Source organism: Trachypithecus francoisi, unplaced genomic scaffold (assembly GCF_009764315.1).
Source record: "Trachypithecus francoisi isolate TF-2019V2 unplaced genomic scaffold, Tfra_2.0 Lachesis_group16, whole genome shotgun sequence".
Taxonomy (NCBI): Eukaryota; Metazoa; Chordata; class Mammalia; order Primates; family Cercopithecidae; genus Trachypithecus; species Trachypithecus francoisi.
The window spans coordinates 7,374,632-7,662,989 of NW_022681461.1; the positions used below are offsets into that span (position 1 = coordinate 7,374,632).

Below are 288,358 nucleotides of genomic sequence, written 5' to 3' on the forward strand. Positions count from 1 at the left end.
GCCTTTAACAAATCATGAAAAATGTTGGCTGCCATCTTACCTGCTTATATGGCTTGCGTGGCAGTCCTGTCTACCTCTGCCTCAAGTCAATGCTCACATATCATCAATCCTTGGAAGTGCTTCTCTTTCCTTAGATCTTAGGCTACTTGATTGCTTTGCCACCTCAGCCCTCTGATTGATTCTAAAAACATTGATTTTGTCAATATCTAGATTTTCCTTGTTAGAGTAGAAGTGTAACATGGTTTCCATTTATTTTACATCCTAAAATAAGCCTGTATTTTCTCACTATATTTTAATAGGAAGTAAAATTTCATTTGTCAGATTTCTTACTTAAAAGTTGTGTATAAGACTTTGAAATATATTTAGTTCAGCTATGTAATGGCATGCAAAATATTATCAGCCTCAGAAGGAAACACTGTAATCATGTCTAATAATATTTGCCCAAAAAAAAGAAAGAAAAGAAAAATTAAATAAATTTAAAACTTAAATAGAACAACCATACCAACTTGCAACAATTTGTGAGAAGCCATGTTCACACTTCAGGCTAGAGTATAAATTTAGAATATTCCTAATGTCTCTTTGCCTGTTCATCAAGTTCAACAAATTAGATCTGTATAACTGACACATTTGTTGAGCATCGTAAAAAATGTGCCTTGCAATATTCCTTCATGTGACAGGAGGGAATGCAAAAGAAGTTCAGCAGAGTCAAGATATGTTTACTCAACTGTACTTTCTGCAGCCTACCAAAACTCATAAAGCAAAAATTAAAATGGGAAAAGGAATACTAATTTCCAATATTATTTGCCAAGAATCATATCCCCAAGCTTAAGACTCTAAAAAATATCTGCCAAATATAGAGGCTCCTCAACACGTAGAATTTCCACTAACAAACTCTCACAAATGTGCACTGTACCAACTCTGCAGTTTACTGATAGCTGGAACAACCTTCTCAGCATTGCTCCGAGTGTTCAGAAATTTTGCTCTGTGTGTGCCTTTTGATCTCACAAATCAAAAAGCAATGGGAATGTTAAAAGGAGAAGAGGGACATGATTACATTAACGTAAAAATAGATCTACATAGAAATTTAAAGGAGAAGAGGGACATGATTACATTACGTAAAAATAGATCTACATAGAAATTTAAAAGAGAAAGGAAATAAGAATATTTGATGTACTTATGGAATTAATGATTTGAAAGTAGAAACAATTCAGAGGTCAGAGTGATTCAGATACCACATGAAAACGATTGTTAATGTGCACTCGGAAGAATTACAAAATACAAGACAAACTGACTAACAAAATGAATGTCAAAAATTTAAATATATTTTTCAGATCTTCACTTAGTCTAGCAACCAGGGATTGTTGGATGTCTTTTGGCCTAATATTAATTGCAGAGTTTGTACTTTTAAAGATGGGCTTTCAGTGAGCCTTTCAGAACTTCCTTTTTTTTTTTTTTTCTTTTTGGTAGGAAGATGCTCTTCCACACAGTTAAATTTTGAGCCATAGTCAGTGGGGTTGCTGAGAGACAAAAGCACAGCCTTCTAAACTGTGAGCAGGATACAGCATATATACACATATATTACATTACCAGGTAAGCCTCAAACAGCAGTCCTTCCTGAATACGGTGAGACAGAGCAATATGAGTAGGGGGCCTGAGAACATCCTCCTAAATATTGAGCTAAATACCACAAAATGGCAGAGGAAATGGGGTCACAATTATAAATTCTGCAGATAAACAACATTTTAACTTCCTGTGACCTGACTTCCTTACCTGTAGAAGTGGATTAAACAGTGGTGAAAAGAAGAGGGGAAGAAATCAAATGGATGCAAGTACGTGCTGCTATTTAGAGTCAGACAAGCAGAAAAAGCAAGTACTCAATCACCCAACAGAGACCTGGGCTGGAGGGGTAGGACTATGAATTGTGTCAGTCTCATCTCACTGCCAAGCATGGATGGGAATTATGAGGCGGAGTGAGTGCCCTGGGCTGTGCTCACATCACATGGGGAGAAAAATGAATCTAGCATGACGGAAGTCGCCACTGATTCTATTCATTTTGTCTCTCTCCCCATCCCTACCACACATGGTTACCTTAGGGACAACAGCCAATGTCAGAGAAGCAAAGGCAGGCACACAGTGACCTTGTGCAAACCAGTGTAAACATGTACCACTGTAAACATGCACACATACTAATACACACAAGAAGAAAGAAAGATAAAGTGTAAAAACAATAGTAGAAACCTGACACGGCGGGTCATGCCTGTAATCCCAACACTTCGGGAGGCTGAGACAGGAAGATCATGAAATCAGGAGTTTGAGACCAGCCTGACCAACATGGTGAAACCCCATCTCTACTAAAAACACAAAAATTAGCCAGCCATGGTGGTGGGCACCTGCAATCCCAGCTACTCAGGAGGCTGAGGCAGGAGAATCGCTTGAACCCGGGAGGCGGAGGTTGCAGTGAGCTGAGATCGTGCCACCGTACTCCAGCCTGGGTGACAGCGAGACTCTGTCTCAAAAAAACAAAACAAAACAAAACAAAACAAAACAAAAGTAGAATATGATTCTGAAGAATCACAATAGGAAACAGAGATTTTGAAATAAATATCCATTCCCTTTAGGCAATTAAAGTAAACATGAACTGTGTGAAAAAAATGTGACAAAGATATAAAATCAAAAAAGAAAAATGTGGGCAATTGAAGATAATATGTAAGCTAAGAGAAAGAAATGTAAAATAAAACTAAAAGCATTACAGAAATGAGTTGCACTGAAGACTCAGTCAGGGTCGGGGAGACGAGACTTAGGTGAATTGCAGAGGAAGAACTAGAAAATGGGAAAGAACAGAGAGAAAATATTGCAGAGAAGTTGATTGATACATGAGTCTGACATAAAAAAAAAAGAAAAAAGCCAGTTCCATAATTGTGTTTCCAGAATGAAGAAACAGAAAATATATTTCTTGTTTTAAAAATAAACTATGATTTCCTTAGTTAAAAAAAATCACTTCAGTCTGGGTTATTTAAAAGTAACAATAGATCCAGATGATCCACATTAAGTCATATCCCCATGAAGTCACTGAATTGGAAAGATTAAATAAATAAAATAAAAAATTATTTGGTCCTTTTAGTTAAAATCTCAGTCATCTCTAAGAAGAAAATATAACTGACCTCATACTTTTCCACAGAACTTCTTAATAACTGAGTGAGGACGGTAATATCTCCACAGTGGGTAGGGAAAGAACATACAAGGAAAGAACATTCTTTGAATTCTTCAGTTCACTGGCCAGATACGTTCTTTTTATTTTCCAGTCTGACTCTTCTGTTTGTGGGAGAAATCAGAAGATGTAGGAGGTGTCAGAACTACTTTTCTGGGCAGGACACAGCATGAATCAGTGAAACAAAAGAAAGCAGAATTGTTTCAAAGCAACCCATGGTAACAACAGTAAAAAGTGTTTTTGGGGTTGGAACAGAGATCATTTGCATAGAAACAACACACCCTGTGGACTTTCCACTTATCTGACTTATGCTTTGCCTCAGAGATGGACTCAGCCAAGTGCCCATTTAAGTGACCGTCGTGTCTCCTCTTGAGCTGCTTTGTCCTAGAAAAATAGAACTTGGCCAGTCCTTCCCCAGATGGATCTGCTCATGAATGATGATGGGGAGAAAGTGAAAAGGATGCAGCAGAATTTGTCCATGGATTAAAATTTTAAATTGCAATTTTATTTTATGGAAATTGAAAATAATGAATAGGCTGGGAAAAATAAGGGTCTGTTGAAAAATTCCTGTTTTTCTTTAAAAAATGTATTATGGAGCTTAGAAGTTGGATTGATTGGAGTTGGAGGGAGGACAGAGAAGAGTAAAAGAGACAGAGATAAAGGCTAAGAACAAAGAGGCAGAAAGGTCAGTACATTGGACAGCAACAAAGGAGTGGTAAGGGCAGATGTTTGAAGGAGAATGGAGCCAGAGTTGGTAACCAACCCACAAAGGGAAGCCCATCAGAATAACAGCAGACCTCTCGGCAGAAACTCTACAAGCCAGAAGAGAGTGGGGGCCAATATTCAACGTTCTTAAAGAAAAGAATTTTCAACCCAGAATTTCATATCCAGCCAAACTAAGCTTCATCAGTGAAGGAGAAATAAAATCCTTTACAGATAAGCAAATGCTTAGAGATTTTGTCACCACCAGGCCTGCCTTACAAGAGACCCTGAAGGAAGCCCTAAACATGGAAAGGAACAACCAGTACCAGCCATTGCAAAAACACGCCAAAATGTAAAGACCATCGAGGCTAGGAAGAAACTGCATCAACTAACGAGCAAAATAACCATTAATATCATAATGACAGGATCAAGTTCACACATAACAATATTAACCTTAAATGTCAATGGACTAAATGCTCCAATTAAAAGACACAGACTGGCAAACTGGGTAAAGAGTCAAGACCCATCAGTCTGCTGTATTCAGGAGACCCATCTCACATGCAGAGACATACATAGGCTCAAAATAAAGGGATGGAGGAAGATCTACCAAGCAAATGGAGAACAAAAAAAAGCAGGGGTTGCAATCCTAGTCTCTGATAAAACAGACTTTAAACCATCAAAGATCAAAAGAGACAAAGAAGGCCATTACATCATGGTAAAGGGATCAATTCAACAGGAAGAGCTAACTCTCCTAATATATATGCACCCAATACAGGAGCACCCAGATTCATAAAGCAAGTCCTTAGAGACCTACAAAGAGACTTAGACTCCCATACAATAATAATGGGAAACTTCAACACTCCACTGTCAACATTAGACAGATCAACGAGACAGAAAGTTAACAAGGATATCCAGGAATTGAACTCATCTCTGCACCAAGCGGACCTAACAGACATCTATAGAACTCTCCACCCCAAATCAACAGAATATACAGTCTTCTCAGCACCACATCGCACTTATTCCAAAATTGACCACATAATTGGAAGTAAAGCACTCCCCAGAGTTGGTAACCAGTTTAATGATCAGTGAAGACAAAAGCTAGTGTCTGCAGAGAAGCATAGTAATGACCCTTAAGATAATTAGGCCTGTAGATCCTTTGAAATTGTCAGGGGTTTGGTTTAGGCTCACAGAAGGCTGATTGAGAATTGGACTGAAAGCAAATACTAATGACTTGATTGAAAGTCAATGAATTGAAATGGCATCTCTACACCACCATTGCCATCCTGGGAAGGAGGCTGCAGCTGGCCTGGTTTCTGATGTTTAGAAAATGAGTCAGGGGCCGGGGCAGTGGCTCACGCCTGTAATGCCAACACTTTGGAAGGCTGAGGCAGGTGAATCACCTGAGGCCAGGAATTCAAGACCAGCCTGGTCAACATGGTAAAACCTCATCTCTACTAAAAATACAAAAATTAGCTGGGCATGGTGGCAGGCACCTGAAATCCCAGCTACTATGGAGGCTGAGGCAGGAGGATCATTTGAACCTGGGAGGTAGAGATCGCAGTGAGCCGAGATTGTGCCACTACACTCCACCCTGGGTGACAGAGTGAGAGTCTGTTTCAAAAAGGAAAAAAAAGAAAGAAAGGAAGGAAGAAAACAAGCCAGGGAAGGGGAACATGAGGTCCAATTACTTCCTAGGTAGACCTGTATTGAATATCCTATTTTCAGCCCTGTGCCTCACTTCTGCTCTCTACCACAACTAGTGTCCTCATGTCCCCATACTTCTGTTTCCAATATCTTCACAGATCAACCTCCATATTCTGCCCAACTCAGAGAACACTACTAATGGGGCTTTAGACCCAAACAGAATATGGAGGAGTGTTCTCTGCTTTAATCCAATGGCTTGTCAGAATAGGCTTTCATATCCCAATATTTGAGCATTCCGCAAAGAAAGAGTTGACTCCTCTTCCAATACTTCTAGAATGAATCTTAAAAGTTAATTAATGTTTCAACATATTGACAAACTTTCTGTTTAGTTCTTTAATGTCTTACTCTTAAATATGTAAAAACAGATGAAGATAGCCTCATGTATTGGGTTTGGTTTCCCAAGAAACAGATGGAGATCCACATGTAGAGAGTTGATTGAAGAGTTCCCTTGCAATCCACAACTGTAGGAGGAATAGGAGGGAAAAAGTTGGGCAGAGAGATCAGTCAGACTCCCATACATGGTATAGGGTACTCTCAGATTGTTGTGGGAAGTCAGGGACCCTGCATGGAGGGACCGGCTGGAGCTGAGGCAGAAGAACATAAATTGTGAAGATTTCATGGATATTTATCAGTTCCCAAAAGTAATAATTTTATAATTTCTTACACCCTTCTTTACTGCAATCTCTGAACATAAATTATGAAGATTTCATGGACATTTATCACTTCCCTAGTAATATTCTTATAATTTCTTATGCCCATCTTTACTTTAATCTCTTAATCCTGTTGTCTTCGTAAGCTGAGAAAGTACACCACCTCAGGAATACTATTGTACAAATTGATTGTAGAACATGTGTGTTTGAACAATATGAAATCAGTGCACCCTGAAAAAGAACAGAATAACAGTGATTTTCAGGGAACAGGGGAAGATAACCATAAGGTCTGAGTGCCTGCAGGGTTGGGCAGAATACAGCCATATTTTTCATCGTGCAGAAAGCCTATAATCGGATGTGCGAGTAGGAGAGATATCACTGAATTCTTTTCCCATCAAGGAATAACTCTGGGGAAGGAATGCATTCCTGGGGGGAGGTTTATAGACAGCCGCTCTGAAAGTGTCTGTCTTATGTGGTTAAGATAAGGACTGAAATACACCCTGGTCTCCTGCAGTACCCTCAGGCTTACTAGGGTTGGGAAATCCCAGCCTGGTAAATTCTAGTCAGACCAGTTCTCTGCTGTCAAACCCTGTTTCAAGATGTTTATCAAGACAATGCATGCACAGCGGGACGTAGACCCATCAGTAATTCTAATTTTGCCTTCGCCTTGTGATCTTCATTGCCCTTTGGTCCTTGTGACCTACTCCCTGTTCGTACACCCCCTCCCCTTTTGAAATCCCTAATAAAAACTTGCTGGTTTTGCGGCTCCGGGTCGTCATCATGGTCCTACCAATATGTAATGTCACCCCTGGAGACCCAGCTGTAAAACTTCTCTCTTTGTACTCTTTATTTCTCAGACCAGCCGACACTTAGGGAAAATAGAAAGGACTCATGCTGAAATATTGGGGGCTGGTTCCCCTGATATCAGATGATCCCACAAAGAGCTCTGGGCTGGGGAATCTTTATAGAGTCATCCCAAGTGGAGAAAAGAGGGGCAGACTTTTGACTCCCATATCTATTGCAGGATCTGGTCAGCAACCCGCAATGCAATGGGGCTCTCTGTTTGTTCCCAGGCAGATTGGCAGGTCGAGAAATAATAGACACATACAAAATAGTGAAAGCTGGGTCCAGGGGAGTCATCGCCTTCTGGTCCCATGGTGCTGCCAATGCACTGGATATACCAGCATTTATTATTAAGTTCAGTGAGGGCGGGGGTAGGTTAGTGAGGGATTTAGGGTCATTTGATTATGAGGTGAGATGGTCACATGGGGATGAAGTAATTCTTTAACACAACATCTGTATGCAAAAGTACAGTATACAGAGGTAAGAATTTACAATATAGTGTGTGCATCAGTAATTTCTAACAGAGCCTTAAAACAGGAATGCAGTCTTTCCATAACCTATGATTAGCAAGATATTAATCAGCAGTGACAGTTGCAGCAAAAGCTGATTACAAACAATCCATAGAAACAGGACGTGAAGCTAGACAACTGGTTAGACCAGAAATTCTCAGAAGGGAGTGTGCCTTAACACTGAAGAGGCCTAGAAGAGCCGTGGCAAGATGAGGGCATTTATAGCCCTATCTTATCCACATGGACAGGTGCCCCCCTTCCCCAATGTGTCCGTTTATAGGCTCTCCATAAGGGTCACATTCCATTCCTAGAGCTATGAACGTCTGCTTTTCTGGGACAGGAATCTTGGTGATGTGAAACCTCCCTGACTGCACGTCCATTCACAGGCTCTCTGCAGGGGGAAGCACATCACGTGCTGTTGGTTCATGCTGGCAGTCCAACCTGGCACTGTCTTTACACAATCCTGCATGCAATTTTGTATTTACAATAATCAGGAGCATTTTATCTTTTATTCCATAGCAGTCGTTTCAGGGGGTCTCCCTACACATATCCAGTGATTGCAGGTCAATTGCCCTGGAGTGGAATTAAAACTTTATATGATGTGGGTCCCTCCAGCCATGTCCACAGAAGTCAGAATTCATCTCCTCCCAAAAAGATCCAAGGTCATGTTGGACAAGTTGAATCAATCATCAATACCATACAAGGATGCTCTTCAATTGGTGTAGTTCTTAAGTTATCCATGCCTTCTCACTGGGCTCGTTGGTCCCAGGAATGCCACTACATCACATTCCCATCTCACTGAGTCTTCTAACCCCAGATTTGCCATGATTTTGGTGTGTACTTGCATTATGCATCTTGATTGGTACCTCAGTTTGTCAATTTTGATGGAGACCACAGAGAATTTCTAAGCATCCAATGTCCTGAATATTGTTGGGTATTTTCTGAGTGCAAGGGCAGTCATTCAGTGCCATTACCAGAAAATCTTCCTGTGCTGCAGGATAAACTCCATTTACTTTTCTCCTTTTCTTGCTCCCATCCAAAAGTTAATGAAGCAGACCATGGTGTACTTTACAAAGTTGGAATTATTTGGTACTCCTTGCAAGGGAAACCCACTAAGGGGATTGCTTGTATTGATTTAAGTCTTTAAGAATTACCTTCTAATTTGGAATTTTGAGTCATCCCCAATAGATGATATACTTTGATTCCTTGGCTCCTCAGTAAATAGGTGCTTTATCTCTTTTAGTTATACAAGTTCTCTTTAGAGTATACAGGAGGAAGAACAGATGGCAGAGACTCCAGACATTTGGGGTTGAAGAGCAACATTTTGGGACTCTCTCAGACGAGTTGCAGCAACTAGTAGCAAGAATCCTTGCAGGAAAGCAAGTTAAGAAAGTAAATGTCACATCTGTTTTCACATTTTTTCCCTTAATAGAAGTGCTTTCCTATAATATTTCTCTCAAATATTCATATGAAAAAGTATAGAAATTAGGTAACAGGAAACTTGAGAATAGTCTAAATATGCACGACAGCCAATAAAAATGATACTCTGGGTATGTATTTATTGGAGTAGAACAATGTTCATATAAGGTTCAGTGAATAAAGGAAGTTTAAAGAAGAGGAATTAATGAATGCTGAATAAAAATTTGCATTGTCTTCTTGAATTCAAAGAAGAGTATTTCTGAGATAGAAAAAAAGATAAGCTTTCACCTGTCAGAATCCAGCAGGTATTTCAGAGGGAATGAAACCTCCAAGATTAAAACTCAACATTTTAGAATGACATTTAACCTTCCAAAATGGTATTGTGAGTACAAGCTTAAATTCTTATAGCTCTTGCAAAGTAAGGCATTTACAACCCTGTTGGAGATCCTAATGAAATTTCAACTACATCTTCATTTCAAGATACAGAGTAGACTCTGGGGCCAGACTGCCTGGCTTCAACACTGGGCCCCTCCACTAGCTGCTCATGTGCCACTGGGCATTTTCTTAATTTACAAAAGAACAAAAATAACAGTAGCTATTGGCAGCCTGCTTGTATTGCATCAGCCTCTCTGAATGCCCCCTGTCCTGACCCCTATTCCTGTATTACTCTGCCTGAAAGTATTCTCTGGACATGGGCCATGCTTGCCCTCTCTCTAGGCAGGCAGAAGTGCAGGAATCAGTGCCTTGAGAACACCGTCAATCAACAAGAGCTGGGGTTTCAGCAGGGAGACCCCCTGTGTTAATGGAAGAGCTGTGAGTTGTGTTTCAAACAGTCTTACAGAGGGTCCTCGAAGGATTTGAGCCCCAGTCGCTCACAGCAGTATTATGCTCATTATTGCTCTTTTCTCTTCTTTTTCCTGTTTCACTCACAATTCTTCTTCTCATCACTTTTCGAGTCACCTTTTTCCATCCAGAGCTCTTCTCCAAAGGGAATCCAATCTAAGGCAATAGCATTTATCTTATGGAGTTGTGGTGAAAACCACATGAAATGATGCACGTTAAGAAATAAGCATCGTGCCTATCAAAAGCGAGTGACCAATAAATATTGACTATAATTTATCACCATAAATAGTATACAATCAGTATTACACTGGAATATCTAACATAAACAACTATATGAAAGAAGTTGTAAAAATATGCATCCAGGCTGGGCGTGGTGGCTCACACCTGTAATCCCAGCACTTTGGGAGGCCAAGTGGGTGGATCACCTGAGGTCGGGAGTTTGAGGCCAGCCTGGCCAACATGGCAAAACCCCATCTCTACTAAAAATACAAAAAAAAAAAAAAATAGCTGAGTATGGTGGCAGGTACCTGTAATCCCAGCTACTTGGGAGGCTGAGGCAGAAGAATTGCTTGAACCCGGGAGGTGGAGGTTGCCGTGAACTGAGATCATGCCACTGCACTCCAGCCTGGGCAACAAAGAGAGACTCCATCTCAAAAAAAAATGCATGCATTATAACACAATTTTAAATGTATTTACTAACAATTTTAAAATGCAAAATTATTTAAATTCCTATGTGACTATAGATGAGATGAAATATAAACACATTTATCCTTTAAATTATCTTAAGTTTTTAGATACCAATTTTTACAACCACAAAACCAATCCCTATATTTCAAGCTTCATCTGCTTCAGTATACTGATTTTACAGATAAAAATCCTGAAGGAAAAAAAAGATGAGCTATAGTTTGGATATTTGACTCCTCCAAATGTCACGTTAAAATGTGATCCCCAATGTTGGATGTGGGGCCTGATGGGAAGTGTTGGATCATGGCAGTGGATCCCTCGTGAATGTCTTGTTGCTGTCCTCACAGTGGTGAGTTCTCACTCTGTTTGTTCCAATGAGAGCTGATTGTTTAAAAAAGCCTGGCACTTCCAGCCCCCTGGCCCCATCATACGATCTTTGCATGTGCTAGCTCCCCTTCCCCTTCCACCATGAATGGAAAGAGCCTGAATTCATCACCAGATGCAGATGCTGGTGCCATGCTGCTTGTACAGCTTGCAGAACCATGAGCCAAATAAACCTCTTTTCTTTACAAATCAGCCAGCCTCAGGTGGTCCTTTGTAGCAACACAAATGAGCTAAGATAGGGTGTTACATAGTTACTTGTCCTAGACCACACTCCTCACTGGGTTTTCCAACTTTCAACTCCTGGTCAGGTGTCCTTGCCATCATGCCACATCCCATACACTTTATTAAAAAGATAACCAAGAAAGATAAAGACATCAAATAACCAGGTCATGCTGATCCTGGTGTGGATGAAGGGATAGGGGGCTAAGCTATTGATTGACATTGATTCGTGGACAGTACCTGTTTTAGTCCATTTGGGCTGCTATAATAGAATACCTGAGGCTGCATAGTCAAAAAGAACAGAAATTTATTTCTCACCGTTCTGGAGGCTGAGATGTACAGCGTCAAGGTGCTGTGTCCTCAGGAGAAGAGAAATATCATGTCTTCACATGGAAGAAGAGCAGAAGAGAGACAGGCCCAGTCTTGCATGCCCTTTTTATAGGGGAACTAGCCCATTCATGAGGGCTCCACCCTAAACACCTCCCATTAGGCCCCACTTTCCCAAGACTTGCGTTGGGGATTAAATTTCTTTCATGTGAACTTTGGGGGACACATTCAGACCATAGCAGTAGTTAATCATTTGATGAGTTGTTTTGGGACTTAGAAATAGCATAATCAGAGTATTTGCAGTAAAGAGACCTGGGGAAGAAGTGAGTGGACAGATTCTTGGAAGGGACACCCAGTGTGACGATACCCATTTCAGAGGAGGCACCAGATAAGTGGAGGAGGCATCAGATGATGAACATGATTCTGCTATGAACAGTTGTCATAGCACCCCAGCACCCTTTCCTTATCCACCCCAGCACCTGCTCAATGGGTTCTTTGGCAGAAGGATAGAGGTTGCACATGGAAATAACTCCCTTCCCAAGGCTGATACAACTGCCATTACCATGGAAATCAGTGCTGAGCTCCGTTGATGGTGCTGGTTCCTTGCGGGTACCACAAGTGAGCAGCAAATTGGTTATATGGGATTCCACCTGTCCTATGTGGATAATACATGTGTAGTGATATGTCATTGTTGTTTAAACTTGCAGTTCCATAATGACAAATCATATTGACCATATTTTCATATGCTTATTTGCCTTCTGTGTATTTCTTTTCTTTGGTGAGGTGTGCCTGTGCAGATTTTTTGCCTATTTTTTACTTGGGATTTTTTTTTAATTCTTAAGAACTTTTGCATATTTTAGATATATGTCCTTTATCAGATATGTGTTTTGCAAATATTTTTCCCAGTCTGGGTCTCTTTGCCTTTTGACTCCCTTAAAAGTGACTTTCACAGAAAATAGCTTTTCTATTTTAAGAAAAATTATCAAATCTAACTTTCATGGATTGGTGGAGTATCTAAAAACTCATCACCAAACCCAAATTCACCTAGATTTTCTCTGCTGTTTTCAAAGTTTAGTAATTTTGCATATGAGATTTAAGTTCATTATATCTTTTGAATTCATTTTTGTGAAAAGGGTAAAGTCTATGTCTTGGGTTTTATTGTTTGTTCATATAAATATCCAACTGTTTTAGCCTCATTTGTTGAAAAGAGAATCCTTTCTTTGTTGAATGGCTTCAGAGCCTTTGTCGTGGATAAGGTGACTCATCTGTTCCTTTGATCTGTCTGTTCCTTTGCTTATATCATGTTGTCTTGATTCTTGGAGCTTTACAACAATCTTGAAATTGGGTTGTATGCATCTTTAACTTATATTTCTTCTTCAATATTGTGTTAGCTATTGTAGGTTTTTTGCCTTTATGTATATTTTAGAATTAGTTTGTTGATATGTATAAAATGGTTTATTGAAATTTTCATTGGAATTTATTAAAATGGAGAATAATTGACATCTTAATTTGCGCTTCAGATTAAGAAATGTGAACTATCGTTCCATTTATTTAGACCTTTCTTGATTTCTTTCATCAATTTTATTTTTGTATATAGACCCTATACATATTTTATTAGACTTATACCTTGAGTATGCATGAATTTTGGTGCTATTGTAAGTGGTATTTTAAAAAAATAATTCTAATTCCAATTATTTACTGCTGATATATGGAAATGCAGTTGCCTTTAATAAATTAACATTACAGTCCACAACCTTGCTACAGTCACTTACCAATTCCAGAAGTATTTTTGTTGAATCCTTAAGATTGTCACATATAATTGTTATCTGTGAGCAAAAGTAGTTTTATGTTTTCCTTCCCAATCTGTATGCCTTTTACTTTCTCTTCTTGTTTCGCTCCCTTCACTAGGTCTTCCAGTGGCAGGCAGAATAGGAAAAATGGAAGTGGACATCCTGCCAGTTCCCAATATTTGGGGGAAAACAACCAGTTTCTCACCATCAAATCTAATGCTAGAAGTAGAATACTTATAAGTATTCTTTACCAGGATGAGAAAGTTCCCTCTGTTTCTAGTGTGCTGAGTTATTTTTTTTATCCTGAATAGGTATTAGATTTTGTCCAATGCTTTTTTTGCATCTACAGATATAATAATACATTTTTTCCTTTAAGCCTGTTGATATAAAAGATTAAATATACTGATTTTCAAATGATAAAATAGCCCTGCATACCTAGAATAAATTCCTCTTGGTCATGATGAATAGGTTTTTTTATACATTGCTAGATTTGATTTGCTCATGTTTTGTTGAGATATTTGTGCCTGTGTTCACTGAAGATATTGATTTGTAGTTTTCTTTTTTGGATGTGCCTTAGTCTGACTTTAGAATCAGGGTAATCCTAGGCTTATAAAACGAACTAGGAAGCAATACCTGTGCTTCTATTTTCTGGAAGAGGTTGTAAAAAATTAAAGTCATTTTCTCCTTAATGTTTGGTGAGATTAACCATTGAAACCATCTGGGCATGGTACTTTTCTTTTTTGGAAGATTACTAATTATTTACCCAATTTCTTTAATAGATACAGGGCTATTCAAATGTTCTGTTTCTCCTTGTGTGGTTTTGGTATTTTTAAAATTTTTTTTGGTATTGTTTATATATAAAAACTATCCATTTATGGACATAAAGTTGTTCATAGTGTTATTTTATTCTCCTTTTAATATCCATGGTAGTAGTAGTAACGACCTCTCCTGCATTTCTTGTGCTCTGTCTCTGTCTATCTCTCTCTCTCTTTTTCTGTGCTAGGCTAGATTTTATCAAGTGCATCTATGTTTTTAAAGAACCATCTTTTGGTTAGTTTGATTTTCTTTATTTTCTTCTTTTTTCACCTTTTTGATTTCTACTTTAATTTTTGTTATTTTATTTGCTTCCTTCAGATATATATTGTACTTCTTTCTCTTATTACTAAGGTAGTAATAAGGTAGTTTAGATGATTGCTTTTAGTTCTCTGTGGATTTGTAACATATGCACTCTAAGCACTGCTTTCTCTAAGTCTCCCAAAGTTTAAGAAGTTGTATTTTCAATTAGACCAAAATACTTTCTGGTTTATCTTCAGACTACTTATTTGGCATGACTCATTTATAAGGATATATTTACATTTTTTAATATTTGTGGCTTTTCTAGCTATCTTTCTGGTATGTATTTTTAGTTTAATTTCATTTTGGTCTGAGAACATACTTTGTATGATTCTAATTATTTTAAACTTCTTATGATGGGTTTTAGGACCCAGAGTATTATTTACCTTGATGAATATTCGACATAAGCTTAAGATGAAAGTGTGCGCTGCTGTCGTTGAATGGAATATTCTACAAACGTCCATTTGACTAAGTTAATTGATAGTGTTGTGCAGGCCAACTGTATCCTCGGTGATTTTCTGCCTGCTTGACCTATCAACCAATTGCAAAAACAGGCATGTTGAAATCTCCAGCTGTGACAGTGCATTTGTCTACTTTTGTTTTCAGTCCTATTAGTTTTTGCCTTATGTATTTTGATGCTCTGTTGTTAAGTCATACATGCTTAGATTGTTACATGTTTTTGGAAAATTGACCTTTGTGTCAGTATGTAATACCTCTCTCTATCTCTAATAATTTGTCTTGCTCTGAAGTCTTCTTTGTTTAATATTAACGTATATACTCCAGTTTTCTTTTGGTTATATTTACCATAGTAAAATTTCCTTTGCCTTTTTACTTGCAACCCATCTGAGTTGTTATATTTAAAGTAGGTTTATTTTAAACAACGTAATTTTATTTTTTATTCATGATGACAATTTTTATTGGTTTATTATGAGTATGACTGAATCAGTTTCTGTCATTTTTATAGCTAGTCTCTATTCATTACCTTTGTTCTTTTTTTCTCCTCTTCTTATGCTTTATCTGGCTTTAATTGAACATTTTTATGATTCCATTTTATCTTCTCTCTTGCCATATCAATTATACTTTTTTAAAAAACATTAGTTGTTACACTAGAAGTGCAATATATATTTTTAACTAATATAAGTCCACCTAAATTATCACTGTGCTGCTTCAAATGTAGGTCAAATGTAACAGTTTTCTCAATTACTTCTTATCTAGTACAGCATTGCTGTCCTTTCACTTAGCCCTTGGCAGTAATAACCCAATACGTTGTTGCTACTATTACCTTAAACAAAAATGTATGTATTAATACATTAATTGTATTAATACACTTGTATTAATTAATACAATTATACATTATACATTTAATACATTCATTGTAATAAATGTATTAACTAATATATTATTAATACATACATTAATATGAATAAAACAAAAGATTTACTTTATTCTCATTTGTTATTTAAGTGATGATCTTCCTTCCTTTATATAGATCAGAATTGCTGAACGATATAATTTTTCTTTTCCCTGAAGAACTTCTGTCCACACTTCTTGAAGGGTTGCTCTACTAGTGAGGAATTCCCTGAGTTTCTGTTTGTCTAAGACTGTCCTTATTTCTCCTTCACTTTTGAAGCATAATTTTTCTGGACATAGACATTCCAAGTTGGTGATTTTTTTCATCCAGTATTTAAAATATCCACTCCACTCTCCCTTGCTTGCATGGTTTCTGGTGAGGAGTAAACTGTAATACTTACTTTGTTCCTCTACTTGTAAGGGGTTTTATTTCTGTAGTATTGTTTCAAGATTTTCTCAGGTTTCGATTTTTTTTTTTTTTATGCTCAGTGTTTTCTGAATTCTGTACAGCTGTGTTTTGCTGTCTGCCACTAATTTCTGGAAATTCTCAGCCATTATTTCTTCAAATATTTTTTCTGCTTTGTTCTCCCTTTCTGCTGCCATTCCAGGGTGCATGGTTTATGTATTTTCAAGTTGTTTAACAATTCTTGGATCTTTTGGATCTTTCTTTTTTCGTATTTTTTCTCTTTACATTTCAGTTTGGGAATTTTTTACAGACTATCTTTAAATTCCTTTTTTGGCTGTTTTCAGTATGCTGATGAGTGCATCAAAAGCATTCTTTATTTCTTTTGATTCATAGCATTTCCTTCTTCTTTTATGTATCTTCTGTCTCTCTGCTTACATTATCCATCTCTTCCTATATGGCATCTAATTTTTTTATTAGCATGTTTAACATATTAATCATAGTTTTTAAATTCCCTGTCGGATAATCTAATATCTGTATCATATCTAAGTCTGGTTCTGATGCTTGCTTTGTCTCTCCGACTGTCTTTCTGTTGTCTCTTAGCATGCTTTGTACATTTTTAGGAAAATCTGAACACGATATACTAGGGAATAGAACCTGAGATAAATAGGCCTTTCCTGTGAAGTTTTATGATAATCTGGACAAAGAGTTGGGCTGTGTTTAATGTTTGCCGTAGCTGTGGGTGCCAGACCCTTCATATCCCTTTAGGGTTCTTGTCATTGTCTGCACTATTAACTTTGAGCTTCCTTGCATACTTCTCAAAGAGAACTTTCATCTTGCAGCTCTTTTTGCTGTAACCCACTGTTACTGGACTGGAGCCCTGTTGGTGAGACAGTAAAAGTCATAGGGAAGAGGAACTACTGTATAATCTTATGATTAAATCCCACTCTTTTAGTGACCTTCTTGGTATGTGGCCTCCTTGGTATGCGACTTTCATAAATATTTTCTAGTTTTGTTTTGTTTTTGTGTTTTTCTTCCTCAGATGACACAGGAAAGCTAAAGGGGTCTGGAGTCAGAAAAATATCCTTACCTCAGGTGGATAATACTCGGTTATCCTTCACAGTGGAGAGCAGGCCTTTGCTAGGGAGAAAGTTCTAGGAGTATTTCACAGTGGTGACTCTTCTCCCCCTGCCAGAATCTCGAGGGGGATTTTCTTTGCCTTTCTCTGTTGAGAATTTCTTGTTACAGTTTATGCAGCATTTCTAGGTGTTTTTTAAGAGAGATTTTAAGATTATCTAATCTATAATTGTGCTAGAAATGGAAGCTTCTCAGTTCTTTCTCTAACACATATGGATTGAGCATAAGCTCTGTGCCAGTCAGTGTGTTAAGTTGTGAGAAAAAATTAAAAAATAACTTAGATATATATTTTGCTTTTCCAAAATCTATAGTCTTATAAAAAAAAAAGTCTTGCACAAAAACTATAACAGGTAGAAAATAAATGTTTGTTGGATAAGCATCCCTTTGTGGCCATCTCCTAATGTAATCACAGTAGGTCCATTTTTCAATACATACAGCAAGTCAGGATGCTGAGACACCGAGTTGCCACCGAGAAAGAGGTTTAATCACAAGGTTACCAAATGAGAAGATAAGGGGAAATCTCGAAACTATCTCTCCTTAGGAGTTGAGGCTAGGGATTTTAAGGATTTGGGAGTGGGCTGAAGTGTGGAAATTATTGTTCGGCCAGAGTGCAGGGTGGAGTCATGGGACAGGGAAATGAAGAAACTGCATTCTCATGCTGATTCTATTTTTCTGTAGATGTTTTCAAACTGGTTTGCATCAGCTGTTTCACTGGAATTCAGAATCAGAAAAACATCGTAAGCAATCTTTAAACAACAGCCTCAGGATTCTAATATCAAGTATTTTATCTATAGGAGCAATAGGCGTGCAAATCAATTCTTAAACGGAAGTCTTATGATCTTAACATCAGAAAGCCTACCCAGAGGATTAGTGGGGAGAGAGGTGGTCTGCATCGAGTGCTACCTGACTTTCAGCAGCAAGGAAGTGAGCCAAAGCGCAGCCTGATTAATGCTTAATTAGAGCTATATTTCTATCCAGAACCCAGCACGCAATTCTTGACAACGCTGTGGGGATGGTTTTACTAACAGGCTCTATATTCTTTAATGGAATTTGCTACTTACTCAGAGTACTCAATTTACTTACATATCCCAGGTCATTTTCACTCAGCTATGTTAGCTCATGTCGACAAAAAGAGTAAAATTCTGTAAAGTATATTAAGAGATTTATTTTGAGCCAAATGTCAGTGAGCAGGGCCCATGACACAGCCCTCAGGAGGTCCTGAGAACATGTGCCCAAGGTGGTTGGGGTACAGCTTGGTTTTACACATTTTAGGGAGGCAGGAGGCATCAATAAAATACATTTAAGAAATACATTGGTTTGGTCCAGAAAGGCAGGACAACTCAAAGCAGGGGCTTCCAGGCTATAGGTAAATTTAAACATTTTCTGATCGACAATTGGTTGAGTTTATCTGAAGACCTGGGATCAATGGAAAGAATGTTCAGGTTAAGATAAAGGATTGTGGAGACCAAATTTTATTGTGCAGAAGAAGCTCTCAGCTGACTTCAGAGAGAGAGCAGGTTGTAAAATGTTTCTTATCGGACCTAAAAGGGTGCCTGGCTCTTAGCTGCTATTTATCTCCTGGATCTGGAAAGAAAGGAGGGGGTGGAAAACAAGGAGGAAAGGGGGTTATCTATAGGCTGTGGATTTTTCCCACAAGAGACTTCGCCAGGCAGTTTCATGGTATGGCAAGGAAATATATTTTAGGGTTAAATATTTTTTTTTCCTTGTCTCGTAATGTTATTCCAGAGTCAGATTGAAAAGTAAGTCATGATACATAGGGTCAAATAAAACCCATCTGATAAGGATTTATGGTTTGTAGGGCATGACTTCCTAGACCCCTTAGGAATTCGGGCAAAATAAAAAATCAGAGCTTAGTCCTCACTCAGAAATTTCAGAGATTCTTTTGAGTTCTCAATCTCCTGACAGGTATCCTCCATCTTCCTGCCACTTCCTAGGCTTCATCGGCTTAGCCCCTTTTATGCATAGATTTAAGGCTTTTGATTAACTAAAAATAAACTTTATAAATCATAATTCATTTGGCTATCTGAGTTTTCTATTTTGATATACATTTATGATACATATGATAAATTAAAATTTTTTTAACACACATATTTGTTTATATTAAGAAATGAGTTTAAAAATAAAATGAAACTTTTGTATATATTTTATTATCTCCAGTTAAAAGAAATGTAGTCTAGTATATGACAAATATATTCCAGAATACTTTTTTTGCAACTACTCATTACATCTCCTCACAATCTGAGCTGATTTTTACACATCGAAGGGTTTTTTGTTTTTACAATACCAAGTTCAGATATACAGAGAAAATTAAGAACTGAGAGTTTTGTCTCTTTTATTCGGAAAATTACTCTACTTTTCAGCCTTCCTCTAATTAGTAGAAAATTATACTCTTTCCATTTTATGCATTTTACTAAATTAAGTGAGCAAAGTGATAAAAAGAAGCCAACTAAAAGCTTTGGTTCCAGTTCATCAAATTTAATTTTAATTATGAGCAGTTAATCAAGATAAGGCCCTGGAGGGAAGACTCAAGCAACTGGGATTGCTTAGACAGAAAATAGAAGCCTCGGGAAGGTGTGGGGACAGAGCATGATGCTGAGGCCATCACAGCGTCTGCGGGAAGAATGGACTGGCGCCAGAGCAGCAGAGATTTTAGGTTAGAGTTAGAAATGGTTTATCTGATGTTCTTACTGAATTATAAAATGAATGTATTGGTCAGAAAGTTGCTTTAAGTTTCTTACAAGAACTCTGTAAGGTGAGTGTTTTTACCTTATAAAAGTACGAAAAGCTGAGAAAGTTTCCAAAACTCACAGTTACTCTAGAACTGGGCCAGGATTTTTACCTAGATTTTCTCATTCCAAGACCTAAGGTCAGTGAGTCTTACTAAACTTCCCACCCTCATTCTGCCCAAGGGCCGTTGAATAAACTCGTGGACTTACCCAGTGCACTAGACTACGTTCATTGATCAGAGTCCACCAAAACCATCCCCAGGAACCTTTGCGCAGTTCACATGGTTCTGGAAAGTTGATGGGATTGGGGGCCCATTTTCACCCCCACATTTATAGCGCTTTGGGAAAAGACTGGTGGATGTTCTCATGGGTCATGGAAACCCTCAAGAAAAAAAGTGAAAATCTGCATACTTCATAAAGTTTCTGACCTCTTTCTAATGCAGAGTGATCCATTTCTAGAGTAATAGTCAATGGATGAAAACACCATTTAACACCCAGTATCAGATTTTCAGGGTAAAATAATTGCCAGCTGATGAACAGAAATAAATTAAAAGAAATGGCCTGTAATCCCAGCACTTTGGGAGGCTGAGGTGAGCAGATCACCTGAGGTCGGGAGTTTGAGACCAGCCTGACCAACATGAAGAAACCTCGTCTCTACTAATAATACAAAACATTAGCTGGGCATGGTGGTGCATGCCTGTAATCCCAGATACTCAAGAGGCTGAGGCAGGAGAATTGCTTGAACCTGGGAGGTGGAGGTTGCAGTGAGCTGAGGTCGTGCCACTGCACTGGAGCCTGAGTGACAAAATGAGACCGTCAAAACAACAACAACAACACAGAAACAAACCTCAAACAAGTCATTTTTTATGTTTATGAGATTTTTCAAAACTGATATCGATCTCATAATTAAATATTTATTGAGTATTGACAGTAAATGCTAAAGAGTAAATTTTAGAGTGATCTGTTTCCCTCAGCAGGTGACCTACCTTCCTAAATTTCACAGTGAAAACAGGATCTGTGTAGCAAATGAGGGTTTGGTTAGTTTATCATGGGATGTTTAGGCCATAGGAGTAATGAAGTGGAGGTTCTTCTCTCTGTCAGTTTTGTAGGGCAGTCATTAATTCCAGGGCAGAATATGTGAGTGGTCTGAAGATGGAGAGAAAGCAGCACTATTCTTTACTGCAGGTCATGAGGAAATGCCAAGTTGGGGACCCAGGCACACGGCAGCTGCCAGGAAAACTGCTGTAATGTTAGTAGCATGGCATCATTCACTCAGCAAATATCAGCTATAATCCGACAAATTTCTTCTGAAGCCCTGCCATCTTCTAGATATTAGGATATAACACCAAAGAAAGCCAGGAAAGTCACTGCCCTCATAGAGCACACATCCTGGTGTGGGAAAGGGAAGAAAAACAGATTTAGAAAAGCAATGCAGACAGCGATGGTACCATAAAGAAAACAGAACAAAGTAATGGCCTCTGTGCATCGGATTTGGGAAAACCTCTCTAGGGGTGACAGATGAGTGAGTCCTGAGCAGTTCGAAGAAGCCATGGGAGCGATCTTGGGAAAAGAGCCTCCCAGACAGAAGGCATAGCAGTGGCACAGGCCTGCGGTCAGATCTACGCTCAGGACAAACCACAAGTAGCAGAAGGTCAAATAGCTCCATAGTGATGAAGTGGAGACTGAGTGCCGGGAGACTGAGTTGGAGAAGCAGACAGCAGCCATTCCAAATGCAGCTTTGCAAACCAGAGCCAGGAGACTTCATGCAGGAAGTCAGTCTGGCTGCTCTGTTCAGAATAAATTGCAGGTGAGCAAAATTGGAAGCAGAGCAACTTCTAATGACTCAGGCCCCGTAAGTAACACAGAAAAAGGCACCACTCACCACCTTTTGGGAATCTTTTGTCTTCCTGTGGATTCTGAAGTGTTATGGGCAGGTTCTTCTCAAGTCTAAAACTCTGCTGTCTTTGGTATTGCATTACCTGATCTCTTTGGCTTTTGGCGGTACCAGAGATTGCAGTTAAAACTGGTGAAATCTGCATAAAGTCAGTAGGCTGTTCCCATGTCAATTTCCTAGTCTGATGTTGTACTGGAGTTACATAAGATGTTACCATTGGCGAAACCTGGGCAAAAAGTACAGAACATCACATTGTACTATTTTTGAAACATCTGTTATTTATGATTACATCAACATTATAATGTTTTAAATGTCACAGAGGCACTGAAATAAGCACTGTATAATGTGTATATTCATTGGCCCGCCTTTAATAAATCTACCAGTTGATAATGCCTACACGAGGTAACCAAGTTATGTGTTTGCTGCTAGCATACTGGATAGTGTATTCTTGGCCTTGGGGTAGTTTTCGGAATGGGGGTGATGGATAGCAATATTGGTGGTACTAGTATGAGAATCCATGAATCCATGATAATGGAACTGACAGTGGTGGCCAAGGCCCCTGGGCAACCCCAGGGACAAGCTGAACAATTGGGAGACACTGGGGATGATGGTGTTGATAAGAAAGGTGATTGTGTCTTCAACAGTGGCATCTTTAGAGGTGAGCTAAATCCATGGGGCACAAGAGGCTGTGAAACAGCCTCACAGATTGCAGTGGTCCAGGTGCTGGCTAGAGCAGACCGAGAGATGCTATTCACAGCCTCACAGATTGCAGTGGTCCAGGTGCTGGCTAGAGCAGACAGAGAGATGCTATTGAAGGAGACAGTTGTTGTAGAATGAAGGGAAAAATACAAACTACAGTCTCATTAAAAATTCCTTTCAGGTAAAATTTAAAAAAAATTTAAATGTCTTACCCAGAGGTTGGCTAGTTTGTGAAAGCCAAAAATTAACCAAAACCATATGTTAGAAAGAAGACAAACACTTAAGGTTCAAACTATGATTCTTGGAAAATAAAACATCTTTTAAAAAGTGCAGATGAAAAGACAATCCGGAGAATGGAAAAAAATATGTTAAATAATATTCCTGATAAGGGTCTAGTAAAAATAACACAGAAAGAACTCTTACTCTTATAATTAAAAAGACAAATAATCCAATTAAATATATAGCCAAAGAATTTGAATGAGTATTGCTTCAAAAAAGACATACAAGTGGTCAATAAGTGCATTAAAAGGTGCTCAACATCATCAGTTGTCAGGCAGATGCAGATCAAACCCACATGAGACAGCACTTCACATCCCCAGGACAGGTATGATTATCACGTTAAAAAGAGATAATGAGTGATAGTGAGGATGCTTTAAAAATGGAATTTAAAAAAATAGATTGGTGGTGGGAATGTGAAATGGCGCAGCCACTTTGGCAGTTCCTCAAAGAGTTAAACATAGAATTTTATATTCTAAACATAGAAATAAAAGTTTAAAATAGAATTACCATATAATCCAGCAATTCTGCTCCTAGATATATGTCCAAGAGCACTGAAATATATGCTGTTACCAAAATTTGTACATGATTGTTTATAGCAATGAGTTATAATCACCCAAAGTGGAAACATTCCAAATGACCATCAGCTGATGAATAAACAAAAAATGTGATAAATCTATATGGAGTATTATTCATCCATAAAATGAATAAAGTACAGTTACATATCAATCCTTGGTTACAACAATGGTGAGCCTTAAAAACAATATTCTAAGTGAATGAATAAAGACAAAACAGCCACATATTGTATGATTCCACTTATATGAAATGTACAGAAAAGGGAAATCGATAGAAAGTAGATTAGAGCTTATTAGAGGATGAGAAGTGAGGTGTCTTTTTAGGTGCTGAACATATTCTGGAATTAGAAAGTGGGATAATTGTATAATGAATATACTACAACTCTTAAGATGAATACTTTAAGGGGATAGAATTTATGATATATGAATAATATCTCAATAAATTACAATGGTTCACTTGTTTTTACTAAGTGGATGCTAAAGTTAAGAAATATGAAGGCACATTAGTAAATAGCTAAGTCAGATATGGGAGAAAAGTAAGACAATTTAACATCGTCTTTTGCTTACTTGGTTTCTTAAGCCAAGTTGTCCTTTTCTAAACAATATAATACATTGGCCGGACACGGTGGCTCACGCCTGTAATCCCAGCACTGTAGGAGGCCAAGGCAGGCGGATCACAAGGTCAGGAGGTCGAGACCAGCCTGACTAACATGGTGAAACCCCGTCTCTACTAAAAGTACAAAAATTAGGTGGGTGTGGTGGCACACACATGTAGTCCCAACTGCTCGGGAGGCTGAGGCAGGAGAATCGCTTGAACCTGGGTGGTGGAGCTTACAGTAAGCCGAGATTGCGCCGCTGCACTCCAGCCTGGGTGACAGAGTGAGACACCGTCTCAAGAAAAAGAAAAAAAGAATATAATACATTCTTAAATATTTCATGGTTTATCCACTTTGGGGATTTTTTTGAAGTCTTTATTTTTCTTCTCACTATGTCTCAGTTGTATAGTAAAAGAATCATGCCAGAGGACAGACAGCAGACCATGAACATCAAATCAATTAATCTGGCTTTTAAGTGTTGTCATAAAAAATTCAACAGTAGAAACTCAAGTTGACATATTTTAGAGAAATTTGTGCTTCTCTATTTGTGCAAGCTTTAGTCATTGTGATAGATTATATATAATTACACTGGACATTTATGAAGGCCCTCCGATACTGTTAGTTCCATTAGGAAGCCATGAAATGAAAACACTGAACTACTGACTGATCCCACACTAAATGTGCTGAGTCACAGTGTTTCGTTTGTTTTTTTCTCCAAGTGTAAGGACTTATGGGCTAAGATGTTGGCTTGTCAACTCTATTAGAGAAGTCCATCCTAAATTACTAATAAAAGATCTATGGAAGTACATTTTTAAAAAACCTTCACAATTGCATTCAAACAAGGAAAACTAAACATCATATGCTACAATCTGGGGATAATTTCTATAGACTCTAGCAAAAGAAAAAAAAGTCTTGAGGAATGTCACTGTGGACTATGCATGTTCCTCCTGGGACCCAAATGATCCTTCCAGTTGGTGTTGTGAGAATACAGACACACCGGGCTAGACTTACCCCGGGAAAGGCATCACATTCCTGAATTGCAATATTTTCTGAAGGAATATTTGGATGGGAATACTTGTGTGTGTCTTTCACTAATGCTTCCACATTAGTAGATTTTGTTCAGAGGCCATAGAATGTTAAGAAACTGAAATTAGAGACTGAAACACAATTTATACTGGGAATATACTATAAATCAAAACAAAACATTAGCTGAAAAGCAGTAAGATTTCGGATCGAACAGATAAAATTATCTTCTTTTTTAATCAGAATCTCATAGGAAAGGCAGAAAGTGTCTAAGATAGGGAATAGATTTCTTTTTTTTTTTTATTATACTTTAAGTTCTAGGGTACATGTGCATAACGTGCAGGTTTGTTACATATGTATATTTGTGCCATGTTGGTGTGCTGCACCCATCAACTCGTCAGCACCCATCAATTCATCATTTATATCATGTATAACTCCCCAATGCAATCCCTCCCCCCTTCCCCCTCCCCATGATAGGCCCCAGTGTGTGATGTTCCCCTTCCCGAGTCCAAGTGATCTCATTGTTCAGTTCCCACCTATGAGTGAGAACATGTGGTGTTTGGTTTTCTGTTCTTGTGATAGTTTGCTAAGAATGATGGTTTCCAGCTGCGTCCATGTCCCTACAAAGGATGCAAACTCATCCTTTTTTATGGCTGCATAGTATTCCATGGTGTATATGTGCCACATTTTCTTAATCCAGTCTGTCACAGATGGACATTTGGGTTGATTCCAAGTCTTTGCTATTGTGAATAGTGCTGCAATAAACATACGTGTGCATGTGTCTTTGTAGTAGAATAATTTATAATCCTTTGGGTATATGCCCAGTATTGGGATGGCTGGGTGATAGGGTACATCTAGTTCTAGATCCTTGAGGAATCGCCATACTGTTTTCCATAATGGTTGAACTAGTTTACAATCCCACCAACAGTGTAAAAGTGTTCCTATTTCTCCACATCCTCTCCAACAACTGTTGTTTCCTGATTTTTTAATGATTGCCATTCTAACTGGTGTGAGATGGTATCTCATTGTAGTTTTGATTTGCATTTCTCTGATGGCCAGTGATGATGAGCATTTTTTCATGTGTCTGTTGGCTGTATGAATGTCTTCTTTTGAGAAATGTCTGTTGATATCCTTTGCCCACTTTTTGATGGGGTTGTTTGTTTTTTTCTTGTATATTTGTTTGAGTTCTTTGTAGATTCTGGATATTAGCACTTTGTCAGATGAGTAGATTGCAAAAATTTTCTCCCTTTCTGTAGGTTGCCTGTTCACTCTGATGGTAGTTTCTTTTGCTGTGCAGAAGCTCTTTAGTTTAATTAGATCCCATTGTCAATTTTGGCTTTTGTTGCCGTTGCTTTTGGTGTTTTAGACATGAAGTCCTTGCCCATGCCTATGTCCTGAATGGTACTACCTAGATTTTCTTCTAGGGTTTTTATGGTATTAGGTCTAACATTTAAGTCTCTAATCCATCTTGATTAATCTTCGTATAAGGAGTAAGGAAAGGATCCAGTTTCAGCTTTCTACTTATGGCTAGCCAATTTTCCCAGCACCATTTATTAAATAGGGAATCCTTTCCCCATTTCTTGTTTCTCTCAGGTTTGTCAAAGATCAGATGGCTGTAGATGTGTGGTATTATTTCTGAGGACTCTGTTCTGTTCCATTGGTCTATAGCTCTGTTTTGGTACCAGTACCATGCTGTTTTGGTTACTGTAGCCTTGTAGTATAGTTTGAAGTCAGGTAGCATGACGCCTCCAGCTTTGTCCTTTTGACTTAGGATTGTCTTGGCAATGCGGGCTCTTTTTTGGTTCCATATGAACTTTAAAGCAGTTTTTTCCAATTCTGTGAAGAAAGTCATTGGTAGCTTGATGGGGATGGCATTGAATCTATAAATAACCTTGGGCAGTATGGCCATTTTCACGATATTGATTCTTCCTATCCATGAGCATGGTATGTTCTTCCATTTGTTTGTGTCCTCTTTGATTTCACTGAGCAGTGGTTTGTAGTTCTCCTTGAAGAGGTCCTTTACATCCCTTGTAAGTTGGATTCCTAGGTATTTTATTCTCTTTGAAGCAATTGTGAATGGAAGTTCATTCATGATTTGGCTCTCTGCTTGTCTGTTACTGGTGTATAAGAATGCTTGTGATTTTTGCACAGTAATTTTGTATCCTGAGACTTTGCTGAAGTTGCTAATCAGCTTAAGGAGCTTTTGGGCTGAGATGATGGGGTTTTCTAAATATACAATCATGTCATCTGCAAACAGGGACAATTTGACTTCTTCTTTTCCTAACTGAATACCCTTGATTTCTTTCTCTTGCCTGATTGCCCTAGCCAGAAATTCCAACACTATGTTGAATAGGAGTGGTGAGAGAGGGCATCCCTGTCTTGTACCAGTTTTCAAGGGAATTTTTCCAGTTTTTGCCCATTCAGTATGATATTAGCTGTGGGTTTGTCATAAATAGCTCTTATTATTTTGAGGTACGTTCCATCAATACCGAATTTATTGAGCGTTTTTAGCATGAAGGGCTGTTGAATTTTGTCAAAAGCCTTTTCTGCATCTATTGAGATAATCATGTGGTTCTTGACTTTGGTTCTGTTTATATGCTGGATTATGTTTATTGATTTGTGAATGTTGAACCAGCCTTGCATCCCAGGGATGAAGCCCACTTGATCATGGTGGATAAGCTTTTTGATGTGCTGCTGAATTCGGTTTGCCAGTATTTTATTGAGGATTTTTGCATTGATGTTCATCAGGGATATTGGTCTAAAATTCTCTTTTTTTGTTGTGTCTCTGCCAGGCTTTGGTATCAGGATGATGTTGGCCTCATAAAATGAGTTAGGGAGGATTCCCTCTTTTTCTATTGATTGGAATAGTTTCAGAAGGAATGGTACCAGCTCCTCCTTGTACTTCTGGTAGAATTCAGCTGTGAATCCATCTGGTCCTGGACTTTTTTTGGTGGGTAGGCTATTAATTGTTGCCTCAATTTCAGAGCCTGCTATTGGTCTATTCAGGGATTCAACTTCTTCCTGGTTTAGTCTTGGGAGAGTGTAAGTGTCCAGGAAATTATCCATTTCTTCTAGATTTTCTAGTTGATTTGCGTAGAGGTGTTTATAGTATTTTCTGATGGTTGTTTGTATTTCTGTGGGGTCGGTGGTGATATCCCCTTTATCATTTTTTATTGCATCTATTTGATTCCTCTCTCTTTTCTTCTTTATTAGTCTTGCTAGTGGTCTGTCAATTTTGTTGATCTTTTCAAAAAACCAACTCCTGGATTCATTGATTTTTTGGAGGGTTTTTTGTGTCTCTATCTCCTTCAGTTCTGCTCTGATCTTACTTATTTCTTGCCTTCTGCTAGCTTTTGAATGTGTTTGCTCTTGCCTCTCTAGTTCTTTTAATTGTGATGTTAGAGTGTCAATTTTAGATCTTTCCTGCTTTCTCTTGTGGGCATTTAGTGCTATAAATTTCCCTCTACACACTGCTTTAAATGTGTCCAGAGATTCTGGTATGTTGTATCTTTGTTCTCATTGGTTTCAAAGAACATCTTTAGTTCTGCCTTCATTTTGTTATGTACCCAGTAGTCATTCAGGAGCAGGTTATTCAGTTTCCATGTAGTTGAGCGGTTTTGATTGAGTTTCTTAGTCCTGAGTTCTAGTTTGATTGCACTGTGGTCTGAGAGACAGTTTGTTATAATTTCTGTTCTTGTACATTTGCTGAGGAGTGCTTTACTTCCAATTATGTGGTCAATTTTGGAATAAGTGCGATGTGGTGCTGAGAAGAATGTATATTCTGTTGATTTGGGGTGGAGAGTTCTATAGATGTCTATTAGGTCCGCTTGGTGCAGAGATGAGTTCCATTCCTGGATATCCTTGTTAACTTTGTCTCGTTGATCTGTCTAATGTTGACAGTGGAGTGTTGAAGTCTCCCATTATTATTGTATGGGAGTCTAAGTCTCTTGTAAGTCTCTAAGGACTTGCTTTATGAATCTGGGTGCTCCTGTATTGGGTGCATATATATTTAGGAGAGTTAGCTCTTCCTGTTGAACTGATCCCTTTACCATTATGTAATGGCCTTCTTTGTCTCTTTTGATCTTTGATGGTTTAAAGTCTGTTTTATCAGAGACTAGGATTGCAACCCCTGCTTTTTTTTGTTCTCCATTTGCTTGGTAGATCTTCCTCCATCCCTTTATTTTGAGCCTATGTATGTCTCTGCATGTGAGATGGGTCTCCTGAATACAGCAGACTGATGGGTCTTGACTGTTTATCCAGTTTGCCAGTCTGTGTCTTTTAATTGGAGCATTTAGTCCATTGACATTTAAGGTTAATATTGTTATGTGTGAACTTGATCCTGTCATTATGATATTAATGGGTTATTTTGCTCGTTAGTTGATGCAGTTTCTTCCTAGCCTCGATGGTCTTTACATTTTGGCGTGTTTTTGCAATGGCTGGTACCGGTTGTTCCTTTCCATGTTTAGGGCTTCCTTCAGGGTCTCTTGTAAGGCAGGCCTGGTGGTGACAAAATCTCTAAGCATTTGCTTATCTGTAAAGGATTTTATTTCTCCTTCACTGATGAAGCTTAGTTTGGCTGGATATGAAATTCTGGGTTGAAAATTCTTTTCTTTAAGAACGTTGAATATTGGCCCCCACTCTCTTCTGGCTTGTAGAGTTTCTGCCGAGAGGTCTGCTGTTATTCTGATGGGCTTCCCTTTGTGGGTAACCCGACCTTTCTCTCTGGCTGCCCTTAAGATTTTTTCCTTCATTTCAACTTTGGTGAATCTGGCAATTATGTGTCTTGGAGTTGCTCTTCTGGAGGAGTATCTTTGTGGCGTTCTCTGTATTTCCTGAATTGAATGTTGGCCTGCCCTACTAGGTTGGGGAAGTTCTCCTGGATGATATCCTGAAGAGTGTTTTCCAACTTGGTTCCATTTTCCCCCTCACTTTCAGGCACCCCAATCAGACGTAGATTTGGTCTTTTTACATAATCCCATACTTCTTGCAGGCTTTGTTCACTTCTTTTTCTTCTTTTTTCTTTTGGTTTCTCTTCTCGCTTCATTTCATTCATTTGATCCTCAATCACTGATACTCTTTCTTCCAGTTGATCGAGTCGGTTACTGAAGCTTGTGCATTTGTCACGTATTTCTCGTGTCATGGTTTTCATCTCTGTCATTTCATTATGACCTTCTCTGCATTAATTAGTCTAGCTGTCAATTCTTCCACTCTTTTTTCAAGATTTTTAGTTTCTTTGCGCTGGGTACGTAATTCCTCCTTTAGCTCTGAGAAGTATGATGGACTGAAGCCTTCTTCTCTCATCTCGTCAAAGTCATTCTCTGACCAGCTTTGATCCGTTGCTGTCGATGGGCTGCGCTCCTTTGCAGGGGGAGATGCGCTCTTATTTTTTGAATTTCCAGCTTTTCCCCCATCTTTGTGGTTTTATCTGTCTCTGGTCTTTGATGATGGTGACTTACTGATGGGGTTTTGGTATAGGTGTCCTTCCTGTTTGATAGTTTTCCTTCTGACAGTCAGGACCCTCAGCTGTAGGTCTGTTGGAGATTGCTTGAGGTCCACTCCAGACCCTGTTTGCCTGGGTATCAGCAGCAGAGGTTGCAGAAGATAGAATATTGCTGAACAGCGAGTGTACCTGTCTGATTCTTCCTTTGGAAGCTTCCTCTCAGGGGTGTACTCCACCCTGTGAGGTGTAGGGTATCAGACTGCCCCTAGTGGGGGATGTCTCCCAGTTAGGCTACTCAGGGGTCAGGGACCCACTTGAGCAGGCAGTCTGTCCCTTCTCAGATCTCAACCTCCGTGTTGGGAGATCCACTGCTCTCTTCAAAGCTGTCAGACAGAGTCGTTTGCGTCTGCAGAGGTTCTGCTGTCTTTTTGTTGTTGTTTTTTTTTCAGCTGTGCCCTGTCCCCAGAGGTGGAGTCTACAGAGACAGGCAGGTTTCCTTGAGCTGCTGTGAGCTCCACCCAGTTGGAGCTTCCCAGCGGCTTTGTTTACCTACTTAAGCCTCAGCAATGGCAGGCGCCCCTCCCCCAGCCTCACTGCTGCCTTGCGGCTAGATCGCCGCAGACTGCTGTGTTAGCAATGAGGGAGGCTCCGTGAGCGTGGGACCCTCCCGGCCAGGTGAGGGATATATTCTTCTGGTGTGCCCGTTTGCTTAAAGCGCGGTATTGGGGTGGGAGTTACACGGTTTTCCAGGTGTTGTGTGTCTCAGTTCCCCTGGCTAGGAAAAGGGATTCCCTTCCCCCTTGCTCTTTCCAGGTGAGGCGATGCCTCGCCCTGCTTCAGCTCTCGCTGGTCATGCTGCAGCAGCTGACCAGCACCGATTGTCCGGCACTCCCTAGTGAGATGACCCCAGTACCTCAGTTGAAAATGCAGAAATCACTGGTCTTCTGTGTCGCTCGCGCTGGGAGTTGGAGACTGGAGCTGTTCCTATTCGGCCATCTTGCTCTCAGGGAATAGATTTCTAACAACTTGAAAAATATTTTTAAAAATCATCAGTAGCAGCCAGGCATGGTGGTTTATGCCTGTAATCCCAGCACTTTGGGAGGCCAAGATGGGTGGATCACGAGGTCAGGAGTTTGAGACCAACCTGGCCAACACAGTGAAACCCCATCTCTACCAAAAATATTAGCCAGGCATGGTGGCATGTGCCTGTAGTCCCAGCTACTCAGGAGGCTGAAGCAGGAGAATCACTTGAACCTGGGAGGTGGAGGTTGCAGTAAGCCGAGGTTACGCCACTGCACTCCAGCCTGGGTGACAGATTGAGACTCTGTCTCAAAAGAAAAAAAAAAAAAGAAAGAAAAAATATCATCAGTAGCATTTTTAAGATTTTTAAAAAATATGCAGTGAAATAGAAACTGAGAAAATAAAACATTACTGAAAACATATATTGAGCCTATCAGTTTTATCAGTGAAGCCCAGGAAAAAGTCCAAAATAAAAATTGCCAATATCATGGGAAAATTTTTCAACAAATGATGTTTGGAGAACTAGATATACACATGCAAATAAGAAAAGATAAAAATAGGCTGGGCACAGTGGTTCAGGCTTGTAGCCCCAGCACTGTGGGAGGCTGAGGTGGGGTGATAACCTGAGGTCAGGAGTTCGAGTTAACATAGTGAAACCCTGTCTCTACTAAAAATACAAAAATTAGCCAAGTATGGTGGCACGTGCCTGTAATCCCAGCTACTCGTGAGGCTGAGGAAGGAGAAATGGCTTGAATCCTTGAATCCGGGAGGTGGAGGTTGCAGTGAGCCGAGATCGCACCACTGCACTCCAGCCTGGGCGACAGAGTGAGGCTCCGTCTTAGGAAAAAAAAAAAGAAATAGATAAAAACATACTTTTATTTTATACCATGCACAAAAATCAAATCAAAATAAACTGAAGCCCTAAATATAAGAGGTAAAGCTATAAAACTTTTAGAGGAAACATAGGAGATATCTTTGTCTTTAGATTAGGCAAACATTTCTTAGATGACACCAAAAATAATATATAAAAATATGATAAACTCGACTTGATCAAAATTAAAAATATTTTCTCCTGGACAACTGTTAAAATAATTAAAAGATAAGCCACAGACCAGGAGCAAGTTTTTACAAATCACATGTCTGACAAAGGACTCATATCTACAATATATAAATAACTCTGAAAAATCCAAAATAAGAAAGCAAACAACCCAATTTTCAAAATTGGGCAAAAGATCTGAACATATACTTCACCACGAAAGATAAATGGATGGCAAATAAATACATAAAACACTCAATGGCCAGGCGCGGTGGCCGATGCCTGTAATCCCAGCACTTTGGGAGGCCGAGGTGGGTAGATCACAAGGTCAGGAGTTCAAGAGCAGCCTGGCCAAGATGGTGAAACCCCATCTCTACTAAAAATACAAAAAATTAGCTGGGCATGGTGGTGGGCACCTGTAATCCCAGCTGCTCGGGAGGCTGAGGCAGACAACTGCTTGAACTCACCAGGCAGAGGTTTCAGTGAGCCGAGATCTTGCCACTGCACTCCAACCTGGGCGAAAGAGACTCAGTCTGAAAAAAAAAAAAAAAAACCACGCTCAACGTCATTTGTCACTAGGGAAATGCAAATTAGTAAATACCTTGGTGACACATCACTACACACTTGTCGGAATAGCTCAAATCCAAAAGAATAACTGATGACACCAAATGCCAGGCAGAATGTGGAGCAATAGGATTGCTCATGGGGTTGCAAGATGATAGTCTCTTTGGAAGACAATGTGACAGTTTCTTATAAAGTTAAATATGTAGTTACCATAGAATTTGCCCACTGAAATCCAAGGTATTTACTACAGCAAATCAAAAACTTAAACTGGCAGAAAACTCTGTATTTGAATATGTATAGCAACTTTATTTGTAATTGTTAAAAACTGGGGGGAAAGTCAACAAGATGCTGTTCAACAGAGGAACTGGTAAAGTGTGATAACATGCATAAAATGGAATATTCAATGATATAAAAGAGAATAATGATTGATTCATTCAACGTGAATGAAACAAACATATTTTGCTAAATGAAAGAAACCAGCCACAAAAGGCTATATATAGTAAGATTTTATTCATATGACATTTGGGAAAACAGAAAAACTATAGGATGAAAAATATATTGCTTTGGAACTTTGGAAAATAGTGTTGTGACTTGAAACTACATATCTAAAGACAAAAAGAACTGTACATAAACAATATGCTCTAACTGGTGAATAGTGTTTCATATAAGTGCAAAGATCTAGCCAAACAATCCTGAAAAAGAAGCTGGAGGACTCATATTTCCCGATTTCAAAAGTTATGACAAAGCTGCAGTAATCAAGAGTGTGGTACTGACATAGAACAGTCGTGTAAAACAAAGGAGTCAAATAAAGAATTCAGAAATAAACCCATACCTTTATGCTCAATTGATTTTTGATAAGAGTATTATTTAATGGGGAAGGAATAGTCTTTCTAAGAAATAATGCAGGGACAACTAAATATCTGCATACCAAAGAATGAAATTAGACCCCTGTCTCACACTGTATACAAAAACTAACTCAAAAGGGATCAAGACTTAAGTGTAAGAATGAAAACTATAAAACTATGAGAAAGAAACATAAATCTTTGTGACCTTAGTTTAGGAAATATTTCTTGTTTACAACACCAAAACACAACGCACTAAAGAAAAAAAAAAATTGATTTCCTCACAATTTTTAAAAAATTGCTTCGAAAGACACTCTTAAGAAAATAAAAAGACAAGTGTCACGGAATGGGAAAAAATATCTTATTTTCTGATACTATATCTGGTGAAAGACATGTCCAGAATATATACAGAATTCTTACAACTCAATAACAAAAATCAAAAGGGCTAATGAAAAGGGGCAGAAGGGCCGGGCCCGGTGGCTCAAGCCTGTAATCCCAGCACTTTGGGAGGCCGAGACGGGTGGATCACGAGGTCAGGAGATCGAGACCATCCTGGTTAACATCGTGAAACCCCGTCTCTACTAAAAAAATACAAAAAAATTAGCCGGGCGAGGTGGCGGGCACCTGTAGTCCCAGCTACTCGGGAGGCTGAGGCAGGAGAATGGCGTGAACCCGGGAGGTGGAGCTTGCAGTGAGCTGAGATCCGGCCACAGCACTCCAGCCTGGTCGGCAGAGCGAGACTCCGTCTCAAAAAAAAAAAAAAAAAAAAAGGGGGCAGAAGATTTGAATAGACATGACAGCTAAGAATATGTACAAGTTGCCAAAAGGCACATGAGAAGATGTTCAACATCATGAGTCATTCAAGGAAGGCAGATTAAACTGCTGTGAAGTACAGCCTGCAACCTCTAGATATAATCAAAAAGACAGATGGGAGCAAGGGTAGCAAGGGCATAGGGAAAATGGAACTGTCATACATGCTATTAGGAATGTGAAATGGAAAACAGTTTGGTAGTTTCTTAAAAGGTTAAGCACAAATTAACTCCACAAACCAGTAAATCCAGTCCTAAAAATCTACATAAGAAAAATGAAAGTATATGTTCACATACAGATTTACATATGACTGTTCCTAGCAGAATTATCTATATTAGTCCTAACTTGGAAAAAAAAACAACAACAACAAATGTCTATCAAATGCTGAATGGAGAAAATATATCCATTTGGTATATCTATATGATGAAATATTATTCAATTTTAAAATGCACAAAATACTGGCATATGCTCAAACACGGAAGAAGCTCAAAATCATTATACTAAGTTAAGGAAGATGGACATAAAAACTTACATATTATATGATTTCATTTATATGTACAGAAAAGGCAAATCTATAGAAACAGAAAATGGATGAGTGATTGTCTGGGCCTGGGACAGGATGGGAGGATTGGGGAGCAACTGCTAATGGGTAGAGACAGGGTTTCACCATGTTGGCCAGGCTGGCCTTGAACTCCTGACCTCAGGAGATCCGCCCACCTTGGCCTCCCAAATGCTGGGATTACAGGCATGAGCCACCACACACGTCTGCCTTTTTAACATTGAGTTGTGAGAGTTCTTCATACACTCCAGGTATGAGCCTCTGTCAGATGTGTGGTATGCAAATATTTTCTCCCACTCTATAGTTTGTCTTTTGATCCTCTTCCCAGGGTCTTTCTCAGAGAGGAACATTTTAATTATGATGAGGTCTAGTGTGTTGAGTTTTTAATAGATCATGCTCTTTTGGTGTCATGTCTACACTTTATCAAGCCCTAGGTCTGGAAGATCTGTGTTATCTTTTAAAAATTTATAGCTAATTCTTTAAATCTATGATCAACTTTGAGTTCATTTTTTTTTAAGTCATGAGGTTTATGTCAGGGCTGCTTTTTTTATTGCCTGTCTATATCCAGTTGCTCCAGCATGATTCATTGAAAGTACTATCCTTCCTCTTTGCAAGTCTATCGGAAACCAATTAGTCAGCTGGGCACGGTGGCTCATACCTATAATCCCAGCACTGTGGGAGGCCAAGGCAGGGGGATCACCTGAGGCTAGGAGTTTGAGACCAGCCTGGACAACCTGGTGAAACCCCATCTCTACTAAAAATACAAAAATTAGCCAGGGGTGGTGGCAGGCACCTGTAATCCCAGCTACTTGGGAGGCTGAGGCAGGAGAATTGCTTGAACCCGGAAGGCAAAGGTTGCAGTGAGCCGAGATCGTGCCACTGCACTACAACCTGGGTGACAAGAGCAAAACTCCATCTCAGAAGATCAACTAGCCATATTTGAGTTACTCAATTGCTAGGTTCTTTATAATGTCCTGTTGATCTCTGAGTAGCTCTCTCTACCAATACCATACACTCCTGGTTACAGCAGCGACAAAACGTCTTGAAATTGGTAGACTGATTCCTCACATTTTATTCTTTATTCTTTTTTTTCAGCATCTAATTTCTTTTCATTTTCATATAACTTTTATTTCCTTTTAATATTTTGTATTTGCCTTTTGATATTCCTGAAATGTCACTATGTAGCTTTTAAAATAATCTTGTCTATATCTACAAAATATATTTTTGAGATTTTGATAGAAATTGTGTTAAATTTGTATACTCATTTGGAGAGAATTGACATCTCTACCATATTGATTCTTCCAGTCCATGAAGGCAAAATGTCTTTCCATTTATTTAAATATTTGATTTGTTTGTCAGCATTTTGAGTTTTTGGTGTTCAGATCCTGCACATCTTTTATTAGATTTGCAACTGTTTTTTTAATGTTGTGTGCCATCACAATTATATATGCCATTGGCATTTTTAATTTCAGTTTCCACATGTTCATTGCTAGTGCATTCATCTCACATACAGACCATGTATCGTATAAAATTGCAGAACTCATTTGTTGTAGGAGACTTTTTTTTGTAGATTCCTTGTAATTTTCTATGTACATCATTATGCTATTTGCAAATAGGCTGTTTTATTTATTATCTGTAAGTAGAAAATGTTATAGGTCATTCACTTATTACCTAATCATTTCCTAAAGGCCCCACCTATTAATATTATTGCAGTGGGGTCTGAGCATCAACATGTAAATTTTTCAGAAACACATTCAGACCATAACAGCTAAAAAAAGAGAGACATCAATTTAAAAACTCTTGATAATAGAAGATTGAAGAGATATTATTTAACTTTGAAAAGGAAGTAATTCCGTGTCTGCTAATATTTTAATGAGGTTCACCAATTGTCTCATCCCTGGTTCCAGGTCAGAGGTAGGAGCTATTGGTCCAGTTTTAATTGTGTGAAATTGGCCAAGCACTTTCACTTTCTGGGCCTTAGATTTTTTATCTGTAAGTTTCTCTAAGATTGTAAGAATGTATTTTTGAGATTATAATTGGAATGTGTAAATTACAAAGAAAACATAAAGCAAGTTTATGTTACACCAGCAGCTTCTCTTTGGTAAAAAAGAACATTTTGATCAAGCTGTAAATACTATTATTTCACTATTCCTAAATGTCTTTCATAAGTTTGCATTTTACTGGTAAATTTCTTGTATAGGTTTGCACTGGCAAAGTGCACGTTAGTGACAAATCTACTGTACTTTCCAGGATAATGAAAGCTGTCATTTGTTGATGGAAGCCAAAATAAAAAAGGTTAAGCAGGGATTTTTGAGGTCATTCTATTCTTTCCTTGTTGAGATTGATTCTAATTTTAATGCATTCTCTGCCCAGCTTTAAATATGGCAAGGGATTAAACAAAGTAATATTGATTGTTGCATCTGTGTCCAGGACTTTTGCACTGAATGTCCTGGAACCGTGAAAACCACCTTGGGTTAGGACAGCTCACCAGGGACCTCCTCTCTTCTGTGTATGATTATTTTATCTTTTGAGATGACTCTTAATTTTTTTTTATGACAGAGTAATAACAATAGCAGGGACCTGTGACAAAGCTGCATGGGCAGGCAACCAGGGCCTCCCTGACAGTGACATTTTGTTAGACCCAGATGGTGTGCAGCCACTGTGATATGGCCCTTCTTTGTTTTATGAGCGTGGAGCTCAGTGCCTCACCCTCCCTGATGCTGCCCACCTGCTTCCTGATCGCAGATATGCTCCCTCACCTCTCCCTACATAGAGCATCTTAATGCTGAGTTTGCTTTGATTAAGTCATGCTTATGATTGAGCAGACACAGCCTCTGTTCTAATAGGGTGGCCCTTCAACTTTAAAGACTTCTGAGTTGCTACTATTCCTCGGCTCAGATCAAAATGAGTAAACTCAGCCTGTCAGCAAGGAGTTTAGAGTCTGATGGGGAAGAAGCAAGTGTTCAGGGCATGAAAGAGTCAGAAACAAAGGCCAGGACTCTGCCAGAAGGCCCACAGCACACTTGCCCAGTCTCTCTGCCACTGCTGGCTTCCAGGCAAGTGAACTCTGACTAGAGTTTCTTGGATGCTACTTGAATGTGGATTTAGCATCTTTAATTCAGAGCAGCCTCTGCTTACATGCTTCGCTCCACACTCCACCATCCACTTTCCAAATTCTTTTTTTTTTTTTGAGGCGGAGTCTTGCTCTGTCACCCAGTCTGGAGTGCAATGGTGCAATCTCGGCTCACTGCAGCCTCTGCCTCCTGGGTTCCAGTGATTTTCTGGCCTCAGCCTCCCAGGTAGCTGGGATTACAGGCACATGCCACCACGCCTGGGTAATTTTTGTATTTTTAGTAGAAATGGGGTTTCACTATGTTGGCCAGACTGGTCTCGAACTCCTGACCTCAGGTGATCTGCCCTAATGGACCTCATTTATTAGTTTCTGATCACTGGGCACCTCTTGCCGGAGGCAGTCAGGACCATCCTTCACACCCTGGCAGCTGGGAAACAGCCTCCATCCTCCAGCAGCCAGTAAGGACCTTAGTCATGGGAACCCAACAGGTATGTTAAATTCTGCATTCCGTCTTGATCCCAATTATCCAATTGTGTCTACTCCAGATGAAGAGATAATGTTTTTACCCAAAAGACAAGGGCACTGGCACTTTACTATGTTACTAGAAAAATAATTGACACTCAAGTCAGTTACACAATTTCTTAGAACTCACATTAAATTTACAACTGATGAAGCTCAGTGCATTTCCTTGAATGTTTTCATTCATTTTAAATTCTCATATTAAGCTATGATAGATGATTTTATTAAGAACTGAGTGAGCTTACATATTTGGAGGATCAAGATCTTTCCTCATCTAAGATCCGGTAGCAAAATAAATAAATAAATGAATAAAGTAAACATGCACAGCATCCATTTGTTAATGCAGGCTGTATGGTCCTTGTAGCAGGAGAGGATGTTATGGGAGGTCTTTTGTTTGACAGATGAGTCCTATGGATGTGGCAGAGCTATGGTCTAGCTAGAAGCAAAATTGTTCCTACAGCATTACATTCTTCCTACATAGTTTTAATCTATGTTGATTCTACAAAGCACATTTCCAAAAAAAATTCTACCATATTTTGAATAGTTATTTCTTTGTTTCTCCTACTGCATTGGACTATGTTATGAGGCTCATTTTCTCTGGGAATATGTGAACCCACCTTATTTCAGCATGTGAAATGCACAAATATAAAGGTTGTTCATTTCTGACAGCCAGTTGGTCAGCTAGCACTGGGTGCTGGAAGTTCTGTGTACCACTGCTGCATCCCCACGAGGATTTTGACACTGAAGCAGGCAAATGGGTACCAGCCAACATGTGAGGAGTCTTGCCATGAACATCAGCCACAAGGAATTTAAGTCTGAAATCACTAGGCTAATGTGTCTTAAATAACTTAGAGAAGCCTTTCTTAGAGCATTTCTCTGGGATCTATGCATGCAGGGGCATTCGTGATGCAAATGATACGTTCCCAAATACATGAGAATTTGTGTGCAAGTTAAGAAACCTCAGTCACAATCACTTCCTTGCAGATGGTTTAAGTCGAGTATAGAAAAAGAATGAAGAGGAAATGAAGGTAGAGAGGCCCGCATTTTGTCTGGGAATGGGGAGTGGCATCTGTGGAGGAGGTTTTGTGGTGGGAGAACACCCTGGAGTCCAAAGGTGAGCGAAAGAGACCCATCTGACTGGCAGTGAAAGAAATCAGGCACATTCCTCAGTCCTGGGCCCAGTACAAACACCATATATCTCTCAATTTCCTGGGCCCAGTACAAACACCATATATCTCTCAATTTCCTGGGCCCAGTACAAAAACCATATATCTCTCATATCTCTCAACTTCCTGAGCCCAGTACAAACAACGTCCCACCATATATCTCAACTTTAGAAAAAGACCACCTGGAAAAATCCCTGATAACGACACAGCTGTTTGTAGTGTTACTGAAAGCACGGGAACCAATAGATCACCGCTAAATGTATAACTTCATATGTTAACCAATTGTAATGCTGTAACCTAAAGAATTCCCTTGTTCCTCTGTAACCTTACAAGTCCCATCTACATCGGGCTATAAAAAGCGAGCGCACGCATTGTTCGGGGCCCTCTTGTATGTTGTGGAACGGAGGGACCAAGTTCGAACTTGCAGTAAAGATCCTTGCCGCTTGGCTTTGACTCTGGACTCTAGTGGTCTTCTTCGGGGAATAAACGGTCTGGGCATAACATCTGGGGGCCCGTCCGGGATTCCCCAAGCCCACCAGACCCCTGGTCAATGGATCTCCCAGGATCGATCTGCTGATAGGTGAGCCGGCTCGTCCCTGTTTGTCTGTCTGCGTCTGTTCTAAACCTGTATCTGAGACTCGCGAGGTCTGTAACTGAAGCTGAAAGCTGACATAGTCCTGGCGGACGCGCTATAGGACGGCCAGCGGAGACCAGTGGGAGACGTCCCCTGGCTCTCATCTGATTCTTGTCTGAATTTATTCTGACCCAGATTTCTGGAGCGCGCCTGCGACTGACATAACTTGTTGATATTCGGTAACTCACTTTCCCTTGCAGGACCTGTTCCGGCAGCTCACTTTCCCTTGCAGGACCTGTTCCGGCAACTCACTTTCCCTTGCAGGACCTGTTCCAGGCGCCACTCCAAGCGCTACCGTTCCCTAGAAAGGGAAAAAAAAAAACTCCCCTAAGATGGGTAATACCCAGAGCACTCCCCTATCTCTCCTTACAAGTAATTTCAAGGATGTTAGAGCAAGGGGCCATGATCTTAGTATGGAAATCAGGAAGGAAAAGCTAATTACTCTATGCTGCTCCGAATGGCCAGCCTTTGATGTAGGGTGGCCACCCGAGGGGACATTCCGCCTTCCTGTCATCAATAGAGTCAAGTCCAAGGTTTTCCTACGAGGGCGTGCTGGCCACCCGGATCATATCCCATATATCCTCATATGGCAGGACCTAGCTGAGAACCCGCCTCCTTGGCTGTCCCCTTTCCAATTAACCTCTGAACCCTGTAAGGCACTGGTTGCTTGGCCGCTAAAATCCAAGCAACCGACTGCCCCCCCATCCTGTTCTACCTGATAGCGGGGACCCACTGTCCACAGAACCCCCTCCGTACCCCTCTGGGCCTCAGGCCCCAGCCCCCCAGGCTAGGCCGCGGGAGGGAGCAGGCAGATGGGAGGTGGACGGGAGGCGGCCAGGAGGCGGACGGGAGGTGGACGGGAGGCGGCCGGCGCACCCGGACCCGCTGAAAGTGAAAGTAACTCTGAAGGGCCGGCGGGGCGGATGCGAGGGCGCACTTTGCGGGCTAGCCCCCCCCAGCCGCCTGACTCCACAGTGGCTCTACCCCTTCGGGAAATAGGACCCCCAGATGACAATGGAATCCCCAGGCTCCAGTACTGGCCATTCTCCACCAGTGATCTGTATAACTGGAAGACTCAGAGCGCCTGGTTTTCAGACAACCCCAAAGATTTAATGGCCTTACTGGATAGTGTCATGTTCACCCACCAGCCCACTCGGGATGATTGTCAGCAGCTCCTCCGAATCTTGTTCACAACGGAGGAGCGAGAGAGAATACAGGTAGAAGCTAGAAAGCTGGTCCCGGGGGACGACGGCCAACCGACTGCCAACCCTGACCTCATAAATGCGACTTTTCCTCTGACCAGGCCAGCGTGGGATTACAACACGGCAGAAGGTAGGGGATGGCTACACCTTTATCGCCAGACTCTAATGGCGGGTCTCCGGGCAGCCGCTCGCAAGCCCACTAATTTGGCTAAGGTATACTCTGTTTTGCAGGGAAAGACAGAAAGCCCAACTAACTACTTAGAAAGATTAATGGAAGCCTTTAGACAGTAAACCCGTAGTAGTCACCCAAGACGAAGACTAGGGAAGATGGGGTTCGGACCCCCTCCCTGAACCTAGGGTAACTTTGCAAGTGGAGGGGACCCCAGTTCAGTTCTTGGTCGATACGGGAGCACAGCACTCAGTCCTAGTTGAAACTAATGGAAAATTATCCTCCAAGTCCTCGTGGGTGCAAGGGGCCACAGGAATTAAGAAATACCCCTGGACAACACAAAGAACAGTAAACCTTGGAGCCAGAAATGTAACCCATTCTTTCCTGGTCATTCCTGAGAGCCCCTGTCCCCTATTAGGGAGAGACCTGCTGACTAAGATGGGAGCACAGATCCATTTCCTCCCTGAGGGGCCCATCGTGACCAATTCCCAAAATCAGCCCGTGCCCGTCCTGACTATAACCCTAGAGGATGAGTACCGGCTCCACCAGGAGCAAGCGGCTCACCAGGAGCAAGCGGCTCCTGACCAGGACATAGCAACCTGGCTCCAGCAATATCCAGGAGCTTGGGCAGAAACGGGGGGGCTTAGGACTAGCAAAACACCGTCCTGCCTCGTTTGCCGAACTCGAGCCTGGGACAGACCCCGTTCGGGTACGGCAGTACCCAATGCCCCTAGAGGCCAAAGAAGGAATTACGCCCCACATCCGTCGGCTCCTTGACCAAGGGGTCCCCTTCGGCCCTGTCACTCACCCTGGAATACTCCCTTGTTGCCGGTACGGAAACCTAATAGCAGGGAGTACAGACCTGTACAAGACTTAAGAGAAGTCAATAAGAGGGTTATGGACATACATCCAACTGTGCCCAACCCGTATACCCTCCTGAGTACTCTAAACCCTAAACACCAATGGTACACTGTTTTAGATTTGAAAGATGCCGTCTTCAGTTTGCCTTTAGCCCCTCAGAGCCAAATCTTTTCGCCTTCGAGTGGACTGACCCTGAAAGGGGCATAAGCGGCCAATTGACATGGACCAGGCTGCCGCAGGGATTCAAAAACTCTCCCACCCTGTTCGATGAGGCCCTCCATGAAGACTTGGATGAGTACCGACGCAAACACCGTGAAATAACCTTACTACAGTATGTTGATGACCTCCTGATTGCAGTCGAGACCCAAGAAGCTTGCCTCCAAGGGACCAAGGGTCTCTTGCAAGCTCTAGGGAATCTAGGCTACCGGGCATCGGCAAAGAAAGCTCGAATCTGTAAACCAGAAGTAACATATCTGGGGTACCTGCTAAAAGGAGGGCAGCGCTGGTTAACAGATGCCCGGAAGCAGACTGTTCTGCAGATCTCCAGGCCACAATCCCCCCGACAAGTAAGGGAATTCCTGGGGTTGGCGGGATTTTGTAGACTATGGATACCTGGGTTCGCAGAGCTGGCTAAGCCCTTGTATCAGGCAACACGGGGCCAGCAGCCATTTAATTGGACAGAAGAAGCCGAGTCGGCTTTCCAACAGATCAAAACCGCGCTACTCTCTGCGCCTGCACTGGGACTGCCTGACGTCACTAAGCCCTTCCACTTATACGTGGACAAGAGTAAGGGTGTCGCCAAGGCGGTGCTAACTCAGAACTTAGGCCCCTGGCGGAGGCCAGTTGCATACCTGTCAAAAAAATTGGACCCAGTGGCTGCCGGGTAGCCCCTTGTCTCCGAATGATTGCAGCCACGGCCCTGATGGTACAAGATGCTGATAAAATGTCATGGGTGAAGAATTACGGTCGTTACCCCACATGCCATCGAAGGTGTACTCAAACAGCCACCTAATCGATGGATAAGTAATGCCCGGCTCACCCACTACCAAGGACTACTACTAAACCCCCTCAGGATAACTTTCCTGCCCCCAACAACCTTAAACCCTGCCTCGCTGCGGCCCAACCCGGACCTGGACGCCCCGCTCCATGTTTGCACTGAGATACTAGCTCAGGTGCACGGAGTTCGAGAAGACCTGCAGGACCGCCCACTTCCTGACGCTGACCTCGTTTGGTTCACCGATGGAAGCAGCTTCATACACCAAGGCCAGAGGTATGCTGGAGCGGCAGTGACTTCAGAGACTGAGGTAATCTGGGCGGAGCCCCTGCCCCCGGGGACATCGGCCCAGAAGGCCGAACTGATAGCGCTCACCCAAGCTCTTACCTTGGGGGCAGGGAGGAAACTGACAGTATACACTGACAGCCGATATGCTTTTGCTACGGCGCATATACATGGGGCCATTTACAGGGAGCGAGGGTTATTAACGGCTGAAGGAAAAGAGATAGAAAACAAGAGATCCTAGCCCTGTTAACAGCCCTATGGAAACCAGAAAAATTGGCTATTGTAAATTGCCCAGGGCATCAGAAACCAACCACTCCAATTGCTCAAGGCAACTTTCTGGCAGACCAAACTGCAAGGAGTGTGGCAAAGGCTCCTAGTCAACTCCTTGCACTCCAGCTCCCTGATCCAGGCCCCCGGGACCTGTCATATCTCCCTGATTATTCAGAACAAGATATCCACTCCAGTGCAGTGGATCAACAAACTTCCCCTGAAACAGATCCAGAATGGGTGGTGGACTGATACTAATGACCAAACCATCCTACCAGAAAAATGAGGACAAGTGTTAGAACACATCCACCGAACCACCCACGTGGGTGCCCGGCGGATGATAGACCTGATCAGACGCTCCAAGCTCAAAATCAGACATATAGCCGAAACGGCCAGCAGTATCGTGACCAACTGCAGAGTCTGCCAGCTTAACAACGCCTACCCCCAATCCCAGGCTGCAATGGGAACAAGGCTCAGGGGGACCAGGCCCGGCATCTACTGGGAAGTGGATTTTACTGAGATAAAGCCAGGGAAGTACGGGTATCGGTACTTGCTTGTCTTTGTAGATGCTTTTTCAGGGTGGAATGAGGCATTCCCAACCAAGAGGGAGACTGCTCAGGTTGTAGCAAAGAAAATTCTGGAAGATATCCTTCCCAGGTATGGCTTCCCCATCCAGATAGGGTCACATAATGGACCTGCCTTAGTCGCTAAGGTAAGTCAGGATTTGGCTTCCATCCTTGGGGCAAATTGGAAACTACATTGTGCTTACAGGCCCCAGAGTTCAGGACAGGTAGAGAGGATGAATCGGACCTTAAAGGAGACCTTAACTAAATTGACTATGGAGACTGGCGCTAATTGGGTGGTCCTTCTCCCCTACGCTTGTTCTGGGCCCGTAATACCCCTTACAGACTGGGCCTTACCCCTTATGAAATCATGTATGGCAGACCCCCACCCCTGGTTCCCAGCCTAAAAGATGATCTGCTCAAACCTGAAACAGAAAATGTCTCTGAACTCTTATTTTCCCTACAAGCCTTGCAGAAAATTCATCAGGAAGTCTGGCCCAAGCTGAAGGAACTATATGAGACCGGCCCCCCCCCAGACGCCCCATCCATACCAGCCGAGAGACTGGGTCCTGGTTAAGCGACACCGACAAGAGACCTTAGAACCCAGGTGGAAGGGACCACTCCAGGTACTCCTAACCACACCCACCGCCCTGAAGGTAGACGGCATCGCGTCGTGGATCCACTACACCCACGTCAAGCCGGTGGACCCGACCTCTGACCTTCTCGGACCAATCACGACAGCGACTGAAGCTCCGACCACGTGGACTGTGGATAGAGTTAAGAACAACCCCTTAAAACTCACCCTGCGCCGGCAGCATAGCTCACTGCAAACATGCAGCTAGGTAGTCTAACCCTAACGTTAGTTGCCCTAGTGGCCGCTAGGGCAAATACGAAACCAGCTCCTAATCCCTTTGTCTGGAGATTCTGGCTTTATGAAAACCAAACCCACCCTGGGCAACCTCATAAGCCCGGGAAATTATTGGCCAGCGCCGATTGCCCCTCCTCAGGGTGCAATGCCCCAATCTTGCTAAATCTTACCACCGAGTTTTCTAATTTTGCAGTTTGTCAGAGAGAGGTTTGACACCGTACAGCTCATGGTCTTCAGAGCCCAATACCAACCTGTACACGCTGAAACAGAATCAGACTTATAAGACCCAAGATTGGCTCTAGAGATACCTGAGAAAAGGGGGAATGAAAGAAATCAGGCACATTCCTCAGTCCTGGGCCCAGTACAAACACCATATATCTCTCAATTTCCTGGGCCCAGTACAAACACCATATATCTCTCATATCTCTCAACTTCCTGAGCCCAGTACAAACACGTCCCACCATATATCTCAACTTTAACCATATATCTCAACTTTAGAAAAACACCACCTGGAAAAATCCCTGATAACAACACAGCTGTTTGTAGTTTTACTGAAAGCGCGGGAACCAATAGATCACCGCTAAATGTATAACTTAATATGTTAACCAATTGTAATGCTGTAACCTAAAGAATTCCCTTGTTCCTCTGTAACCGTACTAGTCCCATCTACATCGGGCTATAAAAAGCGAGCGCACGCATTGTTCGGGGCCCTCTTGTATGTTGTGGAACGGAGGGACCAAGTTCGAACTTGCAGTAAAGATCCTTGCCGCTTGGCTTTGACTCTGGACTCTGGTGGTCTTCTTCGGGGAATAAACGGTCTGGGCATAACAGCAGATGGAGCAGAAGTTATGGAAAAGGTTGAGTCTCGCCTCAGGTGCTGAAGAGGAACCAAGATAGTTGATCCCCTGATGAACTAGAAATAAAAGAGAGACATGGGAAAAATGAGACTGTGTTAGAAGTGAACAAAAGCCTCCAGGCTCCCTATTTGAGCTGTGACAGAATTCATTGCAGGGGATTTATAGCAGCTGATTTGCAGAGATACTGCCTGTGTTGGATACAGAAAAGGACTGATTCTTTTTTATTTTTATTTTTTTTAGAGACTGAGTCACTTTCTGTCGCCAGGCTGGAGTGCAGTGGCAAGATCTCGGCTCACTGCAACCTCTGTCTCCCTAGTTCAAGCAATTCTTCTGCCTCAGCCTCCTAAGTAGCTGGGACTACAGGCGCATGCCACTACGCCCAGCTAATTTTTTGTATTTTAGTAGAGACGGGGTTTCACCATGTTGCCTAGGCTGGTCTCGAACTCCTGAGCTCAGGCAATCTGCCCTCCTCGGCCTCCCAAAGTGTTAGAATTACAGGCGTGAGCCACTGCGCCTGGCCTGATTCCTTTTTAAATGGTGAGAAAAGAATTATGATTGAATGATGTGATTGCCAGTCTGCTGATAAAATTGGCTTGCAAGTCTACCAGGGTGGCTGTGAAGACAGTAATGCCTCAAATCTTATTTTCAGTCATTTAAATATAAAATGGGCATAGCAGAAGAGTCACGAAGCTTTATTATTTAGGGTAATAAAAAATTTTTACTATTCTAATTGTGACATGAATCTCTTTTGGATTTGTCCTTTTGGATTAAAACACAAAGCTTCCAAATTTCACAAGAGTAGCAACGCAATCACCTTAGAGACAGAAGAATGAATTGATAAGACCTCTGATTAAACATGGCAGACTGGGCTTCTGAACCTGAGTCTGCTTTGATCGAGTAAGGAGGGGAATGTGTAATGCCCACAAAGACAAAGAACAGGAGAGGAGACTACCCCAGGAAGGTGTTCGGACATTAGAAATCAGAGGGCAAAATGTTTACTATCCTACCTGACAGACAGGACTTGCAGAGAGAAGCCCCAAAGAAAGCTGACTCCAGGGACGGGTGCAGCAGCTCACGCCTGTAAGCCCAGCACTTTGGGAGGTCGAGGCGGGCGGATCACGAGGTGAACAGATCGAGACTGTCCTGCCCAACATGGTGAAACCCCATCTCTACTAAAAATACAAAAATTAGCTGGGCATGGTGACACAAGCCTGCAGTCCCAGCTACTCAGGAGGCTGAGGCAGGAGAATTGCTTGAACCCGGGAGGCAGACGTTGCTGTGAGCCCAGATCCTGCCACTGCACTCCAGCCTGGGCGACAGAGCAAGACTTCATCTCAAAAAAAAAAAAAAAAAAGTTGACTCCAGCCATGGGGCTGGAAATGCTCAGCAAGGAAAGCGACACTTCCCATGCCTTGCACTTACTTAACCAGGGAGATAACCAGAGATCAGCAGGCATTTGAGCAAGAAAGACCAGTCGAAAGGACCAGAGTGGAGAAACCCAGAGGAAACAAACTGCATGAAACAGAATAAAATGACTATTTAAAACTGTAACTAATATTCTCAAAGTAATAAGAACAGATTGAATGTATGAACGAAGAACATGTAGCTATAAAAACATTCAAAAATACGTATTTTTAAAAAAACCCATAAGTTAAAATAAAATCTAATTGAATGATTGCAAGCTAAAGTTAAGGAAATCTACCAGAAGTCAGGGCTAAAAGAAACAGACATGGAAAATATGAGAAAAGTAATAATATTAGATAATATTTCTAAGGGGTTCAACTAAACAATATTTCATAATGTTAAAAACAATGAAAAAGGAAAAATAGGAAAGCAAACATTAAAGAAAATTCTCCACAATAAAAGCATAGAAGTTTCCAGATTTAAAAGGATCCCTGAGGCTGGGCATGGTGGCTCCTATTTGTAATCCCAGCACTTTGGGAGGCCAAGGTGGGAGGATTGTTTGAGCTTAGGAGTTTGAGACCAGCCTGGGCAACATGGCAAAACCTCGTCTGTACAAAAAATACAAACATTAGCCAGGTGTGGTGGCACGTACCTGGAGTCCCAGCTACTTGGGGGGCTGAGGTGGGAGGATCGCTTGAGCCTAGGAGGTCAAAGCTGCAGTGAGCTGAAATCACACCACTGCCCTGCTGCCTGGGCGAGAGTAAGGCTGTGTCTCAAAAAATAAATAAAAAGAATAAATAATGAATAAAAGAACTGCTGAAAAACAGAACAAAAAGTCTACAATTGTTCCTTACAAAGTACCCCATGTATAATTTCAGACTATTAGTGATAATGACTAGATCATAAAATCTTCCAAAGAAAAGGAAAAGAAAGGCTCACATAACTTTGTAAGAATCTGAATAACACAGGACTTCTCAATAACAACTAAAAAAAACAATAGTTCAACATAACTATATGTAGGTCATTAATTACTCAGCTCAGTTGCAAATAATATTTAGAAAGCTTCTGTACTATAAACCTGGAATATTTACCTAGCAACAACCAAAGTATATATAATGTTGTATTAGTCCATTTTCATATTGCTATAAATAACTGCCAGAGACTGGGTAATTTGTAAAGGAAAGAGGTTTAGTTGACTTGCAGTTCCACAAGGCTGGGGAGGCCTCAGGAAACTTACGATCATGTGGGAAGGGGAAGCAGGCATTCTTACATGGCGGCAGGTGAGAGAGAGCATGTGAAGGAGGAACCATCAAACTCTTACAAAACCATCAGATCTCAGGAGAACTCACTCACTATCTTTTGAGAACAGCATGGGAGAAACCCCCTCCCCATGAACCAATCACCTCCCACTGGGTCCCTCCCTCTACATGTGGGGGATTATGGGAATTACAATTCAAGATGAGATTTGGGTGGAGACACAGAGCCAAACCATACCAAATGTGTTGCTAACTTAGGACCTTAGAACTAAGGCATACAAGAAATAAGTTTTTGGAGATGTATTTAGAGGCCTGGAGTATCTTCACCTCTCACAGGGAGGAAGCAGATGTCTTATCTACGTGGCTCAGCTTAGAGAGACCTGAAGTCTGATCAGAGAAATCTGAGTGGCTTCCTTGAGTCTAAATGGAGGCAACTGGCCAGTGTTGAACTTATACTTGAAAAAATTTCAGAGTGAGAAGTTATGGACATTCAGAGAAAATAAGCACTTTATATGGGATGTGTACACTGATAGATGCAGGTGATAGAATATAATTTTTAAAGGGTCCAAAGCATGACTTCCATAGAAACACATAGATGAATGCACATCAGAGATTTGACTCAAATCTGTGAAGGAACCAGTGAGATGATGAGGCTGGCACAAAGAACATTTAAGGAGTGGGGTGTACCTAGAAGGCATGATAAATGAGCATGTGGATAAGATGACTGGGTGGACTGAGGCTCTTTTGACATTGAGAGAACATGCTACCCACTTAAAAACAATAATTTCTATATTCTTAGTAGAGATGGAGTTCACCATGGTGGCCAGGCTGGTCTCGAACTCCTGACTTCAGGTGATCCACCCGCCTCGGCCTCCCAAAGTGCTGAGATTACAGGCTTGAACCACTGCACCAGGCCTACTAAAAATACAAAAAAATTAGCCAGAGATGGTGGCACATGCCTGTAGGCACAGCTACTCAGGAGAGTGAGGCTAGAGAAGCACTTGAACCCAGGAGGCAGAGGTTGCAGTGAGCTGAGATGGCACCATTGCACTCCAGCCTTGGCAACAAGAGTGAAGCTCCATCTCAAAATAAACAAACAAAAAACTTATTTCTAACTGTAAAACTGGTTTTCAAAGAGACAGAGACTCCCTCTGTTTCCCAGGCTACAGTGCAGTAGAGAAATCATAGTTCACTGTAGCCTCCAACTCCCGGGCACAAGTGATCCTCCCACCCAGCCTCCTGAGTAGCTGGGATTACAGGCGTGCACCACCATACCTGGCTAATTTTTAATTTTTTATAGAGATGGAGTCTCCTTTTGTTGTCCAGGCTGGTCTCAAGCTCCTGGGATCAAGTGATCCTCCTGTCTTGGCCTCTCAAAATGCTGGGATTACAGGCATGTACTATCACACCTGGCCTATTTTCCTAACATAAATGTACATTTCCAATGGATAAGATATGAGCTACGTAAGAAGAAGGAAGTCTAACGATGGTTTCAAGTGGGACTCGCCCAAGAAGAAAGTTATTTTAGCAGAATAAGCTGAGGGCATTAAATGTGGGTGAAAGGAGCTCTGAGCACAAAGCACCACCCAGGCCAAGGGGCTGAGTCAGTTATTTTTTTTTTTTTTCTATTTTACTTTATTTATTTATTTTTATTATACTTTAAGTTCTAGGGTACATGTGCACAACATGCAGGTTTGTTACATATGTATACATGTGCCATGTTGGTGTGCTGCACCCATTAACTCTTCATTTACATTAGGTGTATCTCCTAATGCTATCCCTCCATCCCCCCCACAATAGGACCCAGGGTGTGATGTTCTCCTTCCTGTGTCCAAGTGATCTCATTGTTCAATTCCCACCTATGAGTGAGTCAGTTATTTTCAATGGGAAAAGCCATGAAGAAGTCACCAGAGGGACTGACAGAGACGGGGACAGAGACAGAGACGCCTGCCAAGCTTGGAAATCAGCTGCCCTGCTCTAGCCATGGCAATACAGCAAGACTCTTATCCATCAATTAACCTTCTCCAAATGATTAATAATGTTTTACCCCACTGGGGAGCTGTGTTTTTTTCTGGTTGGAGGGAGGGGGGACAGAAAAAGGAGAGAAAGGACAAAGAAGAGAGGAAATGAGTCAGACCCTGTTTTCCTTTCCCACTGCAGTCTGGCTGTCCTGGAAGAGGAGGCATGGCCTTAACTATGTTGAAGTTCTGACTACTATACTGAACTAAACATTTTCATCATGAATTTTATTGGGTGACATAGAGTAACCAGAATTCTTTTTGTTATCTAAAAATGATGTGAAATATTTTGCAGTTACTCTAGATTCCAAGGAGGAGTAAATAGGAGCAAATTGCAGCGTGGGTTGAAGGAGCAGTGAGGAGTATAAAGTCATTTCCTCCTACCTTCCCCGGATGGAGGCCCACTCATTCCATACAATTCCCCTTCTTATGCCATAGAAATGAGAAGGTTGTGGGCAAAGGAAGAGTGAGGGTTTAGGGATGCACTGGGGTGAACAGTATCAGACAGCAAAATCTTCATCTCTAATGTAAGGAAGTCAGCTGATAATACCTACAACAAAAAGATAGGAAATGGTGAAATAAGAGAAGCAAATAGCAGATGAAACACTCAAGATTATTTCTGGAAAGTGAGGGTGACAGTGGGGGTGAGAGGAACCTCTTTCTCCTTGTAGGCTCATTTGACCCACCTGACCAAATAGTCCTGGCACTGCGTGTGTTTCAGCTGAAGAACGTCACATTTAGCACACAGAACGCCTGCAGGAGGAGGGGTGCTGGGGGTGGGTGAAACAATTTCTAATAGAAATGATTTTTTTTTTTTTTGAGGTGGAGTCTCGCTTTGTCGCCCAGGCTGGAGTGCAGTGGCATGATCTCAGCTCACCTCTGCCTCCTGGGTTCAAGCGATTCTCCTGCTTCAGCCTCCCAAGTAGCTGGGACTATAGGTGCCCGCCACCATGCCCGGCTACTTATTTGTATTTTTAGTAGAGATGGGTTTTCACCGTGTTAGCCAGGATGGTCTCGATCTCCTGACCTCGTGATCCGCCTGCCTCAGCCTCCCCAGGTGCTGGGATTACAGGCATAAGCCATCGCACCTGGCCTAGAAATGATATTCTTCTATCAGTCAGTTTTAAGATGTTAACTAAATGTCAAATCTTTGTTTAGCTCCATCATCTAAATCACCTAAGTTTAAGGAAGAAGGGAGAAGAAAGTGTCATAATATGGGAGGGGCAGGCTCTTGGATTTTGTTTAAACAGTCAGCTTTTTAATTTGTGAATAAAACGAGTTAGATGCAAACATAAATTTACTAATGTAATGTGACATTGGAAAATCGCTGAACACCTGTTAACTAAGTGCCATAGACATTAGCTAAACTATTTACCATTTCATTTCATGCTTTGACTTCTAAACTGTAAATCAAATTTTATGAAACATTTTGAGTAAATCTCCTCAACTCATCTGCAAAGTTTTGGTATACCAGGCAGCTTTTCAACGTAAATGATTTTAACATTTCCAGGAAAGATTTTATTTTAACTTTTTAAACTACCAGTCTTTCTTCTCTTCAGTCTTATAATGAGGTAGAACAATCTATTCAAAAGTACAGATATGGCTTTGTATAATGCTGATAATTCAGAAAGAAATTACCCAATTCATTCTTTCCAGTGCTGGACAAAGTTTAACAGGAAATAAACAGGGTATCATACATTGTAACAGTGGATTCTAGAACTATATGGCAGAAAATAATACATTACTGCCCCAAATGCCCTGTGTTCTCCATTTGGGTGAAAATAGAAAATAGCTATTTTATAGGGGGAATTTGAATGCTAAATCTGTTACTTATGACACAAGTTCTCACTCATTCTCTTCTGCTCAAGCACAGCTTAGGCCTTGCAGATGAGGTTACATTACACTCAGAGGCTGCCCACTGTAGATGGTGAAGCCACCATCACCAAGCCGTGTGTGCACAGCTGACTGACCTGCTGAAATCAGCCACTTCTCCCATTACAGTGGATACAAGAGCTTTGCCATGATCTGTTCTGCTGCTATGAACTGTTGCGGGCTCCCCGTTACGGGCTGTTTATGACTTAATTCTATGAGTACTTTGGCTCTGAGGTTCTGTTAATGCTTTTGGTTCTATTCCTTTTTCGTAAGCAACTGTGACCCAGCCCTTTGGAGACATGTAATGGAGCTGAAAAGATGCTGAAGATAGTATTTTCACCACTTTCCCCAATCCACGGAAATCAAAATAAAGCATTAAACATTTACTAGCTGAAGGATAGATTCTACCCCCACCAAGGTATTGAGGGAATCAACAGCTGCAGCACCAACAACATGGCTACTGTTCAAAGAGCTTTCTCTGCTTTTTATATAGATTACTTCCTTTAGTGCTCATAACCACCTGTTAGGTCAGCCTCGTCAGCTCCAACAAACAGAAATTAAGAGTTGCCAAAGTCACACAATTGAGGGCAGACCTGGATTTTTATTTAAATCTGTATGAAATCATGAGAATGTATGGCTTATACATAGTGCTATGGATCCCCTGGAAATCGCACGTCAAGACAGTCCATTTCAAAGAGCTAACCATTACTTCACCTTCCCATAGGAGGTCTACATTTGCACCAGGACTTCTAGGTATAAAGATTACAAGAGTAAAAGGGGGCCAGGCTTGGTGGTTCATGCCTGTAATACCAGCACTCTGGGAGGCCGAGGCAGGCGGATCACCTGAGGTTGGGAGTTTGAGACCAGCCTGACCAACATGGAGAAGCCCTGTCTCTACTAAAAATACAATATTAGCCAGGCATGGTGGCACATGCCTGTAATCCCAGCTACTTGGGAGGCTCAGGCAGGAGGATCACTTGAACCCGGGAGCAGAAGTTGCAGTGAGCTGAGATTGCGCCATTGCACTCCAGCCTGGACAACGAGAGCAAAACTCTTTCTCAAAAAAAAAAAAAAAAAGAGTGAAAGGGAAAAGAGAGCTGCACCTGTAGCTCAAAAAAATATATACCTCATACACAGTGGATGTTTCTTGCTATGCCTAGCAGTCAGGGTTCCTCCAGAGAAGAGGAACCTGCAGGGTATATGTATTTATGTACATGAGTATGGTAAAACATTAAGGAACTTACTACATCAACAGACTGATGACCAGAAATGAAACGATGCAGCTGTGGTCCCAGGACAGGCAGAGAGGGAATGCCGTCAGCAATCTGCACCCTGACAGGCACGTGCTACGTGTGTTGTTCACAGGCAGTAGTCAGCAAGGAGAATATGGAAGGATGAAGAGTAATTTCTTTTTTTTTTTTTTTTTTTTTTTTTTGAGACGGAGTCTCGCTCTGTCGCCCAGGCTAGAGTGCTGTGGCCGGATCTCAGCTCACTGCAAGCTCTGCCTCCCGGGTTCACGCCATTCTCCTGCCTCAGCCTCCCGAGTAGCTGGGACTACAGGCGCCCGCCACCTCGCCCGGCTAATTTTTTATATTTTTTAGTAGAGACGGGGTTTCACCGTGTTAGCCAGGATGGTCTCGATCTCCTGACCTCGTGATCCGCCCGTCTCGGCCTCCCAAAGTGCTGGGATTACAGGCTTGAGCCACCGCGCCCGGCCAAGAGTAATTTCAAATGCAGCTGCTTTTCGGAGTTGCTAGATCAAGGAGCTTAAACTCTCTTTTAAAGACTCCAAGTGATTCTGTCAGGCCACTCGGACGATCTCACTTTGGATTAACCTTCGGTCAAGCCATGAGAGATTGTAATGGCACTTGCGGAGTCCCTTCACAGCAGCACCTGGGTTCATGTTTGATTGAATGCCTGGGAGAAGATGCCTGCAGGCTACACGATGGGCTGCTTCCTCCAGTTCTCACAAGGGAATATTCCTTGGAGGCTGCCTTAACCAGAAACATAATAGGAAAGCAGTTCTGGGACTGTATTTTAGCTAAGCCAAGATGATACACCAAAAAGCCTGCGCATGATGTGCTTAGAGCTGTGTTTTGCACAGCTCACGTGTGACCTAATATTAACCTCAGAACATTCCATGAAGTAGGAGATATGTGCTCATTCAGTTTACGGGGGAGGAAACTGAGGGCTGGAATGATTACACAACTTGTCCAAACTTCCACCAACTGGAAATGATTAAGCCAGGAATAGAACAGAGCTGTGAACTCTTTTGGACAGGGATTGGCTTCTCAAGACCTGTCTAAGATTCACCATTGGTCTGTCTTCAATATCAGATTCATTTCAAGGCTACACACAATACTTATCTGGTTTCTATTTTCAGACCACCACTTATGAAAAAAGATGTACAGCCTTCATATAAAGAAAATAAAGATTTCTAGGATTTACAAAGGGGAAATAATCTAGATATACATGTTGGAGTTTAAATTACTTTTATCTAACTCTTAGAGGGTACAGGATCAAAGAAAAAATGTTTTCCACCTATTTCCATCCATTACTAGTCATTTTCTGTTTGTTTCAAAAAAACATTTCTTTTACCTGAGCATGCTTTTGTTTCTAGTAAACACTGTGTGGGAGTAAGGGCTCTGCAGAGAGACGTGCTTTACAGACTGAATTCCAAGGCCTGTTCTTTGCCTGCACTTCATTTTATAGCTCTGTATCTGTACTAATAGTTTTGTTCTGAGTGTAACTCGTAAGTGGAGAGTCAGGCAGCCCACTCATAGTACACACTGTCAGCCTCCTGTCAGAACACTACTACGTTTTATTTTTTATTAGCCACCAGCTTGACTTTTTCAAGTCCTGATGTATATTTTTAAAAATTCTGTAGATGGTCAAAGCCTGCAGCAACCATTTGGGAGTCCAAGTGTGAGGTTTTTGCTTTTTTTAATGAGGGGTTTAGGCTACAGCATCCTTCACTGAGGCTGTTAGTAACAGGGGTGATGAGAGATCGTTTTCACCATGGAGGTTTTACCTGGCAGTTTCCTCAGCTGCTCCTGTAGCCTGGGGTTGAACAAATGTCCTCAAGGCAAAAATGTCAGTGGTCTTGTCAGCATCTCCCAGCTATGTGTCCTGGTGACACGCAGCCTCCAGGCTGTTTGTTGATCCCGGGTGCTGAAGCAGCCCTGATTCTGGGAAGCAAAGCTCTTTTCTAGGATGTATTCTAACTCCAGTGTTCTGCAATGTGCTGCCTGCAGCTCCATTTATTGATGACTGTACAGACCCTGCTGTGTGCGATTCAGAACAGTCCCTTGTAACCACAGGAGAAGAGGCTAAATGGAAAAACGTCTGTATACCCCACCCCAAGCTGTTACTTCAACATTTTCCTAAGTGGCTCCTAATGGCTTCTCCCTCCAGCAAATCAGCCGCATGGAGCTGAGCCAGGGCTACTGCTTTGTCTGCAGCTGTTTGGGGTAATGCAGAGGTCACCACAGAGAGGGGATGTGAGAGGCAGCCAAACACCAACATGCATAGGTCAGAGCTGGGAAGCAGAAAGCTACCCCAATTCTCCAGTCCCCTTGGCACAGAGCAAGAGTGATGCCCCCTAGGCATCACCATTGGACCTGAGGACCTGCAGGCAGAGCTACAGCAGGAGGCAAAGAATAGAGCATTGCGATGGCTATGTTGACTGGCAGATTTCATCATTTCCCAATGCATGTATACATCAAAGCATTATGTTGTATGCCAAAATGTATACATTTTAAAAATTTGTCAACTATACCTTAATAAAGCTAAAAATAAGGAAATGGAATCCACAGTGCTTGCAAATGGCGTGGCTGTGAAGGGTGTAGTCAGGAGAAATCAGCGTTGACCTCTGGGCTCCTGCAATCTGATCTGTCTTTCCTGAGCCTCCCTCATCTCTTGCAGGGACTGCTCTTCAAAAATTCCAAGCTGGCCAGGCGCGGTGGCTCACACCTGTAATTCCAGCACTTTGGGAGGCCGAGGTGGGTGGATCATGAGGTCAAAAGTTCAAGACCAGCCTGGCCAAGATGGTGAAACCCATCTCTACTAAAAATACAAAATTAGCCAGGCGTGGTGGCGGGTGCCTGTAGTCCCAGCTACTCCTACTGGGGAGGCTGAGGCAGAGAGTTGCTTGAACACAGAAGGCGGAGGTTGCAGTGAGCTGAGATCACGCCACTGCTCTCCAACCTGGGCGACAGAGCCAGACTCTGTCTCAAAAAAAAAAAACAATAAAAACTCCAAGGTGGTCCTAGGTCCTATCTTCTGTCATTTCTCTCTCTATAATTCAGTTCCCACAGAGAAGCCAGGGTTACTGCTTACAATGTACACCCGATCCTGTCATGGACTTGCTGGAAATTCTGCAATGGCATATCCCCTGCAGCCCCACCCCCCTCTTCCCCTCACATTTCACACGTGCTACCTCCACCCAGCCACACGGCTTCCTTGGCTTCACAGGCTGCCCACAGGGCAGTACCAGGCTTGGCTGTGGGAGCCTCCAGCCAAGAGGAGATCCCTGTTGTTGGCAGCCAGGGGACCAAGAAGCGAAGGGTTCTGTGCTTGCTGCCCACCCATTCATGCCAGGTGACAGGGTGCCCAGGGAGTGTCCAGGAGAAAAGCAGGGAGGAAGTGAAGACAAGGGTGGCCCGAACCTGAAGCAGCATTATTTGAGGGTGGGGAAGAAATTGGAAAAAAATTACACTCAACCTCATGTCCACTCCTGGAAGTAGGTGGGAAGAGAGGTCAGGCCAGCTTCTGCCTGAGAAGGCTGCAGGGAGGTGGGTCCTCAGAGGAGAGTTGGAACCCGTGAAGGCCAGGAGGTGAAGCCTGGGAGGGGTTGGGAGCATGGGGGCGTTTGTTAATGACAGGAGTTCAGAGGTCATGGTGCAACAGTCTGGGAGGCACTGGAGAGCATGTGAAGAGGGAGGGCCTGTCATCTTCAGTTCTACCTCAGGCAGGAAAGGAAGTTACAGAGATCCCATGAGAACCATTTCTCCCCAGAATGAGGACAGCGCCAAGGGTGTCTGCTCCATTCTGAGGGTCGGAGTCCACACGATGTCATGGTGTCTGTGAGCTATACCTGAGGGTTGTGACAATGTGGCTTCAGCAGCGTCCGTGCAGACTACTGGGAGACGTGTCACTCTGAGCACCAGGATTCTTATCTCCGCTGTTCCAGGGAGCTGTGTTAGGTGATCTTTTTGGTTTGGTGAGCCTTGCAGTTCCTCTGTTTCAATGAGTTAAAATAATAAAAAATGAGTTGCCAACTCTGAAAAGAAAGTAAATATTGGTGTAGCAGGAAGTTTGCTTTCTGAAATGTGTCAGCTGTGTTTTCATGTCCTGTGAATATGATTTTCCTGAGGTGGGTTCCCAGCAATTGAACCATGGGCTTCATTTGGGAAACGCAGATACCAATGAGAATAACAGAGCCATTCCCCAAGCTTCAGAGATGGAGAATTTTGAGTGTCTAGCAGGACAGTGACTTAAAAATCAAGCAAGATTGGAAGTAAAAAAGAATTCTGTATGTCCACACTCTGCCTTCGCATACCTGAAACAAAGCTTTCACATTGGAGCAATATGTGCTGGATGTGCATTACGTAGGGGAATTCAGGATTTGATGTGAATGAGGAAGAGGAAAGTGGATGATATTTGACATAGAGCACACAGCAGATCCATGTGTCCCTGACACCACTCTCTGGGGCAGAACCCTGGATCCACGAAGTAACGGAAACATCAAGGAAGGCTTGAAGAAATCGGGAGCTTCAGGATCAAGGCCATGTTTCTGCCCGCATGGCCTGGGGAGGCTTGGTGTTTCTCAGTGGGTGCCTTCACCCAATGCCTCCACTTTCTGCCTATCCAGGAGCTGTAGAGTAACGATGCAGGAGCAATGTCCCTAGAGAGCCTGACAACTGGACTGGCTCCCTGCACATGGTGTCCCAGGCACCCAGAGGTTTCCATGTGCCACCTGAGGGTTGTGCTAATTATCAATGTTGTGTAACTGCCTCCAAACTTAATGAGCTAAAAAGACAATTGAATTTCTTTTTCTCATAAATCTGCAATCCGGAAAGAGCTTGGTGGGGACCGCTCATCTCTGCTGTGGTGGCTGGGCTGATCTGGAAACTCCCTTGCTCATTCGTGAGGAGCAGTGGGGTTGGGTCAGTGGGTACCTTGGGTGCCCCTCCTGTCTCCATGTGGTCTCTCCTGCCTGGTGGCTCCAGGGTGGCTGGACTTCTCACATGCCAGCTCAGGGCATCCAAGGCACATTTCCCGAGAGAAAGAGAACCATGTGGAAGCTGTCTCACCTTGGTCAGTCTAGCCTCTGAGGTCACATCGCGTCATCTCCTGCACATTCTGTTGGATGAGGCACGTATAAGGTGCACCAGTCCAAGGGAAGGAACACAGACTTCATCTCTCAGTGGAGGAGTGTCACAGGCTCTTCGTCAACAAAGAGCTATGGGCTGGGATATATACGGACATGACCTTTTTGGGAAAATACAACCTGGCACAGAGTGGTGGGGTGGGATGTTGTGGTGCTGGCACAGGCAATGGACAAGAGAGGTCTGGGGTTAAACTGACAAGTTATAGGCAGGGCAGAGCTGTGACAACTGGAGGCAAATGACCAGACCATGAATTTCAGCAGAAGATGCGAACCACAAAAGCCAGTCAGTCCCTTAGGGAACATTGACCCAGTGACAGACCAGCAGAGCCTTCCTGGCTCTCCATAGGAACCAGGCCTAAAGTGAACTCCCTCATCTTCCCAGAGACGATAAAGGGAATGCATGAAAATGCTTTGAAAAATGGAATTGTTACCTTAAGATGAGGCGCCTTTACTTGAAATATCTGGGCACGGGAGGGAGCTTGATGTGGCCGGTGCAGTTTCCTGCTTCCTATGGTTACGAAGGAGCGCATACGTACAAAGGCTAATAGTAACTGCATGTAACAAAGTACAGACAGAAATACAAAATAAAGGGCTCCACTCTCCTGAGCACTTGGATGTGGGTGAGCATCACAATTTTTATGTATGGCAGGAAGAACTGACATCTCTCTCCCATCCACAACTGGAAGACACAAAAAGTCAAGAGAGATTAGTGAAGACTGTCCCCATATGACTCTGGCCACAAAAACAGAGTCCTTAGAGGCCACATGGTTTCCAGGTGGCTGTGACATCCCAGGTGGTCCATCGGCAGTGGATGAGGACCCACGGTCTCAGCACAAATGGAAGCTCCACTGTTCCTCGAGGTCAGGACAGAGATGGAAAATAAAACACTATTCCTTCTTCAACACATAAATAGTTTTGATTACGCCTGTTAACGACAAAACTCATAAACCAATAAAAGTAATCAGATATAAGAGTGCCATGGTTAGGGAGAGAACCAGCTGGAGAGACAAGAGCTAATTTCAAGAACATATGAGGCACAGGATAGGATAGGAAGGTCTTAAATAAGAATGTGAAGTTACTTAAGAGACTGGTTTAACTTCTGCAGGACACCGACCCCGTAGCAACCTTACAGACCCCTTCTCCACTAGCCTATGAAAGACTGATGACTCACCAGCCTCTGCATCCACCTCTGCCCTGATGGGCCAGTAAAGCAACTGTGCTTTCTGGTTGTTAATAGTCAAATACACTTGTAGTTCAATTGTCTGTTCTCAAAGTCCCACCAACTAAGTCAAAAGCTGTATGAAAAAATAGGTCCACTCATTTTAATGGGAAAAATTGTGAGATATCCTAAACAATTTCGCATAGAGGAAACATACATTGATTGACAATGGAAAGAAGCTCAGAGACATAACAGACTCCAGTTACAAGTAGTAAACGGCAACGCAGAGTCTGTTCAGTGCTGTAACTGAATGATGGTTGATTGTATTCTACACAGTGAAGAAGGCATGACAGTGAGTGGGGCATGATGGAGAAGGGCATGGGGAATTTTACCCTTTGGAAGGTAAATTCTTCTTTTTGCACCATTTCTTCAATAATTTCCCATCCCCATGCAGTTTATGGTTGTCTTATACCCAGACAGCATTAAAAATAAAGTTAGAGCAGAGAAAAATGTCTTCAGTGCCTGGAAACATGCAAAGAATACACTTTGTACACATATTAGAAATCGTAGGGGATCCTCCCCCTCCATCACTCTCTGGGCTCATGTAGGCAGAGCAGAACACCTTGTGTTCATCACATTCATCACACATGGCACAAACGCAACCATGTGATGCTCTCTGGCCAGAAAATGCTGGGCGGGGTAAATTCATAAGTGTGTCCTTGCCTGAAACTGTTGTGTTGAAATAGTACTTTATAAAGTATTCGTTTAGTGTGCTTTTGTATGAAAATACCATTGTATTCCCCAAAAAGCAGTCTTCCAGAAAGTGGTATAATTTTTCAAAAGCTGCTATGCTAAAATGTGGTTATGTAATCTGGTCTTTATTTAAAGGCTTTTGTGTGCCCTGACAGCAGAGATATTCCCTAGGTGTGTTCAGTGAGAGTCAAACAGGCCTAATGAAAAACCATGGAATACTATGCAGCCACAAAAAAGAATGAGATCATGTCCTTTGCAGGGACATGGATGAAGCTGGAATCCATTATCCTCAGCAAACTAACACAGGAACAGAAAACCAAACACCTCATCTTCTCACTCAAAAATGGGAGTTGAACAGTGAGAACACATGGACACAGAGAGGGGACCATCACACACTGATACCTGTCAGGGGTGGGGGGCAAAGGGAGGGACAGCATTAGGACAAATTCCTAATGCTCTAGGGGCTTAAATCCTATCTGATGGGTTGATGGGTGCAGCAAACCACCAAGGCACATGTATAACTATGTAACAAACCTGCACAATCTGCACATGTATCCTGGAACAATAAAATAGAATCCTGGTACAATAAAATAGAATCCTGGTACAATAAAATAGAATAAAATAAAATACAAAATAATTTTAAAAAGAAAGAAAGAAAAATGCCCCCATGGCAGGGGTCCCAGTTTTGCTCAGGAGGAAGATGGTCGTCTGACTGAGGAACATCCAGAAGGGGTCCTGACCAAGGCTCAGGATTTTGAAGGGTCTTGCAGTGGTGGAGGCTAAATAAATAAATAAATAAATAAATAAATGTGCCTTTGCTAGAACTTCAAACTTTCTTCTTCATGCCCATAGGAGGTGGTGTCTCTGGAGCCACGTAGCAGCAGCCTCATTGCTCAGAAGATGAAGATGCTGACAAAGATCCAGACAGGAAAAAAGGAAGAAAAAGCATCCTGACTGTTCCATTAGCAAAGCCACAGTCCCGGAGAGCAAAGGGAGGGGCACAGCAGGCAGCTGCACCCATGGGATGCATCTGCAGCTTGTGAGCAACGCATGAGAGAGGAATCACACAACAGCATTGCCTTCAGCTTCCTTGTGCTACGGCTCACTCAGCACCAGCTCTGCAGGCTGCCTAAGCCGAAGTCAGTCTCTGCCTTTAGACTTGCTCACTTCGTTTGGGAATGGAGATACCCTCTGATCCCTTGTCCTACAACCTCGATTAATGTCTTTGCAACAGCCATCTGTCAAACTCAAGAAGACCCTGCAACAACCTAATTGGGAAAGTTTCTCTCTTATCCCTTGGAAAACTATAGAAAAGCAATGTCACACAAATGTTTAATTTCTGATTTCTACAATTTCAGATACTAGAGTTGATCCGTTACCATGACAACTAAGAGCTTTATAAATGTTTTCTAGCCTCTGCTATTTTCTGGAACTTACCTACATGTCAGTATTTGCTGGATAATTTTGAGCTGACACTAGTAGCATGACTGTGTCTGGATTGTGTATGTCTTGTGTGCATTGGCAGGGGGTGGGTACAACGTCAGTGTTTTTCAATGTGAGCAATTTTTAGTAAACTTTTATATTTAATGGGAACATTAAATGTCCCATTCCCTCTGTCTGGATTCCAGTTAATTCATTGCCTACCCCTTTATTACTATTCCCTCCAAGCTGAGAAATCATCACTAATGTGATTGTTCACTCCAGGCATTATCAGGCCATGGACACTTGTGGGGAGAGGCATTGTCAAAACGACTACCAAACTGAATTTAGCAACACTCGCTGGGTTAATGACAACTTGTGGGAGACAGTACAAGCAGTGCTTTAGGTGACATTTACAGCCTTAAGTATTTATAGTAAGGAGTAGTAAAGCTAAAAATTGATGGGCAAAATGACTAAACTATTAGTAATGAAAAGCAAAGTAAACTCAAAGCAAAAAGAAGGAGGTAAAATTGTGAAAATAAAAAGCTATAATAGAAAATCAACAATCAACTTTCAAAAAAGTAATTGTGTGTTCTGACTTGCCCAGCATAGTCCCAGTTTCCCTGCCGTCTGGTGTCACATTCCAATTAACTTACCTTGTTGATTATTTGTTATTGAAATACTATTAAGAGTTGAATTCTGCATTAAGGATGAATTTGGTAAACCTCTCTTTTGTATTTCCGGCTTGTTTCACGGTCTCATCTCACAGTGTGTGCAATTAAACAGAAATCTCATTGTAACGTGTGTTTAAGTCTGAGAGACGACCTGTGATAAACTGCCTTTTTACAGTCTTTTCCAGAGGGGAAATGGCTAACACCTCCTCTAGAGGAACAGCATGCATGCAGGGTTAGCTGATCAACCGTGTGTGCCGAGACACAAACAGGGACAGATAACTTCTCCTGATGGTGGGGACATGCTTGGCCCTGCCACTTTTGCCACACATTTGGTGTACCAGCTAGTTGGTACACCAGGCTGCTTCCTAGTGAGGACAGTCATTAAACATGGGAAATTAAGGGTCAGGTGTCTGTGAAATATGCATGGGAAATGGAAGCAAACCAATTCTTTTCTAGAGTGTAAATAGCCTGAACATGCTTTTTTATGGCATTCTTCTCATCTTAGGTAGGGTAAATCTATAATTATTTATTTTATTGTTTGGCAACACTATCTCCTTTTGCAATTAAGTACTTTGTTTTGCAGCAATGAGCTAACAACTCCAAACTTTTATGTTCAATTAAAAAATACGTATAGAAATTCTATTCCTCAAGAAGATTGATGATGGATAGTTAATTACCTTGCACAGAACATTCAGTGGCACAGACCTCCTGCCATGGGGTTCATGGTGAACACATGGACATGAGAAGTGACAACATGGGAATCAGAAGACATAAATAATTTAAAGGTTAAGAGTTATTATAAGAAGACCATACCTGAAAGTGAAAATGGAATACATCTTCAGAAATGTGTTGATATAGCATGCTATGAGGGAAGACTTTTCATTTAGATCAAATAGCTGTTTTCACTTTCATGTTCAAATTTTCATAGCCTCTATAAAAAGTGAAGCTATAGCTGTAAATGTTTTTTTTTTTTTTTTTTTTTTTTTTTTTTTTTCCTGAGATGGAGTTTCGCTCTTGTTGCTCAAGCTGGAGTACAATAGCACGATCTCAGCTCACTGCAATCTCTGCCTCCCAAGTTAAAGCGATCCTCCTGCCTCAGCCTCCCAAGTAGTGGGGATAACAGGTGTGTGCCATGACGCCCGGCTGATTTTTTGCATTTTTAGAAGAAACGGGGTTTCACCATGTTAGCCAGGCTGGTCTTGAACTCCTGACCTCAGGTGATCCACCCACCTCGGCCTCCCAAAGTCCTGGGATAACAGGTGTGAGCCATCACGTCCAGCTATGTTTTGTCTTCTGTTAGCAGAAGAACATGGTCAACAATTGAATAATGCCAGATTTCTATCAGTGAATTGGATTCCTCAAATAGATCACATATTTCATTCCAATACTGGTTTTATCATTTAATCTATGGAATCAAAGTAGGCCTTTGGAAGTTTATTTTGTTAAAGGTGAAACATCTGATATTATGTGAATGTTATCAGGATTTTAGTTAAAAAGTTCAACCATGAATATGCAAGTATTTGTATCTGTGATAATAATAAAATTTTGTTGATGCCAACGTTCATGGAAAAAACAATTTGTTGAGTTAAATCTTTCAGCAGAAATATACTAGACAGTGACTGTAGACATAAAATTCATAATTTGTTCCAAATAAATTGCAGTGTTCTGCCAATTGGAATAAAAATGTAGTTCACAAAATTTACAAATATTTTACATATCCACAGCTCAGAAGCTGAACAACAAAATGTGTGAAAAAGCTGACAATTAAGTTAAAAATAGCATAATGGAATGTGATTTATTTGTCTTCTTCACTCAACACAAATCTTATTTTAAATCATTGAACCTTTGAAATAACAATTTTATGAAGTAATCCAAGTAATCAACAATGATAACTAATTTTTATAAATGAGTCTTTCAAATTTAGTTTTGTATTTTATTCCAAATGAGTGAAAAATCTTAAAACACAATAACATCTACAAAAAACACTCAAAGAAAATGGTTTGACAATTTTGCAGCATCTAAATTTGGCAAAATACTCCCAAAATTGTATAGAGACAGTTTGGTAAGTTTATCTTGTAAGATATTTGTCAATAAAATATGTTCTGAGGGAAGGCACATCATAGTACTGTATCTGTAAAAATATTTGAGCTAAAATATTTACATTTTAATTTAGAAATTGGAACTGCAAATAACTCCTGCCAAACTCTGCTGACACTCTGATTTTAGCCTGTGAGAACCTGAACAGGGAACCCAGCCATGCCCTGCAGGATTCTGACCCACAGAAACTCAGATGAGACATTTGTGATGTTCTAAGCCGCTGAGTTTGTAGTAATTTGTCATGTAGCAAATTAAGCAATAAAATAACATGATTTTAAAACCCTAGAAATAAATACTTAAAGAAAGTGTAAAGACAAAATGGCTCCCAAAGACAAAAATGGCATTTCATAAGGAGAAAGACATACATGGCCAATAAATATATGAAAGATATTTTTAAATTTAACCTCTAACAAGCAGTGCAAATGAAGCTATGATGAAATAATATTTTACATCTATTAAACTGCCATTACTTGAGAAAACCATCAACACCAAGATTTGGAGATGATATGAATCAATAATCTTGTATATACTGTGCATAGATAGAAATGTAAATAATGTAAGTACTTTGGTAAATAATGTAGCATTATATGGTAATGTGGAATATTTGCGTATCTTATTATGACTAGGAAATTCTCTTCCCAGGAACATTCCCAAGAATGTTGCCAGTGTGCATTAGGAATGATGTATAAGTTCAAAACAGCACTGTTTTTGTTAGAAATACCTTGGAAACAACCAAAACGCCTGTTAGTGGAAGAATGAATAAATTAACTGTGGCACAGTCACACATGAAATATTATGCAGTACTCAACATGGCAGCCACACAGAGCCGTATGGGTCAGTCTTAGCAATATATGGTAATAAAATGGAGCACACTTCCCAAGGCTAAATATAGCAGGATGTCATTTTGATAAAGTTAAGCAAATTAATTGTCATAAGAACCTTTAAAAAGGTTTTTAGAAATGCTCAAATAGTGTTTTGCGAAAGCATCAGAGTGATAAACACAAATTTTAGGAGAGTGCTTACCTCAGATGGCGAACAGCAGGAGTTTGGGTAGGGAAGGAACACGGGAAGACATAAGTTGCAACTGGATGTAAAATTAATGTGGCCTCTGGGAAATTTCTAGTAAATAGGATATTCAATTTAGCTTTCATTTTTTTTCTATCTAATTTGCTTACAGTTCATATATAGCAATATAAAAACATTCAAGGAAATAAAAAATCACTTATCCCACTATGAAACAAAATACTTAATTTTCTTAATTTTTCCATGTTTTTTTCATTATGTCCATCCTATGTCAATAGATATTTTTTCACAGTTTAATTATGTCAGTAATTTATTGCACATTTTCTCCCTCTTTATAATGGGCTTTTGGATATAAACTGAGCGCCATAACCTCTGATGATTTATAGTCACAGATGCTCTAGAGGATTAATGCAGTATCATGCTGTGCGCCAAATTTCTTGGAAGAAATCCACGAGGAAATCACTGAGCATTATTAGGGGATCAATCATGTGGCTGAGTCTAGCTTTTAGCACACTGTTACTGCATCAATCAATTGAAGAAATAAAACTAGTATATCACATTTGTGTTTGCAAAGATGCTGGATTTGTCTGTACTGTGCGTGGCTCAAAATACTGGGGAAAACCGGCCTGCGGTCATCTGCAGCGGCCCAGCTGTGTGCACTGAGACTGACCACGAGTCTTCCGGGGCAAGGGCTTCCTTGTGGATGAAATGAGAAACTGGATTTGATGAGCTCTAATCTTCCAACATCTCAGATTTTGTAAACCTCAGAGTGAAAAAGAGCACTTCCAAGCAAGTTAATGCAAATACTGTCACTTGGAGACGTTTTACTTTTGTGCTAGAAAAACAACACACAATTCTAACTCACTGCATTTTGGAGGCACAGAATATTCAACATTGATAGTAAATGGAAGCCTCTGTTAGTCGCTTTTAAAAATGAAAGAAGGAAAGGCTAAGACAATATTGGCAAACTGGACAGTTACAGAAGGAGTGTTTCACCACTAAGACAAAAATATGTGGACATTGTATGAATAAGGGACCTGGGTGTACTCCTCCAAAAGAAGCAGTGGTTGGGGCAGAGACGTGCAGAGTCTGCCTTCAAACATTTGAAATGTTCCCATAACTGAACAGGTTTAAACCTTCCCTATGCAATTACAGAGACAGAATTAACACAAATAAATAGAATCAGACAGGCAAATAACAAATATCCAAATAAAAAATAATCTTTTAAATATTAAACATTCAAAAACGATTTAGTTTCTCATGAAGCAATGTAATCAGTTGCATAATTATCAGAATTTATGGAGAAATATTCTAAAATTGGCTTTGGAGTTTAATAATATGACCCCAAATTCCTTCCAATGTTAAGATTATGTTATTCTGAACATATTATTAGAACATTATAAAACAGTACATAATCTTTTAATCCGCTTTATTTTTGCATATGAAACTTAAGCAAACACATCTTTATGTAATCTCACAGACAACATTTATATTTTGTGTTTGAATTTTGAATGCCCATCTATTTTCTGGAAAAAAATCCGAAAGGGTAAACATTTCCCTTCAATGTAACACTGAAGCAGAATTCGTATGTTAAACAAACGTGTGTTCATTTGGTTCGAGATATTTTCTAATTTTCCTTGTGACCTCTTCTTCAACCCATTATTTAAGAGTGTGTTACTTTCCACATATTTGTGCTTTTTTCAGTTTTCCTTTTACTATTGATTTCTAATTATAGTCCATTGTGGTCAGAAAAGATACTCAGTATGATTTTAATCTTTGCAAATTTGTCAAGACCTGTTTTATGGACTAAGATGTGGATAATCTTGTAGGCTTATTTGGAAACTATAACAAACTCTTACAACTTAATAATATAAGGACATATAACCCAATTAAAATGGGGTAAATAATTTAAATAGAGATTTCTTTAAAGAAAATATACAATGGGCCAATAAACCCATCAAAAGATGCTCAACATCATTAGTCATCAGACAAACGCAAATCAGAAACACAGTTCTATACCACCTCAATCCTACTAGGCTAACTATTAAAAAACAAAACAAACAAAAAAAACCAAAAAAACAAAAAACAGAAAATTGAAAGTGTTGAGAGGATGTGAAGAAGTTGGAATTTTCATACATTGGTGATGGGAATATAAAACCGTGCAGTCACTTTGGAACACAGTTTGGCATATCCTCAAACAGTTAAACAGCGTTACCAAACGACCTAGAAATTCTACTCTTAGGTTTACACCCAAATACAAAAAAATTTGAAGATATATGCCCTCACAAACACTGGTGCATGAATGTCCATAGCAACATTACTCTTATTAGTCAAAAATTAGAAGCAACCCAAATTTCCATCAATGAATGAATTGGTAAAAGGTGGCATATTTATATAATTAAATATTATTCAACAATAAAAAGAAATGACATACTGATACATGCTACAATGTGGATGAACCTTGAAAACATAATGCTAAGTAAAAGGATGCAAGCCAAAAAAAAAAAAAAAAAAAAAAAAAAACCTATATATGGTATGGTTCAATATATAAAAAATATCCAGAATAGGCAAATCTATTAATAGCCACTTAGCACCAAGGAGAGGGGTTGAGGAAAATGAGGAGTAACTGCTAATAGGTTACTAAGTTTCTCTTCAGAATGATGAAAACATTTGAAAATTGATCATGGTAATGGTTGCAAACCTGTAGATATCCTAAAAACGATTGAATTAACAACTTAAGTGGGCAATTTATGTGTTATATGAATTATATATCAATAAAACTGTTACATAAATATTATGTACAAAAATATTCAGAGGGGCATTGAGAAAAAAATGAAAAATCAATAAAAATGTCCATTAGTGACAACTACATTGAAGAGCATCTTTTTAATGGAATATTATGTGGTCTCCCAAAAGTGGCAGAGAATACACACACTGATGTATTCTGAACACACTCACTGATGAGAAGCAAGCTCTGTGCAATGAAAAGCCAGTTTTCTAAAAATGTATGCATACCATATTCCAATTTTTAATTTAAAGTGTATATATTTAGGCCAGGGACAGTGACTCGTGCCTGTAATCCCAGCAGTTTGGGAGGTCAAGGCGGGCAGATCACCTGAGGTCAGGAGTTCGAGACCAGGCTGGCCAACATGGTGAAACCCCATCTCTACTAAAAATACAAAAATTAGTTGGGCGTGGTGGCACATGCCTGTACTCCCAGCTACTTGAGAGGCCAAGGCAGGAGAATTACTTGAACCCGGGAGGCAGTTTGTGGTGAGCCCAGATTACACTATGACACTCTAGTATGGGCAACAGAGGGAGACTCCATCTCAAAAATAAAAATAAAGTGTATATATTTATTAATTATTTGTGTAAGAACACTACAAAATAAAAGACAGATCTATTTGCCAAAATCGTCTTTGGAAAGTATGGTGAAAAAGAAGAAAATATGAGAATGGGAGGCCATCTGAAACTTTTACTGTTTATTTTACATATTCTGAAATTGCTGGAATATTTGTGGATGAAAATGCATTTTTGTATGATGTGGATAATGAGTTATAAACAGATAGTTAAGTAGAAACACTGAGTGTGTGGAAATTAAGAGTTTGACAAAGACCTGCCATTCATTCAGTATCCTCTGACCCAGCCAAGCAGGGCCACTGCTGCCGGTACAAATGGCTTCTGCCAGGGGCCGTACCTGCAGGCTAGTCATAATCGTGGTTTTGAGGAGGACAGAGTTTTTACTCTGAGAAAAGAAAAGAGGGACTATCCCAAAGGTTTCTATTTTTTTGTTCTCTTTACATTTTATTGAATTATTTTCTTCTTCCTTTTAATTTTTTTCATTTCTTATCATTCATTTCTAATTTCTATTTTCATAATTCATTTCTATTTCTTGTGATTTATTTCTGTTTTTTTGTTTGTTTTTGTTTTTTTGTATTGTTTTTGGTTTTTTTTAAGACAGAGTCTCACTCTGTTGCCCAGGCTGGAGTGCAGTGGAGCAATGTCGGCTCACTGCAACCTCCGCCTCCTGGATTCCAGTGTTTCTCCTGCCTCAGCCTCCCAAATAACCAGGATTACAGGTGCTCCACTACACCTGGCTAATGTTTGCATTTTTAGTAGAGATGGGGTTTCACCATGTTGGTCAGGCTGATCTCAAACCCCTGACCTCGTGATCCATCCGCCTCAACCTCCCAAAGTGCTGGCATTACAGGTGTGAGCCACCATGCCCAGCTCTATTTCTGTTTTTAATTGTTTATACCTGTTGATAAAAGAGAACATGCCGAAGTGTATTAGTCAGGTGCCAAATTAGAATTAGTTAAGGAGGATTTATTCCTAAAGAGAGCCTTTGATGTATGCAAGAAGACTGCAGGGTTGCCTCACCGATAGTGCAGCTGTATTGTATATAAATATGTACATTTATCTATATGTTTATTTTAATATATTGGCTTACTTGACTACGATGGCTGAGAAGTTCCATGATCTACCATCTGCAAGCTGGAGACCCAGGAAAGCTGATGGTGTAGTTTGAAGGCCTGAGAGCCTCAGAGCAGACGGTATGGATCCCAGTCCAGGTCTGAAGGCCTGAGAACCAGCTGAGTGCAGGACAAGATCAATATTCCAGTTCAAGCAGTCAGGCAGAGTGAATTCAACCATCCTCTGCCTTTTTGTTCTATTCACACCCTCAACAGATTGGTGATACCTATGCAAATTGGGGAGGGCCATCTGCTTTACTCTTTCCACCAATTAGAACACCAATCTCTTCCAGGTACACCCTCACGACACAGCCAGAAATCATGTTTAAGCAGCGTTCTGGGCATCCTGTGGCCCAATCAAGTTGATTCATAAAGGCAATCATCACAGCAGCATGAGAGCTATGACCACCCTTAGATCTAACAGGACTCAAGGAAGAGCTGGGTCAGAAACTGAAATGAGAGTTTGAGGAACAGTGGTGTTCAGCAGAGGAATCCAGCCCTCCAAAGGTTACCTCACTTTGTGAACACTAGAGAAGCACCTGACCTCTCTCTACTCTCCCTACAATCTCTTGCCAGAGGTCTCCACTGGGAAATTCATGGGAATCCCACAGACATTGGCCTAGCCTCCTAGGGCAGAGAACAGGATAAGAAGAGTCTGAATGGGGAAAATAGTGTAAAGATCTGCACAGAACATTTTGACCTCTATTTGCTGTACAACATACTAACTTGCTGTGTGAACTTGACATATCTTGCAATTCTGAATTGCAATCTATTCTGATTGGCATTTTAAATGTCAAGAATAGCCTTAAAACAGGTTCAGCCCAATTGCTCCACAACAGACAGTTGTATTTAGTTTAGGCAAGGTCTCTCATGACTACAATTTGCACAGTACTTTCTTATCCCAAATTACTTTTGAGAGAACTCTTGTAGGCTTAATTTAACCTTTATCTCAATAGCTTTAGAACTGAAGCACCGTCTTTCAAATACTGCCCACAATTCATTTTTAATTACTCTTTCAAAAGCAGTACTTGAAAATAGTCCCACAGCAAAAACCAAATCACTTTCTTTTTCCTTCTCAGAAGATGGAGAAGGGAGGAGTCCATTGGCAGAAGGGACACGTTCAGTCAGCCACGTGATTGTGAGTCTTCAAGTGTATTCCTTCTGGTGGGCAAAACAGGGCTGTGCTTTAGCCCACATGGAAAATAAACATCCTCCTCATGGCCCCCACACAAGCAATCCAAGAACGGTTTACAATGTCTACTTCACGTCCACGTAATGCATAGGTGCAAATCTAATTAATTCTGATTAGATTGTTCTGATCTTTTCGGATTTGAAGAGCTGGTTTCATTTTGCCCATTCGCCAATGCCAGCCATGCTTAGGTTATGCATATATCATTGCCTCACATATAAGTACATTTTAGGAAAATGCATATCTCTTTAGAGCCAGCATGTAACTCATGTGGTCAAGGTAACGCTTGACTGTGATTCAAGTTATGTGAGTCACATACAGTGTGCTTTTATGTTACCATAAACACTGAAATCCACTGCAGAGTCCCTTAAGGCAGGCTTTTCCAAAGCAGAGGACTTGTCAGAATCACCTGAGAACCAGATTTACTCCAGGCTGATTGAGCCAAACTGAACCTAGAATCTGTCTTTTTAAGGAGCTTGTCATTTGATTCCAATGTGCAGCATGTTTGGAGCCCTGCAGTACAGAATACTTGTTTTCATCAGTACAGAAGACAGTCTATTTTCTACATGATTAAGAACCATGGAAGTATATGTGTGCATACACACACACAGATTCTATTTTCTACATGATTAAGAACCATGGAAGTATATGTGTGCATACACACACACAGATATTATGTCGGAGCAGTAATTGGTGAGGCTTCTGTTAGGAAAACTTGGGAGGGTATTTTTCTGGTGCTTCCTCACATAATGACCTAGGGCAGGTAGAGAGATGACTGGCAGTAGGTGGGTCACTGCAGAATAATTTTTAATATTCTTCGTTAAATGACTAATTTTAATTTCAGGAACCTGAAGAAAACGCATTGACCCTATTTAAGTCTTCAAACTTTTTCTCTGGTAATTAATCATAACTTCCAATGTTATTTGAAATCAATTTGCATTTTGCCCCAAGATGATTACGGTACCCAGAGACTGCAAAACAGGCAGGGCAGGATGGTAGATTTAACCCCCGAATATATCACTAATTTCATTAGTTGTAAAGAGGATCATCTATTATATTAAGTGAAAAGTGAATACTCCAACTAAAACTAGGAGATTTTCAAATGAGATTTTTAGAAGTACCTAGTTATATCTGGCTTCCAGAACGTACGCTTTAAATACAAGGCTGTAAGTAGTATCTGTTAATGGGATGCCACATTGATAAATGAAAAGATTTTCTCCAGAGGAAATGGGAGTGTTCCCTTACCCCCTCCTCACAGGGTGTGTGACAGGGGTATGGCTTGCTTCTGTAGTGCCCCTGCTGCTCAAACCCCTAGGGGGAGCATGCAGACAGGTAGGTGGTGGGGAGTGTGGGCTTTGACCCCACGGCAGCGTCTAGGGTTGAGTTTACAGCTCCTGAAGCCCCAGTGTGTGTGTGTTACACTGCACTCTTTCGGCTTTGCTGTCTGCAGGTGGTTTATGTTAATCTTCTCAATTAGACCCTCTGCCTTACCGCAAAGACAGAGGGCTTTCTATATTCTAGGTTCTTGCCCTAGTGTACAAGAAAAATTGGATCACGTGTGGGCTTGGAGGATGGGTGCAAGGTTTTATTGAGTGGTGGAGGCTGCTGTCAGTAAGGTGGATGGGAGCCAGAAGGGTGATGGAGTGGGAAGGTGGTATCCCCCTGGAGTTGGGCCATCCAGTGGCCAGACTCTCCCCCAACCGCCCCTGACCAAATTCCATGTCGTCCTGACGTTGATGGCCTGCCAGTGTGTGCTGGTGTCTGTCGGTGTGGTGTTCTGCTCCTCTTGACATCCAGCCACTTGTGCCTGTGCTCGCTAGGGTTTGGGGATTTTATGGGCACACAATGGGTGGCATGGTGGACGAGAGTGGTCTTGGAAAATGCAACTTTTGTGAAGACAGGAGTGTCTGTTCTCACTTAGGTCTGTGGACACATGTCCAAGGGTGGAGCCCTTGCCATGGACCCTGACTTTCTCTATGCAGCACTTCCCTGCCTTCCTGCCATATCAAAAATATGTAGAAAATAAAATCAAATCAACATTCATTAATGATAAGCACTTTTAACAAACTAGAAATAGCAGGAAACTTTCTTAATCAGACACAGGATATCTAAAAAGCAAAACAAAAATTCAAGCAAACATAATTAGAAGGTTTAAAACTTTTCCTGTAAGATCAGAAACAAGGATCAAAATGCCTGCTATTTCCATTTTTATTCAATTATATAGTGGAGATACCAGCAAGTACAATAAGAGACATAGGAAAATAAAAAAGAAATAAAAAGAAAATAAAAATTGAAAAGGAATAAATAGAATTGTCATTATTCCATATGTGGATTACTCCATGCAGAAAGTTCAAAATAATCTATAGTCTACTCAAATTAATACGCAAATCTGTTAAGGTTGTAATATGAATATATGCAAATCTGTGTTTCTATATACTAGCAACAAACCATTAGAAAATAAAATGTAATGAAAAGAGGCCATTTATAAAATTATATGTTTGTAACCCCTTAGCCTGGGCTGCCGCCAAAAAGGAACAATCTCACTTAGGCTCCTCCAGTGGTATTTCTTTCCTGGATCCCATCACTACAGCCTCTTAAACTGGTGCTGTGGACTTAGTGAGCCTATTTTCTCCCCAGCTGAAAGTCCCCAAAACACCATAACCTATTGATTTTCGCCTAGCTAGGATAGCAGTTTGCTTTTCTCATACCATTTTCAAGGATATGTCGCCTCTTTAGCTTGGTGTGACCTTGATTACAACATCCCAGTTTATCATGTTGACACCCTACGCTGATAAAATTGAAGTTTTTTTTAAGAGGGAGCATCTAAATCACATGAGAAGAGTTAGTGAGTCTACTGGGAGTCCTGTGGTCTGGGACTTAGACCAATATCCTCTGCCAAGGTAAGAATCTTGTGTGCTTTCCGCCACAGAGAAGGTAGCCCCAGCAAAGCCTCTGGATTTACTAGGCGGCCAATTCCACCTTTGCAGGCTGCGCTCTGGCCTGGCTGGCTGAAGGGTTGGAGCGTCTCCCTGGGTAAGAAAGAGCTCTCCAGCTGGTCAGACTGCAGTGCCACTCAGCCCTGTCAGTTGGCCCAAGCAGACCCCGAGGGAAAGAGTTCTAGTAGAATAACATGCTGTCTGTAGCTGGGGCAGGCTCTGATGAGAAAACACAGTCGCGGACCCCAGAATTTTTTTTAAAACAAAACTCATTGTTATGGCTGTTTTCCTTTTGAGAAACGCCTCTTAACTTATCTAGTGGAGAGTGTGTGTTTAACTATGACACATGAGGTGACCAGCGGATGAGCTGCATTCTGCCTGACTCAGCTGCCATAACGTCAGTAGGCTCAGAAGCATTCCAGTGTCAGGTGGAGGTGTCTGTTGTGTGGGGGACCTGCCTCAGGCTGGCCCTGAAGTGCTAGCATGATGTCCTTACAGCACTGCAGGCTGCCCTTAGCCCACCCCTGAGCCTCCTGGGGGTTCCCTATGACGGCTTCACAGAGGAACTGAAACTTCAAGTCTCTTTTACAAATGGTTCAGGTTGCTATCCAGAACAGCTGGAGAGCATCCTGATTCTGCAGCCTTCTCATTTCAACTCAATGTCACACCCCCTTTTCTTAACTTTTCTATCCAAAGAAGCACCAACCCCGTACCTTTCTATCATACCACACTATTTACTCTCATCATACAACTTAGTATATTAAATGGTCTAGCTTGTTAATTTCCTTTTTTTTTGTCTGTTTCCTTTGTTTAGAATATAAAACACCTAAATGTAGGGAGCTTATTTGTCCAGGCACATAGAAAAGTGTTTGAATTCACACTGTCCAACCAAAGTAAAATGCAGGCCAGATACGTAATTTTAAGGTTTCTACAAAGTATTTTTTAAAGGTTTTTAAAAAAAATCAAATTATTTTAAATAACATATCTTATTTAACCTAATATGCATTAAAATATTATCATTTTAACATGTAATCAATATTAACATTTCTTTAAATGAGATCCAATGTGTATTTTACACTCACAGCTTATCTCAGTTTGGACTCTCTACATTTCTGGAACTCAAACGCTGCAGGTGACCTGTGGCTGCTGCAATGCACAGGGCTGATGGTCGATACTCAGTAAAACTTGCTGAATGCATTAAGTTATGAAGCGTTCAGCACGGTAACCCGAATCAGAAGAAGCCTTGAGGCAATGTGACAACTGATACCCTAGTTGGTCCATATTTTATAACAACAGTTATGCTTCGTTTCCTTTTTTTCCTCCCATTCCATACTTTCGCTGGGTTCATTGTGCTCTTTTCCCTCCTCCTTTACATTTTGAATCTAACTCTGCTTTTCAGTTCCACTAGTGTTAATATTTTCATTCTTGGCCTGGCCCAGTGGCTCACATCTGTAATCCCGATCACTTTGGGAGGCCGAGCCAGGATCACCTGAGGTCAGGAGTTTGAGACCAGCCTGGCCAACATGGTGAAACCCCATCTCTACTAAAAATACAAAAATTAGCCAGGCGTGGTGGTGGGTGCCTGTAATCCCAGCTACTCAGGAGGCTGAGGCAGGAGAATCACTTGAACCCAGGAGACGGAGGCTGCAGTGAGCAGAGATTGTGCCACCGCACTCCAGCCTGGGCGAGACAGAGCAAGACTCTGTCTTAAAAAAAAAAAAATTCTTTACAGTCCATTTCTTTATAATAACACAAAATTAAATAATTATCAGACCACTCACTAAGATGCCTCATTACACATTTCTGTCTCCACCAAAAGGCAGCATTCACACTCTATCCCTTCTCTATTCTTCCCCATGCAAGAACTCTGATGAGGAGCCCTCACTTATCCCATCATGTACATTTGTAAATCTTGAGATTGAAGAGGTATATTTCTGTGTCAAGCCACTATTAAGATTCTTTTATCATATAGTATATTTCACTTCAGAAATCCACAATGAACCTTTCCACCTCAATCCCAGCCTCATCATCACCATTTACTAGCTGTACAGTCTGTGCTCATCACTGCTTGCTAATTAACCACTGCTGTTTCGACATATTTGTTCTGCTCCAGTTAACATTTGGGTTAAGAGCTTCAAGCATCTTTCTCAGATAAGATTCACAAACTGAATTCTCTCTGAATCCCTACATTAATAAAAATGCCTTCATTTTGCCCTGACAGCTAAATGGTATCTTTTTCAAAAAGCTCCATTGAATTATAATTAACATAAAATTCATCCTTAAAATTACAATTAAATTGATTTTATTATATTCACTGAGTTGTGCAACCATAACCCCAGTCAATTTTAGAACATTTTTGTCACCTCAAAAAGAAACCCTATATCTGTTACCGGTCAATCTCCATTTCCTCAGGCAAACGTTAATCTACATTCTATCTTAGTAGATTCATCTATTTTGGAAATTTCATATACTTGCAGTTATACAATATGGTGCTTTTTGTGACTGGCTTCCCTACATGGCACATTTTTCAGATTCACCCATGTTGTAGCAGTACTTTTTCAAATTGACGAGTAATGTCCACTGCGTGAATGTACCACATTTTCTTTAGTCATTCCTCAGTTGGTAAATGTTTTCTACTTTGCGTTATTATGAATGATGCTACCTTGAACATCTGTGCATAAGTTTTTGTGTGGACATAATTACATTTTCCTTTCTCTTAGGGATATACCTAGGAGTGGAATTACTGGGTCATATGGTAACTCTATGTTTAACCATTTGGGAAAGCACCAAACGGTTTTCCAAGGTGTTTGCACTATTTTACATTATAAGAAGATTCCAATTTCTCCAAATCCTAAACAACACTGGGCAACAGAGTGAGACCTTGTCACACAGACATACACACACACAAACCTCATTATGGTTTTGATTTTCATTTCCCTGACAGCCAATGATTTGAGCATAGTTTTGTTGTATATATAGGTCATTTATATACCTTCTTTGAAAAAGTTTCTATTCAAATCCTCTGCCCAGGCCGGGCGCGGTGGCTCAAGCCTGTAATCCCAGCACTTTGGGAGGCCGAGACGGGCGGATCACGAGGTCAGGAGATCGAGACCATCCTGGCTAATACGGTGAAACCCTGTCTCTACTTAAAAATACAAAAAACTAGCCGGGCGACGAGGCGGGCGCCTGTAGTCCCAGCTACTCGGGAGGCTGAGGCAGGAGAATGGCATAAACCCGGGAGGCGGAGCTTGCAGTGAGCTGAGATCCGGCCACTGCACTCCAGCCTGGGTGGCAGAGCAAGACTCCGTCTCAAAAATAAATAAATAAATAAATAACAAATCCTCTGCCCAAAATTAGATCATTTACATTTTAGTATTGACTTGAAATAATTCTTCATATATTCTTGATTATAAGCACCTCATCAGATAATTTGCAAAAATTTTATTTCATTCTATGAATAATTTTTCCACTTTCTTGATGGTATCATTTGCAGTACAATTTTTAAAATTTAATAAATTTAATGTATGTAACTGTTTTCCGTTAATGCTTATGCTTTTTATGTCATATGTTGCCTAAACCTAAGTTATTAAAATTTGCACCTAAATTTTCTTCTGAGGGTTTTACATGTTTAGCTTCTGCACTTAAGTCTAGGATCTACTTTGAGTAAATTTTTGCATATGATGTGAGAGAAGAGTCCCAAATCTTTTGTGTGTGTGTGTGTGTGTGTGGATATCCAGTTGTACCAGCACCACTTGTTGAGAAGACTGTTTTTCCCCATTGAATTTTCTTGGCACTATTGTTAGAAATCAGTCACCAGGCTGGGCACAGTGGCTCATGCCTGTAACCCCAGCACTTTGGGAGGTCAAGGCTGGCAGATCACTTGAGGTCAGGAGTTCGAGACCAGCCTAGCCAGCATGGTGAAACCCCGTCTCTACCAAAAATTCAAAAATTAGTCAGGCGTGGGGGTGCGCGCCTGTAATTCCAGCTACTTGAGAGGCTGAGGCAGGAGAATTGCTTGAATGTGGGAGGCGGAGATTGCAGTGAGCCAAGATTGCACCACTGCACCCCATCCTGGGAGACAGAGGGAGACTCCATCTCAAAAAAAATCAATCACCCATAAATGTAAGGCTTGATTTCTAGGGCTTATTTCTCTCAGTTCAATGATATATGTACCTGTTGTTATGCTAAAACTACAGTCTTAATGACTGTAGCATTGTAGTACATTTTAAAATTGGAAAGTGTGAGTTCTCCAACTTTTTTTTTTAATTTTCAAAATTGTTTTGGCTATAAGTGCATCTAGCATTTTCATGTGAATATTATTATTATTTTTTTTTTTGAGATGAAATCTCACTCTGTTGCCCAACCTGGAGTGCAGTGGCACAATCTTGGCTCACTGCAACCTCCACCTCCTGGGTTCAAGCGATTCTACTGCCTCAGCAGTAGCTGGGTCTACAGGCATGTGCCACTATGCCCGGCTAATTTTTTTTGTATTTTTAGTAGAGATTTTTTTTGTATTTTTTGTATTTTGTAATTTTTTTTGTATTTTTTTCACTATGTTGGCCAGGCTGGTCTCGAGCTCCTGACCTCATGATCCGCTTGCCTTGGCCTCCCAAAGTGCAGGGATTATAGGCGTGAGCCACCGTACCTGGCCCATGTGAATATTATTATGAGTTCATCAATTTCTTCAACAAATATTAGCTGACTGGAATTTTTATAAGGATTATAATAAATCTGTAGAACAAATTGAGGAATATTGCTACATTAACAATTGTTTTCAATCCATGAGTTCTGAATATCTTTTCCATTTATTTAGATCATATTTAATTCTTTTAATAATGTTTTGCAGTTTTCAGTGTGCGTTTGGCTCTTCCCTTTAAAATTTTTTTCTAAGTATTTTGTTCTTTTTGATGCTATTGTGAATTAAATTGTTTTTTCAGTTTGATTTTCAGATTTTAAAAAATTGTACAAAAATGTAATTGAATTCTATAAGCTGATTTTATCCTTCAACATTTATAACCAATTATAGTCAACATAATATAATATCCTTCAACATTTATAACTAAGTTACTCACTGTTATATTTTTGGTGGATTCCTTAGGATTTTCTATATACAAGATGTCATCTCCAATTAAACATAATTTTGTGTACTTTTTCCAATCTAAATACATTTTTTCTTGCCTAATTGCCCTGAATAGAAATTTCAGAACAATGTTGAATAGAAGTGGCAAGAGGGCACATCTCTGTCTTTTTCATCAGAGTAAAGGGAAAGTATTCAGTTATCCACCAAAAGCATGGTGGTGTTTGTGAGTTTTTCACAGATACACTTTATCAGGTTAAAGAAGTTTATTTTTAATCCTAGATTGTTGAGGGTTTTTACCTTGACAATATGTTGAATTTTGTCAGATCCTTTTTCTGCATCTACTGAGTTGATGTGGTTATTTACGTCTATTCCATTAACATGGCATATTTCACTATTTTAATTGTGATAAAAACACATAAAATGTATTATTTATAGATTTTTTAAGTGTGGAGTTCAGTGGTATTTTTTCACATTGTTGTGCAACCAATCTGTAGATCTTTTTTATCATGAAAGACTGAAACTCTGTACCCACAAAGCAACAATTCCCCATTCCTCCTCCCTGAGCCCCCTGCCACCATCATTCTACTTTTGATTTTTATGAACCTGACTCCTCTAGATGCTACATATAAGTGGAATCATGCATTATTTGTCTTTTTGCAACTGGCTTATTTCACTAAGCATAATGTCCTCAAGATTTATCCATGTTGTAGCATGTATCAGGATTTCCTTAGGTATGTACACATTTTTGTTTACCCATTCATCTGTTGATGGATACGTGAAACCTTCTGTTTCTTGGCTATTGTGAATAATGCTGGTATGAAACTGGGTCTACAAACACCTCTTCAGAGCCCTGTTTTCAATTCTTTTTTATATGTACCCAGAAGTGGGATTGCTGGATTATACCAGCTTAATTTTTTGAGGAACCACTATACTGTTTCCCACAGTTGCTACACCATTTTACTTTTCACCAAAAGTGCACAAGTTTCCAATTTCTACGCATTCTCACCACCACTTGTTATTTTCTGAGTTTTTTGGTGTGTGTGGGTGTGTTTGTTTGAGATAGCGTATCACTCTGTCGCCCAGGCTGGAGTGCAGTGGCGCAATCTTGGCTCCGCCTCCCGGGTTCAATCAATTCTCCTGTCTTGGCCTCCTGAGTAGCTGGGATTACAGGCATGCACCACCACACCCAGCTAATTCTTGTATTTTTAGTAGAGACAGGGTTTTGCCATGCTGGCCAGGCTGTTGTCAAACTCCTGACCTCAAATGATCTGTCCTCCGTGGCCTCCCAAAGTGTTAGGATTACAGGCATGAGCCACCACGCCCGGCCAAGTTTTTGGTTTTCTGATAGCACCATTTTAATGAATCTGAGGTGATATCTCATTGTGGTTTTAATTTGCATTTCTCTAATAATTAGTGATAATAATCTTTTCATGTGTCTATCAGCCATTTGTATATCTTCTTTGGAGAAATATCTATTCAAGCTCTTTACCCATTTTTTAATCAGGTTATTTGCTTGTTTTGTTGTTGTTTAGTTGAAATTCTTTATGCATTCTGGATATTAACCCCTTATTTGATATATAATTTGCAAATATTTTCTTCCAGGCCATAGGTTGCCTTTTCAGGGTACTGAATGAGTCCTTTGATGCATAGAAGTTTTTAATTTTGATGTAGTCCAGCTTATATATTTTTAGTTTTTTTGTCTGTGCTTTTGGCTAAAATAATTACTGCCAAATTCAATGTCATGTCACTTTCCCCCTATGCTTTCTTCTGAGTGTTAAAGTTTTAGGTCTTATGCTTAGGTCCTTGATCTATTTGAATTAGTTTTTGTATATGATCTAAGATAAGGGTCCAGCTTCATTTGTTGATTGATTCTGTAATCTCATCATTAAATGTCTGTTGTTTTTAGTGTGCCTGAGTCCCTGGATTGTGATCTTCAGAGACACTTCCTAGTCTTTTTATCCCCTTATGTAAAATAGAAAGACCAAGGCTGGGGAGTGCAGTTGGAAAGTGCAGAGAGTGCTTGAGACGTCCTTTCCTGCTGCACTCCCCCTAGGCGAGTAAGGTTCCAGCAAAGTATTTTCCCTGAGGGCAAACTCCTGCCTCTCAGAATAGGATGCTCTGGTGTTATTTCAAAATGGTTTCTTTTCCTCTGTGCCCTGCTGGAAGCATAAGAGGATTTTTCTGTCATCTTTACCATGAGAGCTTGGTCCCAAGAGTGCTGTGCCCCTCCCTACCCCAGGAATGGTTAATTCCCAAGCTAGTCTTTGTTGCAGCCTCTTGCAATTTTCCAGTTGCCATTTTAAGTGCCCTTTGCAGCTTCTGGCTCCAATGATGTCTCTCGTCCTGGTAAACTATGACTCTCCGTATCTCCTGTCTTTTCATCTTTTGACATGCAGTAGACCTTCTGGTTTCTAGAACATTTATGGAGAAGTCTTGTTATTCCATTTTGGAAGCTTTTTCTTGATGTGAGGATTGGAGTGAGAACTTCCACACTCATATTGGAGTAGAAAGAGGAGGATAATTTTAAACATTTCTATTTCATGATGTACAAGAGTAAAGCTCATTCAAAATTATGATCTTTATGTTAATTATTTACCCCCATAGGTAAATTAAAGGTAGCCTGGTGTTCAACCTCCACTTCTCTCTTTCTGTTGTTCCTTCTTGAACTGCAGAGGGTGAAAAACCAAAAAATGTTATTTTTCTAGGCTTCCTTGCAGTTAGGGTGCTGTAGGCGATTTAGGTTCAGCTAAAAAATGTGCTCACTTCAGGTCTGGAAGGGGAAAGTGAAGCTGTATTTCCGTTGATTCTACTGTTTTGACTGCGTTTGGTCATGAAGACATCTGTTTTTTTGTGTGTGTGTGTGTGTGTCCTTTTTTCCCTACATTTGCAATGCCATCATGCCCTGCATAGTAACATTTTAGTCAACAACAGACTACATATATGACTGTAATCCTGTAAGATTATAGTCAAGATAAAAAAATTCCTATCATCTGGTAGTAGTATCTTGATGATCCTGACAATGTATAGGCCTACGCTAAGGTAAGTACTTATCTTGTAGGGTTTTTCTTAAGTTTAAAAACTAAAATGAAAAAATTCAGAAATAGGGAAAAGATTATAGAAAATGACACAAGGAAAAGTTTGTGTTTCTAGTTAAATGTTATTACAAAAGTAAAAAAATTTTAAAAAATAATGTATAAAGTTGAAAAGTTACAGTAAGGTTAATTTATTATTGAAGAAATTATTTTTATTAATTTAGTGTGGCCTAAATATCTAGTTTTTATAAAGTCTATGGTAGTGCACAGTAATGTCCTAGGCCTTCACATTCACTCACTGCTCACTTACTGACTCACCCAGAGCAACTTCCAGTCCTGCAAGCTCCAGTCATGGCATGTGACCTATATGGGTGGACCATTTTTTAATTTTTTTTTTTTTTTTTGAGATGGAGTCTCGCTCTGTCGCCCAGGCTGGAGTGCAGTGGTGTGATCTTGGCTCCCTGCAACCTCCGCCTCCCGGGTTCAAGTGATTCTCCTGCCTCAGCTTCCCGAGTAGCTGGGACTAGAGGCACCCACCACCATGCCCAGCTAATTTTTGTATTTTTAGTAGAGACCAGATTTCACCATGTTGCCCAAGCTGGTCTCTAGCTCCTAACCTTGTGATCCACTCAAGTTGGCCTCCCAAAATGCTGGGATTACAGGCATGAGCCACTGCACCTGGCCTTTTAAATCTTTTATACTATATTTTTACTGTAGCTGTTCTAGGTTTAGATATGTTTTGCTACACATGCAGTTACTATGGTGTTCCAGTTGCCTACAGTATTCAGTACAGTCGCATGCTGTACAGGTTTAACCTAGGAGCCATATATAGGCTCTATGGCTATACGGGAGCCAGGTTTAGCCATATAGCCTAGGTGTGTAGTAGGCTACATCATCCAGGTTTGTATGAATACACTTTACGATGCCCACACAAGGACAAAATGGCCTAAGGGTGCCTTTCTCAGAATGTATCCCATCCTTAAGCTATGCATGACTGTAACTGAGTTCCACTATCCATTCAGTAGCTTTCAGATGTCAAGACGCATGAAATCTACTCTACTGGTTCAGTTCATGCTGGAGCTAGTGATAGGATCAAAGGCTGAGAGCTGCGTGAGGCTGCTCATGATGATCGCATGATATGGAACCATCAATGCCGTCGTGTAGAAGCCGCAGCAGCACCCCTGCTGGCCTGACTTGAGTGTGGTTCTTGGAATCCTGAATATTCAACCTAGAGCAGTAGTTCTCAGCCTGGCTACCAGAGTTGCCTGGAGGAGCTGTATGAATCCCACCATCTGTGCCCCAGGTGGTTACTATTTTACACTCTGGGAGTGAATTCAGCACCTCTCTTCAGTGGATACTCGTGGAGAGTGTTGGAGGGCTTCTGATCTAGGATCTGTCTCTTGGGCCCTCCCAACAAACCTGTAAGCTATTTGTTTTCCTGTAATACTGATTTTCTTACTGAAACTAGCTGAAGTAGATTCTATGTTCTGCAACTAAACCCTGACTAATACACATATTTGGCAGACTTCCAGGTTTTATATAATGACTTATTTTCTCATCTAGACAATTGCTGATTTAAATAATGCTTCAAGCTTCAAACTTAAAGGACTTAAAACATGAGAAGTTACAAGAAGGCATTAATATGAAGAAACAGAGTGTTGTCATTCTTCCCCTGGTCAAGGATAGGACTTCCATTAGAGTTTTACATCATCGTCTTTCCTGCAGTTTCACTCTGGTGTGGCTTACGGATAATGGCACGCTGCAGTATTAAATAACAGCACTACAAGGCATTTTCAGCATTTTCAGTGCAATGATACAGTTCCTACCATAAACAAGAGCAATCAGGTCTAACCCTCGGTCAAACTGAAGAATGGTCCCAGTGTCTCTATGTCATTCCTCAGTGGTCCTTCCTGACTCCAGGAGTTAATTTGCTTTCCTTCAGGAGTCATCGATTTATCCACTAAATTGTTAGCTAATGATGCTCTCTGAGTCTTGGCCTTGCTGAAGGCCTTGAGGGAACATTTCTAGAAATAAAGTTAAAAAAGAATGATTCTTGACTTAATAGAATTGTGTACCTTGGCAAGCCAATGAAGGAAATTCCTTTTGTGTGATTGAGGGTGAAAACAATACTTCAACATTTCCACTCCCTTTTCAGTCTGTTTTGACAGGAGCTTCTCCTTCCAGCCGTTAATTAAGTTGTCCCTAACAATGAGTGGTCCTTATAACATGCTGGGAAGTTTTGGATACATGACATGAATTTTCCAAAAGAGTAGTTCATAGGATGCAGCTTCTTTGCTCAGCATACAGTGTACATAGTAAAGGACCTTTGCCACCTGTCACTTGCCTACATTTCCAGGATTATCAACATGATTTTAGTTAAATCTTAATGAAAAGTACCTATCTTTGTTCTTTTACCCCTTTGTATGATTGCACATTCTATTCTCACTCCTTGAAATATATGTATATTTTTAATATTTGAACACCCAGGACTTTCTTGCATGGTTCAAGTTCTAGTCAAAGGTGACCAATGTTGCGTGGCTCCTCCAGAATGTCCATCTTTCATGGTGGCAGCTATTAAGTTTTGGGGTTGGATGGATGCTGAGTACACTTGTGGAGCGCAGACATGGGGAGTTGTCAGGCAGCTGGTGCCTCTCAGCTCTCCCTCAGAGCCTTCTCCAAAGTGCTGGCTTTGTGGTGGCCGGTAGGCATGTACACACCGGGAGGCACAGCTTCCTGACCCAGGCCTGCCTGCACTGACCTTTCTGGGGGCCTCCAGCCAGTTGGTGAATAGCCTTCAAAGAATGTACTGATGACCTCAGTGGCTTGCAAAATTCCATTGCTGCTGCCAGGGAGCCACATCACCTTCCCTGTCTGCCATCCTGCATTCATAACCAGTGGGCCTTTCGAAACAGGCTCAAGCCTGTAATCCCAGCACTTTGGGAGGCCGAGACGGGCGGATGACGAGGTCAGGAGATCGAGACCATCCTGGCTAACACGGTGAAACCCCGTCTCTACTAAAATATACAAAAAATTAGCCGGGCGAGATGGCGGGCGCCTGTAGTCCCAGCTACTCGGGAGGCTGAGGCGAGAGAATGGCGTAAACCCGGGAGGCGGAGCTTGCAGTGAGCTGAGATCCGGCCACTGCACTCCAGCCTGGGCGACAGAGCGAGACTCCGTCTCAAAAAAAAAAAAAAAAAAAAAAGAAATAATGTGGAGGCAGCTCAACCTGCAGCGGCGATGAATCTGCATCTCACACCAAGCAGCAGATGCTGAGTGAACTATGCTAAATTTCCCTTGTTTTTCTACACTATGCTGTGGCAGAATAGAAAGCTTGGGTTTGCAAATTACTGTTGGTTCCTCGGTTACATAACTCACTTGAATAAGGTAATGTAGTCAGAATAATTTTCTCTTTAACATTAAATACTTTTTAATGCGTTTTTAGTGTCAGCATGGACCAGCTTCTCCCCCACAAGGATTCAGGGAAGAGGGACAGAGGTGTGCGTGAGGCTGGAATTCCCCACTGATGACATGGACTACCTCACCAGCAGTGCAGGGACTGTCCTAGTACCGTTGCACTAGGATGCTTCCCTCCACTTTCCTCTCACATCTACTCTATCTCATCTATGTTGAACGTGTCTTCCAAAGAGCATACGTAAGACAGAGTCACACACACACACACACACACACACACACACACACGTGCCTGGTAAAGGGTAGGGCGTGGGAGAGGCAGGGAGAGCCATTGGCGTGATGTGGGTTGGACAGCCCTGAAAGGAGAGTGGGAAGGAAAGAAGATGGGAAAAGTCTCAGCCCACAGTGGAGCTCTGAGAAAGTCCTGGCCAGCTCAGTGGTGAGCTCCAATGCAAAGGCTGTCTAGAGAAGAATGCCACATTGCATAGAAATAACCAGACCCAAGGACACAGACCTGCTAAGTCACCAGGCTCCTTTGGGACAGTATGTTCTCAGCTCCAGTGTTGCAGCCAACAGCTCTCCTACCAGCTGAATGGCAGGTCATTTCTTGATGGTGAACCCACAAGGCACATCATGCCTGGGGCTGCACAGCCTCCTGGGGAGTCCCCCGTGGAGTGAATACAGCACTTTCTGCCCGCTTCCTGCTTCCCAGAGCACCTAGGATTCTCTAAGGTACTCTGCACTTGAAGTGTTTGTTTTTGCCCCTTTTCTTCACAAACACTAGAATAGCAGTTCCATAAAGGAAGAATTTTTTTTCCGGGTTACACTTTCCCCTGCATCAAGAACTGTTCTTGGCAAACAATAGGTGCTCAAGAATTACTTGTTAAATAAATACAGAGAAAATGCCCGTTACTCAGTTCCTACAAGGTCCCAGGGCACGTGTTAGGTTCTCCATACACATTTCTTATGTTCACAAGTACCATGCAAGGAAAGCATTGTATCCATGAAACAGAGGAAAAGAGAAGGTCATAGAGATTACGTCCTCTGCCCAAGGCCACACAGTCCTGGATCCGAGGTGAACACTGCCTCTGAGGCTGGCATATTTCCCATGTTCCAGGCTGGCACACCATCAATCTGCATCAAGACAGCAATTTGGGGAGAGATTTTTCTCTCCATGGCACATTTCTTTGGGAGAGAAGCTATGTTAAGTATTCCTCACATCACACATTGAGGAAACACTTAGTTATTTTCTTTTAATTTTACAGGCTAGTATTTGTTCTCAGTATATTCAGAAGCCATGGAAGCAGTTTGCCTGCTGAATCCAGAATGCTGTCTTGTGTTGTTATTTACTTGCCAATGGTCTACGAACCACACTTAAGCGGTTTAGTTTTCTGCCACAGTTTTAGCTTGCCTCTGGGTAAATCCTCTAGATTCTAAACATCAAGAGTTTTCCAATTTTCAGACCTGCCAAATCCGCATGACTTATTTTCTCATCTAGACAATTGCTGATTTAAATAATGTTTCAAGCTACAAACAAGATAAAAAATGTATTTAATATTGATTTAAAACTTCAAATCTAAAACGCTTGTGTCAATACCTGCCTAAAGAGATTTTTCCTTAAACATATCATCATGCTCCACAGTTACATAATAAAATGAACTTTAAGAAGTAATTCAAGGCTAGTTACAAACATTAGCCTACACGTGACCACACAAGGTGAATGTGACTATATTCCAGCAAGTGTAATAATTCATGAATCATCATCATGGTCTATGAGGGGTAGTCTGGCATCAAGGAATATATTTAGATATACTCTGGGAAGGAGTCATTTGTTTTCTCTCAAGTCTTTTAGTAAAAAATTTCAGTTAATGATTCCTCATCTTATTTCTTGCTTTCCCACATATATTTCAGTCTCCAGCTCCCCAAATATTTTTACCACCTTCTAGCACCTTTAAATTAAAACTCTCTTACACAAAGAGGGGAACACTAGCCACCTGCTGGAGGATGGAGGTTGGAAGGAGAGAGAGGATGGGAAAACGATCTAGCGGGTACTGTGCTGATTACCTGGGTGACAAAATAACCTGTACACCAAACCCCCATGACACATAATCTACCCATGTCACAAACCTGCACATGTACCCGTGAACCTCAAATAAAAGTTAAAAACAAATAAATAAAGGTCTCTTTATCACTATTCCTCAGATGACCAGCCTTTAGGGGCCCCTCGCTTCTATCGGACATTGGCCTGTCCGGCAGTAAGAGCCTGAATGAACATATGCCCATGCTATGACTTACCATGTGCATCAGCCATACATCATAACAACACACGTTAGCCATAGTAGCCCCAAAACTCAAAACCACCGAAATGTCAAGCAAAAATAACTAGGCAATAGACTGTGAAGTGTTCATACCGTGGAATTCTATTCTGCAATGAAAACCAACAAGCCGCTGCCGATACCACAACACAGATGAATACAAAAAATACTGAGTGAGCAAAGGCAGAGCAGAAGAATGCATATTTTAGGTTATCATTACAAAGTGGGTAAGAAGACAAAACTAAAATGCAACGTTTGAAAATGCATGAATGGTACAAAGACTGTTGGTTTTAAAATGTGATCATCAGTAGCAAAACAGAGAGAGTAGTCACCTTAGGAAAGAATAAGTAGTCCCTTTTGTGTTGCTACAGAGGAATACCTAAGACTCGGTGATTTATAGAGAAAAAAGTTTTACTTGGCTCACAATTCTGATATCTGGAAAAGTTCAAGATGGAGTGTCTGGTGAGGGCCTCGGGCTGCTTCCACTCCTGAGGGGAAGCCGAGGAGGGTCAGCATGTGCAGAGATCACACAGCAAGAGAGGAAGCCAGAGAGAGGGGAGGTGCCAGGCTTTTGTCTTTTGTCTTAAACAGCTAGCCCTCATGGAAACTGCGTGGGAACTCACTGACCCCAAGAAAGACCATCAGTCTATTCACAAAGGATATGCCCCATGACCTAAACGCCTCACATTAGGCTCCACCTTTCACATTGGGGGTTGAATTTCAACAGGAGATTTGGTGGAAACAAGCAAACCATATCCAAACGATAGTAGAGAGCAAGAGTGGCTTCTTCTGCCATGCCGATGAAGCTTATTTCCGGACCAGAGGCTGTGGCTACATGTGCACACTCACTCTGTGATAACTTGTGGAGGTCCATACTCACAGTTTGTGCACCTCCACAAGTTATGGAGGTGTGCATGTTTTCCTTTCTGTATGCAGAATTTTACAAACTCTGACACTTGCGAACTCCACTGTGCTCACTCTCTCACTCTCCCTCCCTCCCCTCCCTCTCCCTCTCCAGTTGTTTCTGTAACAATTTCCTCATCAAGACATAAAGGAGGTGGATTAGATGATTTCCAAACCCAACTCCAGTTTTAGCATCTTATGATTCCAATATGCTGATGATTACTTGTAAGATATTACTCTGCAAGAAAACTGCATCTGTTTCCTAATAGATATTTTAACTTTTCTGGGGATTTATTTTCTTTATTTTTGTCATGATGCTGCTGAGGCAGTTCTCAACTGCTCTGTCAGCTTGCTTGACAATTGGTGAGACCATGCACAAAGGTGGTGGTGACAAGGCAGAAAAGCTATTTGCTACATTTTCTTCTAACCAACTGTCAATTGAGACAGAAACTGGTGGCGAGGAGAAAGGAAGAGGGTGCTCTCTCCTTTCAGTATCTCACGTGCACCAGGACTGTTGGGAGAGGGAACAGGAACAAGGGTCAAGTTTAAACGGTGTCCTGAAGAAAGTAGCTAACAAAAAACAGATGGGAAAGTAGTTTTAAATTTTGCTTTGTTCTTTAATTCACTCATTTATGTATTTTGAGTTCAAGAAATACTCTAGTTTTATTAAGGAAAGAGTCTGCTGCCATTTGATGAAGACAGAGAAAGGAACAGACTAGGGGCCATCAGGAAGGTCTGAGGGTGCTGAGGCTGAGGCTCCTTGGGAGGAGCCACAGTACAGGGGCCCAGCCTTGGATTTGGTGGCTCAGCACCGATGGTCTGCCTGGCTGCATCTCCAACAGAGGACTCACACTAACATGGCTTTCAGAGGCTGACACGGCAAAACCAGAAACCTTCCCTTCCCTTCCCTTCCAGTGAGGACTGCAAGTTGTCAAATGGACCGAATGGCCACATCGACAGATGCCACGTGGAAAATCCAACATCAGCGCATTAGACACAGGGATTCAGAGAGACTTCAGAAGTTTTTCTCTGTTGTGCTACTTGGAGGACCTGCAGTGACCTTGGAGGCAGGTAGGCAAGCTATTTAGGGAGGTGTCAGCTTTGATGAGGGGCTTACTTCTGAGACATTCTTGTTTCTCTGCATCTCCTTCTCTTGACTGTCTCTTCCCAAACAAGGATAATGCAACTGATCAGGCCTCCACTTCGTCACAGCCACATTCTGGTCTTGGCCCCTCGGCCTCCTCATTGGCATGACTGGACTTTGGGTCCCACCTTATAGTAGGGCCTTAGCTTGGGCTACCAAAAGAAAATATCTTAGACTGGGTGGTTTACACCACACACTTTTTTTTTTTTTTTTTTTTTCACAACTCTGGAAGCTAGAATCTGACGTCAGTTTCTGGTGAGAGCCCTCTCTCACTTATAGAGAGCTTCCTTCTTGCTGTGTGCTCACATGACAGAGAAAGAAGGAGCAAGACTTTCCTGTCTCTTCATAAGGACACTAATCCAGTCATATCAGCCTGGCCCTCACAACTTCCTCTAACCCCATTGCCTCCCAAAATCTTTGTCTCCAAACACCATCCCACTGGGGATCAGGGCTTCAACACAGGAATCTGGAGGGGTGGATACAACTCAGTCCTTAACGAGTAGTTTAATTTTCAGAAGGCCCTGGAAAGGAGAGTGGGAGGCACCTCGCTGTCCAGTTCCAGCCCCCGTCATCCTGACCTTGGGCTGCTCTTTGCAGACAGCTTGAGGAGCGTGCTGGGGATGCAGTCCTGACCCAAGGAGATGGGGCCAAGGGCTCGTGCTGACATTTTGAAAAGGGATGACCCTTCATGGAGAGAAGTCAGGGCTGGCTTCTTTCTCCCAGCCAGAGCCACCGATGGGGTCCTGGTCCACCAACCCACCTGGGGGCCCCCTCCTAGGGAGAACTCCCGGGGTCCTTCTCAGCTCATGCCTGAGGACAAGCCCAGTGAAGAGGCACCTGTCTAGTGAAGAGGCTGCCCTGCCACTGTCCTGGGCCTGCTGGAGAGTGGCCAGTGCAGCCACTGAGGTTGTCTGTGACCTCCTACAAGGGAGGAGAGGGCGGGGGGGCGGGGGTTAGAGAAAGCACAGGTGAGGAATTTCTCTTACGTTTTTCTGAAAGTTTTACAGTTTTGTGTTTCATATTTAAGCCCTTGATTCATTTTGAGTTTTGTTTTTGTTTTTGTTTTTTTTTATAAGGTGTGAGAATTAAGTGAAGGTGTTTGTTCTGGTTTGTTTTTTTGCCTGAGTATGTCCACTTCCTCCAGCACCATTTGTCAGCAATGTTATCTTTCCCTCTGTGAATTCCCCTGTCAATTCTTGTGTACGTCTGTCAAAAATCAGTTGCCTCCATTACTGACTACCCTAGTTTTACCCTAAATTCTGTTTCTGGATTTTCTCATCTGTCCTTTCAGTCTATGTGTCTCTCACTCTTCTTTTTTTTATTATTATTTTTTATTGTACTCCAAGTACCCACAAAAGGAAGCCCATCAGACTAACAGCAGATCTCTCTGCAGAAATCCTACAAGCCAGAAAAGAGTGGGGGGCAATATTCAATGTTCACAAAGAAAAGAATTTTCGACCCAGAATTTCATATCCAGCCAAACTAAGCTTCATAAGCGAAGGAGAAATAAAATCCTTTACAGACAAGCAAATGCTGAGGGATTTTGTCACCACCAGACCTGCCTTATAAGAGCTCCCGAAGGAAGCACTAAACATGGAAAGGAACAACCAGTACCAGCCACTGCAAAAACTCTCACTCTTCTAATAGCCACACCTTCTTGGTTGCTGTAGTTAAATAATAAGGGCTGAAATTGCATTGAGTGGTTTCTTCCACTTTACTCTTTTTCAAAAACATGCTTTAGCTATTCCAAGTCCTCTGCCTTTCTATATAAATTTTAGAATAATCTTGTCTATATCTACAAAAAATTTTGCAAGCATCTGTATAGGAATTACATGAAATCTGTTTATCTATTTGAGGGAATTGGCATTAGAGGAGAGTCACTATGTTGACTTCCAATGCATGAACACTTATTTTGACCTCCTCTGATACAGCTCCAGTGGGAGTGTTAGGCACCTCCTTCTGGCCTGGCAAGGCTGAAAATCTCTTTGCTGGGGCAGGTGGGGTCGGGGGCCACAGATTATTTTGTGTGGTATTTGGCTGGAGTAGAGTGCTTACCATCTAAAAGTGTTCTGTCTTGCTAGGCTGCCCTTTTTATGGTCCTCTGGCTAGAGAGGGAGTGGGCTTTTCTTGCCTGCAGCTGGTAACATTTCTAGGTTGCTGAATTCTCTATTATCCAATCTAGAACATATGAAGCAAAAGAAGAAAAGAAGGAAGGAAGGAGGGAGGGAGGGAGGGAGGGAGGGAGGGAAGGAAGGAAGGAAGGAAGGAAGGAAGGAAGGAAGGAAGGAAGGAAGGAAAGGTGGGAGGGAGGGAGGAAGGGAGGAAGGAAGGGATGGAGGGAAGGAAGGAGGGAGGGAGGGAGGAAGGAAGGGATGGAGGAAGGGGAGGAGAGAGGAAGGGGAGAAGGGAGGGAGGGGAGAAAGGGGGGACTGAGGGAAGAAGGGAAGGAAGGAAGGAAGGAAGGAAGGAAGGAAGGAAGAAGAGGGAGGACTCACTGAACTTACCACCGAGTCGTTCCTCAGGTCCCAATGTCCTGCCTTCTCTCCACCTTTCAGAGTCTTCTTAAGTTGATTAAAACACCCAGGTTATTTATTTGTACTTAGTAGGAGCATGAGGGAAAAGTACATCTACCTCATCTTCCTGCGTAGTTAAATTTTATTGTTTAAATGGGGTGTATATAATTTAGCTCAAAGACAGAGACTGAAATAAAACTTGCTTGAGATAGGCAAAGATGTACAGAAAGAACTGCAAATAATTTATCCAAATTAACAGGCAATCATAATGCACATTAAAAGCTATGATAACTTTCTCTGGTCTGAGTCACTTTTCTCCTTGAATGTGCTTGATGTTTCCTATTCTGATGAATTTGACAACCGTAAATCCCTAACTGGATATGATATACACTGTCGGAAAATCACACAGTGAAAACGTGATCACAACTGTCTTTTAAATGGAATGCAATTGGCTTCACCACTCATACATTTTGGTTTGTTTAGAAAAGGACATTTACAAACAGAAATATGAACTTGAAAGCAAACTTGTCTTGAAATCAAGAATTGTGTTCATTGAAAATCTTCAGTTGATGTGTTCAGAGGCGAGTTTTATTACAAGCCAGGAATGGAGAATGGGGCATGAAGAACATTTCCACCACACAGGAAGAGGGGCCACAAGGGTAGAATGGCATGGGGGATATTTGGAAGGTTATCAGGGTAAGGATGGAAACTGGGTCCCTTCAAAGGGATCACAGACCCAGTCATCTTCCATATTTTATTGAAAGCAGGGGTAGTGAAAAGCAAAAGCTCTGATAGAAACCTCAGAGAGATTAAAAAAGAACCCAAGAATCCTGGCCAAAGGATTGTGCTTTATTGCTATATCTAGCCTGGAGCAGGAATAAGGCAGTAAATAAGGGAAAATCTAGTTCCTGCTGTCATGAAACTCATGTTCTAGTGAGGAGCGAATCCACAAATGACTAGTAATAGATGTATAACATTTTAAGACACATGATAATATACACTACATGAGAAAAAGAAATTATAATGATTAGAAGGTAATGAGGAGTGTGGCAGGGGGAACAGGTCAAATTTGAGCAAAAGACCTGACAAAAGTGTATAAATAAGCTAAGTGAGGACCCACAGGAAGTACAGCAAGTGTGAAGGTGCTGTGGTAGGAATATTCTTAGACATTGGAGGAATAACAAAAAGACCAAGGTAATGGGTACAGTGTAAGTGATGGGGAGAGAGACAGGAGCTGGGGCTGAAAAAATAAGCAGGGGTGAGTCACATCGGGCTGAGCGGATCACAGCGAGAAGGCTGATGATTTTCGTTTCACTATAATAGGAAATAATTGCAAAGTTTTGGGGGGAAGAAGTAGATAATCATATTTGCACTTTTAAAAGGCCACTCTTTCAAGAATATAGAATGAATCAAAAGGTTTAAGTAGTGCCCTTTGGAGACTATTTCCAAGCCCAAGTGAGAAAAAATGTAGGCTGGTTAGGATGAGAACAGTAAAGTTGGTGAATGGTAGTTGGGTTTGAGACATATTTTGAAACGGGAGCTACTAAGGCTTGCTGTTGGATTGGATGGGTGTGAGCCTGGACAGCCAAGTGAAAATGATGCCATTAACCAAGATATAAAGAAATGGGTTGTGGATAAACCAAGAAACCATCCAGATGGAGCTATTGAGTGGTCACTTGGCAAAATGAGGAGAGGCAAGGCAGTGATAAAATTTGGGAGTCATCAGGGCATTGTTGGTTTTTAAAGGCATGAGACTGGATAAGATCACCCAGGGAATGTATGTCAAGGAAAAGAGAAGAAGACAAAGGGTTGAGCCCTCAGGCCCTCCAACATTCAGATGTGAGATGAGGAAATGTGTAGGCAGCAAAAGAAGCTACTAAGGAGTTCTACCTCAGAAGCCAAGAGCGAATATATGTCCAGAAGAAAAGCATGATCCATTTGCTCCAGGTCTCATGGTACAGCTTATGTAAGGTAAGACCTAATAACTAACCACCCACGGGTCATGGGCTAGTGGCGAGGGGCGATTTCAGTGATCTGGTGGGAATTCCTTACTGGAGTGAATTTAACAGAGAATGAGAACAGACAATGGGTATGTAGAAAAATGGACAACTCCTTTGAGAAGTTTTGTTGTAAATATGAGTATTAAAAAAAGGGTGGTGGCCAGGAGGAGATATGGAAATCAAGGGAAAGTTTGAGAGAACTACTGCATGGGAGGACTACTGCATATTTTATGTGAAAGTCTCCAGTGGAGACTGAACAACTTATTTCAAGTGAATAAGGAGAAGATGCAAGAGCAGAGGGTCCTTGAGAAGGCAGGAGGGATTAGAGCCATTCCCATGGGTAATGGGGCTGGCCTCAGGGCTAAGGTTTGTGGGAGGATGGGTGGCACATAGGAGTGCAAATGGAGAGGAAATGTGAGAATGAGAGATGATTCTGCTCTGATTGCTCCTAATTTCTCAGCAAAGTAGGAAACAATGTGGAGAGAGATGAGGGGAGCAGTCATTGGAGATGTGAGCAAAGAAGAGAAGGCTTGAAATAATTATTTCAGCAGGGTAGCAGGGAGAGGAAAAATGTTTAGGGAAATATAAGTCTTGTTGCTGGACAGAAGCATGCTTTATTAACATTTGGTGATAAACAGAATGTGAATTTGATCAGCATGGGGTTTGTGCTTGTCTTTCATTATATTCACTTGCTTGAGTGTAGACTAAAGTGGGTGGGAAATTGCGTCTAATCAGGGTTGAAGTTATGTCAGGGAAGTTTAATAGAGGTTTGGAGGATCTTGAGATTTGAGAGTGTATTTAAAGGAATGATTAGCAAAATAGATTAAAAATCTCCTGTGGTTAAAAAATTGAAGGTGTAGTGGCAGAGATGAACAGTCAAAAAGTAGAAAGAGGCCTATGAATTGGAAGTCTGAGTGTTTTTGAAAATTGTTGGAGTAGAGGTTTTAGAAACAGTGAACTTGAAATACATTGAGATTTTGAGGTGATTAGATGATTGTAATGACAAGTTTTTGTGGTATTTCTAAGGGAGTGGATGGTTAAGGTGGTGCAGAGGGGAAAAATGATTAAAAATAAAGATATCAAAATGTCTGGTGAATTCTCCATTGGATTTTTAAGGCACCAAAAATGATTTTCAAGAAGAGGCCCGACCATGATGATATGTTTATAGATGACTCGTGAAATAGCAAATATTTATAAAATAACTTGCAAAGTATTAATTATATAGGATTGGAGCTTTCTTACACTTGACATTTAATAAAATACTTCTATCATTTTGGATAACATAATTGCCCCAAGTGAAACCACATTTGCAAAATTACAACAGTGAGAGGAATCTAACATAAATGACTCCATTTTGCTTCTAGCCTCACAAGCTAACTGTACCTGCTCATTCTTGGGCATAGGCCAACCTAACTATGGGAGACATTTTGTTTATAGTTTAACTCTAAAGCAAGGACGATAATAGATTTTCCTGAAATTCACACCCTTCTTGTTTGGGGACAGAAACTACCTTTGTAAAACAAGTGAAAGACCAGAAGGTTAGAAATATGGCAGGGACCTGAGTTCTGCTAAGATATAGGAATAGTTGAGTGACAACCAGCCGTTGTTTCCTAGCTTGCTTTTCTATAATCACTTACTGCTCAGGAGTCATGTACCCGGAGGTCACAAGATTTATAACTTCCCCAATTGTTCCTATAGGTAACATCAGTACTGTGAAACCTAAGATTGGTCTTTGGGCTCTTTTTCAGACTACGGCATTCTGGCAGAAAACAGACAGCACCCAGGCCTGTGACTCATACTGAGGAACAGACTCAAGCCCTCCTATGCCCCACCGCACCCCACCCAGAAACTGACTCAGCACACAAAGACAATTTAGACACTCGTATGAGTTCATCCCCAACCAATCAGCAGCACCTATTCCCTAGCCCCTGCCTTAGATTCCAAGTTCTTGGAGAGGTGGATTTGAGAAATATCTCCTGCAATTCCACTTAGCTGCCTTGTGATAATTAAACTCTTTCTCTGTTGCAACACTGCTGCCTCAGTGTATTAGCTTTTCTGTGCAGCAGGCAAAAAGAACCTATTAGGCTGTAATGCAAGTAAATACTGAAACCATAGGTCATGTTTTATTTTTATTTCCAATCAGTCTTCCCTATGATCCCAAAAAAGAGTGTCTCATATAAAATTAAGAAGGATATAAACACATAAATTATTCATTAGTATTCTGACAAAAGCCACAATATTGATATTGTTGAGCATCCTTTCATCATCTTAACCAGCATGGGCTCACATAGGAGAGATTCTCCATAGAAGACAAATGCTGAAACACCACTGAGATACTCAGAACTGAACAAAGTGGATACAGAAAGATTTCATGAGAAGGGATCATCTGAAGACCTTTCTCAGGGGCTAGAAGAAAGCAAAAACAGAGGGAAGAAGAGAAACAACAAAGTTGAAGATTCTATAAAACCACTCCCAAAAAACCCCGAATGTTGGCAAAGGCACCCGTAAGCCTTTTTGTTCTCAGTACTTTCATGTTTCCATCTGTGGACTTACGGGTAGATTTTTCTTACCCTTCTTTTATTATTATTATTATTATTATACTTTAAGTTCTAGGGTACATGTGCATATGTGCAGGTTTGTTACATATGTATACATGTGCCATGTTGGAGTGCTGCACCCATTAACTCATCATTTACATTAGGTATATCTCCTAATGCTATCCCTCCCCCTCCCCCTACCCCAGGACAGGCCCCAGTGTGTAATGTTCCCCTTCCTGTGTCCAAGTGTTCTCATTGTTCAATTCCCACCTATGAGTGAGAACATGCAGTGTTTAGCTTTTGTCCTTGCGATAGTTTGCTGAGAATGATGGTTTCTAGCTTCATCCACGTCCCTACAAAGGACATGAACTCATCCTTTTGTATGGCTACATAGTATTCCATGGTGTATATGTGCCACATTTTCTTAATCCAGTCTATCATTGATGGATATTTGGGTTGGTTCCAAGTCTCTGCTATTGTGAATAGTGCCACAACAAACATACATGTGCATGTGTCTTTATAGCAGCATGATTTATAATCCTTTGAGTATATACCCAGTAATGGGATGGCTGGGTCAAATGGTATTTGTAGTCCCAGATCCTTGAGGAATCACCACATTGTCTTTCACAATGGTTGAACTAGTTTACAGTCCCACCAACAGTGTAAAAGTGTTCCTATTTCTCCACATCCTCTCCAGCACCTGTTGTTTCCTGACTTTTTAATGATTGCCATTCTAACTGGTGTGAGATGGCATCTCATTGTGGTTTTGATTTGCATTTCTCTGATAGCCAGCGATGATAAGTGTTTTTTCATGTGTCTGTTGGCTGCATAAATGTCTTCTTTTGAGAAGTGTCTGTGCATATCCTTATCTTCTTGTTCTATAGAAAGTCTTCTGTGTTCAGGAACTATGTCCAGCTGTGCAGAGAGCATGTGGGTGCTATCCAGATTTCTATAGATGTGGAATAAATATTATAGAGTGATAACATCTCACATCCTGTGCACCCCATTCCTGGACAATAGTTCACAATCTCCTTCTGGAATTCTGGCCTCATGGGCTAGAAACACCTAACTGAGAAAAGAGGCAGTGATGGTTAGCATAACAAAAGACCTCAGTCATGTGAGAACAGGCAACCCTGGTGATAGAAAGGTACCATTGTCTTTTAGCTTCTCCACTTTGAAGCTGGCCTTGAAAGGACTACTTCCTTTATCCCTTTTCTTAGGCACTGGACTTGAGGACTCACCTTTCCTACACCCTCAACCCTTACTTCATTAAGGAGCAAACCATGCACCTAAATGATCTTGTTTCTCTCTACTTTTCCGGGTAGCCATTGCTGACCTTCTTCAGTTTCCTAGAACAGGTCAAGCTATTTGCCACTTTTGGGCCTTTGCTGATTTTCTTTCCTCTTCCTAAGACATTCTTCCTGGTGCTCTTTGCTTATCCTCCAGCTTCTTCTCACTTTCTGATCTCATTCTCGATCTCAGCTTCCGTGTCACTTCTTAGAGGAGTCTTCACTCACCCCCAGTGTAATGAAGACAGCCCTGTGTTAGCCTTTTCTCCAGCACACAGTTTGTTTCCCTCATTGTCACTCACTGCTTCTCCAATTGTTTCCTTGTGTATGGTCCTTCTAACCAACTGGAATACCATAGCCATGAAGGTCAGGCTCACATCTGTTTTGCTCATGTTAGGATCTCACTTGAAACAGAGCCTGTCACACAAAGTCAACCGTTGATAAACATTCGTTTGGTGAATAAGTTATAGGTTTCCAAAAGAAGCTCCTTCTTTTAATGATATTATACCCACATAACTCAGTTTTTCCAAGGCAGAAACTTTTCCTCCCCAAGCTACTTCACTTTCTTTATAGCTGAACTCTACAGTCCACAACAAATCTCGGTAACTTCCAGTGTGACTTTCTAATCTGTCCAATCCTTCACAGTCTTCTTTCATTTCACACCACATACGTCCACCCCCAGAGAAATTCTAAAATATCAAGAAAGCTACATGATATATACTTTAGACTGAAAACCCATGTCTGTGGTGACAGGGACCGTAGAAGTGCATGCTTCACGTAAGTGCCTTGCATGGTTAGTGATCAACACCGGTGTGGCTTTAATGTGTTTCTCTATGTCACACCCTTGTGAAGAAACAGATGAAAGAGAATGCAAACATCAAAAGCTTTCTCTTTCCAGATGTTCAAGAACTACTTTTTGTTCTCTTTCAAAACTGCATTTTAAAAATACTCTGTATTATTCTCTATTTCAATGCTCTATGTTCTTCACATGATTCTTAGTTTCATTCACGTCGTGTGAAGAGACCACCAAACAGGCTTTGTGTGAGCAATAAAGCTTTTTAATCGCCTGGGTGCAGGTGGGCTGAGTCTGAAAAGAGAGTCAGCGAAGGGAGATAGGGGTGGGTCCGTTTTATAGGATTTGGGTCGGTAAAGGAAAATTAGAGTCAAAGGAGGTTGTTCTCTGGCGGGGACGGGTAGGGGGGTCACAAGGTGCTCAGTGGAGGAACTTTTGAGCCAGGATGAGCCAGGAAAAGGAATTTCACAAGGCAGTGTCATCAGTTAAGGCAGGAACAGACCATTTTCACTTCTTTTGTGGTGGAATGTCATCAGTTAAGGCAAGAACCGGCCATCTGGATATGTACGTGCAGGTCACAGGGGATATGATGGCTTAGCATTGGCTCAGAGGCCTGACACTTAGACTAAGCCAATGTTGTACATAAAATTATCCTATTTTTGGCAGGAAGGAAACTAAAACTCAGAAGTTAAGTAAATTACTCAAGATCAGAAAACCAGTAAGTGACACAAGATTTGAAACAGAGCCCATCTGATTCTAGTTTTGAGACTCTAAACCTGCAATGCACTTTTAGTCACTTCATCTTTTGGGGTCAGGTGAAAGGAGACATTCCCATAAGCCAGTGCACATCACAATCTCTCTGCTCACGAGTGTGCGTGTGATCGCTGACATCTTCCAAGCCCACATGGTGTATTTCAAAAATGGTTGGTTAAGTGAGGCCCTATTCCCTCTGTTCCAAACTGGAGCACAGAAACCTTTAGCTCAGGCTCCTTGACAATGATGTTTAAAGGGCTCAGCCCTCCCCAGGCAGCTCACACAGCAATCCTTCCATCCAGATTGCTGGGAGGCAACGATGCTGAGGTCTAAACTTTTTTGGTCTTGGGCAGGCAGCACACCCTCTTACCATACATTGGGCCATGGCCATCTCTTATCCTCTAAATATTTACATCTATCACATTCTCATTTGGAGTGATCCATTAAATTTTTCCCAGGAGAATGGGATGCAAAAAGCTAAAAGGGGAGGAACATAAAGAACTCCAATATTTTCAGGCGTGACATGGTGGCTCACGCCTCTAATACCAACACTTTGGGAGGCTGAGGTGAGCGGATCACGAGGTCAGGGGATTGAGACCATGGTTCACATGGTGAAACCCCGTCTCTACTAAAAATACAAAAAATTAGCCGGGCATAGTGGCGCATGCCTGTAATCCCAGCTACTCAGCAGGCTGAGGCAGGAGAATCGCTTGAACCCGGGAAGTAGAGGTTGCAGTGAGCCCAGATCGCACCACTGCACTCTAGCCTGGGCGAAAGAGTGAGTCTCTGCCTCAGAAAAAAAGAAAAAAAAAAAAAGAACTCCAATATTTTCAAGGAGTGTAGGTGCTCTGTTCTGGAAAAAGTGTGGGAAAAGAAGACATGCTTTATTTTGACATAATAAAGACACAGTATTAAAACTTACAGTAGTAACAGTAAAGATCTCAGATTACCATAGTAGGTATGATAATTAGGAAAAAGTGCAAAATATTGCCCAAATTACCAAAATGTGACACAGAGACACAAAGTGAGCACATGTTGTTGGAAAACGGTGCTGATAGACTTGCTTGACACAGGATTGCCACCAACCTTCAATTTGTAAAATACACAGCATCTTCAAAGTGCAATAAAGTGAAGTGCAATAAAACAAGATATGTCTGTATCTGCCCAAAGTTCCTGTACTTCTTTTCCTTTTAATCGTTTGTCAGCTTGCCCCAAATAAGTTTCTGTTTCCACCACTCAACCTAGAAGAAATTACTCTTGTCTGAAGAATGTGTCTATGTCACAGATGATGTCCATGCAACTAAGCGCAATGGGCCTTTCTCCATTGTTATTTTATTTGACCCTCAGAAACATTTGTCACACTGACTACTCCCTCCTTATTAAACTTTCATTATATCCCCAGGAAGCTACCAATTCCAAGGTGTCTGATTTCCCCAACTGCCTTTATTTAATATGTAAAGCTGTATCATTCGAACTCACTATCTATGTGAGTCTGAAAAACATAAAAGAGAGAGATTTTATTTTTCTATTGTTTTATGTTATGATGAGCATATCACTAATTTGAGAGGACTTTTGCCCATAAATACTACATATTTCTTGATGACCATCTTAAGGAAAACCTTATTAAATGCCCAGCTCCAGTTTGGGTTCAAATCCCAGGCCTATACCACTTTTTCCTCATGTGTGAAATAATAGTAATAATTATCTACATCTTAGTGTTGTTTGAAAATGGAAGGCATCCATACAGATAAGGATCTGAAGTGATGCGTTACCAAATATGAGCTCTATAGTTATGACCAGTTTTCCTCAGCAATTTTATTACAGTAATTGATTTTGTACCAGTGTCTCTCGACTTCATGATTATATGAGGAATGCACAACCATAGTTTTCTCCATTGGAAACAGGTTCTCATAACTTAAAAAAAGGAGATTATGGTGAACTCCAATTTCCGCAGTTAGTAAAAAGATAAATCAAAGAGATTAAAAGTGCTCGCCAGTATTGTTAGGTGAGTATCACAAGTCACCTTTATTCATGCACATTTACTACCAGGCAGTGTTGACTTTTTAGTATTTAAAGAGGTCTTTAGATAAAGCAGCACAGAAATCAAGACCATCAAAGAAACTGGGTGTGGTGGCTCATGCCTGTAACCCCAGCACTTTGGGAGGCCGAGGTGAGTGGATCACTTGAGGTCAGGAATTCAAGACCAGCCTGGCCAACATGGTGAAACTCCATCTCTACTAAAAACACAAAAATTAGCTGGGCGTGCTGGCATGAGCCTCTAATCTCAGCTAGTCAGTAGGCTGAGGTGGGAGAGTTGCTTGAACCCAGAAAGTAGAGGTTGCGTGAGCCCAGATCATGCCACTGCACTCCACACTAGGCAATAGAGCAAGACTCTGTTAAAAAAAAAAAAATCAAAGACTCTCTTCCATACATAAAAATATATCCGTTGATACATCATATACTAGGTGTACAGCTGCATCAAAGAGACAAGCTAATTGCTGCATATATAAGGTTTTAACGTTGCCATAAAAAGAAAATGCCTATCTTCTTATATTTTAATGATAATAAAACAATAAAAGTTCGGGCACATTGGCTCATGCCTGTAATCCCAACACTTTGGGAGGCCGAGGTGGGCCGATCACCTGAGGTCAGGAGTTTGAGACCTGCCTGACCAACATGGAGAAACCCTGTCTCTACTAAAAATACAAAATTAGCTGGGCATGGTGGCACATGCCTGTAATCCTAGCTACTTGGGAGGCTGAGGCAGGACAAATGCTTGAACCTGGGAGGTGGAGGTTGCAGTGAGCTGAGATCGTGCCATTGCACTCCAGCCTGGGCAACAAGAGCAAAACTCCATCTCAAAAAAATAAAAATAAAAATAAAATAAAATATACTGAATACTGTCTGCATAAATAATATGGAGAAATGAGCTGATGAGAAGCAAATGTTGGCAGAGTGGGCTGTAACATATATTACACATCAGTGGGTTATCTACTGTAGGTGTCAAGTTGAGAATTCTGCAGCAAGTACAAAACAGCAGACGACGTCTCACAGGCCCATAAGCCTCCAGGCTGCACTGCACTGTTCCTGGTGGGAAATCTGACTTAGTGTTTGCTGTGGAAACAGATGCCTGAGCTCTGCCCTCCTCCTCCTTCACCTCCTCTTCACTATTTCACCATGTTCTGCTTGTCAGTGTGATTCTCTCAGACAAATGAAGCCACAGAAAATATAGAGGGCACAATTTCATGCCTGACATTGAGAAAGCAATCTTCCTTATGATTCAATAATAAAGGGTTTAATTGTAAAGCTAAATGAAAATAATAACTCTCAGGACAGAAAACCTCAAGTGCATTTCTTAAACTTATAGATGGCCAGATTTAAAATAACACACATTTCAGACTGGGCACTGTAGCTTACACCTGGAATCCCAGCACTTTGGGAGGCTGAGGCAGATGGATCACTTGAAGTCAGGAGTTCGAGACCAATCTGGCCAACATGGTGAAACCCCATCTCTACTAAAAATACAAAAAAAATAGCCAGGCGTGGTGGCACATGCCTGTAATCCCAGCTACTTGGGAGGCTGAGGTGGGAGAATCACTGGAACCCAGAAGGCGGAGGTTGCAGTGGGCCAAGACCACACCATTGCACTCCAGCCTGGGTGACAGAGCAAGACTCCATCTCAAAACAAAACAAAACAGAAACATTTCAAGTCACTTTTTTTTTTTTTTTTTTGGCCATGAACACACATTTTTTTTAAATAAGAGGGAAAACTTTGCTTCTCCCCCTCAGAAGCTGCAACGTGTGAGGACCGTGACCTGAGAGTCCACCACCGGCTACCTATTTAGCAATGGGATAAATGGTGACACCAGTTCCTTCCTGTGTGATACCCTTTGAGGAAGAAAGTCAAGTTAAAGTAAAGACTAGTTGAGACTGTGCATTATTAATGCTGATAAATTTTAGACCCCACAAAGTCTGGAGCCACCACTACTGGAAACAGACTTCTCAACAACCACATGAAAGTTCAAATGCCATTGAAATGTCTTTGATATTGGAGACATTACGCTCCACGTAAGAACTGTGCCCCTTGCCTATCTATCTATAAGTAAATTTAAGTATTGTTTATATACAATAAAAAAGCAATAATGACATCTAATCCATGGAAATTAAAAATATAGAACTAAGCACTGTAAAATAGTATGCATGTGAGGAAGTAGTTGGAATCAATTTTTGTCTAATGTTCTAGTGCTTTAGGGCAGGGTTTATGGTACTGATTAATTTTAGAATAGCTAAGAATGCCTGATATAATTTGAAGGATAAGCACTAAAGAATAGAAATAATATTGGGTTACCTTCCAGATGAGAAAAGGGAAAAAAAAGCTAAAACAGAATTCTAGTTGTATTAAAGACTTAACGGTTAAAATTTTAAAACTTGCCAGTATTTAGTGGAAAGCATAGGAGAATATGATAGTGGGGTAAGGAAAAACTTCTTAAATGAAATACCAATAATAAAAACTGTAAAGTTGATTAAATTCAATTTAAAACTTACGTTCTTCAAAGACAGAATGGGCCGGGCGCGGTGGCTCACGCCTGTGATCCCAGCACTTTGGGAGGCTGAGGCGGGTGGATCACGAGGTCAGGAGTTCAAGACCAGCCTGGCCAAGATGGTGAAACCCCGTCTCTACTAAAAATACAAAAACTAGCTGGGCATGGTGGCTCACGCCTGTGATCCCAGCACTTTGGGAGGCCGAGGTGAGTGGATCATCTGAGGGCAGGAGTTCAAGATGTGGCCAAGATGGTGAAAGCCCATCTCTACTAAAAACACAAAAATTAGCCGGGTGTGGTCGTGGGCACCTGTAATCCCAGCTACTCGGGAGGCTGAGGCAGAGAATCGCTTGAACCCGGGAGGCGGAGACTGCAGTGAGCTGAGATCACCCCACTGCACTCCTGCCTGGGCGACAGAGCAAGACTCCGTCTCAAAAAAAAAAAGAAAATTCACAAATAGGGATATGTTTGCAACATGATAATTCGAAAATAAAATTTTTAAAAGTTTATGACTCAATAAGGAAAAGAGAAACCCAATAAAAATTGCACAACCACAAACAGTGATATAAACAATGAAGAAACATCAAGAAATGCGTAGCCTTATTTTTACTCAAAGTCTTACTAATGTAAATCACAGTGAGATGCCATTTCTCATCCATCAGAGCAGCTAGATTAAAAGGCCAGTTAATAAGCCTGAGAACGATAATGAAGCAATAGAAACCCTTGGGCCTAAGTGGTAGATGTAAAAAGGCCTGATCCCTTTGGAAAACAATTTGCATTGCATAATCATCCCACTCCTGAGTTTTTGCCTTGGCAAACTCTTGCACATTCCCACTAAGATTAAGTACAAAAATGCTCATATATCTGCATATCTTCTGAAGAAAAACAGAATCTGCTCTGGGTAATTTTGACTGAAGGAAGATAATCACAGAATATTTTGAAGCTCAGTGAACCTAGGAAAGGCCTTCAGAAGCAGACTAAATCAAACTTCCAAAAATGTCGGAGAGAGACATACTGCAGAAGCAGTCTGCGGAACCAGCCAAGGCAGAAGCTGAGCTGGCTGCCACAAGCTCCAGAAACCCACAGCAAATGGTCTAGGGAAGGGCTGCTGCAGCCTGCACTCAGCCCCCACAGTGACAGCAGAAATTGCTACCTTCTGCAGAACTTGCACCTTAGTTGTATTAAAGACTTAATGATTAAAATTTTAAAACCTGCCAATATTTAGTGGAAAGCACAGGAGAATATGAAAAACTGCATGGATGTCTTCTTGACCTGCACTTTAGCTGCAAGACATATTTGCGGAAAACAAAGCTAGCAATGTGAGAAATTTCCAAAATATGAAAAAGCAAGAATGTTATTAACAACATTAACAAAATGAGAAAAAAATCATATGATCATCTTAATAGATGTAAAGAAACATCTGACATAATCCAATATCCATTAATAATAAAAATTTTCAGCAAAGTACTAGAAGGGAACTCTACCTGAAAAAGAACATCTACATGAAAAGCCCAGAGCTAAAAATCATACTTAAAAGTAAAAGGGTGAATGCCTGCCCCTTGGGATTGAGGCATGGATATTTGCTGCCACTGCTTTTATTCAGTGTCAATGAAAAGAGTCAAACTCTGTCAAATATTTGAAGAGATTTATCCTAAGCCAAATATAAATGGCTGATGGCCTGTGGCACAGTCCCAGGAGACCCTGAGAACATGTGCACAAGGTGGGCAGGCCACAGCTTGGTTTTATACATTTTAGGGAGATATAAGACATCAATCAATACATGTAAGATGTACACTGGTTTGGTACAGAAAGGCAGGACAACTCAAAGCAGTGACGAGGGAGCTTCCAGGTCATAGATGGATTCAGTAATTTTCTAATGGGCAATTGGTCAAAAGAGTTAAGTTATTGTCTATGGACCTGGAATCAATAGACAGGAATGTCTTGGCTAAGATAAGGGGTTGGGGAGGCCAAGGTTTCCATTATGCAGATAGAATCAATAGAAGGGAATGTTTCATAAATAGCTCTTATTATTTTGAGGTACGTTCCATCAATACCGAATTTATTGAGCGTTTTTAGCATGAAGGGCTGTTGAATTTTATCAAAAGCCTTTTCTGCATCTATTGAGATAATCATGTGGTTCTAGTCTTTGGTTCTGTTTATATGCTGGATTACATTTATTGATTTGCGAATGCTGAACCAGCCTTGCATCCCAGGGATGAAGCCCACTTGATCATGGTGGATAAGCTTTTTGATATGCTGCTGAATCCGGTTTGCCAGTATTTTATTGAGGATTTTTGCATCGATGTTCATCAGGGATATTGGTCTAAAATTCTCTTTCTTTGTTGTGTCTCTGCCAGGCTTTGGTATCAGGATGATGTTGGCCTCATAAAATGAGTTAGGGAGGATTCCCTCTTTTTCTATTGATTGGAATAGTTTCAGAAGGAATGGTACCAGCTCCTCCTTGTACCTCTGGTAGAATTCAGCTGTCAATCCATCTGGTCCCGGACTTTTTTTGGTGAGTAGGCTATTAATTATTGCCTCAATTTCAGAGCCTGCTATTGGTCTATTCAGGGATTCAACTTCTTCCTGGTTTAGTCTTGGGAGAGTGTAAGTGTCCAGGAAATTATCCATTTCTTCTAGATTTTCTAGTTGATTTGCATAGAGGTGTTTATAGTATTCTCTGATGGTAGTTTGTATTTCTGTGGGGTCGGTGGTGATATCCCCTTTATCATTTTTTATTGCGTCTATTTGATTCCTCTCTCTTTTTTTCTTTATTAGTCTTGCTAGCGGTCTGTCAATTTTGTTGATCTTTTCAAAAAACCAACTCCTGGATTCATTGATTTTTTGGAGGTTTTATGTGTCTCTATCTCCTTCAGTTCTGCTCTGATCTTACTTATTTCTTGCCTTCTGCTAGCTTTTGAATGTGTTTGCTCTTGCCTCTCTAGTTCTTTTAATTGTGATGTTAGAGTGTCAATTTTAGATCTTTCCTGCTTTCTCTTGTGGACATTTACTGCTATAAATTTCCCTCTACACACTGCTTTAAATGTGTCCCAGAGATTCTGGTATGTTGTATCTTTGTTCTCATTAGTTTCAAAGAACATCTTTATTTCTGCTTTCATTTCGTTATGTACCCAGTAGTCATTCAGGAGCATATTAACTGGTTATTTTGCTCGTTAGTTGATGCAGTTTCTTTCTAGCCTCGATGGTCTTTACATTTTGGCATGTTTTTGCAATGGCTGGTACCCGTTGTTCCTTTCCATGTTTAGGGCTTCCTTCAGGGTCTCTTGTAAGGCAGGCTGGTGGTGACAAAATCTCTAAACATTTGCTTATCTGTAAAGGATTTTATTTCTCCTTCACTTATGAAACTTAGTTTGGCTGGATATGAAATTCTGGGTTGAAAATTCTTTTCTTTAAGAACGTTGAATATTGGCCCCCACTCTCTTTTGGCTTGTAGAGTTTCTGCCGAGAGATCTGCTGTTAGTCTGATGGGCTTTCCTTTGTGGGTAACCCGACCTTTCTCTCTGGCTGCCCTTAAGATTTTTTCCTTCATTTCAACTTTGGTGAATCTGGCAATTATGTGTCTTGGAGTTGCTCTTCTGGAGGAGTATCTTTGTGGCGTTCTCTGTATTTCCTGAATTTGAATGTTGGCCTGCCCTACTAGGTTGGGGAAGTTCTCCTGGATGATATCCTGAAGAGTGTTTTCCAACTTGGTTCCATTTTCCCCCTCACTTTCAGGCACCCCAATCAGACGTAGATTTGGTCTTTTTACATAATCCCATATTTCTTGCAGGCTTTGTTCATTTCTTTTTCTTCTTTTTTCTTTTGGTTTCTCTTCTCGCTTCATTTCATTCATTTGATCCTCAATCACTGATACTCTTTCTTCCAGTTGATCGAGTCGGTTACTGAAGCTTGTGCATTTGTCACGTATTTCTCGTGTCATGGTTTTCATCTCTGTCATTTCGTTTATGACCTTCTTTGCATTAATTAGTCTAGCTGTCAATTCTTCCACTCTTTTTTCAAGATTTTTAGTTTCTTTGCGCTGGGTATGTAATTCCTCCTTTAGCTCTGAGAAGTATGATGGACTGAAGCCTTCTTCTCTCATCTCGTCAAAGTCATTCTCTGACCAGCTTTGATCCATTGCTGTCGATGGGCTGCGCTCCTTTGCAGGGGATATGCGCTCTTATTTTTTGAATTTCCAGCTTTTCTGCCCTGCTTTTTCCCCATCTTTGTGGTTTTATCTGTCTCTGGTCTTTGATGATGGTGACGTACTGATGGGGTTTTGGTATAGGTGTCCTTCCTGTTTGATAGTTTTCCTTCTGACAGTCAGGAGCCTCAGCTGTAGGTCTGTTGGAGATTGCTTGAGGTCCACTCCAGACCCTGTTTGCCTGGGTATCAGCAGCAGAGGTTGCAGAAGATAGAATATTGCTGAACAGCGAGTGTACCTGTCTGATTCTTCCTTTGGAAGCTTCCTCTCAGGGGTGTACTCCACCCTGTGAGGTGTGGGGTGTCAGACTGCCCCTAGTGGGGGATGTCTCCCAGTTAGGCTACTCAGGGGTCAGGGACCCACTTGAGCAGGCAGTCTGTCCCTTCTCAGATCTCAACCTCCGTGTTGGGAGATCCACTGCTCTCTTCAAAGCTGTCAGACAGAGTCGTTTGCGTCTGCAGAGGTTCTGCTGCCTTTTTGTTGTGGTTTTTTTTTTAGCTGTGCCCTGTCCCCAGAGGTGGAGTCTACAGAGACAGGCAGGTTTCCTTGAGCTGCTGTGAGCTCCACCCAGTTGGAGCTTCCCAGCGGCTTTGTTTACCTACTTAAGCCTCAGCAATGGCAGGCGCCCCTCCCCCAGCCTCACTGCTGCCTTGCGGTTAGATCGCAGACTGCTGTGTTAGCAATGAGGGAGGCTTCGTGGGCGTGGGACCCTCCCGGCCAGCTGTGGGATATATTCTCCTGGTGTGCCCGTTTGCTTAAAGCGCAGTATTGGGGTGCACAGCTAATATCATACTGAATGGGCAAAAACTGGAAAAATTCCCTTTGAAAACTGGCACAAGACAGGGATGCCCTCTCTCACCACTCCTATTCAACATAGTGTTGGAAGTTCTGGCTAGGGCAATCAGGCAAGAGAAAGAAATAAAGGGTATTCAGTTAGGAAAAGAAGAAGTCAAATTGTCCCTGTTTGCAGATGACATGATTGTATATTTAGAAAACCCCATCGTCTCAGCCCAAAATCTCCTTAAGCTGATAAGTAACTTCAGCAAAGTCTCAGGATACAAAATTACTGTGCAAAAATCACAAGCATTCTTATACACCAGTAACAGACAAACAGAGAGCCAAATCATGAATGAACTTCCATTCACAATTGCTTCAAAGAGAATAAAATACCTAGGAATCCAACTTACAAGGGATGTAAAGGACCTCTTCAAGGAGAACTACAAACCACTGCTCAGTGAAGTAAAAGAGGACACAAACAAATGGAAGAACATACCATGCTCATGGATAGGAAGAATCAATATCGTGAAAATGGCCATACTGCCCAAGGTTATTTATAGATTCAATGCCATCCCCATCAAGCTACCAATGAGTTTCTTCACAGAATTGGAAAAAACTGCTTTAAAGTTCATATGGAACAAAAAAAGAGCCCACATTGCCAAGACAACCCTAAGTCAAAAGGATAAAGCTGGAGGCGTCACGCTACCTGACTTCAAACTATACTACAAGGCTACAGTAACCAAAACAGCATGGTACTGGTACCAAAACAGAGCTATAGACCAATGGAACAGAACAGAGTCCTCAGAAATAATACCACACATCTACAGCCATCTGATCTTTGACAAACCTGAGAGAAACAAGAAATGGGGAAAGGATTCCCTATTTAATAATGGTGCTGGGAAAATTGGCTAGCCATAAGTAGAAGGCTGAAATGGATCCTTTCCTTACTCCTTATACGAAGATTAATTCAAGGTGGATTAGAGACTTAAATGTTAGACCTAATACCATAAAAACCCTAGAAGAAAATCTAGGTAGTACCATTCAGGACATAGGCATGGGCAAGGACTTCATGTCTAAAACACCAAAAGCAACGGCAACAAAAGCCAAAATTGACAAATGGGATCTAATTAAACTAAAGAGCTTTTGCACAGCAAAAGAAACTACCATCAGAGTGAACAGGCAACCTACAGAATGGGAGAAAATTTTTGCAATCTACTCATCTGACAAAGGGCTAATATCCAGAATCTACAAAGAACTCAAACAAATATACAAGAAAAAAACAAACCACCCCATCAAAAAGTGGGCAAAGGATATGAACAGACATTTCTCAAAAGAAGACATTCATACAGCCAACAGACACATGAAAAAATGCCCATCATCACTCGCCATCAGAGAAATGCAAATCAAAACCACAATGAGATACCATCTCACACCAGTTAGAATGGCAATCATTAAAAAGTCAGGAAACAACAGGTGTTGGAGAGGATGTGGAGAAATAGGAACACTTTTACACTGTTGGTGGGATTGTAAACTAGTTCAACCATTATGGAAAACAGTATGGCAATTCCTCAAGGATCTAGAACTAGATGTACCATATGACCCAGCCATCCCACTACTGGGTATATACCCAAAGGATTATAAATTATTCTACTACAAAGACACATGCACACGTATGTTTATTGCGGCACTATTCACAATAGCAAAGACTTGGAATCAACCCAAATGTCCATCTGTGACAGACTGGATTCAGAAAATGTGGTACATATACACCATGGAATACTATGCAGCCATCAAAAAGGATGAGTTTGCGTCCTTTGTAGGGACATGGATGCAGCTGGAAACCATCATTCTTAGCAAACTATCACAAGAAGAGAAAACCAAACACCGCATGTTCTCACTCATAGGTGGGAACTGAACAATGAGATCACTTGGACTCGGGAAGGGGAACATCACACACTGGGGCCTATCATGGGGAGGGGGGAGGGGGGAGGGATTGCATTGGGAGTTATACATGATATAAATGATGAATTGATGGGTGCTGACGAGTCGATGGGTGCAGCACACCAACATGGCACAAGTATACATATGTAACAAACCTGCACATTATGCACATGTACCCTAGAACTTAAAGTATAATAAAATAAAATTAAAAAAATAAAATAAATAAAATAAAAAAAATAAAGGGAATGTTTCTTATCAGAATTAACGAATCTGTTCTATTAGTCTTTAGATCTCCATTTTAAATGTTAATGCTGGTCAGCTATGCCCAAATTTCAAAGGAAGGTGGGTATAATGAGGCATTTCTGACCCTCACTTCCCATCATGACCTGAACTAGTTTATCAGGTTAACTTTAGAATGTCCTTGGCCAAGGGGAGGGTCCATCAGTTGGTTGGGGGTGCTTAGAATTCTATTTTTGGTTTTTATCAGTATTGTGCTGGAAGTTCTAGCCACTGCAATAAAGCAAGAAGAAAAAGACAAAAAGATTGAAAAGGATAAGATAAAATGTTTCTATTTGTGAGTGGCATAATTGAGTATGTAGAAAACTCTAAGGGCTCTTTGAGGCAGCTACTAGAACTAATATGCAAATGTATCAAGGTAACAGGATACAAAATCTACATACAAATAATAATATTTCTACCTACTAGCAACAATGAACAGAAATTGAAATTGTAAGAAATATCATTTACAATAACAACAACCACCACAAAGCCCTAGGATTGAACTTAACAGAACATTTGCAAGACCTGTAAAATAAACACCACAAAGTATTGTTCAGAGACATTAAAGACACATAAATGGAAAGATATAGTATGTTTCTCGTTTGGAAGATACAACATTATTAACAGGGGTTTCAATGATGATTGGGGTTTCAATCACCCCAAATCAATCTATAGATTCATTACAGTAGTTATTTTAGGGTAGAAATTGGCAAACTGATATACAGATTTGTGTTGCAAATGATCTAGAATAGCCAAGATGATCTTGAAAAATAAGAACAAAGTTGGAGAATATGCCCTACCTGATTTCAGACTTAAAGAACAAAGTTGGAGAATGTGCTCTACCTGATTTCAGACTTAAAGAACAAAGTTGGAGAATATGCCCTACCTGATTTCAGACTTCCTGTAATGATAAAGCGTGACAGTGTGACATTGGCGAAAGGTTGGGCAAGTCGGTCAGCAGAATAGAATAGAAAATTGAGATACACAGGATAGCCAGCAAGTCTTGGAAAAATAAGTAAACATATAATAAACAATTTGTTAGTACTGTATAACTGTACATGATAAAATAATTATATATGTCAAAACTTTATGGAAACCCTACAAGTCTACACATGTGCAATGACTGGATTTTCAACAAATATGACAAGCTAGCTAACTAAAAGAAAAAGATATTTTCAAAAAGCTGGAAAAATTAGAAATCCACAAGGAACAAAAAAACCCTAAAGTATAAACAAAAGATAACTTCAGATCAATCATAGATTAAATGTTAAATAAAAAAAATGCAGTTGTTAAAAAATAGAAAATATAACTTTACAATCTTGTATGAAGTAAAGATTTCTCAGATGAGAAAACACTAATCATAACATTAAAAAAAGAATTTAAAATATAACTTTGCAATCTGTTATGAATCAAGGATTTCTCAGATGATAAAAATCTAATAACATTAAAAGTAATAAATTTTAATAAAATTAAAATTACTGCTCATCAAAAAAAAATCATCATTGAAAGAATTAAAATATGAACGAGAGTTGGAGAACATACTCTCAATACATGCACTAGGAATTGTATCCAGAAAATATATTCTTATAAAGCAATAATCAAATAAAAAACAACCCAATTAAAAAATGGCACAGGGAAGTGTGAACAAGAACCTTAACCAGCCATTTCACAATATAATCAACATCATTAGTCATCAGTAAAACAACAATTAACATTACACTGAATAACCACTTCAAAGGTACTAAAATGGCTCAAATTTGAGAGATGAATAATCCAAGGTATTAACATGCAAGATGAAATTTTCATGCAAACAGATGGAATTTATACACCACTGGTAGATTCCACAACCACTTTGTAAAGCTAACTTTATAAAAACATATACTCCTCTTTTATAAAGTTAAACATATACTCATCTTTGAGTTAGAAATTTCACTCCTGGATAAGGCACCTGTCCAAAAAATAGTTTGTACAGACATTTGTAGGAGTCCACAACTGGAAACCACCCAAATGTCCACCGACAAATTAACATATATATAATGGAATATGATTCAGCCATCAAAAGAGACAAATTGCTTATACACACGTGTTAGTCCATCAAGATATTACCAGAGACTGAGTAATTTATAAACAAGGGAGGTTTAATTGACTCACAGTTCCACATGGCTGGGGAGGCCTCAGGTAACACAATCATGGCAGAAGGGGAAGTAGGCAACTTCTTCAGAAGACAGCAGGAGAGAGAAGAGTGTGTAGGAGGAAATGTCAAACATTTATTAAACCATCAGATCTCATGATAACTCACTATCATGAGAACAACATAGGGGAACCACCCACATGATCCAATCAGTTCCCACAGGGTCTCTTCCTTGAAACGTGGGGATTATAATTTGAGATGAGATTTTGGTGGGGACACACAGCCAAACCATATCAACACACGGATGGATGAATCTCAGGTGAGACATGCTAGCTGCAAAAGTATTTATTCCATGTATACATCATTCTAGAGTAGGCAAGACTAAGTGGTGAAAATTGGAATTGGAGTAGGGGTTGTCTGTAGATGGGCTACTAGGATTGATGGAAAAGGCAGGAGGGAACTTTCTGAGTGACAGAAATGTTCTACATCAATGCTGCAGTGATTAAATGGTGCATACCTTTAAACTGTGTTGACTTTAGTGCTTTTAAAACTATATCAGTAGATGTAAGGTAGCCACAGATGATGGATTTGCATTACAGAAAACTGGAAACAACCCAAATGCCAGGTGACAGACAATGACTAAATAGTGGTGTGCACAATTAATGGAATCATGCATCGATGAAGATAAACTATTTGAGGTACACACACCAACGTGAATGGATCTGTCAAACATAATGAACCAAACAAAAAGCAATTTCAGAAGAATACATGTGCTGTGAATCCACACTTTTTGTTTACAATGAAACAAGAAGTAAGCAAATCAAATCAGTCTGTTTGAGGATATACAAAAAAAGTATAATAGACTTAAAATGTAAGAGTGTGGTTTCCCTGTTATGTGGAGGAAGATGATGGGGTATGAGCGCATCCTTCAAGGAGCTTCAAAACTATTGGTAATAACCCATTTCTTCAGCTGAATGGTGAATACACTGGTGTTTTTGTCACTTACTTTCCTTTGCAGATTATTACTCATATATAACATCTTGTTCTTATGAAGTACACAATAAAAAGGTAGAAAAATAAAGTATGAGAGTACCTATACAGCATATGCATAACAATGGCATACATATCCATAGGACCAAAAAGTAGGGTACATGTAGATTTTGATGAATCTCATAGTATCTGTGGAAGATTATATTTTCTAGAGCTGGCATTACCTTTCTTTCTTTCTTTCTTTTTTTTTTGGAGATGGAGTCTCACTCTGTTGCCCAGGCTAGAGTGCAGCTTGGTTCACTGCAACCTCCGCCTCCCAGGTTCCAGCAATTCTCCTGTCTCAGCCTCCCGAGTAGCTGGGACTACAGGCATGCACCACCACGGCTGGCTAATTTTTGTATTTTTTAGTAGGGACGGGTTTCACCATACTGGCCAGGCTGGTCTCGAACTCCTGACCTCATGATCCACCCGCCTCGGCCTCCCAAAGTGCTGGGATTACAGGCGTGAGTCACTGTGCCCGGTACATTATCTTTCATCTTACACATTCTTTTATCGTTATGTCTGGTCATTTTAATTTGCATGTGGAGGACCCATTCAAGTCAACGAACCTGCATCTCAATACCTCAATTTTCTTAATGCCAATTATATATTCTGTCTTCAGAGCTACTAACTACTAAATCAGTCAATAACTTTCAAAATCCTCAATTTCAGGCCTGCAATTTTCTGAACATCTTCTCTCTGCTTTCCAGCTCACTCTCTCCAAGACGGAGGCGCCAGCTATCCTTTGAACTCACTGGGCCCTCTCCATGCCTATGAGCCCTCTCACAGCCATTCTCTCCATGTCGTGTCTACATTCTGAGATATTTCATTATAATAAATCTTGTATTTACCTTGCTAATATCTTCAACTTATTTGCCTAGCAAAATGATTACTCTGTTCTCCATTGCCTTTTCATTCACACTCAAGCAGCTAAATATAATTGGAATATATGTGTGTGTGTGTGTGTGTGTGTATATGCTAATGTATCTCCATTTAAATATATGACCCTAAACTTAAGGGGATCTTAATGCTACCCTACGTCACATTTGATCACCACCAAACCCCCCAGTCTCATTTCACCCGTACCTTCCCTTCCCTCCTGGAACAATAGATGAACTCTCCTGCTTTGTCCTGAGGCCAATGGCCGGTTTGTTTAATGGGGCTGATCCCTCTTGCCTTCTTGTAGCACTGGCTCCACCAAATACCTGCCCTCCCTCTGGCATCATTATTTTTCTCTCCCTATTAGATCATTACTGTGGACATACAAATGGACTTTAATATATCACGTCTTTTTTTAAAAAAAAAAAAACCATTGTTTCAACATCTCCTATCAGCTAATGGACCCATTTCTTGGAACTCTGGAAAAATGAACCCTTTCTCATGAGTCCTTTGTAGCTGCTGTTTTTACTTCCTCTTCTCACATTGTCTCCTGAATCTGGAACATTTGGACGTCTGTGCCAATGCTCAGCAGAAAACACTCTTTTCAAGATATACTATAATTTTTACATGGCCAAACCTCAATGAATATCCCACATCCTTATCTTACTGAACATCTCAGGAGGCTTTGAAACAGATTTCTAAACAGGTTTCTCCACAAATATTCAATACTACCTTCTTGGAACACTTTCTCTATTGGTTTCTGAAACAACAGACTCCTGATTTTCCTTCTATATCAGTAGCCATTCCTCAGTCTCCTCTGCTGGACCACCTCATTCTTCATAACCTCTGAATGATGGTGTGGCCAAGAGCCCAATCTCTGAATCCCTCCTCTGTTTACTCTTCCTTTCTGTGTGATTTCATCAAATCCCTTGGCTCCAAAAACCTATAAAATTGCATCACACAGAAATAGTTATCTCTACCTCTGATTCCTCCCTCTGAGACACCTCTGGGATGGCTTTATCCAAAATAAGGCCGACTATTACTTTCTATTACCTTTTTATTTTTAGTTTTTCTTATAGCCCTTATAACTATCAGATAGTGTGTGTGTGTCTGTGTATGTGTGTGTGTGTAAGGGTTTAATATCTGTCCCTACCCTACAAATATATGCTGCATGAGAGTAAACCTGTATTCACCATGGTATGTTCCTACTGCCTAAAATCATGACTATTAACTACATAGAATAAATACGAACATATATTGAGTGAATGAGTAAATAAGTGATTGAATCTATAAATGACAAGAAAAATGATCTGGAAAAATAGCCATGATGAGAGTAGTTACATCTCACAAGAGGAATCAAACTTAGCCCTGGTTACAGTTGGAATTGGGTAATGTTCAACAAAGGCATGGTGCTGGTTACAGTTGGAACTGGGTAATGTTCAACAGAGGCATGGTGCTGGTTACAGTTGGAACTGGGTAATGTTCAACAGAGGCATGGTGCTGGTTACAGTTGGAACTGGGTAATGTTCAACAGAGGCATGGTGCTGGTTACAGTTGGAACTGGGTAATGTTCAACAGAGGCATGGTGCTGGTTACAGTTGGAACTGGGTAATGTTCAACAGAGGCATGGTGCTGGTTACAGTTGGAACTGGGTAATGTTCAACAGAGGCATGGTGCTGGTTACAGTTGGAACTGGGTAATGTCAACAGAGGCATGGTGCTGGTTACAGTTGGAACTGGGTAATGTTCAACAGAGGCATGGTGCTGGTACAGTTGGAACTGGGTAATGTTCAACAGAGGCATGGTGCTGGTTACAGTTGGAACTGGGTAATGTTCAACAGAGGCATGGTGCTGGTTACAGTTGGAACTGGGTAATGTTCAACAGAGGCATGGTGCTGGTTAAAGTTGGAACTGGGTAATGTTCAACAGAGGCATGGTGCTGGTTAAAGTTGGAATTGGGTAATGTTCAACAGAGGCATGGTGCTGTACCTCTAAGGCTGAACTTTACACAGTGGTTACATTTTCATGTAACTGTTATATTATAAAACAGTGACTCCATAATATTAAAGAATGTATTAGTTAAAACTCTTCAAATTTCTGAGAGTAAATATCTTCGATATTAGATTCTCTAAGCAACCAAATCATCTTTCAGGATGGGAAATGATTATTATTTTTTAATACAAGCAGTCAGAAATGGGAACCAATTTGTGAACTGCGTGGTAGTAAAATTGAAAATAATCTCATAGGTAGATTTCAAATACAAGTAACAGGGGTAAAGCAAAAAAAGAAGTAAAACTGAAGTTTAAGTAAATGTGAACTTAAATGCAAGTGAATAAGAACCAAAATCAATAAAAATTGGAAAGTGGTAACAGAACTTTACGACCTTCACAATAGCTTCATGACAAGTGGCTCCTGTAGAAGTGAAGGATTCCCTGGCTCTTTTCTCTTAAAGGAAGGGATGATAAATACTGAAGAGCTAGAGAATTTTGGACAAAAATTGCAAGTTAAATATGTGCTAAAATTTGAATGCCATGACTATAAAATGAAATATTATATGACATGGCCAAGACTTTTAAGAAAAGAGTAAAACTCAGAAAACTTTAACAATTCAATAAAGTCCAGTCAAGGAAAAAAAAGAAAGAAAAGAACAAGAAAGCATGGTAAGTAGAAAACATAAAATAAGACGATGGGAATAAATTATATATAGCTACAGTCTAAATAAACACACTTGGGTGAAGAACATTTCTCAAAAGACAGATATTCTATGATTAAATATTTTTTAAAAATAGCTATTTCATTTACAAAAGACAGGCCTACAAAAAAACAACAAATGCATGTCTAAAGAAGGGGACTGAAAAAAGTCACTAAAAAGATAAAAAGATATTTCATATTGATAAAACGCTACAATCTACTCATAGGTACAGGAGCTATAAATATATCTGCACCTAACACAAAGCTTCAGAATATATTTTAAAAATTAAGTTCAGTGAAAATAAAAAATGTATAATTCTAGTGAGATAACCCTTTTAGTCTGAAATGAACAGATGAGAGAAACAAAGTAATTATAAAGTACAGAGACGTCAATAACACAATTAAAATACTTGATCATAAGTACTGTTTTGATAAACCATGCATACTTATAGTCATCAATCAACTGGAATACACATTATTTAATAAAATTATGTTATTATTTAATAAAATATATTACATAATACAAATTATGTAATATAAATAAATTGTGGCAAAAGCAATGCTTTGCATCAATATCAACTATGTAGATGATTAATGAGTTAGTGTCAATTTCATGCTCATGTAGGGGAAGAGTTATATTCCTACATTGTACTCTGCACAAAATTAAAATCAGATGTAAAAATATCATATTAGTAGAAAATACAGGAAAAATTTTATGGTCTTGATGTAAGAAATGCCTTCTTAAGCAAGACATAGACATACAACAACACAAGTAGTTAATGGAAAGATTTAAATTAAAAACTCCCTTATGGAAAGACATGATATACATAAGAATAAAAGAAGAGTCACATGTCACAGACATTAAAATATTTACAACAAATAAACTATCAAAATATGAACTCTGAAAATTTGTTTAAGATTTCATTTATTCAGCAAATACTGGGAGATTTCCATATGCAAAGCAATGTCTGAGGTGGTGAGCAGTTAGTAGTCAATGGGAAAGCAAACTTCTTGCTTTACTGCAGCTTTCATGCAAGTGGGAGAAATAAGAACCAAACAGAAAAGCAAATTATTATAGTATATTCTTAGGAAGTTATGAGTGATATAAAAGTAACAAAGTGGCTGGGCACAGTGGCTCATGCCTGTAATCCCAGCACTTTGGGAGGCCAAGGTGGGTGGATCACCTGAGGTCAGGAGTTCGTGACCAGCCTGGCCAACATCGTGAAACCCTGTCTCTACTGAAAATACAAAAAAGTAGCTGGGTGTGGTGGTGGGCACCTGTAATCCCAGCTACGTAGGAGGCTGAGGCAGGAGAATCGCTTGAACCGGGAGGTGGAGGTTGCAGTGAACCGAGATCACACCACTGCACTCAGCCTGGGCAACAAGAGCAAAATTCCGTAAGAAAGAAAGAAAAAAGGAGAGAGAGAAGGGGAGGGGAGGGGAGGGGAGGGGAGGGGAGGGGAGGGGAGGGGGGGGAGGGGAGGGGAGGGGAGGGAAGGGGAGGGGAGGGAAGGGGAAAGGAAAGGAAAGGAAGAAGGAAGGAAGGAAAGGTAAGAAAAGAAAGAAAAGAAGGAAGGAAGGAAGGAAAGAGAAAAAAGTAATAAAGTAGGGCAGGACAAGACAATAGCAAGTGAGAAGAGATACAATTTTAGATAAAATGCATCTCTAAGTATTGATAAAAAATAAAAAAAAGCAGAGCCACTGGATGATTTGTGATAAGAGGCCTTTATAGGATTGGACCCTGTGCAATTGTGCAAAGTGGAGGAGAAGTCCAGACAAGACCTGTGGCTCTGGTGTCAGGACTAAAATCAACAGAGGCCAGTTGGGGTAACCTGGACATGGAGTGGGAGAGGATAAGGATAGACTAGAATTCCTGAGGACAAAGTGAGACCCAGGAGGACAAAGCAAGTGTCATTACCCCCAACCTCAATGAGGCAGATGGTTTGCAGGAGAAGCTGAAGCTCCTCACCATAGAACTGCAAAGTTACAAAGCCCAGGACCTGCACGAGCTAAAGCACCGGCAGTGAGGACACTGCCTCACCAATGAGATCAGAGACAATGTGCAAAACCTGCAGCAGCACCTTCAGAGCATTGAAATGGCCTCTGCTTCGCTTCAGCCTTCCACACTTTGCATACATTTCTAATGTATGTAACCACAGCCTGGAAGACTACAGGGAAGAGAATCTGGAAAATACAGCTCCCGCTTATCTAAGGTGACACAGTGCACAGTCACCATGCAGAGTATCTTCCTTCCTGGGAAATCTGATGTGCCAGCAGAAACCTGGATGAACAGAGTAATTTATTCTGAGGTCTGAGAGAAGAGAGCAGACAGAGGCTGAAGGCCTGAGATGAGGCATGCTGATAAAGTATCCAGGACAGGAAGGAGGTCAGTGTAGCGGCAGTAAGATGAGTGGGAGAGAAAGATGCCCCGGGGATCAATTATTTGGAAACTTTGATCAACATCAAACTCCAGTTTCTGCACATAGAAGGCACCCAATAAACAGATTTAAGTAATGAATACATAAATAAATAAACAATTATCTTCAACGACATTGGGAGCTAAAGAAATTCAGCAAAGCTCTAATGTAGAATATTCAAGTTCTTGAATTGTGACTTCAGGTGTTTGTATGTGGCAGCTACAATATATTTTCAGTAGCATATGAGGGTTGCCTTATTTGTTTCTCCACAAAACTTAGAGAGAGAAGGGTGCAGATGACAGGGCCAACTTCTATACACTAATCCTATCCAAGACCAACATCTTAGATGATATAGACAAGGACTATATGAGAAGGGTTGACATCAGATGATTGATTCAATTCAGACCTAATTCAAATCCCAGGTAGTTTCGGAGATGGATATTTACAGGATGGAGAAGCAGAAGTTAACCCCAGACAACAGCTCAATGGCTAAACCATGAGAAGACTATAAAGAAGCAAAATAACGTATGTAGTAAAGAATGAGAGCAAGGGCCTATACTGATTCACATGTAGAATATAAGTAATTATCTGACTTATGTGTGGGTGATATTGTTGTTAGAACCCATATAAAGGCAGCACCTCTCCAGGAAAGAGCTACACTGATTGGAGCACCCAAGACTGCCATTAAATAAACTACTCAAAGCAGTCGAAACCCTAGAGGAATGTTCATTACATAGAAAATATAAATTAAAAGTACAGGTGAAGCTGGGTGTGGTGGCTCATACTGTAATCCCAGCTCTTTGGGAGGCCGAGGCGAGCAAATCACGTGAGGTCAGGAGTTCGAGACCAGCCTGGCCAACATGGTGAAACCCCGTCTCTACTAAAAATACAAAAAATTAGCCGGGCGTGGTGGTGGGCGCCTGAAGTCTCAGCTACTCAGGAGGCTGAGGCAGGAGAATTGCTTGAACCCAGGAGGTGGTGGTTGCAGTGAGCCGAGATCATGCCACTGCACTCCAGCCTGGGTGACAGAGTGAGACTCCTTCTGAAAAAAGTAAAAATAAAAGTACAGATGGGAAACTATCATATTCCAAGCAATGTGAACCAGGATAAATTTCTACTTTTAGGTCCTTAAAAATTTGATCCTAGATGGCTGAGGATTCAGTGAGCTGCAGAGAAAGCTCTTAGCTGATAAAATAAGTGAATAAGTAGGACAGCCCACTACTTTTATTGTATTTGAACAATGGGAACACCTGCCATGTGGACAGGTAAGCCCCATGAGACAGAAACACAGACCACACCTGGATAAATAGCACAACTCAGGTCATACACCAACTAACCTCCAAAACAGAGGCAAAGGGAGGAAAAGAGACTCTGTCCACCAAAGAGAAGTTTCCCAGGCTGGTAACTGAGAACCCAGGGCTTTGCATGAGCAGGTAGATGGCAGATATCCCTGATGGACTGAGGAAGGCAGGCAAGTCAGTTATGTCAAAAGTAACAACCAAGAAAGAGGCATCACATGCAGAAAGGCACTCTGAAATTATCAATTATTGTTCCCGTGAATAACATTCAATGCCCTAACAATTTGGTCCTCAAAGTGAAAAATAAATAATAGGCTAATAGACAACCAATGTGGAAAAAGCTAACAGGAGCAGAAATACACCAAATAGAACAAAGTAACCTACCAATCAGACATGTTTCAATGCCCCAGAAAAGATGACTCAAAAGTCAAACTAGAGAACTAATGAAACTAACTAGAGTTATACATTAACCAATTGGTAGAAATACTAACTAGATAGGTCCATCCAAAATTGGACATTTGCAACAAACTTACCAATTGCATGGTCAAGGGACAGAAGTGTTCATAACAACAAAGCGTGTCATAGAAACAGTGTGAGATACAGCCACTCTCCAAGGAATATGTAATAGAAAAGGTACCACAAGGAAGATACGCTGGGGGAAATATGACGGATAGACTCATTTTAACCTGTGATTGAATCACAAAGACCAAAGTACATACTATGAATTAAGACTAGGATTTGCACACCCGATTTCACCCCAAAACACTACAGTCATTGCTTAGAACGTCAAAGAAGCAGACCAGGAAACATTTTTATAGCTAGGGAAATGAAGGCATGAGCCTATTAGAAGGTATATTATGGAAATTTCACAGTCCTTAATCCGGCTACAAAAGAATAAAGAATTGAAAGATTTAATGGCTATAAAAGAAAAACTACCCGAAAAACCAGGAATTGAAATAAATGGAAAATGGAACAATGCCAGAGCCTCTCCACAATCATAAAACTATGAACATATTCAGAAATAGTCCCATACCTTTGTTGTATGACATCAAAATTGCTTATAAAGGTAAAAGGGTAGGGATTCATTAACCCAAGCAAAGTTCAAAAAATGGACAGAAATGTATAGAAATGAGGGATACAATTTTCTTGTTACCTCACAAATATCTCAAACTAAAGAGACTTGGAGGAGAATGATAATGTATGCAGTGACAAATTGTTAGCAACTGTCTTGACTTACATTATCAATTTTTATTGTAAATTGAATTAAAAAAACATAGCATGGGCAGGAAGTTTAGTGCTACGACCTGCTCTCTTGACAGTAGAGGACACCATGTGGATTATGGGGACCCAGCTATCCTGACATGGCAGGTCACTGCACTAGCAGTAGACCCAATAAGAATGATAAGACCATTTAATGTCCCAAGGACATGAAAGTCCTGCTAAAGCAACATTGCTGAGAGCCATTATAAAAGCAGAAGAAAAGAACAGAGGTAACGAAGAATATCTAAATCTTCATAAACATTGAACAAGAACTTATCAAGCTGACAAGACACTTGGAATGACTGAAACAGAGATGCAATGTATAAAGTGAATGCCTTTTTTCAGGTTTAGGGACTGGGCTGGGTATATATGGGTCTCTTTTCTCTTCTCCTCTCCTCCCCTCCCCTCCCCTACTTTCCCCTCCCTTCTCTTCCTCTCCTCTCCTCTCCTCTTTGAGACAGAATCTTGCCCAGGCTGGAGTGCAGTGGCACAATCTTGGCTCACTATAACCTCCGCCTCTTAGTTTCAAGCAATTCTGCCTCAGCCTCCCGAGTAACTGGGATTATAGGCACGTGCCACCATGCCCGGCTAATTTTTGTTATTTTTAGTAGAGATGGGATTTTACCATGTTGGCCAGGCTGGTTTCGAATTCCTGGCCTCAGGTAATCCACCCATCTCTGCCTCCCAAAATGCTGGGACTACAGATGCCCTGTAGTCCACCAGGGCCCTGCCCATGTGGGTCTCTTAATAGGAGTTGAGTCCCTGGACAGGTTAGAAAATTAGACACATCTAAAAAGTATGTGATTATGACAATATGGATTTGGGTCTAGGGTACGGCATAGCATACTGGATTGACTTCGAGGCAGGATTGAGTTTTAACTGTGAGTCTGAGTTCCAGTGTGTGGCAGCCACAATACTTTCTCAGCATCAGCATGTGGGAACTGTCTAATGTTTATTTCTGTAAAAGCTAAAGCCAGTTCAGTGAGAGAGGCAGAACTTTGCAGTAATCATATCTAGAGCTGACACCAGAGGCTCACTAGATTGCGTATTGCCAGTCACAGTGAGGGCACTGAAGGCAAGGTGATCAGAGAAACAAACCCCCAGGAAAGGAGCTCACCACACAGCCTAGAAGGACCTAAGCCTTTACAACTCAAAACTACTTGCCCAGCTGCAAGGAGACATGCAGCCCCTCACCTCTCCTAATGCCTGAAGGTTGCATTTATGGCCGGAAGCTGTCTAGATTTTGCTCTTGACAAGAGCTCTTATAATAGAATCCTATCCAGAGCGATGCCCTTGGCAGACCACCGGGAGAGTGGCAATCAATGGACAAGCACAGACACCGCCGAGAAAATACAGCATTGTGGCTTAAAGAGGCACATGCGTGGTGTATGTATTATTAGTTTCTATTCAAACCATCTTTTTGGGGGGTTCCCTTTTTTTTGGTTCCATTTAGATTTAGGTATATTTACTTTAGAGAGCAAACATATTGGTAGAGACGTGACTTATTCTTCACAGTCCTGCTTCAGACCACATTGCCTGGGACTGCATGATTTGTGTGATGGAGCCTGATATGACTCACCTTTCAAAGACAAAGCAAAGATCTCACAAAGTTTTATAGAGAAACAGGAGGCTGATGACGCTTTTACTAAAGTGAGAAGTCAATACGAAGAGAAATTGTGTGAAAAGTATCATATTATTCAGACTGAAAAAAAAAACCTACATAAAAAAGCGCCTCTAACATGTATTTCAGGATTAGCTCTAACATCTTTGAAACTTTTAATAAAGATGGAAGTTTCCTGCCATGTCATCTGATTGCCGTTGATTGCCTTATGTTTGCAGAAGAGCAAGCCCTCTTTGTAGAGGAAAATGAACCTTTAATTTTATTCGCACTTCATCAAACTCAGTGGGGATTCTAAAATCCTTTCACATTTCCTGCCAGTAGGAATTACTTTTTATGCTAGAAACACCTTCTTAACAGAAGTTACAGGCTGCAGAGAAAGAAAAGGCATGAACACAAATCAAAGTAAGGCCATGAGAAAAAATAAGTTTCATTAAAGGAGGGAACATCACTTTGAAAGATGAAAGAAAGAGAGAGTACATAGACCATGGCCAGAAAGGAGAGATAAGAGAAAAATAAGACAGAGGAACAGGCATTTTGGAAGACTATGGAAAAAAATAGCGTGTGGGTGTGAATGTGTGTGTACACCCGTGTGTGTGAGGTTTGCTGTGTTTCAGCAGCCAGATGCCAGAGATGAGGCTGGAAATCCCTCACCGTGAACGTCAAGTGTTTCCGTGCTGGATACATTTGCATAATGTACTCTGATTGTTCCAAAGGGAAAAAGATCTTATAATGACAAGTGTGTCTGAATCAGAACACTGAGAACAGACATGCAGTCGCAACAGACACTCCCTTAGGGCTACGGAGGCAGTTATATGAGAATGTCAGTAGGATGGTGAGGTGGGAGAAATCTCCAATGGAGGCAAGACTCAAAAGAGGTTCATGTCATCGTAGGGCCGTCTTCATGAGGGAGCCTCTACTAGACACGGTGGATGTGGAATTATACGTGGAAGCAGAATGGGAACAAAATGCACAGGAAGGCTCTCACAGCCATGGATTTGTTCACATACTCTCAGCAGTGCCATTACTTTATCCACTAACAGATGCCATTCTCATGCTGCTTGAGGTCCATTTCCAGAAGGGTTGACATCTGTCATTTACATTTGGGACTTGTTGGGTTAAATACTATAGATAAAAAGTCTACAAGGACCCTGCAACTAAAATCTCAGGCAGGGAAAAGAAATGAGACACATGCAACAAAGTCTGATGGCAAACTCAACTCCCAATCTTTTTAGTACTTTGATGTTACAAAACGTATATTAACAGACATGTACTATCCTGGGTGGATTCACCTACTGTAAAAGTGTGGTAATGGGTGGAATTCAATAGCTGCCTTTACATGTATGTGGCATGCGTATCAGTCCTGCTTCCTACATCTCATAGAGACAGCAGTGATAGCTGCAGTGTGGGCTCCATAACAGACTCGGACTCCTCAAATTCCAAGCAGCTCTGATCCACCCTGGGCAGTACTTCAGACACTCTGATCAAAGAATCATGCCAATCATTTCTGTGAAATATCTTAAATCTACTTTCTTCAAATCTACAGAACATGAGAAGACAGTCCAAAATGTCCCTATTTTTTTCTGATGTGTTATAAGATCCAAAGTGCAAAATCATTGTGAACTCCAGAAACTCCTCAGCACTCTCTAACTCTTCTTAACATGAGAATGAAGCACAAGATCGAAATTTTCCTTATTTTTCAACTACTTCATGCAATATATATATATATATATATATATATATATATATATTGTCATTTCAAGGAGTAAAGAGTATAATAGATTTTTCTGGCCGGGCATGGTGGCTCAAGCCTGTAATCCCAGCACTTTGAGAGGCCGAGGTGGGCAGATCACTTGAGGTAAGGAGTTCAAGACCAGTCTGGCCAATATGGTGAAATCCTGTCTTTACTAAAAATACTAAAGTTAGCCAGGCATGGTGGCAGGCACCTGTAGCCCCAGTTACTGCAGAGGCTGAAGCAGGAGGCTGTCTTGAGTCCGGGAAGCAGAGGTTGTACTGAGCCAAGATTGTGCCATTGCACTCCAGTATAGGAGACAGAGCGAGACTCTGTCTCAAAAAAAAAACCAGTATCATAAAAGTTTCTGCCACATGACTATTCTGCTATTTCTTCCTCTTTGAAACCCCCCTCTTTCATTACCTAACCGTGTTTCAAAGTCAGGTTTATAATCTGTAAAGAAGGCATTATCCATCATGCTTGGCCTTCTCTTACCAAGAAACCAGCTCCTCATCCTTCACTCTAACAACTCTTTTCTCTTTCTACCCTCAAGAATGGGATTAAATAAAAGTTAAATATCTGGAAGACTATCTATTCCAAATATATAGAACTACTTTCACTAACCTTTGATGAGAAGTGCATTTTTCTATTGCCTATAGTTCTAGTGTAATATTCAGCATAAATCCAACTTTATCAGATATTTGAGATCTTAGATTTTATTTACTTCTCTGAGTTACCATATTGATTTCACTTTATTACTCTCCACCCAATACCAGTACATAGAGACCTAAAGCCAAAATCAATGTGTTTGGTCCACATTCCTGTGATTTTCTACTGATGGTTACTGACAAACTAAAGAAGAATTAAAAAAAAAAAAAAAAAAAAAGACAGGATAGCTTTGAGCAACAAGGTTCCCTTTTATGAACTTTTCCAAATATTCCTATAAAGGCCCCAGAATGAAAGCATCAACCTCATGACAACATGTTCTGACCAATTTTTGTGATTCACTGTCCTCCTCCTGAGAACCTGTTATTCTAGCATGGCAAACTGTCAATCAGAAAAGGAAATCCCATTCTAGACAATCCAGTAGCTGCAGAATCAGTTACTACATCCTCCTTTCATTCATCCAAAAACAACACTTCCAATTTAGAAAGAGAAAAAGCCTACAACTTTTCAATTCTTGAGATTTAAAAATATCTAGAAATATACTTTAAAGTGTTATTATTGTGTTTATTCTCATTGAAATTTCCAGAAATAAGTAGCAATGAATTTGTCCCTGTTTGTCAGTATAATGTGGAGTCTATTGGGGATAATTTTAAGGGGAACATAATAAAGCATCCAACAGTCTTGTTGGAAAAAAAACATGTCAGTCCTATAAAAGAAAAGAAGTAGAATCATACCCTTAATGAGGCATCCAACAACCAAGGCCGTAGGCCTGAAATTATGTTATAGAAAATTTTAGGCCCTATTATAATTGAATACATGGTTTTCTAGCATAAGTCACAGTGTTATGACACATTTGTTAAAAGAATGTTGTCTGTAACAGAGGCTCAGAAAATGGGGTGAATACATTGGAAATTTTTTCTCTATAGGGACAAGACATAAAACTCAAATGTGGAGTTCAAATGGAAACAGAAATGTGAACTCGCCCAGGCGTGGTGGCTCACTCCTGTAATCCCAGCAATTTGAGAGGCTAAGGCGGGTGGATCACATGGTCAGGAGATCAAGACCATCCTGGCTAACACAGTGAAACCCCCGTCTCTACTAAAAGTATAAAAAATTAGCCATGCGTGGTGGCAGGCGCCTGTAGTCCCAGCTACTCGGGAGGCTGAGGCAGGAGAATGGCGTGAACCCGGGAGGCGGAGCTTGCAGTAAGCCGAGATCGCGCCACTGCACTCCAGCCTGGGGGACAGAGCGAGACTCGATCTCAAAGAAAAAAATAAAATTGTTTCTAGCTTTGCCTCTATTAACTTCAAAAAAAAAGTATAAATTTAGAAAAAGAGAGGAGACATTATTTCTTATAAAAGGTGACCATCCCTCAGGCTAGAAAGTGGGCCTCCAGCCAAGACCAGAGACAGGCACTCTGAAGAAGGAGGGGTTAGGGCAGGAGTTTTATGCTGAATGGGTGGGATAAATATACATACTCAACAGATTACAGGAGGAGCTATGAATATTCATGAGGGTAGTCCTTACACATGTTTATCAAACAAACATGCATGTAACATATAACCCATGTTCACTTTGGGGTGGTGACTTAATATTTAAATGTGTTACAGTAAGGCCCTACACATCAAAAGGTCTTTTCAGAACACAAATGCACGCAATAGCACAGGCTCTGTTAAGCCAGCCAGAGCCGGTCCATAGTCAGTGGTCTTCGTATCAGGAGAAAGTTACTGAAATCAGTCTCTTGTCCAAGCAAAGCTATAGTTATGGCTGGTGGAACTGGTGGTAAGTTAGTCAGCATCTGGTACAGCTACAAATTGTTTTAATATTACTTATCTCAAGAGCAGTGTTTGTTCACCTGCTGGAGAAAAAGAAAAACCTTGTGGCAGCTAGAACATAGTTTAGTAATTAGGTACAGAGATGTATAACTTAACCCTTGCCTGATCTTGTTTATAATTTGATATCTTATTGACACAAGGAGTCTGTTCTGTCAGTCTTATGCTCTCTATTTTAACATTAAGGCTGGTCACTTGTTGTGTGCAAACCATAAAAGAGAGGAGGTAAAAAGAGGCCTATATGACCTCCCATCCCATTGTGGCTGAAAACTAAGTTTTTAAGTTTTTTCTGGGGTCCCCTTGGCCAAGTAGGGGTCTGTTTAGTCAGTGTGGGCTTAGAATTTTATTTTTAGTTTATATCTCTAAAATTACTGAGAAGTGATTTTAGCTATTACTTGTGCTCAAAGAAAACAATCTGATCTTTTTTTCCACTAAATGAAAAGTGTAGCTCTGTGAAAAGATTATAGGCATTTCCACAGGCAGAAAACATCAAGTTGAGGCTAGACATCTTTTTATTGACAGAGTGATAACAGTTTGAAATATATCCTACATAATGCTGGAACAAAGATGCTGCTTGAAGGGGCTCTGCCACCAAGCTCAAACCATTTGAGCAACACAGAATAATAATCCCATGAAAATCCATGAACTTATAAGAAGATTTTAAAAGATCAACTACTATAAAACACTCCAAAGGGCAAGTATGGAAGGATTTTTAATTTACAGAAATATGACATAATGATCAACTCAATCATGTGTATATTGCATAAAGATTTTGGTAAATAACTAACACATCAATGAAAATCAATCATTAAGAGATTTGTTGATATACCAGAATCTCTGGGACACAGCTAAGGCAGTGTGAAAAGGGAAATTCATAGTAGTAAACACCCACATCAAAAAGTTAGAAGGATCTCAAATTAACAACCTAATATCACAACTGAAAGAATTACAGAAGCAAGAGGAAACCAACTCCAAGGCTATCAGAAGATAAGAAATAACAAAAATCAGAGCTGAACTGAAGGAAATTGAGAAACAAAAAAACAACAAATCCAGGAGTTGGATTTTTGAAAAACTTAATAAGATACTTAGGCCACTAGCTAGACGAATAAAAAAGAAGAAGAGAAGATCCAAATAAACACAATTAGAAATGACAAAGAGGATGTTGCCACTGACCCCACAGATAGGAAACTAACCATCCAAAAGTACTACAAACACCTGTATGTACAAGAACTGGAAAACCTAGAAAAGATGGCTAAGTTCCTGGACATATAAACCCTCCCAAGACTGAAACATGAAGAAATCGATTCCCTGAATAGAACAATAATGAGCTCTGAAATTGAATCAGTAATAAATAGCCTACCAACCAAAGAAAGCCCAGGACCAGATGGATTAACATCCAAATTCTACCAGATGTACAAAGAAGAGCTGGTACTATTCCTACAGAAACTATTACAAAAAATTGAGGAGGAGGGACTCCTCCCTAACTCATTCTGTGAGGCCAGCATCATCCTGATGCCAAAACCTGGTAGAGACACAACAAAAAGAGAAAACTTCAGGCTAGTATCCTTGACAAACATTGATGCAATAATCTTCAGCAAAATACTTGCTAACTGAATCCGTAGCATATTAAAAAGTTAATCCACCACAAACAAGTAGGCTTCATCCTACTTGGCTGAAGGTTGGTTCAACACATGTAAATCAACAAACATAATTCATCACATAAACAGAACTAAAGACGAAAACCACGTGATTATCTCAATAGACTCAGAAAAGGCCTTTGATAAAATTCAGCATTCTTTCATGCTAAAAGCTCTCAGTAAACTAGTTATTGAAAGAATGTACCTCAAAATAATGAGAGCCATTTATGACAAATCCACAGCCAACATCATACTGAATGGGCAAAAGCTGGAAGCATTCCCTTTAAAAAACAGTACAAGACAAGGATGCCCTCTCTCACTACTCCTATTAAACATAGTATTGGAAGTCCTGGCCAGAGCAACCAGGCAAGAGAAAGAAATAAAAGGCATCCAAATATGAAGAAAGGAAGTCAAACTATCCCTGTTTGCAGATAACATGATTCTCTATGTAGAAAACCTCAGAGTCTCAGCCCAAAATTCCTTCAGCTGATAAACAACTCCAGCAAAGTTGCAGGATACAAAATCAATGTGCAAAAATCAGTGGCATTTCTAAAAACCAACAACAGGCAGGCCGAGAGCCAAATCAGGAAGCCAATCTCATTCACAATTGCCACAAAAAGACAAAATACCTAGGAATACAGCTAACCACAGAGGTGAAAGATCTTTACTACGAGAAAAACACTGCTCAAAGAAATCAGAGATGATGGCCGGGTGTGGTGGTTCATGCCTGTAATCCCAGCACTTTGGGAGGCCAAGGTGGACCTGCACAAGTATCCCTGAACCTAAAAGTTAGAAAAAAGATTTGTTGAACTTTGTTCGGAGTACGTGTATTGAGAGTAGGTTATGCGGCAATAATGAATAGTACCTAAAGTATGAGTAGATCAAAGTACAAAAAGTATATTTCTTTTCTTTTCTTTTTTTTTTTTTTTTTGAGATGGAGTCTTGCTCTGTCACCCAGGCTGGAGTGCAGTGGTGCGTTCTCAGCTCACTGTAACCTCTGCCTCCCAGGTTCAAGCGATTCTCCTGTCATGGCCGCCGTAGTAGCAGGGATTATAGGTGCCTGCTACCACGCCCGGCTCATTTTTGTACTTTTTAGTAGAGATAGGATTTCACCATATTAGCCAGGTTGGTCTCGAACTCCTGACCTTGTGATCCACCCGCCTCGGCCTCCCAAAGTGCTGGGATTACAGGCGTGAGCCACCACGCCTGGCCTTTCTTTTTCACATATCAGTTGCAAGTGGTTTTCAGGTTGCCAAGGCACCTCTCACGCATATGATCATACAGGAACTGATGTCTGCTTTGCCTCCTTTTTTATAACTTCCAGCAATGTGTTACATTTCCCAATCAGCCCAAGGAGGAAAAGTTGAACACAGACATATCACTCCTGCTCACCTGGCACTGGCTAGAATTTAGTCACATGGTCACCTCTAAGGGCGAGAGAAGTGAGGGAATGTAGGTTATCTGTATGCTGAGGATGCAGAGAAAGTGGGTTTGGGGTACCAGCTAGCCACTCTGCCTCAGTGCAGAATAGCATCATTTTAGTCAGGAAACAGAGTTATAAAAGGGGTTATGGGTGAGCACGGTGACTCATGCCTGTAATCCCAGAACTTTGGGAGGCTAAGGTGGTTGGATCACCTGAGGTCAGGAGTTTGAGACGAGCCTGACCAACATGGTGAAACCCTGTCTCTACTAAAAATACAAAAATTAGCCAAGTGTGGTGGCGCATGCCTGTAATCCCAGCTACTCAGGAGGCTGAGGCAGGAGTATCCCTTGAAATTGGGAGGCGGAAGTTGCAGTGAGCCAAGATTGTGCCATTGTACTCCAGCCTGGGTGACAGAGCAAGACTCTGTCTCAAAAAAAAAAAAAAAAGAGGGAGGGTTGATTATGGTAAAAATCTGTTAGAAGTGGTTTCAAAAGAAAAGAAAAGATTGTAAGAGAACAATTTATGATGTACCATGTTGCAAGAAAATTAACTTTGAAATATCCATTAAAATAAGAGCTAAATCCAGTGTAGGTCAAGGAAGTTTTTATTTTTATTTTTTTTAACAAGTCTCAGACCCTTATTCCAAATTTCCAGTTGATTACCTAAATATTTTCTCTCAGTGGCTCTAGAAGCCTGAGATGGCAATTCTCGTTCTCTAGCTTGGGTGAGTAAAAGTGTGTAAACCTGAGTGAAGAAATGAGGCAAACCCATAGCCCCAATCCTGTTGTGTATCATGTATTCCACTGATAAAACAACAGCTTTCTAACCCCGGTGCTCTTTTCTTGCAGGCTTTGCTTTTAAGATGTTTGAAGCACTTTATTATATAAGTGCAATTTCTTAGAGTTCTAAAAGCTGCTTAAGTGATCAATAAAGTTTTGTTACATTTGTAAGCCTAGGTAGGTGTTTGAAGGTCTTTAGAGAATCATATGTGTTACCTTCGTGGTTTTAGGTTTGTGAAGTCACCATCAGAAGAGAATGTTTTTAACAATATTTCTTAGCTAGATTTAAAAATGAACTATTAGTTGAATACAAAAGTTCATTACCCCAAATTTGATAAATTAAGTATTAACTAAAAACACTAGTACCAATAATTATAATTTTCTTTGGATATACGTTTTCCTAAGATACAAAAATTCCAATTGGGACAGAATCTTTTTTTTTTTTTTTTGAGACAGAGTCTTGCTCTGTTGCCCAGGCTGGAGTGCAGTGACGCTCTCTCGGCTCACTGCAAGCTCCGCCTCGCGGGTTCACACCATTCTCTTGCCTCAGCCTCCTGAGTAGCTGGGACTACAGGCGCCCAGCACGATGACTGCTATTTTTTTTGTATTTTTAGTAGAGATGGGATTTCAACGTGCTAGCCAGGATGGTCTCAATCTCCTGACCTCTCAATCCACCCGCCTCGGCCTCCCAAAGTGCTGGGATTACAGGTGTGAGCCACCACGCCCAGCTCCGGGACAGAATCTTAGACCTGTTACAAATGTCCTCTAGTCTTAAGTAGTCAGTTCAATGACTGAATCCCCCATACTATGGAGACACCCACTGTGAAAATGTGCACCTGATAACAGAGAAGAAACTACTCACAAATACTCTGAACACAGAGAGATTTCTAGAATGACACTTGTGGGATGTGCCAGAGAACAGGCTCTACATGGGAGGGGACACAGTGTGCACACCTTCTAAATTGGGTTGGAAGGAGGGAAAACTGGATTTTGTTTTACCCATAGGACCATCCTTGTGATGGAAATAGGGGATATGTTAGTCCCAGAACTGATTGCAAGAGGTCAAAAGAGCTACTAACTCCCCCGACTCTCTTTTCATGCTTTGGAGACTCTGATCATAAAATAGCAATTACTCATCTGAATAGTGAATATTGCTTAAGTTCAGAAGATCCAAAGGTCCTACTCTAGACAATGCTGTTCTCTAAGCACAGGAGTGTGACTTTTGGGCCACAGGGCATCATTTGTCTGGGAGCAGGTGAAGGGCACCCGGCTGGACAGGAGGAGGATCTGTCCCTCTCACGAACTCCCAAGGCCTCGCCTCTGGTCTCAGGGGACAATAGCATTCTTGTCTGTGGTTGCAGCGTGGGTTCATACCAATGCTCTTTAAAAAGTCACCTGCTAATGCACCACCAACCTGGTGGACAGTAATATTGAAAACTCCTTTGACATTTGTGAAAAAACCTTTCTGGAATATCAAGAATTAGGGAAACATGCCAAAGAAATGGATACAGAAGAAAATGTTCTTGGCTTATTTCTTGTCCCATCATTTCTATCTCAACGTTTGTCTTATGCCTGCTTTATTTCTCCATTCTGTCCCCATTTCAGCTTCCTGTAGAGCCTTCACTTCTCTTTGGTTTTTTTAATGCTACCAACAAAGTTGCCGTGCAAATGTCTGCTGTGGTAACTAACCAAGCAGAAGGTTAGTTCTGCTCTAAACTAAGCTCTGATTATCCACTCCGGATGCAGGCTTTCCAACTTTCCTCTATAGTATTTATTTATTTGAGATACTCTCACTCTGTTGCCCAGGCTAGAGTGCAGTGGCAGGTTCTCAGCTCACTGCAACCTCTGCCTCGCAGGTTCAAGTGATTCTCCTGCCTCAGCCTCCTGAGTAGCTGGGATTACAGGTGTGCACCACCACGTCTGGCAAATTTTTGTATTTTTAATAGAAATGGGGTTTTGCCATGTTGGCCAGGCTGGTCTTGAACTCCTGACTCAGGTGATCTGCCCACCTCGGCCTCCCAAAGTGCTGGGATTACAAGGCATGAGCCACGGCACCCAGACAGTTTTTTCTATTTTTAGTAGAGACGGGGTTTCACTGTGTTGGCCAGGCTAGTCTCGAACTCCTGACCTCAAGTGATCCCCCTGCCTTGACCTCCCAAAGTGCTGGGATTATAGGTGTGAGCCACCACGCCCAGCCCTCTAAAGTATTTATGAATGTGCAGTGGAGGTGAAAATTTACAACACTGAAAAATAAGCCCGTCAGGCAATAATTTGCCAGAATCTTGCAGGCATTTCCATTGGCTAAGATGTCAGTATTTCTTCACTTAGCAATAAATCAGAGTCTTGCAGAAAAATTTTACACAGGGGTCTCCCAGAGGTAGCCTTTATTTGCACCTGGCTGAGGTGATGGCATTGGATTTAAAAATTTAGGCAGCAGGATACGGTTGATGTGGAAATTAAAATAGAGCACCTCGCCAGCCCAAAGTGAGGCGCTTCCAGAAAGTTAGAAGTATGGTACAGAAATGCAAACTCCACACCTCCCATGCTTCCCGCTGCCTTCAGAAGTCAGCCTGCTGCCTGCTCTCTCCCCAGCAACACTCACCTGCTCTCCCCATTGCTGTCAATCAAATGCTCTCCATAGTCATATGGAAACTGCACCAGACAGAAGACAGGCAGACAGTCGGTGAAGAAATAATGTAGAGGCAAATTGTGCCCTAGGAACTGCCGTCTCCACAAAGGAGCTCCCTAGGAACAGGGAACCAGGGAAAGAGGCTCGATGGATGTATAAATTTTAGTGTAGTCTGACATTAATTGTTTCTCCATAAAGTGTGCTTTTGGTCTCAAGACTAAGAACTCTGCCTAGCTCGAGATCCTGATGACTTTCTCTTGTGTTTTTTTCTTTTTATGTTTTACATTTAAATTCATCATATAATTTTTGTAAAAAATTTGAGAATTAGGTTGTATTTTATTTTTTGCCTATAAATGTCCAATTGTTTTAGCACTATTTGTTGAAAGGTTATCTTTCCTCTTTTGAGTCTTTTTTCAACTTTTTCAAAAATAAGTTGGGCGTAATTGTGTAATTCTATTTTTTGATTTTCTATTCCATTCAATTGGTCTATGTGTCTACCATTGTCTATTGACATGCATGACATATTGCAATCATTTTTATACCTCCATCGCTTTCAAGGATTGATAGAACAACCAGAGTGAAGATGTAAAAGGAAACAGAGGACTTAAACAATTCCAAGACCAGTTGAATCTAATAGAAATACACAGAACATTCCACCCCATAATAGCAAAACAGATATTATTTGCAAGTGCACATAAAATATTCTCCATAACTGACCACATGGTAAGCAAAAACAACAAATTTTAAATTATGATAAATATTAAAAAGTATGTTTTCTGACCACAATGGCTCAAAATTTCATGTAATTTTAAAAGAAATTTTTAAAATGCTAAAATTCACAAGGAATCTAAAGGTACTCTGAAATAGCCAAAACAATCTTGAAAGGAACAAAGTTGAAGGCCCTACACTTTCTGATTTTAAAACTTATTACAGAGCTACAGTAATCAAAACAGTATGCTACTGCCATAAAGACAGATCTACAGACAATGGAACAGAATACAGTCTAGAAATAACTCCTTATGTATATGACTAAACAATCTTTGACAAAAGTGCCAAGACCACACATAGGAGAATTAACAGTCTATTCAACAAATAGTGTTGGGAAAATAGATATCCACATGCAAAAGAATAAAGTTGGATGTTTACCTTACATGATTTACAAAAATAAACACAAAATTAACTACAGACCTAAAATTAATACCTAAAAGTATAAAATTTCTAAATGAAAAAATGAGAGAAAACTTCATGGCATAGGATTGGCAGTGAGTTTTTGGACATAACATCAAAAGAAGAGGCAAAAAAGTTAGAATAGACAAGTGTGACTACAGCAAACTAACTTCTTCTCATCATAAGAAGCAACAAAGTGGAATGTCAACCTGTGTAGTATGAAAAAAGATGTTTGTGTTTAGTCAAGAGGTTTCAGCAATCCAATTGTCCATCAGTGAATGAAGGGATAAACAACATGTGGTATATACATCAAGCAGGATCAGAGGAAAGAAACAGAAAACTTGAATACAGGTTCTTTGAGAATTCTGTGTCAGAGGAATAAAAAGAAAAAAGAAAAGTGAAGGAACCTAAGGCATTTATGGGACACCATCAGGCAGACCAACAGATGTATTATGGAAGTCCCAGAAAGAGAAGACAAGCTAAAGAAAAAAGGAAAAATATTACTACTCAAAAAATGAATACTGCAAAAAGAACAAAGCTGGAGGCATCACGCTACTTGACTTCAAACTATACTATAAGCTACAGTAAGTAAAACAGCATGGTACTGGTATCAAAACAGATATATAGACCAATGGAACAGAACAGAGGCCTCAGAAATAACACCACATGTCTTCAACCATTGGATCTTCAACAAACCTGATGAAAACAAGCAATGGGGAGAGGATTCTGTATTTCATAAGTGATGCTGAGGAAATTGGCTGGCATCTGCAGAAAACAGAAACAGGACCCCTTTCTTACACCTTATACAAAAATTAACTCAAGATGGATTAAAGTCTTAAATGTAAAACCCAAAGCCGTAAATACCTTAGAATAAAACCTAGGCAATACCATTCAGGACATAGGCATAGGCAAAGACTTTATGACTAAAACACCAAAAGCAACTGCAACAAAAGCCAAAAATAGACAAATGGGATCTAATCAAACTAAAGAACTTCTGTACAGCAAAAGAAACCATCATCAGAGTGAACAGGAAACTCACAGAATGGGAGAAAAATTTTGCAATCTATCCATCTGACAAACAAAGGTCTAATATCCAGAGTCTACAAAGAACTTAAACAAATTTACAAGATTAAAAAAAAAAAAAACTCCATCAAAAAGTGGGCAAAGGATATGAACAGACAATTCTCAAAAGAAGACATTTATGCAGCCAACAAATATATGAAAAAAAGCTCATCATCACTGGTCATTAGAGAAATGCAAATCAAAACCACAATGAGATACCATCTCACTCCAGTTAGAATGGCAATTATTAAAAAGTTAGGAAACAACAGATGCTGGCGAGGTTGTGGAGAAATAGGAATGCTTTTACACTGTCGGTGGGAGTGTAAATTAGTTCAACCATTGTGGAAGACAGTGTGGCGATTCCTCAAGGATCTAGAACCAGAAATACCATTTGACCCAGTAATCCCATTACTGGATATATACCCCCCAAATCAGAAATCATCCTACTATAAAGACACATGCACATGTATGTTTATTGCAGCACTATTTACAATAACAAAGAGTTGGAACCAACCAAATGCCGGTTAATGATAGACTGGATAAAGAAAATGTGGCACGTATATGCCATGGGATACTATGCAGCCATAACAAAGAATGAGTTCATGTCCTTTGCAGGGACATGGATGAAGCTGGAAGCCATCATTCTCAGCAGACTAACACAGGAACAGAAAACAAACACCGCATGTTCTCACTCATACGTAGAGTTGAACAATGAGAACACATGGACACAGGGAGGGGAACATCACACACTGGGGCCTGTCAGGGGGTGGGGGCAAGGGGAGGGAGAGCATTAGGATAAATACCTAATGCATGTGGGGCTTAAAACCTAGATGATGGGTTGATAGGTGCAGCAAACCACCATGGCACGTGTATATCTGTGTAACAAACCTGACGTTCTGCACATGTATTCCAGAACTTAAAGTAAAATTAAAAAGAGAGAGAGAGAAAAAGGAGTCTGACACCTCCTTGCCCTCTCTCACTTCCTCTCTTACTATGTGATCTGTGCACAGGCCAGTTCCTCTTTGCCTTCTGCCATAAATAGAAGCAGCCCGAGACCTTCACCAGATATAAGTATCCAAACTTAAACTTTCTAGCCATCACAATTGTGAGCCAAAGACCCTATTTTTTAAAATAAATTACCCAACATCAGGTATTCCTTTATAGCAACAAAAAACAGACTACAACAGTGTCTTTAAGAAGCAGACATAGACTTACTACATGACCAAACAATTGCACTCCTGCGTACTTATCCTGAGGAAATAAAGACTTTTATTCACACAAAAACCTGTACACGCATATGTATTATATTCTTATATGTAATACCTAAAAACCGAATATAATCAGATGTCCTTCAGTAGGTAAATGGTTGAATCTGTGGATGTACTTGTAGTACATCCACGCCATGAAATACTACTCACCAATAAGAAACAATGAACTATTGATATATGCAGCAATGCAGATGAATCACCAAACTATGCTGAGTAAAAATGCCAATTTCTGAAGGTTGCATACTACAAAATCCTATTTACGTAACATTCTTTAAATGAGAAAAACATAAAAATGGAGAACAGATTCGTAGTTGCCAAGGGTTAAAGAGAGGGCAGAGAGGGACAGGCAGGAAGTGGTTGTGACTATACAATAGTAACATGAGAGATCCTTGTAGAGATAAAATAATTCTGTATCTTGTCTATTTCAAGGCTAAGATTCTGGTGTGCTATAGTACTATAGATTTGCAAGATGTTACTATAAGAAGGAACTGGTTAAAGAATACACAGGATCCATTTGTAATATTTATTACAGGAAAATGAATCTATGGCCTCTTAAAATAAAATGTAAAAAAGAAAAAGAAAACTAATTGTACTAACAAGAATAAACATCTTTTAAATTTATCATCCATGTAGTTATCCTTTCTGGTGTTCTCTATTAAATTTTGTCAATCCATATATCCAACCAACATCATCTCTTTCTGCCTGAAATATTTCTTTCACTATTTCTTATAGTAAATATCTGCTGATGATGAGTTCTGCCTCTTGCATATATCTTTATTTTGCCTTTGTTTTGAAAGTATTTTGCTAGACATAGAATTCTAAGTTGTGAGAGTTTTCTTTTTTCTTTCAGTGCTTTAAAGATGTTGGATTTTGTTTTGGCACATTTATTGATTTCTATAAGAAATCCACTGTCACCTGTGGATTATCTGTATCTTTGTGGCACTATATGAAGCATGTCATTTTTTTCTCTGCCTGATTTTAAGAACTTCTCCATACCTCTAGTTTGAGCAATGGAAATATCGTATGTTAGGTTACTTGGAAATAGTTTAATCTTTTTTGGCTCTTGCTTTTAAAATTTTGTAGGCAGGACAGAAACAATGATCAATTTAGGCCTAGTAATTCCCATTTCCCCAGGCAAGATCATTTGTGTACTCCATCCAGTGTCCTTTGGATAGTGATGTTTTCTGCTCTGATTTTGGTGAGAACAGATACTTTTCTAGTCCTTATGCGAGCACCAGCCACCATGACCTGTAATCTTTTCAGATAGGTTTTCCTTAGCCTTCCTCACATGCATCCACTGAGCAATACTCAACTCAATATTCAACAAGAATCCTTGGCTAATGTACACAGTTCTATCTTTGCCTGCTGTTTTGTCCAGTACTCAATTCTGTGGGATCCATATGCCTTGGCTTTCTTAGAACTTCAGATCCTTCTCCTCAAGTCAGGGAGTTGGATGGTCTCTGCCTGGGATCCCTCTCCTGTGTGGTGGCGATAGCTAGGGCAATTGTAGAACTAATCTCATTTTCTTTCTTTCACTCAGAAATACATGTCTTTGTTATCTCACTTCTATCTCCTTGCATATTTGTTTCATATATTTTATTCATATTTTGGGTGTTTCAGGCAGGAAGGTAAATCCAGTCCTTGTTAGCTCCATTTTGACCAGAATGTAACAAAAACAGATGGCACAAACAGGTTGAATAAAAGACCACATTTTTGCTTCCAACAAGAAACGCCCTTGAAATATAAAGCACAAATAGGTTGAAAGAAAATGGATGGGGAAAGACACATCATATGAACAGGAATCAAAACAAGTCTGGAGTGGCTGTATTGGTACCAAAGTAGATTTCAGAACAAAGCATATTGCCAGAAATAAAGTGCATCATTTTAAAAGTGTCAAATAATTAAGGAGACGTAACAGTCCTAAACATTCATGCACTCACTAACAGAGCCTCAGAATACCTGAGGAAAAACTGATACAACTGCGAAGACAAATAAACTCACAAACGTCAGATTTTCAATACTCCTCTCTCAATAATTTATAAGTTAAAGGAACTAGAATATGAACAACCATTTTATATAAAACAAGTAGACAGAAAATCAGTGAAGATCTGGAAAACTTGAATAGCACTATCAAACAACTTGACCTAACTGACATTTACAAAAGACTCCCCCCAAACAGCAAAAAAAAAAAATTCAATTGCACACTAAAAATTGACCAATATAAGACCATATTTTGAACCATAAAACTACTCTTGATAAGTTCAAAAAGATTCAGGTCATATAAAATATATTCTCAGCCACAATGGAATTAAATTTGAAAGAAGTAACAGAAAGACACTGTAAAATCTGCAGGTATTTGAAGATGTTTAAATAAGACTTAAGTCAAAAAACAGATTATGATAGGTAATAGCAACTTGGAAGGGTTGGGGATGGGAAGGGGGTGCATGAGGAGAACTTACCCAGTGGGTACAATGCATTTTATTCAAGGGATGGATACCATCAAAGCCTTGACTTTGCCGCTATGCAGTCTATGCATGTAATAAAATTGCACTTGTACTCATAAATTTATACAAATGATAAAAAAGAAAGAATATGCTTATACACACACACACTATAGAATACTACTCAGCCATAAGAAAGAATGAAATCATGTCTTCTGTAGCAACATAGATGGAGATGGAGGCCATTATCCTAAGCGAAATAACTCAGAAACAGAAAGTCAAGTACTGCATGTTCTTACTTATAAGTGGGAGCTAAACAATGAATACATGTGAACATATGGGGTGGAATAAGACATTGGAGACTACAAAAGGTGGGATGGTGGGGAGGGGCGTGAGAGCTGAATTACCTACTGGGTACAATGTTCACTCTCTGTGACATGGGCTAAAAGCCAAGTTTACCACTATGCAATATATGCATGTACAAAACCTGCACTTGGACCCAACAAATATGTAAAATTTTAAAAACAAAAATAAATAAAATAAATAAATAAATACAAATTTGAAAAAGAAATTAAAAGGGCAATCTTATCCAGAGTAATAGGTTAAGGAAAGTTTAAAAAAAAAAAAAGCAGAGAAACTAAAAGCTGTTTTTGTGGGTGGTGTGATTCTCTAAATCCTGATGAAATATGATTAAATCAAAAATCTGGGTTCTACAACTAATAAATCACTTTAGCAAAGTTGCAGATAAATACGCAAAAACTGATTTTATCTATGTAAGCTGATGACAAACAATTGGACGCTGAAATTTTTTAAAAGAGGCAATACTGTTGACAATAGCATCTAAAAAATAAAATATCTACAGACAAATGTGACAAAATAAGCTAAAGACTTATAACACCAAAGACTATACTGTATTGATGAGAAATTAAAGATGACCTAAATAAATGGAGAGATGTATATCTTCATGTGTTGGAAGAGTCAATATTGTTAGCATGTCAATTCTCTCCAATTGTAACTATATATTCAACACAATCCCTATCAATATCCCGGTAGGCTTTCTGTATAAATTAATCATCTCATTCTAAAATCCATATGAAAATAGAAAGGGCATAGAATAACTAAAACAATTTTGAAAATGAAGAATAAAGATGGAGGGCTAATGTTCCCCAATTTCAAAACTTACTATGAAACAACAAGAATCATGGCAGTGTAGTTTTGGTATAAAAATGCACAAATAAATCAATGGAACAGAATACAGAGTTCAGAAATAGACTTGCGCACACACACACAAACACACATACGTATAAAGGATTTTTGACAAAATTTCTAAAGCACTTTGGTAGAGAAAGGATAGTCTTTTCAATAAATGGTGCTTAAAAAATAGTCTCTGGAAGCACAAAAATGAACTTCAATCTGTATCCTTTGCCATGTACAAAAGCTAACACAGAATGGATTATATACCTATATGTAAAACTTAAAATTATAAAATTTCCAGGTAACAACACAGGAGAAAATTTTTTGAAACTGGCTTAGGCAAAGATTTTAGATCTGACATCAAAAGTATGATCCACGAAAAAAAAAACACACACTGGTAAATTGGACTTCATCAAAAGTAAAACCTACTGCTCTTCAAAACACACTCTTAAGGGAACAAAAACACAAGCCACAGACTAGGAAAAATATTTGCAAAGGATATATGTGTTAAAGAACTTGTATCTAGAATATGTAAAGCAATCTCAAAACATAACAGAAAGAAACAATCCAATTCAGCTCACTAAGTGAACTGGTGAATTGGACAGACACTTCATCAAGAAAGATGCATGGATGGCAAACTGGCACATGAAAAGATGCTCAACATCATTAGTCATTAGAGAAATACAAATTAAAACCTGAATGAGAAACTACTACACTCCTGTAATGGCGGCTAGATTATAAAAGTCTAACCACACCATGTATTGATGAGGATGTGGAGGAACTGAATTCTCACACACTGCTGGTGGGAATGTAAAACGGTACAATCATTTTGGATAACAATCTAGCAGTTTCTTAAAAAGACAGATGCACACCCGCAGTACGCTCCAGTCTACTCCTAAGTGTTTACCCAAAATGAAATAAAGCATGAATCCATACAAATATTTCTGCACTAATTTTCACAGCATCTTAATTTGTAATAACCAAAAGGTGAATGGATATACAAACTATGGAATAACATTCCATAAAAAAAGGAATGGAAGAACGGTAATTCCTCAGCATGAATAAATGTCAGAATAACTATGAAGAGAGAAGGAAATCAGGCAAAAAAGAATACATCGTGTATGATTACATTTATATAAAATTCTAGTCAATGCAAAATAATGTATAGTAATAGCAGATCAGTGGTTGTCTGGGGCTGGGTGAGAGTCACAGAAAGAACAGGATTATGAAGAAACCATTAGGAAATGTGAGGGGATTGTTGGTTATCTTCATTATCTTGATTGTGATGATGTTCTTGCAGGTATATACATATGTCAAAGTTCATCAGATTATATTTTTAAGTATGTGCACTTTATTGCATGTCAATTTTATTCCAGTGTAGCTGTTAGCAAAAAGTAATGTGGGTTTGTATTGTCCTAATAACAAAAATCCCCTTATCCAGCCACACAGTCCCTATGAGTAAACTACAATTATGAAATGAAATTTCTTGTTTGATGAACGTAGGTCCAAAAAGCCACAGATTTTTACTACTGCTGAAATGTTAATAGAGTAAACATAAAAATCTGTGTTCTAAACTAGCTTTGGGCTTTTACACAAGGGTTCTTTGAAGAAGTGTGACAGTTTGCTTTTTAAAGTGAACTTTTGTTTATTTTAATGATGCCCTTAACCTCTTCAAAAGAAATCGATGGCCTTTGAGTGTAAGAAGTTAATAAAAACATTGATAACAACAAGTACCTGAAATTGACATACTTAAACACCACTTGGGTTTTTTGCAGATTTAAAATAGTACCCAATCATTATTTGATGCTAAACATATGTATTAATATATTTAAGTTTTTAAAGGTAGAAGAGGCCAATACTTTTTAAACTCAATGGCAGTTTAAATTCTGGGCTCCTAAAAAATGCACCAGTCTCCAAGAAAAAAAAGGAGACCTTTTAATCAGACCTCTGCTGTCTGATTCCCCTAACCAGCATGTCCTGGCCTTCTTGAGGTGTACTGATCAGCAGGAGCACGTTAGCATTCAGCCCTTCCGTGGGAAGATGAACTGCAGTGCAGAAAGACGAGAAGGAGAATGTAGCAAGGGGAATATATTGTCTTGTGGCAAAATGGGTACCGGGCTGCCAGTATTTAACACTGCCAACATTGTGTATGCTCACAATGTGTGCTGTGTGTGTTTGTGTGTGTGTGTGTGTGTGTGTGTGAGAGAGAGAGAGAGAGAGAGAGAACTCTTGAATACAGGTACTGGTGACCTTCAGAGTAGACCAGAAAACATCATTTATTAAAAAGCAAGATCACTGAACAAGAAGTAAGGAGACAGACCACACAGGGAATGGAGTGAACATTTCGGAGTCAGAGCCAACTTCCTAGTCCAGGGCCTGGAAACCACAATACTTTTAAGGGCTCATGAAAACATTTTATTTTTAATTTCTCTAAATATAAGAAGAAAATGAATATATAACAATGAATTTAGCCTAAAAATATTTGATTTTCCACCAACATAGCCATGATTTTTAATTTTTTTCCATAAAGGAAGGTGCTCACAAAGGCAACAGTGTCTCAGTGCTGCTGAAGTTATAATGTGGCCCTGAAAGAAGGAACCTACTAACAAAGTTTCATGTCTTATGAAATGCCAGGGCTGAGGACCTAGACAATGTCAGAGGTTTATGGACTGTGATGAGATTTTTCCTGGGCTAAGAAGCAGAAGCCAAGGATGGAGTAAAAGAGATGTGTTTGGTGTGGAGTCCTCAAAAACTGCTGTCACACCCACTCCCTGGAGCAGGTGCATAGCTGAGCAAGGCCAGGTAAGAACTGGCAGTATCTGTTCTAAGGTGGCCTGCAGTATCTTTTTAATATCTCACTTGCTAAACTAAAACTTGGATGTCCCCTCCACTACAGGCTAAAGTTGTTAAAAAAAGAACCCCAGGAGGACTTGTAATATCCAACTCTAGCTTATCATTTCTTCTGTAGCTCCAGTGGAAAAAACCAGAAGATAATTATGTCTAGAAAAAAAATGACAGTGTTATTACAAAACTCATTAGGGAATGAGGAGGTGGACTGTGACATGATGAGAGAGAACAATGTCAAGGTCCACAATAAAAACAAATTTCACAGGGAACTCCAACCAAAATACACTATTTATCCAACTTTTAGAAGGTTTTCTTGAGAATTGCAAAATAGCAGTATCTACAGAAAATATTCAGATAAAGTTCTTTAAGTCTCTAAACCCACTTAATGCTAAAACACAGTGTTTGTGGCATATTCAACCCTTTTCCAATTTTCCTGATGTAATTGCATCTCCCAGCCTTGATTTTTGCTGCAACTGATAAGAATGCTGTATTGTGCCCCTACAGTTGTCTAGAGCTAATGGATTCATTTTCTGTGAGGGTCTCAATGTGGGCAGAATTGGAACACGGGTTTGTTAGTGGATTACCCTCTGTAAATTGAATGTGAATGTAGAAGCTACTGCCTTTGGAATTCAGCTCCAACACAATCTTACAAAGGTTTTCACTGACTTTTGCAAAAAAAAGTAAGTGATTTTAAAAATAAAAAAAGCAAAATACAAATTTCTGGTGGAATGAAGCCCAATGTACTCAGTGACAGAGATGAAAATTCCAACAGTGGTAACACTATTATTGATGTCTGTCCATCTTCACAGTAGAATAGGAGGTGAGTGGCCAGGGACAGAACCAGCATTCCCTGTCTTCTGACGCCTTCCTCCTTTGCCAAGGGCATGGACTGATCTATGAGACATGGACCTTAGATATTTAAAACAGTCAATGTGTGTTTTCTAAATTGGAGACACTGGTAGCTAGAGTGGCAGATGTGCCTTATACTGGTGTAGTTGGCCCTCCCTGTTGGTGGTTTTGCATCTGTGGGTTCAACCAACCGTAGATGGAAATAACTTCCAAAAAATTGCATCTGTGCTGAACACATACAGACCTTTTTTCTTGTCATTATTCCCTAATCAATACAGAATCAAGCAAGATCACCAAACAAGAAGTAAGGAGACAGACCATGTAGGGAATCGCGTGGACATTTCGGAGTCAGGGCCAACTTCCCAGTTCAGGGCCTGGAAACCACAATACTTTGAAGGGCAATAACAATTAGATAGCACTTACATTGTATTGAGTATTATAGAAATGATTTAAAGTATCATTTAAAGTCATTTAAATGATGAGTCATTTATTCAAATAAATGATTCATTTATCTGAATCCACAAGAGGATGTGCATAGGTTATACGCAAACACTACAGTACTTTCTAGAGGGATTTGAGCATTCATAGATTTTGGTATCTGCAGGAGTCCTAGACCCAATCTCTCACAAATACCAAGGGACACCTGTATTTTATTTGAATACTTCTTTGTCCTCTACATTGTGCTACCTGATCTTTCTTTTCCCTAACAATATACACAGTTTGTAAACAGACTTTTTAGTCTTTTTTGACCACTTCAGTCGTCCTTAAAATGCTGGAGTTCTCTCCATGTCAGTGGAATGAAGACAGAGTCTTTCAGAACACCTCCCTCACCCTTCGAGCCTCTCCCCTGCAGGTGGCAGGCGAGGTATCTATGTTAGGGATATAGCTGTGGCTTTAAAACTCATGCCCTTGGGGGGGTGCTCTGAAAAATATATTGATCTTAAACTCTTCTGTATTACACCTGGGCAACAGATTTAATTTTAATTGAAAAGTTGTAGATTTTATATTTTTATGTGATTCAGCGGAGACAACTAGAATTCAGGGGCCATGTCCCTTTCTGTATAGCTGCTTGAATTGGGCAGGGTTTATTCAGAACACCAGGGTTTACCAAAACACCAGGGGTTCCGTCTAGGTCCTGCTCCATGCCACACCAGAAGCCAATGACTGAGACAATCAGTATTGCCAGAGAAGACAGCTTTAATCGGGTGCTATAGCCAAGGAGGTGGGAGATCAGTCTCAAATCCATCTTCCTAACCAACTACAATTAGGGACTTACATAGCAGAAAAGAAATGTAACTACATGCAGGAAAACAGGAATTAGGGAGGAATAAGGTAGAGGAACTGGTCAACAGGAAGCAGGTACTTAGGTAATCATGGTGGGTGAGGACTGATGTCTCATTGTCCAGAGGCAGTGATCTGGTGAGTTTTAGTTCCATGATACTATCTGGGAGCCCTGACTGTTGGTTTCCTTAGAAAGGAACACAGATAAGACAAATATAACTTTCTAAAGATTCAAGACTGGGAGGGTCAATTTCTATGTTTATTCAAAAGAATAGTAAACATTAGTTCTATGGGAAAATTGGATCCGTTTCAGGGTTATTGGGCAAAAGAGAGAAAATGGATAAAAAAATTTATGTTAGGACTTCAAACTACCTCCTGTTTCTTATGTGTATAACTATTTCCTAAAGTATGTCACTTACACATTATTCTGTATAAGTTACCATAAAGTTTTCTGCCAATACTCATTCTGTTTTATTCACCAATAGCATAAACACACAATTTTTGCTAGAGTTATTAGAAAATTAAAGTACTTGGCAATTAAATTAGCTTCTTTGGAGCATTAGTATATTATTTCTATGCAGTGTCATTTGGAAAATAGTAAAAGACAAACCAAAATTATAGGACCATTTGTACAATTTATATAAGCTTTGATAAAGAAACAGTGAGAAAGAGCCTCACTGCAATTATCTTCAGACTTCAGTATCTACATCTTTGTGAAAAAGAGAATGCCCGAGGGCTTTAAGTTATCATAGAAAGGATAGTTCCTTTGCTTCCATAATGATTTAAAACTCCTACCTCCAATTCCAGTAATATTACGGCACAACCAATGGGTCTTTTCTTTTATGATTTCCAGCAGTTCTCATTGCCAGTTAGCCCTTTGAATGCATAAAACACCCATTTACAAATTGCACATTTAAATTACTTGGCAGGCGGATGTCAATGCTAGATCTCTGTCTGTGCTGGTTGCAATAAAGGAAAGAGAATAGTAAACAAAGGGGGATGTTTAGTTAGGCATAAAAGCATTTTAATAAAATGATTGAGGCAGGTGCACTGAAATATGAGGACATAGGAAAATGTAGCTAAGCATTTTATAAAGAGGTGAAACTCTGAATCAAACAGAAAACCATAGCTATTTCCTGTTCTCTAATTTATTTTTATCTATCTATCTCTATATCTCTCTCTCTTTCTGTTTTTAGAGTGAGGGTCTCCCTCTGTTGCCCAGGCTGGAAAACACCGATGTGGTCATAGCTCACAGCAGCCTATATTTTTTAAAAAAGCTTTTTTTTGGTAGAGAGAGGGTTTCACTATTTTGCCCAGGATAGTCTTGAACTCCCGGCCTCAAGCACTCCTCCTGCCTTAGCCTCCTGAGTAGCTGGGATTACAAGCCCAAGCCACTATGCCCAACCTTTTCCCCAGAGACTTGCTCATGGGTGGATTTGCATCACCCACCGGGGATTGCCAGGATGTCGTATTTTTTTTTTTTTTTTTTGAGACGGAGTCTTGCTCTGTCGCCGGGGCTGGAGTGCAGTGGCCAGATCTCAGCTCACTGCAAGCTCCGCCTCCCGGGTTCACGCCATTCTCCTGCCTCAGCCTCCCGAGTAGCTGGGACTACAGACGCCCGCCACCTCGCCCGGCTAGTTTTTTGTATTTTTTAGTAGAGACGGGGTTTCACAGTGTTCGCCAGGATGGTCTCGATCTCCTGACCTCGTGATCCGCCCGTCTCGGCCTCCCAAAGTGCTGGGATTACAGGCTTGAGCCACCGCGCCCGGCCGGATGTCGTATTTTACTGATGTTACAACTTCAAAGTGTTAGAGATTGGTTGCATTTCATGAGTCTGGACTGGTACTTTGCCAGTTATGCTTTTTGACTCTCTCCTTTTTTCCTTGATGTAACAAGCAAGTTGTATGGCATCCATGTAGATAAAAAGTAAAGGTTAACTTTTCTAGGGAGCTCACTGAATGGTTCTGAAGGAGCTTCTGGAATGGCTTATAGGTGTACTGAGCTCTTACCACCCCTGACAGCCACATAGCATACACCACTGAATACCTGGCATCTGCTCTTTGGAGATGGCCAGTAGTTGAAATGTTATCCATTACCAGTCAACAAAGCCAATATAAAGACTCAGAGAGATTGTGTAGTTTTGCCTGCAATATAGTTGTGCTGTCTGTCAGCAGCTTTGAGAGAATGTATATAAGTACTAAAAAATAAACAAAAACATAGCTGGTTATATATGAAAAAATATATATAAGAATCAACAAAACTATCAGCCTCCCTGCTTATGCTGCCTCTCCTTAGAAGCCTGCTACTGTTCACTTGTACCCTTAGATAAAAATCAACCTTTAAGTAATGAAATTTTCTGCTGCTTCCCTATGTGTCTATTACTTTCCCTTGGGACATGGATTTTGTTTTACATCTTCTTGATGGCAAAAGCTTCTGCTGAGGAATCTTCCAGGAGGCTGACAGGCATCTTTTCTTTTTGAGCCAATACCTTGGTCATTTATGTAATGATGAGAATCCTAGAGATTCAGCAGATGGTGTTCAATTTGCACTTATTTGCATATCTGTTTCGCGATCATAAAGTTCTAATGACATAGTCATGACAACCCAAAATGGAAGCACGTTTGTGTGTTGGTAAATTGGACAGGGTGCTGAGTGAGGCAAGGCCTGTGAGATGCAATGGGTGTGTCTGAGGTGAGAAGAGATTTGTTCAGATGGCCAGAGTCATGCCTTTATGAGGACAATTGTATGAATCCTAATTCTGGGTTTCTGGTATACATGTTAGGAGCGTCAGATATCAGAGATCTGGGTAGATAAGAGGACCAAATCAAAGAAACGCTTTAAGTCATGGGTCAAGAAGTAGCTGAACCAAGGTGAGGGAAGCAGGGGCTGCATTTTAGGAGACTGAAGACTTAATGGGCAAGGCACATGCACAGGGAAACCCTAGGGAAGAGTTCCAAACATACACAGTAGTGTTCAGCCCTCTCTCTCCAGATGGCCAGCCTGGGCTGACAGCTTGTAGGTGTTCTTTTGTCCACGAAGACTGAGCACTCTTGACTGAGGGTATGCTCTGGAGGTCTATTTTGCGTCACTCACCACAAAGCACTGATGTCGTCCTGGGAGGAGGTCCCCTGACAGGATAGCAGAAAGAGCCCCCACTGCTGAGTGTCTCTAAGTGCACTTCAGCTACAATCAGAAACAACTGAGAAGCTCATCGCAGATGTGAATTCCTAGGATCTCATCCTTGACTCACGGAATGTGACTTTCCAGGGTTGAGCTTGGGGTGATTGCCAGTTCCACATAAGTTTGCAAGCCACTGAGCTCCATGTGGATGCCGTGCTCAGCTTCCTATCTAACTCACTATTTGACATTGTGCTGCAGTTGCTTCTCCAGTCAAACAAGGATGATAACGTATATTCCAGCTACTGGTTAAAATAACAGGAAATTCCTTTTTAAATTTGAACGTCCTACCCAGAGATGATTATTCTATTTTTTAGTGAACCAAGGTAAGCTCGTTTCTGGCCTCCAGCTGGAAATGTCGTCAACATCAGTATTCTTCAACGTATGGTAGATACGTCAAACAATGGCTTCGGAAGAGAGATCTGGGTTCATTCTCTCCACCACCACCATCATTACCACCACAAATTATGGAGTATTAGATAAAAGACACTGTGTTATTCACTATGCAGGATCAACATGTGAGCAAAATACACTTCTCCAGGAACGTCTGTCTAATAAGATCTCTTAAAGCACACCATATAATTGCAGGCAGGGTGTGTTCATGGACAGAACATAGGCTTTGAACAACACAAGACAAAGAGAGCACCTCTGTGACAAAGGAAGTCGGGAAGTCTCCACAAAAGAGACAGGGATGGGCTGGGCCTTTCATGGTGTTCAAACATGCGGAGTAGAGAGGGGAGCAAAAGGCCTTCTAGGATGGTGTACATAAAGGTTTGCTAGTAGGAAGAGGCAGATGTGTGTTCCAATTATTCATAATGTCCAAGGCAACAGTTGTATAAAGTGCAAGGTGGCTGGTAAGACGATGCTATGGTTTGAATATGGTTTGTTTGATTTGGCCGAGTCTCATGTTGACACATATTCCCAACGTTGCAGGTGGGACCTACCAAGAAGTGTTTGGGTCACATGTCGGATCCCTCATGAATGGCTTGGTGCCATCCTCATGGTAATGATTCTTGCTGTATTCATTTCTGCAAGAATGAATACAGAAGAGCTGATAGTTAAAAAGAGCCTGACACCTCCCACCATCCCCTCTTGCCTCTTCTCTCATCATGTGATCTGCACGCTGGCTCCTCTTCACCTTGCACCATGAGTGGAAGCTTCCTGAAGCTCTCAACAGAAGTAGATGCCAGTGCCATGCCCCTCGTACAACTTACAGGACTGTAAGCCAAATAAACCTCTTTTCTTTGTAAATTACCCAGCCTCAGATATTCCTTTATGGCAACACAAATGGACTAAGACAGAATAGCCTTTCTTTGAAGAGAGGTGGACATACCATATACTTTCACAATTCATAAATGTTTTGCCTTTAATTATAGCTCAGTTTATTAAATCAAAATAAAATAAGTGAAATAAGATATAAACAGAAAACATTGCAGATTATTTTTATGTGAACAGAACTGCAACTAAGTTACCTGTGCTTGGGTTTTCCACAAGACTGACAAGATTTCACTTAGTCAAATGCAGGAGTTCAGTCCCATTCCTGGGTGCCTCCCTGAACCAGCCCATACTGGCCTCAACAACAGAACATATGCTCAATACGCATCATATATGACTGTGCTAGAGAATGAGCAGGTAGCCATGGCAAAGCAGACCAGAGCTCATAACTGCTTATGAGACCACTGCAATCTCCAGAGAGGACAGCTTCTCACATCATCCTCACCTGCAATGGACGCCCACCTTCACCTACCACATGACCAGAAAACTCATGACCAAGCCAACCTTAAGAGACTAACAGCAGAATCTGCCCCCAGCTATATGATCTGGAATTTGAGCTACATTTTTCCAAAAAGAACAACCAAGCCATACTCCTCATGGTTTCAGGTTCTATTTATTTTCATGGGAGCATCTCCAAGGCAACAAATGGTTGGTTGCACCCAATTTATAAATAGTATTTTAATAATTCGTTGGAGAATTAATCTTATACACACTCTGCGTTTGTCCTTAAAATCCTGGAAAGAGAATAGAGAGAGAAGGTGGAGGTAGAATACAAGCGGAAAAACTGTTCAGAGAGAGAGAACACCATCTTAGTCTCCTGCCAATGAGGCCTCACATTGCAGAAGAGCTTCAGCCACAAGCCTGATTGGTCCTCAGCAGTATTTCCCCCACTCAGCGCAAGGTTTCTTTCCTTCCGAAGCCTGGGATTCTGAGACCAGAGTCTCTGCACTGTTTACCCCCCCACACTCATCCACCCCTACCCACCAGACTCACCCATCTCCCCATCCCCCAGACACTCCCAACTCCCACCCTCCAGGTACACCCAATCCCTATCTTCCAAGGCTCATCCAACCCCAACCCTCAGGCACACCAACCCCATCCCTCAACCCAAGGGCAGATGGTTGAAGTAAGACTGAGGGATGATTACTCTATGTATCATTGAATAAGCAATGTAGAGCTGTGCGAAGTTTGCTGCCCCATCCTCCTCCTTGTGATTAGAAAGAACAGGGCATATGGAAGGAGCCGGAGCTGAGTTGGGGACACTGCCAGGGTCAGCCAAGAGAGAGAGAGCAGCAAGGAGAGGAAAGGAGCTTCCCAGTGTGGAAGAGATGGCCTGTCCTGTACTGATAATCCAAGGAGAGAAATTCTAATGAAGACTTTGCTTTAATAAAAATTGCATTAACTTTAGCAGCTGTCAAGCATGGGTGGGTAATAGAAAAGTAAATTAGAAAGAAGTTAGGTACCTGATGAAGTGATGTTTACATCTATAGCATATTTCAGGTTTCCTGACTTTTATCCATCCACACGCCCCTGATATGTTCACCCAGTGTGGACTATCAGCGATCCTGAAACTGAGAGCCATAACTGTGACACCTCAAGCCATCAGGCTGACAAGTGAGTAAAGGCTCTGCCTAATCTCTCTTTGGTTGGCGAGCACCTTCAGAAGGAAGCAGGAGGTGGAGGCCGGGCATGGTGGCTCATGCTTGTAATCGCAGCACTTTGGGAGGCTGAGGCGGGCAGATCACCTGAAGTCAGGAGTTCGAGACCAGCCTGGCCAACACGGCAAAACTCCGTCTCTACTAAAAATACAAAAATTAGCCGGGTGTGGTGGTGCATGCCTGTAACCCCAGCTACTCAGGAGGCTGAGGCAGGAGAATCACTTGAACCCAAGAGGCAGAAGTTGCAGTGAGCCAAGTTTGTGCCACTGCACTCCAGCCTGGGTAGCAGAGCAAGACTCCATCTCAAAAAAAAAAAGAAAGAAAAAAAAAGAAGTAGGAGGTGGTGCTGGCAACTGCCTGGAAGTGCCTACATCTTGACAGCCATCAGCTCCAGTTCCTCTATGCACAGGGGTAAACACACCTCTGGACAGAAGCTCTAATCTGTAGAAATGACAAAGGATATGCATATGCTATCCCATTTCTTCCAGGAATTAAATGACCATCTTTGCAAACCTCACTTAAAAGTGCGTGCATCAAAAACTTGCGGAGAACAGATGTCTGAATACAGCCAGCCCACCTCTCTGCCCACTCCACCACCCACCAAGCAAGAAACTCTGGAAGGACTCTGGAGGCCAGCTTCATGGCCATGATGAATCTTCTACATAGCAATAAGCATACACTGGTGGCCGGGCGTGGTGGCTCACACCTGTAAACCCAGCACTTTGGGAGACTGAGGTGGGTGAATCACCTGAAGTCAGCAGTTCAAGACCAGCCTGGCTGACATGGTGAAACCATCTCTACAAAAAATACAAAAAAAAAAATAGCCAGGTGTGGTGGCACACCCCTGTAATCCCAGGTACTCGGGAGGCTGAGGCAGGAGAATCACTTGAACCTGGGAGGCAAAGGTTACAGTGTGCTGAGATGGTGCCACTGCACTCCAGCCTGGGCAAGAGAGTGAGACTCTGCCCCCCCCCAAAAAAGAAAAAAATATATACTGGCTTCTCTTCATATCATATTCTACATCACATATAACCATTATTTTCTAAAGTTCTGATTAGAACAAGTTTCTAAAGGAATTTTCACATCCATGAACGAATTGAAAAGTAAAGTGGCAAAGAAAACTGTTTATACTGCAGGAGGGTTCAACTTATTTTCTCCTGGATCCAGTACCTAAAGTTTTATAAGGCAGTCTCTGTGTGGTTCTGAGACTTCTCTGAAAAAAAAAAAAAAGTTGGATCTCCCTTACATACTACTTTGAATTTCATGTTTGCTTTTTATAATCAGATTTTAGATGTTTCTTTTCTCCTTTGAAAGGATTTCTCTATGAAAGTCTTAAAGGCAATTGGCCAAGATTGAACATATCAAATTAACCAATACCCGCGTGGTTGATCAGCCATCTGGAACTAAGTAGGCCCTTCAGAGAATCATCTTCCAGTGGAAACATCAGGCCTGCTCTGTGCTCCTAAATGCTGCATTTATCTAGGCAGACAGGGCTACTTTGAAGCCTAGATAGCTCTTGTCAAGGATGCATCTTCTACACAACCATTTTAATCCAATATCTGAGTGCATAATATTAGGGCAAGAAATCGGAAATAAATGTTTCTTCTTAGTTAAACAAGTGCCCTTTTCATTCACAGACAGAAAAAAATATTTTTATTGTTTTTAAATATTCATGATCTGGGCATAACATATCTAGGTCATTAGACTAAATATGTTAATCAGGTTATTATTTGGCCTTTTGTAAAATTGAAGGTCAGGCTAAAAGGAGTGCTCTACAGTTGTATTTATCACTGGATGTCTAACCCCAGGCAGGACACAGATGGGGCTCAAAAAGTCTCATGTAAAGTTACATGAGACTCTGAGAGTCCTAAGCCCCATCCTGAAGCTTGCTGCCAAGTAATAAAAGAGCAAAGTCTGGAACTGGAATCTGACTCCTCTTTGCCAGGTTTGACTTAATGGCTCCGTAAGCCTAGCCCAGTAGACTAGAAAGTCTACCAGGACCCAAGCTACCCTGCCTGTCTTTGAATCAACATGATTGTTTACTGACCATATGGATACATTGTTTTATTTTACTGATTCCTCAAAGTAATTTTTGTATATTTCTTACTTCTTTCTTTGATTTTCATTTAAGAGCTAACCACTATTTTTGTAATGTTAGCCTTGTATTTGAAGAGTAGCTTCAATTTTTTTTAACTGCACTAAAACAAGACCTTCCCCAGGTATTTGCTGAGGTCCATACCTCTCTTACCTCATTCAGGATCCATATTTCATTGTATTTCAGAGTATAAGGATGTGTTACCATGTCAAGTATAAGGATGTGTCACCATGTCAGCTTAGACTCCATTCTTTCTTCTGCCCGCCAAAAGATTGAGGAATACATTGCCCTGACCAAAGATAGTCTTTTACTCTACCAGAGCGTCTTCTAAAATGTTGGCAGCCAGACTTATTATCAGTTTTACCACTACATACAAAAACACACTTCAAGAAAAAGTGATGAAACAATGGAAAGAAATCCCTGTAGATGAAAATATCTGACCTGTCTCATTACTGCCACAAACAAAAGGTCAGCAATGACAAACTCACCCATGCCCATAGAGTTAAGGATTGATGTTTTAGTGCCCTACCCTTAAATAAAAACCAACAAATAAGAGTCACCAGGACTTGAGGAGAACCTTTAACAAAACCTCTAACAAAAAATATGGAAATGAAGACAAACAGAAAAAAAAATAGAAAACTCAGAAGAGAGATATTGTAGGGAGCCAAAGAAACCTCCAAATTAACAATCATTCTACTCCTAAGGAAGGCAAAATAAGATAATGTGTCCTTGGATAAAGAAAGATAAAGACAAGGGTTTTGGGAACCAGATTCCAATGTAGGAGAGAGGAAAAGGGAATTCCCAGGATGAAATTGGAAGGATGTCCGGGATTGAATCTGTGCAGTAGGCCTGTGACATGAGAGAAGGGAACAGGGACTTTTGAAGAAATGTCTCCAAGGGGGAAAAGTAATCTGACAGCTTAATTAATATGTTTGACTTTATTTGAAGGAGCTTTTCGGTTTAATCAGAGGGTTTAGGAATGATAGACACATTGGGATTCATAGATTCTAAGTGTTTCTGTTATCTACAGTTGTGTAACAAACCCCAAAGCTCAGTGGTTTAAAATCATAACTTATTGTTACCTCTCAAGCTTCTGTGGGTTTACAGGGCTCAGCAGGGCTCACTTGAGGGCCTCTCCTGTGATTATAGGCAGATATTGCTGAGGCTAGAGTCACCTGAAGGGTTAATGGCTGAAGGTACCAAATGATTCACTCACATGTCTGTGCCTGGGTGCTTCCTGGAACAGCCAGAGAATGGCCAGTCTTCTATTTCTGTTCACACAACTTCTCCACATGCTGACTTGGGCTTCCTCACAGCATGGCTGCCAGGCATCTCTTTCCATGCCCACAGTCTCCGCATATGCTAATCTAGGCTGCCCCACAGCATGACTGCCAGGCATCTCTTTCTGTGCACACAGTCTCTGGACATGGTAACTTAGGCTACCTTCCACTACAGCTGTAGGTGGGAGGGTAGTCTCAAGGCAGTCATAATCCCCCATCAGAGCAGCTTCCTCCAGAGTATTCAAGGCACCTGCAAAGTGCCTTGTGATGTAGCCTCAGAAGGCCCGGAAGGTCACCTCCACTACACTCTTTGGTCAAAATCTAGCCCTGATTCAAGGGGCAGACTACACAAAAGCAAGAAAACTGAAAGATGTAGTTCACTGGGGGCCATATTTGTAAACAAGTTCCAATATTAACCGAATAATCAAAGAATACAATTACCTCAAAAAACGTAATGTTAATGTGAAAGAATATGTACACATGATTGCATAGATTAGAACAATGTTTACAGGAACTAAGTAAACACTAAATACTGATTTAACTCAAGATGCTGTGGTTATACTGACAGAATGGGGTTAAAGATGACACGTGTGAGGGAGGGGAAGTGGAGTGCAGCATGGAGGACCCAGAGAGGACAATGCCAGGGAGACCAGCAGGGCCCAGAATGGAGGCGGCTCATTCTCAGGTTCACACAGGGGCGGGGCCAGCACTGAGTGACCCCTCCTTCCATTCTGCTCCCTCCACACCGTCGCTGCCTCATACTAGTCCCTGCACAAGCAGCAAGAGAGGAGTTTATTTCTGATTTTCACATTCCATGTAAGAAATCAGTAAGCCATAATGAAATTTAAAAATTAAGGAATATGGGTACAGAGTTTCAGTTTTAGAAGATGAAAAAGTCCTGGAGATGGAGGGTGGTGATGGTTGCACAACATGTGAATGTACTTAATGACAACAGGCTGTACCCTTGAAAATGGTTAGTGACCAATTTTATATTATGCATATTTCACTCTCTATATAAATAGCATCTTCTCTAGAATTAAGTAAAATATTAATATATTTGAATTTTTTTAATGGTTTTAAAAACTTTCAACAGAAATAAAGATACCATGGGGAGAGGAGAATTAAGGAATATCTACTAAGGTATGTTATCTAAGTAAAAAATAAAAGGTAAATAGCTGACATAGTGGAAAATTGCCTTCCCGAGAAAAGAGAGAATTGGTAGTATAGCAAGATATTACTATTTCCTGTTCCAACATTTGTGGCACTATTTAAGAATTTAAGCCGTTTTCACGCATTACTTTGATAAAAAGAAGAACTTACGATGCAAGTTAAAACTAAACCATTTGAATAGTAGGATAAATCATCCTCATTTCTATACTTTATCTCTAGGAAAAACAAATGACCTGGATAATCTAGAAAGGGCTAATTTAAACTTGTGACTCCATTATCTCCACTATTTACTTTCACTTACATGGATGCTACTTCAAGAGCCTACTCCAGAACAACGACCTTCACTCTCTGGAAGACACACCTTGGTAGATGTATAATTCACAGAAACAAGTAAGTGTTAAGAGCACAGTACACAATTCATAGGAGCAATGGGCAGCACTTAGAAAAATAAGTAAATCCTTCATGGTAAAATAAGATGCTTTTCCTCATGAATTTCAAGTTAAATTTGATTTTTTTTATGACAGTTACAGTGGATACATGCATTTTACTAAGAAAAAAAGATGAATCTTCATAAACTTGCTGAAGGAGACACCAATTATTGTGATCAGTCGCATGCCATGACTCAATCCCTAAATATCATAAATCCACTCAATAAAATGGAAGTTTACCCTAACCTAGTTGGATTTTACAACGTTTGTGTGGCTTGGTGAATTATACCCGAAAGAACTGTGGAGAGTTTTATTACTAACAATGTTTCTAAGTGTCACACTGGGGAAGAGTACATTCTTTCTAGAGTTGGTTTACCTCATAAAAGTCTATTATCTGGGAAGAGGATTGTCAATCACAAGTTGCACTTTATTAAAATAAAGTAAGTCAAACTGACTTTCTTTATTTACTTAATGTGGTCACAAAAATGTATTCCTACCTGAAATTGAAAGGATTTAAACAAAATATAGCATCCAAATATATACATTTCGTAATATTCTATTACTATTTATTGTTGTCAAAAGGACATATTTCCAGGGAGACATATAAACAAACGGTACTAAACTAAGTTATACTTGCCTGGCTTGAGTATCTGTATAATCTATTTACAAGCCTGTGCAAATTTTCAATTCCAAGAGCTATGCGGTTTTGATGAATAAAGGGAAAATCTACTCTTTTTTTCCCACAAATCTTAATTAGTAAATCTCAGTACTGTTCTTCCCCTGATTAAAATGGGGCAAACACATTCCAGTCTGTCTCTTCCATTGAGTATAACATTGACAATAGCAAAGAGGTGGAAGCAACTCAGATGTCCATTGGGGGATGAATGCATTGCATTCATGTGCAATGTGGTATATACATGCTACAGAATGGTATTCAAAAAGAGGAAAATCCTATTCACTTTCTCCAAAATGAATAAACCTGGAGGATATTATACTAAGGAAAATGTACTAATCACAAAAAGTCAAATACTATGTGATTCTACTTACCCAGAGTATCTGAAATAGTCACATTTCTAGAGACAAAGTAGAATGGCCATTTCCAGAGGATGGAGAGAGGGATGAATGGGGAGTTGGTGTTTAATGGGTACAGAGCTTTAGATTTGCAAGATGAAAAATTCTGGAGATTGCTGCATACTTATGTAAATATACTTAACACTGTGGAACTATACACTTTATTATGTATGGTTAAGATAGTAAATTTAATGTAATGTGTTTTTAACTAAAATAAACAAATAGTAAAGGGTAGATGACAGATTGAGAAAGTAGTCCAAAATTCCAAGTACCACAAAGCCGGTGGAGAGTGTCCCATTTTTTCTCTAACATTCCCCAGCCTAAACTCAAAGGATCCTTAAACTCAGAAGTGGGAGCTAGAGCATGGAAACAACGAGCTCCAGGAAGTGCACAGCACAGTGGTATAATTGACACTCCAGTTTCTGGCTAGGTTGCAAGAGGACTGCTGCAAAACCAGAAATTACCAGGGAGACTGTGGAGAGGAAGTAGCATGAGAAAAGATTCCATAAACTTGTTTATGAACTCTTGGCTGCATCCTCAGTAATTGCGCAAATGTGGATCTGATCCTAATTGGCAGAACAAAGCCTTTGAGAACTAAACTACAGGATAAAACAATACAACACACAGGTCCCAGGCTGGTCCCTGGGTGGTGCATGCACAGGAAATGTCTGAATATAATGCAAAGTCTCTGATAACTGGACTGGCATAGGAATCAAAACCCAGAGGAGCCTAGCAGCCTGAGCCCAAACATGTGTAATGTCTACTAGAACACATACATGAACAATCCTGATAAGATACAAACAAGATCCAGAGTTTCATAACATAATACCCCAAATGTCCAGGATACAATAAAAACTTACATTGCCTAAAAAGAGTCAAGAAAATCTCAACTCGCATGAGAAAAAGCAATCAACAGATATTCATGTCAAGATAATAGAAACGTTGAAATTATCTGGCAGTTACTTTAAAACCATTAATACAAATGTTCCACTAAGAAAAGGTGAACATTCTTGAAACAAATGGAAAGGGAAAATGGTCCAGCAAAGGAACAGAAGATATAAAGAAGAATTAAATGTAAATTTTAGAACTGAAACATACGATAACCAAATTTTTGAAATATATTGGATGTCAAACAACACGGAAGTCAGAAAGAAGTTGATGAACTTGAAGACAGAGCAAGACAATTACAAATCTTAACAACACCAAGAAAAAAATGGAAAAAATAATAGAGCTTCAAAAACTTACAGGACTGAAGGGGGCCAGCCCCTCCACACCTGTAGGTATTTCTCGTCAGGTGGGATGAGAGACTGAGAAAAGAAATAGGACACAGAGACAAAGTATAGAGAAAGAACAGTGGGCCCAGGGGACTGGCGCTCAGCATACAGAGGACCCTCACCAGCGCCAGCCTCTGAGTTCCCTCACTATTTATTGATCATTATTTTTACTATCTTAGCGAGGGGAGTGTAGCAGGGCAACAGGTGGGGAGAAGGTCAGCAGGGAAACGTGTGAGCAAAGGAATCTATATCATGAATCAGTTCAAGGAAAGGTACCTGGATGTGCACGTAGGCTAGATTTATGTTTTTCTTTACCCAAACACCTCAGTGCAGCAAAGAGTAACAGAGCAGTATCACCGCCAGCATATCTCGCCTCCAGCCACAGGGCGGTTTTCTCCTATCTCGGAATAGAACAAATGGGAATGGTCAGCTTTACACTGAGACATTCCATTCCCAGGGATGAGCAGGAGACAGAAGCCTTCCTCTCATCTCAGCTGCAAAGAGGCTCCCTCTTTCACTCCTCCTGCTCACCACAGACCCTTTATGACTGTCGGGCTGGGGGATGGTAAGGTCTTTCCTTCCCCAAGAGGCCATATGTCAGGTTGTCTCAGTGGGGAGAAACCTTGGACAATACTCAGGCTTTCTTGGACAGAGGTCCCTGCGGCTTTCCGCAGTGCATTGTGTCCCTGGTTAATCGAGAACGGAGAATGGCGAAGACTTTTACCAGGCATACTGCCTGCAAACATATTGTTAACAACGCACATCCTGCACAGCCCTAAATCCATTCAACTTTGATTCAGTACAGCACATGTTTCTGTGAGCACAGGGTTGGGGCTAAAGGTACAGGTTGACAGCATCTCAAAGCAGAAACAATTTTTCTTAGTACAGATCAAAATGGAGCTGCTTATGTCTTCCTTTTCTACACAGATACAGTAACAATCTGATCTCTCTTTCTTTTCTCCACCCAGGACAATAACTAACAATCTAACAATGGAGTCATTGAAGTCCTACAAGGAAAAGAAATGGAGTGAAGAAAATAATATTTGAAGAGATAATGTTTAAAAATTTCCCAAATTGAGCCAAAGATTTGAAAATTACAGATGTAAAAGCCCAGCAAACACCAAACCAGATGAACTCAAATAGTTCCACATCTAGACCTATCATAAAAAAAAAATATTGAAAAATAAACACAGAGGAAATGGTCCTAAAAGCAGCCAGAGAAAAGTAATGCATTAATATTTCGTTTGTATGACATTGGATTTCACACCCAAAATCAGGAAGGCCAGAGGGAGAGGAATCGTTTTCGTTAAATGTGTTGAAAGAAAAAAACTGCCAGTGCAGAACCTATGTGCAGTAAAAATATTCTTCAGGAATGAAATTGAACGTAGACACTGTCAGATGAAGGAAAATTACCAAAATGTATTGCCAGGATCCTGCTGTAAAAGAAGTACTAATGTCAGAGGTTAGGGATTCGGCAGGAGGGAAGTGGGTAGGATTATAAAAGGACAACATAGGGAACCCTTGTGCTGTGGGTTTGTATCTTGACTCTGCCCGCGTGAACCTATAAAGACAGTAAACTTACACACTCACACAGCCACACAGATGCGTGCAAGTCAACTGGGGAAGTCTGAAGAAGACGAGTGGCTTGCATCATTGTCAAGCGTACCACACACACACACACACACACACACACACATTATACACTGTCTCCCCACTTCCCTGTCTCAGCAACCACGAGAAAGACTTTGAACCCTGCCCTCAGCAGCCATGAATGCACCCCACCAAATCCTTCACTCACATCCACCCACCTTATTTTCCATTTGATTGGTCCTTCAGTGGGAACAATGGCCAAAAAGTCAGCAAAATGTTACACTGGAGGAAACTGGGCAAAGTATACAAAATATTTCTCTGTACTACTTCTTCCAACTGCATTTTAATCTACCATGATCAATAAAATGTTACTTTTAAAATGTAAATTTTTTTGAAAAGTGAAAGAATAGTAACTGTCCAAGAGGCTGTCCAAAAGGAGCATGCAGAGGCATGATAACTGAATACCAGACTGCCCTGGATTCAACCCTGTGACAACAACACAGGCAGACAGAAGTTAAAACAAAGGCATGCTGAATAAGTTACAGATATTAATAATTATGTGTCATATGGACTCATTAAGTGTAACAAATCTACCACACTAATGTATGACATTACCGATAAGAAAAACTGTGTTTTGGAGGTGCATATGGGAACTGTCTAATATCTTAGCAATTTTTCCATAAATCTGAAATTGCTCTAAAATAAAAAGTTTATTTTAAAAAAAAATGGATATATATGGGCCGAGTACAGTGGCTCATGCCTATAATCCTAGCACTTTGGGAGGCTGAGGTGGGCAAATCACCTGAGATCAGGAGTTTGAGACCAGCCTGGTCAACATGGTGAAACCCCCTCTCTACTAAAAATACAAAAAAATATTAGCCAGGAGTGGTGGCAGCACTTGTAATCCCAGCTACTCGGGAAGCTGAGGCAGGAGAATTCCATGGCCGGGCGCGGTGGCTCAAGCCTGTAATCCCAGCACTTTGGGAGGCCGAGACGGGCGAATCACGAGGTCAGGAGATCGAGACCATCCCGGCTAATACGGTGAAACCCCGTCTCTACTTAAAAAATACAAAAAACTAGCCGGGCGACGAGGCGGGCGCCTGTAGTCCCAGCTACTGGGGAGGCTGAGGCAGGAGAATGGCGTAAACCCGGGAGGCGGAGCTTGCAGTGAGCTGAGATCCGGCCACTGCACTCCAGTCTGGGTGGCAGAGCAAGACTCCGTCTCAAAAAAAAAAAAAAAAAAAAAAAAAAGCAATATGCTAAAATTCATGGAATCCTACATCCCATAAAGGTCAATGGTACTATGTAATAACTCAAACGTTTTTAAAATGCTAATACAGTCAGACAGAAACTGCCTTCATACAGTAATTCTAAATTTTTTGCCCTGCCTGGCATATAGTAGGCACAGAGTAGAGGCTCAATGAACACTGGTGGACTCACTACTCACTCTGCCCCTTCCATCAAGGTCAATGAGATATTAAGGTTCTTTCCAGCTTCTTTTGCTCTCGCTAGGGGACCTCTCTCACTCCTGGGCGTTCAGTGCCATCCACATTAATATTACGTATAATAATAAAATACTATGATTCTGCAAGAATCGACATTCTTAGATTGGGTCCGCTTATTCTGATTCAAAGAGTGGGGAAGGAGACAAAGTGAGGAAGCCGCCACTGGGTTAAGAATGAGTTCCCTCCCCTCTTCCCCTCCATTCCCCTTCCTTCCTCTCGCCCGTCTTCCCCTCCTTCCTTCCTCCTTTCCTCACGCCCTTTCTTGTTTCCTTCCTTCCTATATTTATTTTCGTAAAGATAACTGACTTTCTGGCCATTGTTCTCACTGCAGAAGGCCCAATCAAATGGCAAATAGCATGGGTGGATGAGTGAAGGATTTGGTGGGGTGGAGCCATGGCTGCTGAGGGCAGGGTTCAAAGTCTTTCTCTTGGTTGCTGGGACAGGGAAGTGGGGAGACAGTATATAATGTGTGTGGGGGTAGGTATGTGGTGTGTTTGTGTGTGTGTGATGTGTATGTGTGGTACATGTAGCATACATGTATGTGTGTGGCATGTCTCTGTATGTAGGATTTGTCTGTGTGTGGCATGTCTGTGTGGTGCACATTTGTGTGGGGTGTGTGTGGTGTGTGATATGTGTCTGTGTGTGTTGTGCATGTAGGACACATGTGGTGTGTGTGTGATGTATATGTTTGTGTTGTGTTTGTGTGTGCTGTGTTGTGCAGTGTATTTCCATGTGTATGGTGTGAATGGTGTGTATGGTGTGGTGTATGTGGTAAGTGTGTTTGTGGTATATGTGTTATGTTTGTGTGTGGTGTGGGTGTTATGTGTAAAGTGCAGTGTGTGTGGTGTGTGTGGTATGTATGTGTGTGGTGTATTTGTGTACATGTGTGGTATGTGGTATATATGTGTGTTGTGTGTGTATTGTGTGTGTGTGTTGTGTGTAGTATGTATGTGTGTGTGGTATATGTGTGTGTGGTTTGTGCATGTGTGTGTGTGTGGTATGTATGTGTGTGTGTGTGTGTGTGTGTAGTATGTATGTGTGTGGTGTGTTTGTGTACATGTGTGGTGTGGTGTGTGTGTATTGTGTGTGGTGTGTTGTGTGTAGCATGTATGTGTGTGGTGTGTTTGTGTACATGTGTAGTGTGGTATATATGTGTGTTGTGTGTGTATTATGTGTGGTGTGTTGTGTGTAGTATGTGTGGTGTGTTTGTGTACATGTGCGGTGTGGTGTGTGTGTATTGTGTGTAGTGTGATGTGTGTAATATGTATGTGTGTGGTGTACATGTGTGGTGTGTGTATACTGTGTGTGGCGTGTGTAGTAGGTATGTGTGTGGTGTGTGGTCTGTGCATGTGTGTTGTGTGTGGTATGTTGTATGTAGTATGTGTGCATGTGTGTCTGTGTGTGGTGTGTGTGGTATATGTGTGTGTGGTTTGTGCATGTGTGTTGTGTGGGGAGCGTGTGTGCTATGTGTCTGTGTGTACAATCCTGTGGAGGAAGAGTTGGACCCATGAACTCTGGGGATAATCCTCTAGCTCACGGTTGGCTTTTTGTTGTGCTTTGCGGTGTATTTCTCTTCCGCTGATGCCAAAGCCCCATTAATGTTTTTGATCAGGCTTTCAGTCAGGTGTTAGCATACAGCGGAGGGCTCAGGAAGGGGCCTGTGTCCACTACTGACGTGGTGCAGGAGGCTTCCCTATGTCCGGCACCCTCCTCTACAGCCAGTGTAGGAAGACAGGAAGTGGAGGAAACACTTGCAAGGCGATGGTGCTCCGGGTGTCTCACGACTCACATCAAGACTGAGGAGAGGGCCAGGGTGCACGCCATGGTTTGGGCAGCTGGAGTAAACGCATGACTTCCTCCCATGCCCGCCTCAGATACAGGAAGGCGGAAGCAACTGGTGAGACTGGAGACAGGCTATAAGGGTCCAGCCAGCGGACTATGAGCTGCCCACATGGGAAAACAGCAGCTCGGAGGTGATTAAACCTGCTTGGGTTCCAGTGCCTGTCTTTGCTACTTACTAGCTGAAGGATCTTGGCCAAGTTAACTTCTCGGTGCCTCAATATATTCATTTGTAAACAGAGATGGTAATGAGGGTCCACTGCCTTTTTAGGTAGTCATCAAAAATAAGTGGGTTAACGTGCAACAAATGGGTCAGAAGAGTCCTGACACTGTATTACTTGTATTATTGCTTAGCAATCATCACGCTGATTTTCAATCTTTTTTTTTTTTTTTTTTTTTTTTTGCCAGAGTCTTGCTCTGTGGCCCAGACTGGAGTGCAATGGTGCAATCTCCACTCACTGCAATCTCCGCCCCCCCCAAGTTCAGGAGCTTCTCCTGCCTCAGCCTGCAGAGGAGCTGGGATTACAGGCATGTACTGCCACGCCTGGCTAATTTTTTGTATTTTTAGTAGGGACAGGGTTTCACTGTGTTGCCCAGGCTGGTGTCCAACTCCTGAGCTCAGGCAATGGGCCCACCTCAGCCATCCAAAGTGCTGGTGTGTCCGGAGTTTGTTCCTTCCAGTGGGTTCCTGGTCTCGCTGACTTCAAGAATGAAGTCACGGACCTTCGCGGTGAGTGTTACAGCTCTTAAAGATGGCATGGACCCAAAGAGTTAGCAGCAGGAAGATTTATTATGAACAGTGAAAAAACAAAGCTTCCACAGCAGGGAAGAGGACTTGAGCAGGTTGTCACTACTGGCTGTGGTGGCCAGCTTTTATTTCCTTATTTGTCCCCACCCATGTCCTGCTGATTGGTCCATTTTACAGAGCACTGATTGGTCCATTCTATGGAGTGCTGATTGGTCCATTTTACAAACCTCTAGCTAGCTACAGAATGCTGATTGGCGCATTTTACAATCCTCTTGTAAGACAAGTTCTTCAAGTCCCCACTGGACTCAGGAAGTCCAGCTGGCTTCGCCTCACAATGGGACTACCTTAACTCTTCATTTATAACTCAGTTTCTCAGCCTCCCCTTACTAACTTGTGAGCTCCTTAGAGGAGGAAACAATGTGTTCTTTTCCTTTGTATGTCCAGACTTTTAATTATTGCCAGTATTTGGAAGGTGATCAGTAGAAATAGACTGTCAATTGTATTATTGTAATATGGATTGTATGGGCATCTATGTATATGTGTAATGTGTGATGTGTACATATTACATATATGGAATATGTGTTGACTGTTATATTTCAATAAGGGATGATTGTCAACAAATTAATCTCACACTACTTGACTTTGTCATTTTAAATGACAGGCTCTGAGTTAGCCAGTGCGGTGGAAATATACTCCCACCTCCAACATCCTGCTGTCGCCACCACAGGGGTACTCACTTTCTGAGACAGGATGGGCTGGTCTGGCCTACCAGTTTCCCACGAATGATGAGATTTGTGAATCCTTCATTGACGTTTTCTGTGTTCCAACCCAAGATCGATATCTCTCGTGCACTGCAGTTCATCCCTCATTTATCAGAACAGCAAGGACTAAACCAAGAAGCAGCAAAGACAATGAGCCAGGCAGTTCTCTCTCTCTGAGATGATGCTAGAACCTTGGGTGCAGTGTGCACGTTTATTAATCATATCTAAATGTTTGTAGGTGTGCAGCTGTTTTTTCTTACAAAAACGACAATGAGATTTAGAGCTTACCACTCCAATGCAGCTGTCATTGTTCCCTTAGCTCTTTGTAGACTCCCATGTTTTAAAGTCAGCCTCATTGACTTTTCCTTGCCTACCACCTGCTAACAAATTCTTTAGGAGAGATAAGAATCCATTGTGGTACTGCCTTGGAAATCAATCCAATTAGATCATTCAGCAACTCTCAGAGAATAAAATGCTGAATGCTTTTCTAAAATTTATTTTGAATAAATAAACAAAGGTTTTATACCTTTACAGTATACAATATGATGTCTTGATACATGTCTACCTTGTGGAATGGCTAAATCAAGCTCATTAACATATGTGGCTCATATATTTATCTTTTCCTTTTGTGGTGAGAACACTTAAAATTACCCTCAACCATTTTCAAAAGGTATAATTTTTATTAGCTATAGTCACCATAATGTACAGTAGATCTCTTAAACCTTACTAAAAATTTGTTATCTTTTGACCATCTCCCCAATCCCCCCAGCGCTTGGAATTTTTGCAATTCACATTTTTCATTACTACTTTTTCTTTTCCTATGCAATAAAATGATTACAGATTTTTAGACAATCATGCACGTGTGCGTTTGGCTCTAGTTCTTACAGAACTAAAAAAAATCAGAATCTCTGAGGATAGAACTGAAGGTGGATGGATAGATAGATAGATAGATAGACAGACAGACAGACAGTATGCTCATGAGTGACTTGCCTTAAAGTCTGGGAAGGAAGAGAGAGAATTCATGTGTTGAAAAGACTCTTGCAGTCCCTGATGTGGAATTTAAAATTAATTTCCTACACAGATACTTTTCCTCATTGAAACAAGGTTTTTTCAAAAGTCGTTCAGGTCAACTTAAAAATCTTGGTTTTCTATTCATAAAACTAGTAACTGTTTAAAATAATAGTGATTTATTTTTCTGACTAATTAATTTATATAGCTACTTAAGAAATTAAGTTCCCCTAAACAAGTAACCTTGATTATGAAAGTTTTTAATTAAATTTTCTTAAAATATTAAAAGCATATGGAAGAGTACTTTGACCCCGTAATAGTACACCCAGATAGTTCATTACTGGTATCTTGGTATGGTATCTATGGTTTTCTGTCATTTAGGGTTTTTAGAGATGTCATTGCATAATATAAGATTCAGTTCTGACCATTTCTAAGGCACCACGCTGCCCTCCTATTTCATTTCAGACTCTTCCCCAAACCCCTCACTGGTGTAGATGGGGTAGGGTTGCTCTGAAGTGGCCAGTCCTTCTCCCTCTAGGTGCCTGCTCCTCCAGGCTGGGAGCAAGGAGGAGGGCTCTGGAAGGAGGCAGTGAATGCCTCCCATGGCTGCTCACCTGCTAGGGGATGGAGGTGGTCCTAGTCCTTCTCTGCTTCCTACTGGGTCTGTGTGATGCCATAGGCATCTGCTGATGTGCAGTCTGACAGCACACTGCTGACCCCCCTCTCCACTAGGATGCCCTCCAGAGAGGCAGTTGTGGCTCTCTTTGGCCTGACCAGAGCACACACACCCCAACTCCTTCTCCTTGTTGGATACCCCATTTGTGTGTTCAGTTCTGAGTTTCTCTTCTGCACTCTCCTATGGTTTCACAGAACTGGGAAGGGGAAGAGTGATGCCCCCATCTTCTTCCCTGCCACATATTGATCATCCTTCAGACCCTCCCAACACAGCCTACTCCAGAACACTCTGACCTTCAGCAATCTTGAGATAGTGCTTTGTCAGCAGTCTTAGTGTTTGTGTTGAATGCCACCAAGCCCCAAAGTATGCAGGTCAAGCTCTCCCATGAACTCCATTGCCAGGTTACTTCATGTCTTGGCACCAGAGACTTACAGATCCTAGAAGTCAGCAAGAACTCAGCTGAGGATGGAGGTGCCAGTCTCTGCTTCTTGCAGAACACTCCGACTTTGACAAGTGATTTTCTCAATGTTCCAACAGGGCCACAGGGAGAAAACACTTCCCTTTCTCCCCTCCCATGACATGAAGAGGAACAGGAATGGCCTCCAACTGTGAACACAGCATGCCGCTCACTGTAGCCCACTTCCCAGTCTCCCTTTTATTTTATCCAGAAACCAGGCCATGAAGCTCTGATCTATAATCTGTGAATAAACTCTCAGGAAAGTGACTGCTTCCACGCACTGGCTGTTCTTGAGAAATACAGAGTGGTTTGTGCCTTTAGCCTCAGCCTTATCTATTATTTCAAGATAACATGAGAAATCCCAGTAGACGTTATGCTAACAAATTGAGTCAAATTCTTTTATAGTTTTCAAACTGATATCGCAAATCTAATATCAATTACACAGTTTACATTTAAGTCACAATTCTAATTTGACAGATTATCCAGTAGCTTTGATACATTCAAATAATGTAAGTAACAATTACACAAATAGTATCCCAATGGAGATCATGCATGCCCCTAAAGTTAACACAGTGGAAACAATGCCTTTAATTGGAATAACTTCATCAATTCTATATTCTTATGCCTTCTGAGAGTTATAAACTAAAAAGAGACTTGCCATCTTATGTGGGCTGAGGTTCCTACTCCATGGGGTGATGGTAAGGTTATTTACAGACAGATTTTGGGCTGCGATGAACTTGAAAGCTTCTCACTCTCAGTATAATTCTTCCTAAGCTGCAGATGGACGTGCCCCTTCTTATAGCTCACCCTTCTGTTCTGTCAAAGGGAAACCTTCAGCTCATGCCTTTGCTCAGGATTTAATTTCACAACCCAATGCATTTTGTATACCAGGTAACATTTTCAACTTCGTGCTTATCCAGTTCTTATTGTAATCTCTCCTGAATTTGGATAGATAAAAACATGCACCTGTATCTCAGGTGCGGTTATCCTCCATGACTCAATGCAATTCAACTGACCTCTTTACCGCAGTAATTACAGGTTGCATTCCTCTTTCTAATTTCTTGTCTGGTATCACCCATTGCCATCTTGTCTATTGCTTGCACACCACAGTTTGATAGAAATCACGTTAGGTATCTTGTGTACCTATTAAACCATTGATTAAAACTGATATTTAGGTAGTAGCAATCTGAAAATATCAGTAGCCCTTGGTTCACCTTCTTACCCAAATTAATTCTATTTAGTCAGAGTGTGATGCTAATGTAGACAGGCCCATGGCCAGATCTTGCTGCTACACACAGCTTCCTCTTGAAGAAAGTAGTACAATAATTCAGTCACAAATCTAGCCTGTAAATATGTTTTCTTTCACCCACCTACTGCTTTGAACATGTCTAAACTGGACCCCAGGTGACCACAGCTCCCTTCATGGCATTTTGACTCTTTTAAGTGTCTGTTAGCCTGCTACTTACAGAAATTTCACTTTGTAACTCTGATTATGATGGAAAGTAGACATTACTGTTTTTCACACTTCAATGTATGCAAGAATGACTTTGAAGAGCTTTTCATATATAAATGTTCTGTATTCTAGGGCAGTAGATTTGGAGTGGGGCTTGGGAACACATTTTTAAACTACAGTCTCAAGGGATTCTGATGCCAGTTGTCAACAGAGCAAACTGCAGAAAAATTCTGCAGCACAGGCTTTGGACTTGAACAGACCTGATTAGAATTGTTATCTTCTGAGTTATTTGCTTACTGTCCTAGTGTCCTTGAGTATATTATTTCAACATGACACAGAAGCCACCAATTTCTTGGGAACTATGTAGGGGAACATGACCTCTCCATCCTCATTCTAAGAGGATGATGCTTGCCATTTTACAAACAAAGTAGGAGCAATTTTAGGAAATGTTCTACCTCCTCCCCATTGTACCCACTGTTTTCTGCTGCCTTGGAATTAAGTTCCTGAAAGACTTAATTATAAATTCAGTCTTGCTTTCCTCTCCTCCTGTTCTCTCCTAAACCCACCATGATCATGTTTATTTGATCATGGCATCACTAAAAATCTAAAGAATGATTTTTAGTATTCTTTTACTGTTTTTAAGATGTATTTGACACAATCGTTTCATTCTATTTTTAAGTATAATTTGGAGGTATATATTTAAGTATATATGTCAATATACTACACACGCATATATATATCTTTTCTAGAGATATACATCTTGTACATAAACATGTTTTAAAGTATAAAAGAATGTATAAAGCACAACTACCTTGGTTTTCTTTTAGGAGTGGTTAGCACTGACAATTCGGGGAAAAGGCACTTTGGCTTATCTGTAATTTTACTTTGGTAAAGAGAATAGGCTCATACGTTATTTCTGCAATTAAAAATGCTTTGTTGCTGAGAAACTCTAAGCTTTCCCACTAAGACCAGAAACAAGGCAAGGATACTCCCTTTCACCACCGCTTCTCAATATCATACCAAAAGTCCTAGCTAATGCAATAAAACAAGAAAAGGATAAAAGATATACTGATGGAAAAGAAAGAAAGAAAACCATCTCTGTTTGCAGATGACATAATCATTTATGCAGAAAGAATCAACAACAAAAAAAAGCCTGGCGATAAGAAGGTTGAACAATGCAAGATTAATGTATAAAAGTCAGTCACTTTTCTATATATCAGCTATATCAGCAATAAATACATACAATTTGAAATTAAAAACATATTACTATGTACATTTGCACCCCAATAACGAAATTCTTAGGTATAAGCTGTAAAAAACAATGTATAAGATCTATATGAGAAAGACTACAAAACAGTGATAAAAGAAACCACACAAGAACTAAACTAATGAAGAGATATTCTGTGTTCGTGGAAAGAAAGAGTCAATATTGTCAAGATGTCAGTTCTTCCCAACTTCTTTCTAGAGACATATATTTTGTACATTAACATGTTTTAAAGTATGAAAGAATATATCAAACACAACAATTACCTTGGTTTTCTTTTAGGAGTTGTTAGCATTGACAGTTTGGGAAAAAAGGCACTTTGGCTTATCTGTAACTTTACTTTGATAAACAGAATAAGCTCATACATTATTTCTGCAATTAAAAATGTTTTCTATAGATTCAATGCAATTTCCATCAAAGTCACAGAAAGTAATTTTGTGACTATCAGCAAATTAATTTCATAGTTTATTTGCTTTAAATTTAAATTTTAAAGTTTAATGTTTAATTTTAAAGTTTATAAAGTTTATATAAAAAGGAAAAAGACTCAGAATATTGAAGGAGGTAAATAAAGTTGTGAGACTGACACCACACAACTTCAGGACTTACACTCATCAAGACCATGTGGTATTAGCAAAAGAAGATCGAAATAGATCAATGGAACAGAATAATAACAAGCCCAGAAATAAACCCACACAAATACAGTCAAATTATCCTTCACAAAGGGCCAAAGACAATAAAGCAATGGAGAAAATACAGTCTTTTCAACAAATGGTGCTGGAACACTTGGACATTTACATGCAAAAAAATAAATGATGAGTCTTGACACAGGCACCCTTCACAAAATTAACTCAAAATGAATCACAGAAATAAGTATAAAAGACAAGACTATAAAACTTCTCAAGGGTAACATAGAAGAAAATCTAGATGACTTTAATTTTTCTGATAACTTTTTAGATAAATCACCAAAAGCATTATCATTGAAAGAATTTATAAGCTGACTTCATTAAAATAAAAAAGTCTACTCTATAAAATACACTGTCAAGAGAATAAAAAGACAAGCCACACACTGGGAGATAATACTTGTAAAAGAAACATCTAATAAAGGACTGTTATCCAAATACAGAAAGAATTTTTAAATCTCAACAATAAGAAAACAACCCTGGTTTAAAAATGGGCCAAAGACCTTAACAGACACCTCACCAAAGAAGAGAGAGAGATGGTACATAAGCATATGAAAAGATGCTTCACATCGTATGTCATTGTAAAAATGCAAATTAAAACAACAAGATACCACTATACACATATTAAAATAGTTAAAATCCAGAACATTAGCAAATGCTAATGAGGGTGTGCAACAAGAATTCTCATTGCTGGTGGGAAGGTAAGATAGTATAGCCACTTTCAAAGACAGTTTGGCAGTTTCTTACAAAACTATACACACACTTACCATAAAATCCAACAATCATGCTCCTTGATATTTTACCAAATGATCTGAAAACTTATATCGACACAAAAACCTGCACACAGACGTTTATGGAAGCTTTATTCAAAATTACCAAAACTTGGAAACAACCAAGATGTCCTTCAGCAGATGAACAGATAAATAACTTGTGGTATATCTAGACAATGGAATATTATTCAGCACTAAAAATAAATAAGCTATCAAGCAATAAAAATAGATCGCAAAACCTTAAATACATATTACTAAATGAAACAATCCAATCTGAAAAGGCTACATGCTGTATGATTTTAACTGTATGGCATTCTGGACAAGGCAAAACTACAGAGACTATAAAAAGATCAATGCTTGCTGGGGTTGTGGGGAAGAAGGGATGATGAATCAGCAGAGCATAGGGAATTTTTAGGGCGGTGAAACTATTCTGCCTCCTAATGGTGAATAAATGTAATTATACATGTATCAAAACTCAAAAATATACAATAGCAACAGTGAACTCTAATTTAAAGTATGGATTTCAGGTGATAACGATGTGTCACTCACTGTAGATTAACCCATAGTAACAAATATACCACTTTTGGTGCAGGACTTTGATAGTGATAGTGAGGATGCAGGATATTGATAGTGGGATATTGATACAAATATGTGGGGAGGGGTACATGTGAAATCTCTGTATCTTTTTCTTAATTTTGCTGTGAACCTAATCTGCTCTAAAAATAAAGTCTATTTTAAAAATATATACATGGAGAAATCTTAAAAACATATGCTAAGTGAAAACAAAGCCCATGTGGAAAGGCAATGCACTGTATAATTCCAACTATATGACATTCTGGAAAAGGTGAAACTATGAGGACAGTTAAAAAAAAAAAAAAAAAAGTTCAGCCTTTGCCAGAGGCTCATGAGAGATATAAATAGTGAAGCACAGGGAATTTTTAGGGCACTGAAACTGTTCTATGATATTGAAATGATGCATACATGTCACTGCATATTTGTCAAAGCCTATAGAATGCACAACACAAAGAGTAAACCCTAATGTCGTCTATTAACACTATTTAATAATAATGTATCAATATTAACTCATCAACTATTTTTAAAAGTACCACACTAATACAAAATGTACATAATAGAGAAAACTGAGTGGGGGAGGGATTAGGAACTTTCAAGACATTCCACTTATTTTTCTATAAACTTAAAACTTCTCAAAAAATTAAAGTCTTTTAAAATTATCTACAAAAATAAAAATAAGAATAGAAAGAAGCAGATAAGCATGACAGATAATGAAGAGAAAAATCAACCAATCAAAACTGATGCAGGTATTAGAATTAGTAGAAAAGGACATTGAAACACTTATTATAAATGGATTGTGTACATTCAAAATGTTACAAACATGAAAGACACAAGAACCACCCAATCAAACTTCTAGAGATGAAAACAGCATTGTGTAATGAAATTGTACTGAATTAGGCGAATGTGGATTAGATGTTGTAGAAGATTGACAGGTGAACTTGAAGAAATGAAAACAGAAATCAGGCCAGGTGTGGTGGCTCATGCCTGTAATCCCAACCCTTTGGGAGGCTGAGGCAGGTGGATCACCTGAGGTCAGGAGTTCAAGATCAGCCTGGTCAACATGGTGAAACTCCATCTCTACTAAAAATACAAAATTAGTTGGGCACAGTGGCACGTGTCTGTAATCCAGGCTACTCGGAAGGCTGAGGTGGGAGAATCAGTAGAACCTGGGAAGTGGAGGTTGCAGTGAGCAGAGATCATAGAGGTCATGCCACTGTACTCCAGCCTTAGTGACAACAGGGAAACTCAAAAGAAAGAAGGAAAGAAAGAAAGAGAGAGAGAGAGAGGGAGGGAGGGAGGGAGGGAAGGAAGGAGGGAAGGAAGGAAGGAAGGAAGGAAGGAAGGAAGGGGAGGAAGGGAGAGAAAAAGAAAGAAATCATACAAAATAAAACACAAAATGAAAGAAAAAATAGAAAATGTATAAAGCATCTATCAGCTATAGGAGTGTCAACTAGCCTAGTATACATGTAACTGGATCCCACGAATTACAGAATAAAGTGCAGAAAGAGACAAAAATATTGTTTAAAAATCCCTTAAAATATTATATATATATGATAAAAACTAAAATTCCACAGAAGCAAACAAACTTCAAAAACAAGATATGAATAAAACAATAGAGTTTCAGTTCTTCAACACCTTTTTTGAGAGGCCTGAAGGCCATTTTCCAAGGAAGGATCTCAGATAAAACAAATAAAAGTTTCAAGCTTTAAGATCAGGGAGTCAATTTCTGTGACAAAACAAACAAACAAAACTATCTATGGGGCTATTGGGTTTCAAAATCATGCCAAGACAGGCATGTCCACATTCACAACTTCTATTCAACATTATACTTGAGGTTTCAGCCAGTGTAGCAAGATAAGAAAAATAAATAAAATGTATTTATATTGGAAAGAAAAACATAAAACTATCATTATTCACAGAAGCATGATTATCTATGTTTAAAAAGGTAATGAAATATACAATTCTACAAAAGTAATAAGTGGTTTAACAAGATTCAGGATACAAGATACAAAAATCAATTGTCTGGAAATACAAAGAACCTAGACCATCCAAAACAGCCTGAAAAAAGAATGAAGACAGGAATCACAATAAAGAATTCGCAGAATTATTATAAAACTTCAGTAACCAAAACAGTGTGGTTTCAGTGAAAACATGAATAGTCTTTTCAGAAAATCATGTTGGAGTAAGTTTAGATCCATACGTGAGAAAGAAAAATTGGCCCATACTTTGCTCCATAAAAAATGAACTCAAAATTGTTAATAGACCAAAACTGTACACCTAAAATTATAGAACAATTTAGAAAAAAAATAGGAGAAAACCTTGTGACTTTGGCTTAGACAAAGATTACTTAAATATGACACCAAAAATAACATCCATAAAAGAACAACTTCATAAATTTGCTTTCATCACAATTAAAACTGTCTGTTCTTCAAAGGATACTCTTACAGATACTGTCAAGAGAATGAAACGACAAGCCATAGACTAAGAGAATACATTTTCAAAACATATATACAATAAAGAAGTTTACTCAGTAAATATAAAAAACTCTCAAACTCAATACTAAAAACCAAATAACCTAATTTTTTTTTATGGGCAGAAGATTTAAACAGATCCTTCACCAAAAAAGATGCATGTTTTGCAACCAAACAAATGAAACACCATTAGTCATAGGAAAAATCAAATTAAAACTACAGTGAGAGGGTACTATGCACCTAATACAATGTAAAAGCACTGACCACACCCCATATTGGGAGCCGTAAAGGAGCTGGAACTCTCCTGCTGGTGGAAATGTGAAATAGCACAACCGTCATCAGAAACTTTCTGTTGATTTATGAAAAGGTTAAATGTTTCACGTTGTTAAAAAAATTCTACATGTAAGTGAGATGTCATGTTTTTCTATCAAAAAAAAAAAAATGCAAGTATACAGAGACAGAGAACAAAATAGTGCTTGCCAGGCGCAATGGGTGGGGGGTAGGGGGGAAGGGAGACATGGGGGTGGGGGGAGTGGTAATGGGGAGATGTAGGTCAGAGGATACAAAGTAGCAGATATGTAGAAGGAACAAGTCTACAGATCTAAGGTAGAACATGAGAATTATAGGTTATAAAATCGTGCTATGTATGGAATTCACGCTAAATGAGTAGATTTTAGTTGTTCTTGCCATACACACACAAAAAAATGGGTAACCTGTTACTTTGCTTTAGTACAGTACCCTTTTTACTGACTATATGTGCCCTGCAATGTCATGTATATCTTAAATATACACAATAAAATTTATTTTTTAAAAAGTTGAATGTGCACTTAATATATGATCCCATGCCAAAGCATTTCCCCCAAGAGGAAAAAAAAAACCTACATGGGTTTGTACAAAGACTTTCACGCAAACACTTACAACAGTTTTTTGTAAATGCTAAAAACATTAGAAGCTATCTAAATGTTCATCAAAAAGTGAAAGGAGAAACAAAATGTGCTCTATCACACAATGACACAAAGGAATGAAATATTAATACATATAACCATAAGCAAATCTCAAAAGTAGAAGACGACATAAAAGTGTCTACTGTATGATTCCATTTATGTAAAATTCTAGAAGAGCAAAATTAATTCATAATGAAAGAAAACAGATCAGTGGTTCCTTGGCCATGGAAGCAGGAGAAAGGAGGGATTACAAAGAGGTACAAGGAAAGTTTTGGGGGTGTAGTTATGTCAGCAGTCTTGATTATGGTGATTGAGTCATAGGTGTGTACTTCTGTCAAAACTTTTTCAATTGTACCCTTTAAATATATGCAGTTTCTTGCATATCAATTATACCTCAAAAAACTAGAAAACCACAAAAAAGCAAGCACTGGGAAATTTTCATTTGCTAGTTTGTAATAATCAAATTTTGAAGGCAAGGGTACTCACCAACAGGGATTTTGTAAAACAGCCACAAAAGAGAGCACTATGAAGCTTTAAAGAATGATAAATATGTCTAGACTTCCACCTGTAACTGTGATAAAATAGGTTTATCAGATCACCATTGCCACCGGGAACAACGAGAAAACCTAGAATGAATATGTGTGGTTCATATATTACACAGATGTTGATATACAGATTCTATCCGTCTATCTCTATATATCTCTCTCTAGACAATGATGATCTGATAAAACTTATTTTATCATGGTTACTAGTGAAAGTCTAGACATATTCATCATTTTTAAAGCTCCATAGTGCTCCTTTATTAGATTCTACCATACCTTTAAGAAGGGAAATTGTAATTTTAATACCTGTACTACAGAGAAGACATATTGTAAGCACAGATCTTAGATTTTCTACTTAGTATATGTATAAGCCCTGGGGTTATGGTAGGAGGAACAATGCCTCACAAAAGACAGAAAATACGAGACTGAGGAGGCCTGACTAGGAATAAAGACCTCCACTCATCACTGCTCTCAGGTCCTCACTAAGAAAGCATTGAAACTCCTACCTAAGCCGGCAAACATAAATATAGCACAGCCAAGTGTTCAATTTTGAACATTTTCAACTTTGTGTACTCCCATGGATGGATTCCTGCTAAACCATTGCGTTTTCTTAACTCTGAGCATTGGCTGTTTTAATTCTTAACAACTTCCTTACAGCACACTTATGTCAAATCCAGTCATTGCTTAGAGAGAAATCATGGCAAGAAAAATCAACATTTCTTCATCTACCGCTGTTTTTATTCTAGGGCGCCATCTGCTGGCCAATACCTTTCTTCTTACTTTTAAAAATTGTTCTGATTAATGACACTTGGCGAATTCACAATGAAGAAAAATTACTTTGGCTGAGTACCTCAGCGTCCATCCAGGAATCTGGCCAAGCTGTTTTACCATTACGCCTTTGGAAGTAAAGTCAGAAGACGAAGACTCCTTAACAAGAAAAGGACGCTGATCTAGACTTGGCGAGGAGGGTGGTGGGGAGAGAGCGGGTGGGAGGGAGAGGCAGGACCTCTCAGATAAAGCTGTGACAAGCAGATATGTGCTTCATCCATTTTGTAAACACTGCAACAGATCAAGAGTCCTAAAAATGTCCATTCCTTTTGATCCTCAAATAAAATCCTGTGAATCTGTCTTTGAAAGGGCCAGAGATGTGGGCAAACACGTACATGTATGACTATAAATGGCTTATTTATAAAACTTTTGCTATATCTATGGAGATACAGAGGCATATACAATATACATCAATTATAATTTTATATTACAATTTTAAATTCTTGAGAATAATGTAGAAAAATGTCTAGGATACAGTGGTAGGTAAAATAAATTAGGAAACTAAACGGTTTTTTAAGTGTGATGCCTATTAACTACAAAATATATGAATTTAAAATACATTTCAGAGAAAGAATGGTTAACTATGAAGGTTTTGATTTTAGTTTCTTTTTCTGACTTTTGCTATTTCCAAAAGGATATATAATAAATATCTTCCACTTTTGTAGTAAGATAACACATATTTAATATGAGCCAGTTTACATTTGAAACATGTCGCAATGCTATGGGAAAAATAAAATCGCATACTTTAGTTCCACCTAGTGGATTTAGGAGAAATTGCAATCAGAAACCCAACGCTTTCTTTAAAAGATAAAATATTTAAAAACAAAACCAAAGGTAAGAGGAGAGAGGAGAGGAGTGGAGAAAAGGGGAGAGGAGGAGATGGAAAGGGAGAGGAGACTCGAGGTGGGCAGGGGAGGGAGGGGAACAAAAAAGGTCACGTGGGCAGCAGCTGTATAGAAACATGCAAAATCTAAAAACTAGTATTTTAAGCAAAATTCATCGCTAGCATTTATACAGAAAAAAACAAGCTCTGTTTAAATAACAAACCTCAATACATCTTTTTAAATTTGATACTGGATTACCTCTACTTGTTCCATCTGCGATTCCCCAGCCCCTACTATCCAGCAACCGCTCCCTACTGGCTGCCCCAGTCTGCCCAGACCTAAACAAAAATACCCTGCTGGCTGTGTCCTGACCTGTCACTTTTTGCTGGGGTGCCCGGCCTTCGTCACATCTCCTTTAAATATCCTGCTGCCCGAATGAGTTTTCTTTTGAGAGTTCTCTGTGCCCCTAAAAAGATCAAATCTACATTCTAACGTGAATTCTTTCAAGTCGTTCCCTTGTTTAAAAATCCTCAAATGGTTCTTGTCACTGAAACTAACATCTAAATTCCTTAGAGTACCATCAGGGGCACGGGATGACCTCAGCCTTGTCTCCATTTGCAGATCCATCTCCCTTTACCCGCGGTCCCCATCAGAGCAGGCTGTCTCCAGCTTCAGGGGCTTGCATGCGCTGTGCACTTTGCCTGGAATGTCTTCTCACTTTACCAACTTGCCAAACCCCTGTGTACAGGCACCTGATCCTTTGTGAAAATGAGTTACCTGGAGAATTGTAGATGTACCTATAACGATGGAACCTTAAGAAAGGATCTTTCCAATGACTAGTACTAAGGGAAATTTTATGTGCATGTCTATATCTAGATAAAGATCTAGATCTAGATCTAAATGTATACTGACAGAACTAACTTTGGAATTAGAAGTTATGCTGCTGACAGCGTACCAGGTTACATATTTCTGGAAAGTTATTTGCTAATTAGTACCAGATATGATGTTAAAATATTTGACCAAAAAAATGTTTTTGTTTTTTTTTCTTTAAACCTGCAGGTTTTGCACGTGGCTTAGAAATGAAAGCCAAGGATAGAAATTTGAATTATGAGTACCTGACTGGGGAGAAAAACGCAAAAGTGTTCAGAGAGGAAGAATGAAAACCAGGAGCTCAAGAGTCCTGAGACCCAGGGAAGGATTCCATTAAGGGGAGAGGAAGTGGTGATCCATGACAAAGCCAGGGTCCAGGAGGCGGGACTGAGAACTCTGCACTGGGCAGCCGGTGGCATGCACAGAGAGAGGAACCTGGTGGAGAGATGGAGGCAGGAGCAGCTTTGGCAGGATAGGAGAGCGGCAGCTGAGGAAACCAAGGCAGCCAACGTGGGTCCCTCGCTCAAGAAGCAGGGTGGAAGGAAACACAGTTCCCTTCCAGGCTGAAAGAACCATCTGAAAGGTCAGGGGGAGGAGCAGTCTCTGGTCCGACTCCACTCCTCAGTCAGGGTGGGATGTGCAGAGCTCAGTGTCCCCCAGCCCTGGCTTGCAGGGACAGGGGCTATGCCAAGGTCAGGGGCCACAGGGAATGGAGGCAGCTCCAGAGTCCCACAGTTCCTGCCAGCTGGGCGTTAGCCCTCTGCCCAGACCCAGGCACAGCCCATAACTGCCTTGAGATTTAACAAAATAAAAGGCCCCGGAGGGACACACAGAGTGTGTGAGGTACACTTACTGCCACCACCAAGGAAAAACAGTGAAAGAAAAAAAAATAAATTTTTACCTCTCTACCCTAAAACTGTCTTCCCTCCTTAGTAGAGTCCAGTCTTCACTCCCTTCACCACTGAGTAAGAGGAGTGCAGACAGCCCCGAGAAGCTGTACGCGATCTGTTTAAACCAGGGCTCGCTTGAAATTCAGACAGAAGCCATTGACCTTTAAAAAACTGAACAACTGGCCAGGCGCCCTGGCTCATGCCTGTAATCCCAGCACTTTGGGAGGCCAACGCGGGAGGATCACCTGAGGTCAGGATTTCAGAGACCAGCCTGATCAACATAGAGAAACCCTGTCTCTACTAAAAATACAAAAATTAGCGGGGCATGGTGGTGCATACCTGTAGTCCCAGGTACTTGGGAGGCTAAGGCAGGAGAATCGCTTGAATCCACCAGGCGGAGGTTGCAGTGAGCTGAGATCTTGCCATTGCACTCCAGCCTGGGCAACAAGAGTGAAACCCCATCTCAAAAAAACCAAAAGGACAAAAAACCTAACAACCAAAACACCCTATCCTGTCCCTTCTTACCTGAGCCACCTCTATATTAGGTAACCACATACTTTGAAAATAATGACTTAGGAGGAAAGGAAGGAAAGAACAACCCATGTTTCTTTTCCTTGAGTGCTTTCTCACTCATTAGTCAGCCAAAGGTAGAGAGTTGGTAGAATGTGTGCATATCATGAAATGAAATAAAAGCAATTGACTTTATCATGCAGCACTTCCGCCATTCTGGTAAAAATGAAATATATATGCATGTATGAGCTACAAAATGCAACTGCCAATTTTATATAAAGATGAATGGTAAAATGCATGCTAATAACTAACAATGGTAATTTGTCTTTACTTATGACATTAAATAGCACATTTGAAAACAGCATGATAAGTCAAGAGAAAGACTATGGAAAAATGTAAAAACATGATATGTTAGCACTTTTAACGGCACTTTTATTCATGTATTTTGTAAAAATGTCTATATTTTCCCTTTGTTCTGAATAAATTATGCATTCAGCTCTATCCACAATCAGCTTCTTACCAAAGCCACCAAGAGTCATACTAGGTTCTTTTACGGAAGCGAACACAAAGCATTACAGACAAATCGTCACTCTTGCTACATGAAATATTGGCCACAAATCCCTATCTGTTCTCTTGACTGTGAATGTGGCTGCACCATGGGTGACCTTGAGAAACTCTTAGATTAAGGCCTGCATTAAAACATTCGTGCATCAGCCTGCTCCTTGCCTACTTTATATGGAGCTCCACCCATTCCCACTTAGCTTCCAAAAGGTGAGGGCATCTTGAAGAAGAGAGGCACCTCCAGGCCCCATTTTATCACTCAGCTGCAAAGATGGCAGGACACACTTAAGTACCCAAATGACAACTCAAGAAAGAAGTTGCCCTTGACCATTTCTATTTATAATCTCTTTCCTCTGTCCACTAAAAATACCACCACCTGCCACATCGGCTACATTATATATTCTTGTTAAAAATTAATGTTAAGTATTTTGGGACAGATACTATATAAGCACGATTCAAAAGTATTGATTTTAGAGGAAATTTTCTCTGACCACAGTAAAATTCAGGTAGAAACCACTAATTTAAAAAAAAAAAAACAAAACTAATAATTGGAAATTAAGTAATACAATAGTTCTATTTTGAATTCCCCCAAAAGCAGATCTAGAGATGACAACATAGTATAGATAGTCTATCTGGGAGGTGCTCTCCGGAAGGAGCAATGAGAGAATGGGAAAATCCAGACAAAGAAGCTGGGAAAGCCAATGATGTAAAATATCTGGTTTGTCCAATGATGACTTGATTGTTTAAGGACCTATGACAGGCATAAAGCACCCTAGAACTTACCATGGAAGGAGAGGAGGCTGAGACATTTATATACCAGCTCCAATTGACCATGGATTGAGTGGCCTTGGCAGTGTTAAATTCCCTGTATTGGACGGCTGGATTGGTGCACAAGTCAAGCAGCCTCCCAGAGAATCTAAGTTGTCCTGGAGCAGGAAGTACAGAGTTACATGCCTCACTTAAGGTGGGAGGCTGTTAGCAAGAAAGGAGCTCACTGCAGCTGCAGCTGAAACCAGAGCAGACAGGGAGATGAAATGTTGGCACCAGAAGCATCAGATACAGCTTCTAAATCATCTACTGGTCACAGAAAACAATACCAAAGGAAATTAGAAATGCTTTTAACTCAATGGTGATAAAAATGCAGTGTGAAGCTTGTGAGACACAGCTAAAGCCGTATTCACGTGCATATAATTATAAAATTATAATGTTAGAAATTAAGGAGCTTAATGTCTAAGACTGAAAGTTATAAAGTGAAGATCAAATTAAATCAACAGATAGTAGAAGGGAGGAATTAATAAAGATTCAAACGTATACTTTGGTTTCTCTCTAGACCATGTAAATTTCTCATCTTTTCTAAAGATGCAAACAAAAAAATAACAACATAGAAAATAACTACAATAAGAAAATAACTACAAACAAATTCAAGAAGAAAAAGAATGTACAAATTACCAATTTTGCAATTAAAAAATGGAATACTACTACAGACCCTACATACATTTAAAAAACAAAAGGATTGTATGAAAAACTTCATGCAAATGAGTTTGAAAAAGGTAGATAGGAATTGACTAATGTCTAGAAAACCTAAATTACTAAAATTAACACAAGAAACGTAGAAACTCTGAATAATACTAAATCTATGAGAGAAAATTTATCAACAATTAAAAATTGTTTTCCACAGGAAAAAAAATTCAGGCCTCAATGCTTTCACCAGTAAGTTTACTAAAATTTTAAGGTAGAAATGACACCATATTATTCTCTATTTCTTTTATGCAAACAACATAACTTGATATCAAATCTGACAAGTACATTACAAGAAGGTGAAATCACAGATCAACCTTCTTCATAAACATAAATGCAAAAATCTTAAAACACTGGCAGCCCAAATATAGTTACATATCAAAATAATGGACATCATAACAAAGCTGAGTTAATTTCTAAGACTACAATAATGGTGGAACATTGCTAATCAGTCATTGTAATTCATTAATGGAATGACAGAGATAATTCATCATAATTACATTATTAGATGCAGAAAAGACATGTGAAAAAATTCAACATCTGTTCACCATTTTAAAATTAATAAAAAATAACCTAGCAGACTGGTAATAGAAAAGAATGCCCATAATCTGATAAATGGTATGTACATAAGCCTACAACAAACATCATACTTAAGTATAAAAAGTTGAAAGCTTGCTCACTTGAAATGAAGAAGAGACAAGGATTACTTCAATTTGACATTATCTTTGAGGCTTTAACTAGTGCAATATGGCAAGGAAAAGAAATTAGAATTGTAAGAATTAGAAAAGAAGAAATACAACTGTCATTATTTGCAGTGTGTTTGGGTATGTAGAAAATAAAAGTGACTCTACAAGCAAATTATTAAAATTTAGAAGTATATTTAGCAAGGATGCTGAATATAAGAATAATTAGCAAAGATCAATTGCATTGCTTTATACTAGCAAAAATCTTAGAAATTAAAGTAAGCTATTACTTATAAGCCATCCTACACTTGCAAATAGATCCATTGAAGCAAGATTGTCTCACAACAAGCTATAAGGTGTTAGTTGTAATACCTTACTTAAATAAATGGCGGGCTATACCATATTCATGGATTGGATGATTCAATAGTATATAGAGGCCAATGGTCCCCCTAAATTATTTATAGATTCAACACCATTCCAATTATAATATCAGCAAGTAATTTTTATAGATATTATCCAGCTGATCCTAAAATTTGTATGTATATGTATATAAAGTGCCAGGAATAGCCAAGGAAATACTGAAAAATAATACAGTTGGAAAGCTTCTTCAAATATCAAAATGTATAATAAATTTACCTTAGTTAAGAAAGTATAGGAATTGGCACCAGGAAAATCAAATACATGAATGGAAGAGACCAGGGAGTATAGAAACACATCTGCACATATGTAAACTTAATTTACTTATAAAAAATGAAACTGCAATTCAGTAAAGAGATGATATGTTTTCAGTAAGTTTCATGAGTCAAATAGTTATCTGCACAGAAGAAGAAAGAAAACATGACCCACCTCACACCATTCAAAAAACAAAAATCAACTCCAGTTAATTTGCAGTTCTAAATGTAAAATGTAAAAAAAATGAAAGTTCTGAAACACAACATGGAGAAATATCTTCACAATATTGTTATGAAGAAATGTTTTAATGTGACAGGAAGCAGTGAACATAAAGGAGAAGATTAATAAATTGGATTAATTTCAAGATCAAAAACTTCTGTTCATCAACTAAGAGAGTGAAAAGGTCACCAAGTGGGAAAAGATACTCAAAACATATAATACCAAAAAAGACTGGTATCCAAACTACATAAATGTTTTATATAAATCAATAAAAATACAACTAAATAGATAAACAGGCAAGAAATTTCAGCAGGCATATGACAAAAGTGAATACTCCAATGGCCAATAAACCTTGTTAATCTGTAAGGAAATGAAAACTAAAACCACAGTGAGACACTGCTACATACCTAAGACAAAGTTTAAAATTATAAAGACTGAAAATTCTCAAGGATGTAAAGCAACCGAAATTCCCATAAACCTCTGGTGGTCATGTAAATCTGTTTAACCACTGGAATTGTTGGAAAACAATTGGAATTACCTTGTAAATTTGAAGAGTGGCATACCTTAAGCCACAGCAATTGTATTCCTTGTAATATACCGTAATGCTAATTGAACACCTAATACAGGTCAGAAACTCTGAGTTTCATAAACATATACTCATTTATACATCCCAAGAACACTTTACCATTTATGAAGCAGCTAAATAGCTGGTTTAATGTCACACTGCTAGTACCAATAGGAGGGGAATTTCAAATTAAATTAACTGTCCAACTTCAAAGCTCAAGCATTACCCTGCATTCGCTCCATGTACGTATTTAATTATATGAAACAAGCATTTTCCTAATGTGTTATATGTATCAGGCAGCTATGGTGCTCACCCATATCCCCTCTCTACTCTACCTCGAGCCTCTGCAGCTCCACCCGAGGGCTTCCTCTTGGCCTTCAGGTGGAGCAGAGCAGAAGAGCCACAGAGCTGAAGCCTTGTGGGCAGCCCGCAGCCAGCCAGTTGGAGGATGATAGTTCCTGCTTCCTTGTCCCAGGGGTCACGTCAGGTGTGGTCCACAGTCTCCCTGAAGTACCTAATAAGAAAGAGCCCCAGTGGCCGGGCACGGTGGCTTCTGCCTGTAATTCCAGCACTTTGGAAGGCCGAGGTGGGCAGATCACGAGGTCAGGAGATCGAGACCATCCTGGCTAACACGTCAAAACCCTGTCTCTACTAAAAACACAAAAACTTAGCTGGGCATGGTGGCAGGCGCCTGTAGTCCCAGCTACTCGGGAGGCTGAGCCGGGAAATGGAGCGAACCTGGGAGGTGGAGTTTGCAGTGAGTGGCGATCAGGCCACTGCACTCCAGCCTGGGCGACAGACAGGACTCCATCTCAAACAAACAAACAAACAAAAGCAAAAGAGCCCTGGTTACCTGCTTCCCTCCTGTCCTTGTCTCACCTCTCCCCTACTGGGCTTTCTGGGTATCATCTACCAAATCAACCCCTTGACTGGAATTATTGTCTCAAAGTCTGTGTAGGAACCCAACCCAAGAAAACAATCTGACTGAAGGATAGTAACCAACTCTTTAGATTGCCACACGAAGTATTTTTAAAATACTGCACACCATTTGATATTAATGGATTTCAAGACCACATTACTCATTATACATTGGAGGAATAAGAGTAATCTGTGAATTATCTCCCTTTGTTCCTGTAATATCTCCTCCAGAAGTTAGCCAACATGCCTAAAATTTCTACAAAAATGTATGATGTTGGCCGGGCACCAGGGCTCACAGCTGTAATTCCAGCACTTTGGGAGGCCAGGGCAGGGCAGGTGGATCATGAGGTCAGGAGATCGAGACCATCCTGGCCAACATGGTGAAACCACATCTCTACTAAAAATACAAAAATTAGCTGGGCATGGTGGTGCATGCCTGTAATCCCAGCTACTCTGGAGGCTGAGGTAGGAGAATCACTTGAACCAGAGAGTCAGAGGTTGCAACGAGCCGAGATTGTGCCACTGCACTCCAACCTGGGCAACAGAGCAAGACTGTGTCTCAAAAAAAAAGAAAGAAAGAAAGAAAGAAAGAAAACAAAACTAAACTAAAGAAAAAATGAAAAAGAAAATGTATCATGTTGCCCTTAAAGAAGCAGTTTTTAAAGTAACATAGACCTTTTAAAATATGTAAGCAAAACCTCGATATATAATTTATAGAAAAGCAATGATTCTTTTTCAGAAAAGAAAGTGAGGGCTCAGCATTTCAACCACTAAAGCACCATTCTCTTAAAACTCCTCTATTCCAGGGTATAAAGTCAGAACACCTCTGTGGTCTGGAATTACATAACCAAGAAACTTTTGTTTTTAATGTGATACTTCTGGAAAAGTTAATGCCTTTACCTGTCAAAATATAAAGCTCCAAAGGAAAGACAGAGAACATTGACCACTGTGCTGACGGAATTATTACCAGAATCTTTGTTCTTTTGCACCTAAAAACTCTGCAGGATTAGTATTATCATTAAATAGTTATAGTTAAGAAACAAGTCTGGGAGGGATTAAGAGACATGCCCAAGATAACACAGATGATAAAGTGAGAGTGAGACTTGGATTCTATTTGCAGTTTCAAAGTTTATCTGCTTGATATAACACCACAAGAAAGCAAACTACTGTACTGGCAAAAACATGAGGAAAAGCGACCATTAGACTTAGCTTGTTATTGGGGTGACTGAGCAAACACTGAGCCAGAATTGCGCTGAAATGGGAAAGTTGAGAAAGGAAAAGGTGAGAAGGCTGGACATCAAGAGTTCTGTTTTGTCTTGATGCCCCCGGGCAGACACATGAATCGGGGGATAGGCTGTTGGCAGCAGCTGTGGAGGAAGAAGTGGTCAAGGAAGATTTGTTGTTACCACGAACAATACTTAACCCAGCAGCGGAGCAGAAACGGACGGTGTAGGGCAAAGAGCAGATAACTGTAGAGTCTCACCTGAGAAGCTGAGGATGTAGGGCAGCCTAAATGTAAGTGTGCATTCAGAAAGGAGCAGAGATGGATCCATCGTCACAGGAAATAAGCAAGAAGGCATAGGCCGGGCGCGGTGGCTCAAGCCTGTAATCCCAGCACTTTGGGAGGCCGAGACGGGCGGATCACGAGGTCAGGAGATCGACACCATCCTGGCTAACACCGTGAAACCCCGTCTCTACTAAAAAATACAAAAAAACTAGCCGGGCGAGGTGGCGGGCGCCTGTAGTCCCAGCTACTTGGGAGGCTGAGGCAGGAGAATGGCGTAAGCCCGGGAGGCGGAGCTTGCAGTGAGCTGAGATCCGGCCACTGCACTCCAGCCTGGGCGATAGAGCAAGACTCCGTCCCAAAAAAAAAAAAAAAAAAAGAAGGCATAGCAGGCACTGATGGAGCTAGGTTGGTGGATGTAGCAGTGCAAGCAGAGGGAGTTTTATCTTACTGCTTCAAATTTCTCATAGGTAAATAAGGCAAAGCTATCAGCCAGAATCAGCAGCAGAAGGAAGGTGGTGTTGAAGGATGGAGGAACAGAGGGGTGTGGAGGTTGTTTTGGAAATTAGGTGAGTGAGCACCCTAGGGTTTGTAGCAGAATGGGTTGGCAGTTGGAAAACTTACTTAAATTTGAAGTAAAAAGTTTGAAAATAAAACCATCGACTAACTGATTTATTTTTTCCCAACAAGTCCAGGTCTTTGGGTGCATATCTACAATAGTTAGACAGTCAACAAACGTGACAGAAGGAGAGTGCAGGGAGGAGGCTAAAGGAGTTTTTCAGGATTAGGTTAAGGACAGTACCATAGACTGATCTGAGTGAGGAAGAAATGAATATCTTTGTGAGGCTGGAGATGGAAATGAGGTCTGGGAACTGCTGGTGGAAGTATGAGGAAAAGTGAGCTGGAGACTAGGAGAAAAGGTAACGGGAGGCGCTCTGATCTCAGGAGTGGTGACATGATGGTGTGAGTTGTCACACTGGAGTGAGGAGCTGATGTGGGCCAGAAAAGAGGCACTGGGAAATTATTGTGCCGGTGACTGAAGCCTGAGGACGCTGAGATTATGAAGCTTGGTGGCCAGAGCTGAACAGAGAGGAAGATGCTGATTCCAACGTCGTCCTTGTCTGGTGAGCAGCCACCAGGCTGTGTGTGCAGTGAGGAAAGAGAGTGGAAGGGGATGTGTGTGTCAAGGAAGCTGTCACATGAAGGGGTGCGGAGGAGGAAATTGTGGACCCTTACCTGCCTCTGTAACTGGAGGGATGTGGGGTGGAAGAGCAAAAATATCTCCACTTGCATGAGGGGATGCTACAGTTTCAGCTGACGTGAAAAGGGAACTCTGAAAAGAAGCTGAGGGTACGAGATAGCCATTGTGGACAATGTGGAATTCCAGGAGGCACAGCAGCATAGCAGGTGGCAGGGAAGGGTGGGGCATGGAGTCTGATGACTGTATTTCAGAATAGAGTAGGTAAAGTTCTCAATAGCGATAAAGGTGACCCCCAAGGTTTAGATTTGTGGTGGGGACTGAGGTGAACACAGACCAAAGATGCAATTAGTCTCAGACGTCTCATTTTGAGAAGGTGTAAGTCTAAGGTTGAGGCAGTGAGTCTCCTTACTGGGATGGCCCTCCTCTAGGCAGACGGGGGAGGCAGCTGGGAGCAGGAGGGCTGCCGTGGACACTCATATCCTGCAGAGAAGAGTTAGTGGCTCTCGGAGAGCCACCACCCTGGAACGAGGTGATTTTGATATCTCACCTACATTGTAAAATGTGACAGCCACTCATCACATTTGTCGTTTTACTTTTTTTTTTCTTTTCTGTTTTTTGAGACACAGTCTAGCTCTGTCCTCCAGGCAGGAGTGAAGTGGCACAATCTTGGCTCACTGCAGCTTTGACCTCCCAGACTCATGCAATCCTCCCACCTCCGCCTCCTGGCTAGCTGGGTCTGCAGGTACATGCCACCACACTCGGCTAATTTTGTTCAGTTTTTGTAGAGACAGGGTCTCACTATGCTGCCCAGGCTGGGCTCGAACTCCTGGATTCAAGCTATCTTTCTACCTCGGCCTCCCAAAACACTGGGATTGCAGGCATAAGTCACCTCACAGTTAAAAGAATTTCAATCCTCTGTCTCACTAGCCTCATTTCGAGCACTCACTAGCAGCACACAGTGCTAGTGGCTACCACATTGGGCAGTGCAGAACAGACGTTTCCCTTACCCCACAAAGTTACACTGGATAGCACAGCTCTAAATCTGTGGACTTCTTTATCATTCCAGGGATGTTCAGAAGTCACTTACCTGTCCTCATTTCTCTTTTCTAATTTAAAATTACATATGTACACTGTGGAATACTATACAGCCATAAAAAGGATGAGTTCATGTCCTTCGCAGGGACATGGATGAAGCTGGAAACCATCATTCTCAGCAAACTAACACAGGAACAGAAAACCAAATACACATGCTCTCATAAGTGGGAGTTGAACGATGAGAACACATGGAAACAGGGAGCAGAACACCACACACCGGGGCCTGTCGGGGTTGCGGGGGCTAGAGGAGGGATAGCATTAAGAGAAATACCTAATGTAGATGACGGGTTGATGGGTGCAGCAGACCACCATGGCACATGTATACCTATGTAACAAACCTGCACGTTCTGCACATGTACTCCAGAACTTAAAGTATAATAATAATAATAATAAAACTACTTTGCAGTCATTCACTTGTTTTTTATCCCCCCTCGCTTTTCCAAGGTTGGCATGCATGCTCATGCTACTTATTTCTGGCTTCTCAATCCCAGGTGCTAATGTGTCAGTTAGGCCAGGTTGCCTCCCTTCCCTCTCCTCCTTCCTATGTCATCTTCATCTTGGGTTTCTCCTTCCACATTGTGCATGGTATCTTCGGTGTGAATGATGCTCAGGACTGTTCTAAAAGGCCATGAAAGCAGTTCTAAAGTGAACATTTTTCACTTCCTGATGTCTATCTCCTGACAGCTTCCTGGCCTCTCCTTCCTGTCCAAATAGTAAAGTAGTCATCTCATTCATTTCAGCTTCCTCCCAATCTGTCCTCCAGCTCTGCAGTTTGATTTAAATTCTTCTTCCAGAATTGGGCAGAAACCTCAACAAGGCAGAACCTTCCCCAACCCTCCTGCTCCTTCCCTCCTGTGGTGACTGGACGCACACGCAGCCTCCATGGATCTGTTTTATGGGTTCTCCTCCACTCTTTTTGCCTCCTTTCTTGACCTGCTGCCTCTTTTGGTCTTCTTATTACATGGTCCCCAAAGCCTCTTTCCCTCATTTCCTGAATATTCTCTAATGGAATCCTGTGAAATCCCTGCCTTTCCCTGGATTTCACTCCTGAACACCCAGCCAGAACTTTCCTGTTGGTTTAATATCTGGATGTGCCAGAGTGCCACCAGCTCACACACTCTCCCCTCCATGAATCTACCTTGCATTGAGTGGGCCACTCCCCAGCAATGCCAGCCTCTTTTCTCTCCGCAAACATGCCCTCTGCCCTTCTGTTTCCAGAGCTGAGCCATCTGTCCTTCAGATATGGAAGCCAGAAGATCACTTCCATTGGCACCAGCCAAAGTGCTCCCTTCCTTTCAATGTCCACTTTACTGCTGACCATAAGACGAGTGGTCTCTGTGTTCGCTAATCTGTGTGATCAAGCTGGTCATGCATAAGGACCTCCATGATGCTAGATTCCATCCATCTGCACACAGTTTACCACTCCATTACTAGTTATTACTGCAGAAAGAACTTGGTCCAGGTTCTGCTCCATCTGGAGCATAACTTTGAAAGACCTTCATATTCCCAGACAACCAGTCCTGAGGAATGAACAAATACATGCCCTTTATGGCCTGAGAGGGCCACTAATAAGAGTCAACCCCACATGGCTGGCCCCTAGCTGTGAAAGAAGGTCACACTAATCAAGGCCAGGTAGTGGTCAGATAGGAGGAGCCCAGCCCTTCTTGGGGAAGGACATGCAGACCTCTGGAATTAGGTCAGAGGGAGAGAACTAGATTGTGGGTTGTTATACAACCACAAATAAACAGGAACGATTCCTAACCTGTCATAAATAGCAACTGAAAACAAATATGTCAACTTTGATTTCCTGGGAAATACTGTCCTTTTTATCTGCTGTTTATTGTGTGCTCCAAAACGCACGCCTGAAGACATTTTTAAAGGGAACTTTTTTAGAGTACTCTAAATGATGTAAAACTGAATACATTCTATTTTTCAATCCCTATGCCAATCCTCAATAGGAAAAAGCTTTCAGGTTAATCAGCAGGAATGTTCCCGATTCAACAAGCGATTCAGTGACTGCTTATACAGGTTGCTTTTTATAGCACATGGCTTACTATGTACATGGGCAGTGGGAACAGCAGTCAATACTAGGGACGGAGCATCAATACCAGTGGCTGGCACTGAGGAGCCTCCTCCAGGAGACAAGGGCTGCCCTCCCACCTCTCTCTTCATGCCTTGGGGCAGGATTGTGGGATTTGAGTTGCTTCTCCATTTATGGGTACAGGTCACACCAAACTTTGTGCACCCTCTTGCCCTGCCCTGTTTATGATTGAGGCACTGAATGGAATCATGTACTTCTTCACACCCAAACCCTTGTCATTGAGGACCCAAGGGACCCTCCAAACCCCCTCCTTTCATGTGTGTTGCGGGGTGGGGAGGCTGCTAAACTCATTCAGAATAGAGGGGCCGATAACCTCAGAATGGCACTGTGAGATCAAGCTTTTAATCCTACCTCCCTCCCCCACATAGAAATAATCGGTAACGCAAAAACTAAGGTAAAAACAGGCACACACAGTTTCATGGATCAGAAATAGGTCAGAAACACAAAGGGAAGCTTGGGGCCTGAGACTCAAGCCGCAACCTCATAGCCTTCGGAAGTGGAAAGAGACAGAGGCATGATCTCTTACAATCCCAAGACAGCCACACTGAAAAGCACACTGTTTGTGTGGAGGATGAAAACCAGGCGTACGGCATAAGGCTGCCAAAGCTAGCACCTGTGACACAGGCCATACACAGGGGATGGAGGGCACAGGCTGCTCAGCAGACACATGCATGGTGCCAGGACTTGGCCAAACCACTGTTGCCCCAAGAGCTTGATATCAGATGTACTGAGTGTCACTCCAGGAAAGGAAGCCCAGGCTGTCCATACAGGAACTGTGGCCTTTATGACGCCGTAAGGATAAGATGATGAGAGCAATAATGAAGCTATTAAAACATCTGGGATGATTATAGAGAAAAAACTAAAACTTCTTCTTCAAGATGCATTTGCAAAATAAAATTCTGACCACACAGCAGAAACCAATACTAACCAAGCAGCAAATACAGCAGAGTATTCACTCAAGACTAGTGAAGTAGCCCAACGCAGCTGTAATATAATTTTTTCATATCTTCTGAAAGACAAATGAAATATATATCTGCATTGAAAAACATGAAGGAAAGCACAGGGAACATGTGTACCTAAAAAGTAATCAGTTAGAAATGGCAAATACAGTGACTGAAATTTTAAAAACTCTTGAAAGATAGTATAAGCATTATCCTATCATTTTTCTCTTTAAAAGAAAGAATCCAAGGCGGGTGGATCACAAGGTCAGGAGATCGAGACCATCCTGGCTAACATGGTGAAACCCCATCTCCACTAAAAATTCAAAAAATTAGCTGGGCATGGTGGTGGGCGCCTGTAGTCCCAGCTACTCAGGAGGCTGAGGCAGGAGAATGGCATGAACCCAGGAGGCGGAGCTTACAGTGAGCTGAGCTTGCACTACTGCCCTCCAGCCTGGGCAACAAAGCAGGGTGGCAAGGGAAGGAAGGGAAGGGAAAGGAAGGGAGGGAAGGGAAGGGAGGGGAGGGGAGGGAGGGGAGGGGAGGGGAGGGAAGAAGGAAGGGAAAGGAAGGGAAGGGAAGGGAAGGAAGAAGGAAGGGAGAGAGAGAGAGACAGAGAGAGAGAAAGAAGAAAGAAAAAGAAAGAGAGAGAGAGAGAAAGAGAAAGAGAGAGAGAGAAAGAAAGAAAGAAAGAAAGAAAGAAAGAAAGAAAGAGAAAGAAAGAAAGAAAGAAAGAAAGAAAGAAAGAAGAAAGAAAGAAAGAAAGAAAGAAAGAAAGGAAGGAGGGAGGGAGGGAGGGAGGGAGGGAGGGAGGGAGGGGGGAGGGAGGGAGGGAGGGAAGGAAGGAAGGAAGGAAGGAAGGAAGGAAGGAACAAAGAAGGGAGGGAGGGAGGGAGGGAGGAAAGAAAATTCAGTAAATAAGAAGATAAACTGGCCGGGCGCGGTGGCTCAAGCCTGTAATCCCAGCACTTTGGGAGGCCGAGACGGGCGGATCACGAGGTCAGGAGATCGAGACCATCCTGGCTAACACGGTGAAACCCCGTCTCTACTAAAAATACAAAAACTAGCCGGGCGAGGTGGCGGGCGCCTGTAGTCCCAGCTACTCGGGAGGCTGAGGCAGGAGCATGGCGTAAACCCGGGAGGCGGAGCTTGCAGTGAGCTGAGATCTGGCCACTGCACTCCAGTCCGGGCGACAGAGGGAGACTCTGCCTCAAAAAAAAAAAAAGAAGATAAACTAAATAATTTCTACCTAGAACACAGCACAGAAAGAGAAAACAGTTGAAGATATAAACTCATGTTTGAAAAACTCACTGAGAATTTTTCAGACTAGAGGAAGAAATGAATAACAAGATAAAGAAAAATTAGCCTAGTCATATTGGGGTAAAGCAAAAGACTATTAAAGAGAAAAAAAAAAAGTTGTTAAAACTACCAGAGAGAAAAGACCCACAAAGGACTGACAATCAGCAGATTTGTCGTTAGTAGCAATAGATACCAGAAGACGATAAAATCATTTCAATCTTAAAATCACCACTTCCGATCTAGAATTCTGTATGTTGAATAGAAAGCATTAACCAGAGAAAAATCTGTTGAACAGGAGAAGGGAAATGCATCAGGATTAGAGAAGAGAAACAGAATTAAAATACATAAATTCAAGGTAAGCTAATTTTGGAAAGGGAGAGAAAAAGCAAGGAGAGAAAACAGGCGAAACTGAAGAGTGCCTCTCATTCTTTTACAGTGATGGTCCCCAACAACATACAGCATCTCATGAAGCTTTATTACATATTCATGCTCTTTCTGACCTTGTAACTTGACCCTGCACCTTATTATAAAAGCGTTATCATAAGCATATCCACATGAAAATGAACCAAACAATACTTGGGAATGAAGCAGCACTCTGGAAAAAAGGTCTGGAGTTAAATTTGGAAGACGTTCATATCGTAGACCCAGAAGGAGAGCATAAGGAAATTATATAACGTATGTGGCAAAAGGGGTAATTGATTCTCAGTGCTTGCTCACTTGCTTCATGTTTAGAAAGAAACTTCAGGGCTCAACGACAGGAAAATTCAGCTGCTTCTCTCCTGGGGCTTTGTGGGGGATTTAGAGCAGGGCAAGTAGCCTGTTGTTTGAATTATATCCTAGGGTCAGGGTTTGTCAAGAAATACGGAAGTAGAGAGTGTCATTGTTAACCCTATAACTACGTAAATGATCTTTCAAGAATGAGGATGAAGTATAAACATTTTCAAACATAGAAAGATACAAAGTAGATTAACATCCAGAAAACCTTCCTAAAGAGAGGGTAGAGAGTTCCAGAGAAATGAGTGGAAATACAGGTAACACAAAAAAGAAAAGATTTTATAAACCTTTTTATAACATCGAATGAGCTCATCACAGTTTTAAAAATAGTAATAACAGCGATTTTGTTTCGAAGAAACAGTAAAATTAAAATTTTATGAAGTAATAAGAAAGATGGGAACAGAAGATTTAGTGAATAGTAGAAGCACATAAAGTTCCTTGTTTGTTCAGAAGAAGGATCAAGGATCTAACATCAAAATATGTTTCCCCATTTAGGCACGCCTTAAAATCTCATTGGTGACTGTTTTCTAGGTAGAACATTTAAATTTCATAGAATGAATATCTATTTATATTTATATAGATATATATCTCATACTTTGGTTAATGTTTATATGAATAAAATTTGTATTTAGATTCCCTAAATTCAACACAATATATTAACTAAAATGATACATAACAAAAGCCTTGGGTTCCCTTCCAAATACAATTGGTCTAACATGATAGTCACCTTTAGCCATTTAAAAAACCCTTCAATGTGCACTAGAGATGTTGCAAATGCCAAAGAAAGACATAATACTGAATTTGAAGCAGCTGTTTGCTAATCATCATATTAATTAGTAATCCAAAAGCAATACTTTAACAATTTTGCATCTTAATGCCAACCTTATTATTTATTGGATGTGTGTGTGTGTTTGTGTGTGCACTTTGCTTTAGGACATTCACTAGTCGTTTTAGTTGATGTGTAGCATCTTATACTTTTCCCGAATGGAAACAATGAAAAGGAGAATTTGGAGGCGATGAAAGAGTAGGAAGTGCCAGAAATCTGTCTTCTCACCAGACAACAATTTCACTGGCAGAATCTGTCTGATGTAACTATCTTGCAACTCTGGAATCTATTAAAGGCTTGCAGCTTCCAGGGGAAGGCTTGGATGGTAACTTGCAGTTAATTTACGTCGACTGTAGCTCTTAGTACCGTAGCAGCTACCCATCCTCCACCCAACAGCTTGTCCAAGTGTTTCTCTACCAATTTGCGCACAGCTTGCAGAAGCCAGTATGGTCAAAAAGGACCCTGTCCTCCAAATATTAATATTAAGAATCTATGGTCTGATCACTAGTTGCTGTTTCTGACTACCAAAGTGCAGACAAAGAGTTCAGTGGCCATGGTTGTTGCACCTTCATGGTTTGGGTCATTTTTACCTGTGGCTGAAGTGACTTTCTGGGAATATGAAAGGCCAAGTCCCCTTGTACTTCTTTATTCACTCTTTTGGTAGACAGATAGTGAAGAGCAGGAAATTCAAAAGTCTCCACTTATATGAGGGAAGTTAAGGAATCACCATAAATCTCCAGAGGAAGACGAAGGCTCAGAAAAGACCCAAGAAGACCTTAAGTTTATATGTCAGGATAATCCTTAGCAAAGACACAAGCTACATCCATTTTTTAAAGTAGTAAAGCCTGGGGAAGGGTAAGAATCTGATTTTCAAAGTTAACACATTATTAGATTCAAATATGCAATTTTTGACAAAAAAAAATCACAAAGTATACAAAGAAGCAGGAAAATAAGGTCCACTCAAAGATTTAAAAAAAAAAAAAAAAAGTGAGCCAACAGAAATTGTCCCTGAAAAAGACTTGATGGCAGAGCTACAAGAAAGACTTCAAAACATTTGTACTAGAGAGTCTCAAAGAACTAAAGTAGGAAATATGATGGTCAAGAAAACAATGTATGAGCAAAATGGAAATATTAATACAGAGATTGAAAACCTAAAAAGAAGCCAAAAAGAAATTCTGAGCTGAAAAGTGTAATAGCTCAGATAAAAATTTACTAGTGGGCAGATTTGAGCAGGTAGGGAAAGAATCTGTGAACATAAAGACAGAACAATGGAAATTATCCAGTCTGAGGAATAGAAAGAGAATATTCAGGAAAAGTGAATGAAGCCTAAAGAACATCATGTAAAATACCATCAAGCGGACCCCACATGCATTGTGGGAAGCCTAGAAGGGGAAAAGAGAGAGAACAGGTCAGAGAGAATATTTGAAAAAATAATGGTCCATATCTTTCCAAATTTGATGGAAGATATTTATATAAATATCTAAGAAGCTCAGAAAACACAAATTGGATGAACTCAAAGAACCCACACCAAGACACATTGTAATGAAATCACCAAAAGACAAAGACAAAGAGAATTTTGAAAGTGGCAAGAAAGGTGACTCATTATATTTAAGGGGCCCTCAATAACACCATCATATTTTACATCAGAAGCTTTGGTAGACAGTAAACAATGGGCTAGTATATTTAAAGTGCTGAAATGAACAACAGCAACAAAACCCCAAAAGCTGTCAACTAGGAATTGTATATCCAGCAAAACTGTCCTTCAAAAATAAAGGAAAAACTGGTTGGGTGCAGTGGCTCATGCCTATAATTCCAGCATTTGGGGAGGCAGAGGCAGGTGGAACACCTGAGGCCAGGAGTGTGAGATCAGCCTGGCCAACATGGTGAAACTCTGTCTGTACTAAAAATACAAAAATTAGCCAGGTGTGGTGGTGTGCACCTGTAGTCTCAGCTACTCGGGAGGCTGAGGTATGAGCATCACTTGAACCTGGGAGATGGAAGTTGTGGTGAGCCGAGATTGCACCACTGAACTCCAGCCTGGGTGATATAGCAAGACTCTTACACAAAAAATAAAAACAAAATAAAACAATAAGAATAATAATAATGGAAAAACTAAGAAGTTGCAAAAAAAAACAAAAGCTGAGAGTTTGTTATGACTATACCAGCTCTAAAAGAAATGATAGAGGGAGTCCCAGAGGCTGAAATGAAAGCACACTGAATAGTAGCTTAAAGCCATATGAAGAAATAAAGTTCTTGGTCGGGTGCGGTGGCTCACACCTGTAATCCCAGCACTTTGGGAGGCCGAGGCGGGCGAAACCCCGTCTCTACTAAAAATACAAAAATTAGATGGACGTGGTGGCGGGCACCTGTAGTCCCAGCTACTCGGCAGGCTGAGGCAGGACAATGGCGTGAACCAGGGAGGCAGAGCTTGCAGTGAGACAAGATCACGCCACTGCACTTGAGCCTGGGCAACAGAGCGAGACTCCATCTCAAAATAAATAAATAAAGTTCTCAGTAAAGGTAAGTGCAAGGGCAATTACAAAAGCTAGTTATTTAACTCCACTTTTTGTTTTCTACATGATTTAGAAGACTAATACATTAAAAAATAATTATTAGCCTAAAAGATAGTATTACGGTCGTCTTGATTTGTAACTTCACATTGTTTTTTCAGAAACTAATGCATAAAAATTATTAGTTTATGTTTTTGGACAATGTATAAAGTAATAATTTTGTGACATCAACAACTGAAAAAAGTGTAGACAAAGATGTTAAAAGAACATATTTTTGTACATTACTGAACTTAAGATAGTATAAGTTCAAATTAGAGTATTATAACTTTAGCATGCTAAATGTAGTCACACGATAACCGAAAAATTGTTTAAAGAACATACACAAAAGCAAACGAGAAGTAAATTTAATTCACTACAAGAAAAAATGTAGCTAAACACAAAAGAAGACAGTAGTGCAGGAAATGAAGGAAGAAGAAGCCATGAGCCAAGGCATGTGGGTGGCCTCCAGAAGCTGGAAAAGTCAAGAAGACGTTCTCTTCCAGAGCCTCTAGAAGGAAACACAGTCCTGGCAACACCCTGGATTTGACCCACTGAAACTCGGTTTATAGTGCTGCATTCCAGACTGTAAGACGGTAAATTTATATTATTTAAGCCACCAAGTTTGTAATAATCTGTTACAAAAGCAAATAGAAAACTAGTATAATGTTCAGAAAAATAATGGAACTAGGTTCATCGTCAGCAGTTTCATGAAGTACATTTGGTTTTGTCTTACTGAGTGGGAGATGCCCATACAAAGTAGTCATGGCTACGTGGGAGGCTGAGCCATGAGAATCCCTCGAACCTGGGAGGGGGAAGCTCCGGTGAGCTGAAGTCGCACCACCGAACTCCAGCCTGGGTGTTGGAGTGCAAGCTAAAATTTTAAAGATAATCACACATACAAAAGAAGTATATTTGATAACTTCCAAACCAGAATGAAAAAAAAAAAAAAACCCAGAATAAAAAGACTTTATATATCCAATGGAAGGCAAGGAAGAAAATGAAGAAAAGCAAAACAAAAGTGAAAAATGTTTTAAATATAAAAATATTATCAGTGATCACAATAAAACTAAGAAGATTAGATTAATCTAACACAAGACAGTTACTCTTAGACTGGATATAGTGACACAGATAATTGAATTTTTTAAAATTATTTTTATATTTTTTTGAGACAGAGTCTCGCTCTGTCGCCCAGGAGGGAGCACAGTGGCATGATCTTGGCTCACTGCAAGCCCCAGGTTCACGCCATTCTCCTGCTTACAGCCTCCTGAGTAGCTGGGACTACATGCGCACGCCACCACGCCCAACTAATTTTTTGTTTTTTTTAGTAGAGACGGGGTTTCACTGTGTTAGCCAGGATGGTCTCGATCTCCTGACCTCCTGATCTGCCTGCCTCGGCCTCCCAAAGGGCTGGGATTACAGGCGTGAGCCATCGCACCCGGCCCAGATAATTGAATATTTTTAAAAAAGCAAAATGTCAGCAAATTTTATAGAAATAAAGCTGTTGTGCATATATTTATATCACACAATATAAAATTAAAGGCCCAAATTATTAAAAAGAGACAGTACACAAAAACAAACAAAAATAAATTCATCAAAATACACAAAGAAGAACGGGTATGCATCAAACAAAGTTTCAAAATACAAAAAGAAAAACAGAACTGCAAGGAGAATTTAATAAATCCATAGTCATCAAAGGAGAGGTTGGTTCAAATAAATCATAAGCTGATAGATCAAATACATTATATTTTATAAAGAGGTAAGCTATATCAACACAAATAATACATCTGATATGTATTCATGGAGAATATATAAACATGTAGAACCCTGCCCTTGTGTCATGGAGAATACTTATCTTTTCAACATGAATTATTTGCCAAAAGTGGCCATGTACTAGTTTACAAAGGAAATTGCACTAAATTTCAAAGAATTGCTATGTTGCAGATTATAACGCAATAAAATCATAAATTAACAATACAAAAATAGCCTTTTAAAAATCTATACTTAGATAATAAGGTAAATATTTAAGGAAATCAGGAAATAAAAAGGAAATTGCAATAGAAATAATAGAGTATTTAGAAATAGATGATATCAAAATTGAGCTTCCTATACTTGTTCATTTATTTTCTCAAAAAATATTTATTATCTACTGTCAACTAGGCACAGTGTGTACTGGTGTAAACAAATCAAAGGTTGTTTTCATGGAGTTTATTTTCTCACATATTTGAAAGTCAGCTGATAAACAATAAATAAGTAAATATTTATTGTAATTTCTAATGGTGATAAACGTTACATGGTGAAGGAAGCAGAGTAAGAGGATGGTGGGTGAAGGTTGTGCAAATTTTGGACAAGGCTGTTAGGAGAAGTTTTGGAGGTGACACTTGAACAGGCATAGTTGACATAAAGCTATTACATACAGGTAACGTATATTTCCAAAGATCACTCTACTAGGTAGAAAATAGATTATACTGGAGCAATAATCAGAGCTGGAACCTGTTAGAAAGTAACAAAATAACTATCTAGCTGAGAAATGATATCGACTAGGATGGGTACAAAAGATGGTAAGAAATGGATAGATATTTTTCATAGATTCTGAAAGTAAAGTCAGTAGAATATTCTGACAGTAGATTTTAAGGTGAGGAAAAGAGAAGAATCAAAATTAATCCTATGTTTTGGTCTGGACAATGCAATGAATGGTGGAGCCATTTACTCAGATGCAGAAAGGGTGAATTAAGAGTGGGAAGGGTCAAGGAATCTGCTTTTAACATATTAAGTTGGACCTTATTCTGTTAGTGTCTAACAGACACCAAGTGGGTGTCTAGGAGAAGAACAGTTTGGGTGCAGAAAACAGCAAGGATAACGGCTTTGAGGAAGAGGCAAGTTTGCAATGTTCATACAACAGCAGTTAGTCACCAGCACCCCAGCAAGGTAAGCCAGAAACTGATAGTAAATGAGGTCAGACAGGGAGGCAGAGGCTAGATGTGGAGCCTTGCAGGCTCTGGAGGAAGTACGGATGGTACTTTGAATGGTATTTCAATGGATTTTTACCTAGGCACACATCTCAAGTCAACATATAAGATGCCCCTAACATCTCTGGGAGTCCCTGAGCAACTACAACTCAGGGAGGCAACTACAATTTAGACCTTTGTCACTATCAATGAACTCTGCTTGTTCTGGAACTTCATAGACATGGAGCCATAAGTATCTGACTTTGATTTCCCACTCCTTATTATGTCTGTGAGGCTCATTCATGCTATTGTACATATCAACAGTCCAATCCTTTTATTACTCTGTCATATTACTACATTGTAATATGCCACAACTAATTGATCCATTCTAATAGAAATAGACATTCACGTTGTTTCTGGTTTTCAGCTATCATAAATACAACTGCTATGAACAGACTTGGACATTTTGTGTGTATGAAGATATGCACTAATTTCCCTTGATTACCTAGAAGTAGCATTGCTAGAATTAAGAGAAATTAAGTGAGTGAAAAAGGCAAGCTACAGAGTGGGAAAGGATATTAAGGATACATGTATCTGACAAATAATTTATACAGAATATATTTTTAAACTCTCCCAAATCAATACATAAAAGACAAGCAACCCTCCAAAATTGGGAAGTGCCTAAAAAGACACTTTTAAAAGAGAATATTGAAATAGTTGGCTGGGCACGGTGGCTCACACCTGTAATCCCAGCCCTTTGGGAGGCCGAGTTGGGCAGATCACACAGTCAGGAGATCGAGACCATCCTGGCTAACATGGTGAAACCCCATCTCTACTAAAAATACAAAAAATTAGCCAGGCATGGTGGCGGACGCCTGTAGTCCCAGCTACTCGGGAGGCTGAGGTAGGAGAATGGCATGAACCCAGGAGGTGGAGCTTGCAGTGAGCCAAGATCACACCACTGCACTCCAGCCTGGGCGACAGAGTGAGACTCCATCTTGAAAAAAATAAAAAATAGTTACGCAAAGGAAAACATGCTTAACACCATAGTTATTAGACAAATGCAAATTAAAACCACAATAAGATACTATTTTCCACTCAGCAGAATGGCCAAAATTTTTAAAAAGGAAAAAAACTGTCCAATAACTGGAAATCTCAAGAATTGCTTGGGAGAGGAAATTGTTATAAACACTTTGAGACACTGTCAATAGCTATCAAGTGAAACTTATTCCTACCTTATGACCTAGAAATGTCGTTGTAGGTAATGTGTATTTTTAAAGATCACTCTACTAGGTAGAAAATAGATTATACTAGAGCAATAATCAGAGCTGGAACCTGTTAGAAAGTAACAAAATAACTATCTAGCTGAGAAATGGTATCAACTAGGATAGGTGCAAAAGATGGTAAGAAATGGATAGATTTTTTTTAATAGATTCTGAAAGTAAAGTCAGTAGAATATCCTAATAGTAGATTTTAAGGTGAGGAAAAGAGAAGAATCAAAATTAATCCTATCTTTTGGTCTGGACAATGGAATGAATGGTGGAGTCTTTTACTGAGATGCAGAAGGGGTGAATTAAGAGTGGGAAGGGTCAAGGAATCTGCTTTTAACATGTTAAGTTTGACATATCTCTTAGTGTCTAACAGATATCCAGGTGGATTTGTCAAACAGGCAGATCTACATGTGTGTCTGGAACTCACAAAAGACTTCCAGGAAAAGCTAGGACTCAAGATATAAATTTGGGAAGAGCTGGGTAGAGGACATGATATCATGAACCACAAACGGATGATAGGTAGGGTGACCACATCTCCCTTCTTGTTCAGCATTGAACTAATCTCTTTTAATTTCAAAAATGTCCCCTTATTAAATGATACATTCCTATAATTGCCTACATAAGAAGTTTGAGAAATATTGATGACTTTAACCTCTGTGGCTGCTAGATGAAGCCTATGACTGCAGGAGACCCTTGGCCAGTTGCCTCCACCAAATGCATCTTTGACCATTTTTTCACAGTGTGTCATAAACATACCATTACTTTATGTAAGTATCATGTTACCAAAAGTTGGAAAACAAATATTCTAGAGAATGAGTGAAAACAGGGATGAGAAAAAGGCTAAAATCCAAGCACAGGCAACTCCAAAATTTGGAAGATTCTAAAAGGAGAAATTAGCAACAAGAGATTGGAAAGGCTTTTTCAGGAATGCAGGAGCTAATCCAGAAGGGTGAGGACCTCAGACTGCAGCATTTCATAAAGGAGGGGTTGACCAGATGAGCCAAATGATGCTAAGAGATCATCAGGTGATGACTGAACAATAACCTTTGGAATTCATAATATGGGAACTAGATTGTGAACTTAGCAAGAGCAATTCTTATGGGATGGTGATTTAACAAACAAGTCTGATTGTACAGGGTTAAAAAAAAGAACAACTTTTTCTACTTCATTTTTATAATCAAGATGTGGTAACTGGAGAAGTAGCTAGGAGAGTAGAAAGGAAATTGGGCTTTCTGGGGGTCTATATTTATTAATTAATTTGATAGGATATATTACAACACGTTTCTATGTCCAAAAGTAGATACGATTTTACTTCTTTTTTTTTTTTTTTAGAGATAAAGTAAGGAAACTTAGAGAGAGCAGGAAGGGGAGTGTTCTCATCTGTTTTGTGTTCTTTAACAAAATACCTAAGACTGAATAATTTAAAAAGAACAGAAATCTATTTTCTCACAGTTCTGGAGGGTGGGAAGTCCACAATCAAGGTGCTGGCGTCTTGTGTGGCCCTTCTTGCTGCATTCTTACATAGTAGAAGGTGGCAAGGCCCAAGAGCAGACAAAATCCCTCACAGAAGCCCTTTTATAAGGGCACCTAATCCATTATAAGGGAGGAGCCCTCATGGTGTAATCATCCTTAAAGGCCCTTTGTCTTAACACTATCACATTGTCAATACCTGAGTTTTGGAGGAGACACATTCAAACCATACCAGAGAGTTTTGCAGATTTGGGGAGTAAGAAGGATGAGTTATCTGAGACAGAGAGAAGACAGATAAAGAATTTCAGGCAGCCTAGCCACGCAGTGCTGAGAAATCCACTTGATGTAGGTGAACGCGAAGTTAAAATGTGGCTAAATGTCATGGCTGTGTGCTTGCTTCTACCATGTTCATCTCATGGGATCCTGTCACAGTTTAACCAGTGCTGGGGATTTCATGGGCAAGTATACCACAGGCAGAAAGAGGCAAGAGCATTCAGATTATTTTCAAAGGAAGGATTATTGTGTGGCCCCAGAACATTGAGCCAGGAAAGTGTATACATGAGCAGAATAATAGATCAATAATGGTCAATGGCTTGGTGGGTTCCATGGAGAAAAATTGTTTGCAGTGGTTGAACTAGAGAAAGTGGTCTGGAAAACTGAGAGGTTGTGGTCAAAGGTAAGAAGCTCACATTTAATAGTTTGGAGGAAGTGTTGCTATTGACAATAATCAGGTCTAGACTTTAACCGTGGGACTGTGTTTCTGAGATGAGGTGGCAGGAAAGAGCATCACAAGGGATAAGTTGCAGAAATGAAGGGGTGTGAGTGTAAGATGCTTTTGTTTACATGAACCCTGAAGTCACCAGTTATAATGACAGCATGATAGAGAGAAGACAGAAAGCCAGATACTAAGCTCTTTAAGGAATAACAGGGAGCAATATGCTAATAATTACCAAAATAAGGGCCAGAAGGCTCTGGAGTCCTATGGCATGGGCTTCAAAGTCAGAAGGTGGGTAGTGAGGGAGGAGTGATGATAGTCATGAAGTCTTACTAAAGAAGAATAGACACATTTTCCACTTCTGGGCCCAGGGAAAATGAAGTGTGAGGGAAATAACCACCACTTGAGATGACCACAGGAAAAGCAAAGCCCTTAAGGAAGAAACAGTTTTCAGTTAGTTAGTTAGTGAGAGACCCACTTAGAGAAGAGGTTGAGGCTTCAGGTCTGTGGTTTCTGCAAGCATGGAAGAGTTTGGGGAATGAGCGAGGCCCCTGACCATTGCAATGTTGGTCTAGGGATGGTGGCTGAGGTGTCCAGGGCTGCAGAGCATCACAGAACTAATAAGACTAATCTGTTGGGTGTATGTGGATCAGCAGTTCCAATTGTGACTTCTTTTGTGAAATTAGACCATATGGTAGGCAGTACTGTGGCCAGAGGAGGAACTGGGAATGAATGACAACCAAGGTGGAGGCTATGTTGGGGAGGTAAAGAGAGAACATTCTACAATGTTTCTAAACTGGGTCCTATGCCTCTAGACTGAGTCCTAAGCTAAAGGGACCAAGGATGGCCTGGAGTCCACAGAAACTCCAGTTCAGCTGACTCAGTGAGCAGAAATGCCCAGCTTGTGATACAAAGCATGCATTTGCTTGGTGCATTCTCTATGATACATCTTCCTCAGAGTCTAATGTAAAGTCTCTGAGTGTCGAATGTTTGGAATTTGCAATGGGGCAATCTTTCTTCCCCCGGGGGACACAGCTAGCCCTGAGGTCTTCTGTCCTCAGCTCTCCTTTCAAGTGTATCATCAGAGCCATGAATCATGCTCTGCCCCCCAAAAAATCATCTTAATGACCATGGCTCTCTCTCAAGCCGAGACCCCTGTCAATCACTCTTAGGACATGATGGATGACCAGAATTAATGGGAACCCCAAGATAATCCTGGCTGAACCCATAGGCATGCAATGTCTGAAATGTCTAGGTTTATTAAACTCAAGGCCAACAAATGAACAATTCATGGGATGAATAAGAGGGTAGGTTTGGCCAAGTTTCAAATAGCCAAGCTAAGGGACACTTGCTGGTGGAACACTCAGGACCAGTGTTATACTACAGACTACATTTTGAACCACTGATCTAAACTACTTATGCACAAGAAATCATGCACACATTTATCAATTCAGCCTTCTCTAAACATGTATCTTCTGTTCCAGGAAACTGGTAAGTCAAAAAATATAATACAATAGTCCCCCTTTATACACGAGGGATTGTTCCAAGACACTCAGTAAGTGCCTGAAACCTAGGGTGGTGCTGGCCCATGTATATGTGTGTGTTGTGTGTGTGTATACATATATATAATGTTTCTTTGATCTGATAACTGAGACAGCTACAAAGTGACTAATGGGTGGGTTATATAGACAGCATTGAAACACTACACAAAGGGATGACTCATGTCCCAGGCAGGATGGAGCAGGTTGACGTGAAATTCATCATGCTGCTCAGAATAGCATGCAATTTAAAACTTATAAATTGTTCATTTCTGGAATTTTCTATTTCATGTTTCTGGACTTTGGTTGACTGTTGGTAACTGAAACCACAGAAAGCAAAACCATGGACAAGGGAGGACCAGTCGTCCAATCTCTTTTCCACTTGGGGGGAAAAAAAATTCAGGGTCTTTGCAGTGATCTCTGAAAACAAAGTGCTAATTGTTCCAAGACTGCTTGGCCAAAGATAATACATCAATGTTAATTGTCCATTTTAAAGGCCTCATTCCCCATTCCCAGTTGAGTCAGCTAACAGGGAACATCTCTACTATTTTCTACTTTCCCTGTGCTTATTAAGGATGTAAAAGGTCACTTGGAAGCTGTCCTTTCTGAGACCTGCACATACAGAGAGCAGATCCAACCATTGATAGGGCTCCAGGCATGTCTGCTGGCCTAGTGGAAGTGCTCATGATTCTCTTAACTGTGGGATGGCAAGCAAAACTTATGCCCCATGATTTTTAGCTGTTATTTTGCTAATTCCCTGAAAACACTGCAAATGCATAACAAATCAATGGGGTTGCTGAACATTTGCTGGATTTATCTTGCTTACAGTTGGCATCTTTGTTTAGAAAGACATATGTCAGCCTTCTTATTCTTTGTTCTCTCACAAATATCTTACAGTGTTTATGCTTTCTTGTCTAATGCTTTCACTGGATTTAGGGAGGTGTCATTTATTTAGTGGAAATGCTAATAATTATCTTGGATGATGCCAATTCATGAGGTGTTAAAGTTTCTCTTTCATCTGTTAGCATCAGTGTCTTCGATCTTGATGTCAGCTTCAGTGGGTGGTATTCAAGGTATATGTATACAGAAATTTCTCTCTCCCTCTCTCTTTCTTTCTTTTAACATACACACATGCATGCATACGTCATGCATGCGGACTCACATACGCATGGGTGTATTCTTGGTGATCGACAGTTATACCAGAAACTATGCAAGCCTCTTTTGGCACCAGGTGACAAAGGAAACAACTGAGAATGTGTCAGAGAAAGGGGTGTTGCTGTCTGTATCTGTTAGGGTCTAGGCTGAAAAGAGGTGGCATTCTCAAGGCGTAATTTTGTAAAATTTGATAAAGTGCTTTCAACAAATATGCGGGCATGGTTTTGAAAAATTAGCACAGAAGAGTGGAGCACCCTTGGGCTGTCAGCCCCAGCCTGAAGAGGCAACAGGAGGGAGCACCTACCATCATCTGGTACCCCAATGATGGTGGCTGTTTGGAGAAGACTGTCAGACAGGGCTTGTGGCCTCCAGGAGTGGGAATTGCCAGCCTGCAGCAACCCAGCAGTGAGAAACTCAGCTCCAGACATTGGAGCTTCTCAGACCAACTCCCCATGGCCACAGCTGACTGCAGCCAGAAGACGGAGGAGACCCTGGTACGCCGAGAGAGTGGAAAAGGTTCTACAGTGACAGAGGGGATGCTCAACACGTGTTTCTCTGCTTAGGGATGGTGTTCTATAAGATTGATTAGTTACCTTGCTGTATTACTCTGATACGGCTTCAAAACTATGCTGGACTGGGGCATTCAGATAAGATAACACACGGGATCACTCTCATCTGCAACAGCAAGTTAAGAAAAGAGAATTCCCAACTCCTTTTGCCATACTCGGGAGGTCAGATCTGTTAGTAATAACAAGATGTCTCGACAGCATAAAAGTCCTAATAGCCAACTGAGGGTGTTCATTTATTGGTCAAGCATCTGTGATGTCCAAACTCAAGATAGAAATGATATCTCCAACATAGCATTCTCTTGTTTCTAACTGTATTGCTTAGCACAAAGGCATCTCATCTGGATGCTATCACACACACACTCAGGGTTTCATCGCTTATGTTATTTCCATGATGACTAAGACTTAGAGCGCCGTACACTTTACAATGATTGGAGAAACACTGAGTGTATGCCGAAGCTCTACCTCAGCTTTACAGAGAAATATAGTGTCTGGAAAGCCACCTCTTCTGCACTTGGAAATTAGTCCAAACCTGAGGAGAAGACTGAAAGTAATGTCTCTCTTTGTAACTAAATAAATATGCAATTCCTAGAAGAAATTTGCATTAAATTTAATGGATGATATATACATAGGAGTTTTACTTGTTTGCTTGTTGTTTTTATTTTCTGCAAAAAAAAAAAAAAAAAAAAGCATTTGTTGCCAATACATTTAGATCTCACTTTGGATCAAAACAGCAAAAGCTACTGAAGACAAAAAATGTCCTAGCGGCACCCAAGTCTGGAGGCACAGTGAAGAGATGGGGAACATTCTCTTAGGTCATTTATTCCCCTAAGGCAGCTTTACTGTGTTTCCTGCCAGAGAATGGGGAGAAGATGGAGACCTTGGGAAGGTCCTTCTGGCACAATCAAGAGGAGCAATTCTCAAAGCAGGTTCCTCTCCCCTGAGTGATGTCAGTAGATGTTACCAAGAAAAGTATGCAATGGTTAGGTTGAGAAATGTCAGGTTCTATGAAGTTAAAATAGATTACTTCATTGAGAACTTTGTGAATCTCCAATAGATTGACATGGTACATACAAAATTATCCAAATTCACTTAGCTATGGAGACCTTTTATTAGAATTTTAAATGAAATACCTAGAAGGGAATAAGGTTCCCTGAGACATGCTTTGAAAAACACAAATCTAGATTTTGTCAAGACTCTGGTACTAACAGCCTGCCCAACAAACACAACCAAGATAAGGAAAGAAGCACTTACTGTTTGTGGAAGCAAAAGAGCTGTCAGGATCGACTTCTTGAAATAGCTAAGATACGAATATTTTAAAAGATGTTACTCATGAAACAAGGGCAAAAACATGGGACATGTGTTATATTTTTTAAACAGATGGATTAAAATATTGACATTCTAAGGTAAGTCTGCACCAGCCTTGTAAAAAGTACCTGGAAACACCTGTGTGTCCACACAGCAGCCCTGTGTAGTTCTGGGGTGGCCATTCAGATTCTCATTGAGCTCTTCTAGGCATCGTTGGGACCCCTGCTCCTGGCCCTAAATAAAGAATCCTCCACCGGATGTGTAGCTTCAGCTTTAGCAGAGAGGAGGCCACATCCTCAGAGCCTGGCCCCATCCCTGTTCTCCCACCCCCGTCTCAGGCTTGTGGCCATTGCATCACATGTGACCCAGTCTCAAGTCCTAGTAAAACAACGGTCCCTCCAGACACAAGGAGAGAGTTAAGGGCACTGCACAGTGTTTTTAATTTTAGAAAAATAAAAAAATTAGAATGAGCTTTAATTTTTATTGTTTATGAGTATCTGAGGATTTGGTAGTAAAAAGTGTGTCATGAAACTACCATAGAAAATTCTTTCCTGAAGCTGGGAGCCTTTCACTCCTGGAAGACCCTTGAGGAAATTCTCTGTATAGGCCTGAAAGACTATCTTTCCTTCTCCTCAGCACATTGACCAGCTGCTGGGAATGAAAAAGGAACATCAAAAGTCTGGTTCTTATATAAACAACAGATGATAAGACATGGAATATTTGCAAATTCTTTGCTAGAGGTTCTGCTTTCTCTTGAAATGATGCTTGCTTGCTTTTATATGTTTTCATAAAACCAATTCTTAGAGTCTTCAATGAGGTTGGAGTGTTAAGACTTTTAGCGTAGGCTCTTTCATCTACCCTTGGTCCCTTCTTGCTGTTATAGTAAAAACACCTTAGATGGGATAATTTATAAACGATAGATTGATTTCTCAGTTCTGGAGGCTGGGGGGTCCAAGGCCAAGATACCAGCAGTTTGAGGTCTACTGAGGGATACTACTTCAAGATGGTGCCTAGTTGCTGTGTCCTCCCCTGGTGGAGGGACAGATCAAGAAAAGGGACAAAAACTCTCTCAAGCCCTTTTATAAGTGCACTAATTCCACCCACAAGGATGGAGCCCTCAGGGTCTTACCACCTCCAAGGACCCCACCTATTAATATTATCACCTTGCAAATTAAGTTCCAACATATGACTTTTAGAGTGACACATGCATTCAAGCCACAGCACATCCCCAAAGTAGTAAAGACAGCCAGATCAAGGGCCTGGGACCACTGGACAATTGAAGATCGTCACCTTTTGGAAAGGGTTGTAACCAAAAAGGAGGCAGTATTTGCATACCATTTGGCAATGTGTTAGCAGGCAATAAGGAGACAATATTTAAAAATATATAATGGTGATTTTTGTCTTTTGGTGCCCAAACATATCTTTTTACAATAAAAATAATCAGAGTAAGGTGCAGGGAGAGGCAAATTATGGCAGATTTTAAGACAGAATTGAATCTCTGAAAAGTGCAAAAATGGATACTTGATTTTAGAGATTCTGTCATTTACCCAGAGTTTATATGTCACTTACCATGTGCCAGGCTCTTCTGGGTGCAAAGGAAAAGAATTAGACAATCTCTGTCCTTCATGGAACTTCTGGTCCTAGAAGGGAGAAAAAACGTATGTACAAAATCACAACATATTAAGTGGTAGTATACAGAAAATGCTGTGAGAATACAGACAAAGGAGTGAGAAAGCCAGCATCAAGTGACAGATAAGACTTCCTAAAGATTTCACACTTTCAGATACAATTTGAAAGCTCTCTAGCAGTTCCTCAGACCAAGAAGAAAGCAGCAACATTCTAGGCAGAGGGAAAGGAGGGCATGACTCAGTTTGTACTCACCCAGAAAATATATAGCATAAAGTTAGCAAGCAAAGTGAGCAATTGGAGTCTAATTTCACAGGGAAACTGGGAAATGGTGAAGAGCACACCTCTAGAGGTGAGGGAGCTGGGGTATTTATACAGTCATATAATACAGCCCACTGGCATTGCTCATACCTGGCCTTTCATTAGAAGGGCAGTGCAGTTTTTGACTTGGCTTTGGAAAATTACTAAAGGCCCAAATACACAGATACTGGCAGTCAGAAGTCAGTGGAGCATTCTAAATCATAAGGCCTGAAAAATTTGGGAAGGGCAAGAGCAGATTCTGCTACAAAATGTGAGCCACTGAGATGCAAACAAGGCAAGTGTATTCACAGAGCATTCTCTGGGGTTGGTCAGAGCAGCCCAAGATAAGCCTGGAAATGCTGTTGTTTATTTTTTTCTTTATCATACTTTGACGGGTGGGGACTGCTATGCTTGAATGTGTTCCCCAAAAGCTCATGTGTCAGAAATTTAATCCACAGTGCAACAGTGTTGGAGGTAGGGCCTAATTAGAGGTGACTGGGTTGTGGGGGCTCTGCTCTCATGAATGGTTAATCTTAGGAGTGGTGAGTTAGTCAAGAGTGGGTGGTTATCAAATGAGTCCAGCCTGGTTCTCTTTTGCAAGTGCTCACTTGCCCATCCACCCTTCCACCATGGGATACCATGGGATAATACAGCAAGAAGGCCCTTAACAGATGCAGCTGCCCATTCTTGGACTTCCCAGCCTCCAGAATTATGAGCTAAGTGAACCTCTATTCCTTATAAATTACACTGTGTGTGGTATTCTGTTACAGCAACACAAAACGGACTAAGATAGGGGCTCATGACTGGGGAGAGACTGCTGCTCTCGGGGCCAATCAGTTCTCACAGACAGTAGACTCTGTCGAACCAACCTATACCATCTCTGACTCTTACACTACAGGAGGCAATGTTCCTCTGCCCTAGTCATCCCAGGGCCAGCAGGAGACAAGTAGAGACATCCCTTGTGCTCCGAGTTCATGGGAATTTAACTAGAAAATTCCAAGCTGCTTACTCTGCCTTGCCCATTTCTTCCTGTGAAAACCACAATAAAAGCACTTTCCCATGTTTTTCCCTCTGCCCCTCTCTGCCTCCTGGCCAAGCCTGGTGCCTCCCCATGCGGACCCGCACAGAGTGCCTCCTGTTTCTAGGGAACTGTGAGCAAAAACTTCTTCCTCCATATCAGTTATTTCTGTGCTGTTTGCCCTACAAAACCTGCTTAAGACAAATTTCAGGTACCTTTTAACACAAAGACACAGTGCAAAGAGCCATAGGGGGCCAGGGCAAGAGACCCAGAATGTCTCCTCTGTGTCCCTGGAGATCTTATTATTGGTAAGTACACACACTTGCACAGTAATTACCCTTACTAAGTTGAAAGACGAGTTTGCTCAACTGGATGAAGTCTCTGATGACAATTTCCTTAGCTGTCTTCCCTCTCTAATAGCCATAGGACTCTATTTTCTTTCTGGCATTCAAGTGCCTTTGATATGTCTAAATGCAGCCTGTTTCCTCCAACCAGCCTGTGTTTATGCCGGAAATACAGATCTGGGGGACATGAGGGTTGGGGCTGACATTTGCTGTGTCCAGGATCCTGGTCCCATATGCTCCAGTGGGAAGTTTTCACAAAGACAGTGGCTTCCCTAGATGGACTTCCTGCCTGAGCAAAAATGGGTCATCATCAACAACAACAACAAAAATCAGCCAAGTGGTCATACACACATAACAGTTTTCCTGAGTAGAAGATCAGTTGGAAAAAGGACAAGCAAAGACTCTCCTGGGAGTGGGTTTTTTATACACAAACCAACCAACCCAGGGTCCATGTTCTGAGGGCTGAGTCACTGCAGTAGGTTGTTGTAATTGTCCAGTGAGAGACAGCGTAGCCTCTAGTGGGATGGCAGGCCTGGGAGAGGGAGGCAGGGAAACCAGTGCCAAAGGGTTTAGGAGGTGTCTGCATGGAAGAGTGCAACTAGTGGGTATGTGGAAATGACAATGACAAGGAGGAAGAGGAAGAAAGGGTGATTATTAAAAGTCTTGCTTAATTAGGTAGTGCTATTTCTAACCAAACTAGAGACTATGGATAAAGAAGCAAGTTTAAAGAAATTTAAAAACAAATTAAGTTTTAGACATAGGTATCTGTGTTAAAACCAAATGGTTATGTCTAGTAAGCTATCTGATTTATGAAATATTCATAAATATCCACACTTCAGCTGGAAATTAAATTTGGAAATAGCCCATGGTAACTGAAATCCTGGCTATGTACAAAGTCCCAGAGTCTGAAATGACAGAAGAAGAAAGCAAAAGGTATTCACACTGACAGCTCTGTTGTCAAATGTAACTCTGTTATTACAGCTCCTTTGCTGAGTACAGAGATGTACATGTTAACTGGAAAAAATAACATGTTAACTGGAAAAAATAAGCATGGTGTATCAGACGAGCCAGTGCTATCATGGAAATCTTTGTCATGTCGGTTAAGAATGAAGTTATTCTTACCTCAAGAGAAACAGAGGCCTGAGGAGCACTGCTTTTAAATTTGTTTACTAGGAGACCCATGCTATGTTGCTAATAAACAGTTTTGTTTTGACAGCTTCCATTTGCTATAAATATAGTTCCAAGGAGAGTGTCCAATATTTCCTGATTCGAGTCCAGCCTGAGCAGGTGTGTTCATTGCATGAGTCATGCCATTAGCTGCCAGGACTGTGACTTGGCCACAAAGGCACTTAACGGAATAAAAGCAAGCTGGGAAGAGAATCAGGCTTCTGGGATCACAGTTGCTTGGAATTTGGAGATTCTCTGATAGGTTTGCTTCTTTCTTTTCATTACTGTTAAAAGCAATAGCACCATCCGGTTCCAAGGAGAATTTCTGCCTTAATAGATAAACATTTGATCAAATGCAAGACCTTTTTCCTTTCCCTTTTAATTCATAGTGTTAGTGCATTTGCACTGATATGCTGCTTATGCCAGTTCTGCCACTCAAAACACCCATTTTACCAAAAGCAGGTAACTTCCTCAGAGGAAGCTCTTTAATGAAGAAGTAACATATTAAATAGAACTACAGTAAGAACCTTTCACTTTATCCTACATAAATATATTCACCATTCAATTAGTCATTGAAATGAGGAAATCACATGCAGTGCATTTCAGCTGAAAGTGTCTGTCTTAAAACAGTGGTGTAAGGGGGTCTTATAACACCTTTATGGGTGACAGCAGTTCTGGGACTAAGGTCACAGAAGTGAAGATCTGAGCTCAACAATCTTATAAATTACAAAGGAATGTTTAGACACAAAATCTAGACAGTGAAAACAGAGATGCTGCAGTGGCAGGCCTAGAAGAGAAGGAGGAAGTTGCGGTCTTTTTTCAAATTACGTTTTCATAAATGAAAAGCAACTCATACAACAACAAAATAGGGCATGCATTCTGATTCAGGATGCTGTTTTAAAGTTCTGTTCAACAGTTTACATGGACTTTGATATCATCACACTCTGATTCAAGTACTAAATATAAATAGGGTAAGTATTTCTTCCCTTCCAATGGGGTAATGGTAAACCCAAATTAGGGGCAGCACCGCAGTAAAGAGCTATGTTGGATGAAATCCTGAACCACATTTGTGGGAAGGACACAGGGCTGGCCCAATGAAGTCACTCTCCCAGTGAAAACAGCAGAGCTAACATCATCCTTCCAGGAATCCTGCAAAAGAAGCCACCTGGGATGCAGTAAGATGACCGTAGCTTTCTGGAGTTAAGACGATAGACAGTTTTTTCTTTGGCCACATGTTCTGGTTACAAATCAGAGAGCAAATTTGTTCACACAGATGAAATAAGGATATAGAAAAGGATGATGATCTGTCCCATTTATTCCAGCCCTTTTTCCTGCAAGACTGCTGCTTTCACTCATTCTTTTTTCTTCCCATGAAGTTCACCCTAGAGAGAATTTCTGAGAATAAATGGAGCTTAGTGAAGCTTCTAGAAAGTAGTGTAAAATACTAACATGGTTATTATTGTCGAGTCATGTTTATCAATATGTGGATAATTGATGATAACTGAACTACTGAAGAAAAGTTGTTAACTAAATAGCTATATGACTTTTGGTGGGAGACTGTATCGTAGCTCAGGAAAAATTTATTCCCCTTGACATACCCGCACCCCCTGCCCAGGAGGAATGTATATCCTTGGCCCAGAACAATGGGTTGGCTGACTTGCTTTGGCTTGTTGGAACTTGAGTGGATGCGGATTTCCCTGTCCAAGCTAAGAGCCAAACACACCTGCTGCCTTGGGCTCACTCTGTGTGCTCTTATCGCATCAGAGCCATGCGTCCCAGAGAGTGGTTGTGTCTTCCACCTGGAAACGCAGGAGAATCAGATCTCTGCCCTTCCCACCTGTGGCCTGCAGCAGACCTGCCACAGCCCGCCTGCAAACTCAGGGGTGAGAAAAAAATACTGGTGATTTCATGCCTCACTGAGAGATGAGTCCCCGCACACAAAGGAGCCTCAGTAAGCCTAATGGCTGACTACTCCTAACTGTGGAGGCGAGCTGGCATACTCAAAGTGTGGAAAGAAAGAAAAAACTGTCAATGGCGAATTCTACATCCAGCAAATCCATTCTTCAAAGGAGACATCAAGACATGCTATAATTTTAAAAAGAAAAGGTGACCTGGGAGAATTTGTCACTAGCTGACCTTCTCCCCAAGAAATGCTGAAGGGAACATGGCATGTTGAAATGGAAGGAAACTAGGTAGTAACTCAAATCCACACTAAGAAATAAAAGACCCTGTTAATGTAACAACATAGGTAAAAGTAAAAAACATATAAATGTACTTTTTGTTCATAATTTCTTTTTCCTTTTTTTTTTTTTTTTGAGAAGGAATCTTGCTCTGTTGCCCAGGCTGGAGTGCAGTGGTGCAATCTTGGCTCATTGCAACCTCTGCCTCCTGGGTTCAAACTATTCTTGTGCCTCAGCCTCCTGAGTAGCTGGGATTACAGGCACACACCAGTGTGCCCAGCTAGTTTTTGTATTTTTAGTAGAGACAGGGTTTGGCCATGTTAGCCAGGCTGGCCTTGAACTCCTGACCTCAGGTGATCCACCCCTCCCTCCAGCCTCCGAAAGTGCTGGGATTATAGGCATGAGCCACCACGCCCAGCCACTTCTTTCTTTTTTTCTATCTGATTTAAAAGACCACTACATAAAACGTTAATTATAAATCTTGAGTGATGGGCACACAATGTATAAAGATGTAATCTGTAACAATAGCAGCATGAAGGTGGGAGGGAGGACCAAAGATCATAGAAGCAAAGTTTTTGTATGCCCGTGAAATTTATTTGGTGTTTACTCAAACTAGACTGTCATAAACTAAGATGTTTCTTAACGGGAGCAGCAGGGAGGAAAGCGCACCAGAGATTCTGGTCTGCATGGTCTGTGCTGAGGTCTCAGTTGTATTCATTTCCTGTTGCCACTGTAACAAATTACCATAAACTTAGTGGTTTAAAATAACAGATTTATGATCTTGCAGTTCTGAAGGTCAGAAGTTCAAAATAGCTTCAGGGAACTAAAATCAAAGTGTTGGCAGGCTGCATTACCTCTGGAGGATCTAGAGAAGAATCCTTTGCTTTTCTCAGTTTTTAGAGGTCTTCTACATTCCTTGACTCAGACCTCACATGACTCTGATCTCTGCTTCCATCTTCACAGGCTCTTAACTGCCTGCCTCCCTCTTATAAGGATCCTTGTGATTACATTTAGTACCCACCAGGTGATCAGGATAACCTCCCCTTCACGAGATCCTTAAACGAATCACATCTGCAGAGTCCTTTTAACTATGTAATTGTCTTAATCCATTTGGGCTGTTACAACAAACGATCATAAGCTGGGTGCTTATAAAAAACAAAATTTCAGCCAGGCGTGGTGGCTCATGCCTGTAATCCCAGCACTTTGGGAGGCCGAGGTGGGCGGATCATTTGAGGCCAGGATTTCAAGAGCAGCCTGGCCATCGTGGCGAAAGGCCGTTTCTACGAAAAATAGGAAAATTAGCCAGGCATTGGGTGGCACATGCCTGTAGTCCCAGCTACTCAGGAGGCTGAGGCAGGAGAATTGCCTGAACCTGGGGGGTACTGGGGAGGGGTGTGGGCGGAGGTTGCAGTAGGCTGAGACGGCACCACTGCTTTCCAGCCTGGGCAACAGAGCGAGACTTTGTCTTACACACACACACACACACACACACAAAATTATTTCTCACAGTTCTTGAAGCTAGGAAGTCCAAAATCAAGGTACCTGGAGATTTGGCGTCTGCTCAGGACCCACTTCCTGGTTCACAGGAAGTGAACCTTTTGTGCCTTCTTCCTGCAGCGTCACAGGGTGGGAGGGGCAAGGCACCTCTCTGGGGCCTCTCTGACAATGGTACGCATCCCATTCATGAGGAAAGAGTCTGCCTGAATTACCTCCCAAAGACCCCACCTCCTGATACCGTGACACTGGTGATTAGGTTTTCAAACTACAGTTTTGGGGGGTACATAAATATTTAGACCACAGCAGTAACATATTCATAGGCTCCAGGCATGAGGAAGTGGACATCTTTGGGGACTTTATTCAGCTCACCACAGGTCTCCGTATGCGATACTGAAGTGCAACCAGGTTTTAGAACGACTCAGGCAGAGCCTGGGATGCTCACACCTAACAGAGCCTTCAAGCCTCCAGGAGCTTCATAAGCCTGACCCACACCCACTCCAGACTTCCAGAATCAGGATCTTTGGGTGTGTAGTCTGGGATTGTCACTGTTTAAAGTTCTCACACATGATTCTTATGTGCCCAGGGTTGTAAACCCTCTCAGAGGAAGCATCAGCAGTCCGTACAGCCCAACACACCACAGAGTAAAGTCCCCTGATAAGTTTCAAGAATCCCTGGACACTTGGTGACATTCAGAGGCCAGGGTTCCAGACCGACCTGCACCTGCTCCTTCAGGCATGTCTTTTTGGCAAAACTTCTCAGGTAATTCTGATGCCCATGAAGGTTGACCGGTTGTCCCTTGGAGGGCAGTACTGGCCTACAGATGGATCCAAGCAGCCCCAGCCAACCAGGCTGTTTATATGCAGAGTGATGCACATGGCCAAGGAGATGGTACGTGTGTAAAGGCTTTGCTTTGGAGTGAGCTCTTAAAGGAAATTATTTCTTTCAGAGCCAAACTCAGACACCTAGCAGGGAAGAGTGTGAAAAGGTCACCATGTACTTGATGCTTGGGAAAAGATAGGGAGCCTCCAAAGATGGAGATGTGTCTGCAGGACTTAATTGTTGAAGAATCACAAAGATCCTCTCTAAACTATTTCAAAAGAATACCAGCTAGTGTTGCTGTAATTTGTGCTATTAAAGGAAAAGTCACATGAAGGGGAATATATCTTAGCATGAAAAAATGCAAATTTAAAGTGTGAAGTTAGTTCCATTTTTAAAATTCAGAATCACAGTAGAAAAAAATTGTAAAAGTCGTAAAAAAATTAGAGATAGAAAAATCTCTGAAGACATCTTGTAAAACAGGTAACCTGCCTCATAAAGCTACATAGTAGCTTCTCAAACTTCGTTTATTCTATCTGAAAATGGAAACCTGGCTCCTTCTCCAGTGTACTCATATTGAGGTGTAGTGAAGACCAATGAGGGATATACAAATTAACCATTCAAAGTATTACAAGCAAAGAGCAAACAATGTGTCTGTCATTTAAAAAGTTAGAATTGGGCCGGGCGCGGTGGCTCAAGCCTGTAATCCCAGCACTTTGGGAGGCCGAGACGGGCGGATCACGAGGTCAGGAGATCGAGACCATCCTGGCTAACACGGTGAAACCCCGTCTCTACTAAAAAATACAAAAAATTAGCTGGGCGTGGTGGTGGGCGCCTGTAGTCCCAGCTATTCGGGAGGCTGAGGCAGGAGAATGGCGTGAACCCAGGAGGCGGAGCTTGCAGTGAGCCGAGATGGCACTACTGCACTCCAGCCTGGGCGACAGAGCAAGACTCTGCCTCAAAAAAAAAAAAAAAAAAAAAAAGAATTCCTTGAGATAAACAAGGAAAACTATATTTTAAAGATCATCTGCTTATTTCCACACTTTTGAGTTGGATACATGAAATGTGCAATTAACTATCATCATAAAAAGTTGACTAAGATACTCAAAACTGAAAATCCTAAAATACCGAGAGAAAAAAATGAAACTAGCATGGTTCTTAAGCCCCAAACTTAAGCAAGCACTCACATATTTGTCTCTGGCAGCTGGGCATATCAGCCATGTCTAAACACCACTAAATTTGATTCTCACTTTACCTACAGGCAAACAGCAGTGTATGACTGTCTCTACAACATTCTTGACCTATAGATCTTCAAAGCAACAATGCTCTACTACAAAAAGCAAAAAAACCAAGACCACAAGTAACCCATCTTCAAACTGTCACTCTAATCCTTTCTCTGACTGTCAGATTAAAGGTTGCTGCTGTCTGGAGGTCTATGGCTTCAAATTAGGGATGAGATCATCAAAAAAGCTTAAATTCAAACTTCAGATTGCTAGCTTCCCTATGCTCCATGGTGAAAAAATAAATACGTAAATAGCCATTAGACATGCTATCAAGAATAAGAATGGATCCTGCGTACGTGTAAAATATCAATAATAAGGTATCAATAACCTTACTGACAATATTACAGGACGCTCATGTCCAGTGGTGGTTAAAAATCCAGCCTGACCTTACAGTAGACATTGAACTACATGCCAGTCAGTGATCAAGGTCAAGGGAGGCAAACTCTAGCCCCTGCATCCAAATCCAACACAGCCTACTTGTGTACAGCCTGTGAGCCAAGATGCTCTCTGGATTTTCAGTGAATGAAAACACATGGAAAGAACAAGTATACTTTATGACAAATGAAAAATAAATGACATTCCAATTTCAGTACCCTTAAAGTTTTGTTGGGACTCAGCCATGTTTATTTCTTTGCAGAGTATCTATGGCTGTTTCCGGCTGTAAGGGCAGAGGAGCATAGTTGTGATGGAGACCATATGGCCTACAAACCTGAAAATATTTGCTATCGGAGCTTTTATGCAAAAACATTGGTTGACCCCTGTTATAGACCTTGGGCCTCAACTCTGGCTGGACAATGCAATCATTCTGAGAGCATTTAAAAGAACTGATGGGCAGGCCTTTCAGAGAGTTTTATACTAATTGGTCAGTTTTGATCTGGAAGTCCATGAAAGTTGATCAGTTGCCCTGTGGAGGGCAGCACTGGCCTGCAGATGGATCTAAGCAGCCCCAGCAGAACAGGCCACTTGTCTGGAGAACCAGATGAGTAAGTGTAGCTTCAAGTTGCCCAGCCCTCCCCTCGGCCCTCTTCCCTCCACCCTTGACTTCTGAATATTTCCTTTGTGGGATTCTTACTACAACAGTGCCTTCTCAGGGAACACCCGTTGCTGCCCACCTTGCTCCGAAAGATGTGCAAAGATGTGCACACTCAAAACACACACCATCTCTCAAACATGCACGTGTGCACGCATACCCACATGTCCACATATAAACCTGCAAACACGCATGCACATATATTACACACACTTGTGTGATCTCTGGAGCTCAAAAAAGTGGAAAGAGGATTCTATTAAGATGATGAGTTTCTTATCCAAATTACACACATCTCCTTCCCCTCATTGAATCCTCATGGGCCCTTGAGCTTGAAAAATACGCAGTTAGGCCAGGCGCGGTGGCTCAAGCCTGTAATCCCAGCACTTTGGGAGGCCGAGACGGGCGGATCACGAGGTCAGGAGATCAAGACCATCCTGGCTAACACGGTGAAACCCCGTCTCTACTAAAAAATACAAAAAACTAGCCGGGCGAGGTGGCAGGCACCTGTAGTCCCAGCTACTTGGGAGACTGAGGCAGGAGAATGACGTAAACCTGGGAGGTGGAGCTTGCAGTGAGCTGAGATCCGGCCACTGCACTCCAGCCTGGGCGACAGAGCAAGACTCTGTCTAAAAAAAAAAAAAAAAAAAAGAAAGAAAAATACGCAGTTGTTCTTTGACCCGGATCATATTTATTTTAAGATCTAAAGCAGGGGTGTACAATCTTTTGGCTTCCCTGGACCACATTTGAAGAATTTTCTTGGGGCACACATAAAATACACTAACACTAACGACAGCTGATGAGTTACACAAAAAAATCGCAAAAGAATTTCGTAAAGTTTAAAGACACTTTATGAATTTGTGTTGGGCCACATTCAAAGTCAGACAGTCTCGGTCTGAGGTTGTTTTCCTTTGAACTAGCTCTCCCACATTGGAGCCCGTAGGTGGCAGTGGAAACTCACAGTTGAAATGCTTCTCTTTAAATGAGTGATTAGTGGTGTGTGGTGTGTTGTGTGTGTTGTGTGTGTATGTGTGTAGTGCAGTATGTCGTGTGTGTGTGCTGTGTGTTTTGGTGTGTGTGGTACCTATATGTATGGTATGATGTGTTTGATGTGTGTGGTGTGTGTTGTTTGTGTGGTATATGGTTCATGTATGTGGTGTATGTCTGTGGTGCATGTGTGTGACATCATGTGTTTGGTTTGTGTTGTGTGCAAGTATGTATACACCACATACAAGTGTATGTGTGTATGCCAAGTATGTGTGTGGTGTACATACACATGCATGCTTGCATACAACAGGGTGTGGTGTGTTATGTGTGGTGTGGTGTGTGTGTGTGTGGTGTGTTATGTGTGTGTGGTATGGTGTGGTGTATGATGGTATGTGATGTGTGTGTGGTGTGTGGGGTATAGGGTGTGTATGTGGTGTGTGCTGTGATGTGGTGTGTGTGTGGTGAGTGGTGTGATGTGTGTGTGGTGCACATACGGGGGGGTGTGGTGTGATATGATATGTGTGATGTGGTGTGTGTGGTTCATGTATGTGGAGTGTGTGGTGTGCTGTGGCGTGTGTGGTGCGTGTATGTGGGGTGTGGGGTGTGATGTGGTGCGTGAGTGTGGCGTGTGGTCTGATGTGGGGTGTGTGGTGTATGGTGTGATGTGGGGTATGTGGAGTGTGTGTGATATGTGGTGTAATGTAGTGTGTGCTGTGTGTGATGTGGTATGTGTGTGTGTGAAGCACAGGTGTTCTGGGGAGTGCTTGCCCCCCAGACGCCACTGGGAGGAGAGGAGCTGCTGGCTTAGGAAGCAGTGCCTGCCCGGCCTGGGCACTCAAGTGAGAACAGCAGGCTCAGCCCTCAGTGAGTCCGGCCCCTGGAGACCAGGGCCCATGCTTCTCAGCAACAGCACACAGAGGCCCGAGCCCTGGGCAGCAGCAGTTGCCTAGCATCATCGCCGCCTAGCCTTTCACTTCCAAACTTCCCATCTGGGTCACCATCAAATGAAGAGGAGCTGGGCCGAGTGTGTTTCTGTGGAAGCTCCTTGCAGGGCTTGAGGGCCTTTCTCCTCTAAACTCCTGTGCTTTCTGTCATTGTCACTGGCCAGCGAGAAAGCAATGTGCGTTGCCTTTTAAGTCTGTTTTTATGAACTCCCATTGATTGGGGAAAGCCAGCTGAGTAAGTGGCACCGCTCTCCCCTCTCACCTGTGGACAGGTGAACGTGCAGCCCCACTCTTTCAGGGTTCCACTGCCAGCGGCCCTGATGTGGCCTCTCTGCTGGTGGTGGGGGTAATTATTACTGTGCTGGTATCACTTCTTTGGAAAGGACAATGGAAAAATCTGGCCCCAATCCTTTAGCCTGGGGCATCTGATAAGAAGGTTCTGGGAGAGGTTGATAATGAAGTTCTTCCAGATAGAAATGCGATTTAGTTTACAGACAAACAAGGTGTCGGAAGAAAGGAAGGACACACACAAACGCCTAGGTGCCCTTGTGGTCTGGAGGGGTTACAGTGCCCCAGAGCACACTTTGCTTACTGCTATATGGATTTCTGGGAGCCCCACTTCCTCCTCTATAAAATGGCCACATTGCCTTACGTATCCCAAGAGCATTAGGAGAATTAAGTGAGATCATGTGTCTGGGAAGACTTTGTAAGCTAAAGCCATGGGTGTGGTGTCTGCTGATGCTGCTGGCATGGACAGTGTTTTCTGGGAACCACTGCTGCTCCAGCATCCCCTCATCTGGGCTGAAGCCTGCTCTTTCCTCCTCGCCTTCCAATAGCCCCTCAGAGCTCAGCCTGCAACGCAGGGAATCTGGCATTTCTGCCAGTTGGAAGGCACAGTGCATGGGCGCCCACCCCCCGCCAGCGCCCTATGCCAACGGCCCCCCACGCCATCGCCCAGTCTTGCAGGAGTTATTCTGCAGGCTCCTGGCTGCTGGCTTGGCCCATTGGCCTTGTGGAAAGTGAGACAGCATAAGCCGTGGCAGCTCTGCAGAGCTGGGGTGTCAACACTTAACTATTCTAATAGGAACACTGAGAAATTTGCCCTGGGTGGCCTCTCGGTTCCATCCCTGGTGTGCATTTGTTTATTTTGGAGCCTGGGAGACAGCAAGCGCTGTGCTCGTTCACCCACATTCTGGGCCTGGGCACATTGTACCAATGTTACCCTTCACCTCGGAACAAGCCTGCTGGTGCCAGTGTTCCTTTGGTTTAGCCCTGGGGACACAGCACGTCCCCATTAGCTGGACACAAAACCAGGGCTTGAAAGAGGGGACCGCCTTACTCTGCAATGCTTCTGGGCTGCTCCCTAGTGAACCTGACCTTTTTCCTTACTTATTTGTGTCACAATCTATACATATCTGGTTTCCTCTTACTCCAGGGTCAGGCTGCAGGTGAGATGCCTTGGCTTGGACACATATAGATACACTGAACGCGTTTGTTAGACTCTAGACACTATTTATCACTAAAGATAACTTGTTCTCCCAGAAAGGCAGCTCTTGACTTCTCGTCGCCCTCTGAGGGGCTGCCAGGCATGCCAAGACATTCAGGTCTGCCGCCAGGGTTTCTTTTCAAGACAGACACCTGTCTACAGAACTGTGGTTACTCAACTGCTCCACCCCGTCAGGAGCCAAAGAACAGTTCCCATAACTTCAAGTTCAGGAGACCAACAAGGCATCTAGACTTCTGGAAAAACTACCTGGGTATGCATCGCTGGAGGGATTCGCATCTCCTCCAAGGCGCTATCTTCAACCACACAACTCTCAAGCGCAGACCATGCCCTCTTCCCTGCTCAACCAGGGAAAAGCAATCATCTGGAAGGCACTGGACCTGCTTGGAGCCATGGTTGATATAAAATGAGGTGCAGGAGAATTTCTCTCCTCTAAGGTGTTTCCTGGGGTGTAGGTAACTGTGTGGCCCCAGTGCACACACAGGCCAGTTTGTAAACCATGTGAGTTCTTTTGAACTAATCACACTGAACTTGTTTGCATGTTGAACAGAAAAAGATAGTTTTCTTCCCCTCTTGTTCAGTTTCTTTCCTACACATTCAAACAATAATAATATATTAATAATAATGGTGTTTGTGTGACCTAACTCCAGCAAACAAACTCAAGCAAAGGGCAGAAAGGTGGACAGGTGTACCCCAAGCTCACCGGCCGAGCAACTGCTGCCTTCCCCAGGGCTGCTCCAGGACGTCCTCTGACTCAGCGAGGCGGCAGCATCCTGAGTCACAGCCCCCTGGGGAGCTCACACCTATCCAAGGGTTGGAGGTCATCTGCAGGTTTGACTTTTTCTGAGACATCCCTGTTCAATGTTAAACAGGCTCCACATAAGAAAACCAACAGTGTGCAGAATGTAGTCCTCACTGTCAGTAATAATTGCTACCAAAACAGAGAGAGGTGTCAGTGCCAAATTTCCTGAGAGTTTACTAAGATCAGAATTGTCTTTGTGCAACACTTCTCTGCGAGTGTCCACAGGCAGTGGGACAGAGCTGGGGAGGAAGACCTTGGGGCAGGTGCTGGGTAGCACCTGTCAGACTTGTGTCTCAGCAGCGACAGAGCGGCAGCCGGCGCGGTTTACTGTCGCGGGCAGAGAGGAGCTGTTCACGGCTGCTAGCTTAGTAATTTGTAGATAATGAGCTCCTGGTAGAAGCCTGTGGGTTTCAGAGCATATGCTCCAACAGATGGGCTGGCCTCGACAAGGGTGGGGGTGCACTTGGACCTGTCAATCACTGACTTCCAGCTTCTGGGAGGGAACAAGCCCGGGAGAAGGCAAGGTTAGCTGCAGAAGCACAGTTCCACACAGGTTGGCCATGGCCCACAGTGATCCCCTAACCTTGCAGGAGTGCCTAGAGCCCCAGGCTCAGCTTCAGATCAGTCTCAAGTCATTTCATGAGGGGAAAACTCCCCACTAGATCTATGGTTCTCCAAGTGGGCCCCCAGATGGGGAGCAGCCCCAGGAAACTTGTCAGATATGTGAATTCCAGCCACTGCACGCCTGGTGGGTGGGCAGCTCGGGTAGGTCCCTCAAGCTGTGTTGGAGCAAACCTCTCAGAGGATTCCCAGACAACTGAGGTTTGAGAAACACCGAACAAGCTCATTATCCGCATACGGACCAGAAGCGTGTGATTTCCTCCTCTCCACCCTGATTTCTTAGGCCCAGTGTATTTTTGGACACAACATGTGATCCAAGTGGAATTTTTGGAGGGGCTGTGGAAGGAAAGGGACTCTGCAAATCATTTCAGCTTCACTCCTCAACCTTGTTTCAGATTGAAACATTGTATTAAATCCCAGAACGAGAACATCTGGTGGTGAAGGTTATTTTCCACACTCAGGAGCAGGACCAGCACCTGCCCCTGCGAGACTCTTAGAAGAGAAATTCTGGAGAGAAATAAAGGACTAACTTCAGCTCCGTCTTGAATTTGGGAATATTCCTTTTGTTAATAAAACAAGATTAAACCTACAGTGCTATGGATCTTGCTATTTAGAAAAGGGGAGCAAAGGAAAACACACACACACACACACACACACACACACACAGAAAACAAACAAAAAAACCCAAATAGTTACTGAAGAAATCGTTGCAGAATCAGTGCTCCAGGTTGGATTGGTGAGACTTTCATCACCAACCCTGTAGCACGGAGTCCTGCAGAAGCTGTTGCAGAGGCTGCAGGCCATTCTCAGGCACAGGCTTTGGTTTAGCTCTGGGAACACAGCACATCCACATTAGCTGGACAGAAAACCAAGACTTGAAAGAGGGGACCGCCTTGTTCTGCAATGCTTCTTGGCTGCTTCCAAGTGAACCTGGCCTTTTCCCTTACTTATGTCAGAAGCTCCTGCTACCCGCCACCCTGCCCCACGACCCCACCCCAAGCAGGTGACATGCCCACTGCCTTGGAAGTTGAGAGGGGGACAAGAATGACATGGCACTATACGCCAAATTGGCTTTTATTAGGTGAAGTGTTTCTCCAAGTCACTTACACTGACTGGGCTTTTAGTTTCTTCATCTGTAAAATGGAGCTATTAATACCGCTTTCAAATACATTTTGCAGATGTTAAATGAGACGTGCTGCAGGTAGCATCTGGCCCAGGCTGATGCTGCAGTTTTGAGAATGTGGGTTGTCATCCATTAGTGGAAAGGAAAATCAATCCAGTAAGTGATGGTTTGAATTGATTTGTTGTTGTTGTTGATTCTAAATGATTTACTGGAGGTTTCTATTTAAATCTTCTGAGTCATATTTGATGTTAACTTTGTTATAGTTTTTCTTTATCATACATAGTGAGGGTAAGCTTTTCATGACACTTTTGTTTCTGTTGTATCTCAGACACAAATGTATTTCTTATTTGGGGTTGTAGACCCAAAAAATGGAAAAATATTGTATTAGGTGGACAATAAATATTTGTCTCTTTCCTCCTTCCTTCTTTGTCCTTTCATCTGTCCCTTAGAAAGTCAGGGCGACCACCTCTGTCCCTCTGGCATCAGTGTTAACGGTGGATACAGTGAAACGGAGGGAGGAGTCATCTTCGTTGAGTCAGGGTGTAGATCCTTACCTTAGCCTGTGGCGTGGCTGCTTCTCAGCTCTATGGAAGGGAAGTGGTGGGCCAGCACACCACATGTACTCAGCCAGCCCCTGAAGGGCCAGTGGGACCACAGGAGGTCCCAGAGCGAGGAACTGGGAGTGCTAGTGGACTGCTTATGGATAAAGAAGAGGGACTGGGGTACCTGCCTTACTTACTTTCTTGCCATAATGTTCTATCATGCAGGTAGTTAGAAAAGAGTCCAAAACTCCGAAGACATCAGGAGGTAGTGCTGTGTGAGAGTGTGTGTGTGTGTATGTGTGTGTGTGTGTGTGAGAGAGAGAGAGAGAGAGACATATGAGAGGTGTGAGTACATGAAGGAGGCCAGGGAATTCTTAGCTAGGACTGTATGGGGAATTGTCAACTAGTGCTGCATCACCTGTCTTAGTATTTGAAGGAAAAGCAAATATGAGTGAGCTGAACAGACAAAAATGGGAACGAATGGCTGGGTGATAGCCTGAGATGAAGGGTCACTGGGGTGCAGGGACAAGAGCCCATCTAATTAACTGAAGACCCTCTGTTGCCAACACTGTCAGAAAAAGTGACTGCCCCGGGTGGTGGCTTCAGTCCCTCCCCCACCCCAGCCCCGCACAGCTGGGGACGCAGGCCCAGTTGTCACAACACACTGGCCCTCATTCCACTGAACAATGACCTTGACTCCTGGGAGCAGGAGCCACAAAGATTTAATACATGTCCCATCCTCCTCTTGGTGGGCCGGCAGCCGTCCAGCACGGACATACTGCAGGAGCTGCCACTCCCTCCCCTTCACTTCCAGGGAAGTCATCCCTCTCCTGGTGGTATGGTGGAGTCAGTTGGGCTTGGAGCCATGAACAGACCACGGTCATTTAGGCAGAAGCTCCCTCCCTGGTCCTGTGCTGCTGGTCCATGGTGCAACTTCCCAGGGCTTACTCCTAAGAACTAGGACCATCTATCTGGCCTGAGATTCTGGAAGGGAAGCCTGCTTTCCAGAGAATGCAGCTGGTGCCTGACTTTGGCCAGCTCCCCTGGGCTGGGTTGTCAGGCAAGACAGCATCCAGGTGAGCAGCTAAGCAGCTACTTCTGTAGCCCCTTGCTCGCAGCTCAGGGCAAGCTGTGTTTTACGACTGCTGTGGAAACCTAGCACCTTGAAGATGGTGGCAGGAGACCTGCTAAAATGTTCCTCTCCCCTCCAGGGCGATGTTTTTCAGGCGCTTGGAGTTTATCCCTTCTACCAGAAGCCTGGGGGAAGCAGGATGTCTAGACAGAGGGGGAAATACATATCTCGCTTTCCTTTTCTTTTTATTCTGTTTTTTTCTTTTGGCAGTTGGAGTTTAAAAGAAATAAACTGATGTTTATCTGAAGACAAAAGATCTTACCCAATAAGTTTTCATTGCAAAGGCATTCTTAGAAATATTTTGGGAAGAAACTTGCTAAACTGTGATGAACTTACATTCAGCATTTAAAAAATGGTCTGAATAAGTTAGAGTCACATCTTACAACTTGCATTTTCCTTTTCTCATCCCATCAGAGTATATGCTAGCTAAGCTAGCAATTGACTTAGACTTTGAGATGGGAGTTAAGCTAAAACCAAACTTTGCTTTTGGGGCTGCAGGCGACACACTGATAGTATGACTGCTTTCTGAGACCTCATTGTCAAAACTCCTTCAGTTTAAACATTCAACTCCACTTTTTTCTTAAAAAATGAATCTGGCCAGGCGCGGTGGCTCACACCTGTAATACCAGCACTTTGGGAGGCCAAGGCGGGCAGATCACAAGGTCAGGACATGAAGACCATCCTGGCTAACATGGTGAAACCCTGTCTCTACTAAAAATACAAAAAACTAGCCAAGCGCCATGGCGAGCGCCTGTAGTCCCAGCACTTTGGGAGGCCGAGGCAGGCAGATCACGATGTCGGGAGATGGAGACCATCCTGGCTAACACGGTGAAACCCCGTCTCTACTAAAAATACAAAAAACTAGCCAGGCGCCGCGGCCAGCGCCTGTAGTCCCAGCTACTTGGGAGGTTGAAGCAGGAGAACGGAGTGAACCTGGGAGGCGGAGCTTGCGGTGAGCCGAGATTTCGCCACTGCACTCCAGCCTGGGCGACAGAGAGAGGCTCCATCTCAAAAAAAAAAAAAAAAAAGAATCTGAATTTTTTTGTATGGCACCCATGAACCCTTCATTGTGAATTCATCCATTCCAAAAATATGAATGGAGTGGCGTTAAGCCTTGTAATTCCAGCAACCTCCCTCATTAGCAGTGTGATGAAAACATTAGGACATGGGCTTACAGTCTTGGTGATACATCAGAACCACCTAGAAAGCCACCTAAAATTCCCAATGTTTAGGTAATCTTACCTCTAGGTATTGTCCTAAATAATTTTTTTTTTTTGAGACGGAGTTTTGCACATGTCGCCCAGGCTGGAGCACAATGGCACTATCTTGGCCCACTGCAACCTCTGCTTCCCAGGTTCTAGTGATTCTCCTGCCTCAGCCTCTCGAGTAGCTGGGGTTATAGGCACCCACCACCACGCCTGGCTAATTTTCGTATTTTTAGTAGAGATGGGGTTTCACCACCATTGGTCAGGCTGGTCTCAAACTCCTGAACTCAGGTGATCTGCCTGCTTTGGCCTCCCAAAATGCTGGGATTACAGGCGTGAGCCACTGTGCCCAGCCTGCCCTAAATAATTGAAAGCAGGGACTTGAACAAATATTTGTACACCCATGTTCATAGCAGCATTATTTACAATGAACAAAAGGTGAATATGACTCAGGTGTCCATAGATCAATGAATGGATAAACAAAACGTGGTCTGTCCGTACAATGAAAAGTTAGTCAACCTTAAAAAGGAAGGAAATGCTGACACATCCTACAACATGGATGATCCTTGAGGACATCATGCTAAATGAAATAAACCAGTCACCAAGAGACAAATATTGTGTGATTTTACTCATGAGATACCTAAAGTAATCAAATTTACAGAGACAGAAGGTATAATGGAGGTTGCCAGGGTCTAGGGGGAAAGGAAGATCAGAATTTGTGGTTTCATGGGTATAGACTTTCCAATGTGTATAGAGTTTAGTTTTGCAAGATAAAAATTGCTCCAGAGACGGATTGTGGTGACAGTTTCACACCAATATGAATGCACTTAAAGGCACTGAACTGCGCACCTAAAAATAGTTAAAATGGCAAATTTTATGTTATGTTTATTTTACCACAATTTTTGAAAACCTAATGTTTAGTCCCTACCCCAGATTAATTGGATTCCCGGAAACAGATCCCAGGTACCAGGCTCTGCTGTACAGCCCAGATGGGGAGCTAGTGCCTCAGGTGATTTCACAGCGATGAGAGGTCAGCAGGTTTCCATGGGGCTTCAGTGGAGTTGAGGAGGCTTGCCTTGAAGAAGCTGATATGCTGCAAATAAGTAAAACAGAGAAATTCTGACCGGTTCTCCAGATTACTTGTGGAAGTATTAAAGTCTCCTTCGGGAATCCACTTCTGAATTTACATGGATATTCACCCTCAGTTACCCATGGTCACTTGATTTAATGAATGTGTGTTGAGAACCATGATGTTCCCACAAAGACCCCTGTCTGCATCCTAGTCAGGGAGATAGAGTTTAATATCTATGCAAAATGTACACAGTACACTAAAAGGTGGTAACTTTAATGAAAAACATTGAGCAAGTTAAAGGGAATTAAGAATGGGAAGATAGGGTGGTAGAATGAGGAGGTTATTTGGAGGTTATTATTTTTAAAGGGTCTATGTTGACTGGATACTGTGAGGCTAAAGACAAGAGGTTTTAATTACATAAGGACTGTACTGTAGTGAATACATTTGTTTCTCACGGGAGTAGAGATTAGCAATTCTGAAACAACTTTACCTGTGTACTAGAATTAAACAGATCAGTAAATAAATGATAGATGATGAGACCCAGGATTCTCACCCACAGAAAAAGAAGTTACAAGCAAGCAAGAGGGGAAAAAAATGCTAGAATAGACTCTATTCTTCTGGTTTGCAGTTGGAGATATCAATATGAATTCTATTTATTTTAATGTGTCCACAGATGAATATGCAGAAATAAATACATATGTATGTTTACACATGGGTTAACATACACACACTTTTTTTTCTATTCCTGCCTACTGAGAGGACCTAGAAACTGTGACATCCTAGTAGCAATAAGCACACACCAGCACCTAGAATTTGGTGTCTAAAATCATTCTCCAATAAAAAGAACCAGGACTCCACAGACAATGCCTGATGCTAGGGCTGGGGAAGGGAAAACAGAAGGTGCACTTGGAGTACCTTATTGTGCCAGAAAGTGAGAAAGTGATTTAAAAACAATTGGAGGTTGAAGGTGGTCATAAGAGTATTTCAAAAGGAACAAAGCTGAAGGAGCTACCAATGGTCATGGCTGCAACAACTTTAGTAAGAAAAAGAAATGACTATTGTATTTGATTGTAACCTAAAGAATAAAATAAATAGCCATGAGTTCATGTTGATATAAATAAATGACTACATAAATAAGATGGGAGAGAAGAAACACATTTTTCCTATTGAATGATTCCAATTAATAAATGCAAGAAGACTGAGAGAAATGGAAATCACCATGAGAATTCCACAGCAATAACTGCTGCAGGCAAGACCCACTGATGAATGCTTGATATTTCCATAGTCTCAAAACATTTACCCCCAAATATTTCCCAATTACTGTGGTAGCTTAAAACTATTTCCACAAATACTTTAGCGTTCTTCTTTCCTGGAACTGAAACTTAGTTGCCCTCTCCTGAGGAACAAAGCATGGTAAGGGAAAAATAGTGACTTTTCAGTGGAGAAAACTGGCTGACACCACCTTAACCAAGTTATGAGGGTGAACAGGCAAACAAGTGAAGGGGTGAACATGACATTAACATCACAGGTGGTTGATATCACTCTCCCCCCCCCATCTACGATGAAATGAGGCAGACACAACCCCCTGTGGAATTCTTCCTCAAGATCCACAACTTCTGTGGCACCAGGAGAAAACAATAGACAACCCCAATATGAGGGAAAGTCTACAAAATACTTGATGAGTATTATTCAAAAGTATCAAGGTCATAACAAACCCTGAGGGACTGTCACCAATTCCAAGTGACTAAAGAGACGTGACGACTAAATATGGTGTAGTATTCTGGGTGGGAACCTGGAAGAGGAAAAGGCCAGAGTGAAAATCTGGTGAAATCTGAATAGTCTGTAGTTTAGTGAATTGTGTTGTACCAAGGATGAGTACACCATGGTTTTGTGAGATGTTGACTTTAGAGGGAGCCTGGGGAAGGACCAGAAATTCTCAGCACTACTTTGTAACCCTTTTGTAAATTTGAAATTATTTCAAAACAAAAAAGCTACAGACAAAGAGAAGGAACCACTGGCCTTCCAGAGGTTTTGACAAGTAATAAAAAGTAATTGCATGCGGCCGGACTTCCGCATGAGAAAGCCCAAAGGCTGGTTCCAGATGCTCCTCTGTGAGACCAGGCCGACCTGACCCCTTCTCTGTGGCTCCATGACAAAGGCTGACCACTGTCCCTCTGGTGATGGGTGAGAGAAAATGAGGGCAGAGGGACAGGTTTCTTTCCACCACAAAGCTGAATCAGGGCTGGACCACAGCCCCCTCCACAGCAGTGAGTTCCAATAGGACAAATGTGATCTGTAGACATTTTCTTCGCTGGAAAAGAATCAGGTCCAACTGGAGGCATCTGTCAACTTGAGCTGGTTACAGATCCAAACGGGATGGTTGTGGACTCCTGAAACTGCTGTTGGGGTCTTCAGTTTAGTCTCGGTGTCTCCATGTTTTTTTCCTTCTGATTTCATCTTCACATCTCAGGCCAAGCAATCCATCCCCAGCAAGTAGCAGATGCACCCTGCTGGCTAGTAGAGAGATGTCCTTACTCATCAAGATAAAAACCAAACTGCAGGAGAGGACTGCTGCCATCTTGACATAAGCATTGTTTTAAGTTTGACCATCAGTTTCATCTACATGAATTTCATGTAGAAATAACCTTGTAGAAGTCTACAGGGGCACAGGAGGGCAGTCAGGGTTGGGGAAGGGAAGAGACAGCTCTGATGACCTGGAAAAAGATCCATTGGTAGGCCGGGCATGGTGGCTCACATCTGTAATCCCAACACTTTTGGAGGTCGAGGCAGGCAGATCATGAGGTCAGGAGATTGAGACCATCTTGGCTAACATGGTGAAACCCCGTCTCTACTAAAAATGCAAAAAATTAACTGGGTGTGGTGGCACCCGCCTGTACTCCCAGCTACTCAGGATGCTGAGGCAGTAGAATAGCTTGAACCCAGGAGGCAGAGGTCACAGTGAGCCGAGATCGCGCAGCTGCACTCCAGCCTGAGCAACAGAGCCAGATTCCGTTTCAAAAGAGAAAAAAAAAAATCAGCGGTGATTCTAGGATTTATCAAGATTCCCTCTAGTCCCTCTTTCCTCTTGCTCCCAAAAGAATATGGAATGAATAGTTGTATGAGTTGAGCCCATACAAAGTGTAAACAGTCATTGACATCATATCTGTAATGGAAAAGATGCAGGAACACAGGAGACCTGGCTCTAGTTTGAGTTTTACTGCAAACTGTGTCTCTGGATAAAGACTTCAACTTTTCTAGGTCTCATTTTCTCACCTACGAGCCAGTGGGGTTGAACAATGGTAACTTCTGGGGCTTTTCTCCTGGTATCTCAGGTATAATTTTAGGAACCAGTGATAGGACTCAGTGAAGTTATAAGCAAAAAATTAATGAGTATTACAGACTCCATCTAGCCCATGGTATCTAAACTTGTTCGCACACACTGCACAGTACGCACAAAAATAGAGGTGAGTTAATCCAAGCACTCTCTTTAGAATTTCTCAGTAAGCCCAAGACGAAAGTTGGCAGAACATTTATAAAAACTTCCCATATGATGCCAAGAGCCCTCCCTCCCTTCTTTCCTTCCTTCCTTCCTTCCTTCCTTCCCTCCTATCTTCCTTCCTTTCTCCCTCCCTCCTTCCCTCCCTCCCTCCCTTCCTTCTTTCTTCCTTCCTTCCTTCCTTCCCTCCCTCCTTCCTTCCCTACTTTTCTTTCTTTGTCTCTCCTTCCTTCCTTCCTTCCTTCCTTCCTTCCTTCCTTCCTTCCTCCCTCCCTCTCTCCCTTCCTTCTTTCTTCCTTCCTTCCTCCCTCTCTCTCTCTTTCTCTCTTCCTTTTTTGAGATGCAGTCTTGCTCTGTTGCCCAGGCTGGAGGGCAGTAGCTCAATCTTACCTCACTGCAACCTCTGCCTCCTGAGTTCAAACAATTCTGTTGCCTTAGCCTCCCAAGTAGCTAGGATTAAAGGCTTGCCTCACCATGTCCCACTAACTTTTGTATTTTTAGTAGAAACAAGGTTTCTCCATCTCCGAAAGTGCTGGGATTACAGGCGTCCATCGTGCCCAGCCAGTCTTGCCTTTCATAACAAGGAAATATATGTGGGGTGTGTGTGTGTGTGTGTGTGTGTGTGTTAAGTAGGTCAGTTTAATGCTGTCTGACAACCTCCTAGAACTGACTCTTACATAAGCAATGTTGAATCCTCTGGGTTCAAAGAACATAACTCTAAATCTGAATGATTAATTTTGGTCTCCTTTCTTTTCTAAGACAAGAGACAGCCCTCTAATTGTAGCACACCACAATAAGAAAATCAGCCTAATTAATTTAGTTGAAAATTAATTACTTTTCTTTACCCAGGACAGGGAGTGAAAGGCTTTGCTCTCTAAAGACCACCCTTCCCACCCTGACTGAGGACTCTCGGGACAGGATGAGGAGGCACACCCCGCTGGGCCAGTCTGCCACCCCAGTACCATATGGGCTAGAATGACTTATGGGGTAAAGAGAGATGAAGCACAGGAGCCCATCACAGAATGCATGACTGGGTCCTGCTAGGCCGTTGAGCAATAGTGTGCTTGCTGTGTGTGCAAAGCGGCAAGGCAAGAGGAAGCTTGGCTGAAATCAGCACAAAATGCAAAAACACTTCCTTAGTGACCTGGTTTACCTTCATCAACATGTGAATTCTTATTGTTAGCGAAGGGTTCCAGGGTGCTCTCAAACATCAAACACTGCACAGATACCAAACCCACACTTTGACAAATGTTAAGGAGAAACAAACAAAAACCACTTGCTCATAAAACACAGATGGATTGAAAAGACTAAGAGGAAAATAATCTGGGCAAAATAAAATTGGAGTTAGTAAACACAGCACATGCAAAAACTGTTTGAGACATTGGGAACAAAAATGCTAGGGTCAGATCACCCAGCCCTGTTGTTAAACCTCTTATCTCCACCACGAACAGCCAATGGCAGTGCAAATTCCACATAAGGTAGCGTGCATTGCCCATTCAATAAAGGAAAGCCCAGGACGTGGGCCACTGTGGGGCAGGAAGACCCTTCAGAAGCACAGTGCATGCACACAAGCTATTTCCAGTATGCAAGGGACAGCTGTTTCCAGCTCACCATGCCTGCAACTCATTTGTGTCCACTGTATTCCTAGAAGCTTATGGCCTTTATAACTAGACCAGAGGAGGGTCTAATAAACTTCAGTCTGAAAAGAGAGCCACGTAAAACAATTATGAGAATTGCTAGATTTGGAGATCATTCTTCAAATATATCTCTTTCAAAATATTTGTGGTATTCTTTTTTTTTTTTTTTTTTTTTTGTTGAGACAGAGTCTCGCTCTGTCACCCAGGCTGGAGTGCTGTGGCCAGATCTCAGCTCACTGCAAGCTCCGCCTCCTGGGTTCACGCTATTCTCCTGCCTCAGCCTCCCAGGTAGCTGGGACTACAGGCGCCGCCACCTCGCCCGGCTAGTTTTTTTGTAGTTTTTAGTAGAGACGGGATTTCACCGTGTTAGCCAGGATGGTCTCGATCTCCTGACCTCACGATCCGCCTGTCTCGGCCTCCCAAAGTGCTAGGATTACAGGCTTGAGCCACCGCGCCCGGCCATATTTGTGGTATTCTTAAGGATTGTGCAATGTTTTAACATTTGAGTCTCAACTTTACAACTCACTTATTGGGAGGTCCTTACATTTTACCAATATTTTAACCATTATGAAAATAGAATTTGGAGGGCATTTTCCTTAATATCCTTCAAGATATTTGCTATTTTGTCAATTATTTACTCAGACTAATTACACCAAGAAATCACTGCCTTTCATCATTTTAATCCTAAATAATAACAAATGCATGGATTCACTTTGGAAGAATGTCTCAAATTTCATAGTGAAAAAACTCCAAACATACAGTCAGTAGGAATGCTGATATTTACCCTCAGCAAACCATATGACATTCCAGATTAACTAAAATAATAAGGTGGCTTAAATTTGTAAATAATTTGATTATTTTGTGACTCTTAGGTATCAAAATTGATGTACATTTTCTCATCAGTAGTCTGAGAGCTATTTTGAAAATGAGTTCCATACAACTCATTGTACTTGCTATACACAACTCTACTTGCTACAATCTGCCCTCGATTACCACTTGTTCTGTAATCCAAACTGCTCTGTCACCATCTGTCAGCAACGAGGTGGCTTGTTGAGGTTAGAGAGCAGCAGGAGGCAGGACAGTGCTTAAGATAATCTGAACATGCTCACGCCTGTAATCCCAGCACTTTGGGAGGCCGAGGTGGGTGGATCACTTGAGGTCAGGAGTTCAAGACCAGCCTGCCCAATGTGGTAAAACCGTGTCTTTACAAAAATACAAAAATTAGCCAGGTGTGGTGGCGCTGTAATCCCAGCTACTTGGGAGATACTTGGGAGACTGAGGCAGGAGAATCACTTGAACCCAGGAGGCAGAGGTTGCAGTGAGCTGAGGTTTTGCCATTGCACTGGGCAACAGAGCCAGACTCTGTCCCAAAAAGAAAGAAAGAAAGAAGAAAGAAAGAAAGAAAGAAAGAAAGAAAGAAAAAGAAAGAAAGAAAGAAAAGAAAGAAAGAAGAAAGAAGAAAGAAATACCTCTATCTCAATACTTAACGTATCACTTTGGAAATGGCTATTTGTTGATTTTACCCACCACTTTCAGTGGAAGTCCAACGATACATCATTTATTTCCGGAACTTTATGCATAAATGGCACTGAGCGTGGACTGAAAGCCTTGTGAAGGCAGCCAAGCTGAGCGCCTCACTCCTGCAATATCCCTACGCCTGGTCTGTCCCTTGTCGCTTGCCAGGCACTGAACACATTTTTATCCAATGAATTAATGAAGTTGCACTTAGTATAAAAAGCATAATGTACTTTATAATTGATGCTGGCATAATTACACAAATCTCTTGTAGGAAAAGATATCCTGCAGCAGAGGCTGGCAAACTATAGCACCATTGCTTGCTTTTGTATCCTCGCCAGCGAAGAACCGCTTGTGCATTTTCAAATGTTTTTTTTTTTTAATCTAAATGAGAATAGCATTTTATGATATGTGAGAATTACGTGGAATTCAAATTTCGTGTCGGTAAGTAAAGTTTCATTGGCATACAGAGTCTTGTTCATTCACTTGTGTACTGTTCATGGCTGCCCTCCCAGGGCAATGGCAACAACATGGCTGAACAGCCGTGGCCAACACCAGATGTGCGTTCTCCTCGCCTTGCACTCTGGTGCACTACAAATTGCAGTGACAGCCTTCCAGCGCTGCTTGCAATGCCATACCATGGCATTTTATTCATTTAATTTCAGTGCATCTTCTTATATCCGCCAAGGAAGGAGGAGAAAAGTGGATTCCAAAAGTCACACTTTCAAGGCAGAGTGGAGTGTAGATCATTTTGTTATGAGATTAGAAGGCAAAGCATGTCTTTGCTATGCAATGATCTTATAACTGTGCTAAAGAGTATAATATACATTGACGTTATCAGGCAGAGCACCCGGCATGGTATTCCCAACTGCAGGCAGGAAACTGATAAATTTTAAAATAGAATAACACCTTTTCCAGAAAGAACACTTGTTTGAAGAGTTGAGAACATTGAGAGGAGTCTGAAACATTAACTGAAAAGCAAGGTAAAAAAGTATAAAAGTATTGTAAGCAATTATAAAAGGCAAAATTATAAACTATTAGATGATGATGGAAGTTATCTGTATCAGCTTGGGGATGAGAAAGCTCTTTAAACAAGACTCAAATTTTACAAACTCATAAAACATTTAAAATCGTCTGCTTCATTAAATGAAGAACTTAGATTGTTCAGAAAATACTAGAATATCATTATAAAAGAATGCAAATTAAAATTATGTCTGTTAGACCGGCAAAAATTCAAAATTTCCTATCTCACTAATAGGTCAAGACTGGGAAGAAACAGGTCCTCTTTTTCACTATTGATGGGAAAACAAATTGGTCTAGTCAAGTCACCTTACAAAGTGAATTTCAAGATGTTTTCCTACATTGTCAGTACCCGCCACTGCTCCAAGTTATGGGAGTGGAAAATCGCACTGAGACCTACCGAGCCAGGCTGGGCAGGGCCCGAGGGAGCCGCATGGGGGCTGCCCCCTGTCCTAAGCCCGCCTGCCCACCTGTCACCCCGCTTCTGCCTCCTGGTTCCCACCAGTCCATCCACCTCTCTGGGATCACTGGGCGTGAGCCAAGGAGGAAGCATGCCAGCCATCCGCTGAGTTCTGCTGGCCACACTGCGGGCAGTGCTGGCCCAGGAGGGTAGCCTACGCTGGAGGTAGTGAGTGATGTGTTGACCAGGATACTGCATTCCCCTGACCTGCCCGGGGGAGAACCTGAAAATCATGCCACTGTCCACTGGTTGCACAGGACTCCCAGCACAGGCTCACGCCCCAGCAGATGAGCTGGCGTGCAAAGGAGGCTGCTTCTGAGGTCGGTGCAGCTCTGCAACTCTGGAAACTATTCTTGCTGCGGGGCTGGCTGCCCAGCTGGTCTGTGCTTTGCTGGTGGATGTTTCTCCTGGGAGCCCCAGCTCTCCTGCTTCTGGAAGAGCCCTCTCAGTGACATTGATTGTGAATAGAGTCCTCGGAGTCAAGGTTCTGAGTCAAAGCTGTTCTATTGGTGACGACGTTTCAGAACTGTCAGGCAGAACTCTTCCAGGAGCCATGCCAGTATTCTCAGGAATCCCAGAAGCTCTGCCAGTTGGCAGTGCCAGAGGGAGATTACTCTTTCTATACAGTGTCCCTGTGTGTCACCAACAGTGTTGGGAGCAAGTTCAGCAAAACCCAAGTGTTATGGAATCCTGCAGTCCGACTCACCTGTCAACGTCACAGTCATTGCTGTGGCCAGAAAGCCCTGCTGGCTCAACGTCACCTGGCAAGACCCCCACTCCTGGAACTTGTATTTCTGCAGACTATGGTTTGAACTTTGATACCTGGCTAAATAGTCAAAGATGTTCATGATGTGGATGGCCAAGGATCTCCAACATCACTGTGCCATTCACAACACCTGGAAAGACATGGGGCACCAGACACAGCTTCAGGCCCAGGAGGAGCTGGGGCAAGGCTTGTGAAGTGAGTGGAGCCCAGAGGTCAAGGGCACCCTTTGGGCAGACTCCAGGAGTCCTCCAGCTGAGACCACCTCCACACAAACACCTACTAATAATAAATATGATGATAATATTCTCCCCAGAGATTCTGCAAATGTAACAAGCTTCCTGGGTTAAAGAAGACATGGAAGTTGCAGGGTGTGAAAGAAGACAAGATCAGCCTGCAGCACGCACTGGCTGTGTTCTTTGGGGTGGCTGGTCCCAGAGAGACCTAGACCCCCCCCAGTACTTGTTCCTCTCATCTCCCATCAGTGTCCCCTAGCAGCCTTGAAATGGACGCCACCCTCAGCCATGGCCGACCAGATGCCAGGGACCCGTGGAGGCCTTATGACATCAGCAATAGAGACTACTTCTTCCCCATATAGCTGGCCAGGTGGCACCTGACAGGTTGGGTGTGTAAACCAGAAAAGTATCTGAGACAGCTCCCTATCAGTTTAAGAGTGTGTTTTGCCAATATTAAGAACACGCCTCGAAGAAACAAACATGGAATCATAGAAAGAGTTTGGTCTATGCCTTTTTCCAAAGATGCTTTTGAGGGTTTTTGAGTATTTAAATGGGACAAGCAGGCTGGAGGGGCAAGAGGGAGGGTATGGTGACATAACAGAATTCACATGTGACAAGAGAAAAGGAGCCAACAGAGGAATAGTCCATGACGTATTAATCTTGGGCTCAGTAAGTTAGCACTTTGCATAAGATAAGGTGAACACAGAGCAGCTACCTGTGGAGATGTTGAACCTTGATTTGTAGCTGTCTGCTTAGGAACAAGATGAAAGGCAGCTTCTTGCATGCCTCAGGTTTCTGCTCATGTTTTCCTTTTGGCACGGTGAACTGGGGTCCTGAGCTCTTATTTTCCTTTCACAGGTGTCAGGCATGCTGCACCGTGTGGATGACGGAGTGCAAAAGGGCTCAGCAAAAGTTGCCTCTCACTGCCCTGCCAGCTCATCTCAGGGGGTGGGGCCTTTGGTTTCACTGTTATGGAAGAGCCTGGCAGAATGTTCTAGGCCAGATGAAAATCGGGCTGCTGCAGACATTCAGAAGGAAGAAGTGGTTGAGTTTTTGAACCTCCTTTCCCAAATGCCCTGCTCAGTTAGAGTGAGCTCAGACCACCGTGAATCACGAGAGCCATATCAATGCTCTGTTGGACGCTCAGGCGGGCAGAGTCAGGCAGCTGGGAGGGGGGCCTCTGTGTGAAGAAGAAGCTGCTGGCTGCCGACCCCCAACGCTTCTGCACAAGCTGCACCACTGGGCAGGTGGGATGGATTTCCAGCCAAAGCCTCCCTCAGTCACCTTGCTCCTGGTCCTCTGTGCGGTTACATCTTCCAGCTCAAATTCTGAAACCTAAGTGCCTTTGCAATTCTGTTTTTCTGGGCCTGAGGATGGCTTTTACTTAAACCACCTGGACTAGGACAGAACCTCTTTCTGCCTTTCTTCCCCACACTTAAGAAACAACTGGGGGAGTGGGTGAGTGAATAATACAGTATCTCAGGGTCTGATGGTTTTAAATGGGGAATTATAATTAGGTCCTCATTAGCATTTTGCTAAATATAAATGATATTAGGCATTTGCTAAATACAGAAGCAAATGTATTGGCTTTGGGTTTCAGGACTTCAGGAGGAGAGAAGCAGAGGAAGGAGGGGAATGGGGGACAGGATCTTCATGGCCCCCTGTAATAGGGGAGGTGAGAGGGACCCCAACCTCTGAAAACCAATGTTCTCTGTCTCCCACCTTCCCCAAAGGAGAGCTGGCAGTAGGGAGGGCTTCAGCCAGCACTAAGATCAAAGCTGTTGTACTTCAGCTTTGTTTTCAACTGAACCTGAGTAGCTAGGGAGGATATTCTAATATTAGGGAAAATGATGTGGAAAAATAAAAGAACCTGGCAAGAATGCATTTTGATTTCCCTTTTTAAAAGACCACCAATTTCCTTCATCTTTCTCTTGGGAAGGTGGAAGATCCAGTAGTCACTGTGTAGTATAGAAATAACTTTGTGGGGGAAGCACAGAAACCTTGTGTAGCCCAAAAGCAAGTCAAGTGAAAAAGGAGGAGGAGAAAAAATCATTTTTCCTGTTAGAGAAAAGATTCTCGTTTCATTCTGTAATTATAGTCTGCCTCTTCTCCAGGGGAAAAGCAATTGTGAACTCCCCAAGGTGGGTATGAAGGAAGAGAGTACGATTCCCTGTCCTAGTGCTGAGAAGTCTCCCCCCTCTACCAGGCAAGGTCCCAGAAATTCCCCACCCTGAAAGCTGTGAGCCCTCTGCTGTCAAAGGGGAAGTTCATTAAAAAATAAAAAAGGCCCTTACCACTATGCCTTCACCTTTTAGTTTAGGTCTTCGACTTGGATTCAGCCCAGCTAGAGTGAAGCACCCATTAGCTGTCCAGCCATGACACAGTGACTAACCACTTCAGCTGAGTTTTCTGTCCAGGATTTGAAGATTCAGTGATATTACTGGGTACCTAGACAGTTAACCCTCAGGTATTGGGGTATCCCAGACGTGATTAAAATCAGTCGTGTAACCACAGACCCAAAATTTACCAGACCACAGAAACTTCGGAGTACTCTACCTTTTTAGAAAACCAGCTACCACCACCAGACCGTGTAAAAGGACAAAAATGACCCAGTCTTATTTACTGTTTGCCAAGTTCAAGCTGTTACAATCTTCTGCAAGTAGAGATTTTCATCGCGGAGTTTGTGCGTTTTAGACTCTGCTGCTGCTTGAGGCAACTTCTCTTAAGTTAACAAAATTCAAGCAAGCATGAGCTGATTTTTTAAACTAAATGAAAAATAAAGATTGGCTGGGTTAGGTGGCTCACGCCTGTCATCCCAGCACTTTGGGAGGCTGACACGGGAGGATCACTTGAGGACAGGAGTTCAAAACTAGCCCGACTGATATGGTGAGATCTTGTCTCTACAAAAAGAAAAATGTTTACAAATTAGCTGGGTGTGGTGGTGTGCACTTGTAATCCCAGTTACTCTGGAGGCTGAGATGGGAGAATCAGTTGAGCCCAGGAGTTCAAGGCTACAGTGAGCCATGATTATGCCCTTACATTCCAACCTGGGCAACAGAGTGAGACCTTGTCTCAAAAAAATAAATAAGTAAATAAGTACATAAATAAGCATAAGCTCCCTGTTTCTAAACTCCTAAGAGATTGTTTCCTTTACTCATCTGTATTAAGAAAACTGAAGGAATTTGCTTTGAGGGATACAAAATCTTTAGAAACTGTTGGTCTCCATTTATAAAGATGAGGAGATAATCATATTATTTAGGTCCCTGGAACCAGATGTTTAATACTCTTCCCAAAACTACAGCTGAGAACTTGTTAGGGTAATTGTGGGTTTACTATAAGCTGATACCAAAGAGATGTAGCTGTTATACTTTAGCAAACATTCATGACAATAACAACACAGCAATGCAGCTAACATGTATTGGACTGTTACCCAGTGCCTCTCCCATAGCTAAGCACTTCATAGTGTGGGGAGAAGTGATTGGCTATGGTTTTATGATGCCTAAGGCTCTCCTCTATATGCACAGCCACCCCATCCTGCAAACTTTCAGCTTAATAAAATTGACATAGATGGTATTTGGCTTTCCTTCATCTTTATAACCTGGCAGTAGTGTATTCCCACCCCCGTCGTGGGGATGATCAGTGCATAAGCCAAGATAAAACAAAACGTGAGAAGAGCATGAAAATATTGAAACAGACAAGCTGACACTTTTACATGAGCCTAATTTAATGCTCCAAATTATCCTCTAAAATCAGTACTGCTGTTATCCTCACTGGCAGTCAAACATTAGGCATTGACTCCCTCCTATGGCTCATGTTAGCACTTCTCAGTGCTGGCTCCTGTTCCTGGCATTCAGCACAGGACTTTTCTTTTCTTTTCTTTTTTTTTTTAACTTTTGAGATGGAGTTTCACTCTTCTCACTCAGGCTGGAGTACTATAGTGCTGTCTGAGCTCACTGCAGCCTCTGCCTCCCGGGTTCAACCAATTCTCCTGCCTCAGCCTCATGAGTAGCTGGGATTGCAGGTGCCTGCCACCACACCTGGCTAATTTTTTATATTTTTAGTAGAGACAGGGTTTCACCATGTTAGCCAGGCTGGTCTCAAACTCTGACCTCAAATGATCCACCCGCCTCAGCCTCCCAAAATGTTGGAATTCCAGGCCTGAGCCACTGCGCCTGGCCAGGACTTTCTTAAAGCAGCACCTTCAGTGTACGTGAGGGTCTTCAAATGTTCTAGAGCCGCTGCATCTGCTCTCCCCACTAGAGCAGTCGCACTTTCCCCTCAAGCCATGTCAGTAATTACACAGAACAGCAGAAGTCACACAACTCCAAGACCTCCAGCATGTGAGATAAGATGCTTCAGATCAATGTTTAAGACGGTGCTTTTTCTCCAGCAATAAATTTGAGTCATTGCACATTAAGAAAATATTACACTGTTTTCTTTGTTTTTTGTTAAGAACAAAATAACCCTTCTTTTAAAGTCGTCCTCAAAATTAGGTCTGCCACTTCCATTAAGAGTATAATCTTGGTATTTTATTGCCTTTTAAAGTTGCTTGTTATTTTAACTCCACCATTTTACAATTCAAAGTTGCTTCTATAAAACCAAACGTTATCATAGGAGAGGCTTTGTGAAAGCCTCTGAAGGAGCCTGACTCCTGGTTCCCTCCCTATCAGGGAAAACACCAAACCTGAAAGGACACTGTGAGAATCCCTTGAGGTGACAGGTTCTGTCTTCACCCTGCTTGCGTAGGGCTGGTGACTTTGGCAACCAGGCCCTCATAGGAGGGAAACATAAAAAAGGGAGCTTTGACATTTTCCTCCTGGTACTCGGCACATCTGCCCTGGGACACAGTGCCTGTGGGACTCTGGACCCCAGCACCAGATGTCCTTCTGAGAAAAGCCCAGTGGCGGAGAGAAGTTCCAGAGGAGGGAGGGATGGAGCCAAGAGAAGAGCTGGGGAGATAATGGAGTAGGCAGCTCCAGAAGTAATTCAGAGCAGAAGCTCCTGCTGTAAGGGTGCTTTAGGGACATTTTAACCAGCATATTGTCCCTTTTAGGTGTGTATGACCATGCCATTGCACCAGAACTCTGCACATCTAAAGACGCCTAAGTAAAAGATCTCTATCAACTATTTTAAAGTAAATATTCTAAGTGATCAAAAATGCATTTGTTATAGGTAAACTGGCAGCCAGCAGCTTTTATTGTTTCTTTGTAATTCATAAAATAATGATATATCTTTTAATTAAGAGCAACTTAGATTTTAGTAAATCTAATCTCTCAACACACACATACATTATATTACAGATATATAATGCTTACAAATCTGGGGTAGGATAGTGAAGTGTTTGCCAACATATTTGAGAACTCAAATGAAATGAGTTATTTCCTAAAGATGGTTAAATTGGTAACATTAGCATTAAGAAGTTATAGAAAGCTAGAGAGGATTTTTAAAATAGAAAAATGAAAAAGAAGAAGAGAGTCGTGTGGAAGGTCTGCTTTTTAAAAGAGACCCAGCACACATAATTTTAATGTTGGCTTCTGTTTCCTCCAGATTTTCTCCAGAGAGAGGAAAGATTTCAAGTTCATTATTCTATGAGGCTATCATAACTGGAATATCAAAAGTAGATGAGAATACCACACAAAACAAAACCTGTAGACAAACTCTACTTCTTAAACTAGATGCAATAATACTACCATAGATGCAACTACAAGAAAAAAAGGCAGTGTAGTGAAACAATCATATCTCATGACCTAAAGGGCTATCTTGGGAACAGAAAGTGGTTCGTCATTAGAAATTGTATTGATAAAATCCACTATATTAAGAGATTAGAACATCTTAATAAATCTCCCGAAAAGAGAGCAATGGGTAAAATTTGACATCGATTCTCATTGTTATACAATCAAACAAGGAAGTCCAGGATAAAATAAAACCCCTGAACCCCATAAAATATACATATACCAAAATCTGCAGCAGATTTCTAATTTAATAATTATTTTTAAAAATAGTTACCACAAGTGTTTAATCTAGAAATGGGATCACATCTGTAAATTAAGAAACAGTTATGTGTGTTGGAAAGAACATACATACCCTGATTTGCAGCCAAGATTATACTTTAACAGTTCAAGAGAATCAATTGAATTATCTTAGAATAATTTACTAAGAATGTCCCATTCATGATAGCAAATAGCAAAAAATACTTAGTAAGAACACAATAGCACATGTACAAGGACCTATTATGAGAAAAAACAGAATTTTTGTGACACAACAGAGGGGAGAAAGTATATCCTTTCGGTATATTTTGGTATAAAGCATATTTTAGTATAAAGCTTCCAGTTAAAAAAAAAAATCTCTGGTAATGACTTCGTTTTCTGACAAAATGGCAGAGAAAAAAATATATATATGTATATCCCTTCTACTTCAGTAGCTCACACTTTCACTCTCTCTAATGGCTGTTAAACTCACCCACCAGTTTCTCTTAGTTTCAACTGCTATATTTTTTATTTCCAGTATGTGTATTCTATATTTTTATATTTTTATCCTCTGCTAAAGCATTCAATTCTGTCTTTTAATGCCTCCAACATATTAATTATATTTGTTTTAATGTCCCTGCTTGATAACTTCATCATCTGAATGTTCTGTGGATCTCTTTTCATTGTTTATTTTCTTTTCTTTCAGGTTAGGTTTTCTCTCCTTGAATGCCCAATTATTTTTGATTGAGTGAGAAATTTGGTGGTAGAAAATTGAAGTGCTCATTGTGGTCTCTAGAGGATAAAATCTTCCTGCAGGAAGATGTTGGTTCTGTCAGGAAGCTAGAAAAAGAAGCATCAGGCCGGGCGCGGTGGCTCAAGCCTGTAATCCCAGCACTTTGGGAGGCCGAGACGGGCGGATCACGAGGTCAGGAGATCGAGACCATCCTGGCTAACACGGTGAAACCCCGTCTCTACTAAAAATACAAAAACTAGCCGGGCGAGGTGGCGGGCGCCTGTAGTCTCAGCTACTCGGGAGGCTGAGGCAGGAGAATGGCGTGAACCTGGAAGGCGGAGCTTGCAGTGAGCTGAGATCTGGCCACTGCACTCCAGTCCCGGCGACAGAGCGAGACTCTGCCTCAAAAAAAAAAAAAAAAAAAAGAAAAAGAAGCATCAGCACTCCTGCCTTGCCTTCATCCAATTAGAGAACCAGGAATTGAGGAACCTGAACCTTTGGAGAGGGCTGTTTCCAGGGCATACTCACTCCTAAGGCGGACACTTCTGAGTTCCAATGAAACCTAGGGTGTTTACCAAGGTCCTTCCTTGTTGCAAGTTCCTGAAACTTGTAAGCATCTATAGAAGTTCAACTTGGTGCTACATCATCATGATGTCAGCTCAGGGAGTAGTTTAGAAACTACTGTTGATTTTTTTTTTTTTTTTTTTTTTTTTTTTTGAGACATTGTATCGCTCTGTCAGCCAGGCTGGAGTGCAATGGTGCAGTCTCGGCTCACTGCAACCTCAGCCTCCCAGATTCAAGCGATTCTCCTCCCTTGGCTTCCTGAGTAGCTGGGATGATAGGCACCTGCCTCCACACCCGGCTGTTTTTTGTATTTTTTTTAGTAGAGACAGGGTTTCACCATGTCGGTCAAGCTGGTCTCAAACTCCTGACCTCGTGACCCGCCCGCCTCGGCTTCCCAAAGTGCTGGGATTACAGGCATGACTACCACGCCCAGCCTACGGATGGATATTTTAATCAGATAGGGTGAACTAGTCCCCTCATCCTCAAGGTGGTTGGGTGATAAAACTTCCTGTTAGGTGGGACTCTGGCTGGATCTGATACACCAGTTGCCCACACGATGGAAGTATAAACATACCACATAGGTAGTTTCACATTTCCTAGTGGTCATATTTTAAAAATATAGACAGAAACTGGTGAAAGTAATTTTAATGCTATATTTTATTTAATCTAATATATGCAAAGTGTTATTTTAACACAAAACCAATCTAAAATGTATTGGCGATGACATTTTTTACATTTTTATCTTACCAAATTATCACAATTGGTAGGTATTTTCTAAATGACGGTACAGCTCAGTTAGGACTAACCACATGTTAACTTTTGAAAAGCCACATGTGGCTAGTGGTACCACAGTCGTCACCAGTCTAGAACATTGAAATCAATGCCAAACACTAAAGCAAGGAGTTACATTAACTGTGGACAGCCCCTAAGATTTGTGAATTTGAAACTAAGATAGTCAGGATCGGCCTGACTTGCACCCACTTGCAGGGTCTAAAGGATGGAAAAGGCTGGCTAAAGCATAATTCTTCAGAAGCTGTCACTGTGCCACTGTGCACTCTCCATACGGGTGAGGAGGGCGCTCACATTCACCCTTTCCAACAAGCAAGGTGGCTTCCAGACACCACTCAGAGACACTGGCTGTCCCTCTTGGAACTTGAGAGCCGTGAGACCCGATTTCGGGACTTGTCTGGAAAAAACACAGAGGTCAGAGACCGTGGCTGATGATGCTCAACTCACAAGAGTAAAGACAGCAATCTTTGGAGCAAACTGCTCCTTTTCTGATTTCGGGCCTCACTAGTCTGCAGGAGACATTGCATCGAGAAAAAGGCCCCCCTACACTTGTCTCAATTCCCTTGCAACTTTCTAGTCCTGAAACAAGCCCAAGCTGGCAAAGAAAACATTTTTTTTTGAGACGGAGTCTCGCTCTGTCGCCCAGGCTGGAGTGCAGTGGCATGATCTCAGCTCACTGCAGCCTCCACCTCCCAGATTCAAGAAATTCTCCTGCCTCAGCCTCCTGAGTAGCTGGGACTACAGGTGCACACCACCATGCCCAGCTAATTTTTGTATTTTTAGTAGAGACAGGGTTTTGCCATGTTGTCCAGGATGGTCTTGATCTGCTGACCTCGTGATCCGCCCACCTCAGCCTCCCAAAGTTCTGGGATTACAGGCAAGAGCCACCCCATGCCCAGCCAGAAAACAATTTTAATGTGATAATAATTGGAGTTTGATCATTACATTGGACTGACCAATGCAATTACTGAGATGAGACTGTTCCTATAACCAAAAGTACCAGAAAGCCACAGTACCTGTCCAAGATGTTAACTGAGAGGTAAGCAGAAAAGAAACAGGTTCACAGAGGGAATTTTGCATGCAGGGATTAGATGCAATAAAGCTTCTCTGGTATTTTCCTGACTGAGTCCTCTTCATTCAATAAACTGGTTACCTGAGGGGCTTTTTGTTTCACCTCTTGGGGTGGTAGGTAGGGGACCAGAAAGAGCTAAGAGCACGTGAGAATCAGGTGAGATTTGGGCTCATGCTTCACAGTGAGGGGTGCTTCCCCAGGGCCATTCCCTTGATCAGTGGGACCAGCACAGCACCCAGAGGGGCAGATGGCCTTATCGCACCTCAGTGGTCTACTCCATGCTGCCCAGGGACCAGACCATCAGCTCTATCAGGCCAGAGTCCTGGTGTCATCCAGAAGCTCCTGTCATTCAGCGCTCACTTTCTGGGCTGTGGAGTGTTCTCTTGCCACTTCGGAAGGTGGAAAGAGATGGGAAACTTGGAGAGAAGCAATCAATAGCTTTGACAAGTAAGTTAAAATTGTGTTTTTCTATTTACTGGTGAGAGACTAGTTAAACTGGAAGAGACTCGAATTTTGGGTAAAAAGCAAGTTTTTGTTTTTACTATTAACCAAAACATAAAAATAAATAAAAAGGATGCTTCTTTCCTTTAACCCAAATGCCATCACCATGAGTCCAGAGAAAAATGATACCAGCTACCTAAAATAAAGGGTGCTGCACATATAAGCACAAGCTGTATTACATTTTATAAAGGAAATCAACATTTTCCTTGAAAGCATGATATTTGAATGGTGTCAAAAGAAAGCATAAAGATTAATTTTTGTGGCAGGAGGATGAAGGAAGCAGAGAATTACAGGGAAATACAGCATGAGCTGTGAGAGAAGAAGTCGGGCTGTTGGAGGCAGGAAGCTATAATTTTGGAGACAGGAGGGCTCATGGTGATTGCCCAGGCACCTTTTATTTTGTAGATGAGAAAATTCTGTCAAATGATGGAAGAATGTCTCACAATTAGTAGTGAAGCTGGTGGAATCCAATGAGACTTAATTCAGAGATTTTCTTCCCCCACCAAAGCACGCTCTAACTCTTCCCCAGGGAACTGTTCTTCATTGATTGCATTTTTCTTTCTGTAATTCAAAGGTAACTCAACACTGTCTATTTGCTGTGGTTTGAATGCCTCCTCCAAAAGTCATGTTGAAACTTTATCCCCAATGTGGCAGTACTGAGAGGTGGGACATTTAAGAGATGACTGAGTCAGGAGAGCTCGTCCCTCATGAAATAATTATTCCACTCATGGGTTAATAGGTCAATGGGTTATGGTGGGAGGGGAACTGGCAGATTTATAACAAGAGGAAGAGAGGCCTCAGCTGGCACACTCTGCCCCGTCACCATGTGATGCCCTGCACTGCCTCAGGACTCTGCAGAGAGACCCCACCGGCAAGAAGGCCCTCACCAGATGCTCCCTCTTGATCTTGACTTCCCAGCCTCCATAAGAAGCAAATGCCTTTTCTGTATCAACTACCAGTTTCAGGTATTCACTTATAAGCAAGAGAAAATGGACGAATACATTATTCTGTAAGATTTTGGCTTTGGGAGGACGAAGTAGGCAGATCACGAGGTCAGGAGTTCAAGACCAGCCTGGCCAAGGTGGTGAAACCCCGGCTCTAGTAAAAATACAAACAATTAGCTGGGGGTTGTGGTAGGTGCCTGTAGACCCAGCTACTTGGGAAGCTGAGGCAGAGCATTGCTTGAACCCAGAAGGCACGCTTGCAGTGATACAAGATCACTCCACTACACTCCAGCCTGGAAGACAGAGCGAGACTCCGTCTCAAAAAAAAAAAAAAAAAAAAAAAATTGGCCCTTTCTTCTCCTTCTTCTTCTCCTTTTTACTTTTAATGTCACTGGCTTGGGAAGACTGTATTTATCAAAGTCAGACCCAACAATATCCTGTTATGATGGAACATTTGGGTCCTCTGAAATTAATATGCTGGAGCCCTAATTTCCAATGTGGTTTTATTTGGAGATGGGGCCTCAAGCAATTAAGGCTAAATGAGGAAATGAGATCATAAAAATGGAGGCCTGATGTGACAGAATTGGTGTCCTTATAAGAAGAGGAAGATCTCTCTCCTCCCCCCTGCCACCCCATGTAAGGATATGGTGAAAAAACAGTCACCTGCAAACCAACAAGAGAGCCCTTACTAGAAATCAAATTGGCCAGAACCTTGATCTTGGACCTCTGACTTCCAGAACTGTGAAAAAGAAATTTCTGTTGTTTAAGCTACCAACTCAACAGTGTTTTGTTATGGCAGCCCAAGTAGATTCATACACATCCCATCCTCCATGCTCTTCTTCAATGTGACCATCCTAGTCCCCACTAAAGTCCCCCTGCTGAAGCTGGGCTGGCCTCAGGAACTTGGTCAGAAAGCATAGACCTTAGCCTGGTTCTCTTGGGACACTTGCTGTCTGGATGATCCTGTTTGAAACCTTCCTTTTCAGAGCTCAGCCTCCTGGTTATGAGAAGCTCAAGCCACATGGAGATGCCATGTGCAGGCACAGAGCCGTAGCTGATTCCAGCCTTTGAATCATTGCATTCTGGGCACCAGACATGTGAGTGAGAAAGCTTCCAGATGGTTCCAGCCTCTAGCTGGCCAAGTAAACCACAAAGTTTCAGATTGTCCCAGCTGAAGCCCTAGACATTGTGGAACAGAGGCGAGCTGTCTCTTCAGTACGTGTCTGAACTCCCAACCACAGAATCTGCAAGTAGAGTCAAATGGTCATTTATGCCATCAAGTAGGGGCATTTCATGTGTGTGTCCATGGTAACTGAAACGTACATTTCTTTCAGGAAAATTTCCTCAGTGGTTGTTGCCTGGCCAACCGTATCAATTCCACCCTGTCTGACTTGTGAGATGCAGGGAGAGCAGAGATGAACATGGGAGAGAAAACCTCCCAGGGGTGAGCTAATGAAAGTTTGTAGAACAGAGTTCACAGTGTTTCTTATTTATGTTCTTTCTCCCCATTTTATTATTTTTATTATGAGATGGGTACTTGCTCTGTTGCTGGGGCTGGAGTGCAGCAGTGCAATCATAGCTCACTGCAGCCTCCAATTCCTGGGCTCAAGTGATCCTTCTGCCCCACCCTTCCAAGTAGCTGGGACTACAGGTGTAAGCCACCATACGGGCTAATTTTTAAAAATTATTTTCAAATTTATTTATCTCTCTATTTGTTTGCTTACAAGTTCTCACTAAGTTGCCCAGCCCTGTATTGAACTCCTGGCCTCAAGTAATTTTCCTACCTGGACCTCCCAAGTAGCTGTTTACAGGCACTAACTACTATGCCCAGCCCTCTAACTTTATTCTTCATGGTAAAAAGGTTCCAAATTGCTTACTTTAACTACAAGTGTCTCTGAGCTTCTAACTTTGGTTATACTTAAGGCTATGTTTACTCATCATGACATTGAAAGTTGAATCTGTCCAAATGTTCAAAGCACTCCATGCTGGTCCTTTTGTTCAGGTTAGACCAGCCCAAGTCACTACTCTCACCAGACAGGAACCAGAGTACCTACAAGGGAGTAAAAGCATCAAGTGGAAAGACAGGAAAAGCAAGCGTCAGCGTGGTCTCTCCTTGGAAAAAGACAACCAGGACTCAAGAACAGGCTTCAACTAGCTACTTGCTGGTAGTAGGTGGATTATAGTACAGTTTACTGTCCAAACAGGAAAGGGATGCTATTCATAATTACACTGGAACAACAAGCATGCATCTGGTGTCATTCCATTTATGTAAAATTCTAGGAAATGCAAACTAATGTATAGTGACAGAAAGTATCTTAGTGTCTGCCTGGGGTGGGGAAGAGGGTTGGGAGGAGGGATTAAGAGTAAGCATAAGGAAACTTTAGGGAAGATTGGCCTGTTCTTCACTTTGATTGTGGTGACAGTTTCACAGCTGTACACAAATGTCAGAACTTTTCGAGGTGTACACTTTAAAAACATGCAGGTGATTGTTTGCAAATTATATCTCCACAAAGCTATAAAACAGTCTATACCAGAGCCAAGATTATGTCACTGGACATTCTCATAGTATCTTTTTGTAAAAGAAATGAAAATATTGCGAAAATAACTCTCCTATCCTCACCTTCCCTTATTCTCTCACCCTCTCTGCCATTTCCCCAAAGTAACCCCTATCAAGATGGGAGCATACTTCCCACACACAATCTTTTACATATTCTGTGTGTATATATCCATTACGTTTATTTGTTTTCTTTTGTGAGTGCAGAATCTTGGCATAAGTATTATCATATTGGGGAAATTATCTTGTTTGTGACCATTAAGAGGAAAAACAACCCATTTCTCCTTTTGCTGTCGTCTTTCCAGATCTGAGTGCCAGCTAACCTCCTGAGGTTGCCTTCAGGAGCCGTTAGGTTATGACCCCTGTTTATTAGATGCCTTGTATTCTCTTGGTTGCACTCCTTTTATTTGTTTTTGCAACAGTATATTTTCAAGAGATCTTAGAAAATATTTTTATGCACCTTCAGAAAAGTACACAGATGAAAAGTTAACTTTCTAATCCCTCCCTGAATGTCTAAAAGTGTGTTTTCTTTTAATTTTTCAATTACATTTGATCTATGTTTGACTGGGAATAGAATTTTAAGTTCCCAGTCATGTTCCTAAGAACATTGAAACACTGTTCCACCATCTTTTAAAAACTAGTGTTACTGATGGAAACTTTTCTACCAGTCTTTTTCTTCTTCCATTGCAGGTAACATGCATGTTGCTTTTAGAATCTTTTAGTGTTTTTGTTTTATTCTTAGTTTTCTGAAATTGCTTTAGGATGTGCCTAAATGAAAATCTACTTGAATATGTATATATTCCTTTTTTCTATCATTGTTTAAAAAATATAATGTACTCCCCTTTTTTTCTCTCTCTTTTACTTTTGTAGACTCCTGGTAGAAGATAGCATTTCTGAATGAGCAATCTGTGTTCTATGTCTCTAGTTTTCTCTCTCATGTTTCTCATCTCTTTGTATTGAGACATCTCTTACTTTTTAAATTAGTTCTATTGAATTGTTTTCTTTAGGTACAATATTTTAAATCCCATGAACTGATTCTAGGTTCTGATTTCATACCTTCTGAAGAGTAGTCTGTTCTTAAATTGTGGATGGAATTTCTTTTCTTCTAACTCTGAATAGAGGTTTAAAAAATACCTTAGTTCTCTGGATTGTCTTTGTTTCTTTTTTTTTCCTTTTTTCTTCTTCTTATTTTTTTTTTTTAAGAGATGAAGCTTCACTCTTGCTGCCTAGTCTGAAGTGCAATGGCACGATCTTGGCTTATTGCAACCTCCGCCTCCTGGGTTGAAGTGATTCTCCTGTCTCAGCCTCCAGAGTAGCCGGGATTACAGGCATGCACCACCACGCTTGGCTTATTTTTTATTTTTAGTAGAGACGGGATTTCACCATGTTGGCCAGGATAGTCTCGAACTCCTGACCTCAGCCTTGGCCTCCCAAAGTGCCAGGATTACAGGCAGGAGCCACCATGCCCGTCCGATTATCCTTGTTTCTTCTGGGGTCAATTCTATTCACTCCCTCCTAGACCCTGTTTTTTTCTTTCTTTTTCCTTTGACTTTTTTCTTGCAGTATGAGTTTATAAATAAATCATATGGATGATTTATTCAGAGAGTTCACAAGGTTTTCTTCTACCATTACTCTCATTTTTCGGTCTTTCCCAGAGATCTGAGGGCTTCTTGCAAGGCCTGAGTACAGGTAAGATACATCACCTGGTGGCTTCTTTGAGGGTCTAAACAATGATAAGGGGAATGGGCAGGCCTACTCAAGCATCGGATACCAAGCTGGGTCCTATCTCAGGGCCTCTGTTGTTTCAGGAGCCCTAGTCTCTTTAAGCAGGCATTCTGCCTAGATGGAAAAGCCTACCATGACCCCAATTCTATTCTTAGAGTTCCTCTAAATGTATTCTGTTTATGTATTTCAATCCCAGGATCATGACCCAAATAAACTACATGCATTGAATCTGCTGTCAGGTCTGGTTCTGGAGGAACACAACCATATTCTCCCGAATTCAACACTTGCCCTCAGAATCCAGAGATTTCCTTTCCTCAATTCACCAGCTAAGGGTTGTAAATATATTACATGTCACTTTGTATTTTTACAGAAAAATAGTGTATATAAACTTCAAAGCTGCCAGAATCACTGCTGTGCATTTTATGACACCGTAAAATGAGGAAGGCTTTTGCATAGACTGCATTGCACTATCTTTCTGGAATCTTTCACGTACTAACCCTGACCTTGCCTTCCACAGCAGACTAGAAGAAACATAATTCTATAATCTAATAGGGTCCACTTACTTTTGGCTTCTGGACAACTCCGGTTTTTATGAAAGATTTCCCTCCTGTGCTTTAATAATTATCAGGCTGGTGCAAAAGTAATTGCGGATTTTGCCATTAATGGCAAATGGCAAAACCTGCAATTACTTTTGCACCAGTGTAATAGCTAATAAAATAATGCACTGCATTGTATCTATTCATCAAGTTAGTTAAATAATGAGTGACTGATCACCTATTTGGTGCCAGGCCTTTTAGGAGATATAAAGTCCATAATCACAGCCCATCACAAAGTTTATAGTCTAGTGAGAAAGACACACAAACGATAATTATGATGCATGAGATAAGGGCCATGAGAGAAGAATGTTCAGCACTGCGACAGCCCAGGAGGGATGCGGGTCCCTGACTTCAGCAGCAAAGAAGCTTCCCAGGATGAAGTGAACTGAAGGGTGAAGAATAGAGCTTTGCTCATCAGAAGGACAAGGTGTCTTGAGAAGAGAAAGCAGCATTTGTGAAATACATCCTTTCATCTGCTAGATCAGTGATTTTCACATAATTTTTTAAAAGAAACAGAACAGGCCAGGCCTGGTGGCTCACATCTGTAATCCCAGCACTTTGGGTAGCCTAGGTGGGTGGATCACTTGAGCCCAAGAGTTCAAGACCAGCCCGGACAACTTCACAAAAACCCATCTCTACTAAAAAATACAAAAAATAGCCTGGCATGGTGGCGTGCACCTGTAGTCCCAGTTACTTGTGAGGCCTAGGTGGGAGAATCACCTGAGTCCAGGGAAGTCGAGGCTGTAGTGAGCCATGATCAAGCCATTGCACTCCAGCCTGAGCAAGGGGAGTGAGACCCTGTGTCAAAATAAATAAGTATGTAAAATAAGGAAACAAAACAATTGCTTCAAACGCAAGTTTCTTGGAAGGCCCAGTAGGTACGACAGAGAGGCTCTGGGAATTTGAGGAGTGGAGCTGAAGAACGCCATCCTTCCCTTTGGAATAATCTCCTTGTCAAACTCACAGTCTCAGTTCAAAGTTTTCTCCTAACTCTGGCAACAACACATCCTCTGTTGTCCAAGGCAGCCTCAGTGCAAGGGCATCCCTTTGTGCTATGAGACATGCACGCACTTCACCGTGAGTCTACATGACTTAGATACGGCTCCATAAATTAAAGAAAATTACTCCTACCACCAGTTATCCTGAAAAGGACCACTCCAAAACACTGTAGGAGGAACATGAAGAGCTGGATCAAAATGCCTTTTTGGAAGGGACTCCATTTCCACAGCTAGTGACTCTGACTCACATGCACAGCCAGTGAGTCAGAGAGTGAGCGAGTCAACAAGAAATGGGAAAGCAAAGAGAGGAATTATTCTCCTTAGGAACATGAGATTTTTTTTAAAAAGTATGTTCAATTTTATTTATTACTTCTTAGATGTTGGGAACTCAGAAGTCAGAAATGGAGCAGAAAGATAGGACATTGTTCTGGAAGCCAAAGCTCCAGCTGGCTGAAGAGGCAACAGGTCATCAGTTCTTAAGGGGCACACACGTGTAAGATTTAGTTTTAAGTTTTCTGTAAAGCATCCTGGTTGCGGCAGTGAGGCCTGGAGTCGGCGTGTACTGGGTCACAAGAGCCAACTTTAAGTTGTCAGGAATGTTACAGGTGAGTCGTTAAACCTAGCAATTATTCAAGATTAAATAATGGAAGTTTTAAATGAAATAAAGCACATTTTTAAGAAGATAAATACTCAAAACATATCAGTTTCTAATAATTTCACTACACTGTAAACCTATGCTTCTGAGGTTACTGAACTCTGTAGCGTATGTCTGGGGGAAACACTGCACAACAGGATAGTAACATAATGTACCCGAATTTCTCCCAGACTCCGCTCAGTGATGTTGTATTGGTAGCTTGAAGGATTTATATCACAGGATTTGGCAAATGCTTCAAACCAGGGCGTTTTTGTTTGGAGAGCGGTCATTAAACTTCTACCAGTGAGCCAGTGGGTCAAGGGCACAGTGTCTGGAAGCAGCCACTTGAAGGTCTAGCTCAGTCAGTTGCTGGCTGTGTGACCTGAGCAAGTCATTTCATCTTCTTCTGCCTCACTTTTCCCAAATAGTTATTTTGAGGACTACATCAATCAAAAATTGCAAAGCACTTAGAACATTACCTGGCACAGAGTACCCACTATGTAATTGTTACCTGTTATTGATGCTGTTTTTGTTAGATTTATTGACATCATAATAGTCATACACCTCTTATAAATGCCTGACACCTTCCTAAACCCTCACAAACACACACAAAAGCCTGGCTTTCCCGGTATCCATCCACTGAGTCTACATAGTACAGAATCCCCAGCTATTACCTGAGAGCGCAGCCCTCATCACGAGGGCAGTCTTCCCTGCTTCCTTTGACAGATCTGAGCAAAGTTTTGAAACTCTGTGTGTCGAGGAACAGTTGACTATAGCCTTTCTTAAAAGGCATCTGAGTGGCAGCCTTGCCTCTGCCTCTTCATCCCTTTTCCTCTCTGCAGGCTGGATGTGGACACAATGGTGGGATCCCCAGCAGCCATTTTGTACTCTGAGGTGACTTTGGGAATGCAGGCCCCACGATGGAGCAACAATATGGAAGTCACCTGGCTCCCCAAGGACTCCACTGAGTAGGGTCTCCACACCAGGCCTTTCCTGGGAAAGAGAACTGAGTGTCTGTGCTGTTGCTATCCTTATAGTGTGTTCCATGAATCAGCAGATCCTTTCAGGTTTTAGAATCTCACTCTTCCTCAAGTCTGCTGAGGTGCACAGTAATAAAATCTGCATTTAACACAATTATGGAGTGTTTCCTGTGCACATTAAAGTCTGAGAAGCCCTGGTTTAAGCTGCCATAATGTTGGCCATTCTAATTCTCAGCTGAGCTCTATCCTAACTGCTTTAGCCTTGGTAGGATCAAATCTGTGCATAGCAACCAATAGAAGGGGTGGTGGACACCGGCGTTCTCAGGATGAGAAGGAACAAGACATGGCATGGTAAAGACAACTTATCAGAGGCAGGAACCTGGAGCCAGTTCGTCAGCAGAGGTAAAGTTCTTGGTGGGGAAAAAGAGGAGTGACTGGCTTTTGTAAAAATCCTGAAATACAAAGTTATACCGGTCTCCCCATTAGTCTGGCCCACATGGCATGTGGGTAACAGATTTAATATCTAATTCCCTGTTAGTCAACAAGCCACTGCTCTAGGAGCCTGGATCTTGGAAATCCAACTCCCAAGGCCTAGCCACTCTTTCTGGTACCACATTCTGACATTATCAGATTAGAGTAAGTTATTTGCTCATTTCTCTCTTCCCTCTCAAGCCTGATGAATGGACTTTCTGGGGAGCTTCTCATTTTATTTCTTGAGTGTAAGTTGAATTAATTTTTCTCATCTTATTAATTTTAGTTTCTACCTAGCAACAAACTGTGGGCTTCTTCATCACCTTTCTCTCTCTTCAGGCCTCTTCATGACAGGATAATGCTGCCATCTTGTTGACCATCTGGCCTTCCTCCACAGCTCTCTGTCTTCCTCAGCCACTGTGCCCATCAGCTTCCTTTCCTATTTAAGGTGGAGGGTTGCACAAGACATAAAGACAAGACACTTTCCCTGGTAAAGAGAAATCCTAAAGCTAGCTTGGGAAGGGTTTTAAAGCACAGGTTTTATTATGATTCAGTAAGGCAAGGCCAACAGATGTAGAGATGACTTCCATTAAAAAGATAGTATTTTGTACTTACAGATCCCAAGTAGGGGCATGCCATGCCACCAGGACCACATGGGGAAGCATGGAGTCTGTCAGGAGGCAGAGAGAGTGAGAAGAAAAGGTGAGTAAGAGCTTTTATTGTGGTTGTTGTGGAAAGAAATGGACAAGGCAGGGTAAGCAGGCTAAGTAGATTTAGGATCCTCTGGCTTGAATAATTTCAACGAGTTTCAGGTATAGGCTTTGTTTTGAGTTGTCTGGTCCCTGATCTTCAGGTAACTAAGGCAGAAGAAGGTTGGCTAGAGGGTAATGAGCAAGATTGGGCTCTGGATTGGTTCTTTTGCATACGAAAGGCACACTCTTGGGAAGTGTTTGCTACCTCTAGGAATTAGCTGACTCTAGAAATTCTCTCCCCAGTCAGCAGGACCCCTGAATCCAGAGCATGAAGACCACAGAAAATAAGAGACTATAATGAATACAGGAAGGCTTAGTAGAGACAATGATTTGGCCTTGAAGGAGGAGTATGTGGCCTAGAAAGGTAGAGAGATGATTCTATGTCAAGTAAAAGCACAAAAGGCCTGTCTTTGAGAAAGATGACAGTGAGTGCAGGATAGGGAAGAGGTGGGTGGCAGGAACTGTCAGCTGCTTGCTAAGAGCTGTGTAGCCACTCTTGTGGTGGCCAGCTAAGGCAGACAATGATAGAAGGTGGACCTTCAATCCATTGTTGAATTCCCAAAATAAATGTGTACCTTCTCATTCCAGATTCCAAGTTCTATGACATAGCAAACTGCCCTCTTACTGAAGGCAGTTAGTTCCACGCTTCTCTGACACTTGAGCCAAAAGCATTGCAGACTGATGCAAGGCTGGTGTAATGAAGGCAGAGGGCTGGCCAGACTGGCTGTGTCTACCAGAATACCAAGCTGAAGAGCAATAGGAAGAGCCAGGATCATAACATTTTAAAGAGATGACGTAAGATATTGCATAATATTTAAAATATGCATATATTTAATAATTCTTATAAAATATATAATAATATATTGCATATGTAACAATGCACAAAATGGACTCTAGAGGAAATAGAATCAAGAAAAATATCAAATAGAAAGTAACTAAACTCATGAGTGGATGAGCATCCAGATTGTGAAAATAAAGAAGAAAAGAGAAGTCTAAGAATGTTTTAATAGAATGTCCACTGCACTTGGCAACATTGGATGCAGCACTGAGAAGGTAAACTACTTGGAACTCCCATGACCAGGGCAGTAATGGTGACTTACAGCGAGAGTTGTCAATAAAACAAGCATGGCAGAGTCATCCAGACCCTGGCAAGCACGTGCAGCCTGTGACTCAGGTCTTTGTGCAAGCTGACAAGCTGCTGTTCACAGACAGAAGTCTGAATATTACATGCCATAACAGATGAAACAAATTTTTTACTCATGGAAAAAAAAAAAAGAAGAGACTATTTTCGAGATTTGAGGATAAATATATTTTTGAGATAAGGAACTTGGGTTTCCAGAGCTGTGATAATACCATCTGATATTTTTTCTTACCACAACCATATTTGATTATTTTTATTATTCACAACTTAATTATGAAGAAATGAAGCCTTAAAAAGTTCAAGTACAACTTGCTTGTGTTCACACAACTGGAAGCGATAGAGCTGGTAGCTACAAACACATGTTTACTGTAAAGACAAACAAGCAGTGGGGTGATGTTTTAACCTAAAAGTCTTTTTATTTCCTTAATCTGGCCTCAAAATCTTCACCTACTGTTTAAATAATCTTAAAAGCTTCTCCTGAATTAGCCAGCAACTAATTTTACTCCAGTATTTATAAATAGATCTGGCAATTTTTACCAGTTTGGAAAATAGAACAGAACAGATAATCTCTATAAACACAGGGATTCATTTTTTTTTTTTTAATCTTTACTGCAGGACCTGGATCAAAAGTTCTCATGAATTTAGGATACTACATTTCAGAGAAGAGTTGGAAAAGAGCAGTTTGCAAAAATGGTGGCAATATGGATGTCGACAGGCAGGTATGGGATGTGGATTTATTGGCTGTTGCTCGCCTTAAGACTCCCAGAGTGGAATGTGAACCCAACTCACACAGGGGTCAGATTAGTGACACTGACAAACAGCCCTGACCCCACCCATGGCACATAGCACTGAGGGTTTTCTCCCTGTGGATCCATGCCTGGATGGGATCAGGGACTGTCACTCACTTCATCTAGTTTGGCCACCTCCTGAAGCTCTGTTCAAGGTAAGCATCATGTCACGCTGGGCAAGACCAGCTCATCCTCTTTGCTCCTTTCTGGTGGTGCGAGGGATCTCCTGCCTGGGCAAGAAAGGACTCTGTCTTCACTGTGCATCATATATGATCCTTGCTCAGGTATGGAGCCTGGTAAAACACCAAGGAGAAGGCATCCAATGGAGTCCTGTGATCCACATTCTTCGAGCATGGGCCACTGACCACCAATATCTACCCACTGAAATACAGGGCACGAAACCCTGAGTGAACAAAAGACAGAACACCTTTTTACAAGGAAAGATGATTCAAAGGCCCTTTTCTAGATTAACCATGTTAAATCAGTGTATGCCCTTCAGAATATAAAACAGACGGCTCTGAATATTGATTTTTAAAATAGCATCCTCCAAGCAGCTTTTCAAGGTGGCTAGCCTTACTCTGCCTTGTTTCTAATTGTGCAAGGTCCTCATTCCCAGAGCTTCCCCAGGGAACCTCTGCTCCTCCCCACTCCAGCGCATTGCTTGAAGGCTTCCACAGCACTTGACGGAAAGAACATCCCCCTCCCCACCCAAGACCTTCTCCTAGTGGGCTCCTATGATCCCCCAGTGGCTCCAGCCTTAAGCAACCCAAGACATTGCCTGATACCTGGCTCCAGCAAAGCCACACGGGACCAGTCCCATAGAGCACTCTGTTTTCCTGAACCCAGAGGAGTGTTCTGCCATAAGACCCAGACGGTCGTTGCAGCCTCCTGCCTGGCTAGTGGGTCAGATCCTGCCTGATATAATGTGTCTAAATCAAAGCTTAGTTCCCAGGTGCCTGCTATCAGATTTGCCCATTTTAGCCCTACGTTTTCTGAGTCAGCCGGATGATGGACCTCATTTACTGGTTGGTTATTACCGCTTGGCTTCAACGGGCCGTGTATTTGTTTCCTGTGACTGCTGTAGCACCTTACCACAAACTGGGTGACTTCACCGAAATGCACTCTGTCATACTCTGGAGGCCAGACGTCTGCAGTCAAGGTGTCAGCAGGACCATGCTCCCCTGAAGGCTCAGGGGAGGACCCTTCCCTCCCTCTCCAAGCCCCTCCGTGCTCACTGTGTCAGCATCACTCCCCTCTCTTCCTATCTTCACATGACCATCTTCTCCTGTGTGTCTGAGTCTTCAAGTATCTCCTGGTAAAGACACCCATCACTGGAGGCAGAGCCTGCTGTAATCCAGTATGACTTCATCTTAACTTGGTCACATCTGTGAAAAGCCCGTTTCTAAGTCAAGTCACATTCACAGAGTTAGGAGTTAGTACTAGGAGTTAGGACTTGAACCTGCCTTTTTGAGGAACTCAGTTCAGGCAACTGCAGGCCACATGCCTCTGGCATGGCCTAGGGAGCTGGAACCACTGTTTGCTACGTAAAGCCATCTGCTAGAGTATCAGAGATCCTTGCAGCCCTCTCCGCCAGCGAATCAGAAGGAGCCATGTGGATGGGACAGATTTTGTCACTGCATTTTGTTGTTGTTGTTTATTTCATTCCACTCGCTGTTTTTATTATTTTAGAGGGAGGAATGGGAGGAGGTGGAGGGCGGGATGACCTCTCTGGACTAACCCAGGCTGCCCTCATGTCACTCGGCTCCCAGAACCCAATGTGGAACCCCAGATAGCTGCGGCTGGAAATCCAGGCTGGTCATGGGCCTGAACCCCACCCCTGGGTAGATCATAGCCGTGGTCCCCGCAGCCGCTGTCTGCCACCTTCACTCTAGGGACAAAGTGCAGATTCCAGGATGGGAGCTGGCCCTCATCATGACCACCATCATGGTCTGTCTAGACCCTCAGCCCTGGAGTAGTTTCTCCCAAACTTTCAGATAATAAAAATTCACTGTGGGACTCAAAGAAACAAACAAGCAAACAAAAAGAACAGGATGTCATGACGCATAACCTCCCAGAAGGAGCCGGGTGCTGTTTATGTTGACATTTCTTCTCATGATCCTCCACATCCATGACGTTGGAAGCCACTCTTAGAGGAGCCTCACACCATCTGATACCGTTTGGATGTCCCACCCAGATCTGATGTTGAATTGTAATCCTCAGTGCTGGAAGTGGGGCCTGGTGGGAGGTGGGTGAGTCATGGGGTTGGATCTCTTATGGCTTGATACTGAGTTCCCGGTAGTGAGTTCTCGAAAGATCTGATCATTTAAAAGTGTGTGGCATCTCCCCACTCCCTCTTGTTCCTGCCTTCCTGATGTGATGTGCAAGCTCTCGTTTTGCCTCCTGCCATGAGTAAAAGCTCCCTGAGGTCTCCCCAGAAGCGATACCTGTGTGTGCTATGCTTCCTGTACAGCCTGCAGAATCGTGAGCCAATTAAACCTCTTTTCTTATGAATTACCCAGTCTCAGATATTTCTTTGTAGCAATGCAAGAATGGCCTAATACACTGTCCTAAGGCCTGGGCTTTTGTTCAGTGTCACCCAGCCAAACTCTGTGCCTAGATTGGAGTTTAGTCATAGCAACAGTAGCACCCACTCCAATAGACCATTCCTGCTGCCCAGGGCCTGTCCTGGTGCCCACTAAGGCTTTGATTTTGTGAGTGGGCCTACAGCTTCTAATGACTATTAAGCTCAGAGTTAAAGGGGGAGTCTGGAGTGTGTGTCTGCACATGTGTGTATGTGTGCACGTGTGTGTGCATGCATATGTGTGCATGTGTGTGCATTCAAGAGTGTGTGTGTGCATGCACTCACAGGTGTTTCATTAATGATCCTGTCTGACACGAGACAAGGGGAGATGAAGACTGAAGCAAAAGTAAGACAACCATGGTCACCCAGCTGCTGGGGAAAGGGTGGTTTATCTCCAGGTTACTTGTCCTGTTGTAAAATAAAGTACTGTGATAAATCCCATTTGGGGGAATTTGGAGACCCCCAAGGCCCTGGTGTGGAAGGAGAAATGGACTGACACAGAGAGCTAAGCTCCTGTGCCCTAGAGGTTAATGGTAATATAGGAACCTCTGGAGCAGAGAAGAGAGCCGCAGGGTCTACGTGCAGTAGAGACTGTCCCATCAGCAGTCTGTTGGAGGACTGGGACCGGAGACACGGTGTTGGCCTTCCTTGCACAGAAGAGTAAATGCTGATCTCCTAGGAGTGGAGAAAGTCGGTCTGTGTGCCTCTGGGGAGGGAGGGTTGCCTCGTCGAACACAGATGTCCCTGCCTTGTGAAGCTTCCACTTAAGATTTCTGGACTTTAGATGGTGCGAAAACGGCATGGCATTCCATAGAAACCATACTTTGAGTACTCATACAAACATTCTGTTTTTCACTTTCAACTTAGTATTCAATAAATTACATGAGATATCAACACTTTATTATAATATAGCCTTTGTGTTAGGTGACTGCCCATGGTAGGCTAATGTAAGTGTTCTGATAACATTTAAGGTGGGCCAGGCTAAGCTAGGGTGGCTGGTAAAGTAGGTGTATTGAATGCACTTTCCACTTATGATATTTTCAACTTATGATGAGTTTATCAGGAAGTGACACCATTGTAAGTCAAGCAGTGCATATTGGAATTTTGTGTGGAGCATACCTATACGAAGACATTATGCCTTATCTATCTGGAATTCACATATCTGCCCACCCTACCTGTAAGGCCCCCCAGGACATGTCAAAGACAGCCTGTGGGTGGGCACAGCCCATTCTCCTCCTCCCACTCTAGCAACCACGGAGAACCAATTCCATTAGACTGTCCAGACACCCAGAGCTTCAATACATTTGGTATTAACAGGGGGAGAACAAAAGAGGGAGAGAAAACAAACCCTGTCCAGTACCAGGCAGCTCACTAAGTGAGACACCCAGCATCTCATGAAGTCCTTCCTTGGAAGAACCATAAGCAGAGGTGGGGAAATGAAACCTCTGTGGTAGGAGGGGATTATTTGTCAAAGCTCACATCATTAGTAAGCAATACAGGTGAGGAAGGGGCTCAGGCTGTCTCACCTCAATTGCTTTACTCCATGACCAACCTCATTTGTCTACCACATTTCTCCTTGAGTTGCCAGCACAATTTTCCCACTCTCCAAGTGGCCCAGGTTGAAGGCTAGCTGAGCTCCCAGCTCCTGCTGTCACCTGTCCGTCATCCATTGCTGACCAGCATCCCAAGCATACACAGAGTGGAGAGAGTCTCTGTCTTCAGCGAGGGGAGAAGCAGTATATGTTGAAAGGGTGCTTTAATGGGAATATACAGAATTACTGGATGGGAACAGGACAAGTAACTAACAGTGGTGTAGGAAAGCATGATGGAAAGATTTTCTGAAGATCTGATGTTTATGCTGAGCCTCAAAATTGACTAGGAGTTACTTGGGTCAACACCTGAGGGAAGGGGCATGGGAAGCCTGAGATATAAGGAGCAGCAGGTGCAAAGGCTTGATGGGGGTGGGGGAACCACAGCATTTTCCAAGAGCAAGGCCAAAGTGGCTAAGACAAGGAGGGAGGACCAAGTGGCCAGGCATGAGTTAGAGCCTCAGGGTTGAGGTTCCTGATTCTGGATTTTATTCCTAGTAGAATAGAGCCTGGAAAGCTTATAGTTGCCCTCTAATGCCGAGGCAGGCTGCCTGGATTGGCTGCATTTGCAGAGCTTCTGTATTAGTCTGTTTTTATGCTGCTGATAAAGACATACCCAAGACTGGGTAATTTATAAAGAAAAAGAGATTTGATAGACTCACAGTTCCACATGACTGGGGAGGCCTCACAGTCATAGCAGAAGGTAAGGGAAGAACAAAATCACATTTTACATGGTGGCAGGCAAAGAAAGAAATGAGAACCAAGCCAATGGGGAGACCCCTTATAAAACCATCAGATCTCGCAAGATGTATTCACTACCATGAGAACAGTATGGCGGAAACTGTTCCCATAATAAAGTTATCTCCCACCGGGTCCTTCCCACAACATGTGGGAATTATGGGAGCTACAATTCAAGATGAGATTTGGGTGGGAACACAGCCAAACCACATCAGTTTCCCAACTTCCCATGTCTTCCTCCAGGGCCACCTGCCAGAGTCTCCCAGCTGTGACTTCCTATGTGCCTTGATCTCCTGGCTGAGGGTCCTGGGCTGGCCTCTGACAGAGTCTCCGGGGCCCATCTCTGAAACCTGTCCTGCCCCAGTGAGCAGGCTTCGGCCCCCATGCTGGGTCACTGTCTCCCACAGGTTCTGAGACGTATTCCTACCTTGCGCCTAGGCCTAATGTCTGATTGACCCTCCCTCCTTCTGGAAAGTATATCTAAGACCCACAGAATATCTCTCAATATTTTTCAGAACAGAGAAGAAGAGAAAAGTAAAGAGAATCCCCAGCTGGTTCAAAGTGATTCCTGGCAGAGCAGTCTTTCTAAGGAGGACAGATAGGACCATGGGCCATATGGGTGCTTTTGGAAAGAGTTGTCATTGCCTGGAAGCTGGTGGCAGGATGGACTCAAAATCCCAGCAATATCATTTGCTTGTTGGATGATTTCCCAGAAATTATTTATTTTCTCTGTGGCTCATTTTCCCTATCTGTAAGACAAGGTCAACTTCAGTGCCTACCGCACAGGGCTGTTTTGAGGACTGAGGGCAATAAACCAAGTGTAGTCTTTAGCACTGTCTTGGCCCTGTGGTCTGCACCCATCAGACATTAACTCTGGTTTGAACTGGGGGCTGGCTCTACCCTGAGCCTTGCATGAGGGTGAAAGAGAGTAGAACATGGGCTCCAACACTTCTACCTTGTCCTGGTCATCAAATGGAGTGGAATGTACATCCTTCAGGAGAAGACTGGAGTGGAGAACAGGATAATGGGAGGTTGGGTCTTGGAGGAAGGGGAGATGAGAACTGCCATGCAGGGAGAAGAAAGCAGGACACTGGAGAAAAGAGATGTTGAATATGTGAAACCTTAGCCCCTCAATTAAAAAACAAGAATCACAGAAGTATGAAGGAAAGTGAAGAGGCTGAGTTCTGGATCCTGGCTGTTCAGTCCATGATGTTGCAAGCAGAGATGAAACGCTCACCTTCCTTGCCTCCCCATGACCACAACAGGGGGTGTGTGTGTGGGCATGAGCTGACCACTCTCTTACCCAAACACCACCCAGACCCTGCCTCCAAAGTGTACTTTCTTCCTTGGGGAATGCTATTGTTCAGCTACGTGTGGAGGAAGGGAAGACAGCCAGAACAATTGGCCATGGCTTGTGTCCTGTTGCATTTTTCCAGAGGCAAAAACTCGAAGCTGCACCAAAGATACAAATACTTACTATAACATGTTCTGTGCCAGCACTTTGCCCTAAAGCATCTAGGGATAAAAAGACCATAGAAGACACAGGCACTCCCTCATGTTGCTCACAGTGTAATGGGGGAGACACATTACTAAACTCATCAGAAGAAAGACTATCTTAGAAATCATAAGGAATTTGAGGCAGGCAGGGTGGTTGCCCATTTACCTGTGACCAAGATGTGGACCTGGCTGCAGGAAGCTGATGCAATTAATCCTGAGAAGAAAAGGTAAAACTAGTGTGAAGCGAGCAATACACCTGAACCAAAAGCACAAAGTTGGGAGACTGGAGATGGAGTGCAGGCTTCCATTAGTCCATCTTCTTCAGGGCTCAGCAGCTCAAAGTGCACAGCAGACCTGGTTGGAGAGGAGGTGGGAAGGTGCAGAGATGGGTCAAGCAGGCTTTGCACCCTGAGATGGGCATAGCCCCCACCAAAGAGTGAAGCCAAATGCCACACTGGCAGTCTTTAGAGAGACCCTGACCATGGTTGTAACAATGTATGAATCTTTACAAAATGATACAGACATCTGTCATCTGGCAAAGATGAGGACTTGGAAAGGGTGAAGGGCCCAAGCACTTCGATGAGGAAACGTACAGAGACGGTGGGAAGGCCAGGGGCAGGCATGGCCACCAGTGCCCAAGGTGAGCAAGAAGGTGATGTCAGGTGCTGACAGTGGCCCCATATGTGTTAACCTTCTGTCATAGGCTAATTGCAGCCCCTGAAGTTCATCTGCTGAAGTCCTAATTCCCAGTGCTTCAGAATGTGACCTTATTTGAGGACAGGGCTTTTACAGAGGTAATTATAAAGTTAAATAAGGCCATATGGGTGGGCCCTAATCCAATCTGACTGGTGTCCTATAAGAAGAGGAAACAAGGACACAGACACACAGAGAAGGATAACCACGTGAAGACACAGGGAGAAGACGCCATCTGCAAGCTAAAGAGGGGGCCACAGGAGAAACCAACCCTGCTGACACCTTGATTTTGGACTTCCAGCCTCAAAGACTGTGAGGCAATGAACATCTGCTGCTTGAGCGCCCCCATCTGTCGTGCTTGTTATGGCAGCCTGAGCTGAGGAACACAGGCTCCTTCCAAACAGCCAAGGGCCAGGGTTCCCATGACACCACACTGGGTTCACAAAAGTACATTTTAGGATTTTATTTTAGCCTAGAATATCAGCTCTTTATCTGATTAATAAAACAAATAGTTGTTTAATCCTATGTTACATAAACAAACTCTTATTGATTAAATAAAAGTAAATAAATATAAAACTCCCAGAACATATTGTCTAGATAAAGGAAATAATGAAACTCTCCTTGTGGGTAAAAGAAGAAATAGAAGCTGGAAATAATTCACTCATTTGGGGACATTACTATCTTCTCCAAAACAATTTAATTTATCCTGTTGGTTCTACTAATCACACTTAACTCTCATAAGGAGATAGCCCAGTCCTCAGGTTTGCTCATTCCTTTTCCTTTTCCCTATAGTGATGTCTGGAAATGGATGCAAATGCCCTAATGCAATGTATTACTGTATTGAGTTTTGCTATGCTGGGAAATTTTTGCCATCTCCCAGCTTCATCTGCTCTGTGCCATCTTCTGAAACTTCTCCTTTGAAAAACTGTACAGTCCCAGCATTGTATAGCTTGTGCTTGGCTTCAGAATAAGCTTATTTGACTTCTGCTTCTGTGGAGATGGAATAGATAGATGTACATTTCCCTATTCCTCTCACTAAGTACAACTAAAAACCTTGCATATTATGTTAAAAACAAAAACCTAACAAGAATATGAAAAGTGAAGAGGAGAAGGCAGGCCAGCTATGGACCTTGGGACAGGAAGATCAACATGTTGGCATTCTTAGGTCTTCTTTTTGCCTCGTATAACTCTGAGTTGGAGCGGAAGAAGGCATCGATAAAAACAGTATCGTAGCAGAAACCTACCGTCTCTAGCCAAAGGACAAGGAGAGACACAGCCTAGCCAAGAAGAACATTTTAGACAACAAATGCTCAACTCTTAGCCAAATTCTACCAAAAAGCTGTGGCACAAACCCCACCCATGCCAGCAAAAAATAAATAAGAAGTGTAGACTTCCAGCCCCTCTGGGAAGAAAAGAGGCACCCCAAAATTCCCTACTTCGCCTTTTCCTGCTAGAGTGGTGTAATAGAGACAACTAACACAGAAAGCTTAAATAAGATTCAACTTCTCATACCACAAAGCCCACATTTCCAGTTTTCAATAAAAAATCACTCATCATACCAAGCACCAGGAAGATTTCAAACTAAATCAAAAGGACAAACAAAAGATTCCAGCGCCAAGATGACAGAAATGTGAGAATTCTCCGACATATATTTAAAAGCAGTCATCATAAAAACGCTTCAATGAATGATTATGAACATGCTTAAAAACCAGGAAACAATAGAAAGTCTCAGCAAAGAACTAAGAGATGTAAAAAAGAATTCAATGGAAATTTTAGAAGTGAAAAACACAGTAACCATAAAAAAAATAAATAAATGGAAGAACTCAACAGCAGGTGGAGGGAGCACAGGAAAGAATGAGTGAAGCAGAAGAAAGAATGATGGAAATTAACCAATCTGAGAAACAAAGAAAAAAGACTTAAAAAAAATGAACAGAGATTCAGGGACAAATGATAAACTTACAGATTTGAGTGGCTGATTAAATCCCAAACAAAATAAACTCAAATAAATCTACGCCAAGACACATCATAGTCAACATCTGAAAACTGAAGAAAAAGAATATATCTTGAAAGAAATGACAGAGATATGAAAATATAGATGAAAATATAGCAGCTTCTAAAAAATTCGTATGACGATGGACTTTTCATTAGAAACCATAGAAGCCAGAAGGAAGTAGGACTGTGTTTTTCAAGTGCTGAAAGAAAGAAAATTGTAAACCCAGAATACTGTTTTCTATGTAAATTATATAAATGAATGGATTCTATACATGATTGGAGAGAAAGTCAAGACATCCTTAGAAGAAGGAAACTAAGTTAATTTGTTGCAATCAGACATACCCCAAAAGAATGACTAAGGGAAATTCTCCATAAGGAAGGAAACAATAAAAGAACTTTGGAACATCAGGAAAGAAGGAATAAAACAAGGAGCAAAAATATAGCTAAATAAAATAGGCTGCCTTCCCGTTCTTAAGTTTTCTAAATTATGTTTGACAATTCAAGCAGAACTTATAACCTTGTTTGATATGGTTCTAAGTAAATATAGAGGAAATATTTAAGACAATCATAAGAAAGTGGTGAGAGGAGTTTGTAAGATTGCTAAACTTCATTTGAACTGATAAAAAGGCAACACCAGTAGACTCTGATAAGGCATGTGCATATAATGTAAACCTAGAGCAATTACTAAAAGAGGTATATCAAGAGATAAACTAAAAAGCACAATAATTAAGTGAAAACAATATATTTTTTTAAATGTTTGAGTGATCTGCAGAAAGGCAGGGAAAAACAAAAGAAGCTGAGAGGATACACAGAGAAAAAATAAAATGATAGACTTAAATCCTTAACATGACAATAATTACTTTAATTATCAATGGTCTAAATACATCAATTAAAAGGCAAAGAATGATGAGATGGATTAACGGCATTACCAATTTATGCTATATAGAAGAAGTTGTGTGCACTTCAAATAGATAATACAGACATATTGAAAATAAAATAATAGAATAGCTTATATTATGCAAATATTAAAGAAATCAGTAGTGGTTACATTAATATCATATAACACAGACTTCTGAGAAAAAAACATTATTAGACATAGAGAGGGTCATTATATGATTAAAAAAATCAGCCGGGCATCATGGCTTACTCCTGTAATCCCAGCACTTTGGGAGACCGAGGTGGGCAGATCACTTCAGGAGTTCAAAACCAGCCTGGCCAACATGGTAAAACCCCATCTCTACTAAAAACACAAAAATTAGGACATAGTGGCAGGAGCCTGTAATTTTAGCTACTAGGAGGTTGAGACAGGAGAATCCCTTGAACCCAGGAGGCAGAGGTTGCAGAGAGCTAAGATCTTGCCATTGCACTACAGCTTGGGCAACAAGAGCAAAACTCCATCTGAAAAAAAAAAAAAGATAAAAAATCAATCTGACATAAAATACAGCAATCTGAAATTTATGTGCACCCAACAACAGCATGGCAATATATGTGAAGCAAACCCTAACTGAATCGAAAAGAGAAGTTCACCATTACAATCAGCGATTTCAACACTCTTCTCTCAACAACTGAGAGAACTAAACAGAAAATCAGTGTGAACACAGAAAACCTCAATAGCACCATCATCTCAGTTCAATTTGTGCTTTTATAATAAAATTCCACAGATTGGATATTTTATTTCAGAAATTATTTTGTCACAGTTCTGCAGCCTGTGAAGTCCAAGATCAAGGCACCAACATTTTGCAAGGGCCTACTTGCTGAACCATCACATGGTGGAAGGGCAGAGACAAAAGAAGGCTGGACTTGCCCTTTTATAGTGGCATTAAGGTGGAGCCCATAAAGGTGGAGTCCTTATGGCCCTGTCACCTCCCCAAAGTCTCAAATTCCGACACCACCACACTGGCAACCAAATTTAAACATGAGGTTTGGAGGGGATAAACATTCAAACCATAGAAACCATCAATCAACAAGTGCTAATCCATATTTATAGAATACTCCGTCCAACAACAATAGAATACAAATTCTTTTCAAGTGCTCACACGATGTATATCAAGATAGAAGATATCCTGGGCCATAAAACAAACCTTAGAAAATTTAAAAGAATTAAAATCAGGTAAAGCATGTTCTCTTAAAAGAATTAAAATCAGATAAAGTGTGATTCCCACAATGGAATCAAATAAGAAATCAATAACAGAACAATAAGAGAAAATCATGATATACTTACAAACTAAATAACACACTTCTTAATAATCTATGGGTCAAAGAGGAAGTCTCAAGGGAAATAAGATGCACAGACTTGAAAGAAAATGAAAATACAACATGACAAACTTTATTAAACATCACAAAAGCAGCGGTGAGAGGGAAAATTGTAGCACTACATGAATAGATAAGAAAAAATGAAAAGTCTGAAATCACTAATCTAAGCTTTCACTCCAAGATCCTAGACAAACAAGAGAAAAATAAACCCAAAGAACACAGAAGGAAGAAAATAATAAAGATAAAAGCAGGAATCAGACAAATAAAAAGCAGGAAAGCAATACAGACAATGATTGAAACAAAGAACTGGATTATTGAAAAGATCAATAAAATTGACAAACTTCTAGCAAGACTGACAAAGAAAAAAAGATAATACAACTTATAAATACAAATAATGAAGCCAAGGCTATCACTACAGACCCTACAGATGTCCAAAGGATAAGAGGATACTGTGAATAACTACACACAGAAATTTGACAGCTTAGATGAAATGGACCAATTCTTTGAAAAACACAAACCACTGGAGTTCACAAAATATGAAATAGAGAATTTGAACACTCTTTAGGAAATTGAATTAGTAATGTTGAAACTCCCTCCTAAAAGAAATCTTTGAGTCCAGATGGTTTTACTGAAGAATTCTGCCAAATATTTCAAGAATGAACACCAATTACACATAGTCTCTTCCCTAAAATAGAAAGAATGGAAACACTTCCCAATGAATTTTATGAATCCAGCATTATATTGATACAAAACTAGACCAAAAGTATACCAAAAGGAAAACTACAGACTAGTATTTGTCATAATTATAGATGCAAACATTTTAAACAAAATAACAAATATAATTTAGCAATACATAAAAATAATTGTACATCACAACCAAGTGGCTTTTGTTCCTGAAATTCAAAGTGAGTTCAATATTCAGAAATCAATTACAGATACTTTTCAGCTTACCATGAAGTTATGGCCCAATAAACTCATTCATAAGTTGAAAATATTGTTAAGTCAACAAAGCAGGTACTATGCCTAACCTACCAAACCTCATAGCTTAGCCTGCCTGCCTTAATTGTGCTCAGAATATTTCCATTAGCCTACAGTTGGGAAAAATCATCTAACACAAAGCTTATTTTATAATAAAGTATAAAATGTCTCACATAATTTACTGAATACCATACTGAAAATGAAAAATAGAATGGTTATATGGTTTTGTACTATTGTAGAGTCAAAACATTGAAAAATTTTAAGTCACACTATTGCAAGTCAGGAACTGTCTGTGTTATAACTGACCACATTTACAAACTAAAGAAGAAAAATCACCTAATGACATCAACTGATGTAGAAAAAAGCATTTGGCAAAATGCAACACTGATTCATTTAAAAAAAGGGAGAGGGAGAAATAAAAAAGAAAACTTTTAGAAAATAGTAATAATAATAATAAGGGAGAAACTTTCTCAACTTCACAAAAAGCATCTGTAAAACCACAGCTCACTTTATACTGCATGGTGTGAATGCTTTCCCCCTAAGATTTGGAGCCAGGCAGGGACGTCTGTTCTCATCATTCCTAGTAAATATAGTGCTAGAAGTTTTAACCAGTTCACTAAGGCAAAAAAAAAAAAAAAAAAAAAAAGTAAATACAAAACAGAATGCAATGAAAGAAATAAAACTGTCCCTACTTGTAGATGGCTTGATTGTCTACTCACAAAATCCTAGAGAATCTACCAAAGCACACCTGGAAGTCTGGGTGTGATGGCTCACACCTGTAATCCCAGCACTTTGGGAGGCTGAGGTGGGCGGATCACAAGGTCAGCAGATTGAGACCATCATGGCTAACGTGGTGAAACCCCATCTCTACTAAAAATACAAAAAATTAGCCAGGCATGGTGGTGCACACCTGTAATCCCAGCTACTCAGGAGGTTGAAGCAGGAGAATCGCTTGAGCTGAAATGGCATAATTGCACTCCAGCCTGGGCAACAGAGCGAGACTCTGCCTCAAAAAAATAAAAAGCAGACCTAGAACTAATAAGTGGGCTCAGCAATATTTTGAGATAAAAGAGAAATATACAAAACTCAGCTGTGTTTCTGTACCCTAGAAGAGAACATGTGGACACAGAAATTAAAATACAATACCATTTACAATAGCTAAAAGAAATGAAATACTAAGGTATAAATCTAACAAAGTGTAAACAGAAGTTGTACTACAGAATGCTGATAAGAGAATTCAAAGATCGATATAAGTGAATAGAAATGCCATCATAGATTTAAATAATATATGTAATCATAGATCCAAAGACATAAGAGAGTGAGGATGTCAATTCTTCTCAAATTGATCTATAGGTTTAAACAATTTCTTTCATACTATCAGTAAGACTTTTGTAGATTTAGACACTATTCTAAAATGTGTGGAAAAGCCAAAAAAAAAAAAAAAAAGCACAGCTAAAAGAAATTTGCAAAAGAATAATTTAGGAGTAATTAGTCATCAAGACCAGTATGGAAATCTGGGTTTGGCCACCCACCGGCCCCATGTGCTGCAGCAGATGGCTCGATCTCACAACCTCAGTTTCCTCAGATTTAAAAGCGGAGGCAGAACAGTAACCTCTTTGTCGTGCTCTTGTGGGGGTGAGGTGAAGTGATGCACGCACAGCCCCTGCGGCATGCATGGCCTGCAGAGAGCATTCCACAGCTGCTGCCTCTTCATAAAGCATCATGTGCAGGCAGTCACTGCCCCTGGCTGTGCCCACCAGGTTACAGAACATGACAGCATGGGCACCCCTCTCAGGTACACCACCATAAGGATGGTGGGCTGTGGACATCTCTTCTCCACTTGTCTCCCTCACACATTTCCCCAGAAGTGCTCTGGGCCACCATCAGAAACCAGGATACCAGCTCCTGATGGAGATGAAGACCAGCATCTGGTTGCTGCTCCCTGCAGAAAGGACAGGGCTCCCTCAGTAGGACTGTGTTGACAGGAGTGTTGATCTGCCCCTGCTCCCTGCCTCCTTCCACCTATCAAAGAGGTGATGTCACATTCATGGAGAGGGTCCTTGTCTGAAAAGAGGGAAGCCAAGTCCCAAAGCACATTCCAACTTGCTTTATCTCCCTGTGAGCCTGTTTCCAATGATTTGGGGCTAGTGTATTTCTTCTCATAATTGTAGTAGAAAGCTTCTAAAAGGGCCCCGGTACCTTTGGTGTTCACACCCCTTGTAATACCCTCTTCTTGAGTGAGGGTGGGACCCAGTGACTTGCTTCTAACAGAGACAATATGGCAAAAGTGATGGGATGTCACATCTATGATGAGGTTACAGAAAGACTGTATTCTGGCTTGCTCATCCTCCCTTGTCTTATGCTCATAAATGCAGAAAGTCCACTGCCACAGTGTGAGCTGCCCTCACAGTTACAGACACCCCTCGCCAAGGGACACACAGTTCCAGCCAACAGTTCATGAAGATCTGAGACCCTCCACCCAACATCTGCAAAGAATGGCATCCTGCTCGTATCCACGTGAGTGAGCTTGGCAGCAGATCTGACCCGTTCCTCAAATCTCAAGACGGATGCAGACCCACAAACGTGCAGATTGCAACTCTGAGACCCTGAGCCAAACCACCCAGCGAAGCCACACCTGGATTCCTGACACTCAGAAACTGACAGATTATAAGAGTTTGTTGTTTCAAACCACTAAGATTTGTTACGTGGCAATACATAACTAATATCATTGTGTTAAGTCTTAAACCATCCTAAAAAGTTTCTTAGGTCAATCCTTTATTTCCACTGAAATACTCCCATTAACACAAAGGGATGATGAGAAATTGACATGAAATTCCTAATGCCGATGCAGTAATCTTAAGTAATGTATATTACTGTATGCATTTCATACACGGCCCATGAGACACCCTATTGCTTCCTTAATCTACTTTTCTACTTCTGATTTATTTTTTAAATGGAGCTAGGCTCTAAAAAAATATATTGAGTGGCCCCTTCTACAAATTGCCAGCTATCCATAAATTGTTCCAGTGCTGATGAATGGATGCATGTGTGCCCCTAGGATGCTGCAGCCTGTAGTGAGTCACTCTGTTGCCTTCCTCTAAAGCTTCCAGGACAACTGTTCCCGCCTGAGTTGAATTGATCATCATCCAGGCACACAGGGCTGAGAGAGGCCCTTGTCTCCACTGGCCTGGCACACCGGGAACAGTTACGGTTTTTCTTTCACTGTATTCCCCTAACTTTGGAGCTTCAATTTACCTTTTCATGAGTTTTTCATTCCATTGTTTGCTGTCATTTCTGTCACTTCCTCCTAGTTGTTGTAGCACAAATGGAAACGCGCCAGTCACCTGCTGTCACTTCATGTCCCCTGCCTCCTGGAGTGCACAGCTAACAGACTTTAAATGACTAATTTTCTGTTTACAATCGCAAAAGAGGACAGGAAGAGAGCACTTAGTCACCTCCTTGTAAACCAGTTTCAAAATATTGTTTTCATAGACATTTTACTTCTTTTCTTTTAAATTGTGATGAAGACACATAACATAAAATTTACTTTCTTAACCATTTTCAAGTGTACAGTTCAGCAGCATTAGGTACATTCACAGTTGTACAACCATCATCGTTAACCATTTCCAGAACTTTTTTATCATTCCAAACAAAAACTCAGTATTCATTAAATACTCACTCCCCATTCCTCCTCCCCCCAGGCCCTGGAAACCGTCATTCCACTTTCTGTCTCCATGACTTGAACTTCTCCAGGGGCCTCCCATGAGTGGGATCAGACAGCATTTGTCCTTTTGTGCCTCGTTTGTTCCACTTAGCATAATGTCCTTGATGCTTATTTATGTTGCAGCATGTGACATGATTTCCTTCATTTTTTTCGGGCTGAGTATTCTCTTCCTCCTTCTCTTCCTTGTCTTTCTTCTTTTTTCCATCATGCAGGTCCAAGACACTTAGCTGGGAACCAAGGGGCATGGAGATGAACACACAGCATCTGTGTCATGTGCTCCTGGGTCAGGAGGAGATCACCCCTACACACACACACACACACACACACACACACAAATGGTGGTAGGACTTACAGTTACATGGTTGCTGGGTTGAGCTCTGTGGACGAGGAATGGGCCAGCTGGGGGCATGAAGAGATTGATCACTAACCAAAAGATGTGGGAAAGTATGGCCTATGACCTTGATAGGAAATAAGGCTGAGACTGACGGATCTGGAATCAACGTGGGCGAGGCAGAAAAGGGTAACATGGCATCCACACGATGCATTGCATCCTAAGTGGCTGAAGCATCAAGATGGTGGGTAGAGAAAAGGAGGAAGACATGCCTAGTTAGACAGGGAGAATTGAGCACATCAAGAAGGACTCTAGGTGTCTTGCAAAAATATCTCACTTAGACGACAATAAAGTCATTAAAAACATTTTTTACTTTATTGCAAACTTACGTCAAAGTGAAAATGAAAGTCTTTAAGGCAAAGAGGCAACTACAATAGTATAGCCCAATGAAGTGTTAAAAAGCCATCCTAACATGACTCGTCAGTATCATGACACCATAACAGGGCAGATAGTGGTGCCCTGGACTGGATCCCGGAACTAAAACAGGGCGTAATTAAAAAAACGGATGAAATCCAATAAAATCCAGTTTAGTTAGTAGTAATGTACCAATGTCAATGTCTTAGTTTTCACAAAAGCATGGTGATAGTACCAGATATTAACAATAAGGGAAATTTAGTAAAGGGTATATGAGAAGTCTCTGTAATATCTTTGCAACTTGTCTATTAAGTCTAAAATTATTCCAAAATGAAATTTATTTTAAAATATTGAAGCTCTAAAAGTCCACAATGATATCCTTTAATCAAATCAATGTTTTTCCTCTTCCTGTGCTTGCCTGTAAATACGGTGCATATTCATTTTTATGTATGTGAAGAAAGATACTAAATAGACATTATAATTGACTGTTTTACTTAACATTTATTAATATTTTATGTATTGCCTCCTTCTCCCCCCGTCCTTCTAACACAATCATGGAACCAGGACTGAGGGCCTGGTGTATGTTACACAACTTCTGCATGGCCAGGCCCTCAGATACGAACATGCACACGCATACCCGGGGATCACAAATGTCTCCCCTTCTTCATCGTGTTACTTATTTATTTTTATGTTTATGTTTTTTGAGACAGAGTTTCGTTCTTGTTACCCAGGCTAGAGTGCAGTGGCATGATCTCGGTTCACAGCAAGCTCCGCCTCCTGGGTACAAGCAATTCTCCTGCCTCAGCCTCCTATGTAACTGGGATTACAGGTACCTGCTACCATACCCAGCTAATTTTTGTATTTTTAGTAGAGATGGGATTTCACCATATTGGCCAGGCTGGTCTCGTACTCCTGACCTCAAGTGATCTGCTCACCTTGGCCTCCCAAAGTGCTGGAATTACAGACATGAGCCACCACGCCCACCTCATTATTATATGTATATATCTGTCCAACTTATTTCCTTACTTCATGGTGTGGGCATCCCTATAATTCGATGAATGTGGATCTAACTCAACATGTTTAATATCTGAATGATACTCTATATTAGGTGTGTAGTCAACTTATTTAAACATTTTCCTGTTGGTGGACTTGCAATTTTGTGCTGGAATATGTCTCACTATACCTATGACATGCGCAAATGACTTCATTTCTGCAGACTAGATGAGCAGCAATGGAACAGATGGATGTGTGTGCATGTGTGTGTGTGTGTGGATGGGAAAATATAAAAACAACATATAAAATGCTCTCTCCTTTACCTCCTCACCAACGTGGATAACATTAATATGATGGTTTTCCAATGTGATAACCCAAAATTGATGTAATTATTTATTTTCATTACTTTTCCATGCTCCCATCTAAGAGTTGCTATTTTTAAAAACATGCTTATCAATCATTTGCATTCACCTCTCTGTGAATTGCCTATGAATAGGATTCACTCACTTTTTTCTGTGTTATTTCACTTTTATCATAAGTTTGTAAAAGTTCTTGATACGTTGTCCATATTAACTCTTGTTATAGCTCGAATCATGTTTTTCCCAGTATCTTTGCCTTTGTTTTGTTTGGGGTATCCTTTGTTGTAATTAAAAAAACAATCCTATAGCCAAGCGTGTATAACTTATTGAATAAATGGGACTTGGAGGGCAGAATTATGAAATAGACTTTTTCCCTTACACAGCACATGTCAAATGTTTCTTCCTTCTCAGGTTCCAGAAGGCATCTCAGGCACTATCAGAATCAATCATTACAGTCAGTCATCTCCAGTTATCATTCCCCAGTCTGATGATCAGATATTGCATGTCCAGCCTAATCTAAACCTAAGTCTTCCACTCTCATCTGGGGCAGGGGTCCCCCAGCCATGGCGAGAAGTGAAGCCAGCTGGACTTCCTGGGTCAAGTGGGGACTTGGGGAAATTTCCTGTCTTATAAGAGGATTGTAAAATGCACCAATCAGTGCTCTATAAAATGCACCAATCAACAGGATTCTAAAAGTAGCCAATCCTGGGGAGGATTGAAAAAAGGGCACTCTGATAGGACAGAAACAGAACGTGGGAGGGGACAATAAGGGAATAAAAGCTGGCCACCCTCAGCCAGCAGCTGGCAACCTATTGGGGTCCCCTTCCACATTGTGGAAGCTTTGTCCTTGAGGTCTTCACAGTAAACCTTGCTACCGCTCACTGTGTGTGTCTATGCCATCTTTAAGAGCTGTAACACTCACAAGGAGGGTCCATTACTTTGTTCTTGAAGTCAGTGAGACCACGAACCCACCAGCAGGAACCGACTCCAGACACAATGGCGGCTCCTGGCCAGACCCTCAGAACCTGAGGAGGGGGTAAGTCCTGACTTTCTTCTCCCTCATGCGCATTCCCTGTGTTGGTCTCCATGGATGGCCAAGATGGCGGGCCAGTGGAGAGGGCCTTATCTCATTGGTGACATTTCAGTTGGACATTGGTGCCTGCTGGATAGTAGATGCCAACACTTAGATTCTCTTTCTTTTTAAAATTATGATAAAATATACATAACATAAAATTGAACATCTTAGCCACATTAAAGTTACAGTTGAATGGCATTAAGTGCATTCACATTTTTGTAAAACTGATACCACCATCCATCCCCAGAAGTTCTTCATCTTCCCAAACAGAAGCTCTATACCCATCAAACACCTCCCTGTTCGCCTTCCTCCCCCTAGCCCCTGGTGACCACCATTCTACTTTCTGTCTCCGTGATCTTATCTGACTCTCTTTTCCTATTTGGAGCTCCTGCAGGTTCTCAGAAGGCAGTCCCTGTGGCCCTGCATCCTCTAACCCTAGCAGAGTCAGACACAACCTGGAGCTGTCCCAGGCCCTGACGGTGGCAAGGTCCCCAGGGTCCTCTGTGGTCCATGCCTGAGATGCCCATCTGCTCTCAGGACACAAGTCGCTCTGTCTCTCTCACCCTGTCCTCCCAGAAAGCTCTAGGCAGCTTCTGACACTGTACATTTTGCCAAGCCAGGGTCAGCTTTTCAGGGGGTTCTCTCCAATCATCCTCATTTGGCATGAGCTGAGGAAAACATGCCTGTCCCCACAGGGAAAGGTGACAGGTGAAGTAACTGCAGCTTCTTCCAAGAGACCTCCTTGCGCCCTCCTCATAGTCCTCCTTTAGGGCCCAGGAGGCAGAACAAATTTGGGGCCACCCTTCACAAGTCTTGCCGGGAAAGCTGCTCACTCTGGTAGGATGTGTAACCCTTTGTTCTTGGATGCAGCTTGAAATAAGAAGAGCCCCTGGGACTGCCTGCTGCACAGGCTATTCCATCCTTTATGGCTAAAAAATGAGATTTTGAGAATCAAGTCAGAGAGGGTTTCTGGGAGGCCCAGTAGGGATGTGATGAAGAATGTCTCCTCAACCCAACTCTACTCAGGCTTTCCTGAGCTCTTTTCCGACTATGTCTGACTTTGCGACCCCATGTTTTAGCAAGAATCTTGCTAAGTCAGTTTAGCCAGGAACCCCACCCTTGATATTCGATCAGGTTTCTTATCTCCCGCCACCCCCAGTTGATGTCTGGTCACCCTGCTTGGTCTTCAGCAATGATCCTCTTTGGTCAGTTAAGCCAGAATCCCCCCTAGCCCTGATATTTCTTCAGAGTAATTTTCCATTCACTGACCCCTATCCTACTCCTTGTTGATAAATTCCCACTTGTCCTTGTTGCATTCAGAGTTCAGCCCAGTATCTCTCCCCCACAGCAAGACCCCATTACAGTGGTTCCTGCACCTATCACAATGGTCCTAAATAAAGTCTGCCTTATCATGCTTTAACAAGAGAATGAATAACTTTTTCTTGAATAGATGTTCCAGATCTCTCTCCTCTTGCACAAGTAGGCCTCATGGTGTGGGTGTGAGGGCACCTTCTGGGCAGGGAGCCCCAGCAGGAGAGCAGTGAGGAGGCTATTGCAATAACCCAGGCAAGAGGCTGGAAGCTTGGGCTCATGCCTGTAATCCCAGCACTTTGGGAGGTCGAGGTGGGCTCATCATTTGAGGTCAGGAGTTTGAGACCAGCATAACCAACATGGTGAAACCCCATCTCTACTAAAAAATACAAAAAATTAGCCAGGCATAGTGGTGCTTGCCTGTACGTAGTCCCAGCTGCTCAAGAGGCTGAGGCACAAGAATCACCTGAACCTGGGAGGCAGAGGTTGCAGTGGGCCGAGATTGCGCCATTGCACTCCAGCCTGGGTGACACAGCAAGACTCTATCTCAAAAAATAATAATAATAAAATAATAAAACAAATAAAAATAACCCAGGCAAGAAATAACTAGGCTCGTGGGAATCGTGTTACCCTTTTCCAGAAAGTCATTATTTAATCCATAAATCATGCTGTAGTTCCTTCAGAATAATTCTCGAATTCGAGAACCCATCAAGTCATCCTGGAAAGCACTAGTTATGAGGACATAAAAGATGAAGTCCCTGCCTGCCTCAGAGGAGGCAGCTGGACCAAAACAAGGAGATGGACAGGCAGGGCATGGCAGGCCCGCCTAGCTCAGCCCGCTCTGGAGCCTTTGACTGCTGGATCCACAGCTCAGCTCAGAGCCATGCCCCTCCCCTTGGCATTTCAGGTCCAGTGTTCTGTGGGTGATGCTTTCTGGGGGTGATGCGCACTGTGCTCCACAAACCAACCATGCCGGTTCCTCATAAATACAGGAGGCCAAGGAGAGTGAATTAGGGAGGCTTGTTAAATGGGGCATGATAAATATCATTTAGCTGGAGCATTCGAGCTCTGGCGCCATCCAATGAATGCATCAATTGTCTGCTTGAGGCTGTTACTTTACTAACACCTGGAGTCACAGGCCATCAACCATTTCTACCGCAGACTCCGCACGGCCATGAGAAGTGAGCACGCCGGTGCTCGGCGGCCCTAGTAAGCTACTAAAATGCATCAGAACCTCACTACATACCCCATAAATACATACAATTTAATTACATGTAAATTTAAAAGTAAAATAAAATTAATAGAATTTAAAATAAAAAATAAAGAATTTTGTGCAGGCATTCCTGGGAGATATTGCAGGTTCAGTTCTAGACCACCATGATAAAGTGAATATTGCAATAAAGCAAGTCACATAAAAAATAATTCCAAAATTCTCACTCGCAGCTATGTACACATATGTATATGTGTGTTTATATGTATGTCTATCTGCCTATCTGTTTATCTATCTATGTCTGGGTTTTGCACCGCTTACTGACACAAAGCAAACTCCACTTCTTTTCTGATAGAAGCTGGCATAAAAAGGCCTGGTTCACTCATCCTCACCAGGATGTCATTTCTTCAGTTTTAATTACCCCACAAAATAGAGGTTACAAAATATAGTAACACTTTATATATTCCTGTGATGATATAGGACTGTATAATCATGTGGCCAGATTGCATAGCTCGAAGTGTTTCGCTGTGGGGAACATGCTCAGCTTTCATTTGCACATATCGAGCATCCCCAAAAGAGAGCAAACCAACAGGGAGACAGAATTGGTGAGTGGTTCCAGAATAGCTGCTATTCCCTGCCTTCCGCTGAGAGAGGCATCCAGACCTCCCTTCTACAGATGAGGAAGTGGAGTGTGGAGATGCTGCCATGCCCTTGCACCCCTGGACTCACTCCCAGCTCTGTCTGAACCCCTTTCTCAGCCGTCCCAACACCTGGACTTGAACCCCGTCTCTGCTATCAGTTTGATGTGGGATAAATGTTCTGGGATCCACAACATCCTCTTGAGCACCGAATGCTTTTGGTCTTTTATGTTGCCCATCAGTGATGTTTTCTTCCTGCAGCTCAGATGCCACCGCCAGCTTCACTCTCATAAGAACACATGACTGCAACACAGCAGAAGGTTGACTGTGCAAATCCTGATGCCAGTGGGAATTCTGGTAAAGCCAGCAGCAGCAGGAAGAATGAGGCAGGACTGAACCTCCCCGGGTGCTGTCCTATGTATGAAGAAGGGAAGGGCTGGGCCAGCCTTCCACAGGGAAGGACAGCGCATGCGCTGTGTAGACTGAGGAATGCCTGAGTGAGCCTCACCATTCAGTTCTGGTAGCAGACAAGGAAGAAATGAGTTGAGATTCCAGTCTATGCGGTACCTCGGAATCAGTCCTCCTTCTGAGGGAGAAAAGGGTTTCTGGATCACAGTGGCAAACAGATGAATACAAAACTCCTCTCTTGCAAAACCCACAGTAGGGGGCAAGCAGCTCTCAGCACGTCACGTTTTGGTGGAGACAAAGCAGCTCAGAATGCTTAACGTCCGCTGAGGATCAGCAGTGCACGTGGAGCCTGCTTCTGTGAAAGGGCCTGAGGACTCCACTGCTCCGTGACTAATTAAAATGCACCAGCACTCAGGTTCCATGCAAGTCATCTAAGGCTTTGCTCACATTGCTCCCCATGGGCAGCCCCAACAGAAGTTGGAGGAGGCGAAGCCGGCAGATCCACACCCACAGTGGAGGTGGCCTCCTGCTGCCTACACAGGCCAACCCAGGGATGGGCCAGGCAGTGGTGCAGGAACCAGAAGGTACTGGGACACAGCTTCTTCTGCAGGTTCCAGGTGGAACTTCCAGAGCACCAGGAAGGTTTTTGGGAGATTGGGGACGATGTTAGTTAACAATATATATTTCTCATTCCCTCACGTTTCTAAAAGATGACTGAGGCAATTGCTCTATGGGAAAATCCAATCATTGACTGACAGTATATTGATTGTCAGTCATTAATTGCCTCCATGAAAAACCTCTGCAAATCTCCGATAGCAATTTCTCCTGGAGCACTTAAAATATCATCAGATGAAAGAACTGTTTCTATACTATTTCACATTCAGGAATATATCTGCTTCCCCCAGGAGGTGTAGCAGTCCATACAGATAAAATCTCTACCCACAGTAGTAAACAAAATTTAAAATGTCCCGTTTAGCATAAGTGAGAGAAGGGCAGGTTCCCTGTTCCTAGCATTACTGAGGATTGGTTGACTTACACACAATATTCACTTCCCTCTAGGAAAGTGGGATTAATAACAACTGTTTTCTCCCAGGTAAAGCAACCAAGATATGCTCAATAAAGTGTTTAGAGTTCTTCAGAAGAAGGCTACAATAAAATAATACACTGCTTAGTGCTTCAGCTGTCTTCAGCCTAGTGCTTGTAGACTGACTTACCCACATCTGAGCTACCACACAATTGAGGAGATGAAAAATATCAGTCCTACTCAAGCATTTTAGGTGAACATTTATTTAAGGAATTAAAGGAACATTTATTTAAGGAATTAAAAGATAAAAGAAAAGGATTTAGAGAGTTAAATAAGAGAAACTGTGTTTGTGTGTGTGCATGTGTATGTGTGTGTTCATATTTGGGCATATGTCTGAGTACATGCACATGTGTGTGCCTCTGTGTGCAGTTATATCTCTGTACATGAGTGTATCTGTGTGTTCATGTATGCATGCACACGTGTGTGTGTGTGTCTGCTTTTTTTTCTCCAGCAGCGATCATTTCTGGTCAGTTTCTTAACTGGCACTAAGTCAAGCATTGCCCTCCATGTCATCAGCTGCAGGCCAGATAATCTAAGGTGAGAAATGATCTTAGATTTCATTTACCTTCTGGACAAGTCTCTTATGTCCCTTATTATTTTAAAAAGACTATTCCTTAGATTCAACTTATTTTGCCATATGTAAGAGTACTCTTTGTTACTGATAATGCTGACTTAGCTCTGCAAAATGCCTGGAATCCAGAGCCTCAACAGAAGACTTTCTCCCAAGGCCCCTATCTATCCTGCAGGTTACACAGTCAACACCTTGTATACTGAGTGCTGGAAGCTTCAGCACATGACTGGCTGTCCACAAAGCC

The 288,358-nt window shown here is 41.4% G+C and overlaps 2 long non-coding RNA genes and 1 pseudogene across 11 annotated transcripts; 1 reads left to right on the plus strand and 2 right to left on the minus strand.

Annotated features, from left to right (window-relative positions):
• Positions 1 to 16,212: 16,212 nt before the first annotated feature.
• LOC117099295 lies at positions 16,213 to 18,491 on the minus strand. Its single transcript, XR_004443745.1, has 2 exons — positions 18,369 to 18,491; positions 16,213 to 17,996 (listed from the first exon to the last, which is right to left on the minus strand). It is a non-coding gene; the product is annotated as an uncharacterized LOC117099295 (long non-coding RNA).
• Positions 18,492 to 46,805: 28,314 nt separating this feature from the next.
• Positions 46,806 to 220,383, minus strand: LOC117098360. Of its 10 annotated transcripts, XR_004443368.1 has the most exons (7): positions 220,328 to 220,383; positions 213,720 to 213,790; positions 212,097 to 212,142; positions 60,197 to 60,444; positions 58,470 to 58,613; positions 51,887 to 52,052; positions 46,806 to 46,880 (listed from the first exon to the last, which is right to left on the minus strand). It is a non-coding gene; the product is annotated as an uncharacterized LOC117098360 (long non-coding RNA). The 10 variants fall into 10 exon arrangements; XR_004443371.1 differs by lacking the exons at positions 46,806 to 46,880; positions 51,887 to 52,052 and adding an exon at positions 57,807 to 58,216; XR_004443375.1 differs by lacking the exons at positions 46,806 to 46,880; positions 51,887 to 52,052; positions 58,470 to 58,613; positions 60,197 to 60,444 and adding exons at positions 74,533 to 74,548; positions 83,164 to 83,233.
• A 5,694-nt stretch (positions 220,384 to 226,077) lies between these two features.
• Positions 226,078 to 242,829, plus strand: LOC117099459 (annotated as a pseudogene).
• Positions 242,830 to 288,358: the final 45,529 nt, after the last annotated feature.